General features: G+C 42.0%; 21 protein-coding genes across 27 annotated transcripts; 10 read left to right on the top strand and 11 right to left on the bottom strand.

Annotated features, from left to right (window-relative positions):
• The first annotated feature begins 1,007 nt into the window (after window positions 1-1,007).
• Window positions 1,008-9,910, top strand: nlk1 (nemo-like kinase, type 1). Its single transcript, XM_069676133.1, has 12 exons — window positions 1,008-1,662; window positions 1,950-2,362; window positions 2,885-3,014; window positions 3,098-3,153; window positions 3,491-3,597; window positions 5,218-5,303; window positions 5,566-5,775; window positions 5,930-6,031; window positions 7,299-7,385; window positions 7,546-7,744; window positions 7,836-7,929; window positions 8,507-9,910. Exons 2-12 carry the CDS (start codon window positions 2,055-2,057, stop codon window positions 8,553-8,555), a joined length of 1,428 nt encoding a protein of 475 aa, XP_069532234.1. The 5' UTR covers window positions 1,008-1,662; window positions 1,950-2,054; the 3' UTR covers window positions 8,556-9,910.
• Window positions 9,911-15,020: 5,110 nt separating this feature from the next.
• LOC138603953 (ceramide synthase-like) lies at window positions 15,021-20,240 on the top strand. The gene is made up of 6 exons (XM_069675734.1): window positions 15,021-15,139; window positions 15,748-15,831; window positions 17,787-18,018; window positions 18,189-18,284; window positions 19,308-19,417; window positions 20,000-20,240. Exons 1-6 carry the CDS (start codon window positions 15,021-15,023, stop codon window positions 20,238-20,240), a joined length of 882 nt encoding a protein of 293 aa, XP_069531835.1.
• A 1,315-nt stretch (window positions 20,241-21,555) lies between these two features.
• On the bottom strand, window positions 21,556-24,063 carry LOC138604143 (heat shock 70 kDa protein 1-like). The gene is made up of 2 exons (XM_069676001.1): window positions 23,973-24,063; window positions 21,556-23,594 (listed from the first exon to the last, which is right to left on the bottom strand). The coding sequence occupies exon 2, from the start codon at window positions 23,569-23,571 to the stop codon at window positions 21,652-21,654; it is 1,920 nt and encodes a 639-aa protein (XP_069532102.1). The 5' UTR covers window positions 23,572-23,594; window positions 23,973-24,063; the 3' UTR covers window positions 21,556-21,651.
• Window positions 24,064-25,715: 1,652 nt separating this feature from the next.
• LOC138604391 (serine protease 27-like) lies at window positions 25,716-34,329 on the top strand. Its single transcript, XM_069676316.1, has 6 exons — window positions 25,716-25,816; window positions 27,905-27,925; window positions 29,732-29,894; window positions 31,023-31,291; window positions 31,915-32,054; window positions 32,611-34,329. Exons 1-6 carry the CDS (start codon window positions 25,762-25,764, stop codon window positions 32,923-32,925), a joined length of 963 nt encoding a protein of 320 aa, XP_069532417.1. The 5' UTR covers window positions 25,716-25,761; the 3' UTR covers window positions 32,926-34,329.
• A 383-nt stretch (window positions 34,330-34,712) lies between these two features.
• Window positions 34,713-41,488, top strand: jmjd8 (jumonji domain containing 8). Its single transcript, XM_069676098.1, has 9 exons — window positions 34,713-34,925; window positions 35,236-35,331; window positions 36,382-36,430; window positions 36,843-36,939; window positions 37,081-37,149; window positions 37,378-37,497; window positions 39,017-39,084; window positions 39,201-39,335; window positions 39,737-41,488. The coding sequence occupies exons 1-9, from the start codon at window positions 34,825-34,827 to the stop codon at window positions 39,815-39,817; spliced, it is 816 nt and encodes a 271-aa protein (XP_069532199.1). The 5' UTR covers window positions 34,713-34,824; the 3' UTR covers window positions 39,818-41,488.
• A 361-nt stretch (window positions 41,489-41,849) lies between these two features.
• On the bottom strand, window positions 41,850-47,481 carry LOC138604475 (E3 ubiquitin-protein ligase CHIP-like). Its single transcript, XM_069676422.1, has 8 exons — window positions 47,419-47,481; window positions 46,206-46,415; window positions 45,907-46,105; window positions 45,649-45,818; window positions 45,468-45,551; window positions 45,280-45,336; window positions 45,039-45,155; window positions 41,850-44,824 (listed from the first exon to the last, which is right to left on the bottom strand). The coding sequence occupies exons 2-8, from the start codon at window positions 46,323-46,325 to the stop codon at window positions 44,699-44,701; spliced, it is 873 nt and encodes a 290-aa protein (XP_069532523.1). The 5' UTR covers window positions 46,326-46,415; window positions 47,419-47,481; the 3' UTR covers window positions 41,850-44,698.
• Window positions 47,482-47,545: 64 nt separating this feature from the next.
• Window positions 47,546-49,009, top strand: gfer (growth factor, augmenter of liver regeneration (ERV1 homolog, S. cerevisiae)). Its single transcript, XM_069676232.1, has 3 exons — window positions 47,546-47,949; window positions 48,184-48,398; window positions 48,532-49,009. Exons 1-3 carry the CDS (start codon window positions 47,737-47,739, stop codon window positions 48,692-48,694), a joined length of 591 nt encoding a protein of 196 aa, XP_069532333.1. The 5' UTR covers window positions 47,546-47,736; the 3' UTR covers window positions 48,695-49,009.
• Window positions 49,010-52,096: 3,087 nt separating this feature from the next.
• Window positions 52,097-63,211, top strand: syngr3a (synaptogyrin 3a). Its single transcript, XM_069675853.1, has 4 exons — window positions 52,097-52,316; window positions 55,186-55,420; window positions 55,837-55,982; window positions 57,963-63,211. The coding sequence occupies exons 1-4, from the start codon at window positions 52,212-52,214 to the stop codon at window positions 58,170-58,172; spliced, it is 696 nt and encodes a 231-aa protein (XP_069531954.1). The 5' UTR covers window positions 52,097-52,211; the 3' UTR covers window positions 58,173-63,211.
• A 1,922-nt stretch (window positions 63,212-65,133) lies between these two features.
• znf598 (zinc finger protein 598) lies at window positions 65,134-73,672 on the bottom strand. Its single transcript, XM_069676396.1, has 12 exons — window positions 73,452-73,672; window positions 72,317-72,429; window positions 71,530-71,659; window positions 70,986-71,197; window positions 70,663-70,880; window positions 70,448-70,544; window positions 70,032-70,219; window positions 69,792-69,864; window positions 68,823-69,700; window positions 67,648-67,813; window positions 67,416-67,563; window positions 65,134-67,291 (listed from the first exon to the last, which is right to left on the bottom strand). Exons 1-12 carry the CDS (start codon window positions 73,623-73,625, stop codon window positions 66,917-66,919), a joined length of 2,772 nt encoding a protein of 923 aa, XP_069532497.1. The 5' UTR covers window positions 73,626-73,672; the 3' UTR covers window positions 65,134-66,916.
• An 814-nt stretch (window positions 73,673-74,486) lies between these two features.
• Window positions 74,487-78,577, bottom strand: slc25a17 (solute carrier family 25 member 17). 2 transcript variants are annotated; one of them, XM_069676116.1, is made up of 9 exons: window positions 78,411-78,577; window positions 77,956-78,016; window positions 77,789-77,855; window positions 77,412-77,563; window positions 77,150-77,266; window positions 76,900-77,048; window positions 75,882-75,977; window positions 75,623-75,708; window positions 74,487-75,452 (listed from the first exon to the last, which is right to left on the bottom strand). In XM_069676116.1, the coding sequence occupies exons 1-9, from the start codon at window positions 78,465-78,467 to the stop codon at window positions 75,299-75,301; spliced, it is 939 nt and encodes a 312-aa protein (XP_069532217.1). In that variant the 5' UTR covers window positions 78,468-78,577; the 3' UTR covers window positions 74,487-75,298. The 2 variants fall into 2 exon arrangements, with proteins under 2 accessions (XP_069532217.1, XP_069532218.1); XM_069676117.1 differs by having other exon boundaries at window positions 77,956-78,011; window positions 78,411-78,486.
• A 575-nt stretch (window positions 78,578-79,152) lies between these two features.
• On the bottom strand, window positions 79,153-82,091 carry rpusd1 (RNA pseudouridine synthase domain containing 1). The gene is made up of 6 exons (XM_069676236.1): window positions 82,011-82,091; window positions 81,136-81,359; window positions 80,688-80,811; window positions 80,475-80,577; window positions 80,208-80,309; window positions 79,153-80,101 (listed from the first exon to the last, which is right to left on the bottom strand). Exons 2-6 carry the CDS (start codon window positions 81,324-81,326, stop codon window positions 79,689-79,691), a joined length of 933 nt encoding a protein of 310 aa, XP_069532337.1. The 5' UTR covers window positions 81,327-81,359; window positions 82,011-82,091; the 3' UTR covers window positions 79,153-79,688.
• A 5,371-nt stretch (window positions 82,092-87,462) lies between these two features.
• Window positions 87,463-116,541, bottom strand: arhgdig (Rho GDP dissociation inhibitor (GDI) gamma). Its single transcript, XM_069676360.1, has 6 exons — window positions 115,985-116,541; window positions 102,141-102,314; window positions 101,658-101,741; window positions 94,822-94,898; window positions 89,738-89,801; window positions 87,463-89,554 (listed from the first exon to the last, which is right to left on the bottom strand). The coding sequence occupies exons 1-6, from the start codon at window positions 116,055-116,057 to the stop codon at window positions 89,358-89,360; spliced, it is 669 nt and encodes a 222-aa protein (XP_069532461.1). The 5' UTR covers window positions 116,058-116,541; the 3' UTR covers window positions 87,463-89,357.
• Window positions 116,542-120,993: 4,452 nt separating this feature from the next.
• Window positions 120,994-142,611, bottom strand: clcn7 (chloride channel 7). 2 transcript variants are annotated; one of them, XM_069675923.1, is made up of 25 exons: window positions 142,397-142,611; window positions 141,023-141,100; window positions 139,636-139,701; window positions 136,962-137,027; window positions 136,700-136,832; window positions 136,331-136,440; window positions 133,268-133,348; window positions 133,126-133,188; window positions 132,928-133,011; window positions 132,676-132,769; window positions 131,697-131,761; window positions 131,449-131,565; window positions 129,848-129,902; window positions 129,677-129,737; window positions 127,986-128,127; window positions 126,446-126,539; window positions 126,157-126,329; window positions 125,243-125,294; window positions 125,013-125,140; window positions 124,140-124,225; window positions 123,883-124,015; window positions 123,597-123,656; window positions 123,327-123,503; window positions 123,100-123,180; window positions 120,994-122,433 (listed from the first exon to the last, which is right to left on the bottom strand). In XM_069675923.1, the coding sequence occupies exons 1-25, from the start codon at window positions 142,508-142,510 to the stop codon at window positions 122,347-122,349; spliced, it is 2,400 nt and encodes a 799-aa protein (XP_069532024.1). In that variant the 5' UTR covers window positions 142,511-142,611; the 3' UTR covers window positions 120,994-122,346. The 2 variants fall into 2 exon arrangements, with proteins under 2 accessions (XP_069532024.1, XP_069532025.1); XM_069675924.1 differs by lacking the exon at window positions 141,023-141,100.
• Window positions 142,612-142,795: 184 nt separating this feature from the next.
• On the bottom strand, window positions 142,796-147,669 carry ptx4 (pentraxin 4, long). Its single transcript, XM_069676345.1, has 6 exons — window positions 147,544-147,669; window positions 145,268-145,446; window positions 144,237-144,934; window positions 144,056-144,167; window positions 143,841-143,959; window positions 142,796-143,752 (listed from the first exon to the last, which is right to left on the bottom strand). Exons 1-6 carry the CDS (start codon window positions 147,667-147,669, stop codon window positions 143,055-143,057), a joined length of 1,932 nt encoding a protein of 643 aa, XP_069532446.1. The 3' UTR covers window positions 142,796-143,054.
• A 2,218-nt stretch (window positions 147,670-149,887) lies between these two features.
• Window positions 149,888-157,756, top strand: slc2a6 (solute carrier family 2 member 6). Its single transcript, XM_069676048.1, has 8 exons — window positions 149,888-150,102; window positions 151,076-151,347; window positions 152,510-152,606; window positions 152,728-152,827; window positions 152,989-153,182; window positions 153,384-153,559; window positions 153,786-154,063; window positions 155,172-157,756. The coding sequence occupies exons 1-8, from the start codon at window positions 150,055-150,057 to the stop codon at window positions 155,498-155,500; spliced, it is 1,494 nt and encodes a 497-aa protein (XP_069532149.1). The 5' UTR covers window positions 149,888-150,054; the 3' UTR covers window positions 155,501-157,756.
• Window positions 157,757-164,437: 6,681 nt separating this feature from the next.
• Window positions 164,438-172,183, top strand: litafd (LITAF domain containing). The gene is made up of 5 exons (XM_069676087.1): window positions 164,438-164,503; window positions 169,394-169,443; window positions 169,555-169,653; window positions 169,753-169,954; window positions 171,087-172,183. Exons 2-5 carry the CDS (start codon window positions 169,398-169,400, stop codon window positions 171,202-171,204), a joined length of 465 nt encoding a protein of 154 aa, XP_069532188.1. The 5' UTR covers window positions 164,438-164,503; window positions 169,394-169,397; the 3' UTR covers window positions 171,205-172,183.
• Window positions 172,184-175,113: 2,930 nt separating this feature from the next.
• On the bottom strand, window positions 175,114-203,350 carry usp7 (ubiquitin specific peptidase 7 (herpes virus-associated)). 3 transcript variants are annotated; one of them, XM_069675832.1, is made up of 31 exons: window positions 202,913-203,350; window positions 198,205-198,309; window positions 197,898-198,096; window positions 196,404-196,542; window positions 196,203-196,291; window positions 195,952-196,060; window positions 195,562-195,692; window positions 195,211-195,265; window positions 195,034-195,114; window positions 193,972-194,062; window positions 193,754-193,836; window positions 192,626-192,735; window positions 191,840-192,017; window positions 190,061-190,205; window positions 189,809-189,939; window positions 187,585-187,719; window positions 187,376-187,477; window positions 187,083-187,188; window positions 186,722-186,814; window positions 186,553-186,620; window positions 186,184-186,284; window positions 184,177-184,330; window positions 183,995-184,062; window positions 183,456-183,564; window positions 181,829-181,906; window positions 181,577-181,677; window positions 180,960-181,059; window positions 179,242-179,361; window positions 179,053-179,124; window positions 178,817-178,907; window positions 175,114-177,036 (listed from the first exon to the last, which is right to left on the bottom strand). In XM_069675832.1, the coding sequence occupies exons 1-31, from the start codon at window positions 203,001-203,003 to the stop codon at window positions 176,930-176,932; spliced, it is 3,342 nt and encodes a 1,113-aa protein (XP_069531933.1). In that variant the 5' UTR covers window positions 203,004-203,350; the 3' UTR covers window positions 175,114-176,929. The 3 variants fall into 3 exon arrangements, with proteins under 3 accessions (XP_069531933.1, XP_069531931.1, XP_069531932.1); XM_069675830.1 differs by having other exon boundaries at window positions 183,456-183,558; window positions 202,913-203,085; XM_069675831.1 differs by lacking the exon at window positions 202,913-203,350 and adding an exon at window positions 201,817-201,893.
• A 2,333-nt stretch (window positions 203,351-205,683) lies between these two features.
• Window positions 205,684-213,598, top strand: hapstr1a (HUWE1 associated protein modifying stress responses a). Its single transcript, XM_069676129.1, has 5 exons — window positions 205,684-206,068; window positions 207,163-207,243; window positions 207,824-207,891; window positions 208,050-208,260; window positions 209,333-213,598. Exons 1-5 carry the CDS (start codon window positions 205,873-205,875, stop codon window positions 209,647-209,649), a joined length of 873 nt encoding a protein of 290 aa, XP_069532230.1. The 5' UTR covers window positions 205,684-205,872; the 3' UTR covers window positions 209,650-213,598.
• A 1,146-nt stretch (window positions 213,599-214,744) lies between these two features.
• dctn5 (dynactin 5) lies at window positions 214,745-217,982 on the bottom strand. Its single transcript, XM_069676027.1, has 6 exons — window positions 217,822-217,982; window positions 217,580-217,648; window positions 217,344-217,462; window positions 216,527-216,638; window positions 215,886-215,988; window positions 214,745-215,794 (listed from the first exon to the last, which is right to left on the bottom strand). The coding sequence occupies exons 1-6, from the start codon at window positions 217,867-217,869 to the stop codon at window positions 215,697-215,699; spliced, it is 549 nt and encodes a 182-aa protein (XP_069532128.1). The 5' UTR covers window positions 217,870-217,982; the 3' UTR covers window positions 214,745-215,696.
• Window positions 217,983-218,412: 430 nt separating this feature from the next.
• On the top strand, window positions 218,413-220,813 carry ndufab1b (NADH:ubiquinone oxidoreductase subunit AB1b). Its single transcript, XM_069676171.1, has 5 exons — window positions 218,413-218,624; window positions 219,834-219,953; window positions 220,044-220,131; window positions 220,319-220,434; window positions 220,530-220,813. The coding sequence occupies exons 1-4, from the start codon at window positions 218,454-218,456 to the stop codon at window positions 220,408-220,410; spliced, it is 471 nt and encodes a 156-aa protein (XP_069532272.1). The 5' UTR covers window positions 218,413-218,453; the 3' UTR covers window positions 220,411-220,434; window positions 220,530-220,813.
• Window positions 220,814-227,309: 6,496 nt separating this feature from the next.
• LOC138604017 (trinucleotide repeat-containing gene 6A protein-like) lies at window positions 227,310-262,015 on the bottom strand. 3 transcript variants are annotated; one of them, XM_069675820.1, is made up of 26 exons: window positions 261,843-262,015; window positions 259,707-259,758; window positions 253,073-253,171; window positions 244,059-244,373; window positions 243,384-243,431; window positions 239,617-241,674; window positions 239,305-239,503; window positions 238,750-239,189; window positions 238,403-238,534; window positions 238,128-238,289; window positions 236,160-236,348; window positions 235,817-235,983; window positions 235,591-235,668; window positions 235,332-235,499; window positions 234,063-234,182; window positions 232,811-232,948; window positions 232,562-232,645; window positions 232,272-232,446; window positions 232,043-232,183; window positions 231,745-231,915; window positions 231,509-231,649; window positions 230,769-230,876; window positions 230,450-230,680; window positions 230,202-230,272; window positions 228,859-228,998; window positions 227,310-228,762 (listed from the first exon to the last, which is right to left on the bottom strand). In XM_069675820.1, exons 5-26 carry the CDS (start codon window positions 243,427-243,429, stop codon window positions 228,414-228,416), a joined length of 5,508 nt encoding a protein of 1,835 aa, XP_069531921.1. In that variant the 5' UTR covers window positions 243,430-243,431; window positions 244,059-244,373; window positions 253,073-253,171; window positions 259,707-259,758; window positions 261,843-262,015; the 3' UTR covers window positions 227,310-228,413. The 3 variants fall into 3 exon arrangements, with proteins under 3 accessions (XP_069531921.1, XP_069531922.1, XP_069531923.1); XM_069675821.1 differs by lacking the exon at window positions 253,073-253,171; XM_069675822.1 differs by lacking the exons at window positions 243,384-243,431; window positions 253,073-253,171; window positions 259,707-259,758; window positions 261,843-262,015 and having other exon boundaries at window positions 244,059-244,167.
• Window positions 262,016-281,468: the final 19,453 nt, after the last annotated feature.

The following is a 281,468-nucleotide window of genomic DNA, read 5'->3' as shown; positions in this document are numbered from 1 at the left end:
CATGGCGGAGGGTTATAATGTTTCCGCTGCACGTGACTTAGTACAGCGGAGTTTCAGTTGAAAAAAGCAGCCTGTGATAATTCTGCATTAAGGGGAGTGGATCTAGAGCGGGCAGTGAAATTTGGGCACAACCAATGACTGCATATATAGATGGACGGCGCGTCTCCATCTGCTCTCATTGTACGAAATTGATGCCAAAATAGCCACCCTGATAGGCGCTGACATCTTGCAATGGTGACGTCATTTGGAACCAGAGTTGCGCAGTAGAGATCAGCGGGTGGAGCCACCGTTAGCCGCTTCTGCTAACCAAAACACACAATTAAACTACTGAAATAACAGCAAAGATCCTACACGTCGGCGTATTTAACAGCAGAACAGCTTCTTGTGTTGGTCTGAAGTGAACGTTCACAGATTTGGAAACTTCAATGACTGTAGTGATTGTTTTAGTTATGTTTCCTCTCCCCGATCCTCCTCTACTCTGTTTATCCGGAACAGATCAGTTGCAGGAGCCTTATTTGTCAACAGAGCTGTCAATCATCATTTTTACAGCATCAAATAACTAATTGATAATAAACTTGGAAAAATGAACACTTGGATGTATATTAGCATGATAAGAACTAACTATAATGACAGAAACCATGTTTAAGAAAAATGTATTTGGTGTTTATTTTGAGTTTATAGTTTGACTCATGTCCCATCTGTTAACATGGAGGAGGCGGGCTTTATGACCTATACGCAGCCAGTCAGCAGGGGGCGATAGAGATGTATTGGCTGGAGCTGTCATGTCGTTCATCTCTTTATACAGTCTATGGAAACAACTATAAAAAGAACGGCTCTCATCTACGACTCGGTTCCCGTCGTTCGCACCAAAGAGCCGTTCAAAAGAATCGGATCGTTCGCGTACGTCACAACACTACAGCAGAGTGAGGAGCATCGACCCTCCCCCACCCGGCTTCACCAGCTCCTCCTACTTGACGAGCTAGTCAGCTAGCTGTAGCTGTCGCTGTTAAAGCGACCAGAAATTCAGCTGGTTTAAACCAACACTGCTGGATGAGACACATTCATCCAGAAAACACAAGAAGCTGCCTTTATGGGACGCTTGCTCTCTTGGCATTACAACGCAATGGACAGCTAGCGAGCGGTCCAGAGCTAGCTACAGCTAGCCGGCCGGCTACATCACACAGCTAGCTAACAATCCGGCTCGCTCCAGGAGCCGACGGACATCTAACTCGGCTTTTCGCCCTCCCGATTCTCGTTTTCGTGCCACTGCCTTTAATTGGACAAGCTTTGTTTTTACGCATGTCAAATTTAATCATAAAAGGAACAGGTTCCTTTTTTGAAATATGTAGGTCATTGTAACCGACCGATGATACTTATGTGGGTCAGAGACATCATCGGGTTAACCTGTTAGCTTGAACAGCTGGTTAGCACGTTAGCTCGCTGGTTGACCGACGGAGGAGGATTTTTGTATTTGTCATATCAAGCAGAAAGGCCATAACGTTAATGCACCTGCTTGTAAGAGTCACAGTTACTCTTCAGTTTGCGTTGCCAAGGTTAACATCGAGTTGAACTTGTATTTTTTCATATTTTGGAGTCGTCGCTGTCCGTCGTTAGCCAGCTGGACTCTGCTGGCTAAGTTAACCGAGCAGTCCCACTAACCAGGTGAGCTCAGCTTGCTACAAACAAAGGTAACTTATCTTGCTGGGTTGAGTGTATGAGCCAGTGAAGTGATTTTAAGCTGTTACGCCACATTCATTAGCCTTGTAGCTTTGCTTTAGCCAACACTGTTGAGACCTTTAATGTGGTAATACGTTTAATTAAACCAGCTTCCGCCGGGCTGCAGTGTCAACACGGCAGCTCTGCCTTTCTTCATTGTGGAATCGATTTGGCTTGTTTACATCCGTTATCAGCTACATATTATGCTCAGTGTTGCCTGTTTGCACACACAGGAAGCTGGTGGATCATGCTGAGTGAGAAGCAGTGTTTCCTCCGCGACTAGCCGGATAGCAGCTCTCGTGCAAAAGTGGACTGTTTCGGGGGTTGGTGATAGGAGGATGGCCTTTCACGGCACAGGCCGGCAGACCGTTTGTGGAGACTTGTTTCCGGGCTCTGAGCTGGGCCACAAGTATTTCTGTGTCAACTCTTCCTGCGGAGCCCCCTCCACGGGCCTCAGCGCCACTCCGTGCCTGACCGGACCCACTGCACCAGCAGGGACCCCTCGTCACCCCACAGCTCTCGGAGGCAGCACCGGCGGCGGAGCAGCGGTGCCTCAGCCTTACAGCAACCCGGCCAGCGAGGTCCCCAGCCCCCCAGAGATGGAGCCGGACCGCCCCATCGGTTATGGCGCATTTGGCGTTGTCTGGTACATTATTCTGTACAATACCAGTGTTATGCATGCTTTCACGACTAATGGTGCACACCCTGCTTAACTGGTGACCATGGCTCTCTGGTGTTTTTAAGCATTTCTGAGTAGTTATCTCCTTTGTTTCAGGCCTTTACATTCTATAGGGACTTAGATCAAGTTATCCATCACACTGAACCTCATGTCTTCTTTTTTAATCATATTTTGCATTACTGCTATAGCCCCTATCACAGATATTTCCTTGCGAGAACATGTTCTATTTAAATAATGGAAATCAGTGCATATTGGAGAACATGCAGTGCCTGTACAGATTTAGAAATTGTGTCATCACATAGTTTGTCCATCAGAGCGTGCTCCGATGACAGAGTGTACAATACTCTTGGTACCGTATGCGGCACATGTCAACAGAAAATACTTGAAATAAACATTCGATGATTATATGTATTGTACTTATGGTGTTAATTGGCTTGAGCTCTCACAGGAAAGTGTTTTGAGTCTCAACCTCCTCTGATTCTCTTGCAGGTCTGTCACAGATCCACGCGACGGTCGCAAGGTGGCCTTGAAGAAGATGCCCAATGTCTTCCAGAACCTGGTCTCCTGTAAGAGGGTCTTCAGAGAGCTGAGGATGCTGTGCTTCTTCAAACATGACAATGTAATCATGATGCTAAGGAGGGATCAGAGATGTTTCACACATTCTGGAGGAAAGGAGCTTAACGTGTTTTTCTGTTTGTGCAGGTTTTGTCAGCTCTGGACATTTTGCAGCCTCCACAGATCGACTGCTTTGAGGAAATGTATCCTTTCTGAAACAACTGATCGGAAGTCCAATTCAGGCCTCATTATTTTATATAATAATAATCACATCCTCACACCTTCTGGCCCAGTTTCTCTTCTTTTAATTGTCCCTGTCATGTCCTCCTTTTTAATAATTTAGCCGCCGCTCCTCTCTGGTCTAAATCCAGCTCCTCACTGTAGGTGTGAATAATTAAAATGTCTGCCTCACATCTTTCTTTTTGGTTTTATTGACACTTGTTCAGCCAGACCTGTGCTCAGATGTGCAGCGTGTTCGTGTAGGCGGCCAGTCGGTGCGTGAGTTTTGTTTTTTTCCTTGACAGCCACCCCCTCTGACAGCTACGTGATAACAGAACTGATGCAGAGCGACCTCCACAAAGTGATCGTGTCTCCTCAGCCGCTCACCACCGACCACATCAAGGTCTTCCTCTATCAGATCCTCCGAGGTGAGCGGACAGTTTCCCTACAGCAGCAGAGGGTCATTAGCTTAGCGGTAGCCTGATTAACAAGAAGCTGCACTGATGCAACAGGGATTCACGATGAGGGGTGGAACAATATTGTTGGAATATATTGATTCTTATCATGAGTCGATTTAATTTAGACTTTATTGTATAACACCATCTCATGCAAATACTGTCTTTACATCACATAAAGACATAACATAATAGAGATGATATATAATCCCTCTGGTAAAAAAAATACACATCCCTATTTCTTAACATTGAAGTCTTTCTCCCGTCACTACAAAACATTCTCTAAAGCCGCTTTCCCATGGGGCATAAAAACACGCTTTTTTGCTTGATGGGAAAGGTTACAATCAGCATTCAGACCCGGGTCAAATGACTCTGCAGCAGACCCGGGTAATAATTGCCTCGGCCCATTGATGGCAACACAAAACCAGTGTCGACACATTAATCTCCGCCCCCTTTCCGGTGCGATGCTCCGTCGGTAACTTCTGCGACTCCTTGTCATCTCGGCTATAAATCCCGCCCGTCTACGTCCAAGAAGCGCTCGAACTTCATTCCGAATTTGTCGGCGCTGAGTTTGATAAACAGACTCCTTGAGTAATGGATACAACAAAGACCTAACCACCGTAACATCTTCACTGTTTACTAACCCCGTCTCTGGTGCGTTTGTGACGTCTGACGTTGACGCAGCAGAAAAGAGACCGACAGGAGGATACTCCACCGGCAACGGGAACAGAGACAATCGGCATCTATAAGCAGGTTTTCCCGGGTCTGAAAAACCTGCGTCAACGCGCTAAATTTAGGTGGGAAAGGGGTATGAGATGTTGACGTTTTGTTTTGCAGGTCCAAATTATTTTATTCTGTGTTCTTATTAATCAATTAACAAATCAAAAAATGAAAAGATTAAAACAACAAAAAGCTGCAGCCTCATCTCAAAGACCCGGAGAACCTGGAACCAGTTGCCAACATATTTATATTGACATATTTCACTCAGTTTCATATCAATTAATTAGTTTTATTTGTTTTGACTTTAGTTTTGAGTGGGGCTGCATTATTATTTTCATAACGGATTAATCTGCAGATAATTTTTCTTTTCGATACAATTTTTTCTGACATATTTTTGCCGACAACATATAAACAAAACAAAATCAAAACCCATAAGCCAACTTTAAAACACACACACACACCTGCACTCACACACACTTACACCAAGGGAGGATTGCAAAAGGGTGTTGCAAAAAGGGGCCCTACGGTTGAACCCATTTATGTAGACAGATAATTTTCATTTTTAATTATTTCGTCCAAAATATGTAATAATTGATTTTTGCTGCTCTTGTGTGGCAATTCTCCGTGACCCTCTCGGCTACCACAGCATTTAAAATAGTCTGTCTGAAAGAGAGGGGGCTGAAACTCATAACCAAAAGTCCAGATCAGGTCCACAAGTTAATCGTCTTTATTTAGTCGGTTTCCCAGTTGTTTTGAGCATTTTCAGAGCTAAAAAAGTGGGTTTTTGTTTCCCCTTTTCACGATTTAAAAGCTGCAGCTAACTGCAGAATGACGGAAACCAAAGAAAACTGATGATGTTTTTTTGTTGCTCAGGTTTGAAGTACCTGCACTCTGCTGGGATCCTGCACAGGGACATCAAACCTGGAAACCTGCTGGTCAACAGTAACTGCTTACTGAAGGTAAACATGACATTTTCTAAGTCATGGGGTCCTCTGGTATTTTTTCTCGATATCAGAAAAAAACAAAAAAGTTTTCCCCTCAAATCTTGACTGATCAGAATTATTTACCCCCATTAGTGTGGCTACAAAGTAGGGTGGTTTAATGGGTCTGTGCCACTGAACTACTTGTGGTTACCTACAGCAGAAATAGTGCAACAACTAGTCCCTCAGTTTGAACAGAAACAAACCAGCGCTTGCTTAACTCGAACCTCTCTCTGGTCAGATTTGTGACTTCGGCTTGGCGCGGGTGGAGGAGCCCGACCCGTCGCGTCACATGACTCAGGAGGTGGTGACGCAGTACTACAGAGCTCCAGAGGTGCTGATGGGCTGCCGACACTACGGCTCGGCCATCGACGTCTGGTCAGTGGGCTGCATCTTCGCGGAGCTGCTGGGGCGGCGAATCCTCTTCCAGGCTCAGAGCCCGATCCAACAGGTGAGTTTATCTGAACCTTCTGGAGCTGCACCTCCAATAAATATCATTTATTACTCAGCATAATAACTACTTAAAACTAATTTTGATGCTCATACTTTTGTACTTGAGTTCTTTCTTTAACACACTTTCTGTCCTGCCCCCCGGTCTGCTCCAGCTGGATCTGATCACGGACCTGCTGGGAACGCCGCCTCTCTCCGCCCTGGCGTCGGCCTGCGAAGGAGCTAGAGCCCACATCCTGAGGGGTCCGCACAAACCGGTACGTGACTGTGTGGCCTGCTCCACCTACACCGCCCACACCACCACCACCACCACCACCAACAACAACAACAAAAACTTATTTCTGAAATAACTTTGAACAAAATGTTCCACATAAGACAAGAATGTAGTTTCTAATCTTCTTATTGGGTCTGAAACAGCCTGTTTATTTATTTTAATGTGGAGCAGCTAAAGATATAAATTCAATGAATCTGAAGGTTAAAAAACCAGATTATTTTCATCATGTTTTTGTCAAGTATTAAAGAGACACTGCCTTCTCACCAGAAGACCTTACACGGTTAATGAGAGGTGAAAGTACCTGAAACCTGCATTCTTTCTAATGGCCAGCAGGGGGCGATTTCATCGTTTCTATATGTATAGAAGTCTTACAAGTTTAGGATCTCAGTCACTAGTTTTCTTTAATACAGCATCATGATCTTTTGTAAACTGTGCTCCCACTGATGATAAAGCAGGGTGTGCTTTAGGGTGTGGCAACCTTGGGACTAACAAGTCTCCATCTTGGCTACCTCAGGGGCAGCTGTGGCTCAGTGGTAGAGTCATCCTCTTTCAATCAGAAGGTTGGGGTTTGACCCCTGGCTGCTGCAGTCACATGTCGAAGTGCCCAAATTGCTCCCGAAGGCGTAGCCGATAGATCCTGATTGGAGATTGGCGCTTAGCCTTTGCCATCAGTGTGTGAGTGTGTGTGTGAAAGGGTGAATGTGACATGTTGTGTAAAAGAGCTTGGAGTGGTCGGAAGACTAGAAAAGCGCCATGTAAGTGCCATTTACCATTTATCTGCTAAACCTTTCTAATATTGTTACTTCTTGCTTTGGACAAAAACAAGATGGCGACCTTCAGAAAGATCAGCAAACAAGATTTGTTTACTTCTTTTCAGGCTTCAACTTTAAGATGCTTTTTTGTTTTTTGCCCACCAGGGGGCAGTAACAATATCTGCAGCTTGTTTGGCTCCATTAGAAAGCATCAAGCAAACATCTGCAGGGTCTGTGATGGTCCTCATGATTTGATTACTATAATCCAGCTGATATCAGCGCAGGCATGTTCCTGTGTTTAAAATCTATGCACCCGACGGCTCGGAGATCCTTGACTCGTTTTATGGCCGCAGTTTTGCTGTGACAGACAGGCTGACTGAATGATGAAGAAACTATTTAATGTTGATCCGTCATATCCGGCTGATGCTACATCTGCTTTATCACCATATCAACTGTAAATAAAACCAGACTGATGAAGTGTTTGTTTGTCCTCCTCAGCCGTCGCTGTCGGTGCTCTACATGCTGTCTGATGGAGCCACACACGAGGCGGTGCACCTGCTCTGTCGGATGCTGGTCTTTGATCCGGTGAGTTCACGTGATGCAGACTAACAGAGCTCTGACTTCTGACCGTGTTTGTGTTTTTTTCTGTTCATATCTCGTGGTCTGAAAGTCACCAGCTGACAAAACAAAAGTTTCTGGATCAGGACAGCGACTCCATTGAACCCCTCTCTGCGTTCCCCTGCAGGCTAAGCGTATATCCGGCAGCGACGCCCTCTCCCACCCGTACCTGGACGAAGGCCGCCTGCGCTACCACACCTGCATGTGTCAGTGCTGCTACTCCGTTCCCAGCGGGCGAGTTTACACCCGGGACTTCGAGCCAGTCGCCGAGCGGCCGTTCAGCCACAGCTACGAGAACAGTCTGCTGTCGGTGTGGCAGGGGAAAGGTACCAGACTCCTCCCTTTTGATCTGCTCTGTGTGTTACTGTGTGATTTTTAAATGCTGATGGCTGACGTCCTGTTCTGTCCCAACATCAGAGTTAATCCACCGCTTCATTACGGAGCACCAGCAGGGAAAACGAGTGCCGCTGTGCATCAACCCTCAGAGTGCTGCCTTCAAGACCTTCATCAGGTGAGGGGAGGGGAAGGGCTCGTAATTAAAGGACTAGTTCGCTACGGAGCTAATGCTATTATAGTACAAACAAAATGCAGTTTCGCTCAGTGCTTTTGGAGGACGCCATCCACTTCTCCAGTGGGCCCTGGAAAACCTCCACCAGTCTATGCAAAACGCGCCATCTGTGTGTGTCTCGTTTGAAATGTAGAACGCAGACCTGAAGATTTTTTAGACGATCCACCGGTATGTTCTCGCCATGTTTCGGATTCTGTGCCGCTCTGAGCCGTTGCCTGCAGCGAAATTAGTATTTCACTCCAGCGCCTCTCGCTGGGCCGTTCCTTTCAGAGGGAGGGGCGCAATGCACGCTGGGTGTTGTAGGAATGTAGAATGGGCAAAACCACAAGCTGTTTGTACAACTTTCTCCACAGCTATGGCGCCAATTTCAAATATTACTGCTTCTAACGATTACAGAGAACACAGGCTTTGACTGACAGCGACAGATTGCTCCTTTTAAGCATTTCAGTATAAGTCCATAACTTTAGTAAGTCTGCACTACGCATGTAACATGTAAAGAACTCGTATTCTGTTTCCTCAGGTCGACCGCATGGCACTCCTCCAAGGTCTCCAGGAAAGAGGAGAGATGAACGGTCCTCCTTGTCCTCTCGGGGAGCGACAGCAGTTTGATTTCATGGGCCGTGACGTCTGAAAACACTGAAGAGTTTGGGTCTTTTTTTTTTTCTCCTTCTTTTTTTTTTGTCACGTGGAGGGGAAAGTACACGGCCAACCACGAGAGGGAAAAACAAGCGACCCATCGGAGCTCCTCCTGAAAATCAACTGTATTTCCCCCCCAACGAATCTTCAAAGAATATGAAAAAACTACGGCTCAACTTCTTAGACGACTCAGACGGCGCTCGAGGCGTTTTCGGTGCTGAATTAAAAGAAAAAAATGCTGCTGAAGTGCTTGAGGAGGAAAAAGAAAGAGGAAAAGAAGTGAACTTGGTACTAAACTGGATTATTCATCAATGTTAGAAGAGAAAAAATGGTTTTAATTGTTTGGTAGAGTTGTTGCTTAGTTGAGTTTTGAAGTCATTCCAGCCCTGTGCAATATGGTTTAATTAGAAAAAAAGAACACACGGAGCGTGCTCGCTTGCCAACGGGACTTTTTTTGGACGCTTGCTATACGACCACGTTACCGGATCAGTGTGAGACTCACTCTCTCTCTCTCTCTCTCACATGAACCCGCCAAACAACACCACAACATTAACCGCCAAAAACCTCCACGGTTTTCTCTCTTTTTTTATTTGAACGCATCACTCACTGTGTTTTTGCGACAATAATGCAATCTAACCGATGTAGCAGGTTTTAACCACAGTCACAGCTCCCCACTGTTTCTTTACTTACAGTTAGCTTTTGTTGTTTTTGATCGCAGCTTGCAGGGGGCTGTTTGATCCTGGATCAGTGTTGTTTGAGAGCCTTAAAGGGGAAGTCCTCTGCTTTACAACCGGGGCGATGTTTTGACATATTTTGTGGTTTAAATTACTAAAGTTGCTCTAGTTGATCGGCCATGAAACAGACTGTAGTGTAAGTCTTCGGGCTTGTTTTTTAATTCTTCATTCAGTCTGTAAGATGTGTAAAAATTTGCGCCTTGTTTAAAAATAGTGGAATTCCCCTTTAAGAATGATCGTTTAAGCCGGATACAGGATGTCATTCCCGACAGTTTTTTCGTCATAAGGCTGCATGATGGCGAACTTTATTTTGAAAACCCTCACAGGAAGAAGAAAGATGCCAAAACAACAAATATTTGGGGTTTTATTTCTCACGTGTTGCGATGGAAAGAAGAAGTGTCGACCATTCGTGGAGTTTTTTCCTGCTGACCTCCTCGGCTTCTGTTTTTTTTTTTTTATCCCACCAGCGGAGAGCGAAAGAGGAAACTGCTTTTATTTAGTTTTATTCTTAATTTATTGAGTGTTTGTTGACGAGTGTGTGTCTCCACCCTTTTTGGTTTTGTTTTTTAGTTTGAAGCGACCCCTCTCTGCGGTCTCCGTTACCTCAAACCCTGGAAAGACTTACTAGAAAAGAGAAGAAAAAGAAGTAACGTGTGCATATCTGTAAAGTGAAACCCTCCCGTCGCAACTTTAACGTCATTCCTCCAGAGTCTCGTTTTTACCTCGCTCCTCGTCTCTCGCCCCGCCGCTCAGAATCAGTGTGAGGTTTTGAGAGGAGAAGGATGTTGTCGGTGAAATGCTGCTGTTTTTTGTTCTTCTTTTCTTTAATTTGTAGTTTTTTAAAGATCCTGTTTGTAGTTTTAGGCTCAGGTGTCCCCGTCTGTAGACGATAAACGGTACAAAGCCACTTAAGGGTGCGCCCGTGTTGATCCTGGGTTTGGATGATGATGGATTTATAAGCGGACGGATAATATTGTGGATCAAACGCGCAGTGAGACCAGAGGCAGCAAAATGAAGTGCAAAGGGATCATACTGATGGAAAACATGGAGCTGGATCGTCTCATCAAAACACCCCGGAAGTCTGATGATCCTTCATCCTCGGCTGCTGCTAATGAATATACCCAGTAGAAGTTAGCAAACTAGTCACATTTACCCAGAGGCCAAGGTGACACAATCCAGTGTCCTAAAAAGCAGTCCACCGATCAGGGATGTGATTTTCCTGGCTTGCTCCGCTATCCTGGAGTTTCCGACTTGAAGAACTGACCAGTGTGAATCATACTAATCCATAAAAGAAGCCTATTATCGTAAATCGAGATTCCCTTACGTCCTAAAGGGGTCACTTATTTCAGTGATCGTGCTTCCTCACAGTGTGTCACGCAGAGTCTGGATTCTGCTTAAACTGAAACACGTGAAACCATCAGTATGATCCCGTGGCGTGCGCTGGATCTGAGATGTTCGCTGCCCGTTTCCGCCGTGGGAATATTTTTCTTCAGGATCTAATTAACTTTTTCCGTTCAACTTGTGCGACGTCTGGCCACCTCAACACTTTCCGTCTGTGATCGCGCTGTTTTCATTTTGTTTTCAGGAACCTTTAGCTCCCGCTCTGGTTCCTGTGGCTCCTCACTTCCTGGGTCGTGCGTATGAAAGGTTTTTTTTTTCTCCTCGTACATGCCCTGAACCTCCTGCAGACGGGGCCCTGAGCCTCCGTTGCCCTGATTTTTTTTTTTGTGTGTGTTTTTTGAACCCCTGAAACCTCAGCTCCTCTTCTACAGGAACACACAGCGAGCCTCCCGTCGGGGGCTGCCAGATTACCTGACTTGTATATCTGCATGTGTATAGTTATTATCCCATGGAGAGCATTTTGGTTTGAATGCTGTGCAATGGTTCAGTTTGTCGACGATGACGAAAACGTACATTTTTGTGGTAATTTTTATTTAATTCATCTTTAGGAAGTGATTTTATTAGAAGTTTTGTTTTTGTTTGTTGTGATCTAATTAGATTTTTATGAAGCCGAGAGTCGGGAGGACGTTTGAGTTGTTGTTCCCTAAAAATACAAGAACAGTGCGTGAGCCTCTGCAGGACGAAATGTTTGTTTAAAGCAGCACGGTGTCAACATGTGACTGAAACATTGCTACCTTAAATGAAAGTATTACTGTGGACTTTTTGGTAATTAGTCCTCAAATTACAACATTTTCTCTAACTGCTGAATTAGTTCCATTCAATTAAACTTTCCTTTAATCTCCGTTCACACGAACACTTTGACTCATTTGGCCTGAAAACCACCGATATGTGTCCAATATTGTCTGCCCAACACAGTTTTGCGTGTTTAACTGTATAGAAGGTCAAAAAAGGACTGAAACAAAAGTTATTACTTTCTTTTTTTAATTACATCAAAGGTTTTTAAAAGATGCAGGTTTCAGCTTAATGTTTAAAGTAATCATTTAAATAAATGTTAAGTCACTATCGCGGAATGAGGTGACACAAAGGTGATTGAGCCTGTGGCCCGCTGATGAAAGCCTTTGCAGTTGCAGTATTACAGACTGGGTGTCTGGTGCGACGACGCCCAGTTAGTGATGCTTTTCACATCAGCCAGCAGTGGTTGGTCTGCCAGAGAGGGTAGGCGGAGCTAAGCGGCTGCTTTTCCGCTCTCTGCAAGTGTTGCAAGTAAACAGTAATCTACTATGGCTGAACAAACAAAGAAAAGATGGATGACTACAGATACAACTTCAACAAGAAGTGAAAATCCAAAGAAAAAGAAACAAACTCGACGCTCAGATGAAGCAAACAGTCTGAAAAGGAAAGCGACCGTCAGCCAGAATAATTAAGAGTTACAACCATAACAAAGGGAGGCAGCCGTAGACGTCTGGTTAAATTTGGAAGTGTCCTCTTGCAATTAGTGTATCACCACTAAGTGGCACTCAAGAGAACGAAATTGAAATCTTCGAGATTGATTAAAGCTCTTGGAAATGTCCTCCTCGTTGCTATAGAAACTGACACATCTTCATACCAAACAAGAATCGGTCGATTATCAACGTGACAGTTGGACAGAATCAACAACAAACCTCCCTCGTCTTTCTCTAACCTGAGCCAAACCCTTTGGCTTTGTATGCAGCCTTAAAAATTTTGATAAAGCTGCAGTTACTTCAGCTGTAATTAAGTTTTTTACAAACAGAAATATAAGCTTGATTCCTTTAAGGGTGACATCTTTGTTGTGGCGACCAACAGGAACCATTTAATATGAGGAGAAAAGGCAAACCTCGCATGACTAAAGTATATTTAACTTCAAATGATACATTTCCCAAACAATTCTTCTTCCAACTCTGCGTGAAATAAATAAGAAGCAGTTCAAATGTCGAAATGAGTAATTAGAGGTTCAAATTCACACATTTAGGGAACAGTGACTCCAAACGTTTCCCCCTCTTCGGTCTTCTTATTTGCTTTCTTTTTTCTGTTGTTGTGTTAGTAGAGATCCTTCCAGGTGAGGAACAGTTTTTAAACACGGTGACCTGTTCAGAGTTTAGCTGACGAGTCTGTTTCAGCTCGTCTGTTCGGTGTTTTTTTTTAACGCCGAAGTGGATCTGAAGCAGAGCGGGTTGGACAGACGGTCATCTGTAGAGATTAGACTCGTTTTTCTTCTATGAAAAGAAACTTGATGTTTTTATTATTCTAAATATGAAACTGATGTTTTGTCTTCGTTTTAGCATAAAGTTTTTGTTTGTTTTTTGACTTGTGTTCCCAACAAATACTTGAATTTCTTAAAAAAAAAAAGTTTAGAGTTAAAGTAGTGAATGATGAAATAAAATAAATGGACACTGGATAATATTCCTCTGCCATGTTCAGGAGTCATTTCTTTTCTTCCCATCTTCACACCGACGACCTCAAATCAAGAAGAGTTTATAAAACGATGACTGCATTCAACGTGTAGATGAATCCGTTGGAAAGGCTCCGGATGTGAAGACGTATAGCCAACACAGTTACAACTTAAATTCATGCCCTGTGAGTTTCTTCAATGGTTAGCAGACTATATATTGATAGTTTTAATGATCAGCATGTACAGGCTCTAAATGTTTCAGCAGCTTCAGATCTCATTAAGACGCAGCTCATATCAGGGTGTCTGCAGCTTCATGACCAACATTTAAAAAGTGACCGGACTCGATCAGGCTGCTCAAACTGATCCAAATCAGTAGAGATAAGAAATATAAAGTGATGAACAACTCCATAAAACAGTTGTTCTTCGTGGAGTTGCATCATAAAATGACATAGATATGATTTGGCAGCAGAACAAATTGACAGAAAAAAGAAAACAACTTGTGGTATGTTTCTTTATGTGTCAGTATTTCTTTACTATGTAAGGTCTTAATTTTAAAATTTCCTCGGCTACAGTTGACATATCCGTATGTATATGGAATTCAGTGATAGACATCTCTCATCTGGATTGAGTTCAAGTCAATGGACGACATTCAAAAGTTGTAATTTAGTTACAGATACCTGCTATGAACAGCATTCTACTAGTATGAAAGAAATTATTTGTATCAAGAATTAGTATTGCTCCTAGTTAAAATTAGATTATGAATATGCCAACTAATAATACTTAAAAAATCGAATCAGACATCTCTTATCTAGTTAGAATAGAAGTCAATGGTAAAAGTTTAAAAGCTGTAATCAAGTTACAGATATCTGAACATTTCTTCTAGAAGAATGTCACTAATCAAAATGACATTATGGATATATCAACTTAAAACACTTTAAGATTAGATTGTATGTAGATTTCTCTCCTGTAGTTTGAATAGAAGTAAATGGTCAAAGTTCGCACTTGCACAAACATTGCTACCAGTCAAAATTACATTATGGATATGTCAACTTGGAATTATAACACTTCCAAATTGAATAATATACAGAATATCTCTTATCTGGTTTGAATAGAAGTTAATGGTAAAATTCAGAAGTTGTATTTAGGAACCGAAATTGAACATTTCGTCTAGTAACAGAAAACTGATCAAAGTTACAGTATGGATATTTGTCAACTTGGAGTAAAACACTTCCAAATGTAATCATACATATATCTTATCTACTTTGAATAGAAGTCAGTGGTAGAAGTTAAAAAGTTTATATTAAGTTACAGGCAGTGGGTATGAACGTTCATAATAGTAAGATAAAAATCGTTAGCAAGATTTAGCATTGCTACCAGTCAAAATTACAATGAAATTATAACACTTCAAAATCAAATCATAGATATCTCTTATCTACTTTGAATAAAGGTCAATGGTAGAAATGTTAAAAGTTGTAATTAAGTTGGATTTACCCCGTGAACATTTCTACTAGTTAGAAATAAAGTATTGATTCAAATCTTAAAATTTTAAAAGCATATGAATATTTAACTAACTTTACATTTTCAATGCAGGACTTTTACTTGTAACAGAATATATTTACTGCATGCTGCTTGTACTTTTACTACAGTAAAGGATCTGAGTACTTCCTCGACCTCCTCTGACAGGTGGCAGCAGGAGGCTCCTCCCAGCTGATCCTCCTCTCTGAGCTCCTGGAAACCTGTCCTCATTTAACACTCGCAGCACATCCAGAGAGTGTGTGAGAGCCACTCACACAGACATTAACACACACACATTAATACACACATCGACACGCACACACACACACACAGGAGCCATGTTGGCCCTCATGGCTGCCGGCTCCGTCTTCTTCCCTGGACTCTTCCTGCTCTCCAAAAAGGGTCTGAAACACATGATGGGATGGAGCGAGGGGGACGCTGCCATCGTGTCCACACGGTAAGAAGACACACACACACGCACACACACTGTAACACTTAATCATAAGTCTTATATGTACAGTTTCAAAAGGTACCTTGTGGGGACCCTCTTTTTGCCCCCATCTGGGCTGTGAGCCTGCATCATATATACTCTTATTTCACTTTAAATCACAGTCCTGATCTGGTCTCTAAGTTTATTCTTTCAAAAATTGTATTAATTGCAAGTGACACTAAAACCAAAGTTCTGTTATCTAAAATGTTGTTGAACTTTACAGTTGTTTTTCCTGCAGTCCTGCTACATCTGTTGCAGTGATTTTGGAATCCTAAAAGTACGGTGGCCCTGACAGCTCAATGCACTATAAACACTCAGCAGAAGTGAGTTTAGTACATTAAACAGAAATATTTTTTTCACTTTAAACCATCGGCTGTTTGTGTGTGTAGCCTCCAGGTCTGAAGAGAGGCCAACTCAAAAGTGCCTTAAACCTGCTCTCTTTCTAACAGCCAGCAGGGGGCGACTCCTACGGTCTTATTCTATAGATGTCTATGATAAAAAGAGCAACTTCCCATTTGCAATACAATCATCTCATATTTGATTGTTTAACAGATGATTTCTTCTCCGTCTCTCAGTCTAGTGTCGTCCATCCAAGCCATCATGGCCTCCTCAGCTGGATGCGTCATCACCTCATCCTGCAGGGACATCATTGAGGACAGGTGAGGACGTCCTTCTTTCCACTATCATACCTAGTTTACATGTATCAAAGGGGTTGCAGACATACTGACCTCTATATTTATCTGACGTCTTGAAATGCTAACATCAGCTAAAAAGCTGACCAGCTAAGTAGCCGCTGTTAGCGTGCTAATTTGCTAAACTAAGCTGTTGAGCATGGGCACCATAAAAAATGCTTATCACGTTACCATGCAGCATTGAGCAAAACAAGGCTCTAATGAAAGTGTTGTTTCTCACCCAAAGTACCCTGACCTTTCAGCAGGAACTACTTTTCGAGGAGCTAAAAAGTTGCTTCAGCCTGTCGTTAAAGAACTGCTAAAAGTATGTTAAATAAATTTGTATTTCAAGAAGCAATGTTTGATTTAACACGTAGTTTTGCACGTGATTATTTGTGCGACACTTTGATAGCAGTAACTATGAAGAACAAGCCTGTCAAATACCTACAAAACATCGGCATGTTAGCATTATCGTTGTGAGTATGTTAGCATGCTAAAGTTAGCATCTAGCTCAATTCACCATTGTGCGGGCAAAGACTCCCAGAATGACTTTGATAGCTGTTTTTTTGTGATTATATTTAAGTCCTGGTTAAGAACCTGATTATTTTTCATATAATACAACAAAATGATAAAGACTAAAACAGTGACATCACTATTTACTATGATACACTGATGCTTCATGAATGAGTGTGAACCAAACCTCGGTCTGTAATCTAATTAACAATCTGAGCCTAATTCATCTCCTGAGCCGAGCGGCATCGGAGCTATTTCAGTCTCTAAGACGGTCACAGAGATCACTAATCCTCCACGCTAAGGACCATGGGAAATAAAACTACGAGGAGGAAGAGTGTGAGCTAGAGGACAGATAATGGGAGGGTTGTTTCAGTGAATCCCAGGTTTCCTCTGGCGGCTCCTTCATTTCCCAGTCAAAGTGGAGAGGAGGTTTGTCTGCATTTGTTTATCAAATCACACCATAGACGCACAGCGAACATGCAGAAAAGAGCTCTGGGAGCAGCTGCTGCACACAGACTCAACTTTAATAATTTAACCATTTTGTTTGTGTACGAGTAATGTAGGATTGCTTCAGGGGGCAGCTAGGAAACAGGCTGTTATGGCTGCAACGTAATCTTTGGGGGTTTAATGCGCCTGATCAAGTGCATCCACTAAAAGTGCTTCAAAAGGATCCTAACAGAGATATAACTTTTTTTTTAAAGAATAAGATCCTTTTTTTAAAACCAGGAACAGCTGTACCTTGCGCTCTTTATAGCCACCAGACTCCATTGACAAAAACAGTGATTTAACCTCACATAACACCGGATTTACTGGTGTATCGCAGCCTCAATCAGTTAGTTTACTTGTGTTATTGTGTGTTACACAGATATATTGTTGGACTGGGACTAACCATTTTAAACATCAAAGTCACACAATAATAGAAACTAACTTAAAAAATGTAAGCAGCAGTAGACCAGCATTTCCAGTGTCTGCATGGTAAAATTACAGTTTTTGTGAATGGAGTTTGGTGGCTAGTAAGAGAGTGATGTAACAGCTGTTTCTTGCTTTAAAAAAATGATCTTACTTTGATATTAATATGAAACAAAGATGTCTATCTCTGTTTGCATCCTTTCTGTAATTTTGGCAGACATTAAGAATAACAACATCTTAATATCAATGGAAAAAAATTGCACTTTCAGAGGACGTGCTTTGATCAGTTGTGTTATGTTAAAGCCAATACAGCCTGTATCCCGGCTGCTGGCTGAATCAATCCACTAGATCAATAGATCCCATTTAATGTGAAAATATGGCCCGAAATACTTACTTTGAGAAATAAAATACTTTGAGACTCTCCTCATGTCAACTAAAACTCCCAGGTCTTTACTAAACTCTGATTACTTCCTCCACCACTCTTTCTCTCCCGCTTCTACCTCACCCTGTTTCCTCCTCAGACATTGGCTGACCAACTCCTACATCCTGTTTGCGACGCCTTACTTTGCCTACGACATCTACGCCATGTTCCTGTGTCACTGGCACAAGCTGCAGGTCAAAGGTCACGAGGAGGAGGAGGAAGGGGGTGGGGTCCAGTCGGTGGGAGCTGCTGTAATGGGTTACCTGCGCAGAGAGATGCTCATGGTGCTGCATCATGTCTTCATGGTGGCCTTCTGCTTCCCCGCCTCTCTGGTAACGAGCACAACATTGACAACCATGATGATGATTTCCTAATGGTTTAAGTGACCTTTACTTTCGGCCATCATCAGGATACATTTCATAGTTTTAGCTTCACTGACCTCTGACAAATGCTTTGATGTTCTCCTTTTGTGTCCGCCTTTTTGTGTTTATGTGTGTTTCAGATGTGGCGACAGGGTAAAGGCGATTACTTCCAGGGCCTTTTGTTTCTGGCTGAGCTCAGCACACCGTTCGTCAGTCTGGGGAAAGTCCTGATCCAGGTAATCCAACCCTGAAACTGTGAATACACAGTTTGTAACATGTATATATGTTGTTGTTACACATGCAGACTAACTGTAGAAAAGGTGGAGGTTGTGTGAGTTTGATTTTTGGGTCTGGACATCCTTCTGAAACCCGAAACTTAATCTGATTTGTGAAACAGAACTCTGAATCCGATTTCTGTGTCTGCACTTTAAGCTGCCGTTTTCTATGGAGGACAGAAGCTGCCAAAATGAAAAATTAATTTAAAAAAAACAACGCAGTACATATATTAATACACAATTATATGTTCAAAAAATAATATTAAGATAAATATAGGAATGAAGTAAATCTTTAAAAAAGTCAAATTTGGTTGATGATTTGCTTTTTTATTTTATTTGACTGTATGTTAACATTCCTGTTTATTTACTTTCCTACTTTTAAAAAATATATATTTTGGAATTACTTTTGATATATTTTATTTTATTATTATTTATCAAATGTATTATTTGTATCATTTTTAATATAAATAATAAATAAATATATACATTTGAGGAAAATAATGGCCAAACACAATCATAATAGCAACTAAAGATTTTATTTAGAAAACCAACTTTTCTAAATACAGCTGATTAAAATCTTCTCTTGGTGGTGCTGTTCGAAATCTCCGCAATTAAAAAGACCAATATAAACGTTAAAAAAAAATGTAATTGAAGTTTTTATTTCTTTTTCATATTAGAGGAAAATGAAATTTCAGTTGATCTGTTTCAAATGCATCTCGTCATCTTTTATCAAACAAGTTATCAAAACATTTTGATAAATTGTACAATAATAAAAAAAACAACAACAATAAAAGCAAAGCCTGTAATGCATTTTATTGTTATGCAAATTTCTTTATTTGGAGAAAAGAGAGCAATAAAGTCATCATCTTAATTAGTTATATTTTGCTATCTTGAGAAAATAAAAGGGAAGAAATAAAACAATTGCAAACATGGCCTCTGTGCTGTCCTCATCGCTCAATAGGCTTTCTTCTTCTTCTCTCTCAGTACAGGAAGCAGCACACTCTGCTGCACAAAGTGAACGGAGGCCTCATGCTGCTCTCCTTCTTCGGCTGTAGAGTCTTACTCTTCCCGTACCTGTACTACGCCTACAGCAGGTAACTGAACTGACCAACACAATGTTCACATACTAATACTTAATTTTAACTAACTATAACTATACTATAGGTACTCTAAGAGGTCCTACTGTACTTTTTACTGCACTTATATTACTTAAGATTGTTAGTGTTAATATAAAAGTATGTCTAAACACAAACAGCAGGCTTAAGGAACCCTTTAGTTCCCTGAATAGTAGTTCCCTGGAGTAAAGGTTCTGGGTGCTTTCGGTGGAAATACCTTCACCAGACACTACGGCGTTTCTAGCTAAATGCTAACGTCAGCATGCTAACAAGCTCACACTAACAACACTAACATGCTGGTGTTTTGCAGGTGTGTTCTGCATTTTAATGATCTCAGTTTAGCATGTTAGCATGCAAACTTTTAAAGCTGAGGCTTGTGGGGATGGTGATTTGGCTCTTTATTTACCATCATTATAATTATATATAATTATTTGGTTGTTTTGATGAGCATTAGTCTCTTAGATGGTTCTGTCAAAGCACTTTGAATATGTTTGAAAGAAGCTGTGTTAATATATTTAATGAATGGGTTGATTGAACAGCAGCCTCTGCTCTGTGTTTCAGGCATGCATCCATCCCGGTGTACTCGGTGCCCTTGGTGGCCCCGTGGCAGTGTAACCTGGGGGCCGCTCTGCTCTGGCCCCTCCAGCTCTACTGGTTCGCACTGATCTGCAGAAGAGCTCTCCGCCTCCTTATCAGCAGACATTCGAAGTCCCCGCCGACATGTCTGAAAGCTGACGGCTGCTTGAAACAGAATAACGGCTGCACAGCTCATCAGGAGGGCGGGGAGATGGACAGGCGCTGAAGCCGGAGAAGAGGAAAGTGAAGACAAAAAAGACCAGAAGTCTGATGGTCGAGCTTCAACATGAGGTGACACTGCAAAGGTTCTGTTTACTGCAGACAAACCTGCAAACAGTTTGATGTAAAAATCAAAAGCAGCGAGCATCAGAGAAGAACAACAGAGTTTAATGAAGAGGGAAAGTCGAAGGAACTGAAATGACGAACAGTCAAAGACAATCATGAACAACTTTTACGAGAAGAAGAAACAAATGAAATGAAAGGAGTTGATTGAACATTAATGTGTTTGTTTTTGTTGTATTTAACTGATTAAACCTTAAACTAATTTAATTGCACGTTATTGTTGTTGTTTTTTTCTCAGCAAAGGAAATTAATCTTAAAATATCACATCATGTTGTGGATTCAATGTAATGTCTCTGAAGAGCAGCGCAAAAGGTTGTAATTTTGTTTTTTATAGTTGTTTAGTCTCAGTTTGATGAATTATTGATGAATCGACTTTAATCCAGAAGGACAGAAATGTTTTTCTAGTTTGAAGTCTGATAACGATGAAGCGTATCATCTTATAACTTAATTTATACAGACAGTAGAAATAAATAAATATTTCTGAACAGGTTTCTTTTAATTATTTTGTTTCTAACTGTGACCAAAGAAATGTGTCAAAACTTTTAACAGTGTAAAAATAAACTTGTCGACGCTGCTCTCTGGTGGACAAACTGTGTAATAACAGCATTTCCCTTCTTTCTTTTTGTTCTTCCAAAAATTCTTTAATTTTTTTTTTCTCAAAGTTCATTAAATTGTGTTTATGCCCCCAAAGAGAAATAGTTTAAAGTTTCAATATGATATATTTTCGGAGAAGCGTACTATTTTCAATCTGCAGGCCCGTATAAAAGCATATTAGTTCTGTGTTTTTGAAATGTTTGATCAGAACCATGATCATTTCTCACTGTCATAAATGTTAAACTTCAATTAATACATTAAATGTATTTATTTTATTATTATTTATTTAATAATAAAATGTATTATATTTTGTTTTCTAACCCTTTGTAGTTCGAATGATTTTTTGTTTTGTTTTTAACTGACACAATAAAAACGAATAAAATCAAACAACCATAAAATATTTTTAGATTTTCATTTTTATTGAAAGATGCAACAAGGCAGAGATGAATAATATATAAACATTTCAGGATTTTTACACCTTATACGACACAAAATATATAAATTTAAGACTTCAGAACATTTTTAAAAAATATTTATAACTCAGAGATGAAAAAATGACAAGGAAGACAGTAAACATTGAGGAATTTTGCAACTTATTCACCACATATTAAAAAGGAGCCGAGTTGTAAACATAAGGCTGGAAGTTACAGTTGTATTTCAAACAGTCCCAGAGATCACAGAGTCCATAAATCAGGGCCAGTTTAGTCCACCTCCTCAATGGTGGGCTCCTGGGAGCCGGCTCGTGCCTGCTCTCCACAGCTACCTGCAGGCTTTCCTCCCTGATACAACTTGCTGATGATGGGGTTACACACTTTCTCCAGCTCTTTCTGCCGGTGCTGGTACTCCTCTTTATCAGCCAGCTGGTTGTTCTCCAGCCAGGTGATGGTCTCATCACACTTCTCAATCAGCTTCTTCTGGTCCTCCTCACTAATCTTGCCCTTCAGGTTCTCATCCTGCACACTGCTCTTCATGTTGAAGGCGTAGGACTCTAGTGAGTTCTTTGCAGTGATTTTGTCCCTCTGAAGGTCATCCTCAGCTTTGTATTTGTCAGCGTCCTGCACCATCCTCTCGATCTCTTCTTTGCTGAGTCGGCCCTTATCGTTGGTGATGGTGATCTTGTTCTCTTTGCCGGTGCTTTTGTCCACTGCAGACACGTTCAAAATGCCGTTGGCGTCCACGTCGAAGGTCACCTCAATCTGTGGGACCCCACGTGGAGCAGGTGGGATTCCTGACAGCTCAAACCTGCCCAGCAGGTTGTTGTCCTTGGTCATGGCTCTTTCCCCCTCATAGACCTGGATGAGGACCCCAGGCTGGTTGTCAGAGTAGGTGCTGAACACCTGGGTCTGTTTAGTGGGGATGGTGGTGTTGCGTTTAATCAGGGACGTCATGACTCCTCCAGCTGTCTCGATACCCAGGGACAGAGGAGCCACGTCCAGCAGCAGCAGGTCCTGAACGTTCCCCGAGGTATCGCCTGTGAGAATGGCGGCCTGGACAGCAGCACCATAGGCCACCGCCTCGTCTGGGTTGATGCTCTTGTTCAGCTCCCTGCCGTTGAATAAATCCTGCAGCAGTTTCTGGATTTTGGGGATTCGGGTGGAGCCTCCCACCAGGACGATTTCGTGGATCTGAGCCTTGTCCATTTTGGCATCCCTCAGGGCTTTCTCCACTGGCTCTAAGGTTCCCCTGAACAGGTCGGAGCACAGCTCCTCAAAGCGAGCCCTGGTGATGGAGGTGTAGAAGTCAGTGCCCTCAAACAGAGAATCGATCTCGATGCTGGCCTGGGAGCTGGAGGACAGGGTTCTCTTGGCCCTCTCACAAGCTGTGCGCAGCCTCCTCAAGGCTCTCTTGTTCTGGCTGATGTCTTTCTTGTGTTTCCTCTTGAACTCCTCCACAAAGTGGTTGACCATGCGGTTGTCAAAGTCCTCTCCTCCCAGGTGAGTGTCTCCAGCCGTTGATTTGACCTCAAAGATACCATCTTCGATGGTCAGGATGGACACGTCGAAGGTGCCTCCTCCCAGGTCAAAGATCAGGACGTTACGTTCTCCTGACTTGCCTTTGTCCAGACCGTATGCAATGGCGGCTGCTGTCGGCTCGTTGATGATCCTCAGGACATTCAGTCCTGCGATGACGCCTGCGTCTTTAGTCGCCTGCCGCTGGGAGTCGTTGAAGTATGCCGGGACTGTGATGACTGCTTTGGACACCTTTTGGCCGAGGTAGGCCTCAGCAATCTCCTTCATCTTCACCAGCACCATGGAGGAAATCTCCTCAGGGTAGAAGGCTTTGTCCTCCCCTTTGTATTCCACCTGAATTTTGGGCTTCCCTCCATCTCCAACCACCGTGAAGGGCCAGTGCTTCATGTCAGCCTGCACCACTGGTTCATCCAACTTTCTTCCAATCAGTCTCTTGGCATCAAACACGGTGTTGCTGGGGTTCAGAGCCACCTGGTTCTTTGCTGCGTCCCCAATGAGCCTCTCGGTGTCAGTGAACGCCACATAGCTGGGGGTGGTCCTGTTGCCCTGGTCGTTGGCGATGATTTCTACTTTTCCATGCTGGAAAACCCCCACACAGGAATAGGTGGTGCCCAGGTCAATGCCGATTGCTACACCTTTAGCTGCAGACATCTTGATTGTTTTGGTTTTTTGTCCTAAAGAAACAGATGCAAAAACAAAGAAAATAAATTACAATAATACATTTTATATTGTAAAATCTTGCACATCCCAAAACAATAAATTTAGTACTTCATTCATTTTTTTTATCTACAGTAGTCATGGATTTTTCATCTGAAAAATGGCTGTCTCACTGAAAATGGTTTAAAAAAATGTAAAACAAACAAACGTTGTTTTGTTATATTGTTATTGGAAACTCCACAATTCGTTAATGTTTTTTTGTAAAAACAAAACAACAACAAAACAAAATTACCATAATTCACGCAAAATATTTATAGCTTCTCAGTTCAAAGTAACAGATAATTCAAAAAATATATCAGATTAAACTCTGGAAAAAAGTGAAGCGGCGTACATACCTTCTCTAAAAGATGACAATGTAGAGAAAACTAAAGAGGAGTTTCCTGTTCTGCTGTGTCGTTCCTCTCGTCAGTGTCCTTGAAGTCTTGATACTATCGACTGCAACCGCCACCGTTATTTTATACATTTCCAACTAACGTCTGGTTATTTCTCGAGCTTTCCCAAGTCTGTGGTCCAATCACAGAGCTCGGCGCGGGTGCGTAGCGTGATGACGTAACCCGGAAGCGTGTCCCTAGAAGTTTCTACCACTTTCTACAAGCTTCTGGTCCGTTCTTTTCGCAACGAGAAACTGCCAGAACAATTCTACTCTTAAAAGCAATATTTTTATATAGAAAATAAATTACAATCCTGAGTGTAGATACAGCGAGACTGAATGAACAAATGTAGATAAACAGAAAGTAATAAACAACGTTTAAAAAAGGTTAATACAAATTTAACTGCACCCGTCACTGAAAGTAAATCAACGTTTCAAAACTAATTTTGTTGGTATTCCACTTAAATAAACCATTCCTGTTTGATTTAGGTTATATGAATGCGTAATATGTGTTCATAAGACTGTCATCTGAAGAACAAAAAATAAGAGTTATTCAGGAAAAGTATTAGTAAAAGCTTGTTGTTGTAGCACATATTCACTAGAGTAACCTTTTATACAATAGTGATTTAAACACATTTGAATTATATTTTTAGATAGAGAAAAGGTACTTAAATTGTAAACACAACAGTAAAGAAATGTCAGTTATGATAAATTGAGAAATACAAGGAATATGTGAATTATAGAGGAGTTAAACTTTTCTATCCTATAAGTTAAGCTGTTATTTATGTATTTATTGGCTGTGTTTTTTACAATTTACTCTTATAAATAGGCTAATACATACACCTATATACAATCTTCCATATATTTTGTATGTTTTTTTTAGATATATTGACATATTGCAAAGCTAATATATATAGGCCTACGGATGATCAGGGCTAAATTAAGCATATGATTGGTTAAATGTTCATTAAATCCAGACTTAGACTCTAAATTTAGCATGAGGACTAGAAACAGCTAGCCTAAATCTTAGTTTTCTGAATTAGATTAAACATTTAATCCCTAACCGCATTTGTAAAGAGTAGTTCAACCCTGGAATTTATACTCTGAGTTAATTAAAAGTCTTAAGTACTTCTATCCTCACTGCCAGGAACAAACAGAAACAGTATTGACGACTGACACAGACGTGCTCTGCAGATATTACGAGTCACAGAATGTTAGCTCATCGGCAGGTGTTTCAGGCTTTAGACAGTTACCTGTACAATATCTCAACTCAACTTTATTTATATTGCTCCTTTCTTACAAACATGCAGCCCAAAGTGCTTGACACAAGAACAAACAGACAGAAAACAAGAACAAAAATGGACCAAAATAGATTCAAAAAAGGACAGTGAAAACAATAAAATGTTAGATATTAATAAATGAAAATAATTTAAAATTATATAAGATTAATAACACCAAGGGATAGAGCAAAAGAAAGAAAAAAACTTGGACTACACTATAAAATTACTCCAAATTAAAAGCCTTATTTGTGGTTTATATTCCAACCATCTTCAAAGCAGGTACTGGCATTTATAATTGGTGTTTTGTAGAGAAGGGCCTGTGTTTGGTATGGGAGGTGTTGCCCTAAACAGACCATGTCAGCAGCACAATGCACCTAACAGCAGGGCAGGTTCAGTGCAGATAGTCACGCCTCCCTGTTGAAGTGCTGTTCAGCTCACTCAGTTATCACAAGAACAAGTTAGAAGAATAGAACCATGGAGGTCAAACTCTTAATTTGTGGTGTCTTGCTGGCGGCCTCAATGCTTACAGGTTAGTGCTGTTACATACTGTCTTAGAAGAGTTTAATTATTAATGATATGTTTTCTGTAAAAGAAAAATCTGAATAGAGATAAATTGTAAGAAGATAAGCTACAATATCAAATGTATACGCTTGATTTTCAGTCATATATGTATCAGAATGTTCTGTACTCACTGGTTACTAAAGAGCAGATGCACAAAGTGTTTTATTTTATTTTTTTAATCAGACAAAAAACCTCCACCTGTTCTTTTAGTTGATGTACGTCAAAAACTGAGACTGTCACTCACAGTATCAGCAGACATGCCTTAAGGATCCGTCACACGACATGAAAATCCAGAACAGCCAGTTTGACTGTCATTGTGTTTACACTAAAATCCCCGCTGAGTTACTGAGCTCAACCTAAAGGTGACTTCAGTCTGTTAGCTTAACAACTTGTTGCTTATAGAATAATCAGTAATCTTAAATCAATACTATGATATATGGTAGCAAAATAAGGGGGAGTTTTCTATTCAAATAAAGCACCTTCTCCACCCCAGTTATTGAGGAGCATGCTTTTCAACACAAATATCAGAAACAATGACTGTGTAATGATTTGGAAACATTTGTACGGATTGTCCATTGATACAGTAATGACTAATGTTGAAGGGAATAGTTCAACCGTTAGGGAAACAGGTTGATTCACATTCTTGTGGAGATGTGTCAGATTTCAAGATTGATACCATGTTCATTCCTGTACGATAGATTGTTTTTTACTTTAAATTTTCATTCTAATGTTCACTTTTAATGTCATTAGTATTCTTAATTTCTTTTACCCATGTGTCATACGGGGAGGGAGTGGGAGTTTAAGAATAGAGGGGCGAAAACTTCCTACCTGTATTTTTGTATGATGTACCGGTACGATTATATCTGAACGCTAGATATAAATATACAGTCGGCTAGTTAGTTTAGCTTAGCCAATGAATGGAAACGGGAAAGAGAGGTTCGGGCCAAAGATACACATCTAACATATTTGGGCCTGGGACATATTCTTTCAGCCTGAAGCCATGAAACAGGCTGGAATTGCCACATAGTCTTTCACTGCCAATGGGCCCAATCAAACCAGAAAAAGCTGTTGCATCGCTTTCTTCAAAGGTACCAGAGTCACACAATAAGAGAACCAAAGGTTTAGTAAAGGTTAAGGTTGTGAATACGCCTTTAATCTCTGCTGTACAGTAAACGTAAAGCTAACCTAGCTTGGCATGAAGACTGAAAACAGCTAGCCTTGCTTTCTCAAAAGTTCTCCATCTTCAAGTCTAATGTTGATTGTTTAACTTGAACAAGTACAAACCTAAAAGCAAAAGTTCACCATTTTCAAGTTAAAAACAAGCCAGGTACAATGGGTCAGAGCGAGATTGATTCTGTTACCTTTGGACAGAGCCAGGCTAGCTTTTAGCTAACCCCAGCTAGCCTACAGCACCGGTTCTGTCATATTCATTACTTTAGGTAATTAATAGTTTGTACTGACAAAAATATATACTTAAACTACAAAAAGTAAATGTACCATGTAGAAATATTTCATTATAATAATGTTTACAGAATTATTCTTAGCTTCAGTTTGTAAAAGTATCAAAATAAAAGTAGTGCAGTAGTCTTCACTTGAAGTTAAAGTATCACATTAAAGATACAGCGGTATTCTCAGCCTCATTTAGGTAAGGTATTACAGTAAAAGTACATAAATATTATCTATGTTATGTCATTAAGATATTATAATAAAAGTATACAAGCAGGAGTGACATGTGATATTTAAGAATTAAGATACATTAATTATTCTCCGTAATTATCTTTAATCTTCTTTGTGTTGTTAATTGTCATCTCGAAACAGAGGGATTAACAGTAGCAAGCATCATCAGATTTACTTTGACTTCATTTCGTACATGCTAACCTCACCCACGAACACCTGGAACCCATAAGTAACCAGTCAGTTTAGTTTTTTCAAACAACTTCTCGGAACTTTCTGAGTAACACTGTTTAAAAAGATCTCACAATCACTGTACAACACAAATGCAGATTTACAGTTTCCTGTTAGTGACTAAATGTTTTCTTCTTTGTCTCTCCCACAGGAAGCAACGCTCAGTTAGACGGTGAGTTCTGTTCTCATACACTTGTTAATTCATTTTGTTCATCTAAAGAGGGTTTAAAACTGGTCTTTAAACTGTCCACATTCATCAAGTTGAGGTTTGAATAGTCTAAATATCTTACAGCGGCTTTAAGCTACACGTATGAAGCTCCGGGGAGGGACTGAAATGGTTGTTTCTCAATAAAAGTTTTGTTACTTTTTCCCCCTAAAAGAAGAATTCAAACTTAGTTTCAGAAAAGTGTAAATTACCCACAATCATTAATGAACCACAGCAGCCTGATCCCACCGTCTTATTGCATATTGTCAAACCTAATTTAGGCTTTTCACGTCTCATTTCATATCAGGCCACTGAAAAGTAGTAGTAGTTGTTATGAATGTTGAGTTATTATTTAAACCCGACCCATGATTTTCTTAAACTAACCCAAGAAGTTTTGGTCTCTAAAAAAAAGTTTCACATTAACCACATGTAAGAAGAGACCCTGAAAAGAATAATGCAGTTACCTAAGTGTACCTTAAAACAGCTGCTCAAGGGAACCTTAATACAAATGCTACAGGGTATCTTATAAAACAGAGTCTGGAGGGTGCCTTTGAACATACATTCAAGTACACCTTAAAAGAACTGCTAAGGGGAACCTTGAAAGAGACATTTAAGGGTGCCTTAAAACAAACGCTAAAGGGTTCGTTCTTTTGGACAAATTCTTAATGGTAACTTAAACAGAGGTACGGGGATGCCTTTAAACATATATTAAAGGGTACTAAGGCAGAGGTTTCAAGGTACTTTTAAAGGATCATTTTAAACCTGGGCACTATTTTTACAAATTTTGGGGTCAAAATGACTCATAGGAACAAAAACCTCTGGAATCGGTTCAGTAGTTGTCCTCCGCCGGCAGCCGGTTCACCCTGCTCTGCCAGTTGCCCCTCTCTCTTTCTCTCTCCTCATTCTGTCTTCAATCTCAATGAGCCATTCTTTCGTATACTCTGGCTCAAATAAATAGGGACGGCCATCGTATTCAAATGCCTCATCTTCATCGTTGAAATGAGGTAAATGTTTAGCCACGGCTTTTGAAATATATTCTTGCTGGCAGTCCTCTATGGAAACAAATCCTCTCTCCAACTAAAACTCACGCGTGATTTCAAAACAAGACTTCTCCTTGAGCGAGACTTGTGTTTCAGGTTACACTAAAACGATCTTACTCTTTAAAAAAGAAGACGATCTTTGTAGCGATCATTTCCGTAATGTTGTCGGACACCTGGAGTAACAATCTGAGCCTGTCAGTGGCAAAAACAAGCACTTTTAGTGGACATACTTTGATCGGGTGCAATTGCCCCAGGGGATTATGTTGAAGCCTTTGCGGCCGTATTGCGGAGACCATCTACTGGACCGATTCCAAAAGTTTTTGACCCCCAAATTTGTAAAAATAGGGCCCAGGTTTAAAAAATACTGAGTTATCCTTTAAATATAAGGCAACTGTTACCTCAAAACAGATGCTAATGAGTACGTTAATACATATGCTAAAGGCTACCTTGATAAAGATGCTAAACAGAACACTAAACAGGTGCTAACGGGTACTTTGATACAAAAGTTTAGTTTAGAACAAACACTGGATACCTTGAAAAAGACCCTAAAGAGTACCTTAAAACAGATGCTAATGTGTATGTTGAAACATATTCTGAGGGTACATTGACAAAGATGCTAAAGTGTACCTTGATACCTTGATATCTTGAAAGAGACGCTAACGGGTACCTTAAATCAGATACTAGAGGGTACATAGAGTTAGTTGTTTACATTCGGACTGCTTCCCCCCTCCAGTTTGTGGAACTGCTCCGCTCAACACCAAGATCGTGGGAGGTGAGGATGCTCCTGCAGGCGCGTGGCCCTGGCAGGTCAGTCTGCACCGGAACGGCGGTCATTTCTGCGGGGGCTCCCTGGTCAACAAGCGGTGGGTCTTGAGTGCAGCTCACTGTTTCCCCAGGTGAGCTCTGACGCCGTCGCACGACTCTGCACCTCACCTGTCTAAACACAATGGACTGTAATTAACAAAAGAAAACATGATGAGGTGTGGCACAAAACCAACAGCCGCATATCATTGTTTATCTTATTATGCAATCAATTACAATGAATACATGTGAAGATATTGAAGTTGCTGCTACTACACACACAAATCAGAACACAATAAACGGTTTGTGTGACTTAAAGCAAATAAAATTCACAAAAGTAACCACAAGGATCAGATTAAATACTAAACTGTTAACAATGAGGCAGTTAATTATGTGTTTAAATAAAGATTTTTTTATGAGTTTAAAGAAACAAACAAAAAGTGTTCCCCCCCAAAAAACTGCATGTGATATTGGTTCCCCATCTTTGGCCCAGTCTAAGTTTTAAATGTAGAAGAAACTGTTTGAATAGAAACATTTTTACATTTTCTTTCGGCAATTGGAGCTGGGTCACTTTGGCAGCAGGCTAAGCAAGTCAGTTCAAACGTTTCCCTCCTCAGCAGAGTTTTCCAGCTCCTCCTTGCCTGGAAAAAAAACTTCCAAATGAAGGCGTTTAGAAGCTAATTTCACTTCTAAACTACATTAACCTCCTCATCTCTAAGGCTGAGCCCAGACTACCTGCAGAGGAAGCTGACTTCAGCTTTTATCTGCAATCTCACTTTGTTAGCCACTGCCCAAAGCTCATGACCACAGGTGAGGGTTGGGAAGAGAATGCAGATGGACAGGTAAATCAAAAGCCCTGCCTAAAGGCTCAGCGTCCTCTACGCCACGGCAGTTCTTCAGAAAGAGAGACAAAGGAAAACAATAAAAAAATGGCGGGGTGTTAGGATAATAAATTAGCCAGATCCTAGAGAAGAACAGGTGTGTTTGGAGGTCCTCCCAGTAAAGAAAAAGAACTGTAAACAGTTAGATTTTGTGTATTAAGAGTGACAGAAATTATCAAACTCAAAATGCAACTTTTTAAAATTAATCTTTAAATTTCCCAAAAATGTAAGACACTTTTAAAACAAAAAGGTTTCAGGAAAATGCACGACAATAAGTCACTTAAAGCCACAGCAGAGTGTCTGAAGCATCGTGTAATAAAGCATGTCATCTTTTTTTCTCAGAGCAAGCACATTCGGTCTCGTGGTCTACCTCGGACGTCAAAACCAACAGTTCCTGAACTTAAACGAAGTGTCCCGGGCCGTGTCACAAATCATCACCCATGAAAACTACGAAGACACCCCAAACAACAACGACGTAGCCCTACTGGAGCTCTCCTCCGACGTTTCGTTCACCAATTACATCAGACCCGTGTGTCTGGCAGCGACTGGCAGCGTGGTCAACGCTGGAAGCAACGTATGGGTCACCGGATGGGGAAACATCGGAAGTGACAGTAGGGATTTCTTAATTTATTAACAACAGTTAATCATTTTATGGACACATACAGTTTTCAATGTTTAACTGTTTTTTGCACTGAAATCCACCACAAGACACCATAAAACCAGATCTACTGCAGACAAAACTGGCATGTTAATGGCATCATTAACGGCCTGCAAAAGTTGAAAATGCTTTTTCACATTTTAAGACATATACTGTATATAATGTTACAATGTTGGATGTCCACACTAAACGTGGGTGAAGTTTAAAATCTGTAGATAAAAGTTATGTTGGAATAATCCCCTGTTAAGTCTGCAGGCTGCTGTGAACGCCAGGTTTCACACAGTTTTTTGCTGTGACATCACAAAGTGCAGCCTCAGAGAGCCGGCCAATCAGAAGAAAGCAGGCTTGCAGGGGCGGGGTCTCTTAAAGGGACACAGCTGACTGAGTCGTTTCAGGCAGAGGCTGTATGAGGGCCTGCACAGAGCACCAGTGTGAGAAAAATGTGGAGTTTTTTTTACTGTGAATTATGCTAAGCTACTCCACAGGTATCGCAGAGTCAAATTCTTTAACAGCTCCTTGTAGTTTGTATCCAAAAAACTCAACTCACTTAACATAAATATTGATTTTTTTCTGCAGTTCCTCTTGGTTTTCCTCAGAACCTTCAGGAGGTGAGTGTTCCCATCGTGTCGAACACTCAGTGTAGCCGGTCCTACTCTCAACTCACCAGCAATATGATCTGTGCTGGTCTGGAGGAGGGAGGAAAGGACTCCTGCCAGGTGAGTCTGTCTACAAACCACTCCGCTATCAACCAACACCACCCTCCCAGTACTTATGCCACTCTGTCCAACAAGAAAAGTCCTGCATTGAAAATGTTACTTAAGAATGCAATCAGGAAGATATACTTCAAGGTACAATGTGGACTCACAAAATCACAAACCAAACAAAAGTCACTCATTGAGTCTAATTCCCTGATAATGTTGACCTTAGTTTTTCCTAAAGCTACAGCTAACATTAAGCTAACATTAGCACTGTAACGTTTGGATTTTCATTTGGATCGTCTGGAGAGACAACTGAGAAAGATGTGGAAGGTGTCATTTTTTAATTTACGCGACAATTTGTGCAAAAAAATTGAAAAACAATTGAAAAAGCCAAAGTGTCAAAGTAGGAAAATGTCACTTTTATTGTTTCATTATCTTATATTTATCATTAGGTATTTATTACTCACGCAACACTGTAAATCAAGGATTTTACTGATGAAGTTATAGGTGCAGTACTTGAGTTAACTTCCTCCCTCTGTTTTCTGGTGATATAACGACGTGTGACCTCTTGCAGGGGGATTCAGGCGGCCCCTTGGTGAGAAAAAGTGGCTCCATATGGATCCTGGCTGGAGTAGTGAGTTTTGGAATAGGCTGTGCTCAGCCAAGTATCCCCGGAGTCTACGCCCGAGTGTCGGAGTACCAGTCCTGGATCAACGGCTCCATCACCAGTGACCAGCCGGGCTTCGTCACCCTCAATTCGGATGGTACAACCTCTGAGGGCGGTTCATCCTCTGGTTCATCCTCTGGAGCGGCTCACCTGGTTTCCTTCTCGGTTCCTCTGCTGCTCTCAATCCTACCTGTTCTCTTCTCTCTCATGGTTCTTTCATAGATGACATGGAGATAGAGAGTCTATCTGTCTTATGGTCTCATATTTAACCTGTGAGAGCCATTTGTTTTAAAACAAGCAAAAAGGGGAAAATTTCCCTTGTTTCTACTTAAGTTTCTTTTCTTGAAGGAGTTTTTACATAAAATTGTCAATAAGAGGGAAAGACAAAAAATTCACTTTATTTAAAAGGTTAGAGCTGCAAATAAGGGATGTTGTAATGACTGATTAATTGTATTTAAATTACAAAAAAAAAGAGAATGGTGGATGACTAAATAAAAGCTATTTTTTTATTAGACACTTTAGGCATGCAGCATCTTTTTTATTCTTTGCACAACTTGCTTGAATGTTTTGCACAAACCTGGATATTCAAAAGCAAGTAGAGTCATATGAAATATTCTTAATTCCTTTGGTTGCTTATTAACCAGAAGATCTGGGCTGCAAAAATGCTGACAGAAAACATCTGTAATCCCCACAGCCCAGGACTTATATTGAGATTGCTTATTTTACTTAAAGTCCAAAAACAGAATCATTTTATTGTCACTGCAAAGAAAAGAAATCAGCACATTGAGAAGCTGCAGACAGAGAATAGCTGTCTGGGACCGCATGCTGCCTTTTGTTAAAAATAATCCTGGAATAAGTTGAAGTTGGTTTTAACCAGGGGAAATTATCTTCACTGTTTGCATATTTTTCTACTTTAGTGGCCTTAAAAATACTCTTAAAAATGAAAAAACAACATCAAATCCATTCATATAATAAATTAAAGTAAACTATAACAATTCATCTTTTCTCCCTTTATCTTAACAGTTTCCTTTGAAAGGCAATTCTTCATAACATAAAAATGTGTCTTCAGAAAAGTTTTGGAATATGTATGCCTAAGCCATGAGCAAATGTAATAACTAAAAGAAAATTTAAAAGAGACATTTAAGGATATTTTTATTTTATTTTTTATGATGAGTCTTTTTAAATGTTTTAACTTTTGCTGTTTTGGCTGAAACATTCTGATCATTTTTGTTTTGTTTGCATTTTCTTTGTTTATGATCTTAGATATAAAACGCAGCAGGATATATTGAATTGATTTTATCTGTTCTGTTACCTCTTAGTAATTATTGACTGTAACTATCAATGCAATTGATTTATTTGCACTGAGCAACTGTGATTTACATTTTAGACATGGTTAATATGAAGCACAAAGTATATTTAAGATTTTCATCATCAAATTGTTAGAAACACCTTTCAGTGTTTGGCATTTTAATATGATACCATTTGTTGAATGGCAGAGTAACTGGATTACATTGTGTAGGCGTCCCTATTTGTTTGGTATTTTAATTGTAAGTGTCCTTTACACAACACAAATACAAGCTGTATATCTCTCTTCATTTGATTGTATTAAAAACGTTTTACTTGTAAGTTGTTGTAATGAGTAATGCTGATTTAAGGATTTAATTAATAATAGTATAGTTACAGGACATTATTCAGCATTTGGTACTTTAAGTACATTGTCTACTTGTTCCTGCATCCCATTGCTTCAGAAACATTTTCAATGCAGGAGTTTTACTTGTAGCAGAGTAGCTACTTTAAGAGTGTAGTATGAGTACTAATATGGTATAGTACTTATTAAGTGATCAGATCCTTTATTCAAAGTACTAATGATAAGCATAATAGTTCGTGCAACATCGGTAAAGTATGAACACGCTTTAGGCAGAGTAAGGAGAGGATAATCATAGTTCCCGATAAACGTGAACGCCGCACACGGTCAGGCGTGATTGTTGCTCTCTGATTGGACGTTTTACAGGAAGAAGGAAGGTAGCTCACGCGCGGGGATAATGCAACATATCCACCTCACATTGACTGTTTTTTCACCTAACTGTACCTACATTTAAGTTGTTGTAAGAGTAGTTTTGAATGGAATATAAAAAGGTTGTATTCAACACATGTACACAGTTTGTTCTGTTATGTTTCATCGCGGTGAAGGCAGAGCAGCTGTCAGACGACGAGGGCGGCTGGTGAGTGTGAACACTGAAAACTGAAAATTAAAATTTGATGATCAGAGTTCACAGTGATATAATGAGAAGTGATGAATGAATGGATTAAAGGGAATGGGAATTACTCTACGTTTAAACTTGACTGATATGCTAACGATGGCTGCCCAAGGGATTTAAGAACAGATTAAACGAATTAACTACAACTTCTTACACGTCTTAACTTGACTCTAAAATAGTGAAAAAGTTAAGTGATGTTTTGTATTAAATTCACATCACCGGTTTTCAGATCTCACTGTTTTGTTCTCATCTTCATGTCTTTCTTTGTGTTCAGGTCATTTACTTCAGATTTCAGGTTACAGGATGAAGGTCCCTGTAACATCGACGTGTTGGACAGCTCTTTACTCTCACATCGGCAGTTCATTGAAAGGTATCTTTAGATCACTGGCAATCACCTAGCAACACGTTAGCAACCACTAATACAAAGTCAGGTAAAGCAGCTGAATGAATGAACCTTGTACAAATTTAAGATCAACAGAATGTGAAAAAGGCCCCTTTGACGTCATCTATTAGTTTGTAGACCACCGTTTTGACACCTCAAGATTGGGATTCTGGCCGTCGCCATCTTTGTTTTTGAAGCTTGAAGTTTGAAGTGACTGTACGTGGAAGAGATGGGAGAGCAAAGTTGTTAGCAACTGCTTACTTGGTTAGCAAGGTACATCTGTAATTCACGGTTAATTGGGATGCTAATTTTGGCTAGCAAAAAAAAAACTTGAATAAAATATTTTTACTGAAAAAATGACCATTAGACTCATCAGAGTGTCTTTTAGTACAACCGAACAATTCTTCAAGTTGACATGGTAGCGACTTGTCAGTCAGAGGTAGCCACTCCCTAAAGAAAACCCTGCTAAATTGTGTATTTTACTCTAAATGGGACTATAATGTACAGAATTAACAAAATACTTTGATGGGAAGACTTTAAACTAACTATTGAGACCATAAAGTTGTGTGGAAAATGATTACTGAGGTAACACATTTTTAATTCCCCCCTTCTGGCAGTTAGAAGGAGTACAGGATTAAGGAACTTTAGCATTAGCTTCATTTTTTAAACCAAGAGGCTACGTCCACTTCCTAAATGTATTTAAAGCTCCTGTGAGGAGTTTTTCGCTGGTTATCAAACAGACTGACTGCTGGCGGGGGGTAGGTGTCAGACGAAGAGAATAACTGCATTTGCTTACATTTCCAGGGCAAAAATTTAAAGTGAGTGATACATAAGACTGTTAAAGAAAGCAGGATGAGATTGTTAAAAACCAGCACTTAAGCATGTTCAGGACAAAATATGCAAAGAGATAAGAGTCGGCTTTGTCCACAGGGGGCGCCAAAATCAACACAAACCCAAAGTTAATCACAGCAGCTTTAAGGAGAACTGAGTTTACGTGTATTCTGACTCAAACCTGCTGATCAAATGTTATTTCCCCAGATATGCGTACAGCAGGCCGGTGATCCTGAGAGGCCTGACTGATAACACGGTACGTATTTAAACATAAAGAATGTTCTTCTGGCTGCAAACAGAACGAGAAGTAGATGCAAATGTTTTTTATGTGTGATAACTGCATGTGAAAAATCCACCCTCTGATTCAGATGACTTGAATCCCCTCCAAATCTTTATCTGAAGTATTTTTCTATGTGGTATTTTTAAATTTAACTTCTATCAAAGATTTGAGTACACCTTGCATCACCGTTTAAATAAACATAATAGGAGCATGACAGGTGGAGTGGATTAACTGCATTAAGGAAGTAAGAAAAAATAAAACAAGCATAAAATTGGCGCAGGGTTTCGCAGGGTGGATTATTCCAGCACATACTCACTAAAAAAAAGCACATACAACAAAAACTATTCCAACACTGAGTAAAACTTTCAATTTATTCACTTTGTTTTAGAAATTCAGGTTTTTGTGCTCCAAGTCGAGCTTACTACAAGAATATGGCGAGCGGAGAGTGCGGCTCAGCACAGCTAACACTTACTCTTATAAGAAAGGTACGCATGTCTAACAGCCATCCTGCTCTGCTGCTGTCGTAGTCTGCCAGTGACCTCTTTAACCTGCAGGCATTCTTACTATTGTTTATTGATGGTTTGACCGCTGAGCAGCTGCTAAGTCACCGTCTCTTTATGTTTCAGTGGACGTCCCGTTCCAGGAGTACGTGGACTTTTTTCTAAGGCCTCAGTCTGTGGACACACTCGGCAGCGGTGAGCCTGCACTAAACATTTGTTTATAATGCATTTAAGCTTGCCACCCACTTTAATTGTCTCCTATCTAACCTGAACAAGTTGTTGATTGTAAAGGAAGAATATCGATCAGGCTGTGACGCACACACAAAATACTTGGAAGAAGTTACAAGCACGTCTTTTTGTGGGAATCGTTTGTATGTTTGAATCTGCAGGTGAGCTTCGGACTGATGTGTTCTTCTTCTTCAGACACGCTGTATTTTTTTGGCGACAACAACTTCACCGAGTGGCAGAATTTGTTTGAGCACTACGAGGCTCCGCCGTACGTCCTGCCTCGCACCAGCGGAGCGTACAGCTTCGGGATCGCAGGTCAGTGTTCAGATTTCAGGCTGAAGTCTGCAGCTACGATATCATGGCAGCTGTGTGAGGACTCATTTAAGACGCATCGGTTCTTCTGGCTAAAAGCTAACAGCAGCATATTAATGTGCTCACAATGGAAAATGCTGCAGAGTTTACCTGTTGGCTCGCAGAACACAAGTTGTTGGTCTATCGCTGCCTTAATCTGTTGGTATGATTTTGAGCCTTTTGTGTTTTCAATAGTACTTTGATCAGGCGCATTAAACCCCAAAGATTACATTGCAGTCATTACAGCCTGTTTCATGGCTCGTACAGAATATGTCAAATATTGGCCCCAGGTTTATAAAGATTTGAATTACCCTCTAAGTCCTGAAGAATTTTATTTTATGACCAGTTTCTCTCATTTGGCCTCAAAAAAATTCATTCAATTTTATCCTGTTTGAGCTGTGTGAAATCCAAACATCCAAACACATGTATATCTAAAAGCTGACATATAAGAGCCTCAAAAGTTAGAGTGATAATGTCAAAGTTTTCCATTTAAAAACCAGCTCCACTCATGTTTTAAAACATATGAAATGCTCTGCTTGAAATAAAAAAATGTGTATGATATGTTATTTTCTGCAAAATACGTTTATTACCTTCTAAAAAATCCTCCCAAGACTTCTCCTCCTTCTCCCTCATATACCCCACTTCAAAAAACCTGAACTATCCCTTTAAAATAATCGCTAAATAAGCAACAATAAATAAATAGAAAAACCTAAGATAGATATGAAAATGACAAGAAAGCCTTTTTCAAGTGATAATCTTGACTATTTTCATGGAAATAAATGTCTGTTAAGCCTCTATCTATCGCTGAATGAGGTAACACAATGGTGACTGAGCCTATGGCCCACTGATGAACTCCTTTGCATCTGCAGTATTACAGACTGGGTGTCTGGTGCGACATACGCGAAAAAATCTCAAGCAGCGCCCAGTTAGTGACGCGTTTTCCATCAGCCAGCAGTGGTTGGTCTGCCAGAGAGGGTAGGCGGAGCTAAGCGGCTGCTTTTCTTGTGTTGCGAGTAAACAGTAATCTACTATGGCTGACCAAACAAAGAAAAGATGGATGACTACAGATACAACTTCAACAAGAAGTGAAAATCCAAAGAAAAAGAAACAAACTCGACGCTCAGATGAAGCAAACAGTCTGAAAAGGAAAGCGACCGTCAGCGAGGAAAATCAAGAGTTACAACCGGAGCCAACCGTGGACGTCACACATGCATATCTGGGAAGTGTGTTCCCGCAATTATTGTTTATCACCATAGGTGCCTCTAAAGAGAACGAAACTGAGATCGTCAAGATTAAAACTTTAAGAATTATAGTTTTGTAACATTTTAGATTTAAAAATTTAATGCAAACTGCAGGGTTTCTAAATGTTTTCATGTCAGCTGGCTTTCTTTGACTTAGATCCCATGTCAAATATGTAAATGATGATTACTAGAGAGGCTGCAGCTGTAGCTCTGACCCTCAGATCCGCTCTCTCTGTCTGCAGGTCCTGGTACAGGAGTCCCCTTTCACTGGCACGGCCCTGGTTACTCTGAGGTCATCTATGGAAGAAAGGTGAGCAAATAAAAACATGTACGTTTGTTTCATCTCTTCGATTTGGCGCAGACAGATAAAAGTCGCAGTTTGAGCGTCTTGTAGTTTGAGTGATTGATTCAGTTGTGATCACATAGCGCTGGTTCCTCTACCCGCCGGATCAGGAGCCTCATTTCCACCCGAATCGTACCACCCTGTCCTGGCTGACGGAGACCTATCCCAACCTTCCCGAGGAGGAGGCTCCGCTGGAGTGCACCATCAGACCTGGAGAGGTGAGCACACCATGAGCCAGTAAAATGAACTTTCCTTCATAGCTAAGACAATAATAACCTTTTTCCAGTGATTCAGGGCTGCGTGGAGTTAATGTGACAACAACAAGGAGCACATGTTTAAGGGCGTTTATAGCTGACTTCATCTTTTATCTACATTTAAATTTAGGGGAATTATTAGGTCAGCAAGACATTTGAAAACTTGAGTATTTTTTAAATTTGAAGGTGTTTAAATGATTTACTTACGATGTTTTTCTCTAACCCTGATTTTAGGTAAAATATTAGTTTGAAGAAATATTTCTAAATTTAACCCAAAACATAAAATCACAGCATAAAAACTCAGAAGGTTTTACAGAAGAGCTTTCACAAAGTGTTTTCTAACAGATGCGATGTTTCTCCCTCAGGTGCTGTATTTCCCCGACCATTGGTGGCACGCCACTCTCAACCTCGACACCAGCGTTTTCATCTCCACCTTCCTCGGCTGAGCTTTGCCTTCAACACTCCTTTATTTAAAAAAAAATGTAATCCACATCTTAAATCACAGTTTGTCCTCCAGTGCAGGTTAACAGGAGGAAATCGCAGACTGTGTATAAGAAGTGGACGTAACCTCCGGATCTGAAAGTGAAGTAAATGCAGATGTTCTTTCTAAAGGCCAGCAGGGGGCGACTCCAGTGGTTGCACAAAGAAGTCTGACTATAGAAGTTTATGTGAAAATGAGCCTCGCCTAATTTATTACCTCTAGGGATGCACGACATTGGATTTTTTGCCGATATTTTCCAACCCTTTTTGCCGATTTCAATACCGATATATTAGACACGCTTTTTTCCACCTAGTTGCAGAGAACTTCCCCCTGTAGTGTAACTGCCATCATACCTACTCTTATTGTATTGAATCTTTAAGCAGAATTAAAGCGTTGTTTTATCAGCGGAAAATATCGGCAGAAAAATGACATATCGATGCCGATTGCCGATATGTCATTTTCAAGCCATAATCTGCAGGAGGAGTCAGCTAATTTTTTTTACGTCAGAATTATTTGTTTAAAGCCTGGTTTGTGTTTTTTTACTGGCCCAAATTAGCATCCTCATAAATATCACGTTCAGACAGTTTTATGTTCGTTAAAAAATGAGGCTAATTCCAGACAAAAGTGCATCAAAGCAATTAAAAATGATTCCTGAAATTGAGACAAAGAAATATAATCTTTGGTTTTACTGGTGATGAAAGAGAAGATTTCTAATTGAATAAAAACAGCAATGCCAAATTGGAAACTTGAGGCTTTGAAAAGTTGCTTTGTCGGCTTCTTATAAACAACAGAAGATCGTCTTTGATGTTTCATGAGGGCGACTGAACAGAGTGATGAACTGTGATACCTGGAAAGGTACATTCCATGTGAAGCTTTTTTTCTGTCTTTAATTCAGCCATTTTTGCTAATAATACAAATAATTACCTGTATTTAATGACCAAAGTTGTGACTAGCGACCAAACCCTCTTTTTATCTACACCGCTTATCCTGTTCAGGGTTGTAGGAGGGTCTGGAACTGATCTCATTGGGCGAGAGGCGGGGCACACGCCGGACTGCTCGCCAGTCAATCACAGGGCTGACACAGAGAGTCAGACAACCTTTCACGCTCACATTCACAGCTACGGGCAATTTTAGAGTCATCAATTAACCTAATGAGAAAACTCGACATAGAAATGCCTCGGCTAAATCGGGATTCGAATCAGGACCCTTCCTGCTGTGAGGTGACACTGATCGGAGACGACCTGTCTGTATTTCGGTGCACACTGCGTTTCACATCAGCGTGATTGTTGCCGTGGATACGGGGAGAGTGGGCTGTGCTTAATGTGGCCCTGGACACATGTGCGTTCACACTACCAGACGTATGTGGATAAATGCGTCCCAGACCACCTCCGTATGTGGCCTGAGTGATCGGATCTGAATGCGTCTTCAATCCGTCCTGGGTGCGTTCACACCTGTAGTTAAGGCTGTCCACTTGTGATCCGATCACGAAAACAACATGTTGATACCAAGTCCTGCACACAGAAAATTAAAACATTTTAAATATTATTTCTGTCGCTTCTATGTCAGAATGGGAAATTTTCACACCAAACGATTTTTGTCTGTTTGTTGAACTTTCTAACAGAAATAAAGAAAAAAAATCGGCTTGAAAAATGTTTGCACATGATTTCTGTGGTTCTTAAAACAGCTGAAGATTTGACTGTCGCAGCATCACGTGTCCGGTTTACAACCCTGACTGTTATCATTATTAATCTGATGCTGAGCTAAATGCTAACATCAAGATGTTTAGCAGCTGTAATGTCTTTGTTGAGCGTGTTAGCATGGGAACTTGCTAATTAGCAGTTTACACTGAATACAGATAGGGCTGTAGTTACAATTCATCCTGACAGGAACATCTGATCGACATATTATCACAGTACATCCAACATTTCAGTTATCGTTGTGTTTATACACGTGTCTGTTGTTACTGTGAGAGATGAGAGGAAAGATACTGAGGCGTACAAAACATGGAACATTTATTTGATCACAATTTCAAACATTTGTTGTATCTTTTAAGGTGCAGCAGGTTTATCAACAAAGTTTTCCTGTTTGAAAGATAATTAAAGATAAACGAAGAAATAAAGTAGATCTGTTCCTTTAAGTTGTGTTCACGGTCTTCTAGAAACACGCAGGAAATCAGACGTTTACGCGATTGAATCGAAGCTGGATTGTCACATTAAAACAAAGACACATTATTATAGAAAAGTACAGCAAGAACAATGAGAAACAGCTGTTGCTTATTAATACAGTTACACAAAGTGTTGAAAAACCAACAATTACGGGGAAAAAATAACAAGTAAACTCCATCAAAAACATCACAAGCACAAATTTAGTTTCTGCACAAAGAAGCTGCACTCTTAAAAAAGAGAAAATTAAATGAAAACAATTTTAAAGTAACGTCAAAAACTTTCACTTCCCGATACCGTGCCTCGCTTAGCTTCAGCGCTATAATTTACTACCTTTTAGTTTGCCAGCAAACGCAACACTTCCCCACATTTAAAGTTGAAACGATGAGCAGCCACAGCTGTGCAGTTTTGATACATAAACTGAAAGTCGTCAGCAGATTGTTCACTCCGAGCCGCATGGTTACCACATGAACTGATAATCAGTACTTTGTTATTTTTAAATTATACAAATCAGCAACAAGAAACCAACAATGAAACTACTTGAAACATTCAGTCAAATTCAATCCTCTGATTTGTACAGACGGTTTTTAAACGTCTCATCTGATTAAAACAGAATGTACTCTCACTGGTCCCAGCAAAAAGAGTCACATGGAACAAGCAGACAGAAACAGAGAGGGGCTGCTGAACAGTCAGAGCTCAGCTGAAGCTAAACTGGATCTGCAGGTCGAACACGAGCGACTTCCTGTTCGACAATGAAACTGAAATCTCACTGTCAGTGAGAGGCTTCAGTTTCTCTGTAAATGCAAATCTGAAACTGAATTGATCAGGAAGCAAGAAACAATATCTGTCTCTGTTTGTATGGCAATAACACAAGAGTAGGTCTGCTGTGTATATTAATAAAACAACTCCTTATACTCGCATGAAAGGAGAAGAGGGGAACTAGTATTCAATCATGTGTTGTTAAAGTGCTACATTTGGATGAAGGTTGGATCTTTAGATTTTTGATCAAACTTACACATTATAACTTAAAGTGCTTTTTTTGTCAAGTTATCGAGTAACAGCAACAATTAAATATTCTTAAAGTGCGGAAAAACTTGGTCTCAAGACTTAAAGGAGAAGTTCGGTATTTTTAAACTTTTTTTTTTTTTACAAATTTGGGGGTGGAAATGACTCATCGGAACAAAAACTTTTGGGATCGGTCCAGTAGCTGTAGCCACAATGGCTGCAACATAATCCCCTGGGGCAACTGCGCCCGATCAAAGTACGTTCACTAAAAGAGCTCGTTTTTGCCGCTGACAGGCTCACATTGTTACTCCAGGTGTCCGACAACATTACGGAAATTATCCCTACAAAGATCGTCCTTTTTTTTAAAGAGTAAGATCTTTTTTGTGCAACTAGAAACATAAGTCTCGCTCTGAAATCCCGCGGGCGGTGAGGTGTTACCTGAACAGGACGGTGGAAACGTGAGTTAGAGTTGGAGAGTTCCGGATCCAAAAGTTTTTGCTCCTGTGAGTCACTTTGACATCCAAATTTGTAAAAGTACGGCCCAGGTTTAGAAACACTGAACTTCTCCTTTAACAAAAACATATGAATCTTTCTGTGGTGATGTTAGTGACATAATGAGAATGACATCTTGCATTATGTAAGAAAACGCCTGACAGTGGAGTTGTTTTTTCTGGCACTATAATTTCCTTGGGGATGAATAAAGTTCCATCTTATCTTATCTTAGTCGATAAATAACTGGCAATAAACTAAATTCAACTGACAGAAATACATTTGTGCTGCTAACAGACTTGAGGAATCGGAGGACTTTTTCCACCACTAGTGAAACGTTCACGTCGCAGATGGCACACAGCGACCTCTAGTGACAGACAGAACTGCACGTTTCAAAATTCATCTTTGAACCTCTTTGTTGTTGGTTTTTTTGCTCTTTCTTGATTGTATAACTTTTTGGTTTAGACATTCATTTTACTGAAACTTTTACTTAGAAAGTAGCAATTTGCTCAAACCCGGTGCAATCCATCTTTCCTGTTTTATTTAAGGTTAATGTTCTTTGTGCAGTGTCCCTGCTCAAATAAAGAAACATCATTTCTTTTTGTTTCATGTATTCCTCCCTCACTGTGAATTACTTTGTAACAGAACAGGAAAGTATTTCAGTTGAAGCGAGTCGCTGCAGGTTTGAAATGATGACAGAACAACAGCCCCTCTAAGTGACCGACTGAAGCACGTGAGCCTGAACGCACCGGCCCAGTCCCGATCTCCAGCCTGCAGCACTAAACCCTGACAGGTTGAACTGCTGTCAGGCATGCAGTGTGTGAGGGTGAACTCTGAAAATGTGCACTAAATAACAGTGAATACACACCACTGTCACATACTGATAAACCATCCATACTTTCTTTGCTTGGATCAAGTTGGGGGGGCAGGACAACCACTTTTTACACGTCAGCAATTTGGCTGTGAACTTTGGGTCCCGCAGGAAAGTCTGCAGATACGTGGACTCACAGAAGGGGCGCAATTTGGCCTTGAAAAGTCCACATCAGAGCCCTCGTGCACTTCATGATTTGACAATGGGAGAACCCTAAACCCTCACACACTCCGCAACACGTGCCTCAGAGTCCTAAATCTGTGGAGATCGGGATCAGGCAACTGAGCGAAAAATCACTTCCCTTCCTTCCTGTCACCGCTCAGTAGTCCTCCACCCATCCATTCTCCAAAATAAAAGCATCAATAACTTCCTTCATGGCCAGGTTTGGAATGAGCTGATCTTGGGTCAGAGGAGAGCGCGTCACCGGGTCAAAATGGCCGACTCGCTGAAAGACAAAAGAAGACGCGTGGATTTTTTTCCTAAAACTTTGACTACTCTTTTCCTCATACACAGAATTTAAATCATCTATATTAACTAAAACTAAATAATAAATGTTGATTTTATACGTTTTGAATATCTATTTTTGTCCAAACACCTCGTCGAGAGCTGCCAGAAGCTGGCTGCACTTTTTCTTTGTATATACGTTGGGGAGTTTTTACCTGTAGATGCTCCTCAATGTCTTTTCTGTCGTAGGTGACCCCGCTGGGAGTGATGCAGGGCTCTCTCATCAACTCAAAGCTGATCTTTCCACACAGGAAGTCTGGGATCTCACGCTTCTGAAAGAACATACTACACTGAAAATCATGTTCAGATAAAACGTGAACAGTAGTTTTTTTCGCATTTCACAAACATGAAGAGGTGGATTATTTTTGGTCACGTTTTAGGGTCATCAACACTGACCTTCCTCTTCTCGTCTACTTGACAAAACAGCTCCTCCATGTCTGAAAGATATTTGTCCTGTAGGGGAAAAAATACAGATTGTAGGTTACAGAAAAACAAATAAGCATTTTCTTCTGCTTGGAGAGAAGACAAAAGAGGAGAGGAAGTAGATCAAATGTCAAGCTAACTTCCTAAATTAAAACACCTACGTGTTTCGTGTGGATCTCCTTCACATTGTGCTGAATTCTGCCGTCTTCTGATTTGTCTTCTTGTTTCTGTCTGCAGCCCTCCAGCTCCCTGTCGAACACACAAACTTTACTTCAGGAAAAAAAACAAACATCCATCTCAGAGCGACATGTTGTCTTTCTCACCACCATATTTAAAGAAGACCTGCCTCTTTTTCTCAGCCAGGATGAGTTTGGTGAGGTAGGCGTGCAGCTCGCTCTCCTGGTTGATCCTCCGCTCCTCCAGACTGTTCCAGCGTTTCTTTTTCGCTATCCGCAGAGCGCTGGGAATGTCGTCGCCGAAGTTCAGCCGCTGCTCCTTCGCCAAATTATAAGCTGGGAAAAAAAACATAAAGATGAAGATAAGATAAATTTGTCTACACTTGAGGAGATAACTTCAAAACTTGAGGAAAATCTCTCATACCTCTCTGTAGGTTACCGATGGCTTCTTCGTAATTCTCCATCTCCAGGTGACACTGGCCCATGAAGAAGTGAGCTTTGACTGACTGGCTGTCCAGCTCCAGAGCGTGTCTGCAGTCGGCCAGGGCTTTGTCATACTGCTGCAGCTTCACGTAGCACAGCGCTCTGTTGGTGTAGTATGCTGGGAAGGAGGGGCTGTGGGTCTGACAGAAGGGAGAAAATCAAAACATGGGCTATAAGGATGCGCCCAAACTATACAAATAATATGCACAACACTTAGGAAGAAGTAGATGGATATCTTACTATGGCTTTGCTGTAGCAGGCGGCGGCCTCCAGGTACTTGCGGCTCAGGAAGAGGCGGTTGCCCTGTTCCTTCAGCTCCTGAGCCGACACCGAGGCGCTCTTCTCCGGGCTCTCAGACATTTTGTGCACCAGGCCCGCTGCACCAGCGGCAGCTGCCTCTTCACTTTGCTTCCCTATCCTGATGCTCAGATCCAACAGGCCGGACAGAGACTGAGGCAGACAGATCCAAAACAGATTCAATTGATGTTATTAAAGAGCTCGACAGGAGCAGTTAGCGCAGAGATATTGTGAAAACAGACCACTTGTTTAGGGTTAATGGAAGGAAATAGATAACATAATGAGAATAACCAATAATCATATAATCAGAAAATACCATTAAAGCTCCTGTGAGGAGTTTTTCACTGGTTATGAAAGAGACTGAAATTAGCTCTGATGACTCTATATGACCTACAAAAGCAAACCAGACCATCAGCGACAAGATGGATTATTTTTATATGGTTATTTTTAATGTCTGAAACTGCTGGCGGGAGGTAGGTGATTAACTGCACGCTGCTTTTGTTTACATTTTCCATGTCAAAAACTTAAAGTGAGTGATACATCTGACTGTTAAAGAAAGCAGGATAAGATTTTTTTTCTTAAAAAACACCAATTAAGCATGTACAGGACAGAATCAGCAAAGAGATAAGAGGTACGTCTTTGTCCACAGGGAGCGCCAAAATCAACACAAACAGAAAGTTCCTCACAGCAGCTTTAAATTGATATAAATTACGATTTATGTAGCTGTTGTTTTGATTTATAAAGTCAATACATTTTCCCAATCTGTTTAAGTCAATTTTTTTTTACAATAGGAACATTCCCCATGTTTCTGTAAAATGGGTTACCCTCAATAATTATTCCGAATGTAATCATACAATTTATCGAGAGACAGTTGAGGGGGGAGTTTTGGGAGTTAAAAGTAGCATAATAAGGCATATGAAATTGGGCGAACAGCGCTGCTGTCATGTCTACCGATGTGCAACCGTTACTATCCTGCCGCCCTGCCCACACAGGGCCGAACATGAGCCAGACTGACTGGAATCACAATATGTGACTAAACAGTCAAAAAAAACAGCATGGAAAACAGCGAATCAACGCATAAAGCTTCAAACTACTTTCCGCATAACACATATGAACTGACAACATTTGAAAATGTCGTAAAATGATAGAAACTTACACTCCGTCAGATGCTTCTCTCCATAGCATACACAAATAACTGACGTCACTAGACCGGAAAGCGTTCCGTGCTTATTAAACGTCCGGCGACAACAAGGACTTGGACATATTTTGTTCCATGTGTCTTATCGCTTACATCAACCGGGAAGTGTGCAGCGTAACCATGACTCAGTCCGCGAGGAAGAGATGAATATGGAAATATTACAAAGGCGATAATGTGTCCATTCGGGGGGAACTGCTGCGTTTTAACAGTTGAACATTCGTGAGGTGTGTTGATAAAATACTGCAGGTCAGACAGAGTTATTAGCTAATAGCGAACATGGCTGCGCCCACAGGACCGAGAGGATCATCAGCCTCCAACCCGCCCGGGTTTGAAGGTTTCCCGTTTGCGGTGGCCGGGAGACCACCTGAGGACAGTGCGGGTAAAGAGCAGGAACACACCGGGGATGTGAAAAAGAAGCCGTGCAGGGTTTGCACGGACTTTAAATCGTGGATGAAGGTCCAGAAGAAACAGACGACAGCTGCTGTACAGGTGACATGAGGTCAAGGTTGGCAGGTGTTTGTTTTGTGAAAGTTTCGCTTGAGTAGAACATTGCTTATGAACTATTACACAGCAGTTAGTTCCAAGTAATTTGACTGGAAAAGAGGCATTCAATGAGTGCTGTTAAAGAGTATAACCGCACTGGGACTTTTAACTAGATGTACCATTCGGCTTTAGTGTTCTGCTCTCCATATGTTAAACACTCGTTTCTGTCTGATTCTCAAGGAGACCAAAGGTGCAGACACAGAACCACAACAGGAGCCTCAGTGTCCACTGGACAGGGAAGAGTTAGGCCGTAGCACCTGGTCCTTCCTGCACACTATGGCAGCATATTATCCCGACAGGCCGTCTGCCTCACAGCAGCAAGAGATGGGGCAGTTCATCAACCTATTCTCCAAGTTCTTCCCCTGTGATGAATGTGCAGAAGACCTCAGGAGCAGGTCAGACCACGATTCTCTCATTACAATCAACTTTCAGGCTTTTTTCTTCCTATTTTTGGTTTCAGCACGAGCAGCTGTCGTACTCTAAGACAAATAACAAGCAATTTTTAAAAGCACTATTTCCTCTCCTCAGATTAAAATCCAATCAGCCTGACACAAGGAGTCGCCACTCACTCTCTCAGTGGTTCTGCCGAATACACAACGACATCAACGCCCGGCTCGGGAAGCCCGAGTTCGATTGCTCCCGAGTGGACGAGAGGTGGAAGGACGGATGGAAAGACGGTTCCTGTGACTAAGCTTTAGAGGCTGAGAGATGTGAGGACAGAGCGAAGACCTGGGAGGAAAAATCAAATCTTCCTGTCAATGAACTCCAAATGTTTTGGGGCAACATTGTGTGAAAAGAGCTACTGTGTGTGTTACATTTTAGATGTTTCCTTCTTGTGATTTTGGATCAAACTGATCTGGTAATATGGTAACAACTCATATTTTACATCTAATATATTCTCTATTTTTTCACCAATTTGGCTTGTGGGTCATGTTTCAGCTGCCATTGTGATTGTTCTGTTAAAGCAGTCAAATAATCCATTAAAATGGTGTTTCCTGGTCTGTCATATGTGTGTTTTCTATTTCAGAATAATGTAGTTTAAATACAACAATCCCAAATATGTGAAAATCATGAATACTATGGTTGTCCTAATGTCAGTGATCAATAAGAGCCATCACTGAAATATGAAGACATTTATCAATTTCACAAAGAGATTATTACAGACGACTCTAACATTGTAATAACACCCTGTGCCACTCCGGTATATATGTGGAGTATTCTTATTTATTCGTTATATAGTTATAAGATAAACAAGCTTTAAATAGATATTAAAAGTGGATTAATGTGTAATTTAAACACCTTTACACACATTTAAGCACCATGTGACGTCTTTTCTCCTCTACTCGGGGGCACGTAAGGCCGAGTCACCTGATCCGTCTGTGTTATTAATAAACTCTCTGATCATTCAGTTGTTATTTAAGACGCCATCAAAGGACACAAACACATTCCATCAAGTCTAGAGCTCCACTGCTTCCTTTTGATTCACTGTTGTCATGATAGTACACAGAGTCAGAATCAGCAGTTACCAACCACCATAGTTTGAATTTATTTTCCAATGCTATGTGTAAATGTATCGTATTGAAGTATTGACTTCTGTAGGCTGATTTCTGCTGGTGTCTGCCTGATGCTGAATATTAGTGGTTCTCAAACTTTTGTTAATGAACTCTCTTTGAAATATTTTTTCAGCTAAGTACTCCCCGACCAGCGCGGATTATGTTTTCGGGGAAGAAAGGCCTTTTTAAATGAAACACTTCATGAGGCTTCGTGCAACTGTTGGATTATTTATAGATGCAAAGAAAAGAATCGAAACAAAGTGCAACAAACTCCTCCATGATTGTGTTTGTCATGACAGTTTACAGCTGTTAACTATTGCATTGATAATAGGAATATTACATTTCACATGTGGTTTGTTGAACTTATATTTACATTTTTATTTTATTTTATTTCCTATGAGTCATTAGGGGACTGCATGGTGGTGCAGTGGTTAGTGCTGTAGCCTCGCAGCTAGACGGTTCCTGGTTCCTTTCTGTGTGGAGTTTGCATGTTCTCTCTTCCTCCCACAGTCCAAAGACATGCTCGTCAGGTTCATTGGTGACTCTAAATTGCAATAAAGGTTGTCTGTCTCTCATGCCCCCCCACACCTAACACTAACCCTGAACAGGATAAGCGCTATACATAAAGGATGGATGAAATTATGGTATGTTCCCCCTGCAGTACTGCAAAGTAGCCACTAGGGGTAGTAGTACCCCAACAGCTTTTTACCATCCCAGCAGACTACTTTATTACTAAACTTTTACCTTTACCTACCCGGCAGCAGATAGTGTGGATGATCAGAGGTTTGCTGTGTGTGAACTGTTTTTCACTAACAGATTTAACCTTTACAGTAATAACGTTTCAGTAGAATTCAGGATGTAGGGATTGAACAGTAAATTAAAGTTCCTGTAATTTGAAACAACAAACACGTTTCAGTAGAGGTTAGGATTCAGTTTGGTGGTCATTGTTGAGGCATTTGTAAAAATCCCATGATAAGCGACTTGTGACTTTACTGTGTTGTGGTATTTGGCACAGAGACGCATCATGAGACTTTCCTTCAGGCCATGTTTTAATAACTGAGCGATGTTTGCGACTGAGGAACAATGCAAGTGGGATATGTTTAGACTTTCAGACGGAGTCAAAGTCTTACTGAGCTTATAACACATCAGTGGCTGTATGTACCATCAAAGACCTGAAGGTTCACTTTGTTATTCACCGTTACTGTTTTTGACCCCATGTATTTAAAGGCCCTATACACACATGCTACAACCACACAGGTGTTATTATTATTATTCACATAAAGCCCATCTTGTGTGCCAGCATAAATAAAGCTTTTTATTAATTATGATACACTTATTTTTATCCACCCATCCATTATCTATAGCGCCCATCCTGTTCAGGGTCACATGGGGCTGGAGTCTATCCCAGTTGTCATTGGGCGAGAGGCGGGGTTACACCCTGTCAATCACAGGGCTGACACGCAGAGACGGACGAGCTTTTACGCTCACACTCACAATTTTAGAGTCACCAATGAACCTGACGAGCGTGTCTTTGGACTGTGGGAGGAAGCCGGAGTACCCGGAGGCCCCGTCGTCCAAACCGGGATTCGAACCAGGAACCTTCTAGCTGTGAGGCATCAACGCTAATCACTGCACCACCCTGCCGCCCATTCTTGCAGTTATTTTTAGATAGTTATTGTTGGATATTTTATTTTTTAATTTTTGTCGAAATCTAATTTGTGTTATTGCAGTAATAAAGTGTGTTGGTCCTGATAAGAATGTGACTTCATATAACAGGTGAGTTAAACTGAAATTCAACCCCGGAACATGTTTCTGTATCATGCTGTAAACATGTTTATTTCTGCTGCAAAGTTAGACGTCTTCACCTGGGCCTCTGTGGAGACTGACTCACTTACGGAGCCAGCCTCCAGTGGCCACTCGAGGAACTGCAGTTTTTGTCACTTTGGAATCTGCTTCATTATCAGACAGGGAAGTTGTAGCTCGCCCCTCCACCTTAAAGCACCTTAAACTTTTCCTCCCTACATTTGAACACAAATATCTGCTCTTTCTACTCGTTACATTTTTAAAAGAGACTTTAGCTTTGATGCATTTGAGGGGACAGTTTCTATTTAGCGTGTTTGCAACTTGAATTTATGGTGTGATTTCAGAGTTTGTATACCTGTTTTTAACTCTCCTGCTTTCTTTTTCTTTTTGTGTCTCTGGTGAGTCTCCAAATTTAATGAAGGAAGAATACTGAATCACTGTAGACAAACACCATCATTAAATTATGGATCAATCAGCAGCAGCAGCAGGAGAGGCAGCCTTGTTTATGGTGCTACCAAGAGGCCTTGCTATGATTAGGATGCTAATTAGCATTTCAATATTAGTATAGGTTATAATATTCCATATTGGTACACAAACATTCATCAAACATTATTTCTTAATGGTTTAACCCACCTCATCCTGTAGCGCGTGCAAGTCGCTCGTGCACACTCCCCCACTCTCGCGGCGTCCTCCTCACCGTGCCCGCGCGCCTCTGGGTGCGCGCAGGAACCCGTCCCTACAGCGGAGAGCAGCAGCGCATCCATCCTGCCGTGGAGCCGGGAGCGTGGAGCCGCGAGGAGCCGCGAGGAGCGCACACACACACACACACACGGAGCGAGAGAGCCGCAGAAGATGGACGGAGGAGTGGGATCGTTCGGAGCGGGCCGGGCCGGGGCCACTATCGACCCGATTGCCTTTGTCAAACAGCCGCAGACCATCCTCAGAGTGCTGTCCTGGGTGAGAGCGGGTTTTTCCCGTACTGCTGTTTTTCTGTGTGTATATGTGTGTGTGTATGGGGGGTCCTCTCTGTTGTCGTTGCTGCGCGAGACCCGTGACTGGTTCTCACTGCAAATATAGACCCCAGAAATCCAGCGATGATTGATAAACAGGGTGCGTGAATGGATCTTCATACGGGGGTGTATTTATGTAGAAATGTAGCGTACAGGGTGTAACCAGGGCCTGGTGGCTGTCTGACACCCTGACCATGAAACTGATCCAACAACAGAGGTGTTCTATGGGGCACAAACAGACCTATCTTTATTATTATGTTGGTGTTTAATAGCTTTACAGAACAGCTACAGATGTGCAATGGACCGGACCTGGATTGTGTAGGAGATCAGATCAGATCTAAAGCTTGTTCGTTCCTCAGCCTCCTCTTTCCTGTTATTCATGTCAGCTGTTATTATTCCATCCCTAACATTTAACTGGATTATTTTCCACGCACACCTTCTCCGTTTATATCACACATTCCATTTTCAGCCAATGATTTTGCTGATTTACCCTAAACGGTCGTCGTCCGTCATCCCACCTGTGATTGGTCCGCGCTCATCATTACGCACGCAGGCCGGGGCCACGGAGGCGCGTCGTGCCCTGACGTTTGATGTAACGCATCACCTTTGGGTGACACGCAGAAGGTCTCCTCTGCTAGTGCAGGGATATCTGAAACACAGCGAGGAGAGAGAGATATGAAGAGCGTGAAACGTGAGCTCAGAGCGTGTGAATGAGTGGTGCTTACTGTACAAATATCTGGTTTGGGCTTCAGTACTGAAAGTGAAGAGGTCAGACATTATTCCGGAAGTTGTTCGCCTGTTAGAAAGGTAGAAACAACTCCAGTTCAAGCTGCCTAAATCAATTAGTTTAAAAGAATTTGGGCTACTTTTCTGTGAACGTTAACCCGCCATATTGTTGTTTGCAACAGTTAAAATCTACTACATCATGCTAATTTACGTCTTGACATTCAGCAAGAAGCTGCTAACAGCGGTGGAAGAAGTGCAGCGATAATTTAACACTGTAAAAATACTTAATTACAACATGAAACATAACAGTGATGCAGTAATGCCTCATTTTACCAAGTGTTTCCCCACTTTGTGCTCAGATGTATAAAGTAGCACAAAATAGAAACACTCAAGAAGAGTTTAATAACCTAAAAACTGTAATCAAATAAATGTATTTTGTATGGGAGCCCTAAGCGGACATGCATCCATACATTTTATTTACTCAATTTTCCTGTGATAACAAGTAATTTAGAGATAACAACGCTGCACCGCTGTAACGTCAGACGATCATAACTCGTATCCTCAGAGTTGCCAAAAGCACAAAACGGAAAACGGAGTTAAAGGGCCAGTTCGCCGATTTCCAACCTCAGTCCTATCATGCTATTATGGGGAGCTAATGCCATTCATTTATAGAAAAAAAATGCTATATCCGCTTCTCTAATGGGCCCTGGAAAACCTCCACCAGACTACGTAAAATGCGTCATCTGGCGGAGGGCAGGGAGCTCGCTAAACTACACTTCCTCAATCTAGGACGCCCGCCTCCGATGTTTCGTTCAAAATCGTCAGGTTTGAAATGTAGACTACAGACCTGAAGATTTTTTAGACGATCCACCGGTATATTCTCGTCGTATTTCAGATTCTGTGCCGCTCTGAGCCGTTGCCTGCAGAGAAAACAGGAGTATTTCACTCCAGCGTCTCTCGCTGGGCCGTTCCTTTCAGAGGGAGGGGTGCAATGCATGCTGGGTGTTGTAGGAATGTAGAACGAGCCGTTTGTACAACTTTCTCCACAGCTATGGCTCCAATTTCAAATATTACTGCTTCTATTGATTACAGAGAACACCAGCTTTGACTGACGGCGGCTTTTTCCAGGGGCGAACTGCTCCTTTAATCAAATGTATGGCTGCATGTCCGCTAAGGGCTTCCGTGCGTTTGGACCACTAGCTACAAAAATAAGTAGCAGAAAATGCTCCATAAATATGTTTCAAGACGAAGCAGATATGCTGCTTTTTGAGTTACTCTCACGGTCTTGCGTTAGCTCATCTAAAGCTAAAGCTGCCTCTCTCGCCAACTTGACACACCAGGTTCTACAAAGAAGTAAAGACGTTACTAATTACACCAAGTAAATTTAAGTATAAAGCTAATAGAAAAGGAACAGGACAGTGAGTAGACTCGATTATGAGGAAAATATCTGTTTTCTGCGGAGATGCAGAAGCAGCTTTCTCCAGCTGATTCACTAAAAGCACCTGAGTGTGTATCTGCTCAGATTATACGCACACATGTGATTAGTTTCAATGCAGACCAGACATTATCCCTACGTGTCCCTCCACCGTCATATGACCCCCATGTGTAGGTCCCTGTGTGTGTGTGTGTGTGTGTGTGTGTGTGTGTGCGCATCACATGGCCCTATTCTGCCATTGAGTGTTAGTCAGCTGACCATGTTCAATGAGCCAGTTCAGCACAGAGGCTGGAAGAAATGCAGAGAAATCAGCACGCGACAGACCCGAAGAAGGGTGTTATTCATAAAAAATGCAAAAACAGGAAACAGGAAGGAGAATACCAGGAGCTAAAGTAGCCGTCCTCTTGTGTTGTACGCACACATCGCCTCAGGACCGTGTGATTCTCGAAGGGAAGTGAAGCATCCACCTCCTCCGTCAGTCACGGAGAAAGAGAGGAAATTAGGTTAATGCTTCTGGTCTGAGCATGCTCAAAGAGGCGCTGTCGTGTGGTCCTGACACAGTCCTGTTTCCAGCCAGCCTGGGATCTTTTTTTGTGAAGACGATAACTGATTGATTGTTGTATCTGTCCTCTCCCGCTTGTGTCCCCGTCCAAAGATATTCTCCCTGGTGGTCTTCGCCTCCATCGTGAACGAGGGTTACGTGAACTTCGGCAGCGAGCGTCTGCACTGTGTCTTCAACTGGAATGCAGACGCCTGCAACTACGGCATGTTCGTGGGCCTGGTGGGCCTGCTGGGCTGCTCCTTCTTCTTCCTGCTCGACTACAAGTTCTCCTCCATCAGCTCCGTCAAAGACAGGAAGAAGGCCATAATGCTGGAGATCGGCTTCTCGGGTGAGGAGGCGAATGCGATCAGCAGACATTTTCCCAAGAGGCAGGAGGTGCTCTGGTTTGACCTCTGAACCTAGCATAGTTAGCATGTGACAGTCAAGATGTGATTGCTCTTTATGAAGCAGAAGTCAAAAGGCCGGGTTTCCCCAAACTGTAGCCCAACTAGGCTCGCTTCTTTGTTCAGAGAGCTGCTGTCTGAAGCCACAAGAAATCAAGAGAAATGAAACCTGTTATCTTACAATAAAGGAATAAGAGAAATGAGAGTATTTTTATCTCTAAAGGGAACAAAGAAAAACTTCAGTACGACAGGATGTGAGAAATAAACACCTGTAGGTCCCGCTGTTTCAACTTGGGATTTACCTCTTTCTCTCTCTGTTCTTAAGAAAGTATCTCATTGTTGTCGTGCTGTTCTGTGGCAGGTTTCTGGACCTTCCTGTACTTCGTAAGCTTCTGCTTCCTCGCCAATCAGTGGTCTCGGACCTCGCCTGAGGATCTGCCGCTCAACCAGGGGGCAGACGCGGCCCGGGCTGCCATCACCTTCTCTTTCTTCTCTATAATCACCTGGGTAAGAACGCGCGACATGCAAAGAGAGCGACACAAATGCGACCTGGTCGACTAAATTCTAGCTGAGAGGCAGTGCGAAACATTAACCTCAACCTTTCTTGCACCTTACCAGGCAAATATTTAGCTGATTACTATCAAGCTGTTCCTTCAGCATGGCAGAAAATACGCACAGCAATTGAATGAACACCAAATATTATCTAAACCACAGGCAGATTACGAGACAATGGGCTCCTGCGCGCTGATGCATGGAAAGCCCCGACCTACATCACAGCAGAAAACCCCCACTCTTAATATTTTAACAGATCTTTCCTGCAGATATTGAACTGTAGCGAACATATACTAAATACTAAAGGTAACAATGCACAATGTTATCAAAAAGCATCATAGGAAAAAGCCTTGAAATAAGCCAAAGTGGGTTAGCATGATCAGGACAGCCCCACTTTTGAGTGAATACTCAGAGAAGTTAACACTTCAAACCGCTCTGGATTAGAGGCCTCCTGACCAGCGTGACCTCTGTGTCTGCGTCTGGTTGGCCTGTCTGATAATCCATCCATGACCTCAGTATAGAGAATAATCCATTTCTGAATACATTGAGGTGACAAACTGGTCATGCTTCATAATTTATAACATTAATTCAGTTATCAGCGTGGTTTGTTAGTCCTGAGATGACGTCACTGTTGAAACATTTGCCCCTGCGTTTGGACTCAGTTGAGATTTATTTAAAAGGTTATTTAAAAGAAATATTCTAACAAAATTTTGTAGGGATGAGAGTTGTACGAGAAGATTGACACCACTCTTACGTCCGTCTATGACTCATGTAGGCATAGCTAGCTCCCGCTTAGCTTAGCATAGCACAAACACTGGAAACAAGGGAGCACAGCTTTATCCACATAACCTGCTAACTTAAAGAAGCTCCTATATTAACATGTAATTTATAGTTTGTTAAATTTGTACAAAACAAAAGTGGCAAAGTTATTACTATGACTATTTCACCGGCAATTTTAGTTTGGGGACTAAGTTGCTGTCATAATGTTGAACTGTTCCAGGTTATAAATTGTATAAACATACGTCAGCCAAATTATCATTTCAAAGCAACTTTTCTGCAACTGAAAGGGCGATTGGTAGTATACATTTCTGCGGGATATCTGGCCTTATTTCAAGGTTAAACATCATATTTAATAACCCTTTAGCTACCATCCGACAACCGCTAATGCTAGCATTCAACAACTTCCTAGCTATAAGCACTGTTAGCTAGGAAGTGACTGGCTGAAAGTGTCTTACGATACATTAAGAAAGACGTACATTTGTAGCTAACATCAATATTAGCTAGGACGTGGTTGAATGCTAACATTAGCCGTTGTCTGACGGTAGCTAATGAGTCATCAAATTTGTTGTTTTAACAGAAATATAGCCCATCTCACTTTAGATTTTAACTAACTATTGTATTTTGCCGATTAATCTTGAAGTGGTAAAATGATAACTATTTGAAGATTATAACAGTCAGAGGATAATGGCCGCCATTTATATTAAGCTCAGAACAGCACTAGTACTAGCCAATCACAGCACAGTACGGCGGGATTTGGCAGAGCTTTTGAGAGTAAAAAATAGGGTTGGGAGAAATCTTTGTCAGTGTTGCCACTTGTGTTACCTTCAGGCATATCCAGGCTAGCTGTTTCACTCTGTGTCCAGTCATTATGCTAAGCTAAGCTAACCAAGTTATGCTAACATTTAAGCAACAGACATGAGATTAATATCTATTTTCTTATATCAAGTGCATGTCCAAAATGTCAAGTCAATTCATTCAGTTAACATTATATAAAACAAACGTATTTAAAATCCTTCTTTCAAAAAGAAGGCTTCCTGAGCTGAACTGAGCTTTCATGACTGTGTTTGGCTTTCTTTGGCTCGTTCAGCGCTCAGAGTCGTTCTGTTCTGTTCTGATCTTCTCCATCGTCTGCCCCCCCCTCTCCTTCTGTTGCAGGCTGGTCTAACAGTGCGTGCAGTCCAGAAGTATCTCCTCGGCACAGACATGACTCTGTTCACCACGGAGCACATGGACGGCGGCGCACCCACCCAGCCGTACCCCTCCAACTCACCAGGGGCGGGCACCACTGAGACCACAGAGACCTACCAGAGCCCGCCATTCACCGAGAACAACGCAGCACCCACGTACCAGGTTCCCATTTACTAGAAGAGAAAGACCTGATGGTGCAAGAGGAAGGTCGGGAGAGGGAGAAGAGGAAAGTGATGTTACACCTGCAGTTGTTTGTGTGTTATTCTGGGCTGCGTTTTCAATAGTGGTTAAAAATCGGCCTCTCCTTCTTTATTTCCTCTTCCTGTTTCCGTAACATTCCAGCTTTTTCTGCACTTTTCTACACCTCTTTCCCTTTCCTACTTTAGCACATCCGGTGTCGTCAGATCAGAGCAGATGAGAGAAAAAGGAACAAGGGGAGGAAATGTAGAAGAGGAGGCCACTGTGTTCAAAAACAAAGAGATGAACAAGTGTGTGACTCCACCACAAAGCAGTATTAGACTAAAATAGCGCAGAAGGCATTCACATACAGCACCTTCATCTTATTCTTTTCCGTCACTCAAGTGGTAAATCCCCTTTCATGCCAAACAGTACGGGGAATGTGTTTTTTTTATTTAGCTACAGGTCTGATCGTTCCTCCCCCTTCCCCCGCTGCAGTTAAAAGTGATCCTGTGTGTTGAATCTGCATGTTTCCAAACTTAGACATCAACTAAGTGCCATACTGTAATGTGCGTCTCAGACAGTGACTTAATTTAGATTTCAACATGCTGTAAAAAAACAACGACAAAATGTTTTGTGACCAAGTGCAATATCTCACACTCTTACGTAGGTCTGTAGCTAGGTGTAATATGTACTGTAGGTAGGCTTAGGATTTGTCCAATTATAAGCACTGTCTCAAATGACATACTAGTCTCTGAATTGTACTAACAAATCTCAGGCTTACTTTAAAATAAAAACAGTTGATCCGACCTTGATTGAGCTTTCCTGATGTAGTTTGCTAGATTTGGAGAGTCACTGAGGGAGTGTTTCATCCACAAAAGCTTGTTGCCAATTTAACAAAATAAGATTTAGACGCTTTCATATCATCTCTCTTTAAGTATTTATAGTCTTCCTGTATGTAGTGGAATCATTCTTTTAAACATGTTTTAAAGAAGTAGGGTGTCACGATGCAAAATGTTCTGTACATTGCTACAATAGCTGGATCTGTGTAACTCATTTATATACAAGGGTCAGTTTTTCCAGGTTTCTGATTGGGGAAATTACTTGTGTTTCTGTGTTTCTGGATTAACATACTGGCTTACCAGGCACAGGAGCTGCCTGACCCCGGGGGCCAGGAACTCTGTTTAATGTGACTTTGGACTTTATTTGTTGGAAAGTCAATCAGATGACTTCCAAAAACGCAAAAACAACTTCAAAGACACATAAAGTGAAAACAAGGAGACACAAACCGACTATAAAGACATGCAACCAACTGCTAAAGGACACAAAACAACAACAAAGACACATAACTTCAAAGAGACAAAACGACAACAACAACAAAAACATCTTCAAAGAGACTCAAATGACAACAAAGAGACACAAAACAATAGAAACAAAACAACTTCAGAGAAACAGAAAACAACAACAAAGACACAAAAACATCTTCAAAATGACAACGAAGAGACAAAATGACGTTAAAGAGACAGAAGATCAACATGTACAAGACAACTTCAAAGACACAAAACAGCAACAGAGACAAAACGACTTCAGAGAAACAGAAAACGACAACCAAGAGCCGAAATGACTTTAGAGAGACACAAAAGGTCAAGAACAAAGAGACAAAAGACACCTTCAAAGACACAAACCGACAACAATTAGACAAAAACATCTTCAAAGAGCCAACACGACTTTAGAAAGACACAAAAGGTCAACAAACAGACACAGGACACCTTCAAAGACACAAAACAACAAATAGACAAAAATACTTCAGAAAACATGAAAGAACAACAGACAAAAACATCTTTTAAGAAACAAAACGACAACAAAGAGCTAAAACGACTTTAGAGAGACACAAAAGATCAACAACAAAGAGACAAAAACAACTTTAGAGAGACACAAAATGGCCTCAAAGGCATGCAAAACAACTATGAAGACTCAGAACTATGAGACAAAAACAACTTCAGAGACACAAAAAATGACAACATAGAGACACAAAACAACTACCAAGAGACTGGATATGACAACAAAGACACGAAAGGAGACTACAGACAAACGACGGCTACAAAGACACACAAAACAACCACAAAGCGATTAAAAAAGACTACAGAGAGACACAAAACGTTCACTTAAATGACAACCAACACCCAAAAGCACCACAGAGAGATGTGTCCATGATTGTTGTTTTGTGTTCTTTCATACTGGTGTCTTACTTCTACCTAGGAGGGGCAGGCGGCCTTATTGTGTATCCGTGCCAAGAAGGCCAGGTCGTGTCGTACTCCCTCCATGTAACCAGGGAATGTATGTGGTGTGTTATCTGAGACAGTCCTATGTGGAGTGTGGTGTGTGTTAAAACTGGGCGAGTGGGGGGGATTCAGGTCTGTTTATGTTTACTTTTTAGAAGCTGCCAAACTGCCCTGCGTTCTTATTGCTGTCTTTTTATTACCACAGATGAGGTTAAAGTCCGTTTAATGTATCACAAAGCCGGAGGGGACAAAGCTGGAGGGTTGAGTGCAGTCTCAGGCAAAAGAAGAATCTGTTGGTGGGATTTTTAAGGATTGCTAGCTGGCTAATTCATTGATCCTGCAATCCTACAATTGAGGGAGGGGGGGGTTGGAATTTGTTGCCATGGTGACAGGGACAAGGTTGGGTGACTGAGGGCCCTCGATGTAGATAGTAATCATGCCAACCATGTCGGTGTGTAGCAGTGTCTGTGTTGTGGTTCACGTACACTCACCATCAAAGAAGCTGTACTTTTAGTGTGTGTGCGTGTGTGTGTGTGTGAGAGAGAGCGAGATTGTGCTTGTGTGCGTGAAACTGTGTGAATGTGTGCAGGTAGTTGAGTTTTTGTGGTGCATAAAAGTTATTTTCTTGAACAAGTGTTAGTCAAAGTTTAGTGCCGAGGAGGAAATCATACGTCTGTTACAAAATTCACCTATTTACCCAAAATAAAAATAGTTTATCTGCTTAAAAGTATAAAGTATAAAAATGTAAAAGCAAGATTTTGTTGATGAACGGCGCAAAAATCAGTAGAGTGATATAATTGACCTGTAGAATGACTTGCCTGCTATCCTAACCGATCATGTGTGCACAGCGCCCTCTGCAGAACAGAGAAGGCGCTGCAGCAACAAGACAACTCTCAGTTATGAAATAATAATGCATGAAATTGTTGTCTGGAACTCATTATATATTGAATACTGTGTAATTCTTAACTCCAAGATAATTTGCAACGTGAGATTCTCCAGCCACCGGTGCAGCTGCCAGGATTGTCTCTTTGTTTCTGCAGTGATGTCATTTCAGCCTCACGACCTTGTTGCTCATACGTAGACATGTAGAAGTGTGTGCATCTCAACATCTAATTGTGACCCCAGAATCCACTGTACTTCCTAAAATCAAAGCTAAAACACCAACTCACACAGAAAAAAAAACAGTGATGAGGTTAATGACTCACAAAGTAAATGCAGACGAGTGTTTGCACAAAGAAACGATTTAATTAATGTCAAAGTAGTCTTGTAAAACAGAGCCAAGACCACTCAGTTAAAGTGAACTTTTCTTTTTTAACTTTATTCACCAGACTGTCTGTCAGCGAGTGCATAGTTTAATGGAAATATATTTAAAAAAATAGGGATAAAATTGTATTTTTCTTTCAGGATTTTTGGTCGAGGAACCGCCGGGTGATCGAGTTTTACTGGGTGGGGTTTCAGGTATTTGGGGTTTAAGTGTATCTGGTGCATTTAAAGGACTATACTTTGTAGTTTTTCATGTTGTAGCCCTTCAACTTCAAGTTGTGTGAACATTGCCTCCTAAAAGAGATTGATTTTTAATTGTAAAAAAACGTGTCTTTGTGAAAGTATCAGCTCGCAGAGACTCTCAGAAGCTGTCTTTAAGGCTGAGTCTGTCTTTACACGGTGCTCAAAAATGTATTACCAAATTTAATCCTGTTGTTTATGCCGCTTATTGTTATTTAATGCATTTACATCCAGTAGTTAGGTCTTTTATTTTAGTAGAGGTCATTGTAAGTGGCAGAGTCGCCATTCATGCACTGAATTTTAAGTTTGATTCCAATAACTAAACATGTAATAATCACGTTAAATGAAAATTATCTAAGGACGGAAATCCATTTACAAACTGTGGCATGCTTTTGAAAATGTCAGTTATAATGTAAAGTATGAGCGAGTCTGCTAAAATATGAAAAAAACGCCAGTATAGTTCCTTAAATCGTGTATTACAGGTCTGCTGGTGACCTGTTCACTGTGGTTGGGGGTATTGATGGAGGTATGAGTTACTATGGGGGTACTTTTAGGTAGTTTGGGGTACTGTCAGGTCAGGTTGTATTATCGTTCTCAGTGCTTCAGTCTCTTCTTCAGTACGTGTGGTAGATAAAAATAATAATACAAGCATTCTCTATGTTTTGTGCTCTGGCCCATGTACACTACCGTGGTATTGGTTGATTGTAAAATTCAGTATGTTATTGAAGTAAATGGAACCTGTGTGTGATGCCGTCTAGGGTCTGGTTTGTCCTGTACTACTGAAAATATTTAAAAAAAATAACATTAATAAGGATTATTTATTAACTAGAATGCTCTGTTTGTTGGAAATACTTTAATTACCCACTCTTAAAGCGGCCGTTGGCACCAAAGTTTCCTGCGATCATGCTGTCGCTTTGTTTGACCGAGGTAATGATGATACAGTATGTGGTGACCCTGGTGCCATCAGTTGTGTGGATTCAAGTATAATACATTGCATGGATGTTACAGTATCTCCCCCCATAATATTGATGATAAAAATTGAGCCCCCATCGACCGACAAACAAGTCAACATTGATTTTGTAGCGTGCTCCCCCTTTAACATGTTACTTCTGAGTTGTTTCTTCCTGTTCTGAAGGTGTTTGACCTCTTCAGTGTAAAAACGCTGTACAGAGATGTGTGTCACTGTCTATTACCTGAATGTCTCTGGACTGAAGTCTGACTGTCACTCCAATAAAAAAGAAAACATGTTTTGGACTGCCTGTTTATGTCCCTGATACTGAAGCTCTGAAGCTTGTTTTAGTCCTGTGAGGAATGCCGTTTTTTTCCTCTGGACTTTTGTCAAAGAAGTTCAAAGTTGTTGTTCAAAGACGGTGATTATTCGAAAACATGCCGACCTATCTTTGATGGGCCCATACTGTCCTGAGAACATGGGCTGACGTTTATAGTGCAGGGAGTTAAATTAAAATAAATAAATAAATAGCACTAGTTAACTAGTTAAACACTGAAAATAAATACATAAACAGCATTATTTAACTAGTGCTAAATAAATAAATAATGATTAGTACTAGTTAACTAGTTGAACCCAGAAGATACATAAACAGCACTAGTTAACTACTGCTCAATAAATAAACAGCACTACTTAACTAATGCTAAATAATCAGCACTAGTTAACTAGTGCTAAATAACTAAACAGCGCTAGTTAACTAGTGCTAAATAAATAATGATTAGTACTAGTTAACTAGTTTAACCCAGAAAATACATAAACAGCACGAGTTAACTACTGCTCAATAAGTAAACAGCACTACTTAACTAATGCTAAATAATCAGCACTAGTTAACTAGTGATAAATAAATAAATAATGATTAGTACTAGTTAACTAGTTTAACCCAGAAAATACATAAACAGCACTAGTTAACTAGTGCTAAATAAATAATGATTAGTACTAGTTAACTAGTTGAACCCAGAAGATACATAAACAGCACTAGTTAACTACTGCTCAATAAATAAACAGCACTACTTAACTAATGCTAAATAATCAGCACTAGTTAACTAGTGCTAAATAAATAAACAGCGCTAGTTAACTAGTGCTAAATAAATAATGATTAGTACTAGTTAACTAGTTTAACCCAGAAAATACATAAACAGCACTAGTTAACTACTGCTCAATAAATAAACAGCACTACTTAACTAATGCTAAATAATCAGCACTAGTTAACTAGTGCTAAATAAATAAACAGCGCTAGTTAACTAGTGCTAAATAAATAATGATTAGTACTAGTTAACTAGTTTAACCCAGAAAATACATAAACAGCACTAGTTAACTACTGCTCAATAAATAAACAGCACTACTTAACTAATGCTAAATAATCAGCACTAGTTAACTAGTGCTAAATAAATAATCAGCACTAGTTAACTAGTGCTAAATAAATAAACAGCGCTAGTTAACTAGTGCTAAATAAATAATGATTAGTACTAGTTAACTAGTTTAACCCAGAAAATACATAAACAGCACTAGTTAACTACTGCTCAATAAGTAAACAGCACTACTTAACTAATGCTAAATAATCAGCACTAGTTAACTAGTGATAAATAAATAAATAATGATTAGTACTAGTTAACTAGTTTAACCCAGAAAATACATAAACAGCACTAGTTAACTACTGCTCAATAAGTAAACAGCACTACTTAACTAATGCTAAATAATCAGCACTAGTTAACAAGTGATAAATAAATAAATAAATAAATAAATAATGATTAGTACTAGTTAACTAGTTTAACCCAGAAAATACATAAACAGCACTAGTTAACTAGTGATAAATAAACAGCGCTAGTTAACTAGTGCTAAATAAATAATGATTAGCACTAGTTAACTAGTTGAACCCTGAAAATACATAAACAGCACTAGTTAACTAGTGCTAAATAGATAAACAGCACTAGTTAACTAGTGATAGACAAATTAACGGCACTAGTTAACTAGTGATAAATAAATAATCATTAGCACTAGTTAACTAGTTGAACCCTGAAAATACATAAACAGCACTAGTTAACTAGTGCTAAATAAATAAACAGCACTAGTTAACTAGTGCTACATAAATAAATAGTGCTAAATAATGAAAACAAACAGCACTAGTTAACTACGTAGTTGTACTCAGAATAAACACACAAACAGGGATTAATTGTTGTGAGAAAGAAATAGTCATTTTAATCCGCAATTGAAGCCTTCTGGAGTGTTTTGAGTTTAGAGGAAAACAACATCTAAGTCGTGGATTTCAAAGGCAGACATAACGTAGCAGACAAGATAAAAGCTCTGTCTGGCCCATACAAATGCCATAGATATCAAATACTACACTAATGCTACATGAGTAACATGTATGACTTCCTGACCCACAGCTGTAACAAGCAGAGGATTGACAGGAAGTAACACAGTTTGTTTCTATTTAGCCAGAATGTGTATTATCGATGATTAAAAACACTTGTTTATGTTTAACCACATCTTTACAATCACCACACATTCCACGACCCAACGTGTCTCCCTATCTATCTATCTCTCTCACACACACACACACACACACACACACACACACACACACACACACACACACACACACACACACACACACACACACACACACACACACACACACACACACACACACACACACACACACACACACACACACATTTATATAAGACATGCCTTGAACAAAGAGAGAAACAACCAGTGCTGACAGAAACAGCTTTATTGAAACCAGACAGAAAGAAAGAGTAAGCTGCTGCTCATGTGTGGACACACACACACAGACACACACACAGACGCTTTCAAACACACAGAAGACAGACGCACACACAGGTGGGCTTCAATGCGAGCTAAGTGTCCTGAGAGAGAAGATGAAAAGATCGTGTGTCCCCTAACAAACAGAGCGAACATGCCCAGTGTGTCAAAGCTGGACTTCAAACGGAGAACGAGCCGAGACGGGAAAAGATGGAATGATAATGTTTGAGCTTTATGACAGAACAGGTTATTTCTTCATGGAACCTTTAACAAAACGTGAACGCTCATAAAAAGAGGTTATCGTCTCATTTTATGGCTGATCTTTAAAATGTATATTATTCAAACATGAGTGTGGAAAACAAACAGCATTGAGTTTCCAGTTGAAACCTTGTGTCACACCACCGCACTTATTAACCACTTCATCAATCAGCCGATACACCAAATCTAACGGTGAGAGACGTGAACGGAATAAAAGAAATGTGCACAATCACTGTCTAAACTGTGAACCTAGTTTTGTTCCTGAAACAGCTTTTACTTCTTCCTCACCCTCCCACATACCGCCTCTAACAGCCCCTTCTTCTGCACAAAGCAACGAACAATTCAAAGCAATTAAAACTGCTACACTTAAAGAAATGTGGATGTGGAGCTAAATCGTTGAACTGAGCATGTTTCTGTTTATTTCGTTGATTAACCAAACAGCCCCGCCGGGGAATCATACATAAATTATCAACTCTGATGTTAACAAAATACATTTCATCTTCTTCTGTTAAAACGAAAACACAAAGCAAGGTAGAAAATGTATCAATACTAATTGATGCGTTAGAGAGCAATGAAATCAGTTAAACATAAGATAGTCTCTCCTCGTTCATTAAATAAATGAAAGTGCCAGTTCCAGCTGGAGACAGCCTCAGAAGATGCGCGAGTGGAAATGAGGTTAAGATGGGACGACCCTGTGTGTCTAAACTGTGAAACCATGAACAGAACAATTCATCGTTGTCCCCACTGAAAGAAAAAACACCATGAACCATGTTAGATTCCAATTTGCAATGAGATATTAGATCCAAACTCAGTTGGTCACACGGGAGAACAGGCTGCTGTTTCCCCACACTGGCAGCTGCAGGGCTTTGACGGGGCATCAGAACATTCGCCCCTCATTGGCAAACTGAGCAGGTGAAAAAAAACAAAGGCTAGCTGATGATGCGGCTAATTGACTGCAAGGAAGGGAACTCCTCGCTGTCCCTGATGTGCAGGGTCTTATGGGAGTTGAAGTCTTTAGGGGCCAGTACCTGTCTGCAAGTGGGGCACACCTGGCAGTCCAGCTCAGCTGCTGCGTTGTCCGCTGTGGTCGGCTTCTGCCAGGCGTTCTTCTTGTTCTTGTTTTTCTTCCCTCCCCCGGCGCCCGACTGCTTCTCCAGCGCCTTACAGTCTCCGTGGGCAGTCAGAAGCTCCTGCTGCTTGCCCGTGTCCGGCAAGAGAACCAGCAGCTCGTTGAAGATGCAGTTAAAGTCTTCTCCGAGCAGGTCCTTACAGTCGCGGTGGTACTGGGCAGCTGATATCACACCCTGCGTACGAAGAGAGAGAGAATAAGGAGATACAACTCAAACATGAATGTGGTAGAGAACTAAAATATGTGGTAAGAAACACAATAGCTAAGAGTGATCATTTGAAAGCTTATGTGGTGAGAACCTGTCTGAACTGTGCAGAGTAGTTCTTGAACTCGTTGAACTTGGACTCGTCGTTGTGGAGGTACTTCCTGATGGACTGGATCAGCTCCAGGTTCCTCTGATGGAAGTCATCTGGCACCAGGTAACCATTGCTCGACATCTTGGGGGGTCTGGGAGATTAAAAGACCCACTTAGTACCTGACAAGGCCAACCTCAACTTAAAGGATATTTTAAAAAAAAGCAAGTTGTCTCACAGGTTGACGGCAGAAGGAGCAGGCTCCACCACGTTGCTGTTGAGGGGGATCCCGGTGAAGCCCGGGGGAGGTTTAGGGGCTGAGACTGCCAGGCCGGGCGGAGGTGGGGGCATAGATGAGGAGGAGGCAGGAGCCGAGGCTTTCACCGGGAAGGAGGTCTTGAAGCCTGAATGATTAAATAAAACGTGAGCTACTAGGCAGCATTAATATGAAGTTAGTTTAAAGAGGGGGTATGCTGTTTCACATTTGAAGACATATAACGTTACAATGTTGGATGTCAAGACTAAACGTGGGTGAAGTTTCAAATCTGTAGGTAAAAGTATGTTGGAGTAATCCCCAGGCTTCTCAGCTCAGTCTGCAGGCTGCTGTGAACGCCAGGTTTCACACTGTTTTTTTCTACAACCTCGGCAGGCTTCAGAGAGCTGGCCGATGAGAAGAAAGCGGGCTTGTAGGGGCGGGGCTTCTTAAAGGGACAGAGTCGTTTAAGGCAGAGGGCCTGCACAGAGCACCAGTGTGAGAAAAATGAGTTTTTTTTACTGTAAATTATGCTAAGCTACTAAGTATCCCAGAGTGAAATATGAAGCTTGAAATTAGCATAATACCCGCCCTTTAAATAAAAGGGTGTCCCAACTTTGATTTTATAATTAAAAATGATCAATTATTCAAATTCAAAGCAGAATTGCCGAGTGACATAAAAAATTCTGCAACAGACATCCCTCATGCCTTTATCAGAAAACGCGACATTTATGACGCCTTATTTTGAAAATCCAAACAAAAATGATGGTTACATCCTGTGCTTTATTGCTGCCAGTGTTGGTTCTGTCTGCTTACTGTCACTGATATGTTTAACTTCATGATCATCGTTTTAAACTTTAATCGATTTTAGATTGACTTCAGACTCGAAGTTCGCACCTGGCAGGTACCACAGATAAAAAGTAGCCTTCTGAGGAATAAGCTAAATATTAATAAAGACTCCTATCAAATTTATAATACTGTCACACTCAGAATGAAAGTGTGCATGACAGGAGAAAACTATGGTTCATGTGTAACTGCAATTAGCCTCAAATTAAGCTGATAAATTCAGCAAAGACATCTTTAAAGGAATAGTTCTGATATTTAGGAGCATAATTATAATGCACAAAATACATAAGAGAATAACAGGTAGGGGGCTGTACCTGGTGGTGGGTTCTTGGTTATGAGTGCAGGGAACTCTTCCTCCGGCTCAAGAGGAGCATCTGTGCTGGGGTTTGGTTTTACTGCAGCGACCTCCTTGATAATTGGTTGTGATTTTTCAGGGTGGCCGTTAGCCAGTCCACTTGTCACAGCAGCGGTCACACCACCAGAGAGCGGTTTGTTCCAGGTTTTCTCAGGGACGTTCTCCTTTTGTGCCGCCGTTTCCACTGAGATTGCGCTTTGTGTTGTCCCTGACGCTGAGGACACGGACGCGGAGGGAGCAGCTGTGTTCTTCTGCTGCTTTTTCTTCTTGCTGGCTTTAGAGGCAGGCGGATCGACGCTGGGGGTCGGGCTTGGAGTGTTGGAGGTCGCCGTCGGGGGTTTGCTGTTTCCTCCTTTAACTGTGAGCAGAGAGGAGATGTCCAACATGGTGGGCACAGAGCGGAACTCCTGCTGCGTCAATCCTCCGGCGTCATCGTCAGAAGAGGGAGGAGAACGAGTAGACGTCGCTTTCCCGTTATCCCCTACTTTTTTTTTCCTGCGTGAAGACGAAGATGTCGAGGAGGAAAGGAGCTGAGGGCCAGAGGAGGCGGAAGGGAGCGGAGGGGGAGGTCTGGAGGAAGGAGGCGGTTGAGTGGTGGGTTTAGCTACAGCAGTATGGCCAGACCAAGCAGAGTTTCTGCCAGCTGCAGTTTTCAGGGGCCGGATTTTGGAGACAAGCGCGGGGAAATCCTCCTCGTGGAAAGAGGAAGTCTTCTTCGGCTGAGCGGAGTATGCCGGGGTCATGGGAGATGACACAGCAACAGCTGAGAGGCTCGGGAAGTCGTCTTCCTTTAAAGCCGTTGGGGCTTGTGTTACCACCGCAGGAGCTGGCTTTACACTGGAAAGAGACACGCACAACAGAGAGTGAACATCTCAGAACAGCAGAGCTTACAATGAGGGGTACGGTTTGTATGTGTGTAAGAAGTTACATTGATGTGGCAGCTGTTGCTCCCAAAGCGGGGAAGTCATCTTCTTCTGGATTTTTGCTCTTCATTGTTCGTACTGTGAAAAAGACCAACAGAAAACAGTGAGCGAGCCAGTTCCTGCTCCTGCTCTAACGTACAGGCATCCCATGATGAAGTGAGACGAGCTCAGGGACCGCTGTTTAACTAAGCCAGATAGAAAAACAAACATACACTGTCGATATTTCTTTAATGTTCCTGTTTTACCTGGAGGTTTAATTGTTGGTTTGATTTGTCCGATCCGGTGTCTGGGCTCCTCTGGTTCTGTTCTCTCCGTCCTCTCCTCTCTGCAGTGTTTGGGAGCACTCCTCTCCTGTACTGCTCCTCTCTCCTCTTGTCTACGCATGGCCATGGAGGCTCTCCTAGCAGCTGCCAGCTCCCTGTCTTCTTCCTCTCTGCACGAACAAGAGCACATTCACATGCATGATTAAAAATTCAAGATTGCCATAATAGCTGTAACATCCTCCGTTTTCTCTTTGGTCGGCCATCCTTTTATTGCAAACTACACCTGACGTCCGGCTTGATAAGTAAGGTGCACATGTACACCTGCACATACCTTTTCCTTAGCATCACAGGGCTTATATATTGACGTACAGGAATAGCCACCACATTGCTTAACTCACCGGGAGTATCTCCAGCTCTTCTGTCCCCCCTGCGGCCTTCCTCCTCTTCCTCCTCGACTTTGTCGCACCTCCTCATAGTCCTCACCTGACACCATACCTGAGAACACACGTTTTGTTACATTCACTGCCTTTAAACTAAAGTTATATACCAACAAGAATCCTCTAAATACAAAGAAGAGGTCAAACCACCAAACAATAACAACATTATCACCCACCGTCATTTCTCCTCTGTTGTCTCGGTGCGTAGTTAAACTGCAGGTCGATGTGCCGGTTCTGTCGCGCCTCCGCGCGGTTCTTGCTGTGTGCTGCGGCCTTGTGGGCCTTGTAGTCGATCTCAGAGCGGAAGGCGTGGGTGAACTGTTCTGTGGCACAGCGGCCTTCCTCACACAGATAGTGACTGTCTCTGAAGTGGTCGCTCAGGTATGGATAATCACTGTCAGGAGAATAGTTTAAATTAAAAATTAAACAGTTTTTTTGTACAGGACCCAAAAACTATACTTTATGTGGTTTCTGTGCGCGTTTCAACAGTTATACACACCTGTAATATTCCTGGGAACCGTCAGCATCACAGAAATGACAGAAGTAGTGGTCCCTGCGCAAGTGTTTTAGCAGCTCATCATTATCAAGGTAGCGGTCGTCACAGAATTTGCACAGCGGGTGTCCTCGGTGGCTCGTGTCGTCCGGGTCTCCATGTGCTCTGTGACGTGCCAGTTCCTTACGGTTGTACCACTTACGCTCATGGGAGAAGATCTGGGGGAGAGATAGTTAGGATCATCGCAAGGAAAATTATAAACATATTTACAGATAACTAACTAAATGTTGTGCTGCTTACTGGAAGCTTGACAATGTTATGGTTTCTCCTTCAATCAAGATAAGCAACATTTACTTATTTTCCTTTTTTTTAAATTTACATTTTTAATTATTTAAATTGTAATATTTTGTTGCAAATTTTTATTTTTTGTTGTTTTAATTCTTGCCATTTCAAGAAAATTGGGATGCACATTTGTATAAAAAGGTGGTATATAAATAAAGATGGTTATTCCACTCCAACAGACCATCAGGGTGCTAGTTTATTAGTATACCTTGAGATGCTTTGTGCAGAGCTTGCAACAGAAGAGCTCGTGCGTCTTCCTCATGTGTTGCTCCAGCTCCTCAAACTTTGAGAAAACCTTCGGCTCTGAGCAGCGGACGCACTCTGGCAACAGCAGATGCCTGAAAACACACACAGCATGAGATAACCCAATCAGACTTGAGTCACACAATCAGAGACTAAAGTCAAGATAGCAAATAAGCTCCTATTAACACAGAGAAAATACTTAGGACAATTAATTTAATTATATATATCTATTATCGTAATGATTTTCCTCAGTTTAGTCGACTAAAAAGATCAGATAAAAGCTGTTTTGTAGACATATAATGCAGGATTTAAAAGGTGCAGGAGATAAATCCCTGCACCTTTAAGAGGCTGCTATATACTTGCACATAAAACATAAACACTCACTTATGTATCACACTGCTGCATGCTGAGATGACAAGAGGTGCATCTCCGGCCATTCATGCATGTGTTTAGCTATAGTTACTATGGTTACTATGAGTAATGATCTGTCATATCATCTGTTTGCACTCTCAGGGCAATAAATCAGGAGGTTTTTCTTTCTTTATATTTACCAGAAATCTAGCCATTTTTACAGTGTTTTTTAATCAATCTTTTACTTAGATTATGGCTGCTTTTTTGAGGACCTAGCGCAAAATTAACGGACACTGGTCGACTTCCCATTGATTTCAGTTGTCAGCAATTAGCCAGTTAGAATTAATAACTGCCACTGGACAACAATGTCATGAAGAATGGATCATGGAGCAGAACAGTACCTGTACTTGGCATAGATCCTCTCATCACTGAAAAAGATATCGTGCTTCTTCTCACAGTGGAACTGCTGGTAGGGCAGACACGAGAAGGCCTCCAGTTTTTTAACGAACACCACCTGAAAACAACAGTAAAGTCAGGACACAAGAACTGCTGAACTTTATAATATAATAAGGCTGTAGGGCAAGGTTGTAAAAAATTATGTTTATTATTCTGATGACACTGAGGCTGTTTTTTTTTTTACTGTAATTGTAAGTAAAGAATTTGATAAAAGTGCTGCTCATTTAACACTGCTGTCACAAGAGTACTACGTCATGTCATGGCTATCCTGTGGAATTATGGGAAAATACCCACCTTGTAAACCCAAGCCACAACAGAAAAGCTTTGCAAAATTGAACAGCTTAATATTTTCCAATAGAAACACCCAGCTGTTATAATTATTAACAACGAACCTTTCAAATATTACAACACTTATATCATGGTTGACAGCTAAAGTTACTGCTGAATGTCGTGGCAGGTAGTGAGGCCCTAACTGGTGTGACACTGACCAGCTGAGTTGACAAGTTGGCCGAAGTCTGTCTAGTTAGCAACTTGTATCGTTTCTTTACCTATGAGTAAATAACCGAATGGCGTTACTGGCACCCGACACGCAAATTAATTAAAAAGAGGGTTTGAATTTGAACACAAGTAAAAACAACTAGCTGGCTACCAACCACCGCTGAGCCATTTAACCTGCTCACGTTGGTTAGTTAAAAAGGTGTCAGCTGACTGAAGTCAGATCACTGAATCACAAATTCACGTCACAGTAAATGTTGATAGTTTATAAAACCAACGACCTACGAACAAAACCTCTTAGCTAACTGTACCTGAGTTAAAATAGAGCTAACTAGCAATCCTACATTGATGGACATGCTAATGTTAGCTTCTTTTGCTAAGCTAATGACAGCGAGCAAGTAGTCTGAGTCGTTGGTAGACCCTGTTCGCAGCACTGTCTTATTTAAAAGAAAGTTATTTTATGTATTAAAAAGCCAACATAGGTTTTATTGCACACATTTACTACAATGAGGCTGCCAGAACGATGCGGCCTAGCTAGCAACACCCGGCGCCATCCCCGGGCCACAGTAGCGAAGTAATGCCCACCTTGTCGAGCTCCTCCCGGCAGACCGCACAGTACTTCTGGTCGCACAGCACCCTCATTTTGGTGGAGCAGCGGTAACAAACCGGGTGGTCGCATTTTCCTAAGGCGAAGATCTCAACTTCCTGGCAGCACAGGACGCATAACTTCTCTGTTTCTTTAACGGTTGTTGAATCCATAGTGGTAAAAAGGCACAAATCAACTTTAGTACTATTAGTTATTAGGGAGAGTCAGAGCCGCTGAGATGCTTACGTAATTATGAGAGTCTGAGCTACTGTCGCGTTAGGTAACTGCTGAACCTCTGATCTGTATAGCATAGGGATGGACTATCTGCCCTCGGCTGCGGTGCTGCTTAGACCTATCGCGTACATGTCGATCTGCGCAGGCCATCACGTCTGATCCACGTGTGTACCAAGGTGTGTGCCGGACACCGGTCCTGGAGTGTGATGCTGATAAAATATACTGTACTTCGAGAAATATGTTCACAAAGCATTATAAAGTAAATACACCCTTGCATATTTATGGATTTTTATGATGTGTGTTACGAAAATTCATTGGATAATTATCGTTTTAACTCAACTACTTAGATTTAAAATGTATATATAGATTTAAAGCCATTCCCATAAATATTAGACAATTTTACACTAAATTGTGAAATTAAATAAGGAAAACATAGTTTCTGCAGTTTGCTTACTGGTTTGCACTATTGTCTCTCGTAGCTTGTACATATTTTTTTAATATCTAATGTTTAATGCAGGCTTGTAGTTTTTAGTTTAATATTTAATGTTTAATGCTTTTACGTTGAGGCCGAAGTTAAACAGGAGTCAAATTCCTTGTATGTGTACATACCTGGCCAATAAAGATGATTCTGATTGTCCTTCTTATCGTTGGTCAAAGTTTGACATCTATTGTATCTCCATGAATGTTCCCACCTGAAAACTGTCAACTGCATGTCCCACTCCCTTTGCTTCCAGGTAATCCAATAATTATTTGTATTTTTACAAAAGGAAAAAGTAGCAGATGACTTAAAAGTCTGTAACATTTTATTGGTAGATTTGTGACAGAAAGGACAGATTTCCAGGAAGTTAAAGTCTCCATCATGTGGTCTGTAGGCAGTGATAGCTACAGTGGCCCAATCCCAATCTCCACACTCACGGACTTTGAGGCGCGTTCCCGATTAAGTGTGCGAGTGCTTAGTGCTGTCCGACGGTCAGATCACAGAGTGCGTGAGGGCTCTGATGCGGACTTTTCAACGCCAAATCACGGACTTTCCATGAGTCCGCATATTTGCAGACTTTCCTGTGGGACTTACCCAAAGTTCATAGCGAGCTTGGTGACGTATACAAACGTGATTGTTCAGCCCCCCACGAAATGTAAACATATGTTTGTACATTGAAGTAGTATTCAATAAAGTTTGAACAAATGTAAACAATGCGAGCGTGGACGCCAATGGGAACCGCAAATATGTTTATCTGTAAGTGACAACAATTAAATATTTGCAAATGATTAACATTAAGGCCTTTCTGACTTTTGATAGTTTGTTAAATAAAACTTATCTTATCATAAAATATGTAAACACTGTAAGACACACAAATACATGCTGGAGGTCGGCTTTTTTAATCAGATTTAATGGCCCATCTGGTTTCCAGGCAACGTGTGATGCCATGAAAGTGTGTCTCATTCCTCCTTTTTATGCAGTTCTCAAACCCTCACAGATTCACGAACTGCACGCCTGACACCATTAAAGTCTGTGAGTGTTCAGTGCTTAGACTTTTGGGTGGAGTTTGGGATTGGGCCACTCTGTCAGTGTTTTACTGTGGTCAAGCGTCCATGTTTGTAGTCATCTTTCCAGCTAGCGTCTCTTGTAGTGGTTGTTGCTCATTCCCATGACTCTGAAAGTGACGCTGGCGATTTTCTCATAGAGAAGGAACATGAGGGCAGCAGTCAGCACCGTCTGCAGCAGCTTGGCTTCCAGGCCTTTAAACAGACCCAACATACCAGACTTCCTATGAGGGAAACCAGGGATTAAAAGCATAATGAATGAGCTGCATGATTGTGGGTAGTTATACATATATTGGTTAAAAGGACAGTAGGCCTCATGCAAGAAAAACTTGTATGAACAGGTTTATCCTTAAATTTCATGAGTGGGTGTGTCAGCATGTGTGCATGTACCCACCTCACTCTGTTGAGCAACAGACACTTGATAGTCCTTAGACTTGACAGTAGTTTGGACTTCTCTGTTGACTCGTTGAACTGACCAAACTAGAATAAAAAGGATAAAAAACTAAACACAAAGATTTGCCTTAAAAGCTCCAATTTAAAGAAATCTATGAGCAAATATGGCATATTTTTTAATTTTTAATATATGGCAACTTTTAAGAAAGTGAAGAGTAAACAAACAACATTCGCAGACATACTGTGGACATAAAACCTACCCTAAGAATGGACTGTATGGTCTGTAGTGGGTATGTGACCGTGGTGGCAACAGCTTTGGCAATGGCGCCGATGATGAAGACCTCAACAGACGACAGCTTGAGGGCAAAAGGAAAGAAACTTCACATATTTTTTCACATTTTTGTTTAATCTCATGATGTCATCAAAATAGAGAACCAGTGATAACCTTTAATTTTGAGGATTATGCTTGTCTGGTGGGTTTACAGGGTCAAATAAAAGGACTCACAGGTCATAAACAAAAACTATTAATTGTCTTTTAATCTGTTGATTTCTATTCAAACCGTGTTTACTTTCTATTTAACATTCCCTTTGCATGTACAAAAATAAAGCCCCTAATAAGCAGCATTTTAGCTTGTTACTATTTATAGCAACAGTACAGGTATAGATGTAGTAAACCCAAAATGTTAAGTCACCATATGAGGACGGAGGGACACACGAGTTTAATTAATACATTTTCCACAATTGCTTAATAAAAATAAAAATGCACTTAGTATGAAGTCACATGCATTTTGGGATTTTAAGGCAGACACTCTTTTTAGTGCTCAACTCCCCCAAAATCATGTGAGCAGAATTACAAAGTCTCTGCATATCAAGCGTCTACTCATCCAGATGATGGGATGACATTGAACTCCCCTCCTTCCCTTTTTCATTGGCTTATTACAAGCACATATGTTTGTTCATTTATTTTATAACTCGGATGGAAGAAAGTTTAAAAATGTAAATGTAATCAGGATAGGACTTTTGTGTGCTTTTGATCATTCTTAATCCACTTCTCTCACTCATAGATTTTTCTATTTAGAAATATTGGCATTAGCCGAGAAACTAGCTGGACCATGCACTAAAATAAATATCGGCATTGATGCCTGAAATTATCTTGAACATTGGCAACAATGTCAAACTGAAAAAAAATATAAAAACACTATATTGTAATTTTCTGAAACCGTTCCTCCAGATGTATACTCCTTACTCCTCCCTCATCCCACTCTGAATCATGCTCACCTCCCTGGGAACTCCTCTCCTCAGCTGCCTCTTCAGGCTTTCATAAATCATGAACTGTATGCCGGGGTTCAACACCAGCAGCAGGGACGGGAAGGTCCCGTTCCACAGAGCTCCCACGCCCTCATCACGGACGATCTGCACAAATGCATCTGCAAAAACAAAAGAGTATAGAGTATAAATGTAAGCTACAGTGTGTGGTGAGTAAACACAGACTCAGAATTACTTCTGACTTCAGACAATGACAATTTACCCAGAATGCCAGAGTAGTTGGTGGGGCGAATGTCTTCATTGCGAAATTTGGAACCCTGAAGCTTCAGCCTGGTGTTGACCACCCACAGAGGAGTAGTAACCAGTACGTTTATAACACCTGGAAACAAGACAACAAACGCTAACTGTGGCTAACTGTGGCTAACAGTGTCCACATCTGCAAATCTTGTTTGACACATGGAAAAGTTGTGTTGGAAACAAAAATTGACAGAAAAACAAGGCTCTTATGATTTGCACTTTCTTACCTGCAGCGATTCCTATAAGTAAGTCAGTGCTGGGTGCTGACGGTTTCCCCCTTAGCCAGCCAGCTTTGAGGCTGTGGAAGCAGTAGAAGTACACAAAGTTGGAGCAGCACAGGCTGCAGATGACCGGGAACCAACCTCTGTACGGGGCTAATCTGAAAGAGGACAACATGGGGCACATCTTAGAGCCCTTTTTCTGCTCTGCTGTATTGGACAGATCTTTTCTTTACATCTTGTTAGTTCAGCTGGAAATGTGTGAAGTGCTTGTGATGTGTAAAAAACCAGGTCTATTTTACACATGACATATCAAACACATAGATTTAAGAAATTTGCTGGCAACCAACTACATAGAATCTGGTTTAACACTATTTATCACTCACAGTCCTTCCTCTTTGATAATTTCTGTCAGAATGGCGGGTGTTGACTTGGCCTTCCTATTTTCATCCACTGAACACAAACAAAACACAACACATGTAATTTATAACATTGCTGTACATTGTAATACTATTGGTTTTAAATAAAGGGCTGCATCAATGCTGTTTCTTACCTTGAAGCCTCAGTCTGGCAGTATCAAGAGGGAAGAACACTGTCATGGCAGTCACACTTCCCTAAAACAGGCTACAATCAGTATTCATTGAAATTCACGGAAGTAATCTAAGACCAAACACGATTGGAAATCTGATAATTATAAGTCAAACCAGGGATGTATACCACGAAACACATGAAGCGATCAAAGCTACTGTATTTTCTGAAGGGCCATATCAAACTTCTTAATTCGGCAAGGACAGTATGTTAAATCTAATACCAGTTATTGCCGAATTTAATGTCTGGTCAAACATTTTAAGATTTATAAATCTTACGTCTGAAACTACAGGGCACGTTACATTTTAAATTAAGTTTCGTGTGTAGAATTCACAGCTTCTGAACACTGAACTATAGCAATAGAAAATGCCATTACCCACTCAATTACTGGGATTAAAAGTGAAAGTAAGGCTAACTCACCATTGCTCCTGACACAGCGTGAACCAAACTCTCGTACGAGAAAACCGCGGAGCTCATTTTGAACGAGGTTATAAACTAACTTAACCTGAACACCCGGTGAAACTGATATTCCTAAAGCAAAACAGTCTTCCTTCGCCCACACGGCTCAACCTGCTGTTATGATGTCCCGCTTCCTTATGGATGACTGACGCTCCTCAACAGAGCACGGAGGCATTATGGGTAATGTAGTTCTCGTCGACCTGTTCGACGGGGTTAGTTTTGTCAGTTTTAGATGTGGTTTCTTTATCTTATTTTACTTTTAATGTGGTCTTACAAGAAGTACAATGTATGACCACAAAATCTGGCCTAAAAAATACCCATACATTCTTTGATTTTGTTTTAGGCAGTGCAGAGGCCATGAGAAAAGTCCACTCGAAATTATTATGTCCCTATTTCTTTACTTTTTTCTTAACGAATATATGTTTTCAGTATGTTAAAGACAGGATTCTTAAATTGGATTGCATTTGGATTTATCATCACCTTTAGAGGTACATACACGTACGCATAATACAGGTATGCTTCCCTAAAAAATGTGCAGCAATAACTGTATAAAAAAAATTCATTTGTATTTATATATTGACAATGATTTGCAGCAAAGTCAGCTATCAACCTCAACCAGGGCTGCACAATAAGACACGTTTTCATCTTCATCACAACATGAACATGCTTAATAAACACACACAAAAAACTGCCTGGAATGCAATTAATAAAAAAATCTGTTTATTTACATGCTATCTGTCAGCTACCTTCAGATTAGTTGCTGTCAGTTTGGTGGCATCTTTGGCTAGCATGATGACTAAGGAAGGAGAGAAGATCCAGGACAATGTAGTTTATGAAGACAGGGTGGTGAAGAGGAGCACTTCTGCTGTTTGGAACTCCAACAGCAGAAAGACACAAGAGCTATAATTAATAGCAAAAAGCACTTTAATATTTATAGCCTGAAGTAGTTTCCAGACCAGTATCTATTTTTCTGGTCTGTCATGGTGGCCTCTCTCTGTCATGGCCTACTCTCACTTCCTTGATTCTCAGTTTTTCAGGATATGTGTCTCCTGGCAAAGTAACAGCGGTGCCAAAACTTTTATGATGAAAACACTTTATTATGATTGACATTACTGTACTTTAAAGGACGTTCAGTATGTCCCAGCATCCTTCCATGATTCCGCAAATTCATTCGTGCTTTACATGACCGTCATAAGTTAAAAGTTAAATAATAATTTAATATAAAAATCCATTAAAAAATCACTCTCCAGCCCATTCACTCAGCCATTCCTGGCAATGCCTCCTCTGCTCCTCACTCTCCTCCTTATTGCTCCGTTGCCTGCCTCCTTTCCTCCTCTCCACTTCTCTTCTTGCCCTCTCTCTCTCCTCCTCTTTGTTCTTTCTGTCTTCCTCCGCCCTCTGCTCCAGTAGCGCCTCCACGGTGGCCGCCAGTGTCCGTAACGTGCGCTGAGGGAGCCACTTTGGATCCGCGGTGGGGGTGAAAGGGTCTTCAGCAGAGACGAGCAGGGGCTGAGGTTCAAGGGGAATGTGGAGGAGGTGAGCGTGTAGCATCATGCGGTAGGGGGTGACATCTGCTCCCGAGCTGTAGGTGAAATCCCCAACGATAGGGTGGCCTATTGCGCTGCAGTGGACCCGTAACTGGTGAGTTCGGCCTGGGGGGTAAATCAAGAAATCAAGACATAGAAAACCTGTCCAGAACAAAGAAAATTGATCACCAGATTTTTTATCTTATATGACAAGAAGCAAATGAGTTTTTACCAGTGAGTGGCTGCAGTAGCACCTTGGTTACAGAGTCTCCATCATACAGCCCATACTCCAACACCGTCAGCTCAGTTTGGCAAGGCTTGGGGTTCTCACAACCTGAAGTTAGATAAATAATGTGTTGTCAGTTATAAACTGAGATATTAAATGTAAAACATAAGACAGGAAAGCAGCGTTTTTCTGTTAAATAGATCAAGACGCATCATCAAGTATCCAACAAGTACATATGTGCATATGTAACATTTTCAGTCTGATCTTGTGTACCTTCTGTTCCCTCAGTACACATCATGTGTGTTTTCCCCTCTGAAGAATTCTTGCCTATGGAGAAGCCCAAAGTTTGTGTCTCTTCGTGCACCAAGCCACGTACCTGAGAAGACAAGACAATCTGGAATGAATGACTTGTCCTTAAAGACACAAAACAGAACAAATATTAATCTTGCAGTGTCACATGTGTGTCACTGTGTTTGTGTTCAATACCAGGGCGAGGTAGGCTTTGGTGACTGTGCGGTCCTTGAAGCAGCGGTACGCCCAGCCGGCAGCAGCCTTATTGAGGGCGACACAAAGAGCCCCACTTGTGGAGAAATCCAACTGATGACAGAACCTGTCGTTTGAGGAGAGAGAAAGATGATGATCACTATCACTGTTAGGGGTGGCTGTGGCTTAGAATTAAGAGCAGGTCGTCCACTAATCAGAAGATTGACTTTTCAACCCCTAGATCCGGCTGTCCACATTTTAAAGTGTCCTTGGGTAAGACCATGAACCTTAAATTGCTCACTAAGGAATTAGATGGCAGGCAGGTTTGCACTTTGCATAGCCGCCTCTAATGTGTGTGGTGTAAAGCCTTTTAAGTGCAGTCCATTTACTGTTGCCACTTAAAAGCATGGCGTAAGTGTGCTGGTGTATCTGTTCTCAGTGTGATTCTGACCTGAATCCATAGTAGGTGCTGGGGTCTGCCAACTCAGGGAAGTGGTGCCGAAGTTGCGCCTGCACGGTGAGTTTCTCGTACCACATCTTGCTGTCAATGCGGATGTCCCAGTGTTTGTCCACTACTATGTAGTCATCGCTGTGGTACAGCACACGCAGGCCCTCCAGGCTGGCCGGCTCTGTGGTCATCATGTGCAGCTTTTAACTGACACAGCTCATACAGCCCTGCAGAGACAAGGTGGTCGTCTTTGTATTTCACTTCTTTCATTATGACTGAATCAGGCAGGGGTGCAGACAGTATTGCTTTGCTTGAGAAAAAGTATAAATACTATAGTGAAAATTAACTCTGTTATAATAGTATTCTTACAAATGTAAATTTTAGTGGAGTAAAGCCAACAATACTTCCCTTCTAAAAAGAAGATTATTAGCATAAAAAGAGATAAAAATGCTAATACTACAATAAAGAAGAGTACAGTCATTTGCCTTGTGTGTCCAGGTCGTGTTAACTCTTGCAACAACGCATGGAATGAACTGACATAGTCATAAAGTAAATGTCTTAACCACAGCGTCTCAACATTAACATGTTCAACACCAAGAGAGGAACGGATAGTTGCCCTTTCTGTGCCTCAAGTAGTTTTCTTGTCCCAGTCAATACGTTACTTATGCAGAAATTAAGGTAAGGCACATGTCCCCTCTGGTTACATCGTTCAAACAGTGGGGAAGATAACTTTTTGGTTAGCTAGCTGCAGTTTATCGTCCCCCGTTAGCATCGTTTGTTAACACCATGATATAACTAGCTAGTCGTCTTTTAACATCATAACGCTGCAACTCTCTGTATAACTATCACGATTAACAAGATTATAAAAATATAGTTACCAAAAGAAAGCTTTCATCTACAGATACAGATGTAAACACAACCACAAGTGGTGCCAAGAACTACGCAGCTGCTAATTCTTCTTCTATGTTTTCTATGGCGGAAAATAACCAATGTGAAAGATGTATAGCGCCACCCGCTGTACTTAAGTATGTAACATCATGGCTCTGTGTATTAGCTGTGCAAACAGAAGTAGGATTATTGAGTAATATATGAACAATTACAGGTACATAACATAACCGTATACCTTCCTATAATTTCATCAAGCTTCCTTTTTTATTTCTTCTTCATTACTTTCATATACATGTACTTTATATTCATACTTTTCATATACATGCAGTGCATTCCCTGCTATGACAAGCTACATGGTTTGCTGTTACTGTGTTTATCTTCATTAATATCACATTCATTAAATCAGATTATTGTGTTTTCCACTCCTCGCCTGCATGGTTGGCTAAAATCTATATTTAATGACCACATCATGGATTATGTCAAGACTATTGAACCTGAAATGTAGAGTCCATCATCTTGACCCAGGGGATTATGTGTATTGCATTTACTTCATCTCTTTCTGCTCCCTCAGTAGTTACTGTTCATGGTCATTCAGCCATTATATGTGATGTCCATAATCCCTCACCTCAACCTCACCTCGACATTTCTATTTAGCTGATGACACGCTCCATCCCTTATTATCAGCACGCACCGGCAACAGTGGCGGGAGGGGGGTTAGCAGGGTCTTAAGCTGCACCTGAAAGAGGCTGTAATATTTAAAAAAACATCAATCTGGCTTACATTAATATGTATAAAAAATTATATATAGTAATATATTTAATTTATGTATTGATGTTCTAATTACGCAAATGATGGTGACCCTTGACCTTTGCTGCTCATTGCGCTATTTGATTGGTTAGTTCGTGTCCTTAAAAGCGTGAATGAATGTGTGGTACAACAGTTTCCAGTCAAGGAGTTACTACAAGTGTCGCATAGAGAGTGAAATACATCAGGTTCATGCTAATCAGCTAATTACGGAAACAATGGAGAGTGGATAATGTTGATGGCGACTATCTCAGACTGCTAATTCAAGCAGTGAGAACGCTAACATGGTAGAGACCTTGTAATGCAAACATGGAGGATTGTATGGAGGAGGACAGTGACGAAGAGGACTGTCTTAATAAACTACATTATTACTGTAAGTTTTGCTGTTACCTTAAAGTAAGCTACTTTTGTCCTGTGCTGTGCGCCTCAGGGTAACAACAGTTGGCAGGCGGCTGCTAGCTAGCAGGAGTTGTGTGTTGCTGACCAATGCTAACATGGTGGGGACATGGTATCGCAAACATAGAGGATTACAAGGAGGTAAGTGAAGAAGAGGACTGTCTAAACATGCTACGTTTTAACTTTAAGTTTTGCTGTTAGCTAAAAGTAAGCTACTTTTGTCCAGTGCTGTGTGCCTCAGGCTAACGTTAGCAACAGCTGGCAGGCAGCTAGTAGCTAGCAGGTAAGGAGGTTTGTGTTGCTGCTGACATAGATGAATCTGCTTGAGCTTGACGTTTTTAACACTAGCAGTGCTACTGTTGTTTTTTTTCACATATTAACTATTTTCGAAATACACAGATACTTTTTGTGATGATGATGTCACTGAAATTAAAACTTATTTATCCCTTTTGGCTGTTTGGACACAGTCTTCTCTCAGAAACCGGAAACTTCTCAGCTCCTCCGGCATAACCATCTTCTGTTGTGTGTCCATATCGTCAGCATGGTCCAAACGCTATTCATTTCTCCACATTAATTCCATCATGCCATGACCTCCTCGCAGTTCGTGCTTACAATGTGCTGATTGTTTTGAACATACGGTGCTGAAGCTCGCTGGTTGAATTAAGTGCACGCTCTCCCAGGAAGTAATCCCTCCACACAGCCAGGTATGATTCTGTTGTCAGCTAAGAAGATCAGGAATCATTATATAATTGGATTTTCATAACTCAATCTGCTTCCTACCATGTGTGTGTGTGTGTGTGTGTGAGACAGGTGTCACTACAGAATGGGATTAAAACAGGCCGTATGTCCCTATTGTTGGGTTTCTGGTTATGTTACGTAACATTTTGGAGCCAATCTTCTCACAGAGCTGAGTGGTAGATTGGCGTGTTTACCTGAGAGATGCACGTGGCTCGACACAGAAATCACAAACAGACAGACGAGAGAGAAGAGAGAGACAAAGACATTCATGACGATCCCTTTCAATAGCATAGATCTTTTATTTTCCCTTGATCTAAACCAGGATTTTCTTTTGCTCTCTTAACAAAAAGGACCCACCTGGATGTTGTATTTCTCTTTAGCTGACTCCATGTTGTGCAAGGCGACCTTCACCATCTTGGATTTATCCTTTTGTGCTCTTTGGATCTTCTGAGGAGTTTAAAAACTTGGTGAAGGACTGAATGCAGTGTTTATCTCTCGTGTTTTGAGGGGGAAAGTGTGAGTGTGATCTTACAAACTCATTCCTTGCATGTATTTATATATCTACACACCATGACGGATAAGTCCTTCCTGCAGGCTCGCTGTGACGAGCCTATCATGACATCCGACTGGGGCATCCCTCTGCTGGCGGCTCTGCTGCTGCTGGCGCTGGTCTATGCCTTCCTCTACCTGCCGGCCACTGCCCAGCGAGCCCTGCTGGAGCAGGCGCTCAGCAGGAACAACACGACCATAGCACTGACATCAGCCGACAAGGAGGGCTGGTTCACGGAGGAATAGGACGGATGAAGACATATAGATGGAGAGCTGAAACACTGGACGAGGAGACATGAGACAGCAGAGCGGTCACAGTCTGCCCTTGATTAGATGGTGTGGATTACCCTGCTCTTTAGTATGCTTTTCACCTGATTGAATTGTCCTGCAAATCTAACTGATTCACAAGGACCTTGGGATGACCTGCACTCCTGAAACCATCATCATACGTGGTAGCATTTTCTGAGTTCTCAGATGATAGTTGCTACTGAACCTCAAGTAATTGAATGACATTAAAGGACAATCTATGGGGGTTTAAAATTGATCACAAAGCATTAGTTTCTTATTATTTTCATATGAAAAGGTGTGTTTAACTGTTGTAAATCAGTGTTGGTTTAGAGAGATTAACATGAACTCATTGCCCCTTTCAAGGGGTACCTATCCCGACTGTGAAGATGAAAACACTCAAGGACAGACATTAACACACTCAGCAAAAAATTGATTGTAGAAAATATGGTAACATGGATATCACTGTCATGCCTGAATGTAGGCACGTAGACTTTAGCCAGTAACCGGTTAGCCTCGCTAAGCTTGGCATAAAGCTAGCAGACAAGGGGACAAGTTAGCTTGGTCGGTAGCAAGTAAAACATTTCTGGTTGTTTTCCCAAGATCTCGACTTATTTATCTCGAGATAACACCGCTAACATCAGATGATCGTAACTTGTATCCTCAGAGTTGCAAAAGCACAAAACGAACATAGAAACAGGCTTAATGGTGCATTTCATTTGTACTCGGAGTTCGGACATTTCAACTGGATCTTCCCCTGAGGTCTCATTTCCGACTCGGAAAGTCGGAGGAACCTCACCAACCACAACCTCATAATCAAAGATGGCTGCTCCGTGCATCAACAGTAAATGAAAGCTGTAGTATTAACTGTTTATAATCACTTCTGTCTTGCATCTCATTAAATCAGTCTTACACCCAGTACTGTCCAATTTATTTGGACATGTTGTGGACCTCATACTTGTTCTGTAGTTGTCTGTACTCTGAGAGAGCAAGCACAACAACTGTTTTACTGGAGGGGTCCATATCTTGGTTTTCCGACTTCCTTCCTTCTTCTTCTACTGGAACGCGGTCAACTCGGGTGTAACGTCATTCCCAGTTCTGAAATCTGACTTCCGAGGTAATTGGAACGCACCATTACTTACCTCATTAGTGTGGATCGCCGGAAAGTGATCAAGATTCAAGACATGTTTTGTTACTCCGGTTATACAAGTAACACTATGTCGAATTCTTATGCTGGGAGGCTCCAAGTACAAGGTTTAATTATAACTAACAAGTGGAGCGCAGTAATCCAATACACCAGCTCAGCCATAAGATTTGCTTTATGTTGCCTGTAATGTCCAGGCTTTTTTCTAAGCTGTCATAGAGGTGTTAATTCAATATTTCAGCGTCAAGCTCATACTTGGTGGTGGGGCTGTACTGAGCTGCATTATATTCAGAGGTGTTCCTAACACTCAGGCCCCCTCATGTATGTAAATAGGGAGGACAAACAATTAGAGACACATCTCAATATAATTGAGTTCAGTCTAACACCACCTTTAACTACGGCGTCAGTAATAAACATCATTAAATTTACACACTTCCGACTCGCAACAAAACATAAGTGAACAAAAACTAAACTTCATAAAAAGCAGAATCCATGTCAGTGCTGTCAGATTGAACTGCATCAGATTGCACAGGTGTACCTAATGAAGTGGCCGGTGAGTGTAAGTCGAGGTCTCGAGAAAACAACTGACATTAACTCGCTATCACTTTGTTATCTCGAGATAATGAGATAACTTAATCCGTAATAATGGGAAAACCAGCGTTGTTATCCCGAGATAACGAGATAAATAAGTCGAGATCTCGAGTAAACAACTGAAATGAACTCCTTATCGCAAGAAAACAACGCATTATTATCTTGAATAGATCCAGATCTCAAGAAAACAACCGTTAATAAGTAAATAAAATGTATGGATGCATGTCCACTTAGAGAACATTTCCGTGTGTAACATTTTACTCATACTCGTACTCACTAGGGATGCACAATATTAGATTTTTTGCCGATATCCGATATGCCGATATTTTACAACTAATTTAGCCGATTACCGAAACCGATACCAATATTTTTTCCCCACACACCTAATTGCAGAGATCATCAACTCTCTCTGTATTGGAATTAGCGTACAGTATAATGGTGATACTCTTATCACATTTGTTACAACGGTCGGGGTGACGGGTCTTGAGATGGTTAATCAAGTTTGTAGTGTTGAAAGACTTTGCCTTGGCTCCTCCTCGCATCACCGAAGCTGAGCAGTCATTGCAAACAGCAGTTTTCTATCTATTTCGGACTCTTTGAAAAACTTCCACACCACGGACATTTTGGCTTCTAACTCTCTCATGCTGCAGGTAGACACACATGACGTCATCACGCTGCGCCGCGCAGGTCTTCTTTGCGCCGGGGACATTGCGCTGAGGTCGGGCATTTAATCAAGTATGCAGCAGCCCATTATTTTATCGGTTAATTATATCGGCTGATATCAGCGTGTTGGTCAATGTTAAGCCAATATCGGCCGCTACCGATAACGTGCCGATAATATCGTGCATCCCTAGTACTCACATTTTTGTTCATATTCTAAAGTATCTATACATACACATCATTAAGCATGTATTTTCAAAGAGATATCCTTCTGGTTGTTTGAATTGCCTTTATTAAAAGATACAGGATAGTAGATTGGACAGCAATATTTGAGGATGCAGCTCTTGGTGGTTACAGGCCGGGGCATTAGATACAGACATGTTCCCAGCTACCTGTTCCTTTAAAAACATCCCTGTATTTACTGTATCTGAAGTATATGGCAACCATTGACATCTGAATATTGCGTTAGTATCTTTTTTCTTTTGAATCACATTGAATTTTACAATAAAGTCGTAAAAAAATGAAGAGAGAATCTTGCTTAAACCATGCAACACCCAACAAGCCTACATTTACAGTTAGTCTTAGATCACAACGATTTCAAATGGGTTCAATATGCTCAGCAACAATGACGATATCATATCCAAAGACTTTACACAATAATGATAGTTCTTATTTTTTAAGGGTAGTTAAGTCATCCCTTGGTATACTTCTAAGACAGTACTCCATCTTTCTGCTGCTATCTTAAAATGTTTCGTTAATGTTCAGAGTATTCACATCTTGTGTCCTTGGAGGAGAGCTTTAGAAAGGGCTTATTTTGTAAAGTTTTACTGAGTATCAAATCCTAAAGGACGTACATGCATCTCTTTCTACAATATGCACAGTTCAGGAACAGTCTGTCGTTGGTCTGCTCGTTCAGAAAGCTCCACAAAGACTTGAGAAAACTGAAATATAAAAATGTCTAAATTTGCTTGTCAAAAGGTCTTAATGGGAGAAGAGCTGATTCAGCTGACCATTTTATTAATGGTTGGGAGCATAAGAGGGTCATTTTATCATAATCATACCTGACTTCCTTCAGAGTCCGTGATGTGTTCTCTTTTTCTTCTGCCATAAAATATTTGTGTAACTTGTTGAAGGAAGAATAAAAAAATGTAATACAAAAGTAATATTATGAAAGAATATGAAACATGATAGAAAAAATGTCTTCATTAAAATAACACTGTTGAACCCGCCCCCTCAATCAATAAAGAACAATCAATCGAAACCTTTGAGACAGCATAAAAACTACAAATTTATGAAGAAACTACACGAGCTTCCCGACACGTATAGTTACAATTCAGACTCCATGAAAATGGGGAAATGATGTAACAGAAAGATGAAAAAGCAAATATGAATGAATTAAGTTAGGAACTAAACTTCCCACAATGCCTTTCAGGTTGCAAACAGGGAGATTAATGTTGCCATGAATAAAGAGAGTTAGCTAGTAGGCTGCAATGTGAGCTCCGTTTTGGTGCAAAATTTGGCAAATTGGCGCCGTTAAAAGTTAGCCGAATTAGCTGTTAGCATTTAATGTTTGCAGTTTACTCAATATCACACAGACAAATGTCACTGGATTACTTTAATACTGAAGAAACTGTAAAAATGTGATGATTCTAAGGCAGGTTCTGATGTTATAAGGAGTTCCAAATGCTTTAACGTATTTCATCTCTTCTCTTGTAATTATCCGATGCATGTATTGAATTTCCCTTTGTGCCTCAAACTGGCTTCCTTTTTACCGCCTGTTTTTCCTTTTTACGCCCCACTGCTGCTTGATGAAGGCAGAATACATGACAGAGATGAGAGGAAACGATGGACAACTGAAAGCAAACAGAAAGGGAGTCTTATGATCCCCAAAGCCTCATTGTGTGATATAGATGTAGAAAACAGAAGGCAGAGAGAGGGGGGGACTGTTTTCTATTCAGTCCTCATCGCTCGTTGGTTTAAGGAGACCTGGATTAAACAGACAAGGAAGAAAAAGGTAGAGAAGTATGAGGAGGAAGGGGAGGAGACGGAGAAGAGGAGCCTCGGCCTCTCAGAGAAGAAGGTGGAAGAGGGAGAGGACAAGAGGGAGGAGAAGGATAGGGGTGAACGAAAGGGAATGGTAACATCATGTCTCAGAATCTGTCAGCCTTCATTAATCCCAGTCCTTCTTGATGTCCAAGTTCCAATCCCATTCCAAGTAGATTATCTTGTCGTCGTCGATGAAGCGGGACTTGACCTGATACTGGCCTCGGGACATCATGCCTGTGGGTGCCTCGTCAGCCGGGCCCACGTACTCGTGCTCCTCCACCTTTGGGCCGTAGCTTCCCACCATGTGCGACACCCTGTCCACTGCAGGAGGATGCAAAATGGACACTTAGTGAACAGGCCACATTTTGTACTCTACATCCACTATTTCTACGATTTAGAAGTTCTTTGGGAGTACGATATGCTAAAAGAGCTGTAAAGTGAAACACCAGATGGATCATATTGTCCTTCTGTACATTTGGCATTTGTTGGCCGAAGTGAACTTACCTTTTATTCCTTTTCTGCTGGTCACATGATGATACCTCAAGCCAGAAACGATCTCTCTGTTCACCTGCAGACACACAATTTTATCCAATCTTTGTCATTTACAATCAAAACTGCCACACTTCTCCTTAACCTCACAAAGTAGTAACCAAACAACGAAACAACGCTCACAGTTTGTTCAGGTTTAGCTAGGTTCAGGCCTCCCACACGGATATCAGAATAACCTACAAATGCCTCATCCGAGTGAAATATTGTTGTTGGACATAATTTAATGCATCTCAATGTCATTTTAGCAATATTACTCAAGAGAGTGATGTTGTACTGAATATCAGTATCTAAGATAATCACAGCCGTGCTGATATTCAGTATAACATCACGACCTCCAGTGTGATATTGCTTTTATACAACAGTTAAACAGCGGCAAATAGTAGTAAAAAGTAACAATTAACAACAGATAATTTTTTGCTCCATCAACTCAACTAGTGCCACAACTTAACTGAAACTGGACTTCTGTTGCTAGGCAACACAGACATTCTCCTGCACTCTTGCTACTTTGTTTGGGTCTGAAAGTTACCACAAGCAGCTTCTTTGTATGACGTACATTTATCTGTTTTAATTCATCATCGACCAGTGAAATAAGAGTCTGCTGTGTGATTCAGAGGTACCAGCTTGATCAATGCAGACATACAGTCTGTTGTTATGTTAAACAGTATTCAGAACACCTGGCTGAGGCGGAGTGATACACAGAGTGAAAAGTCCCACTGATGTTGTTCTCTATATCAGCACTCATGGAATGCCTCTTATCCAGATTACATGGTCAGAACTAACTGTTATATATTATATTTTTTCCACTATTTAACTGTAAATATATTCTAGTGAAATGTTATGATGGTCAACTAATGATCATTCAGGTAAAATTATTTGAAAATATACAGGTAAGTCGAGCTAGAAACGTGCAAAAATGTCATTTCTCTGCACATTTTAGCAACATATTTGAAGGCGTACTTTAATGATTTAGTTAAGAATGAAGAACAATCAAAAAGGCCGAGACCTTCAGGTTTAAAGTTCCCAGTATTGGATAAAGCAATAGAATCAGAATCAGGTGTATTGCCAAGCAGGTTTACACATAGAGGGAAGTTGTCTTGGTGTTTGGATTCATTGAACACAGAGCTAGAATTTACAAAACTACAAAGCAGTTTAGCTCAGTGATTAAATTATTCCATATACAGTTCCATATACAGAGGCTACAGTCCTCGACGTGGCTCGACTCCCACCCTTGACCCTTTGCCGTTTGTCGTCCCCACTCTCTCTTCCCCTGTTTCCAACACTGTCCTCTCTCTGTCTCAATGAAGGCATAAAGTTAAAAAATATATATATATATAACAACAACAACAACAACAATACTATCAAGAATCTTAAATAAAAAATAAAATAAATTAAAATGTAAAAAAAACAATATTATTTGAAAAATATGTAATAAAAAAATAAAAGTTGTGGATACTGCATTTCCCATAATGCAACTTAACAGCTTCTTTAATTAGACCCTTCCTAAGCTATTTAGTGGCAACTTCTGTCAAACCAACATCTTCAGTCTGTAAGATCATTTTCTGCACAAATCAATCAAATCAAGCATGCACCGATGACATCACTATGACATCATCAAGGCTTTTTTTTTTTTAAACAAAACCTTGGAGCGCTCTCGTCCGGAAGATATTTTGTATGCATTTTCACAGGTTCTCAGGTGTAAAGCAGTGGAGTGACCTTTTAATAAATAAAATGAAGTGAATAAATGGATGCTATTGATTTTGTTGTTGTGCTTTGGGAAATATTGCATTTAAAGCTTGCAGTGAGGCTGTTTGTCCAGAAGGTGTCCCCACAGCAGAGCGGCGTCAGTTTTGTCACTCCAAACACATCTCTCTTACATCTAAATTATTATTCATGCCAAATGTAATTGTCACTGTCCATTTCTTTCCCTCAATTTCATCAGGAAAATATACAGATCCTGGACTCTTATCCAATACAGAAGTATTTCCTAAAATCTGAATCGATCTTAGACTACAAGAGGAGGAAATAGTTGATCTGTTCAGACAGTGCCTGAGTGTATCTTACAGATATGATGAAAACCAATAAGAATTATAATGAATCTGCAACTCACCTTAAAAAAAACCCTCATCATTACAAAACAGCCAGTGGTTATGTATTTTGCATTCATGGGTCGATTGTTCTCCCCATTGTTCGATAAACATCCTCTCTGGCCTCTGGGCACGCTCCTTCTCTCTCTAGATATCCGCTCTGCATTTCCTTTCAGAAACATTGAATCCTACCAAGTCTGCATTTATTTATAGCGGACACGCGGCTCGGGAAATAGCTGCTGTGTGTTTACATGAGTGATGAGTGAGCAGAGAACAGAGAAGCGGAGAAAGAGACAGATAAACAATGCGTGACGCTCGGAGAAAAAGAAAAAGGTCAGAAATCGATGGAGAGAAAGAAAGATGACAGGGAGGCTAGGCTGAGTGGCAGTTAATGGGAAATTAGTCATTGATGGATGTTTTAGCTTTGAATCACAGCTTGAACTTATTTCTCCTTGTTTCTATCACACCAGAAAATATGTGTTTTGTATTAGAGTTGAACTGGGAGGGAATGAGGACGGTCGTCTTTGATACATTAAAGACTGGAGATGACAACTTGTTTACCATGTTCAGTTCTTTTCTGCAAAGATCTCGCAATCAGGGCAGCAAACAGAAGTTTAGGTCATACCAACCATAGTATAAAAGATGGACGACACATAAGCTCCCTAAAAGTGAAGCCAAAACATCTCTGCCTGCAGTGATAAAGCCCCCCTCCTCCATGTTACCAGATGGAAGATGAGTTGAACTATGAAATTAAAATACACGTCAAATATTCTCAGACATGGTTTCTGTCATTAAAGTCACTGTTCAAATTACACAGTGGATATCAGGGGAGCCCTATATTTGTCACATGTCCTTACAGTACGATGCAATATGTTTTGAAACATTTTGATACATTATGAAATGATTTGATACATTATGAAACGTTTTGATACATTATGAAACGTTTTGATACGTTTTGATACATTATGAAATGATTTGATACATTATGAAACGTTTTGATACATTATGAAATGATTTGATACATTATGAAACGTTTTGATACATTATGAAATGATTTGATACATTATGAAACGTTTTGATACATTATGAAACGATTTGATACGTTTTGATACATTATGAAATGATTTGATACATTATGAAACGTTTTGATACATTATGAAATGATTTGATACATTATGAAACGTTTTGATACATTATGAAATGATTTGATACATTATGAAACGTTTTGATACATTATGAAACGATTTGATACGTTTTGATACATTATGAAATGATTTGATACATTATGAAACGTTTTGATACATTATGAAATGTTTTGATACGTTTTGATACATTATGAAATGATTTGACACATTATGAAACGTTTTGATACTTTATGAAACGATTCGATACATTTTGATACATTATGAAACGATTTGATACATTATGAAACGTTTTGATACATTATGAAACGACTCGATACATTTTGATACATTATGAAACAATTCGATACGTTTTGATACATTATGAAACGTTTTGATACATTATGAAACGATTCGATACATTTTGATAGATTATGAAACGTTTTGATACATTATGAAACGATTTGATACATTATGAAACGATTTGATACGTTTTGATACATTACGAAACGATTCGATACGTTTTGATACATTATGAAACGATTCGATACGTTTTGATACATTATGAAATGATTTGATACATTATGAAACGTTTTGATACATTATGAAACGATTTGATACATTATGAAACGTTTTGATACATTATGAAACAATTTGATACGTTTTGATACATTATGAAACGTTTTGATACATTATGAAACGATTCGATACGTTTTGATACATTATGAAACGTTTTGATACGTTATGCAACGATTTGATACGTTTTGATACGTTATGAAACGATTCGATACGTTTTGATACATTATGAAACGTTTTGATACGTTATGAAACGATTTGATACGTTTTGATACGTTTTGATACGTTATGAAACGATTCGATAAGTTTTGATACATTATGAAACGTTTTGATACATTATGAAACGATTCGATACGTTTTGATACATTATGAAACGTTTTGATACATTATGAAACGATTCGATACATTATGAAACGATTTGATACGTTTTGATACATTATGAAACGATTTGATACGTTTTGATACATTATGAAACGTTTTGATACATTATGAAACGATTTGATACGTTTTGATACATTATGAAACGATTCGATACAATATGAAACGATTCGATACGTTTTGATACATTATGAAACGTTTTGATACATTACGAAACGATACGTTTTGATACGTTATGATACGTTTTGATATGTTACAATACGATACATTTTGATATGTTACGTTACGAAACGATATGTTTTGATACGTTACGATACAATATGATACAATACAATACGATTCGATATGATACGATACACAATACGATACACGATACAATACACGATACAATACATGATATAATACATTTTATGATACATGAATGGAATATACTTTCATGCCCCCATGGGGAAAATTGCTTTTGGCTGCAAACTACTGTCTCTGCACTCCGCTGTGGTATTGATAAACATAACTTTCTGAGTTAGTTAGTTATAATGTTCTCATTTTAGAAATCAGAGTTATTAATTAATTAATTAGTCAGACTTGAGAAAAGAACTGATGTTACAAGATAAGTTGCTTCTCCAGCATTAATCCTTACTGGCACTGGAACGGCACTGAAAAGCCTCATTAAATATGATAATGCTTCTGTTGTTGTGGTTTTATAGAACATGGCTTACTCAGCACGGCCTCTCTCCCTCCATCTCTTTAATACTTACAGTAAATACCTGATCATCTGTTTGTTCATTCAATCCATACACAAACAGAAATCCACCCCGGTTGTAATGTACAGTAAATCTCTCCTTCACTAATATACCTCTGGGGATGCATCCGTCCATCTTACCTTGAAGTCTATCTTTAGTCTGAATGTTGCTCCTTCCTGTAAGACAAAGGTCTTCTCCCTCAGAGCTCGCAGGTCTCCTGCACAAACGACACACAACAAGACATCACTCATGGTCAGTGTGACACACATGACATCATCTGCTAGCAGCATTTCAAAATGACTCACTGTATGATCACACTGTGGCTGTCACACATGAATCATATGCTATGAATCATATCACATACTAAGACCTGAAGCCATCAGCAGAAGATTTAACAAAATAAGTAAATAAATGAATAAAGCAGACTATAAAATTTCATGTCAGAGAGAGAAATATATATGATTAATGACGTGAATGTATTATTAACTGGCTACTGCTTCAGCAGCTAGCTCCTTGCAAACTTGGACTCAGGTAATGGGGACTCTTCTTTGGTGATTGGACCGGGACTTGAACACTGGGGACTCGAGACTCGACTGCTACACTGCTACACTGCTTCACTGCGCCCATGCAGACAACAGCAAAAGAGATGCATTCATTACAGCACTAACACAAGCATTTGTGTGCGCAGAATGTAAACTATGTTTGTATCATGGCGCTAGTATCGATCCATCAAACCCCATCTTTTTGTGAAATTCAACCCAAGCGTCAACCTCTGCTGTTCAAAACTGAAGCCAATGCGGAAGTGCAAAAAACTGCAGTTCTTCGAGTGTCCACTTGAGGCTCCGGAAACCAAGATCTAACATTACAGCAGATGGGAAAATGCCCATTTTTACATCAGGAAAAAACATGTTTAAAGCCTGGTACAAAAAAACGGTTTTGTTATAAATAGCTAATTTTATTGTACAGGGGGTGAATTTTTATATAACTCACCTGCTTTAATTATTTTAAGCCAAAAATTATAGGGGCGGGTTCACTTGAGTGACAGGTGGATACTGCTGGCTGTCTGCTAGAAGTCAACACAGACACTGAGCTGAACTTCACCGTGTTTGAAAATATGTTTGAGAAATAATCTGTCCAAGAAGTCTGTGCTCCAACTTTTTCAGTGAGTGAAATTCTTGTAATATTGTATCGATACATTAGCTCTAAGTAGCAGGTATACTATGCTGGCCATACCCAGCTTTTTAGCCCGTTCAGTGTTCATCTTACATTTATTTATTAGTCGGCCGGTGCATAAATAGGAGTCAGGATTATTGTCGGCTTTTCCCGGGAGAGAGATTTCCGCCGGCCGTAGTGATGAGAAGACCGCTGCTTTTAAGTTTCCCGGTTTGTGTTGTTCACTAAGTCCACTACTTCTTCATTAGTCTGATAAATAAACGACTGCAGTCAGTAACCACCACAAAGAGAATCTCCTCAGTGGGAAACACGAGGTTCAACTAGGTCATCCGTCAGGTAATAAATCAGCCGTGTGTGTACGCCGTTTAGCTATGATAACTAGGTGTTTGCCGACCCCTCGCTTCCCTCCCGCACCGCCATCTCTTCCAAATATGGTCACTTCTGGCTCTTCTGGTGTGATGTCACAATGGCTTCATTCATTATTTATACAGTCTTTGAGTTTAAGACATCAGCAGCTGGGAAAACTACTCAAGCATGTTTGATTAATACTTTCAGGTGTGATGCGTTCTGCATTCACACCTCAGCACAACCCTGACACACAGGTTATGTGGTGTTCTTTGTACAGCGAGGTTGTCTTTGTGGTGCTGTGGGGTTTCATGCTGAAGGAGGGGAAAACATCCTGAGCCGTTGTAAAAGGCACATCACAATCAGAAATGTATCCACTGCCTAATCAGCTTATATCTCAATTTAAACCCGACCATCAGTCCTGAGTGCTTCCTAATGGAACGGAGAGGAGGAAGGAGGAGAGGAGATGGAGGAGATATAGAGGAGGCGGGTGAGTGAAAACAGACAGCAGTGTTGTGCTGAAGGAGATAGAAGGACGGCAGACAAGGCAGTGAAGGAAGCGACCTACAGGTAACACAAACTGAGCTTATACAGTGTTACATCTCTCCCTCAGAAGCGCACAGGTTTGCTTCCCACTGCTATCACACATATATAAATATATATATATATATATATATAAAAATATACATGCATCCATGGTGATATAAGTAAATGGGGCATGTTGCTCTTGCCAATAAAAAGCGTTTGACGACTGTCTGTGGTGTGGGAGTGTTGCACCACAACATGAAACACTTTAAACATCCCATTAGATCAAATCAAAACTGCAAATCATCAAGCTAATAAATCCGCTTTGTCTCTTTCTCAGCGTCTTTTCATTCAGTCTCTCTCCAAGAACATTGGTATGTGCCTCTCCTCTCCCCTCTCCTCCCCTGGATTCATCTCCTTTTCTTCCTCTCGTCTCAGGGGGCCGAGAGGAAGGAGAAAAAAGGAAAGATGCCGGCCTCCCCCGGGAGCGTCTGACTGAGAAAATAGGTCAGTGTAGAGTGCTGTCTACCTGATCTCCTCACACTAACACACACACACACACACACACAACCACGCGTTATGTCCTCATGCAAGTGAGCACGCTAGGATGCACAATCCACCCACTGAACACACAGCTTTAGCTCACAGTAGGAAAATATTGTACTGATGCCAGGAGGCTGAATAATGTAAGAAATTAATTAACAGAAAATGATGGTGTAACCGCACTTAGAGGAAGACATTTCTAAAAGGCAAAGTGGAGTATTAGAGACAGAAACACACATTATGCATGAAGTAGTTGATCATATAATGGCTCCCACAATCCAAAGACATGCGCGAAAGGTTTATTGGCCACTCTTAATTAACCAGTAGGAGCGTGAAAGGTTGTCTGTCTCTGTGTGTCAGCCCTGTGATTGACAGGCGATCAGTCCAGGGTGTACCCCGCCTCTCTCCCGATGACAACTGGGATAGGCTCCAGACCCTGAACAGGATAAGCGGTATGGATAATGGATGGATTAGATCTGTTCATAGTATTGAAGAAAGTCAGAGGATCCTGAAAGTTATAACAGTTCATCCCAACTGGACCATGGATGTGTGCACAGAACCCATGGAGTTGTTGTTAAGCCTTAAAAGTTAACAGGACATAAAAGCCATGATCACGTCTCAGTCTGTTGAAGCCCGCAGTAAAGCTGATATCGAGGTCATGCAGAAGGTCAGAGCGGACTACAAGAGCGACATTCCTGCTATACATCAACAGACCTTTATTAGTGTTGGCTGTAAACAGCCCCATAGAGCTATGGGAGATATCCATGATTATGTTGAGATGCCAAATGAGATCTTCCTCTTCCTCCTCTGCTCTTTCAATGTGGAGGGTTTCAAGCATCGACTGTATAAAAAGATGGTCGATGTGACAGCTCCCCAAAAGTGAGGGACTCCCTAAAAACGCGGTGGTTCACCCTGATGGGTGTAGCTTTGCAGGACGTAACAGTGCACGCGTTGGCGAGCTTATGTTTCCTTTGAAACAAGCCTCACGTGCGGAGTGCTTGGTAACATTTGCCCGATGGGACCATAAAGAATGAAGTTACCTGATTCTATTGATAACATGGGTTAAATGCTACAACCCCAACTTCAGCAGTTTGTCAACAAATTTAAAGTGGATCGCACCTTATGCATGCACATGGAAGCTGCCCTGTAAGCTCATTTGGATACTACACTGACATCAGAGTACAGACCCCCATCTGACTGTGTTTTTGTTGTTGGACATAATTTAGTCTATTTAAATATCATTATATTTTAGAAATATTTAGTTGTTCATATTTTCCAGTATGACGTTATGATGGTCAATTTGAGAATTTGTCAACAGTCAGGGAAGTCTAGTCACAGTTGAGCTAGAATCAAAGTGTATCTTCGTAAATCAGTGATCACAAAAAATAAAAAATGATCTCTGTTTGAAGTTAAAATCAGGCGCGAGGTCTCCTGTAGGTTTAATCTTGGACTCAAAGCAAAAATTAGGATAATAAACTTTGGAGGTTATGGTTTTGCTAACTTATCTGAAAACTGACGAGATGAATATGAGGCTGTGAGCCAACGAGAACACGCATCAGACACACTCTGTATGACGCAGGACGTAAGGCTCCGCCCTCAGGGTGCTTTTAGGGAGTCCCCTCCCTACTCTCTATTGCCCCCCTGCTGACTGGCTGCAGTATAGGTCATAAAGCCAACCTCCTCCATGTTAACAGATGGGACATGAGTCAAACTATAAAATCAAAATACAAGCCAAAATTGTTCTTCTTAAACATGTTTTCTGTCATTATAGTTAGTTCTTATCATGCTGATTTACGTCCAAGTGTTCATTTTTTGTTTATTTTTAATTAGTTATTTGATGCTGTAAAAATGATGATTGACAGCTCTGTTGACAAATCCGGCTCCTGCAGCCGATCTGTTCCGGATTAGCAGAGTGGAGGAGGAACGTCGAGAGGAGACGTAACCAAAACAATCACTACAGTCATTGAAGTTTACATATCCGTGAACGTCTGCTTCAGACCAACACAAGAAGCTGTTCAGTACGTCGTTTTATCGGTAAGTTAAACGTGTGTTTTGGTTAGCAGAACTCTGGCTCCAAATGTGCAAGATAGCAGCCCCCGCTTCCATGGATACTACTCAGTGGTTTCAGCGCCTGCTGCTCTAACAGTAGTGGTTACAGAGGTAATTCAGGCTGGCATCCAGTTCTTTCAAAAGATTCATATAGATTTCACAAACTAAATACCCTTAAAGTGGTCACATACAGAATAACAGACATAATATCTGTTACAATCAATGTGGGGTGAAGATTGGTGGCTGACATACATTAGACTGTGTGTGTGTGACTGATAAAATGTGCAGCAGCATGCATGCATAACCCTGAACCATGGGAACATGAAAGTTTAACAAAGCCAGTGCCTTCATTTAGGGCACCCGAGCGCAGAAATGTCATCCTCAGAAATATGGCTTTGTGCAGAGCGATCATGCAGGAAGCCACACAGTACAGTATGGGACAAACCATCTTTCAAAGTGCAGTAGCACTGAAATATGCTTGTGAAGTTGCTTAAGTGAGACATGGAAATAAAAAGAAGGTTACAGCAATGTGCTTTAAATACATGTTTTTTAAAGTTAAAGGTCTCTGAAGGGACGGGAGCAATCATTCCTACCACAGTGCCGTGTATCTGACCCTGTGTTCTGCCACCCCTTCCCCTCTGTCTCTCTAACACACACAACACAAAGTAGTAACTGCCCACCGTCAGTTAGAGCCCTGCAGTGCAGTGCTAACAGCCTATAGCGTATAATGAGGTCTCTAATGCATTCAGCCTCAGATGGAAAGTCCATTTCACGTCCAGCCTGGTGCCGGCTCGTCTGTCGGACTGCAACATGATACGGCGACGTGATGGATTATTACAATGCTGCTTACTCATTAGATTAATGGTTAAAGAAGCCTTCTCTCAAACACGCCAAGGATTTTCTCTTCAGCGCTGCAGAACCAACGCACACATTCATCGAAATTAAACAGAATCTTCAATTAAACCGCTTCAAGAGGAAATATAAAGGGATTCGATTTTTAAGGTACAACTCGAAAACTTCACGTGTATAATGTGTGGAGCACCCCTTTACTCCACGCCTTTACTATCTTTCAAGCAGAAGTTCGAAGAGCTCAAGTCCAACCAGAGATTACTCAATTGATTTTCCATCACCTCCCTCCTCCTTCATCCTCCACGATCGAGAGCAGATCTGACGGCATTAGATCCGTCTGGAGTGAAAGAACGGCCTACTCTCCCCATTTCGTGCAATTCAGCAGATCATCCATTACACACTTTATCTCTATCTCTGTGTGTTTGAGGAAACAGCATAGAGCAAAGTCAGCATCGCCTAGCAACCAGGTGACCTTTGCTATTAGCAGTCTGTGATTGTGTCTTGTGAATGTGTGCGTGTTTGTGTGTGTGTTAGTGGTGCGAGCCAGGCAGGGAAATCCTCAGACAAGGAAAAATCTGTGAATTCAAGAAGGAACACGCACACACGCATACTTGTCTATATTACAAACAGTGGACTATCGGGGGACGCATTGACCAAGTGGGGACATCATTCATTTATGAACCTTATTCTGTTTATGTTGAAAAATCATTAATTAAAATGAACTTTTTAGTTTTTGTTTTTTTCACAATTTCATGTTAAATTTACTGCAAATGTGTGTGTTACTTCTGTTAAAGTTGCCAAGAGGGGAAATATTTACCTATCAAAGAGGGGACCGTAACACACTACAAGGACACCTTGACCCAAGGATTGTCTTTGCTTCTTTAAAAACTATGTAACACACACACACACACACACACACACACACACACACACACACACACACACAGTCACAGTCACAGCAACTGTTTAACCCATTTATCAAAACCACCCTGGCACACAAGTCAATGATAGGTGAATGGGATTAACCATGCACAACACACACACAGAAAAAAATGATTCTTTCATCAACTTTGTCCCCTGAAGCGAGTGACATAATCTCTTTGCAGCCATCTGATTAACCATGCACAGCACACACACACACACACACACACACACACACACACACACACACACACAAACACACACATAAAACTCACAGCCACCTCATTCCCCTTCTTGTCGCCTCTCTGCCTGATCCCAGGGGCAGATGTCAATACTGCCAACTAAGCAAACATTTAGCTGTCTCTCCTCTCTCCAGCGTGGACACACCCACTGCAGTCTTTCTGCACATAAAATGCAGCACAGTGTGGACACAGTAGATGCCTTGCTCCGGGGTCTGTCAGTGATTTTATGTCAGCATATTGGAAACAAAGGTATGTCAGCACCACATCTATAATATTTATGTTTAGGTGGAAACTGATGTCAGATAGAGAAGAATACACATGTAGCGTACCTGTCAGATCCATGGTGATTGGTCCAGGAGCCTTCTCACACAGCAGAGTTAGTCTGGTCACCTGGACGTTAGGCACAGAAAGGTCTGGAAAGAACACACACTTGTTAATTCTACATTTCTTTATTCACTCATCCACATGAAGTACTTTTTTTAGAAGGAATAGTGCAACACTTTGGAAACATCCCTTATTTGCTCTCTTGCAGGCTCATTTTTGTTCTCCTCTCATTACAGCCTCACCCACTGTATTGAATGTTTCTAAGATGCAGATGAGGTGGTGGTGAGTAACATCAGTGGGGGAGTCGGAGCTATTCTACTGATATCGGTCAGGCTGGAGAAGAGATGCTGAGGCAAGCAGCTCTCTCAGAGTGTACGCATTATATTAAGTGAATGGTATTATTAAAGCAGTAGTAACAAACTGGGCACCATTGTGATTCACCAGATCTTCTATACTGCCTTAGGTACAAAATCAACACACACACGCACCTGTTGTAATTGGTACTGGCCCCAGCAGGGTCTGCTTGTACTTGACCAGACTCTGGTCGTCTTTGTCCAGTTCCTGGATTTCCTCCAAAGACTTCTGGGCCGGTGGATTGTAGTTCAGGTTTCTGTCATCCTCTTCCTCCCCAATAGGCAGATCCTTTTTGTCAGCAATTACACCTTGCACACAGAAAGGTGACAACATTGAAGGGATACTTTTACATGTCACAGTATGTGTGAAGGTGGCTCTCTAGACCAGTTCTCAGACAATCCCCACAGTCTCACCAAGCATAGTCCACGTATTTATTTAAATTGACCTTGAACTTGATCAGCGCTGTTAATCAATTCATAATCTATATTTTTTTACAATAAGTGTTTCAGGGTATTTCATTTGCTATTTTGAGGTCAGTTTCATCGTGTCTACATCTGTAAAATTACAATGTTTTAATCATTAGCATGCTAAGCTAATTCGCCATTTCAACTCCCAGGCTTTCATGTTAGCTCACTAAATCAACTTAAGTTAGCTAATTATAGATTATCAATAACTTTAAGCCATCTATTTCCACCGTTATCTTTTTCAACTGTTTAGGCACTATTTCGTCAGCCAACTCTTCCAACCGTCTTTCCTTGACTTTCACTTTTAGCATTTTCAACTGTACCTCCATTATTTACCTCCTAGCATGCTAAGTGTCGCAACAGTTTACCGCTAGCTAACTGTTTCAATGTTGCGCAGCATCACCTTTAGCTAAATCTTTCATCATTTCACACCATTAGCATTGGCTAACTGATGTTATGTTTTATAGCATTTAACTTTTCAAACATTTATCCATTACTTTTGGCTAACAGCTAACTAGCATAACCATTGAGCATGACTGAAAAGGTAACATTGCTTTTATACTCTTTTTATAATATTTCAGCTAACTGTTTCAACCACTTATCAATGAAATTAGCTCAGTTACCTCTACCTTGAATATCAGAAACGTCTCACTGTGTAATACAATTTATTTCAATGGCACCCCAAACTACATCCTCCAAAATCATACAATTGCATGAACTACTCTAAAACATTTTTAACAAAATCTGATCATTTTAATCTTCATGAATTTAACTTTTTTTTAGACTCCTTTTAAACTAATGCATCTGTTTTAGCTAAATTAACCAAATAAACTTCCTATTTTTAAAATTAGTTGAACAATCTTTCCATGTCCCCTCAATAGAAGAATCCCTTGAGTATTTTGCTTAAATAGAAATACAAAAAGTTTTAGAAATGGATGGGCATGTTGGGATGATAAACTGAGATGAAGCTGTTAAAGGTCTTATTTGTTAAAGGAATATATCATTGTATCTATTTATTTAACTTCTGTTTAACAGCTTCTGTTTGATATACTCTATAGTACCATAATTTGGGAGTTACTAAATTGATAAACGGTTGGGGCGAAGTGGGCCTTTCTGTTTGTTTGTGTTCCCTCCAGGTACTCCGGCTTCTTCTCACAGTCCAAAGACATGCTTGTTAGATTCAGTGGTGACTCTAGATTGCCCGTAGGTGTGAGTGTGAGCATGAAAGGTTGTCTCTAAGTGTCAGCCCTGTGATTGACTGACAATCAGTCCAGGGTGTACCCCGCCTCTGGCCCAATGACAGCTGGGATAGGATTCAGCATCCCTGCGACCCTGAACAGGATAAGCAGTATAGATAGTGGATGGATGGAAGCTTAGAGAAATATTTACAGAAGATGAGTGCCATTACCTAAAACACTATAAAACAAAATAATAAAAGCTGAAAATACTAAGAAAAGACAAATACTGCCTGAAAAACTCAACCAGCACAGGCAAGATTGGCTTTACTGTCTTGGATAAGAGGCATAATACTCTGTGTAGAACAGCTCCGGTCATCTGGGGTTTGATTCCATCTGGGATTCTGATTCAATATTGAGTTTTACAGACATTCGATTATGTGTTCTGCAAGCTGGAATTTCATTTTAGCATCTCCACCTCGTTGCAATATTTACAATAACTGGCAGATTTGACGAGACAAAAGACAGCAGTCTCCAAACCACTGCAGTTTTATGTAAAGGTGTCAACCAAACCAGGATATCTGCAAAACCTTCAGCATGATTATGGATTTCTACCTTCGGAAATGTGAGAAATTCAAATAAAATGTCCTTTTTTACACTCATATCGGCGGTCATAGAATAAACTTAAAAGTAGCATACTTTTCAAGGTTGAGGAACGAGGCCGAGGTATGTTCTCTCAACAACTTACAAGGACAACACCCACACACACACACACACACACACACACACACGCAGAGATCGTTTTGTACAATAAATGTTACATGGTTTCCAGCACAAATTCCCACTGCATACCTCTACACTGCAATTATCCGTAGGACAGAACGCACAGACACAAACTGTGTTGGACGTCTATTTACTGTGCAGTAATAGCTCTGTGTAATGGCCTCTGGTTCTGTTTTTACTGTTCATAATGAGACGGCTCAGTGTACATCAGCTCCGAGCCGTGTGTGGGGGTAATTGGATGTCACAGAGAGTACACAATGGCACACACACTTTGGTTACACACACACACACACACACCAAACGAGTGTACAGCGACAGATTTAACAAACATCAGTGGATACCAAATGTTGTAAACAGGGACATAATGACTTAGTGCAGGTGTCGACACACACACACACACACACAGATGTGCAGGTATACCCGCACACTCTTCTGTGTTTGTAGCAGCACCCCACCCAAACCCGGCTTAGTTCGCTCATCACCATGGCAACTCTTTCAACTTCCCTGCATCACCTTTGCTGTGGATCTGCTTTTTCATGACTGAATAATACTCAATGGAGCAGCGAGAGAGATCTATAGTATATCACTTCAAGTATACCCTGCCCTTACATACAGTACTTTTCCATACAGCACACAGGATGTCTTTCTTTGATGGTTAAGGTTGTAGTTTTAATTAAATCAGTATGAAGTTTTCGACATCTTTAGAGGCTAATCTACCACCACTCATTGTATTGTAAATTGATAGCATGCAGCGCTTCAGCTAACAGTCGCCCACCAAGGGCTGCAGACTGGCTGCACCTGGATGGAAGAGCATAAAAGCCAAGCCCCTGAAATCCTTTTTGATTGGCTTTGAATTAAGAGAATGGTTTTGAAATCATTTGATTTTTGGTTTTCCAATTAAGACTATTCTTAAAAATAGTTTGTTACACTCACAGTGAGAGCTGCGTCCATAACGATTAACTCTAGCCTTCTTAAAATGAGCTAAGCTAGCTGCTTTTACTCACATTAAATGGAAACATTTTCACTAATGGTGAAGTAAGACGCAGTGAACCGTACCGCAGGAATCAGCGCCGTATCCCGTGCTGTGTTCTGTTTAATGTTTACTTCATGTACTGTCTTCCCTCTGTAAACATACCAACGTTAAATCTACCGGACTTCTTTCAGCAGATTGATATGATTACAGTTAGTCCTCCGGATTGTGTGATTAGAGTTGAATCCCTAGCAACGGTCTGTTCTTCATAGCAACGGTCTGTTATCGAGATATAGCAAACCTCGGAACGCCATAATTAACCAATCAGAATCAAGTATTTAACACAGCTGGTGCTCTATCTTTTGTAATTTATGGAAGGAGCTGAGCTTGAAAACTCAGATTAGAAAGTATGTGTAAGAAACACACAACAATCAAAAATACATGAGATGTGACTTTAAAAGAGATTCTATCACAACTCAAGCAAAGTAAATAATAAATAATGTAAAAACAACTCGTGCAGATTTCTCTCTTCTTTCCACACACATTAAACTGTATAGTGTTTCATATATGGATGCTACAAGGCTTCATAAATGATTCATCTCTCTGTATTTACATATCAAACTCACACAGCGCACACACTGCATGGCAAGTGTGTTTCTGAGCTGCTATTAAAGCCAGTTTCCTCTTTGATCTCTACTCTGCTGACCTGTCACTGAAAACGCATCAATCAACACTTATTTTAAAAGGCAGGGTTTGCTCCACGGAGAATCATCCTCTTGTACAGTTGAATGTTTAATGTGTATTTCTTTTACAGATGTAATATGTGAGTAAAAAAAGGCCTCCTGTGCTTTGACATCAGTTACACTGTGTCTGTAAATAAATCAGTTCTGAAGCTGCTAATTTGCTAAGCTTGTTTTTTTGCTCACTGCTTCTATGATATGTATAAGAAGTATTTTGAAACTCACCACTAAGTGAGTGATTCCTCAGAGTCCGACTAACGCTTGGTCCACTCTGCACGCCTGAGCTTTACATGCTTGCTTACATTACTTGCTACTTATTACAGCAAGCAGTTGAACAGGTTGGAGCAGCCACACTGCCCACGCTGCTAGTTAACGTGTTTCTGAGCTGCTGACCTGTCACTAAAACCACATTAATTAACATGTATTTTAAAAGGTAGTATTTTCCCCCACAGAGATTCAACTGAATGTTTTAATATGTATTTCTTTTAAGGAGTTTTTAAATTCTGCCTTACTGCTCTATACAAAAATATTCAATCTGGCAAAGCTTGAGATAAATATGGCAAAAGGAGCGAGATTAGGGAAGACTTATGGCAGGAAGTGATCTCAAATAGATGCAGGAAGTAAGTTTATCCATCAGATATTATTTTACACCAACTGTTTAAAACAGGCCTAACCAAGGACAGTAAATGTTGGAGATGTAATACAGAAGTGGGCACATTTCTCCATGCTCTATGGGACTGCCAAATGGTGCTACCTTTCTGAAAGGTGGTACTGAATAGTCTTGAAGGCTGCCTTAAACAGCCTCTTTTAGAATCCCCCAATTGTGTTTGCTAGGTGACAAATCTCTTGTGCCACCGGACATTACAAAAGCAGAGTCTGGACTAATAATGACGGGCTGTATTGTAAAACTGTAAAGAAAAACTGTAGAAATATGGACAGCCTTTAAATGCCTATATGTAAAGGATATTGATTTCTGTTTAAAAACACTCACAGTTAGAGCTGCGTCCATAGCATCGGTTACCTCTAGCATTCTTAAAATGAAAATGAATGATGTTAAAATGAGCTAAGCTAGCTGCTTTTACTCACATTAAATGGAAACATTTCCTCTGTTGGTGAAGTAAGACACGGTGAACTGGACCGCAGGAATCAGAGTCTGTTGACATTTTCTTTTCTATTCACCATCTTTAAACACCACCGTATCCCGTACTGTGTTCCGTTTAATGTTAACTTCATGTACACCGTCAGTTTTGTAGATCTCTCTGTCTTAGCCTTCAGTTTTAGCATCGTTCAACCTCCATTGCTCTCTCTCCGCTGTTTTCATGTTTTTTATTCGTCGTCAAATGTATCAGACTTCTTTCAGCGGATTGATATGATTACAGTTTGTCCTTTGGATTGTGTGATTAGAGCTGCATCCTTAGCAACGGTCTGTGCTTCATAGCAACAGTCAGTTATCGAGAAATAACAGACCTCGGAATGCCGTGATTAACCAATCAGAAACACAGCCGTGTAATAATTTGAAGTATGACTTATTACGGTGATTTTTATTATTTTTTTATTTCTATAATTTGTATTCTATTTTACTTATGTTTTAGGGGGGTTGTCCCTCTTTTTTTCTTTTTTATGGATTGCGAATCCTTTAATAATAACCTCTGTATCATTTTAATGTTTTTGTATGCAGTCAATATGATACAATAAAAATAATTTAAATGACTAAAAATGATTTAATTAAAAGCTGTAGTTTGTGGTAGTTTCTGATGTAAAGATAAAGATGTCTCCTGTATTTAAACATCAGTTAAACTGTGTCAGAAACATGAATTGGTTATTCTTATTATGTAATTGTGATGACAACAATGATTCATTAATATTTGTAGCTATGGAAGATTTTCAGTGTGTTTCATTGCTGGCCAAAAAATGTGAGCGCAGCTGAATTAAGCCTAAACATGCAGAGACAAAACCGTCCATATTGTGAGAATCTGGTGTTAGAAATCAGCTAACAGGAGCTGTAAGCCAGCAGAGTGTGTGCATGTGTGTGTGTATGTGTGTGTGTGTGTGTGGTCTTCCAACTGTTTCAGCCTCCGTCTGTGATGTGATATTAACTAGTAGATTTTCTTTGATGCCCATCAAACCGCCTCATTACCCCAGTTGCTTCTGAAATCATCTCCTGCATCATTACACACACGTCGGCTGTAAAATATGCGCTACAAGTGTAAATTGGCTCCCTGTGATGTTGCTGGAAAGCTTGAAAAATGTGAATGGGAGGGGAATGATTCATGTATTGACTTTTTTCTTTTACACATAGAAAACTGAGCGGGATGCTCCTGGAAAAAACTAAACAGCCCCAAGACTCTTATCACCATTCAAACTGACTTTAACAGTGAGTGTTTGTAATTGATGTGGCGTTAGAGGCCCCTCTCTGAGCAGTGTTTGTACCACAAATGAATCAAATACACAGGAGCAGTTTGAAATGTAAGTATGGGGATCACAAAATAAATCTAAAGGAGATGTTATGTGTTTTGTTACATTAACGCAAAAGTCAATTACAATGAAAGTAGATGCATATTCATTCCCGAGTAAAAAAGCACGAGTGAGGGATGTCAGCTCTGTTATCAGTCCCTCAGCATCGTAGCACTCATACTGAGCTAGATCCTGTTCAGGGTCGTGGGGGGCTGGAGCCTATCCCAGCCGTCATTGGGCGACAGGCGGGGTACATCATGGATAGGTCGCCAGTCAGTCAGTTCGGACGTAGTGGGCCTTTCGGTGTGGAATTTGCATGTTCTCCCCGTGCATGCAGGTTCTCTCTGGGTGCTCCGGCTTCCTCCCACAGTCCAACGACATGCGCGTTAGGTTCATTGGTGTCTCTAAAATTGCCTGAAAGTGCAAAAGGTTGTCTGTCCGTGTGTGTCAGCCCTATGATTGACTGGCGAGTCCAGGATGTACCCCGCCTCTCGCTCAATGACAGCTGGGATGGGCTCCAGGCCCCAGGCGATCCTGAGCAGGATAGGCGGTGTAAATAATGAATGGATGGAAAAACAACAGATTTGTACATATCAACTATGTAAGGTAGATGATTTGGAGCCAGTACATACAACCACAACAATCAGGCTCAGTGTTCACCAGCTAAACCAACACGCTTAGTGAAAATCAACACAGCAATCTGTTTGGCGTGGCTTCAGGGGAAGAAGGATTGGAAGAGGAAAACTTACATGGGAACCTCAAAAACAAACACCAAACATTTGTTCTCCTGTTGGTTCCCTGTTGACGTGAGACTCTCCCTAATATCTGGATCCAAAATGTGACTAAATCGATTGTATTTGGATAGATTTTTGCATATTTGGTATGGTCACATCACAATCAGTAGTTTGGCAGAGAATTATGCAAAGAAAAACAATGTCTTTTGTAGCTATTTGTTACTTTAAATGTGTTCTTTCAGTGTTGTGGACTCAGTTGATATCGCTTGTCTTGTTGTATTTAGGTGATAGATAAATATTTCAAAACCTATGCAGAGTGAGAGGCCAATCCAGCTTGTTTGATACTTTGACACTCAGCGTAAATACTTTTAAAATATGCAAAGATTGTCCAGTTTAGGGATTGGCAAGCCTGGTCTTCATTTCTGATTCTTTTTTCTTCCTTGCTGACAGTGAGACGAGAAGATTGATACCAAACTCAATGTCTGTACGGTAATTACGAGGCCCATAAGCCAGTAGCTGGTTAGCTTAGCTTAGCACAAAGTCTGAAAACAGGGAGAAACAGCTAGCCGGGCTCTGTACAAAGGTGACAAAACACTTCATGGCCTTCTCTTGGAAAACTGTACATTTTTAGGGGCAATGAGTAGAAGCATGAATGCTGTTCAAGGCTTTATGCTAAGCTAAGCTAAATGGCTACTATTCGCACTCTGAACTAAAGCCCTTTTCACACATGCACTCCTGACAATTACCAGAAAACTACAAGACAGTCTGCCCCTGACAATTTCCAGCGAGAGACAGGGGGATCATCTCCGAGGAAGTCCCTGCAAATGGTAAACAATTTCGGCGTAGGCCCTCACAGCCAGACGCTCCAGAATGTCGTCTTGTACATGACCCTTCTTCCTCAAACTTGGATGTTTTTACTCATTCTGTTATGTGGCGTTCTTCTGGTTTCGCACCGGTTGCATGATAAACGTCATAGCCCCGCCCACTCGCTCGTAATGAATGTTTTTGACTATTACCTTCAAAGTCGGCTCACCCTGACCTCTTCCTGACATTGTACCAGGAGACCAGCCAGAAAAAGTCTGCATAAAGTCAGGGTGAGACATTCGGCTGTTTACATTCAGACATGCAGCCCACCTGGACAATGTCAGGACATTTCCAGATGTGCAGTGCATGTGTGAAAGGGGCAGGAAATAGATACAGGGGTGTCAATTTTCTGATTACATTTTCTACCACAAAGGAAATAAGCATCATTAAACATCACAATGTCCGACTGTTGCTTTAATGTTAAGTTTCATAAACTGGTTTATATCTCAAAGACCGAAAAGGACATTTCATTTTATCTGGACTTTAAGTAATCACATTTTTCCTTTGGCTCCTTTATTTTCATAATCGCTTCCTGTCTGCCTCCTCTTCCCTTAACCCAGATAACTGCTCACTGTGTCAGGAACACACTTCTCTGTCACTATGTGTGTGTGTGTGTGTGTGTGTGTGTGTGTGTGTGCCCTAAGCGTTGATTTGCTGTTTTTTTATAGTCCTTTGAGGCCTGCTGTCACCGCTCTGTTCTAATACTATAACGAGGCCTCTGGGACGCTGTGACACACGTGTACAAAAAGACACACACACACACACACGCACACACACACACGGAGGAAGATAAAAGGGAATCTTTCAGGGCTCTGCAAAACCAATAACAGCTTTTAGAGTGAAGGCAAAGGCAGTAAAGGAAGAATGATCAACATAACAGCATTACAGCGACCCACAGGAGCAGGTTTGTCTCAGTCTGCAGGCCGCTGTCAGTTTGTGGCCTTCCCCCCCCGCCCCTGCAACAGCACCAGCATCGATCCGTCACCTGCAAGATTTCTGTGTAAGGCGGCAGACAAACACCGGTCACACTTCATCACACTAACCAGCAAATCGGTGGAATCACATTTCCTGTGTTGCCTTTTCGATGACAAACAGATGATACCAGCTGCAGAGCGCTGATATCATGTCTCATGACGCTGCAGTTTCTGTAGCATACTGTATTACTGTTACTGACTTTCTAAATATGCTTTGCTTGTAATGTTGCAGCCGCCTGACATTGTATAATACAGCTGTTTAAGCTTAGATACGAACATGTTTGCAGGGTTAAAACTACGTACACTGACTTCCTTTTCATGCCAAAAACTATTAAAATTAAGGGCTGAATCTAAGGATTATTCTCATTGTCAGTTTATCGGTTTAGGTTTAGGTAACCCTAACCCTTCCCAAAGCCCAAGACTGCAATCTGAATGTCTTGTCCACAATGAAGGAGATTCAGTTTACAGTGAAAGAGCAGGAAGGAAACCAGGAAATATACACAGATGCTGGAAACTCAAACTGACTCAACCATCCATCCATTATCTATACCGCTTATCCTGCTCAGGGTCGCGGGGGGGTCTGGAGCCAATCCCAGCTGTCATTGGACGAGAGGCGGGGTACACCCTGGACTGATCGCCAGTCAATCACAGGGCTGACACACAGAGACAGACAACCTTTCACGCTCACACCTACGGGCAATTTTACCACCGATGAACCTAACGAGCATGTCTTTGGACTGTGGGAGGAAGTACCCGAAAGGGAACCAACGCATGCACGGAGAGAACATGCAAACTCCACACAAAAAAGGCCCACTACGTCCGAACCAGGAACATTCTAGCTGTTGTGTTTGTATGTTTTATACAGACAAAAAAAAGATAAATAACGTTGCATTTACTGAACAAAAGGCCCTCATACCTAAATAACAGAATAGGTCTGTTAGTCAGAGGCTCGAAGACGCGAGCTTTTTGCTTCTACGTTAGCTGACCTGTACTCCCATTACAATTACCACCACAGACAGCTGCCCGTCTATAACTGTAAATTGCGTGGTAATATGCTTCTTGCACAGATTACCAACTGTACACAGCTGTATTTCTGTGAGGATTGTCTGAACCTCCTATTGGCTGTAGCTTGTCTTTCGACTGTGGGAGTACCTGAAGGAAACACAGGCAAACTCCACACAGAAAGGCCCCCCTACGTCCGAACCAGGAACCTTCTAGCTGTTAGGTGACAGTGCTAACCACAGCCCTCAAACCAATCCATCATCTAATTAGCTGGAAAATAATGTTGCAGCTGACAACTAATTGAAGAACTGGTTAGGCCTTTCCATTCAGCACACTCCAGGATACATTTCAAGTCAAATAAAGATGAGGAAATGAAGTGAATACACATAACCACTTTATGTCTGCAGCCTTCAAACTAGGATCTACGTAGGATGAGTCATTCGTAGCCTGCGGAGACGCTAAGGGCCGAGCTGAAATGAGATGGTCTGGTCTATGGAGGATTTCCTGTTTGCGTGAGCAGCTGCTCCCGTCCTTACCCTTGATCACCAAACGCCACTCCTGTCGCCTAGCAACAGGTAGCTAGCTGGCTAAAGAGCTATCATAACTACCGTCACGTAACTTAGCAAAATGTGCCCTTTCGTTGTTTTTAACATTTGTATCGCTGGCCAATCGAGTGAGTTCAAACCAAAAACTATGACCTTTAAAAGTTTATTCCTCTGCCATTTAAGAGTCCACCATCTGGTTTCAATTGGCGTGCAATGAATCTTGGGATGTGTTGGGCCGCGAAGCATGCGCCTGATGGAGCATTCGTGGCCCGGGAAAAGGAGGACACATTTGTCGGCCACATCTGAAGGAGCCTTTGAAATGGGACAGCCTTCGAGGTGACAATCGTCCTTCAAACACGTCTTTCGAAGGATACAACATCTGGTTTGGGACACAGTTAGCGTCTGGCGTCAAAAAAGGCCAATCCCACAAATTTTCACCTGACTTGTACTTAATTTTTTAACTGGTACAAAAATAAATATCCTTGATCTGGAAAAGCTGTTCAATAAAAGCAGCATCAGTGCTTCTAAGGATATGAAAGTAAACTCCAGAAACACGCCTCATTTTTTCTAGAACGACAAGTTGGATGAGAGATTACACTGAGATTTGTACAGTCACCCCTTTAATAAGCCTCTTCTCACTCATCACATTAATGTTCCTCACTTACACACTCACACACACTCACACACTCACACACACACTCACACACAGCCTGGTTGAGACAGCAGGTTGTCTAATTGACTGATTTGATTGCTCTCGTATGTGTCTGCTCACCCAGACAATCTCATTTATCTCGACGGGGACGGAAAAGAAAGGAGGAGGGATGAAGTTCGATGCACATACTGTACGCTTTCTTAAACACATCCGACAACCTGACAGCGCTCGCACGCGCACGTGTGCGTGTGTGTGTGTGTGTGTGTAGACTTGGACAGTGAAAGTAAAGAGAGGGAAAAGGAGAGGATTAGAGACTGAAGGTTGGAGGTTGTGTCATTTAATCCGAAAGTGGGAGAATAAGAAGGGAGAAAGGGAAGACAAAGGGAGGAGTAAGAAGGGAAAGATGGGGGTAAAATGTGGGGAAGTAAAGAGAGAGAGAAAGGGGGAGGCAGGGAGAGAAAAGGATTTCAATTAGCCTGTTTGAATGTTGCGGCCTGCGCTGGTGTTTGCTGGTTGACAGCTGATGTAGAGCGCTTTGCCACATGGGCCTCACGCGCTCTCTCTGTGCCCCACACACACACACACACACACACACACACACACACACACACACACACACACGCCCTTTCCTGGAAACAGTTGCTGACACAAGACGTCGATCTCCACCGCCAACATTCCCCTTTGTTTACCCTTTTCCTCTCCATCTTTCCTCCTCCTTTCCTTTTCTTCCACCATCACCCTCTCTGTTTATCAGCCTCCTTCCTTCTCGCTTCGTCGTTTTGCTCCTCACTCCTGCCATTTATCTTCCACTCAGTCACCTCCCACGCTCCTATCAAAATCCTCCTCCTCCTCGTTTTTCAAAATTCAATCTCAGCCAAGTGTTTTTGACAAGACTCCATGTGTCACATCCATAAATACCTGCACATCCATCTATTAATCCATGCATCCATTTTCTCCCGCTTCTTTAGGGCCGGGTCGTGGTGGTTGACCCAGACGTCCCTCTCCCCAGAAACATCTTCCTTCTCCTCCTGGGGGATCTCTGGGCGTTCCCAGACCAGGTGGGATATATAATCCCTCCAGCGAGCTCTGGATCTACCCCAGTGTCTCCTCCCAGTTGGACGTGCCCGGAAAACCTCAAAAGGGAGGCGCCCAGGAGGCATCCTAAACAGATGCCCGAACCACCTCAACTGCCTCCTTACAATGCGAAGGAGTAGCGGGACAACGTGCTAAATTTAGGAAGGACGGGTATGAGGCTGAGCCCAGCCACCCTGCGTATAGGACACTCATTTCGGCCGCTTGCATCCACGACCTCATTCCCAAAGCTCATGACCACAGGTGAGGGTTGGGTCAAATCCCTCTGTAGCTTTTTGACAGCTATCTTTGGACCTCATCCAAAAGGAGAACCAAACAGCATCCTGATGGTTTTCGTCTTCATCTGAAGGAATTTGTTTCTTTTTCTTTGGGTTGCACTTCTCTTTGACGTCTCAGCATCTGCATTCATTGATTTGTTTGTTTCAGCACAGTAACAGTTTCTTTTCACCTCAGCTGGGAGAACAGAGAAAGCAGACCACCTCTTCGCCCACTCTCTCTGCTGGGAAATCCTCCAGATGCTAACTTTAAGCTATGAAGGAGGGCTGATGTTCAGGGAGGCGGGGCTGAAACATTCAGTGGTACATCGTCTGCATATATAGAGAGAAAGTTCTTGGATCATGAGTGGAGCAGAGCGATCAGTTTGAAATTCAAAGAGTAAATAGAATCGATTAATCATGGCTGCCTTAGATCACTTCCAAGAGCTTCTTCTGAAGAGGATCTCGCATTTTCTTGTTTCCTTTTTTGTAATGGTGTGTTTTCTCTCTCTCTCTCTCTCTGTTTCACTCTCTTTTCAAATTACTTTGCTCACTCTCTCCTTTTCACCCTCTTTCTCTCAAAACACACTCTCTTAAAAACACACCTGTGCGAGGGGAAACCCCAGGACTGTTCCACCATCTGTAACTGCACTGCTGCAGTGTGGTGAGCGCACACACACACACACACACACACACACACACACACACACGCCTTGCAAGGAAAGTAGTACTGCGAACAGAAAAGCCAGAAAGATGTTGGAAGTAAAAGCAGACAATGGTACCATCCTGCACACGCTATGTCATCACATGCACACACCCAAACACACACACACACACACAAGCGCTCCCTTCTCTGCCAACGTTGGACGCACAACCTTTTGCATGCATGTGTGTGTGTGAGCAGAAACATTATTACAAAAGCCGGCATGCACAGCAAACACACAAACGCGCACAGGGTGTGTGTGATCAATAGCTATTGATCCGCCACCTTTGGCTTGTCTTGGCAGCGCTCCATGTTGGACATAAAAATGTCCACACCCGCCAGGATAGAGACATATTGCGCGCATGCACACACACACACACACACACACACACACACACACACACACACACACGGACAGAACAGACACACGCCCCTGATTTTATCTGTATTTCATTATTATTATCATCATAAGTAAATAGATCATTCACCCACAGTATTGAAAATCAGTTTAACTAATTCATAAGAGCATGCACCACACACACACACACACACACGCTCGTCCGCCCTCTCACCTCCGTAGCACATAGTCAGCCACAGCAGCTCCAGCACCTGACCCCCGAACTCACACACGTCCAATCCCAGCATGGTGCCTCTCTGCGGGGCTGCGCTCAGTGCGACGGCTGGCAGCAGAAGAACCAGAGAGCCAGAGAGGGAACCTCCACAGGTAGCAACAAAGTATCAGAGCGGGGATGGATTAAAGAGGAGAGCATCCACGAAAAGAAAAAGTGCTGGATTGAGAATAAAGAAAAGGGAGAGTCAGACGAGCATCACCTCCCTGTGTGAATAAAAAAAAATGTAGTTGGAGGGGTTGAAGGGGAGAAAAAGGGCTGGTGAGAGAGAGAGAGAGAGAGAGAGAGAGAGAGAGGAGCAGGGAGGGTATCCTTGGGTGTGGGTGTGGATGTGATGGGGATGTGTGTGAGCGAGAGAGAGAGAGAGAGGATGAGAGAAGAAGGGAGGGAGGATGAGGGAGAAGCAGCAGACACAATTAGCAGCCTCTTCTTCTTCTTTTTCTTCTCTTTCTACAGCAAAGAAGCTAAAATGCTAACTGTCAGCTGGGGAGGCTAAGAGCTAACGGTGGCAGGCAGACGCTAGTGTAGCCGGCAGAGCTGTCTGCAGCCGCATGTGTGTCAGTGTGTGTGTGTGTGTGTGTGTACTCAGACGCTGGCTATCGATTCACAGACGAGTAGCGGACCCCTCCCCTCCTCTCCTCTCCTCCTCGTGTCATCATCCCAGAGACTGCAATGAGCTCATCCTTTACTCCCCCCTCCTCCTCCCTCTCTCTCGCTCTCTCTCTCTCTCCTCCCTCCCTCATTCACTCCTCCTCGCCTTCTCCTCCTCCTCCTCTCTTTTTTCCACACCTCATTCCTTCTCACGCTACCCCTCCTCTGCTCTTTCATGCTTTTATTTTCCTCTCCATTTTTCATCACTTTTTATGAATTCTCGCCGGTGTCCACTCTCTCCCTCCACCTATTCATCACTGTGTCACGCCATCTCTCGCTCTCTCCCTGTCTCTGTTTATCTTCCTCCCTCCCTTCTCCTCTTCTTCTTCTTTATCTCCCTCAGTCTTTTACTGACCACACCCTGTCGGAAGTAAGCTTCAATCACGACTCTTACTTTCGTCTTTTTTCCACTCAATCCACTCCTCCATCATTTTTTTTGCATCCCCCTCCTCTTCACTGACAGAATACAGAGGGGGCTGCTTCTCCCTCCTGACAATCAGACACTCAGTCACAAACACACACACACACACACACACACATTTGGTTGTGAAGCTGTCATGTATGTTACGTTAGACAACCTCTCTCTTCTCTCTGTCTCTCACTCTCTCAAACCTCAGTGTGATGTATTTACACACATTTATATACAAGTCATTTCAAAATTACTAAAACATTTTTTTAAAATCAGGATTTAGTTCAACATGTTATCACAGAATCTGGCTAAAAGACAAATCAAAATATTACCTGTAATATATAATACATACATTTAAAATGTAGATTCTGTAGGTAAGCGACCGGAAACAGAGAGAGCAAAAACAGGCGGAATAAGGAGGTAATCTGCCATAATGACATCCCGGCTCCCATCGGTGTCATCTGACAAAAATGTAGCTTCTTATTAATCTCTATAAACAGCAAACAATCTGGTCTAGATAAAAAATTTCAACTTCACGAAAGACGTTGAGCGTTTAGATTTCCCGACTTCCTCGAATGCATCTGGAGGACAGACCTGACAAAGCTTACATTTTTATTTTTTACTATTCGGCATCATGATGTTAAAATTTCGGCAAACTTAATTGGAAGTAAATCATAAGAAAAACGGTTTATTTTTCGGGTTCATACCGCTGTAGTTAGCCAGAGTGCAGCCTCTCTTTAACTTACTATGAGACTCACCAGAAGCAGATGAACTGGCGTTCCTCCAGAGAGCCAAGAAATGACGCAGTTTATTTTGCTGACATATCCGGGTGCGAATTTGGCTTCACTTTTGTCACTTCTTTAGTTGCTAACTGGACTGTAAACAATGCAGCGCACGGAAAACGAAGTCTTTATAGCTAACCGCTAGCTAAACCGGAATGCCTGATATGTTAGCCGTTGCTCGTTTCATCGTCGTTAGACTACATAGCCTGTAAGGTGACCCAGTATTTTTTGTCACATTAAAATTGTATTATTGTATGTATAAATTCAAACTGACCAAGTGTGGTTTTTTTTTTTTGGTTTTGATAAACGAGGGATGTCCACTCTCGTGACTGGAATTAAATGAGTTTAGTTAGGGAGGAAGTGAGAGCGAGTGGAGATTAGGAAACATGAAACAGAGGAGAGACAGAGCTGATTCTGTCTTAATCGAAACTGAATTTGGTGATACTTTGGTCTTAGATTTCCTGCCTCTAAAAAACAAAGAGCTCAGACAGGAAGAGGAGGAATTGTTTATAAGTTAGAGAGAGCTGGAGCAATATGCTAGTCTGTCATGGTTGATTCATTACCGCAGCATGTTACATTTCATGAGGAAAAACCTCCATTAATTAGCATGTACAATCAATCGAAGTGTATAAAGAGTATTACATTTGGATTATAATATGAGCTATGTAACTGATTGATAGCTTCAGTGTAACATACCTTATTTTCCTGTCATGGAATAAATTGTAACATCCACAGCGTCCTTCTTGACCTCGATGACGTCATTTCAAGCATCTTTTTATTAAGGGAACATGAAAACATACAATTTATAGACTTTAATTTGCACACTTCCACTTTCTTATTTTTTTTATTAACTTGGACATGCATGCAATAATAGTCTTGAGCTAATTTTGTCAGTGAACTACAAAAATCACAGCCTGAGACGACCAGCCCGACCTGTTCAGCTGAAAACACTCAAGATATTAATGTACACGCAACACAATAAAAGGTTGACTTACACATTGTACTCACACCTCATTGTACGAATCCATCATTTTAAAAAGGTTGAGGTCTATTTTCGCCGCCTTGCCCCACATATCACCCCTGTCAGTGTCAGCAGTGACTCTTTATCCCTGTCTGTCCTGAAGCAGGAGCTGCAATAAACCCATTATATCCAAACTGCTGTATGGAAATATAAATCAGCAGCAGCAGTGGTCCCTGGTGGACTGAGTGGCGTCTATAAAATGTGTGCTTGAACAAGGCAGTCATGGATGGTGTCATAAAAAGTGTCTGAGTGTGAGAGGCCACCCAGGGTTCAACCATGCAGAGACACGTGCTTCTATTCAAACGGGAGAAACCTGATGAAACGCTCAGCTGCACACGGCCGAGGTCCTGCTGAGCTGAGGTTTGGCTCTTTATATCATGGAGTCAGAAGGGGCTGCAAGGTGGTGTAGGGGTTAGCGCTGTCACCTCACAACTAGAAGGTTCCTGGTTCGAATCCCTGTTTGGAAGAAGTGGGCCTCTCTGTGTAGAGTTTGGATGTTCTTCCCGTGCATGCGTGGGTTCCCTCCAGGTACTCTGGCTTCTTCCCACAGTTGGGATCCACGATATTGGATTTTTTGCCGATATCCACTATGCCGATATTTTACAACTCATTTAGCCGATTACCGATACCGATTTTTTTTCCCCGCACACCTAATTGCAGAGATCATCAACTCTCTTCTGTATTGGAATTAGCGTACAGTATTATGGTGATACTCTTATCACATCAATCTTATCACAACGGTCGGGGTGACGGGTCTTGAGATGGTTAATCAAGTTTGTAGTGTTGAAAGACTTTGCCTTGGCTCCTCCTCGCATCACCGAAGCTGAGCAGTCATTGCAAATAGCAGTTTTCTATCTATTTCAGACACTTTGAAAAACTTCGGACACTTTGAAAAACTTCGGACAAAAACGGACATTTTGGCTTCTAACTCTCTCATGCTGCAGGTAGACACACGTGACGTCATCACGCTGCGCCGCGCAGGTCTTCTTCGCGCCGGGGACATTGCGCCCAGGTCGGGCATTTAATCAAGTATGCAGCAGCCCATTATTTTATCGGTTAATTATATCGGCGGATATCGGCGTGTTGGCCGATATCTGATAGTTCATTTTTAAGCCAATATCGGCCGATACCGATAACGTGCCGATAATATCGTGCATCCCTATCCCAAAGTCACAGGTTCGTTGGTGACTCTTAATCACCCGTATGTGTGATCTGAGTCATATATATGTATCAAATATTACGGTAAATATCGGAGAGTTTGGAATAAAAAAATGCTGGCTTGATGTATTCTTTTGTGACAAAACGCGATTTAGAAATGAAAACATCTGAGACATTTTTTGAACGCTTACTTTTAAATTGTATCTGTGATTTTATGTTTTTGTATTTTTATATTTTTATTTGTATCACCTTTGTCTTTGTCTTTTGTGTGTTTGGTCTTCATATAGACATTTACTTAAATATTTTCTTCATGTGTTTTGTATTTTTGTATTAATATGTTAAAACAAAATAAATTAAACTACCTGTTGGGGGGCCGACTCTCTTGCAGCACTCTATAACATATCCCCAAGATGTGATCACAAGATAATAAACGTTGTGTTTACACTCGATTCAAACTGATTTATTAGATAGATGCATCTTATATTAATATAGATTTCATTGGCAGTGACGTGATGTTGAATGTATGGATCGTTGTTTTTATCTGGCCTTTTTCTGACATCTAGTGGACACTGAGAGAAGTGTAGTTCTACAGCTGACGCTTTACTATTTTCTTTCTATGTACCTGCCAAATTACCTTGTGCTGTCTGCTGAAAAAAACAAAAGACATTGGAGAAAAAAATAAAGAAAAATTTTCATCGCAACTTTTTTAAAAAGCACCTGCGAAATCAGGTATTATTGGCTGCAACAATCACAGAACATGTCCGCACAATACCAGAGGGACTGCTCGCTGTCGGTGTTTCTTTGGGTCAATGGTGCAAAAGTGCTCTGATCCATTCTTGGTAATACTTCACCTTTTAACTACCTTAAAAATTCATACGGCGGACAGTTAAAATGAAAGTTTACAAAGGTTTGCACACAGACAAACACATCATATAACAATAGATACAATTCAATTTTATTAATTCACAAAAGGTTCATCCAGTGGTTATAAAATAGAGCATCGCTTATATTTTAACATCTAGAACTGTACAACGAAACAACGAGCGCGAAACAAGGAGACAAAATGAAAGAGTGAAAACAACGAAGTGCACAAAGACAAAAAACTATCAGGAAAAAAAAAAGATTCAAACATTTGCCAAATTAAATAATTCTACATCACATATCTGTGTTTGTTGTTGTTCAACAGAAACAAACTGATGGTTTGTGGTAAACAACGGCATACATTCATTCAGAGCTTCATGACGGACACGTGTGTGTTTCTCCACAAAAAAGGGTCAAAGTGCAAACATTTGTAGGTGTGAAAAATTATGCTCACTTAGGAGTATAAATTTAAATATGTTCATTAAAGAAGACAGAAAGACACCTCCTCCATGATTCGGCCAAATTAAACTCTCCTTTAAGCGATACTCATCAAAGCGTAGTGATTTGTGAGATCTGTGAAACCCAAACTTCGCCTGCCCGTGCATGAGCTCAAACCGCACACTTTAAATTAAAACAAGCATTCAACATCCACAATAAATAACAGCTTTCATTCAGTGCAAAACTACAGCTACTGGAAACACTAACATCGCCAAAACAGGACTTAAATAGCAGAACATGACGCTCACTCAGAATCCGGTTTTCATAGCAAACCAGTTAAAATGTCTCTGTTAGTTCAACAGCAAAAAATGAGAAGCATCCAGGGAATTATTAAAAACTGGAATCAATATATGCAACTGATTAATAACCACAAAATTACCTCAGAGGGGAAGTAACACTTAACTGCTTACATGATGTTGAGGAGGCAGAGAGGCAGAGAGACAGATTTACCAGCTAACGCAAAAAGCATTCCTCTAACATGACGTTCCTTTCTACCAGCTAGTGCTTTTATTTTGAAAAGATCCTTCACGTAAAATGTCCTCTCCTCGACGTCGGTCCACGATATATTTGCACAAATCCAATAGAAAAATGTCCAAAGATCTTTACAGCCGTCAAACAAACTGTGAAGCAACAAATGATCCTTTCAAAGTAAAAGTCTTCACACATGATTACCAGAGCGAGTCTGTGCTTTAGGGGCAGTTCTTTCTACACCAGGGGCAGACGTTTGACACGGACAAGTGTCGTTTAAAATATGTCTTTCTGTTGATGAAGGCCTGTAAAAGGGGTTTGATCATTTTGAAAGAATAAAAGAGACCTTTAGGACCTTGATGGTGTCCTTTAAGGCTGCATAGCTGGTGGGAAACAGCTTATGGAGGCATAAGGTGATCAGAGTTCATGAGTGTGTGTGTGTGTGTGTGTGTGTGTACTATGTCTGGGCCAGCTGAAGTTCCTCCAGGCCGTGTTTGCCCACGTGATATCGTGCCAAGTCTTTCCTGGTCACCAGTCCGACCACCTGCAGAGGGTCACAAAACAAAAATGTGACAGAAAATCGTCATCAGGCGCTCAGAGGGACATTTTTTAAAGGGGGGTATTATGCTAATTTCAAGCATCATATTTCATGCTGTGATACCTGTGGAGTAGCTTAGCATGATTTCCAGTTTAAAAAAACTAATTTTTCTCACACTGGTGCTCTGTGACGGCCCTCATACAGCCTCTGCATGAAACGACTCAGTCAGCTCTGTCCCTTTAAGAAACCCCGCCCCTACAAGCTTGCTTTCTTCTAATTGGCCAGCTCTCTGAACTCACTGTTTGAGGCACGCCTCCTACCCTGAGGCTGTGTTATAGCGTTGTCAGCAAAGAGTGAACTTCACCTTTTCGATGTGAAATGAACATCTGCTCGCTTCACTTTGTGACATCACAAAGTGAAGCATCTGGAGAGGTCTGTCTGAAAGCAAGTGTTCCCAGCAGCCTGCAGACTGAGACTTTTTTACCAGGGGATTACGCCAACATACTTTTACCGACAGATATGAAACTTCACCCACGTTTAGTCTGGACATCCAACATTGTTTTTGTCTTAAAATGTGAAACAACATAATACCCTCTCTTTAAAAAGACACACAGAAGCAGAAACACACACACACACACACACACACACACACACACACACACACACACTTACCCTGTTTGCATCATCCACCACCACCAGGTGTCTGAGTCCCAGCGCTCTGAACAGCTTAAACACTCGAGGCAGAGAAGTTTCCTGCCAACAAAACACCTCATTTAAATAAATTACTTCATTTATTTATTTAGATTTTATTTACAAACTTCTACAGAAACATCTCCAAAGACTGAGAAATAAAAGCCTAGAAGAGACAGGAACACACGGCACTATTTGATAAAACCCACCTGTGGAACGGTGTAAGGCGTTGCGTTCATGAACTCTGTGAGGTCCATCATACACTCCCTCTCGTCCTGGGAGACGTGGATGCTCTGGATCGGGGGGAAGCGGGGATAAGCGTCTCTGAAGTCCTTCAGCTGGAGCTTCCTCTGGGTCAGCCGGGTCCGGGCCAACTCCACAAATACCTGTCAGGACGCAGCAGGAGCAAACGATGACCGATGTTATTTGAATGATTTTAATAATGACGCTCCGATCTTCGTTCATGCTGCTGATGTTACCTTGTGCTTGAGGAGAACGATGAGCTGCGAGCGGAGGATGAGGCCGCAGAGCTTTGGCGGCTGAAAGAGAAGAGAGAAGAACAATAGATGGTGTGATTATTGGAAAAAGATGTTGGCGCTGTTTTAGCTCAGCTGGTTGAGCAGGCACCACATATTCAGAGGCTACAGTCCTCAAACTCCCGCCCTCAGCCCTTTGCTGCATGTCATCCCCCACTCCCTTCTCTCAGTGTTTCCTGTCTCTCGCTGTCCTATCAATTAAGGCAAAAAACAAGCCATCATACGGTACCTCCTCACTAGCAGTATCCTGCACGACGACCGGGAAGCCGTTGTGATTGGTCGATGTGTTGCTCAGGATGTCCACGATGGTTCCCACCTTCTCAATCCTGTTCAGACAGGTGACCGGAGAACTCATCACCTCTCTGAAGGGAGAGAGACAACGAGGGTGAGGAAAAACTCCTAACACAGGACAAATTAAAACACTGATATCTAGAAGTTTATACTGGTAGTCTTATGAATATAATGGACAAAGAGAGAGGATGTTACCTGGCCATCAGCCAGTGGGAGGTGGCAGGAGCCTCCCAGTGCAGGAAGGGGACGCTCTGCAGCTTGATGTGGATGTCATACAGACCCTGCAGCAGGAAGAGACACGTTACAGACAGGATGTTAGAGAACCACTGATAACTGCACACAAGATATACTTATCTTCATGGTACACTGCTTGTAGAATCAAACTTAGACTCAAAGGGCCAGTTTGCCTTTCAGCCTCAGTCCTATCATGCTATTATGGGGAGCTAATGCCATTATGGTAGGAAGAAAATGCAACTTCGCTCTGTGCCTTTGGAGGGCGCTATCCGCTTCTCCAATGGGTCCTGGAAAACCTCTACCAGACTGTGCATGTCTCGTTCAAAATTGTCCGTTTGAAATGTAGACTGCAGACCTGAAGATTTTTTAGACGATCCACCGGTATATTCTCGTTGTGTTTCAGATTCTGTCCCGCTCTGAGCCGTTGCCTGCAGCGGAAACGGTAGTATTTCACTCCAGCGTCTCTCGCTGGGCCGTTCCTTTCAGAGGGAGGAGCGCAATGCATGCTGGGTGTTGTAGGAATGTAGAATGGGCGAAACCACGAGCTGTTTGTACAACTTTCTCCGCAGCTATGGCGCCAATTTAAAACATTATTGCTTCTATGGATTACAGAGAACACCAGCTTTGACTGACAGCGGCAGATTGCTCCTTTAAGGAAACTCTTGCTAGCCATGTCAGCACCACCTGTAACGTAAGTAGCTCTCTCTGTGGATTGTATTATAGTGTAAAAGTGTCCTTTAACGTCACATCAATTATGCATTCTAACTTGTTTGAGTTAAAACAACTCTAGCCCCAATATCCAGAACTAGCTGAGAATATTGTCTTGTCACTCACCTCTACAAAGTAGTCCCCTACAATCTTAGAGGTCATGAGGACGAGCATGATGGGAAGACCGTATGTGACGTTTCCCGTCGCCTCCACCATGATGACGGTCAAACTGAGAGTCATCCTCACGATGCCACCTGTGGAGAGCGGAGCATCGTAGCTTGTGCTGAGTATTTTACAGATTAGATATGAACGAGACGAGGTGGCTGTCCTGACTAACGAGGGAAGGATAAACTCACCTAGCTGAGCTGCAGCTCCAATCAGAGCGTATTTACCCGGGACAGCCCAGCCCTAACAAACACACACACAAAACAGGAAGTCAGAGCATCTGGAATATTAGTTCAGTTAAAGACAAATAAATAGGAAACATCATCATACTTTCATGTTTGTGTGTACGTGCTGCAAAATTGAGATACCTTGGATACAGCTTTGGCACTTACGTATTATCTTTTATTTCCAGACAGGAACACAGTGACAGTCCACATATTCAGCTACGTTTAGGATGGTGAGAGTGAGCCAACATTTGTGCAAGTGTGCATATTGGCTCTAGGGATAGACCGATTATCGGCCGGGCCGATTATCGGCGCCGATATTCTGCATTTTGACGCATATCGGCCTTTTTTTAAATTTTTTTTTTTTAATCTGACGGCCGATAAGAGTTCATTTCTTTGCAAATTTTATTTAGCTTTGTTTTATTTACTTTATAAAACTTCAGGAAGTTATTAATTTATTTATTTAAATTTTCAGTGAACTTTATAAGAGATGCTGCTGACCCTGGGAACTCCCTGTGCTTTTTGTTTGTTTGTTTAATAAACATATGCTTAAAGGCATTTAAACAAAGTTAAGTGTTGGAGTTTGTATTATTCAAAATTTTGGCGCCAATATTTTCACTTTTACTGCAAATGAATATCGGCTTCAAATATCGGTTATCGGCCTCCTTGACTACTAATAATCGATATCGGTATCGGCCCTGAAGAAACATATCGGTCTATCTCTAATTGGTTCAGCTGATTTCACCACATTTTGTTGCACAATGACATCAATGACTCGTTATCCCGCTCATCTGTAGAAGCTGGTGTAGCCGTCTGTATCTCAGGACAACCAGCAGAATTTTCACAGCAAGAAACACTAAGCATAACACACACACACTTACCGAGCCATTGGGGGTGGTGGAGGCCAGCAGGATCCCACACAGTCGTCCCCAGGCTGCTCCGATCAGCAGAGACGGGATGAAGACTCCGGCGGACACGGCCAGGCCGTACGTCCAACACGCCAGGAAGAAGTAAGTCAGCGTGAACAAACCCAGAGTCAGAGGGTTGTAGGTTCCTTATCAAAGAGAGGAAGAGGGGCTGATTTCAGTTTCCACTTGTGTTCTTCATCATCCCGTTTCCCTTCATACTAAACAAATGGCTGCTGCACGTGTTTGTACATTACAGCTTTACCTGGCTGGTTGTGGAAGAGACTTACAACACTTTTCTCAGGTGTGTTGAAGAAGGCTGTTGCCATGGAGTTATACTCCCCGTCTGCACAGAACAACTAAGAGAGAGAGAGAAAGAGAGAGACAATGAGTGAGACAGCTGTATAAAGGAGAAAGAGCCTTTTTATCCGTCTGTGAACCTGCTGACACGACTCTGTAATGAACCTTGGATCTTTCACACGTCACGTCGCTTTCTCTCAGCAAGTATCTCCACTCTATAATAAAAAGGTGAACACTGCTGATGATTATTTTGTTGTGCACGGCAAACTACGTTACTTTTTGGCTAAATTCTGCTAGTAAAGCAGGCAGATTCAAAAAGATCCTGAGTCTATAGCCTCTTTTACATTGCCAGTTATCTATTTCGTCTCGTCTTTGATGTAAATCACAGCGAGGTGGAAGGGGGGGCGAAGTTGTTCCACCTCTGAGCCGGCATTAGAGGTAGCAACAGAGGCGTACAGAGGCAGCGTGACGGCGGAGCTTTGTTGCGGAAACGCAGTGTAAAAATGATGCTGTAAAAAGGATGATTGACAGCTCTGTTGACAAATCCGGCTCCTGCAGCAGATCTGTTCCGGATTAGCAGAGCGGAGGAGGAACGGCGAGAGGAAACTAAAACAATCACTACAGTCATTGAAGTTTCCATATCTGTGAACGTCTGCTTCAGACCAACACAAAGAAGCTGTTCTGCTGTCAAACACGCCGTCGTGCGGGATCCTTGCTGTTTTTTTCAGTAGGTTAAGTGTGTGTTTTGGTTAGCGGAAGTGGCTATGGCGGCTTCACCCGCCAATCACAATCGCAAGATGGCAGCTCCTGTCACGGGGGTATTTTGGCTTCAATGTGTACAATGAGAGCAGATGGAGTTGCGTCGTCCATCTATATATACAGTCACTGGTTTTGATGATGATGGTTTTTTGCGATTATTTTTTGCGATTATTTTTTTCCTTTATTATACAGGACGGCTGAAGAGAGACAGGAAATGTTGGGAGTAGAGAGTGGGGGATGACATGCACCAAATGATCGGCAGACCGGGAGTCGAACCTGCGATCAGTGCGTCGAGGACTGTAGCCTCTGTGCGTGTGACGCCCGCTCTAAACCAGTGCCCTGATAGGATCCTGTGTTTTCAAGTTGATCCTGAGGGGAACATGAATGTCTGAATCTAATTTTATGGCAATCTCAACCACAGTTGTGGAGGGATTTCACTTAAAACCACAGATGTGAGCTTCATGGCAGCACGAGCTGGTAGGAGTCGACCTCTGGGGATGATGAATGTTGGAAAGGTGAACTCTATAGGCTTTACTGTGAAGAGGGCAGGTATGCTCTGAATCAGCTCTTGTGTGTGTCTGTTTTGCAGACAACAAGCACATCAAAGAGTTAATTTTATAATGATGCATAGCTGCCCTAGTTTAGCTTATTACCCGTCATTATCTGAACCAGGGGAAGTCAGCAAGAGAGTGGTTTCCAGACTGACTGAGGCGATGTGTGTCAGAGGTGTGTGTGTGTGTGTGTACCTGCAGCGGGTACTCCTCGGTGTGGTCCGGTCCGAGAGGCTGACAGTCATTAGAGAAGTAGATCATGGCGAAGGACACTGTCGCTGTCACTGCAGCAACCAACATGGCCTCCATCACCTGCAGGCAGGGCCGATGAACATACCTACGACACACACGCACAAATAGGAAGTGTAAAAGTTCGACACATAATGACTCTAATAAACCACATGCTTCCAAAATGGTGATGTTTTGTTGGCCGTGTGGACTTGGAGTCCCGGTGCAATGATCTGTACCAGCCTGGTTTGTGCCTTCAGGCGATGTCGCTATAAATGTGTCCAACAATTATCATAATAAAATGTGACCCAAATAGAGACACTCAGATGTCGGATGAGTATCTTTAGAAGCAGGACTTCTGTGAGAGGTGCTAAACGAGGTGAGTATGGCGGGCGTGTCCAGTTTAGCCAAGACTTCCTTTTCCGTGCGCTGCATTGTTTAAAGTCATATTAGCAACTAGAGAAGTGACCGTGTGTTCAGATCAAAAGAGAAGTGAATTTGGCCCCTCCAGATATTTCATGGTTCGTTAAATCCCCCAGAGGAGCGCCTGTTCACCTGTTTCTGCTGAGTCTCAGTTTCACTGTAAACAGTAAGTTACACAGAGGCCGCACTCTGGCTTACTTCAGAGGTATGAACCCGAAAAATAAATTAATTAACGGCTCTTAGTTTTGCTGAAATAACAACATCATGATGCAGATTAGTAACAAGTTAAAATGAAGCTTTGTCAGGTCTGTCCTCAAGTGGAGACGAAAACTACTTTTAAAATGCTGAACGGAGGTCGGATCGATCGTTTCTGGTGAATTCGAGGAGGTCTGGAAATCTAACACTGAACGGTTTTGCGACACAGCGTCAAGGGAATTTGTCTCAAGTTTAATTTTTTTATCTAGAGCGGATTAGCCGTTAGCATGCAGGTGTCTGTTTATAGAGATTAATAAGAAGCTAAATCAATGTCAAATGAACGCCAATGGGATTAGCCGCCAGCTAACGACACGTTTGTATTACCAAAGCATGAACCAGTTCTGATTAGAGTCAAGTTTCTTTTCTGTTTTTGGCCTTTAATGACTTTACTGAGAGAGAGGACAGGGGGTAGTGTCGGGGGAAGAGACAGCGGGGATGACACGCGGCAGAGGGCCGAGGGTGGGAGTCAAACCCTGCATTGAGCAGCCTCTGTATGTGGGACGTGCGATGTTAGCGCTGAGCTAAACCAGCGCCCCGCCTTGTTTCTGTATATCTTTATAACGATGGCTGAACAAGCACCCAGATTCTGACCTTGGTAGGTACTCCAACTTAAGAATCATATATTGCCGTGCCTGCTGCTCGGAGTGATCTCAGACAGGGAAGCAGGAACAACAGGTGTATTATCAGAAGTCTCCTCCCTCATCAGTCCGCCTCCCTCTGAGCCTATTTTTAACAACTATAATCACAAGATGCTCACATTCTGAGAAATGTATTAGCTCTTCTGAAAATGTCCTCATCATGCACCACACCCTGTCTTTGGCAGACAGCAACAAAGCCTTCATGCTGCCTCGTGTTGTTGTTCTTTGCACACTGCACACGCAGAAACCATCCTTCATGTCACCTGACCCTTTGTTTACACCCCCTCTTCCCCCAACTTGATCGCTCGTTTTCTTTGCATTTGACTCGTTTCTAAAGCTCACCTGATCCTGAAGATGGTCAGCCAGTAGTTGAGGACGTTGAACAGAGCTCCCAGCAATCCACCTGCGCAGGAGAGCACATAGATCAATGCGGACACACCACATTATCCAAGGACTCAGTAACATTAGAGTCACATGCAGCCTGTGAGGAATCAACCATGAAAGAGTGTTTACCTATAGCTCCCATAGCGATGAACAAGGGGATCTCATAGAGGTTGTAGGCCACAGTCTGAAAAAGCACAAGACGTCGTCATTTTCAAACAACAGGTGGAGACAGACTTAAAGGGACAGTTTGGGTTTGTTAAAGTGGGGCTGTAAGAGTTAGTGAGCTACGTCGGCCCCCGTCAGGAGAAGCCGGTACACAGAAGCTAAGCTAAGGAGTACCACGTACTTTAAAAGAGTCCTACTTATAAACATTTCAGTTTAAGTGTACGCTCTATCTTTTATTTTTGTCACCGCTTCACCTTAACGTTAGACAGTCTTAATCCGCACACCGTCCCCGTATACCTACGCAGCCAACCGCTTTACAACAGCTGTTAGGGTCAGCAATATTATGGAAATGACATGATGGAGACTGGAGGATGCTTTAATGAACCAGAGAACACACAGGAAGTGCTTTTACAGACAAGACTGGGGAAAACAGAGACAGGACAGCACGACTGTTTTAGCGGCTAAAGTACGTGCTACTTGTTAACGCAAATAATGACGATAAATGTTCGACCTTTTTTCCACGACAAAGACAAGACGTTGACGAGCTAAAAAGAGATCTTTGATAATAAAAACTCAATGACACGTTAGGTTTTGTTTTCGTTAACGAGAGACGGGACTAAAGTGTTAGTGGTGAGCTGTGGGACATTCTGTGCTTCGAATCTGTCTGTCAAAATACAAGCAATTCGTTCCTGTAACTGGGTAACCCGGTTGGAGATAACAGGTATCATGAAGGTGGTTATGAACTCTCTCCATTAACTCAGGCTTTCTGCTTCAGGCTCTTCAGGCGTTTTACGCGTCATTTCACGCACAAAAAGGAGCGATCATCGGCTGTCTGCTTCAGTCAGACCGTTTTAATGAGGAGCGATGATGAAATGTCATCTTCAGGGGGCGCTGTTTTTTCTGAAGAGAGAAAATGTTCTGTGATAACTGTGATAATGTGAGAACTTTTTATTGACTAAAGTTTTCGTCCGTCGGTCGGATTTGCAGAGGCATGCAGAATTTGCCCTATTACAGCATTAGAGGTCATAGGTCAAATTCTGTTGTCCTCAGCTTCATGAAAACGCAACTGGTAGATAGATTATAATCTAAGCTTTACAATGATATATGACTTCATGATATTCTGTGTAACTTTCCATCATCTCTTCTCATGTAAACAGGCTGACTGAAGCAGACAGCCGATGATCGCAGCGTCAAATGACACGTTAAACGCCGCTCGTCCTCGTCATGGAAACGAAATGAACACCGCCCACTTAAAAAAACCTGAACTATCCCTTTAACAAACCGGAACCGGGGCCTTTATTTACCTCGGCCACAGAATGTAGCAGGCCTTATAGAAGAGACAGCCATGCTTTTCTTATTAGCTCTGTTTGATCAGCATCACTGCTCATGTTTTGGTACAAAGCCTTGTTTGAACCTCTCTGTAAAGTTGCTGCACTTTGCTGCCTCTTCTGATCATTTGTAATTAAATGGCTTCTTGTGGTGCTTTCATGTTAATGCAAAAAAAAAAACATGGCTTTGATCTGGCCGCTGGTTATTATCTGAGGAAATAAGAGTGAGTTTCGTACATCCGTCTCAAAGCGTCCGAAGTTGATGAGACCGGGGCTGGAGAGGTCTCCGGGGTTGTTCTTATAGATACTGAGGAAGAAGTTCAGGGTGAAGGTGGAGATCATGGAGGCAAAGAACTGAGGAGGACAAAAGCCAAAGCGTTATTTCCTCTTCCATCAACTTTACACTTCAATCTTTCTCTTCTATACTAGTATTGTGAATACGAACATTACAAGGTGTATAATGAGTGTATTATGGGGTGACTTACGATCCTCCAGGTCAGCATCTGGTTCCAGAAAGACGCCCCCTCCTCCAGAGAGAACAGAACGCCGCCTGAGAGCAAAGTCACAAAACCACGGTCAACAACAGCGGGCGGCATTTCCTCTGATGTCAGCCATAAAATTATAACCGCTGAGAGGTGAAGTGAAACACATTGATTATCTCGTTACAGTGGCACCCGACAGTGGGTGGGATACGTTAGGCAGCAATGGAAGGTTTTGTGTGATGGGTAAACTAAGCATGTGAGCTCTCGTGGAGTCCGTGCCTCGACAGGTCAGGGCTGCTTTGACCTACACAATATTCAGCAGGTTGTCGTAATGTTATGGCTGACTGATGTGCATCCCATGGCGTCCTCCTAACAGCGAATTGATTCATCAGCCGCAGCAGGCCGGGCTGATGAACCGGGTTCACACAAGTTGAATTTCAAGCTGTCTTTTCACATGAGAGTTTCGCGTGACAGACGGAGACACGGTTTGTGAAGCTTTTCCACGCTACACGTGAACAACCGGGATAACGACCGTGTGGTTGTACTCGTCCACGGACCAGTCAAGGTGATCTGTACATCTATCATGGGCTAACTTTGGGCAGGGGGACAGGGACATTTAAAAGTCTTATATTGGAACCAACACTTTATATTTGACACCGTAAATTGAATTTAAAAAGGTTTTATTACCTCTTTCAAACTTTTAAAGTCCTGAAGATACACTGCACATTAATCTCAGCTTCACATTTTCACCACAGTCATCATCAATCATCACAATGAAACTGCCACATAATGTGACGGTATACTGCTATTCCTATTATAACAGGCATTATGGGCATTACGCCGAGCGCTTTAGAGGGAGTTTCCTCACAGGTTCTCTTTGTCTTCGGTTTGGGGCGTGAAGCCGTACTCTTGGACTGTTGCTCAACACAACTTAGACAGCTTAGTAACATTATTATTCTGTGCTGTGAGGCGGAGTGTTTACCGACTGGGGCGCCGAAAGCAGCCGAAACTCCAGCAGCAGCTCCAGCAGACACAAAGTCACGCTTCTCTGTGTCTCTCCGGAAGTATTCAAAGATCTGCAAACACAAACACACACTTGTTACAGTCACAAATCCTTCTCACATTTAAAGGAAAAATATGAATGTAGCACAATAAGATGCTGTCTCACGCCGAGGAGCCCGAAACACACACACACAAAAACACACAGGGACAGAAAGTGACTTCACACACTGACCTTGAAGTCTTTCTTTAAGGACGTGCTCCTGCCCTGCGAGACTCCTGCAGCAATGACAGCACCAGAGTGAATCATGGGACCTTCCTAAAGGGATTGTGGGTACATAAGCGCACAGGTGTGACAGGGCGATCTTAATCAGTTATTAAGCCTCACATTTCCAACTAAACTTCAGGCTGTGGTGAGTAAATGTATGTTTACCTTTCCAACTGCAAGACCACCGACCACTGAGCAGATGACACCGGCCACTTTCACCACCAGCGTCTGTGGAGGACAGACAGTCAGTATGTTAACGATGAGAGATACGTCGACATGTGTGCATGTGTGTCTCAGCTGTCCGTACCTTGAGCCGTACCACCCGGGGAATCTTGATTCCGTTCAGGTAACATTTAATCTGAGGAATTCCACTTCCTGCTGCGATGGGCTGGATGAAGAGGGCGAGAAACACAGGAGAGTTTACTGAAGGACGGTGGATCGCATGGAGACCGACTGTGTTTATAATCACAGGAGGAACATCTGAGGATACGAGAATTAGATCATCCTTTATTCATCCCCAGATTCACATGTTGCAGCACTTTAAATTGCAAGAAGCAAATAAAAATAAGAATAGATCAAATAAACAGAATTAAATACGAGGTATAAACAACTGGTGTACAAGTAGGACTGAGATAAGTGACAAGTTAAAGTGACAGTTGTAGGATACAGTGACATGGTACGCAGCATGATATGAGGAATAAGGTATGGTATAATGTAAGCTGCAATATAAAGGTGGAAGAAAACATATATATATAATATATTATATAATATAAACATACACATATATGTATATATATACATAAGGGAAAGTGTGGAGATATATATGTATATATAGATGTATATATATATCAAATCAAACAAAGCAAAAGTGTAAGCAAAACGAGAGAGTGTTTCTCTAGGACTCAGTAAAAGTGACAGTAATAAGATGTCCATAGCAGCAACATGTGATTAAAGTGCATCTGCCTTTTTTTTTCGGCTGAAAAGAGTTCATTTCTTTGCAAATTTTATTTAACTTTGTTTTATTTACTTAATAAAACTTCAGGAAGTTATTTATTTATTTATTTACATTTTCAGTTAACTTTATAAGAGATGCTGCTGACCCTGGGAACTCCCTGCGCTTTTTGTTTGTTTGTTTAATAAACATATGCTTAAAGGCATTTAAACAAAGTTAAGTGTTGGAGTTTGTATTATTCAACATTTTGATGCCAATATTTTTACTTTTACTGCAAATGAATATCGGCTCCAAATATCGGTTAGCGGCCTCCTTGACTGCTAATAATCGGTATCGGCCCTGAAAAAAACATATCGGTCTATCTCTAGTTAAAATGATTATAAGAATAAATAACTGAAACTAGAACTATGACTCTGACTGATACTAAGGTGCAGTAGCGTGCATATTCCAGATCAGCAGCTCGGCATCCTATCAGCTTGTGGGAGGAAGCTGTTGATCAGTCTATATAAATATATAACATATAACATTATATAGAGAGTACATATCAAACAGCATGGTATTGTACCATACACTCATTCACGCATTCATCACCTCACGACTGGACTGCTGCAACAGCATCCTCTACGGCACCTCCAACAAATCCAAAACTCTTCTCACCCACACCCGCACCAGAGATCATATCACCCCAGTCCTTCTGAACCTCCACTGGCTCCCAAACCAACAAAAAATCCAGTTTAAAATCCTCCTCATCACCTACAAGGCCCTCCACAACCTAGCCCCCCCCCCCACCTCACTGACCTCCTTCACCAATACACTCCCACCTGTAACCTCCGATCAGCCAACAGGGACCTCCTCACTCCTCTCACCCGATCCAAGCACCTGACCTGGGGGGACAGAGCCTTCTCTATTGCTGCCCCCTCCCTCTGGAACTCTCTCCCCCATCACCTCAGACACTCTCCCTCACTCCCCTCTTTCAAAACTGGACTCAAAACCCACCTTTTCAAATCTGCTTTTAATCTGTGACCGTCTGTGTTTTTTCTCTTTTTTATATATACACATTTTAACTTGATTTTTCTGCACCTTGATTGTTTTATACTGTATATTGCTTTTACATGTAAAGTGTCTTTGAGTACCTTTTAAAGCACTATATAAATAAAATGTATTATAATTATTATCATATGGTACATTACAGTACGTATATGTATATAATGTAGTATGATATCATCACTTGCTCTCAAACGGTCATATCATTTACCGGTAGGCCTAGTTCTGACACATTTAACCCCAGTTTTATTCCTCCTTTTTCTGATGATGCAGGGTTCATGATGAAGTGTCTCAAGCCCCTTTTACACTGCCAGTTCAAGGCAGGATTATGACACCTGTTATGTTCTGTCTTCTGTGTAAAACGCACGGAGGCGCAATGATGGAGCGAAGTCGTTCATTAAGCCTACATCTATCCAAGTTACACCTGAAAGGACATAGCAATGTATTGAAAAAAAAAGATGATAAAATTCAAGTGTCTACTTTTCTATCGTCTTTCAGTTGGTTAGAAAGCGCCTAAAGACGGTGATCTTACATCGCTCGCAGGACTCGATTGTGAATGTGACAGCTCTGGGAGCCCCGACCGGAGTTGAGGCGGCAAACTTGTGCTGAGAGTGGGGCTAAATTAAATTTAAATTTTCCAGGACAACATGAAATTATTTCCAGGATATTTGGTCATTTTAATCAATTTCCAGGTGTTTCCAGGACTGGAAAACTAGTCTCTAAATTCCCTGATTTTCCAGGTTTTCCAGGACGCGTGGGAACCCTGTATAATATGAACATATGTGTATCTAATACTAGAATGCATTAGACTATAATAACAGTTACAGTAATAATAATAATAATAATAAGTTAGTGCATGTGTTGGGGGGCTGTTCAGCATGACGACAGTCTGTAGCTTCCCCTGCTGTTGTACAGTCTGATGGCAGCGCTCGGTTCTCCACCTGAGTGGGATGATGCTCTGTCGTTGTTGTACATACTCATAATGAAAGTACAACTGTCCCTTACTGATTCCCACATGAAGTGTTGTGGTCAGCTGACACAGCAGACCGTGTGGGAATACAGTCAGTGCGGTTGCAGGAGGAAACTTTTTGTTGCATGAAAAACCTCTGAAAACCAAACTGCGGCTGACCACACAGGCAGGACAAGGGAAGCTCGATCTTCTTTACAAGTTTTTAATATTACAACATATTGGAGCCAACTGGTCTCGATACGCTGTTGCCCAATCAGTTCTCACTCCTGGGTCACTTTGATTGAAACTCTTTCACCACATACTTCTCTTACACTTGAGGAACAAACAGCAACAAAGAGGAAGACAACTTAAACGTGGAACTGTTGTGGTATGTTCAAAAAGAGCTATTCCTCCTTCAGCCTCACCTCAAAAAATGCGACTATGATGGAGCCCACCATGGCGATGGCAGAGTTGAGGACGACCCAGAGGATGAGAGAGATGGACAGGCCGCCCGCCTCTGTGAAATTATCTATGTCTGTGAGGGGTCAGAGGTCAAGGAAAGACATCATAGCACAAACATGGCTGCACTGTGTATGTACAAACACATTTAAGATGCAGAGCGGAGACGTTGACACCATTTGGGTTCGAGTTACACGAATGAATAACCTTCATTAACAGACGCCTGTAGCTAAAACAAACAATACCTAAGATTATAACACATTATTCTGTCCCTCTGTTCTGCCTTCATGTAGTAAACCTCAGCTATCTGTTGCTAGCAAAAAGTTTCAGGATACTCTTCTTGACCACTTTGTACTTCTGCCCCGCCAGTTCCTCCACCGCGATGTCGATGAAGCAAGCGATGAGGCCGGTGAGAAAGCCGATTAGGCCGCAGACAACCCAGCGACTGATCTCCAGGCAGCGGAAACCCTAAAAAACACAAGAGGAGAGAGGGAAGAGAGAGGAGGACGAGAGACACAAGAGCAGCAGGGGAGATGAATGTATAAATCCGTCCACACTGAGAGATCCAAAACGGAGTAAAGTGAAGTACACATTTACCATGTGACTCATCCTCCTCTCCTCCTCCAGGAACAGCTGGTTCTCGATGTTATCATAGTCCAGACTCTGGAATAAGATTAAGTTGATATTATAAATCAGTCAAATGAAGATAAAGGTGATGGCGTTTCATTCTTTTTATGATAAACACGTCCTGGAACGGGGCTGCACGGTGGTGCAGTGGTTAGCGCTGTTGCCTCACAGCTAGAAGGTCACTGGTTCAAACCCCAGCTTGGGCTAGGTGGGCCTTTCTGTGCGGAGCTTGCATGTTCTCCTCGGGTCTCCAGCTTCCTCCCACAGTCCAAAGACATGCTCGTAAGGTTAATTGGTGACTCTAAATTGCCCATAGGTGTGGGTGTGAGTGCAAAAGGTTGTCTGTCTCTTTGTGTCAGCCCTGTGATTGACTGGCGACAAGTCCAGGGTGACAGCTGGGATAGGCTCCAGCCCCCCCGCGACCCTGAACAGGATAAGTGGTATGGATAATGGATGGACGTCGTGGAACGTGACAAAACCAACCTTTCTGGATCAATGTCAGCAACTTCATAGAAAATCAAACATTTCTTAATGTAAAGCCTCTTAATACAAAGCTGACTGTATTTAATGTTGCAAGTTTTCAGCCTGTTTAAGCAGATTACTAATTTGTTGACCAAGAAATGCTGTTTGGACTTTACGGCCTGAAGTACATTTTAATTGTTTTTATTTATTCCTTTCTTTAAAAGTATCAAATCCTACACGTACACATGGGGGCTAGGGTTGTCAAAATGTTCGATACTTTTTTGACACCACGCGTTTAAAGCGATACAATATCCGTTATTTTTATGTTCGATAGCATCGAAAGGTACCGAAGCTTTAAAAAAAACAACAACAGATCTACCGTCAGATTTTCAACCCACAGCTGCTGCAAGAAAAAGAGAGAGAGAGCAGCTGTGGTCGAGCGACACAGACGGGATGCAGAGAGAGCGGACATAAATAAAGCAATGAAATAGATAAATAAGATGTTATCTTCTGATTGTTTCACAGCGGTTACGCTCTAAACAATAAACTAACCTGCATACACCTCCGCACAAACCTGCAGGAAGGTGCAGGAGTTTGTTTTTTATTGGCCGAAGTCGACTGTGTGCGTCTGTCTGCTCCGCCCTGCGTCACACCTGGAGCTCTCATGCAGCGACACAGAGGACTGTTCTCGTCCACAGAGCGGAAACTTGACACGTGTGGTAAAGTCCCTTTCACGCCTCATACAGATGCAAAAATTAATTAAATTGATAATCTCGTAGGTTTCGTTGTTTCTTTTTCTTTGTATTTTCACTTATTGTTGAAGTTGTATCTGTAGTCATCCATCTTTCTTTGTTTGTTCAGCCATAGTAGATTACTGTTTACTCACAACACTGGCAGAGAGCGGAGAAGCAGCCGCTTAGCTCCGCCTACTCTCTCTGGCAGACCAACCACTGCTGGATGATGGAAAACGCGTCGCTAACTGGCCACCACTTGTGATTTTTTCAGCGAAAATTGCCACAGACACCCAGTCTGTAATAATACAATATACTGCAAATGCAAAGGCTTTCATCAGTGGGCCAAAGGCTCAATCACCATTGTGTTACCTCATTCCGCGGTAGTGACGTAACAGACATTTATTTAAACGAAAATCTTCGAGATTGTATCTTTAACATCTGTTACAGACAGACAGAGAGCAGAGCAGAGAGACAGCCATGTCACTTTGGCACTATGTTTTCATTTAGTCCCGACCTGCGGACTGTTGGCTGAGCTCCAGGCCTCTGCCCAGAGATGGCCGTTCAGAAACGTCCCAAACAGCAGAATAATAAGAACAATAGAAACACAGACACCAGCTCACACTTCTACTGGGTTATGAGTGATGATTAAGAGGAAATATTTTAATATGAAAGTCCTGCTCATTAAGCTTTTTATTACTATTAACAGGAAGTCAAATGAGTGTGAGCGAGTGTGTTTAGTGACCTCATTTTTTCCCCTAGGACTTCTATAGTTGTTGCCATGGCAACGAAACAGGTTTTTTACGAATACCATATCGAAGTTTGAAATTCTGGTATCGTGACGGGCCAGTTCAGATTCGCAATGATCCGCAACAAGACTGGATGCAACTGCCAAAAGACTCCGTTGACATCTGATCGTAAACTTCCAAAACTGGGCCGTTCACATCAAAGCAACGGGACCAACACAGACAGAGCTGGCCGTCTCCATAGCAACAACGCACTGACATACCCCACTACTTCTGCGTTAATACTATATAACGTTAGTATTACGCCTAGGTTGCATAAATGATCTAAGCTGGATTTCTGTTATCGTTATAAAAAGAAGTCGATGACAGTGCCGTGCTCACAATGAGAGTTTGGAAAGAGAGGATCTTTATGCTGTTTCCTGATTGGCTGACGTGAAATAGCTACATCATTCAGTTCTAAAACTACATTTGGATATTTGACAAGTGAAATCTTCTGCAACTCCACGCAACGGCTTCAGACGCTCTGCAACTAACCAGTTTACACTGATGCAATTTTCTCTGCAACATTCTAAAACTGTTTTGTTGCGTTGTGAATCATTGACCTGAACTGGGCTTAGGGACTTTTATTGTGCACAATGTCGGGAAATTAAACCCACAGATTTCAGTTTCCCCCAGTTATTAAGTTTCAGTTTGATGCTTTTATACCTCAAATTTCAGTGACAGCAGCTTCTCGTTATGAGGGATCTCTTTGGGCCGTCCTCGAAGAGACTCCTGCAGGGGAGAAAACACAGACATAACAAAGGTCACCACACCAACACTGATTAATGACCTGTGTTCTGACTGACCATGTGAGGAACTTAACGACATTTGAGGAATCAGAGTTTATGGATGCAACAGCGGAAAGTCACAAGCATTTCAGAGACATGAGAGAAAGACATTTATAAATCAGGAAGAGTTTGACAGTTTATTTAATATAGATAATTGAGCATGAACATGACGTGGATGGAGTGACTCTAAAAACGCACCAGTGTTTCCCCCAGAGCACGTAGGATACAATATTTACAGCCAAGAAAGTCTTATAGGTATGTTTTTCAAAGGAAACACTGGTGCATAAAAGTGCATTCAGACATGCAAACCAGCCAGTACATGCAATTAAATCATACTCCAGTTTACATTCACATGCAATGCTAACTGGGCCTCTGCCACACAGCCGTGACCACGGTCACACAATCAGCAGCAAATCAAGCGACTAACATGCAACAGCTTACAGACCAAAACACAAATAAACTAGTTTAAGACAAAACAAGTCACATGTTCGGCATCACATTTCCATCAGCCAGTAAGAACACAAGGAGTCTGATGGTTTCTGACACAGAAGGTAACAAATGTGATGTCGTACTGACTTTGGCTGAGAGGTTTCAAGTCTTTGCTGTGGTCTCAGATGCTGGCTTTAATGTATTGATTGTGATTGTTGGGGCATTTACAGGAGTTTGATATGCTCTGGTTGATCCGGCCCTGACTACAGCAGCTACACTTTTTTATCTATGTATCCCATCAGTACCCAGTGTGTTCGCTCCATCAGTTTCTGACAACAAAGTACTGAACTGTTGAGCACATTATCAATCCATCATTTGCAATGCATCACAGTGGAAACTAGACATTTTCCGCTTTTGACGCACGCTGGGTGAGTCAGCCGTCTCTGTGCCAATGCGGCCTTTCCGCTGCTCATTTCTGCATCCAACTTCCCACATTATCAGAGGGGAAGAGGTTAAATTGAATTAAATAACGCCTAAGCCAGCCCTCGCTCTATCTCTCATAAACAAGCCTCCATGTGTACACAAATGAGCCTGAATCACATTAAGTCCGCTGTAAATGCCCCCTACATGTTGCTTAATACCGAGGTGGCCGTTACTAATCACTTCTCGTTGATTTAGTTGTAGAAAGGTGAGTTTTAATCATTTTTATGAATCAACACTACTTCAGGAGTCTAACAGAAATGTCGCTAAAGGTCTTGATGGAGCGATGATCCACAGGAACGACAGACACAGAGAGAAAAGAGGGCGATTGGTGACGTTTCGAGCTCGGACTTTACCTCTTCTGATGTCATCTCCTCCTCCAAATCCACCGTGCTGAGTCTGCCTATTTGAAATATATTTCCTCCTCCAGACAGCTACAGACACCACAGACAGCAACAGAAATATATATATATGTATATATTGCTATGTATAGAAATTTCCAGGAAAAGAGTAACAGGGTCCAGGAGGTTTATGCAGCCTAACTAACACGGCATGTGGGATAAAGTTTGAAACAGACTCCTCTGACCAATGAGACAACTTATCCTCTTTAAAGCTGTTTAATTACTGAAAGTTATTGTACATTTGACTATTCATCACTACAAATTCCCAGGACGACCTGCACAAGTTCATTATCAAAACAAGTGCAAAGGGTTAACTTCTACTTTTGGTCCTGATGGTGCAGGAAAAAGGAAGCTGGATTTTCCATTGAGTGTCTATATTAGCTAGACTCCTGACTACTCTCAACTAGTCTAAAGACAGAAACTAGCCTTGCTCATGACATTATTAGAGCTTAATACTGATTTTTAATATCATAATTCCCTTTAAAATCCTAAAAGCACCTTGTACCGGATTTAAATAGCAACTAATATAGCAGGCACAAAGTGTGTGTAGCCCTCTGTGACCTAATTTGAAAACTTGAGTACAATTGACATTTTACTCATATTTGTGAGCTGTCAAATTAACACTTTACATTCTAATCATTAGCCTCTTAATGTAAAGCCAGTATACTTTTAAGTTTTTAGGATGTTAAATGTGTCCTTAAAGCTCCTCGCTTAAATTTTTTACCACGGAAAATGTAAACAAAGGCAGCTGCAGTTAATTGCTTAGTCTGACACCTGCCCCCGCCAGCGACTTCAGACATTAAAATAACTATAGAGAAATAATCAGTCTTGTCGCTGATGGTCTGGTTTGCTTATGTAGATCATAGAGTAATCAGAATTAATTCCAGTCTGTTTCATAACCACTGAAAAACTCCTTACAGGAGCTTTAAATGAGTGCTTTTAAACATTTTAATAACAGCTAGCTAGCGAGTGGGACTAGCTTCTCATAAGTCTCTGATTATTGGTCTAGACAACGGAATATGCCGAAGAGCATCATGCATGTAAGTGCATTAACACTAATGCAATAACTTTCGTGCAGTTACATTCCGTCCAAAACAAAGCTTGTTGCTCCTTCTGATAAGTAACCCAGCTGCAAACATACCATGACACATGAAATCACCGAAACAAACTTTGTAGATGGTGATGCATTCAAGTTCATTCCAAACACCAATAACCCATGCAAAGTTCAAAGTAACCTAATAACGCTTAATTAAACATGGCACAGCATCTTCTTTAGGCTGTAGGGGTAACAGCACTTTGGCTAACTTAAGCTTAACATGCTAGCTGTACCTGTCTGGGGAGTCTCGGCTGCTCGGAGCCGTTAAGCAGCGGTGTCGCCTCCCCGACTGGCCCGGACTCGTCGGCCCGGCTGGACCACGACACTTTCTTCGTGATGTTGGCCATGGTGGCCGCCGGTTGCTCGCCCTGAATGTTGCTAATTTACTTTTTTAATCGCATTTGTTTGTAAGCTAAATACTGTTATTCTTCCTTAGCTTCCCATGATCGTCCTCATAACTCGTGACGTTTTGTAAGGGTCGCGTGCTGGGCCAAAAATATCTTTTAGGCGCGGTAGGTGCTGGGATTTGTAGTTTTATTGATTTTGGGCTGTGAATTGATAGCGTATGTTAGAAAATCAATAGGAAAAGTATTTTCTTACTGTTACACTTAGTTTTATTCAGAGAACTCAATACACAAAGGATGCAAACCATTTCCTGTTGCAAAAATCAAATCTAATGTTGGTGTTGCTGTCCAGACTTTCTAAAATCAATCTAGGTACAATCTAGATATGCCAAAAAAACAAGTTTGGGCTGCCATTAAGAATATAACAATGTCTATATACCCCAGGAATATGAAAAAATAGAATTAAAAAAGGAATTTAAAAAAGACAAACAACAATTAACATTCCCTGCAGTAAATATGTTTCAGAATAAAAGTCCTCTGTAACTTCTCACACACAGTGCTCTAAACATTCACATGCCACCTGCTGCACCTCCCCATGTAGCTCCTTTATGTCCTCCATGCCAAGTACCACCCCTCTGGGCACACCTCTACCTTCCGCTATACCCTCCACCTCTGAAGGACTCAACACCCGGTTCCACATCCTAAACCCTGCCACCTGCCCAGTGAACCCCTCTGCAGGGTCAAATCCTCCCCCAACAGTGTCCTGCTCCTGCCCCAGCACCACCGATCCTCCTCCAGGAACCTCCCAGTCCTTCCGGAAGTTAGAGCCTGAGGAGGTGAGGCGTCGGTCACTGTAATGCCAAAAACGACCTTGGATGGAGGACCAGAGGACACAGAGGTGGTGCCATTGAGCGTCCAGGAGCAACCGCGCAGGGAGGCGGCGATAGACAGGGTCTCCAATGACAAAGTCCAGGGAGTAAGAAGAAGAGACAGAAGGTAAGGAGGGATAGGAGGGGGAAGAAGAAGAGAAAGATTTGGATGAGACAGAGGAGTTGCGTCCATACAGGACTAACTGGTTGTCGTTATCGTCTGTGGCATAGGAGAGCAGCGTGCCGACATGCTGGGCCTCCACACGAAGCCATAAACACACAGAAAGTTCATGGAGGTTGGGGAGAGTCAGGGAGAAGGTCACGTAGTTCTCCACTGAGGCCGTGGGAAAGAACAGCATGGAGTCCACATTACAGACTGAGGGAGAGAGAAAATCTATTCAGTCTACTAGTCTTCAGATGTTTTGGTCAATGAAGAAATTGAACAGTGGTAGAACTTTACTTACTTGTTGCATCCTTTTTGGGAACTGGTCGTGCAGGGATCTTTTGCCTGACAGGAAGCTGGAGCAGGTTGTGGATCACTGAAGACTCTACTTTTGTGTTATTTTCCTGCTCCTCTTCTCCAACCCACCCACTCACCCTGGGCTGATAAGAGTCAGACCGAGGCTGAGGGAGAACTTCTGAAGCCTGCAGGTGTGGAGCGCCCAGACTAGTCCTGGTCTGTCTGTCACTGGTGGGTTTAGGGTGTGTTTGAGCCTGGGACAAGGGCTGCGACCAAGAATGATGCCTGTGGTGATATAACTGAGGCTGGGATCGTTGTTGATGTGGGGGCTGGATCTGGGCATGAAGATAAGGCCCATCTTGGCGAGACCGGAACTGCTCCTGCCGGATAGGGTAAGGCCTGGTCTTGGCCGGGACTTGGATCTGTGATTGGGGACTGTGGGGGTCAGGATGGGGCAGGTAATCTTTGGACTGTGCTTCGGGATTTGGATACTGGATTTGTGGATGAGACTCTGGCTGAGGTCTTGGCTTTTGGACCTTTGGGTGTTTAGGCTGGTTTGGTGTTCCCTGGTATTGATTGGGCTGTGTAGGATTTCTGCTCTCAACTGTGATCTTTGAATGATTATCAGTTTGGGAATAGCTGGTACCTTCATGTCCCGGTTGGGTTTGTCCATCCAAAATCCTTCCAGGCCTCCCTCTTCTATGTGTCTGGCTTCTCCTGCGTGGTGCATAGTATTTCTCAGATGTGGTGTAAGAGCTGAGGGGCTCTCCTGCCTTCCACAGCCCTCTGGCGTTCCCTCCATCATTAACCTGCAGGACCTCACCAAGCCGACCCTCTAGCTGGTTCACTCGTATTACCTGGTTTTTCAGGGATTCCTGCAACCCTTTCAGCCCAACGAGCAGCTCATCACGCTGGACCTGAAGGGCAGCCAGCCTTTCTTCTTGGTTCTGGAGTTCCAGGGTGAGGTTGGTAATGTCCTGAATGGGATCAAGCTTCTGTTTCTGGGCATGGCGGCGGCTTTCCCTCAGGTTCCTCTCCATCAAAGCCAGACGACCCTCTATCCGCTTACTCTTCTTCTCCAGCTTCCTAGCCCACTCTCTGAAAGGATAAAGACCATGACAATACTTTTGTTTCCTGTATTATTGTAGTTCAAAATGCATCTAGTGGTAAAATCAGGGCAGTGGCAACATTTGAACATTGTGCCTTCGCAACATTTTTGAGTATGAATCAACATTCTGTCTTTTTTTATGTGCAATGGTTGCCTAGGTCTAATTCCTCTCATTTTCTGAATGGGTTACACTGGTTGTACCTCAAACCTCATCTTCTGTCTGTTATTTTCATGATGCCTTTACTTGCCAAATACAGCCAGTAGGGATGTGTCTAAGATCAGCCCACCAAGCAGAGGTCACCGTACCCATGAATGTTTCTAACCTGAGACCTCCTATCTCCTGCCCCGTGTTCTGTTTCAGGTCTTTGAGGTCCTGTGACGTCTGCTGCCAGCGGTCACTCAAGGCCTGAACACGGCTCTCCAGCCCCCCTGAGGAGTTTCTGTTCTGGTTCAGGGCCAACATGTCCAAACGGGCCTGGGTCAATGCCTGGAACTGCTGGAACTAACACAGAAGAAAAGTGTTTTTTTCAGAAGCATTTCTGCAGCTGTTTGGTAACTGATTTGAAGAAAATTCTCCAAACCTCCAGATTCTTTAACAATTACAGGTGCAGTAGTTGAACCACCATTTCAGCAAAATGCAGTATGTTTACAAAATGACTGAGTACAGAAACAATAAAGGTGAGATAAAAAGGGATTAAGTTAAGCTTTTTGTTAAACTGTAAAAAACTGATATAGTTGCCTAAAACCTTAAGTATGCCTTTGAAGATAATTAGACTTAGACTTAGACTTAGACTCAACTTTACTGATCCCTTTGGGATGACTCCCTCTGGGAAATTCAGTCTCCAGCAGCTTATACAGTACAATACAATAGGAAAGAATCAGCACACAGAGGGTAAAAAATAAAGATCAAGATATATATATCTATCGATATATATATATATATATATAAAAAATACAAAATTAGATAACAAAATATATAAAATATACACTCTTAGAAAATGTACAAGTAAACAGTGGGTAGGTTATTGCACTGTGGTATTAGGTTATTGCACTGTGGTGAGAGATTATTGCACATTGACAGATTTTTATTGCACATATGACCCTTTGAGAAATAAATAAGGGTCATATGTGCAATAAAAATCTGTCAATGTGTAATTATCATTGTCAACAACCTTAAATAAAAACTTAAGCTGCTCTAGATGTGTTGAACTAATAAACTAATTTGGAAAATAAATCTTTAACTTAATATAATTAAAATGTCATATCAAAGCTAGGGTAGGCAACTTATTTTAGAAGCATTCTCTGCTGTATTTGTTGACATTCAACTATGCTAAAGCTAGCAACTAGTATAACAGATAGATACAGTTAGGGATAACAATGCTAACGTTGCTCTCTTGTAAATTGTACTACTACTAATGCTAATATATAGTTTACTATTGCTTGTTTCTCCAAAGTCATCTACCAATGCTTCAAGGTAGTTAAGACAAATCATGTGAGTTTTGTGGGATCAGAGGCTGCAGAGACAGCAGCTAAAGTCTGTTTTATGCTAACCCTACATTTGCGAAACTCGAGTGCCCTTCTTTTTCCCTTTCACCCAGGAAACTGCTGTTCATGTCCTTTACATAAGTCCACGTTTATGTATTATTATTTGTCCCAAACCAATATCTTTTCCTTTACATTACAAAGCTTTGGTTGCTTACCCAGAACTAAACTAGCGTTAGCAAAAAGGCTATCTCAACAGCTAGCCTTAAGTAGTCAACGCTGTTTATTTTTCTTCCCTCCATTTCTTAGTTCTTGATAATTTTATATGTTGTCTGGTGTAGTAAAACAGAGGTCAGAAAGTCATAATCTGGCATTAACTACATCATGGCTAGTTAAAGTCGAGCTGAAACGGCATTTCGATAGTATCTAGCTTCCGTATCGTGACGTATTTCCGAGTGAAACAGGACGTGCAGGCGGGACATATCATTAGAGGGATGTGATTTGATCGTTGAGAAGTGAAGAGAAAAAATTATCGGATTTTGATATAAGAATACGAAGAAATTGATTTTCTGTATTTTTTTTGGATTATATTGTCAAATAGATGCACAATATTACCGGTGATGATTAAAATGACATTTTTCATTTCACCTTGACTTTAATGTGTTTAGGCAGTTTTATGTTCATCATGCTAAAGCGCTTCCATGAGATAAAATAGACTTTGTATTCAAAGTCTCCCCCATAGTTTTCTGGCTGTTTTTTTAGTGAAATATGTGTGTGGTTTTAATGTACAAACTTTTACTTGCAGATTTAAGGGATTAATACGAAGATGAAGTGCAGCAGAGTTGCAAGATGTTCCACACATTTGTGCTGATAGAGAATAGGGTATGGTTTAATTTCTACTTCTCTTCCAATGTAATATAAACACAAATAATATAAGCTATAGAAATAAGAAGTCAACTGCAGAGAGACACATTTGCACACTTTAGTTATGATATTCCAGCTCATTAAGGTTGCAGTCGAGCTAACTGTTAATTGACAAAGGCACTAACAGATGCTGTTGTATCTGCTTGTTGAATAGTTTTGCATTATTCGAATAACAAGTCTAATTCAAGCCTACCTGTTCAGTAAGTCTTCGCAGTTTCTGGGACACAGGATCAACTCCCTGCACCTTACCAGGCTGAATATGTAGCAGACTCAAGAGGACCAGGATCAGCTGCCGGAGGCCGGTCTTGAAGCAGCCCATGATGCGATGGAGCTGGGATAGATGCAGCTAGGAACCTAAGTCCCTGTCTGGTGTGTGTGGAGGTGAAGGAAGAAATAGAGACGAGAAGGACATAGCTAAAAAGGGCAGGTCCTCCTCTACACACTGAACACAATTAACAGATACATGCACACAACACACACCAAAGCACTCCCACAACCTTGGACGGGAACACATTTTCCATTTTCCACAACATCATTGGGGAGCGGAGAGGAAATGCAGATGGATTTAACAGGTGGTCAGCTTCTGTCTGCCTCTCGCTCACTCTGCTGCACATATGAGCACAAAGAAAAGAGAAGGCTAAATAAAAACTAGCCAACTCATGCTAACGGTTTATTAAAGTGTGGCATAATGGAAGAACATCACTGCACCAGTTTCACTGATGGTAAAGTGCAAAGAAAGATGTCGCTCTGCACTCACTGCTCTGTTTTCTCTCCACTATAACCCCAATTAACATATGAATAAATGTACTATTCTTTTTGTGTGTAACACTCTATGTTAATGTTCACATATACACCCCTAAATAGGTGTTTATTAGCATGTAAAACAGTAGTATATTGGCACATTATAAAGCCCTTATTTTTCATCAATAACCTCCTACTTACTGCCTGTTCATCATAAGTAAGGAAGTTGTTGTTCCTGAAATACAACCCTAATATGCTTTGTTCAGTAGGTGAGTCTCCAAATTCACACATGTACTGCACTCCGGGGGGGCTGCATGTATAAACGCAAACAGCCAAATAATTTCATGCAGACTTTTTCTGCAAGAAAAGAAGAGGTGTGTTGGGGTGAGTCGATGAATAAACACAGCAGGTAATAGTCAGGAATATTCACTGAGAGCGAATGGGCAGAGTAACAAAGTTTATGTCATGCAACCGGTGCGAGACCAAGAAGAGCGGCACATAACAAGATGATTAAAAACATCTGAGGTTGAAGAAGAAGGATCATTTACGAGATGACAGTTGCAAAGATGTCTGCAAATTGGAGAGATGAAGAGATTCGGGTGCTTCTGGCTGTGAGGGCCAACGCCGAATTTGTTGGCCAGTTGGAGGAAATTGCCAGGAGTGCGTGTGTAAAAAGGTTCTCAAGATTTGTATGGGAGGCAGAAGCGTTAATCATCAGGCCCCTCTCCTGTTGAATCTTTCAGTTTGGGTCAGGGATGCAGACACCCACTCAAGTTTCAAGGCTTGAAACTGTAGCACAGGCGCGGACCAGCCGCTGGTTGTGCTGCTATAGGCTTAAACTGCAAGGGGACTTGATACACAGAGCTCCTGTCTCTCCCTCTCTATATGTACGCATGTTCCATGAATGCAACTTTACCTGGGAGTTTTGTGCTCTCTTGCCTCGCAGGCTCCCGGGGATGATTGTTGCGGACCACCTGCTATACCGTGGGCCTGCTTTATCCCAATTGCTACAACTCCTATAATAAGTTTTATTATACTTATTATGGCTATTATTGCTAATATGTTTGGCGACTATAAGTCTGTATTATCTGTTGTTATTGTTGTCTTTATGTCTCCCTGTCATCTTGCCAGTCTGTCTCTCCCCCTTTCCCTGTTTGATGATGGCTGTTCATAAATGAGTGTGGTTCTTCTTGACGTTTTCCCTCGCCACCGCTGCAAAGTGTTTGCTCATGGTGGATTAATGTTGGGTCTCTGTAAATTAAGAGAACAGTCTGGACCTGCTTTATGTGTAAAACCAATCATGAGATAACTTTTGTTTTGCACTATATAGATAGAAATTGATTGACTTCCATCAGTCTAAAAAGTGCGTATGCTTTGATTTGTGTTTGTGTTTTTTTGCACTTGTGTCTGAGTGATGCCAAACCTGCAGTAAATCTAATGATGCGTGGGCGGATGGAGAAGCAGCCCGTACTTTCCCCCCTTCCTCCTAAGTCAACTAGCAGGCGGATCTCGCTCTCTTCTTCTTCTGCTTTCTCTGTGACCGACCCAATCCCGGACTCACCTTGATCTCACCCTTCTGCTTTCTGCTCATGGGCAGGTTGCAACACTGCAAAAAAAGCCAGTATGTGTCAGCATTAAGTGTTTTGAAATTCATTGTAGATACATCTGAATTAGTTGAGTCATTAGTCTGTGACTCCACATGCATAAATATCATCAAAGGTTTTTGGTTTCAGTTTCGTTCTGACTACTTGACATGTAGGCACTAAGGTCAGGATTATCTCTCAGGCAAGCTGAATCATTTTTATCTTGAACCGGCGTGTTTGCACTTGTCCTCCCGGTTTGTAAAGAACAATTGTCAGAAGTCGTATGGAACAGGATGGACTTTGAAGGCGGCATTTTTTGACTTCACTCGTCTTTGTGAGGAGAACAAATATTTTGATTCAGAGAGCTGTCTGCTGCAGACATGGATGAAGAAACCCCACTGCTGAACCCAAGCCCACCTGAATCCAGGGTAGGAAACTCTTTCACTTGGTTTCACAATGATGCTTCTGACTCATCTTTAGTTTTATTTTGATTTGAGATCAGTTTAATACAAAAAAATGTAGCTGTTTTTGTGTCCTAAAACTCTCTGCTGAATCGCCCCAGGGAAAGTTTATGTAGCTGATGAATTTTTTCCACAAGGAAAGCATTTTTTTTCTGTGCACTTGACGCAGCAGCTTGCTCAGCCATGTTTTTTAATGTTTGAATTCATTGCAATGAATTAAGAAAGTTTTTGTTAGTTAAACCAGCACACGAGATCTAAGGAAGGAGATAAGAGGCAGACTATCAGGCAGTGCGATGAGCACAAACTGGCAACTAAACAATTAAGGAAAGAGTGAGGTATATATGGAGTGAGACTGATTAGTGAATTGGAAACAGGTGTGCAGGGGTCGGGGTGGTCAGGACTCTGACTGGCTTATTAGATTAGAACAGCGTTCAGGTGTGTGGATGGAAAAAGGAGGGAAGGTCTGAGGGTGGAGAGGTGGAGAATAGCAGAGGCGCTTGGGAAGTGGGAAAGCTATCTGATTAGATAAGAGGCATTCCTTGAGTGCAGATATAGAGAACAACATCACTGGGACTTTTCACTCTGTGTATCACTCTGCCACAGCCAGGGGTTCTGAATACTGTTAATTAACATCACAGCAGACTGTATGTCAAGATTGAAGATCGTAGGGTTCCTCTCTGTGTGGGTTTCCTCCAGATACCCTGGCTTGCAGATGTGAAAGTGAGTGTGAAAGGTTGCATGTCTATGTGTCAGCACTTTGATTGACTGGTGACATGTCCAGGGTGTACCAATGACAGCTGGGATAAGCTCCAGCCCCCGCACAACCGCTGAACATAGTAAGCGGTACAGATAGATATATAGATGGATGTTTTTTTCCCCCTTTTCAGTATCCGTGTAGCTGACCTCTGAGTTTTATCTTGTCCACATCCATCCACCACAGATCAGTAACTCCAAACTGTTCCTCGCCGTGTTTGCCGCCGTCTTGGGAAACTTCAACTTCGGTTACTCCCTGGTCTACTCGTCCCCGGTCCTGCCGAAGCTCCAGAGCCCCGATGCGGACCCTCGGCTCAGGATGGACACTGAGCAGGCCGCCTGGTTCGGTTCAATCTTCACGCTGGGCGCAGCCGCCGGGGGGCTGGGAGCCATGCTGCTCAACGACATGATTGGACGGAAGCTGAGCATCATGGTGTCAGCTGTGCCGTCGACTATCGGGTGGGTCAACATTTTACTTTAAAACTTACTCAAGTATTTCTTTGTCGTGCCGTTAATACTTCTACTCCATTTACATGACTCATTTAAGGCTCTCAAACCAATTTAAATCAATCAGACATCTCGTTAATGAGCTCTTTTTGTCATTAAATTCTATGTTGTAACAACAATGGTAGCAGGATAGGTGGGATACCTCGCCCAACGTTAGAATTTGGAACCAGCTTCAACAGCATGCTTATACTTTAAGGCATCTGTATTCACAAATCAAGACTGACAGCATTCTCTCTGCATAATACTTTCACTTTTGATACTTAAATTGTTTGGATATTACTCAAAGAGTTTTCCCCTGTGTGCTGCATGCGTAGATATACAGGGCTGTTGTGCGGAGTAAGGGCCTGTGTCCACTTACGGCGTTTTATGCAACTACACACTCAATTTCAGACCGCTTTTCACCGGCGCTTACTGTTGCTAGGTTACGAAAGTTGTCTGGCGGCACTTCCGCTTCCCGCTTAAATTGCTTTGTTTGCTTACTATTTGCTTTTATTCAAGGAACTGTAAAAACAATGGAAAGGAATCGTATGCTGGCGTTAGCAGCAGCTCTACACCTGGAACCCTCAAAAAAACCAAACAATTACTTCTCCTCCGCCATTGTTGTTGACAAAGTTGATATCTGAAGTCCCGCCACTTCTTGATTTTGACTGGTTAGTGAGGGAGAAGTGACTGATGAAAAAAGTGAGGACGCTGAGCACTGAATAAGCTGAACTGTATTGGTTTTGCATAGAAAATAGGCGCTACGAGCTCAAAAAAACACTGATAGTGGACACAAGCCCTTAAAAAAAGTGCTGAGGGAAAAGGCTGTCTGACGCCAAGGTAAAGCAATGACAAATAAATAAAATACAGCGTAAACTTAAACTGAAATATTTCTTTATATGTAGGACTTTTTAAAAGGCGTGGTACTCATGACCCCGTCTGCAGCGGTGCTAAGCTTAGCTTCCGTGTAGGAACTACAGCTGGCTTCTCTACAGTGTGTAGTATCTCATACAACCCCACTTCCCCACTTCAAAAACCTGAACTATCCCTTTAATATAAAAAAAAATAAACAGGATATTTGCTGGTAAGAAAACTGTGAATGAGTCTGAAAGTACCTGTGTGTCTGTGTGTTTAGATACATGCTGATGGGAGGGGCCGTGAACGTGTGGATGCTCCAAGTGGGCCGTTTCCTCACGGGCGTTGCTGGAGGGATGACCGCAGCATCCATTCCTGTAAGTTACCATGGTTACAAATACTTTCATTAACCTATTTAAGCAAGTTGTTTAGTCCAAATTAGCCATTTTCCATAAAAGAGTGTGATGTGATAATCATGTGTTTGTGTCTTTTATGCAGGTTTACATCTCAGAGATCTCCCACAAAGCAGTGAGAGGAGCTCTGGGCTCCTGCCCTCAGATAACAGCTGTGTTTGGGGCCCTGGCGCTCTACGCTCTGAGTAGGGACATACTTATACTAACAGATCCCTGAAAACATGCAAAAATCGATAAAAGCCTTAATATACCAGAATGCAATAAGCTAAAAGAAAAGTGAAAAGCGCAAGTCTCACTTTTTCCCTGACCTTACTACCTCCTTATATCTTTAACATGTGATGCGCAGGTCTGGTGGTACCGTGGCGGTGGCTGGCAGTAGCAGGGGAACTGCCGGCTTTGTTGATGGTTGTGCTGCTGGTGTTCATGCCCCGCTCCCCCAGGAGGCTCCTCTCTCTGGGCAGAGAGCAGCAGGCTGAGAAGGCCCTCCGCTGGCTGAGGGGGAAACACTACGACACACACATCGAGCTCAGTGACATAAAGGTAAAACAACACACACTTCCAGCTCAGTGCCAAACAGGTAAAAGGGAACAGCTACAATAAAAGGATTTAATGGACGTATATAAGTGTACAAGTGTTTCCAATAAGAAGTTAAAGAGGGCACAATTGATTGATTTACATATCTATATTAGAAAAAGATAGATACAGAGGATAACACGTGTGTTTGTGTGTCTCCCCATGCAGCGCAGCATCAACACACAGGGCAGAGTCACATTGGCTGATCTGGCCAAACCTGTCTACTACAAACCGATCTTGATCTCAGTGGTGATGCGTTTCCTGCAGCAGATGACGGGCATCACACCCATCTTGGTCTACCTGGAGTCCATCTTTGCCAAAAGCGCCGTGTCCCTGGAGCCCAAGTAGGACATCTGTTCTTCATATCTGTATTTATTATCATGTATTCAGATATGTATTCCTCTTTTTGCCTCTTGATTTTGGTCTCTTGTAGATTTTGCTGTTTAAAGAAGTATGTTTTGTCCACCTGTCGAGCTGCTAATCATCAATTATCATGAGTTAATGATTTCAATGAGAAATATTTGATGACAAATCTTGATCACAAACCGGCCCCTGTTTTGTGTCTGTCAGGTACGATGCTGCCCTCGTGGGTGCAGTCCGTCTCTTCTCTGTTGCTGTGGCAGCCAGTTTGATGGACAAGGCGGGCCGTAAAGCCCTGCTGTACACGTCCAGCATGCTGATGTTCCTGTCCACCCTGACTCTGACCATGATCTCTCACACCACAGCTTGCCCTCCAGGCCCCGCCCCTCCTAACGGCACTCTTAGTGCTGACTACATCTCCCATAATGCTGTTGGAAACACTGCAGCAGGCCTCCTGCCTCTCATCAGCACCATGGTGTTCATATTCGGTGAGTCACTCATTCTGCCTAAACTAATTGCACCTTTTTTTTTTTGCTCACGGTAGCAGCGAGGCTCTATCGCTAGGAGCGATCCCAGCTGGCATAGGGCGAGGTGGGGGGTGACTGATGGCCAGCCAATCACAGGGCTGACACATAGAAACTCACAATCACATCTACAGGCAATTAGAGTCACCAATTAACCTTTGCTGGGGATTTGGGGACAATGGCATGGCTGGTTAGCTAGCTAGCCTTGTTGTTATATATACTATCAGATTACATTCACTTTATGTTAACTGTAGCTAAAGAAATTCCCTTTAAATCTTGCAAGCATACCATTAGCTTTCTGGCTCTTAGCTGAGTAGAAGCGCTCCATGAGCTGTGCCGCAGATTAGAAATATTTCCCGTATGCTACGTCCTAGCTAGTAGCTACGAGCATGTCTTTGGACCGTGGGAGGAAGCTGGAGTACCTGGAGGGAACCCGTTAAAGCGCAGGGAGAACATACACACTCCACACAGTAAGGCCCCCGACAGTGCACCACCGTGCCACCCCCATAGTAAATATACCTGCTGAAAACAAGCAGCTGTGTCATTGTTAGCATTGCTAACACTTTTAGCTCATAGTATAGCTCTGCTAGTGCGGCGATAGAGTCTTGATTTTGGTTGATTGCCGTTCACACTGTCCAGGTACAAAGAAACAATCACTTTCAAACACATTGTGAACCTTTGACTCAGTTGTTGTGTGACGATTTGAACCAGTCAGGCCTGTGTTTTTATATTTAACGAACATTTGCTGTTTGCTGTCAATTATCTTTTGTTTGTTCCCAACAAGTTAGGACCTGTTATGCCTTCGGGTCATTGTGTTAAACTGAACTCTCAAAGCGTTATTAACTGTCAGTTACTTGTCATTCTTCTCACAATCACACACTCATAAACAATGTGTTCAGGGCTGTTGTTGTAAATTGTTTCAACCACTGTCTCACGCCTTGCTAAATAAGAAACCTCCCACATCACAGGACAGTGTGACCATGCCCTAACGAAGCGACATCCATGACTTTTGTGTCCTTTATTGTGCTGTGACATCATCTTCTTAGTCATCACATTGTTGGTTGTCTCCTAGGATACGCCTTGGGATGGGGCCCGATCACATGGTTGCTGATGTCAGAGGTGTTGCCGCTGGTTGCCCGGGGCGTGGCCTCAGGTCTGTGTGTGGCTGTCAGCTGGTTGACGGCCTTCATGCTCACCCACGTATTCACACACCTGGTGGACAAGTACGGCCTGTACGTGCCCTACCTGTGTTTCACGGTGGTGTGTGTGCTGTGTCTGCTGTTCAACGCCGTGTGCATACCAGAGACTCGCGGCCGATCGCTGGAGGAAATTGAGAACTATTTCAGGACGGGCCGTACGTTCACCATCAGCAGGAGTCGATCCGCTACACGGACAAGCTGAAAAAAGCAGCTCCTCCCACAATGTAGATCTAAAACAGGGTGATTTTTTAATCAGATATCAATTAAAGGGTCTAACGGTTTAAGGTGCATGTTGTGCAGCGTTAACTACAGACAGTTACACATCTAAGTATATACATCTATGTATCTACATCTATATGTAACATTTTATCATTACATAAGTCACTAAAGTTCATGGTTGTCTGTCAAACAGTTTAGAGAGTTTAAAATTTAAAAAACTGACAAGACTCAGAGATTATTAGTAAAGGGGTTTGATTGTGTCATGCACTAAACACTGCATTCAATGCTTTTATCAAGCTGTTTATTTATGTTTAAGGGGCTTAATTTGAACTGAAAATGATTCAGAATGAGAATGATTCATTTGTTCTGTGCAGAAGTAAAAACAAGGAATTAGTTTATTAGCAACAAGAGTTTCCCCTGCATGACTCTGTCTGACTGGCTGGTGATATCTAATGGGTGCAAGTTTGAGTTTTAGGAAGTGCGGCTGAGTTATATTTAAAGAAAGTTGGGTTACTATTTTGTTACATAATTTGTTATGCAAGCTGGAAAACATTATAACTATAAATAAAGGAATGAACATAATCCTAATTTCTTTTAGTCTTACTGTATTTAATAAATAATTTGACATGAAAAATTTGACAACAAAACATCAGCTAAAAAAATCTAAATGTACTTGAAATATATGAGGAAAATAAATAATATTAAAAGTGTTTTGAACAAAAGATAAGCCGCTCTTTGTGAAGATAACTGACTGACCGCCTCGTCTCGGTCTAGAAAACAGGACAGGAAGTGATGCTGCTCAGCAGGCCAGGTCGCATGCCGCAGAGAGCACACAGTGTCATAGGTTTGAGTCTGACTCACAGCCAGTGAGGCACTGCTGCCCCATCCTCCCAGTTTAATTCTAAAGTTATAGATGCTTTCCTCATTAAAAAATGTGTTAATTTTTATATAAAAGTGATAACAGATCTAACAAACCAAAATCTATATAAACAACTAATAAGCTTTATTTTCTAGTAGCGAATGAAAGTAGGTAATGCTAGATAGATAGGTACAAATACTGGTGATTGATATAAGTATCCACCTTCAAAATGTGTACACCTCTCTGACACGGCCTTTTGTGATAACATCAGGTGCTGCTGTTCAGAGAGGGGATTGACCCAATAGTACAGAGATAATTATAAGCTTACACTGGTATGCAAATCTGTGTTGTCTGTACCATGCTCAATTAACATGCCAAGTTTAGCAAAGAAGGGATGGCACAACTCCGGTTTCGATATGTAGGTGCCTGTGTGTGTGTGTGTGTGTGTGTGTGTGTTTCCTCGTTAGCCACACCTTACTAAAGCGGTGATTTTATTGGTAACAGACAAGAGGAAATAAAGCTTCAATACAACATTAGCGCAGGGCTAGTAAGCTAGTAAAGCCTGTGTAAAACAGTCAAATGATTAGTCGCACTAATGACTTGCCATTAGCATGGTTTGAGTTTGGCCGTGTTGCTAGTAGCCTCTATAGCTGTTCAAGGGACAGTGTTGATCTGCCTCTTCGTTAGTTTGTGCCCAGACAAATGTTTAAGGAAATCTACCCTTCATATTATCTTTAGGTAATCATTACTTATCATTTTTTTGTAAGTATTGATTTATCGTTTCATAGAATTCGGTTTTCTTACAGAAGTTTGCTGCTAACCAAGCTATTCACAACATTAGCTGTCTGGAGCTACCAACATGCTAACAACTTCAAGCTAGTCACTTCTGGGTAAATAACTGGTTTTGTAAATAGACAAATTTGTTTCATTCTGTTGTCATTTTCAGCTGTAACATTTTGACATTGCACTTTAACAGGGTGGTTTAATTTATCTAACTGTTTCTGTTATGCTTAATTTATTTGCCGTGTCACCTTGCTAATGCCTATGCTAACCAAACATAACAGCGACATCTCAATGACCATAAACACAATCTTCAACCCTAAATCGAGTAACATTAGCCTAGTTAACTTCTCTCCCGCATTGAGTGGTCTGAAGCCCCAATGAGGAGACTGTTTAAATTAAAACATAAAACAAACATAAATGATATTATCATGTTTATGACGTTTTGATTATTTGCCTCTCTTTAAAAAAGTCAGTCAACTATTTCTTTGTGCCCTCTTCTTCACCAATGTTGTAATGCTTTATTATTTTTTCAACTGGTACTTAATATGGATGAAAAATTTACCTATGTGTATGTTTATAAGATTAGACCGAGACCAATAAAAGAACACATTTATAAAATTGACTCAATAACTTCTGTGCGTTGTTGAACTTGTCCTTAACATCAGGAAACTTTTAATCAGCTCGTTAGACAGGACACATACCTCGAATCATTGCAGTAATAGCTAAAGGTGATTACTCATTAACACACACACAAGATAAGGTTGGTGTGGCAGATAAGCGTCTCTCAAGGTGACTGCACCTGTATGTGTGCATGTACAGTAAAACACACATATTTAAAGCACAAGTAAAACTAAAACTAAAACTAAAAATGATTGTTGATTTATTTATTTAACAATAAAAATGAAAAGATGGTTCCAGCAACATCAGGACAAACAGTCACTGGAAGATCATAATTTGTAAGATTGAATGTGTTAGTATCATAAATGTCTTGTTAAACACCAACTATTTAACAATGAAATACAGTCCTCATAGTGCAAAATGTGTTTAAAGAAGAAAGATAAAAGCTGGTAAGACAAACTGATAGTAAAGGTTCAGAGATACATCCAGAGGCAAAGACATCAGGTGGATCGAAACACTGAAAGTTGCAGTTGCTCAGTATTTATATACCTGCTGAGTCAGAGGCTATTTTTATGTTTCTGATTGTACCTCCCACCTACCTTCCTTCACCTCCCTTTCTACATTACTTCCTCACTACCTGTCTATACTGCCTTTAGTGGTTGACTTTTTATTTTTTGCTGTCTTGGATGTAATAAATCATCATAATGTACTATGACACAAGGTGAAACTTCACATAGAGTTATGGCCGGTTAACTGTATGGGACTTAAATATATTGTCTCCCTTTACCTAACAGTGTAGTCATTAATAATCATTTGTTTATAAGTGTTTTAAATACTTCCTATGACTTCATGACAAATAACTCAAGTTGTTTTGTGCGGCGTTTGACATGCAACATTTTTATTCATTTATTTATTTATTTTTTAAATAATATTTTATTTTTATTTTTCATATTATCAATGACAAAAACAAAAACACACACCGTCCCTATGCTAAGACAAGACTGGAAAACAAAACTCCACACACAAATGTTACAAAACAAAACCCAAATAACACTCGCATACACAAAAAACAAAATTAAATCAATATAATTCACATATACCCGACACTCCACACCCACAAGCTCAACCTCAGTTTTCATCTGTTCCACTTAAATAAACTATGACAGCCGAAGGGTTAAAAAACAAATGACCAATTTTACAACTCAAATACTATTCCTCTCTTGTGAGTACACCTTCCAAAAATCCCAAACTGAAATGAAATCTTTCATCCAAAGAAAGGAAAAATAAATAAATAAATGAATTCATCCAGTTCATGTATCGTCTATTAAATTCCCCTTTGTGACGACAATCCGTCTTAGAAACCAGAAGAAGTAAAGGAAAGGAAACACATAACCCAGCCTAAAAAAACTAAAAAGCATAACCAGGCTGCTGTAGACTAAGAGCATATATTATTTTTCCCCAGACCTTTTCAAATTTGTTATTCTTTTCAGTGGCTATTGTCTCTTCTCAGTTCAGATAATAATCCATTTCTTTACTCCAGTGTTTAAATAGAGGAGAAGATGTAGATTTCCAGTGTTTTAAAATAAGTTTCTTAAATATAATTGATGAGAAAAGAATAAACCAGCTTTGTGGATACCGTTCATCGTCCTGGGAGGTTATGTGAAAAATGCAAATGGATGGATTGAAATTAATTTTAACCCCCAGTGCCTCTGATAACTTATGCTCTCTTTCATACCAAACGTTATTAATTATATTACATTCCCAAAATGAATGAATCTGTTAATCACATGCAACATTTTTTTAAATTAATTATGTATATGGCTTGTGGAAAATTGTTCCTGCTGTATCTATGTTTTGCAAGATGACTTACAGATTATAACTTATGAGTAGTCAATTTTGAGCACAATGTTTTTCCTATTGGGTAATATTGCCAAAATCAGTTTTTCTCTGGCATTTAAAAGGATATAAGAATAGACAATTTCTCCCCTCTGTAATCATTCACATTAACAAGTCACTATGCAACTAGCTTTAGCGCTTTAAGAGAGACCAATAACTAATTTTGAATTGTGTTGATAACCCATCAGACTCATTGTTGGTCTTTTTACCTACAGCTGTGGTTTCAAATGGATAACCCTAATTATGCCTTTATTGGATTAGACAGTGGATGTAGAGAGTGGGGATGCCCTGCAGCAAAGAGCCCAGGGTCGAAGTTGAACCCGGAGCAGCTGCGTGCCTCTGAAAATGGGGCCTCAGAATAATTGGACATGGGAAATTAATTCTTAGCATTTACATCAGTATCTGCATTAAAAATGTGTCAGCGCTACTGAAGGGATAAGGGAAGAACCGCTGCCCTGTGACTGGATAAAAATGTTCCAGTTTATACAAAAACATCCGAGCACACACCACAGCCCTTTAAGGAATGTAAAACTCTGGAGGGATCGGTCTGATCTCGGGAATGTCGTCAATCAGGACCTTCAGAACACACACTCACACAGACAGACGACACACACACACAGACATGCACACACCTCCACCTAACCCAGTTGACATCACAGAGGCAACACCCCACACTCTCGCACACACCTTTGATACTGAGGATCCTCAAGCATGGCTGTTTTGGGGTGAAAGACAATTAGAAAAGATCTTTTTCATATTTAAAGTTCATAAATTACAGTTTCGAAATGTACTCGTGCAGCACTAATCTGTAATGATTAAATGTCCAAAAATGTCAGTCGGGCTGATCCCATCTGCTTTCAGCAATTGACTCAAGGGTGATTCAAATCCCTACGCGTGAGTTATTTTACAGCATTCCTCAACAAACCTGTAAGGTGTGCTTAGGCAAGACACTCAACCCCCCAGCAGCACTCTGTGATCCAGTGACCAACTGTACAAAAATGTGGTTGAACTGGCCTGCGCCCAGCTGACTGACAGAAAATGCAAAACTTCCCAGTCATCTTTTGAGCGGAAATGTAGTTTGCAGCACCAAGAGATACCGTGGCTAATATTGAATCTCTGCTGGTTGACTGACGACTGGTCTGAACCAAAGAAATAATTTGAATTGTTGTGTCCAACTTGTTTTGTACATATAACACAAACATAAAATATATATGCTAATCAGTAGGCATTACTGATGCTGGTTGGAGGGTTTCACACTTTTAGACAGAGTCGAGTTAGCTGTTTCCACCTTATCTACACTTTATGCCAAGTCCAAGCTTCCCTGTCAAAAAGCCTTAATGAAAATCTCTGAGTGGACCGAAGCTACTCTCAAAAACACTATCCATCCATTATCTATACCGTGTATCCTGTTCAGGGTTGTGGGGGGCCAAAGCCTATCCCAGCTGTCACTGGGGACGAGGGGCAGGGTACACCCTGGACTGATCACCAGTCAATCACAGGGCTGACACATATAGACAGACAGACAACCACACCTACAGAAAAATTTTAGAGTCACCAATCAACCTAACAAGCATATCTTTGGACTGCCCGAGGAAGCTGGAGTACCTGAGACGGGGAGAGCATACCAACTCCACACAGAATGGCCCCCGCCGGCCAAACCAGGTTTTAAACTTTCTAGCCGTGAGGCGACACTTAAAATGCTTTTAAAAAGCCTGCCATCGGCCAATCTTAGGTAAACGGTCCCAGGGCGCAAGACCTTCTGTCGCTGACCTCCAGCACCTGCACCACCTCTCTACACTTGCCAGGATCTTTCTTCCCCCTTCTTCACAAGCACATTCGAGGATGCCTGCGCCCAGCTTACCTCCACAACTCTCCCCAAAAAAGTTCCTTGATTCTAAACTGCGGTTTTTCACCCATAAACTTTACCCTGTCTACAGCTCATCCTCCTGATCATCTATTTTTCTCCATCCTTCTCCACTTTCCGCTACTCTACAAACTACAGATCAATGGAAATTGCACAAATCTAGCTCTCCTTATCATGTCTTCCATTCACCAAACACCTGCTGACAAGTTCCTTGACATACCTTGACAATTGACCTTGACATTGCCTTTATGAAACTTGCCAAGACAACAATTTCAAAGCTCTCCTATTCCCCACTGACTTCAACTTCTGACATTTTGATGTCCACCGACGAGATGCATATTACTTACTGCTAGGCTCACTTTTGATGGCAAAGCCGCCTAGAATTCCTCTACACCCCGTAAATAGCCCTCTACCAGATCCTGTCTAAAAACCATAAGAATCCAACTCTCATCCAGAGGAAGGGAATCAGCCTTTCAGTCCTCAATTTCCTCCATGCACCATGCCGCACCTTCTGCCAGCTGCTCTCCCTATCTAGATAACCTCCGCTTCGCCCTACACATTTTCCCCAAGGCTACATTTTGTACTTGCAATCAATCCGTACACTTATCTGGTTCCTTCTGCAGATTTTGGGGATACTACAATTGGAGTTGGTTTGCAGAAACCGACATGACAGCATTACTACCATATCCAGCACTGAGGTTCAACCTGTGAATCCTGATTACTGACTCCCACAACTCCCTCACTGAAAGCCTTTTACAGCCAACCCTCCTGTATTATTTGTCACTTTGAAACAGTCAACAGAAATATATGATGCTGTTGATGTTGTGGTCCTTCCAGAAGCAGGACCACAGCTTAACCATGCCTCTTCCCGCATTCCTATTAATACCCAACAAACCCCTGTCTGGTCATTGGCACTCACATTTGACACCACCCTCTCCCAGCCTGTTTTTATTCTCTTTCTTCCTATCCAAATTCTTCTCTGTAGGGTCCTGAGTTGTTTGGTCTTGCCCAGGTAGTGCAGCGAATTTCCAACCAAAGCTTCAACACAAACGAGACAATCTTTGTCAATAATCCATCCATCCATTATCTAAACCGCTGATCCTGTTCAGGGTCACGGATTGGCTGGAGCAATGGGCAGTTTAGAGTCACCAATGAACCTAACGAGTTTGCTTTGGACTGTGGGAGGAAGCTGGAATACCCGGAAGGATGCACAGGGAGAACATGCAAACTCCACACTGAAAAGTTCCCTACACCTGAACTGGGATTTGAACCTTCTAGGTTCCTGGTGCTAACCACTGCACCACCATGCAGCACTTTTTCAATAATAAATTGTTTAAATAGTTTTGTTTCTTATAAGTGAAGTACGTTTTCCAGCTCGGAGATCCCTGATCATACTGCTTCACTTTTTATTGTAATACCGCGATGACTGTTACATAATTCTTCACCAAATCATGCAGAACAGTTAAAAACCTTTGCAGACAAATTTGACTTAAAAATGCATTTGCTCTAATTTGTCTCGTGCTGTAAATTATACACTATGTACTTCCAACTTTGGGCCCAGCCACAGCTGTGGCTCAGTGGTAGAGTTGGTCGTCTCTCAATTGCAAGCTTGGTGGTTCGATCCCTGACTGCTACAGTCACATGTCGAAGTGTCCTCGGCAAGACACTGAACCCCAAATTGCTCCCCAGTGGCATAGCCATGAATAGATCTGATCGGAGATTGGCACTTATTTATTTAGCATTTTAGTCTATTTTAGTGATTCAGTTATATTCGTTTAGTGTTTTTATTCTCTTATTTCAGTGTTTAATTACTTCACTCTAGTTTTAATTTTCTTAAATCATTATTTATTTATTTATTTGTAGTGTTTTATAATCTTATTCTAGTTTATTTTTATGGATAACCTTTTAATGTTTTATTATCTTATTTATGTTCACCATATGTTAAACATTTTTATCATACCTCCGGTGTTTGCTCATTATGAATTCACGATAGCGTTTCCTCAGTTCCTGTTTTTACTGAGCTCTTTGTTTACATGTTTTTATTTAGGCTTGTGCATAAAAATGATTGATTGATTGATTGATTGAGTGATTGGTCAGTGTGTGAATGGATGAATGTGATATGTAGCGTAAAAGCAGCTTTGAGTGGTCGCAAGACTAGAAAAGCGCTAAATAAATACAGTCCATTTACCATCATCCGTTAGCTCTCAGGATGGTTTAGCCTGTAATTTTCATGCATACAGATGAGCGTGGTTATGTTCAGATTCAGTTCACATTAATAGCATTTTATTTTCTCTTTACTTCTGTTCCATTATGTGATCATGTCATTGCTCATTCATATATAACTACCTATCAATCAATCATTTAAAGGCAGTACTGTATCCCAGAATGCCTCACCCAACAAGTTGGCTGCACATTATGTATCTCAGTGGGGAGCTTTGTTGTTTCAGCTCTTGCTCGCTTGTAAATCACATTGATTTTTTGTTGAATTTTAAATATGTTTTGTTTTTTAAGTATGTGTGTAAACTTCTGTCACTCAAACTCTCTCATTGGCTTTCTGGTCAAATTTCTGCTCATCCAATCTGCGTTGGATTTAACTGTCTCTCGTTAGAATACGAAGCAGCAGGTTGGGAAACTGGTTATTCGTACATGATGGTGAAAAACACACACACACACACACACACACACACACACACACAGACACACACACTCCCTCAATAATCTCCCAGAAACAAAGAACCAGTTAAAAAAGAAGACCAGAACAGGCTTTGAAGCTGCACCCAAACCCCCTGAGTGACTCATTCCAGCTGCGTATTCATGTCTTTGCCGATGACGGCAGGCTGTGGGCGGGGCCAGGGAGGAACTTGTACAGGTACAGGTGAGACAAGTGGAACTCTCAGTTATCTGGACTCTACATCAGCAGGAGCTTACACACACATCACTGCATACTGACTGCACGACCGGCCAAGGTAAGATATTCATGTACAGAGCTTGTAGGGCTGCATCTCAAACTGAGGGCATGTTCTCAAACTGAGGATTTCAAAGGAGTTACCGGTTATAATTTTTGGATTTAACTATAAATTAACTATATCATGTAAAAAAAACAGGCTTAATGGCTGGAAAACATACTCAGAAAGGTTCTATGCTTAATGTTATTCAACGCAACTGATAATCAATTAAGATAAATTAAATCCTCAGGCAGAAAAAGTTAAAAAGTTGAGATAAAAGAACAAAAATGCTTTTCACGAGTGCCATATACGTCATGAGCAGATTATCTCATCTCCATCTCATTAATGGAAGTAATCTTTACTTTACTTAAAAAGTACTTCTTGTTACTTTTGTTGTACTTTGTCTCCTCTTCCGTTTGGGTATATGAAGTTTTGAACAATAATGTGCACGGCCAAGGGTGTAGCCCAGCAGGGTACATGCAGCTGGTATTTCTGGATTTCATGTGAACGTGTCACTCAGCTCAACTAGGATCTGTAGGGGCGTTAAGCTCCATACATGTATGTATGTAGATGCTGATTTCCTCAGAAGCTTTTAATAAGGTTTAGATTTTACTCTTGTAAACTTGATCTTATAATATGGCTGTCTGTGATTCTGTAGCTGTTACTGAAATGTAAGTTTCTATAGTATTCTTTAGCTTTTTTGATACAGGTTTATTGCAGTTTGGGCGTTGATGAAACCCTCTTAAAGTGACAGCGACATAAGAATGTCTTTTTTGTGCTGATGTAAACAATTAAAACAATTGTAACAGTTATGGAAAAATTACTTAAAACTTTGACTTAAAACATACTTTTTTTTTACTTTCAAGTTTTAATATGTTGTTGTCGGGCAGATTTGAGATCGGTTAAGTAAAGAGGTCAGACTCAGTGAGCAATAAGTCCTTCATCTGGTCATTTTCTCCCTCTTTCATCAGCTGATCATTAAAGTGCATCATGGGGAGTTCCTCTCGCTCACACAGAGAAAGAAAGAGTCAGGTTTGACCAGCACGGATGCCACATACAGTGAGGCCACACCTATGACTCAGATGTGTCTCAGGGTGTTACCTTTAAAAAAAATCAGCATTAGAAAGAGCGAGTTTCACTGAACTCGACAGTTTGTCGATGATTGGCCTTGTGGATTAACAGCTGGTGTGACAATATGAAGACACCTTGTAATCACTTAAAAGTCTAACAGGCTGGTGTCACTTCATTTATTAAGATGGATGAGGAGTTGAAAACTGGCTCATCATGGGCCAGATTTTCTCGATCTGTCACACCCAATACTTCCTTCCTTAATTCACTCCCTGCTTTCGGGAGCGCTGTCTGAGCTGAGGTCATGTGCTTCAGTCCTCTCTCACAGAGTCTGTATTGTTTGATCAGCAGCCTCTAACTTTCTCCCTTTGCGATTTGAAAGCATTTCTGCAATGAGGCAGACGAATGTTTCGGAAGCCACACCCAGCCGCTGCCTCCATCAGCGGCCTTACGTCTCGTCTGATGACTGAAACATCAGCCTTATCATGGTGATAATGATAATGATATTGTACATTATTTCTTTACAGAAATGATTCATATTTATTTAACTGAAGTTATAATTTTTATAATGTTTTTGTTCTTGAACGCACCATTACTGCTCTACTTTGCAGTGCATCCCCAACTGGTATTTTTCCTTAAGTAAACTTTCCAATTCATGAAAGGCGAACAGGCCTCACAACTTTAAAGACCGAACTGTTTCCTTGAACGTACTTGAACTCAACATAACAAAAATTTAATTTTTCAGCTGCTACAACAACAGACAGAGCAGCTACCCTTTACTGTAGTTCTTTAATAAAATGCTTCTAGGAGGTTAAAGTGATGGAAAGGCACAGTTTGGAAATACATTAATATTTACAATCATGCTTTTATGGGATGTTCTGGACAGTTTTTTCAGGGAAATTTACTTTGAGCATACTTTCAATGAAACTTTTCACTTACATAACGTCAGTGTTTTATTGTCTCATATGTGCAAAGCAGTCTGACACTGAGAGAAGCATGCAGCACGGTGGCATTCCTGCACAAACACATGGGCGTATACAGGTTCTTTGTGTGTGTGAGTGTGTGTGTGTGTGTGTGTGTGTGTGTGTGAGACAGAGAGAGAGAGAGAGAGAGAGAGAGAGAGAGAGAGACACACACACACACACACACACACACACACAATGACAAAGCTGTCCATCATCTTCTTCGGGTCCAAATTTGAATGACAAGTGGTTAATTGCTACATCTGCCACATCTCAGTTTATGTAACGAACAGAAAATCTGGGAACTGAGTTTGTGTGTGATCTGACTTAGCCTACGTTCAGGGACCCATTGCAGAAAAAAAGACCACATAATTCGGACGGTGGGTCTAATTTCAGACCGAAACTATGTCTTTATGACTGTAGACCAAGGTCCCTAACATGTAACCTAGGACCCCTAAAGTCACTTATGTCTGCATGTGTGTGTCTGTGATCTGAGGCTACGTTCAGGGACCCATTGTAGATTAAAGACTGTGTAATTGTGACCGTGGACCTAATTTCAGATAAAAACTGTCTTTATTAATGTAGACCAAAGTCCCCATATACCCTATGGTCCCCTAAAGTGACTTAAGTCTGTATGTGTTTGTGTGTGTGTGTGTGTGTGAGTGTGTGATCTGACTTTACCTACATTCAGGGACCCATTGCGAAATAAAGGCATAATTGGGACGTTAGGTCAAATTTAGGACAAAACTATTTCTCTTTCAATGTAGACCAAGGTCCCCAACATGTGAACTATGGTCCCCTAAAGTGACTTAAGTCTGTATGTGTGTGTCTGCGATCTGCCTTTACTTACATTCAGGGACCCATTGTAGATTAAAGACCACGCAATAAGAAAAGATAAGATACAGCAGCTTCCAAAACAGGCAAATGAAATAAAGTACTCAAGTAATAAAAAAGACTAAATGTTGGTGGCAAAAAAAAGATTTAAAAACATCAGTAATAACAGTAACATAATAAAGATAAACAAAAATTATCGAAAGATAAACTAAAATTTGCTGTAGTATTGCACAGTGTAGCAGAAATGATTGCACAGTAATTGCTACCATGGGACAAAAACTATGTCTCTATCAGGACAGAGCAGTGTTTTGGTCAGGGGTTATGTTAAGGGTTTGGGAAAGTCTCCAGAAAATGAGTACAAGCCAATGTAGACTAAGGTCCCCAACATGTAATCTATGGTCCCCTAAAGTGACTTATGTCTGTATGTGTTTTTGTGACAGCGTGAGAGAGAAAGAGAGATGCATAGTCATTTGAGAGTGTTTGTTTATATGAAAAAAGTTTCACACAAGGAGGAAGCGGAGACAAAAAATGATGAGGTAGCGTTATGTGCATCTTCTCGGCAGGTTTTTCCTGTATGGGATCGACATACGAAACTGGTCACATGACTTTTGTTTCTAAAGGTCATTAAAAGCAAAAATCAGCAAGTGTGCGAAAGATCAGCTGTTTTGTTGTGACAAACTAAACTGTCAGCAGAAATTGAAGCTATTGATATGTGAATATGTGAGCAGTGTACATGATGACAATAAACATTGCGTTTTTATGTACATACTCAAATTTGCACAATACGTCAGTTAAGAGTAAACTGTTTCCCTCCAGGAAGTGCCAGAAACTAAAAACTGTACTTTAGAAATGTCTCAAGCTCTAATTACAAAAATGATTATTATAAGATTCAAATAAGTTTTCTCTTTTAATGGGCATATGAATTTGTTCTGCACTATTTTTCAAGACCTATGTAGTCGACTTATTATCATAACTAGACAGTTGTTGGTTATTTGTAGGTCAAATTTTTCCTACAAGATGAGAATGCTAATTAAGATCCGATGAGGCCATGTCACAGATTCTTCTCATCGTAGAGTAATAACTAATTACTCTGCATCTTCTGGACTGACTGTGTCGTGATAGACTTAATCAACCTTCAGTCAAACAAGATTTTTATCCCCTCCCCTCCCCCGACTGCAATTTGTGGGCCATCTATCGTATCTTCACGGCTCACGTTCCTCATTTCCTCAAAATGGATATTTTGAAATAACATCAGTGTAGTTTCGGTCGTAGAAAAGTAGAATATATAGATTATTGTGTTGTGCTAGTGTGCAGGGAACAACTTCAGACTCTGATAGATCTGTACTTTTAAATATCTGTTGAACAAGCTTGTTGAAGACGTCTGTAATGTATTTGCAAGTACGATTAAGTCAAGGTGTGGTGGCCTACAGAGAGATAACATCAATAACTGTTTATTTTGTCAATGTATTATTCTTGCAGCAATAATCCCTTAAGATTTTTACAAATCAAACCCAGTTCTCTGTTTCACTCCATGTATTTGTTTGATACAGCATGCTGTTGTAGAAAAAGGTGACGCATGAAAATCTAGTTTTACAAGTAATGAACATATACGATAATGAGTCCAAATAAATCCGTGCAGCCTCTCAGATGGTTTGCTAGAGTTCAAGTGTGAACAGACAAAGACTCATTTAGCAACCACGCCTGAAACATGTCAATCATCACACTTTAGACTGAGTCCCGCCCGGGCGTTTCCCCTCAGTGCTACTGACAAGGAACATCTACACAATGCAGTAAATATACTCTGTACCAACAACTGATTCATCACTTTGGGCCTTAATATCAGCCAGTGAGACACATTTTCAGCAGAGCCTGATTCTTTAAGCTGCATCAGTCTGGCTTCGGCTCCATCTAGTGGCAAGGAGTGGCATTGCATAAGCTTCAATCTGAGGAGAGGGAATGGGAAACTGTAAGGTTTTAGTGTATTGTTTCTCTACTGCTGATAAAGAGAGAAACCCTTTGTAACATCCTTTTCTGTCTCTCTTTGTAGCACAATGAGTGCAGATGGAAAAACTAACCCCCCTCCCTACATCCTCCCAGGTAAACCCACACACATCACGCCCACTCGCATCATCATTGTTGTGTGACTGGCTCACCGACTCCATCTTGTTTTTTTTGTCCTTTCTTTGTTTTGTTCCTTTTTCTGTCCAGTGGGAGGTCAGGGCGACGGGTCTGGAGTGCAGGTTTACCATGTCCACTCCCCCTTCACTCACGCCGAAGACACCGCTGCTGCTTCTAACGCAAACCAAGGTAGACGCAAACCTGATGTTACACTTGCTGGTAACACATGAACTAACAATTCTTTGAACATCTCTTTAATGATTCCTTCCCTCTTTCTTCCTCCCTCAGTGTACACCAGCGGAGGAGGCAACCTTGGTTCAGGTCTAGAATCAGGGGATGGCAAAAGGAGGTTTGTGAGCTACGACTCGGCGCTGGGGGATTCTCCAGGGATGACGACCTGCACCTCCTGCCAGCAGCAGGTCATGACCAACGTCACCTACAAAGCTGGGACATACGCCTGGCTGATGTGCTTACTCTTCATCTGCTGCGGGTGAGTGTGTTGTTCAGGGCAGTTGTCATTTGACTCGGAGGCCATGTCCACACGTACACGGGTATTTTTCAAAGCAGAGCTTTTTCTCTGCGTTTTGGGCTTTCGTCCACACACAAAAGCTGTTTTAGGTCACTGAAAACTGATCTGTTGTAAAACTCTGACCGGGGTGAAGACTTTTAAAAACTCTGTTTCCACGGAGACGCGTAGACGGGGTAAACAGCGTTTTTGGCTCGTGGCGTCAGGCTGTGCGCTCCATGTTATCTCCATGGTGGCGCGTCACAAATGAGGTGACATTCCTTGCAAAAAAGACGGACATGACAAAAACAGTGATGCTTAACAGGACTTTTTACATGTTTACACATATATGTACAAAGGCGTCGGGATAGATTATTTCAGACTTCTGACTGGCCACGACTCATCTTCTTCTTTGCAGCACCTGGTGATATCGCCACCTGTTGGTGTGGCATTCTCATGACAGCGTTTCTGTTGTGTTTTTGTGTTTTTGTTTGGACGTGGATTTTTTATAACCGTGTTTGTGTGGACGGGATTTTTTTGGAAAACAAAGGAGGCAAAAACTCAATAATACCCGTGTAATTGTAGACACGGCCTTACATTCTACTATTAAAGTCGAGGTGAAAAGAAAAATGTCATTTTAATCCTTTTAGATCACATCTCCGGTAATATTGTGCATCTATTTGACAATATAGGCCCAAAAAAATACAGAAAATCAATTTCTTCGTATTCTTATATCAAACTCCGATCATTTTTTCTTCCGGTAACATTAAATTTCATGCGTGCTTACGTAAGTTAGCACCAAACAATTTCAACCAATCAATCTGCAACATTTAGCCGCAGAGCACCAAGAACGCTCGGTCAGTTAGCTAGCTACTGCGCTGTGGAGAACGTCTGTCTACGCCCACTTCTCAACGATCAAATCAAATCCCTCTAATGATATGTCCCGCCTGCACGTCCTGTTTCACTCGGAAATACGTCACGATACGGAAGCTAGATACTCTCGAAATGCCGTTTCAGCTCGACTTTAAAGGTCGCTCAGAGAGGCATGATACCACACATTTAGGATCTGTTTACACATTGCTACATGATACTTACTCTTTGTGTTTGTGTGTTGTAGGTTAGTCCTGTGCTGCTGCCTGATTCCTTTCTTCATGAAAAGGTTCAAGGATGTGTACCATACATGCCCCCGCTGCAACAGAGTCCTGCACGTCGAGAAGAGAAAATGCTGTAAATGAAGAACATGAGGGGCAGAAACGGATCCGCAGAAATATGAAATAACATCCTGTTACATTTGTCTGTGTTCGGGATGTTTATGTTTATTTCTTTGGATGTGCACCGGCATTAGCCGAGGCAAAATCTAACATCATATTATTAGCAAACAGACTGGGCGTGATTGTGATGTCAGAGTTAATCCCTTTTTGCACTTTCTGGAAGCTGTTTTATTTTTGTCCCAGCAGAAAAAAGACTTTCTCTATTATCCTTCTCAGAAACTTCTGCATACATGATGTTATAAATATGAAGGCTTGTACATAAACTTCATCAAATACTTTAGTTTTTATGGGAGTGAGGATTTAAAAAATAAACAGACCAGGTACCCATTTATAGTAATTTAAAATATCTATACATTAAACCAGAGCAGGTTTTTGTTAATCAGAAATTAAACCTACAGAATAAATTGAAGCCAGTGTGGCTTCTTTGTGTCATATTTATACGTTTACAGCCATGAAACTATTCTTTTAATTCTTACATAAAGGGATGAAGGGCGATCTGAGTGAGCAGGAAGTTCAATGTAAAGCTTATATAGTGCACAATAACAGCTGGCTGTAAATATAATATTTTTAAGATCATTTGCATCTTTACCTCCAAACAAAGATATGCTGTGTTTATTATTACAATGCAAAGAACAATGCAATTAAAGCATGATGTGTTCAGTGGCAGATTGACACTGTGAGTGTTTGTTGAGCCACTGATCAAGACACTGAATCTTTTAACTCATTTATTCTCTAAACATCTACTGAGAAATGTGTTTGTCTTTTTTGTTCTAGCTTGTACAAAAAAAGATTTCAAGAGAGCCGAAAAAATGTTGTGAGGGATGTTTCTCCTCCGCACGTTTTCCACAGGATGAAACCGAGTATGCATGGACTTCTGTTATGTGCTGTTATTATCTATTTTATATCATTATTTCTCTAATAAAAGTACACTATATAGATTATATATGGCACACTGTTGTGATACTTTGCTTTTTTCTCTTTTACCTTGCCCTCCTTTTGACAGGTCAAAGGTCAGGGCCACAAAACTGACCTGTGGGTAGAGTGGGTAACTTTTGGTCATATAGCACAGGCTTCTTCAGCTGTGTCTCAATTTAGGCTGCATCCTTCGAAGGACGCGTGCTGCGTAGGATGAGTCGAGATTTGTAGCAAGAGTTGACCACTAAGGCTGATATGAGACAGTCTGGTCTACTGAGGATTTCCTGTTTGCCTGACTGCCAGTTCCCGCCCTTACCCTTGTGTCACCAAATGCCACTGCTTTAGCAACAGGTAGCTAGCTGACTAACTAGCTAGCTATGGATACAGCAGTGGCAGCGCGCACAACTCCAAAAATAAGTTACAAAGTATCGTTTCGGGTGCACGGCAAAAAATGAAATTCAGAAAAAACAGAAAGCTCACATTGTGACCCACATTAAAGTCAGTTCTACTTGATCCTTTGAGTGCCTGGGCTTTCTGTTTTTTCTAACTAGCTAGCTAACATAACTAACATCACATAACTTAGCCTATTAATTAAAGGATAGTTTAAAGTTTCACGGCCCCCCTTTTTTTAAGTTTGTATTGCTATTCGACTGAGTTGAAACCAAAAGCTTTGACATTAAAAAGTGTATACCTCGGCCGCTTAAGTGTCTGCCACCTTGTTTGGAGTGACGCGCAATGAATCTCAGAATACATTGCACCTGGCTGCATCTGAAGGAGCCTTCAAAATGGGGAGCCTTTGGCACATTTCTGGGACACAACTGGCCTAAAAATACGTCCTTCAAAAGGATGCAGCCCCTGAATTCGGCACATTTCAATTTTAAATTGTCAAGAAGACAGAAAATTCTTAATGAACATGAAAGCTGGGAAAAAGTAGCTCCAAGACAGCTACTAAAAACCGCGTGAGCAGCTGTTTCCGAGGTCAAGAACTAACTTTGGTCTCCGCTGTTTGTTTGAGAGCAAAGCAACCAACACTGCAGAAGGTGTAAAGGTAATGCTGCATTAAGTGATGTATTAGCCATGCTAGCATCAGGTGAAAACGTACTTTCTGTCAATAATGTGGTTTTTCACGACCATGTGTGGACGATAACCCCAGATCTCTCACACATGTGGATATCACTGTTAGTGCCCTACATTAAACCAAAAGACAACATTGACATTTAGCCCAAACCATGATCTTTATCTTAACCTAAACAAGTCATGTGACAGTTTCACAGTTAAGGATCAAATACTTAGTGAAGTTTACAAAAGAGCTTGTTAGGGTTAAAATAACGTGCGTTTTAACCCATTCATCTTGAGCTTCTTCTTGGACAACAGGGATTATGTCACTCTGTAGAAGCCTACATAATCAGAAACACTGAACAATTCTTGTGAGGGTTTTACAAATCTAGGGTTAGGCCTACTACCTACCATTTCCTAGTTAAAAACCAAATACCTGCAAAATGTCCCAAAATTCCCAGCAGCCTCAGCTTTACTTGCATTAAATGCCAGGAAGCAAATGTTAGCATGCTAACATGCTAAGCTGACACAGAGAACATGACAAACATTTCTGCTAACTTCAGCATGTTAGCATTTAGGTCAAAACCTCTCTTTGCTACAGCAGCATGGCTGTAGAGTGTCAGTGTTGTTTAAAGTTTAAAGCAAATCAAATATTCTCACCTGAAGGCAGCACGAGGACTCCTCAGCTATGTTTCTTTGACCTCCGGCCAGCATGGGGAAACAGTCTGAAATTATCTTCCATCCAAAAGCACACTGTATCTCTGAAGTTTGTCCTACTTTAGGAAGAGTGAGTAGGTTTCAGACGCCTACGAAGATTCTCAAAGGCAACTTTAGGTAGAGGGGATTGCATTGTTATCTCTCCAATGAAAGTAAGAACATGTCATCAGCTCACGTTAAGTCCCAAAACTAGTTCTACATTTTGGGATACCTATTTGTATTCTAGCCAAGAGCTCGAGGGTAACACCGGTGCAACTTCCATGTCTGTCAACTAAATACTAAGCTAACTTCAGCCGACAGCCAGCTAGCTTAGTTTAGGATAGTGTACACAAATTAGAAAGGATAAATTAGCTTGCTGTTTTTCTTGGCTCTGACTTGTTGCGAGACTATAGAAAGTTACTGCTCCAAGGTGAGAAAGTCAGGCATGTAGCACAGTTAACAAAGGAACATTTTAAAGCTACACTGTACTTTTGTATAGATTACACAAACGAGACATAGCGTATTAAATGGTGAGTTTAAGGTGTGTCAGTAGGAAGATTTTGTTTGAGGGTAACACTGGTATAACTTTCATGTCTGTCCACTAAATACTGAGCTAACTTTATCCAACAGTCAGCTAGTTTAGCGTAGGGTCGTCTCTACACAGATTGGAAACAGGGAATTAGCTTGCCGTTTTTCTTGGCTGTGTGAGTTGCGAGTCGATAGAAAGTTACCGCTCCCAGCCGAGAAATAGTCAGGCATGTAGCACAAGTAAAGGGAATTTTAATATAGACGTTTTACTTTTGCGTTTAAAGGGTGCTGGTAGGAAGATTTTGTTAGCTTCAGTGAAAATTTGAGGGTAACCCTGGTACAACTCTTATGTCTGTCCACTAAATACTAAGCTAACTTTAGCCAAAAGCCAGCTAGCTTAGCTTAGGATAGTGTACACATATTAGAAACAGAATCAGCTTGCCATTTTTCTTGGCTCTGACTTTAAGGGGTGCCAATAGGAAGATTTTGATGGCTTTAGAAAGAGCAAGGCTAGCCGTTTGCCCCTTCTTCCAGTCTTCATTCTAAGCTAATCTTGGTTGCTAGCTACAGATTGGCATCAGCCTTCTCCTTCTACTGTCCAAGCTATAATTGCATTTCCCTGTCTAATTTTAAGCGTTTCTGGTTGAGAACTAGTACGGACAAGCAGCTGTGTTTTTGGTTTTATAGAAAATTTTATTCAACATACATTTTCCAGCAAAAAGGCAATATACAGGAATAGTTGTCGTACACTGCTGCTACACTGAGGATTTTAAACTGGAAAAGATCAAATTAAGGTGTGATTCTGCAGGTCATCTTTGTACTGCACTTTTTAACAAGACAAAACCAATGCAGTTAGTTTTGAAAGAAAGAAATCCAAATGTAACAGAAAAAAATCGTCAATGGTACATCAGGAACGCAAAGAAAAAGAGAGAAAACCCTACACACAAGAAATATGAACACCTGGCTCCTTCTGTACCCAACAACAAAGGCGTGTGTTTCTCTTAAATTTTACACGTTCATATTTTTAAATATACAATTCTTAAATGTTGTCTTTACAGAGCCAGCTATGCGCTATTAGGGGAGCATTCCATCTGTGCTTTAAAAAATAAACAAACAAAAATAATAAATTCATAGGGCTTTAAGTGTTTCTTACAATGCTGGTTTTGTCTCTACATGATCCTCAAACCTGCGGGCTCGAAGTGTCTGCAGCTCCCTACCAAGCACAGCGCAGTTACTGCTCCAAACCACCAGGAGGCGACAGTTTCAATCAAGAGAAGATTCCAAAGCTCATTTATGTGATTATGGTCAGAGGAGGAATGACTGAGAAAGACATTAAAACCCCCGGAAAAACAAAAAAAATGGAAGAGAAAGTCAAGGGGGGGTCATGTCCATGCATGTGTGTGTGTTCTTTGAAGTCACAGAGCAACTCAAAACCACAATCAAACTGTACATTTGCCAGTCCTGAGAACCTCCGACAATAAGTGCCAACGTGCAAGATGAAATACAGACAAATTTCCTCCTTTATCCCCCCATTTATTTTTAAACAGATGCTGTGTGTTTTTATTGTATTATACAAGATCTGCAGAAAGAGACAAAAAAAAAACATTTTCCTCCAACCAAACTAAGAAAGAAAGATTTGTGTGTAAACTTGGAAATACTTGTTTTGTTGCACTAAAAGGATGGGAGCAGAAAATATAAAGAAACCACGTCAGTGCAACCCAAAGAGCGTCAATGATGGGCGCAAGTTTGCAGCTGTTTTTTTGCAAAAAATGATCAGCCCTCCGCCCCTTTTTTTCTGTCAGTTAGTCCTCGCAAACATCCTTCCAATAAATTCTCCACACAGCAGCATGGTGCCTCTTCAAAAAAACTCAATTAAAAACAACCCCCAAAAAATCTGAAGGGAAAAAAAGCTAGTGGGTGGGGTGGGAAACGGAAAAAAACTAGGTCTAGAAGTTCATATATATATATATATATATTTATGTATATATATATACACACTTATATTTATACTGTGTCCCACTTCTTCTTTCCTCTCCGCTTATTTTATATTAAAATCCAATTTCATTTCTCCCACTTCCAGACAGGCAACAAAAAAACAGGCTATCAACAGGTTCAGAAGCCAGAAGAAAAAAAATAAAACGAACAGCCTCAAATGTGGAGGGACACAATTACAAAAAAATAAAATAATCAAAATCAACAGTCAGGAGGTGGTTGGTGCAGTTTATTTTGTGGTTGAGGGATAATCCATCAGCTGCAGCAAAATCCATATCGCTGAAGACATAGTGCCGGTGTAGAGCTGTAGAGGTGTCCAGGCGGGGTGTTAAAAGTGATGAACAAACACACACACAAGCACGCACGCAGTCTCTCACACACAAACTCACACGGTTGGTTACAGTCTGTGGTTATGGTGTGTTAAAGAAGGTAGGGAGGAAGGCGGAGCAGGAGCAGGAGCAGGAGGAGGATGAGGAGGACAAAGAGGAAGGGCGGGCAGCTTTTAGTTGTGGATCTTGATTGCTTTCTCAAGGTAGGTGTAGCGTCCTCTCTTTGGAGCTTTGTTGAAATGATCCAGCCCTAGCCAGGGGCGCGGGTGAGACATGTTACCTGGAGGGACAAGCAGCAGTTTTCTGGTAAGTGTGTTTGCTGAGACCAACCTACTCGCTGTTGGCTATTATACAAGTAATTTCCAGAAAAGAAACATTTACGAACCACAATATAAAACAGAAAACGCACAACCTTAAAAACCCTCTCGGTAAACATTGGAAACTGCTGCTCATCACCTGCTCCCAATAAACGTGGCATCCCGCAAGGCTCAATATTAGGGCCTCTTTGATTTTCATTATGCTTGCCTCCCTTTGGCTCATTTTTGGAAATAAAACCTGTAGTATCACTCCTATGCTGATGACACATTATTATATTGACTGGTTTGATGGGGCAGCGCTCGCTGAATAACCTTTTTAACAGTTTAAATGATGCTGGATGGCAAGAAATTTCTAATAACTAAAAAAAACAAGACCTTAGACCTATTATTAAATTTAAATAAACAAGCCATTTCCATGTGAAGAGCAGCTTTTATCAGCCGAGAACCGTAGCCTTATTGAAGCTGTATTTATTTCATAAGTACCTAGATTATATTACTGCCACTCTCTCTATGTGGGGCTAACCCATTTAACTCTTTCTATAGTCCAAATGTTTTAAAATGAAACTGCTAGACTTTTAACTGGAACTAAGACATTACAACACATCACTTCTGTTCTTGCAGATGGGCACTGGTTACCAGTAAAATACAGAATTCATTCTAAAGTCTTAGTATTTGTTTTAAAGCCTTAAATGGATTGGCTCCACAACACACTGCTAATTCCATACTTTGCCCCCAGGTCATTTATGTCTTCCTCTCTCTCGCTTCTTAACCACATCTAGAAAGCAAAGTTGATCTGGCTTTTTTAGTTGCTGATCCAAGACTCCTGTTTCACATTAAAGAAACACTTTTTCATTTAAATAAATTTCTTTTAAGTCACTATCTGTCACTGAATGAGTTAACACAATGGTGATTGAGCCTATGGCCAACCGATGAAAGCCTTTGCATTTGCAGTATATAATATTATTATGGACTGGGTGTCTGCGGTGACATTCGCAGAAAAAAATCACTAGCGGCGCCCAGTTAGTGACGCGTTTTCCATCACCCAGTAGTGGTTGGTCTGCCAGAGAGGGTAGGCGGAGCTAAGTGGCTGCACTTCCAGTTTCTGTGAGCATTGCGAGGAAATTGTAATCTACTATGGCTGAAAAAACAAAGAAAAGATGGATGACTACAGATACAACTTCAAAAATAAGTGAAAATCCAAAGAAAAAGAAACAAATTCGACGCTCAGATGAAGCAAACAGTCTGAAAAGGAAAGCGAGGACAATCAAGAGTCCGAACCATGACAAAGGGAGCCAGCCGTATAGGCCTGGTTAAATTGGGAAGTGTGCTCATAACAATAAGTGCCTTCGTCAACTGTAAAGCACTTTGGGTCAACTCCTGCTTTTTTAAATGTGATGTTAAATAAAGTCACTTGACTGAAGTTTAATCTTCAAGAGGGAAGGGCAAAAAGGCCATTTTCAGCAACACTTCCAAGCTTCCCCCACTAGTGTTGATCATGATAGAAAAAAGGTTAAAGAATAAATCACGTTAATAATCTCCAGGAGGGTGCTCTTGCATGAATTTGGGGAGAGTATAAGAATGGACTGTTGGACATTTTACCGTCATTATGATAGCAACACATTAACATGCTTCTGTCTTACTAAGAGACGTTGCTGTTGTGATGTTACCAATAGTGCAGTAACAGTAACAGCAGTGGTCGTGTTAGCAGCATTCTCAGTAGCAGCTAAAGCAGAGAGTAAATACCTGGCTGTGGTTCAAAGTCCTTCAGGTTGACCTCATACTCGTCTTCAGTGATGTACTGATGCCGCCCCATCATCACGATCGCAAACTTGAACTGAGAACAAACAAACACAGATATGTTACTTAACACAGATGTTACAGTCACAGTGAAGTTTGAGAAAACTATTTTAGCTTATGTAGATATTCATCAGAAAACATTATGAATGGACTTAGTAAAGCCAGTTTTCATGGTGTTTTACCTTCTCAAATTCTTTCTCCTGAATGTCCAACATGGTCTGGATCCTCCTCATCACCTCCCTAAATGACTCGCCCTGAAGGGTGTGTGGGTGGGGGGTAAAAGTTGGAAACAAGCAGACAAACACACAGTATAAGTAACTGACTGATGTGATCTAGAATGCAAACTCTTTCAGGCGAGGTCAAACACACACCTGTCTGATCTTGAGCAAGAAGGGGATCCCGAAGGTGCCGAACACTTCCTTGTGGAAGTGAGCCACGGGGATAAGCATTTCACTGTCCTTGTCCAAGTCCACCTGGTCCAAAGGAATCTCCTAATAGGATAAGTGCCAGAGAGCAGATTTAGTCGGGTCAGATACTTCAGAGCAGGTGATGAAAGGTTTGTGAAAAGTCAATCTCGGATCCCATCGGCTATAGTCTGGTGATGATATAGCCTCTGGGGACAAAGGTGAACATGTCGGGCCTGTCTGGTTTAGCCAGTCAGGACTTCCTTTTCCGCGTGCTGCATTGTTTACAGAAAAAGAAGCCATTTCTCTTCTTTCGTCTTAAATTTACCGAAATTTCAAAATCATGATGCAGATTAGTAAAAAGTCAAAATGAAGCTTTGTCAGGTCCGTCCTCAAGAGGAGAAGAAAACTACCTTTAAAATGCTCGTTGGTTGAACGGAGGTCGGATCCATCGTTTCTGATGAATTTGAGGAAGTAGGGAAATCTAAATGCTGAATGCTTTTCATGACACAGCGTCAAGGGAATTTATCTCAAGCTGAATTTTAGATCTAGAGCAGTAGAGTTAGCTGTTAGCATGCAGATGTCTGTTTATAGAGATTAGATCCATCTGCTTTTGCTCTCCACACGGACTGTTTTTCCTGCATACGCAGCAGCAGGCTGCTGATACGGGATTGGTCAAAATTACTTGGACTACAAACTTACTACAAACGGAAACCAGACCACTTGCCCTCCCTAAACTCCACGTTCCTGCCTACAGATTTGTATGTAGAATCTGTAAATAGAGATTAGTGAAAAGGTAACCGGTGTAGTGTCAGCTCAAAGTTTACCTGCTTCTTTAAAGCTCTAAATTTGGCTTCAAATAGAAGAAAAGCTAAATGTCTAATTAGGCATCAACAAAAAACTGATCTTAAATAAACGATCAGAACTATTAGAAAATCTGGATAATCAGCTAATTTTACAGTTTAGAACATTTCTAAAAACTGAGGAAGCGTCATGTTTTGATCTCTCTTTCTCCTCACACAACAAAGGTGCAAAGGACCATCAGTGTAGTGTAGCTGCTTATGTCTGAGCCATCTGAGACAGACTCTGCAGAGGAAGCAGAAGCCCCAGAGTCTGAAAATTATGAATTTCAATCGGACCATGAACGTTACAAGTTACAAACTGCATTGCTATATAGATCATAGTTAGCAGTTAGCATAGACATGCAGAGCTAGCTGAGATGCTTTTATTTGTTCACAGATCTATGAATGCAGTTCTAATTGTTGGCTCTGTAGCGTTAGCTAGAGCTATGTCATTATTGAACTAAACTCCTTTGTCGCTGAACATAAGGTGATAAATTAAAAATAATGGTGTTGTTGTGGATCTGGGTTTCCAGGGGCTTTAAACAGCTAAACAAATTCTGTTATTAACGGTGGTTTAAGTTTTGCCTGAGCTGCGGTGCTGCCCTAGACATATGTGTTGGTTCTCAAGTGCTACAGACTTTTAAACCAGAAGATTTAACTATTTTGAAGAATTGAAACCCTGAAAGTAACGGCTGCCAAAAGTGGCTGCTTGTGTAGACAAACTTCGGGGCTGCATCAAAAAGTATAACGGTGTCAGGCTGTCGGCTGTTACGTGGAGTAGCGACTCAAGAAGAGGAGACTTACTTAAAAACCACACGGGGATCGCCCCACATACACACTTACCTCTATTCTGAAGGTGCGGCTGGCAGCCGGAGATAAACATTCTAGCAGTTCGTCCTCCTGGTGAACCCCGATGATTTTATAGCTTACTATCTCTAACAGCCTGCAGGGAGACAGACAGACAGACAGAGAGAGAGAGGCGGAGAGGGAGAGAGGGGGGTGGATTAATACTGAACAGAGGCTCTTCTCATTTTCAGAGCATAAAATCACATTAAATAACAGATAACATAAATAAGTCGACTAAAATAATAATTGGAGGTTAATCCAGAGTTAATCTACATTTATAGAAATCTGTGCAACACTTCAATTCGGGGTTCTGAGGTCAACAAGAGACTGTAAGATGATTGCAATGTTATTGTGCAGCCATAGAAACTGGTGATGACCACTGCAAGCTTAACCTCCTCATAGGGCACTGTTCTACTTTGGTGACCTTGGCACTAATGTTTAAGTCACACACACACACACACACACACACACACACACACACACACACACACACACACACACACACACACACACACACACACACACACACACACACACACACACACACACACACACACACACACACACACACACACACACACACACACACACACACACTCCTGCAGGGTGGTTACCTGAGCTTCTCAGAGCCTTTTTCAGAGAGCTCCACTGCCTTTTTACATTCTTCCAAAAGGTCACGAACACAGCCGTGCTTGTCAGGGTAGAGGGTGATCTCCTGCAGAAACACACATGTGGTTTATGAAGGTTGTGCTTGCTGACATCACAGTGACATATTGCATGTTCCTCAGGGGGACGTGATCGAGGCTGACACGCATAATGTGGCTGATAAGCGTGTGTGTGTGTGTGTGTGTGTGTGTGTGTGTTACCTCCTCTCTGAACTGGCTGTTGAGCCAAATGGATTTAAAACTCCTCCTGTTCTCAAAGTCTGTAATCTTCATCTTCAACTGTGGAGAGACAGAAGCAAACAATCAGAGCAGTTCTGTTACGCCGAGAGCTGCATTCAGGAAGCTGTTAACACCATGTGGAGACTGATCAATGTCAAATGTGTTGTCAATATTCAGATGCCACAAATGTGTGGCGCTGCAGCCGTGTGCGAACAATACAGGATCCCACTTCACACTCTCCTGGACAGCTACAAACATGCTCCTTAAAGCGCCAGAGAGGCCGAAGGTGCCAGCTGTTGTATTGAGAAAACAATACTGAGGGGGAGTGGACTTAAGCTGACGGCTGTAAGCAGGCTCATTGTGACAGATAACAAACATTGTTTTATTAAAGGAAATAGAGGAAGAATTATTAAAGGCTAACAGGGTTGCAACAAACTTTACTTTAATTAGTGATTCATGTGCTAATAATTATATTCTCTGTAGGGAGGAGTGATGGGCTTTTCAAGCAAACATACTATTCGATATTCACTGGGAACCATTCAACCATTATTCGAAGACAGCCCCCCCGCACCCATTTTTCTCCGGTTCCGAATCTCACAGCGACACACCCGCTTTTCCGGCACCTGTCACTTATGTTTTCTTCTTCTTTTGTTATTAAACTGCAGTTAGCAAACATCTTTCAGATGCGCTACAGCCACCGTCTGGTGGTAGTACTGCATTAAAACCAGGCGACGCTAAAACAACGGGAAAACAATATTTTTAAGATGAGATAATAGTTGCATCACCTTTTCGATTTTTTATAAATTAAAGTGTAACTGCAGCCACAGGTCTGACCATAACTCCACCCACTGCACAGTTCTGAAAAATGCTCAAAGTGGGAAAGGGGCTGAGAGCGGGGTGGGTGTGCAGCTCAGTGCCACAGAGGGCTCTTTAGAGGTGGAGGACTTCTCCCCTCCAGAGTCCCCTGAAGAGCGCTTTAGTGTGGTGGAGGACCGCGGTGGTCCCGAACCCTGTCGGTTCGAGCTGTTTGCTCCAGCCCCACTAATGCCTGAAGCCGGAGCGCTCAGAGTCGAGGCAACGCAAGTGTGCATGCGCCGACCGTGCGTGCATTGGCAGGCGTTAATGTTTCTTAAAAAAAAAAAAATTCATGATATAAGTTTGTCCCAAACGGTCGTGTCTACGTCATCATCGGCTGGCATTACAGCTCAAAAAACATGTTTAAGTGTGCAGCAGCTGTGATGGGCCCGGTGCAAATATTTGTTTGGGCCCTCTCCGTAGCCTTAAACAGAAGCCTTACTGTGTGCACTGTACACGCACAGCCACACACAACCACACCAAAGTAATTTAGCGCAGACACTTGACGTCACACTGATGAAACTGATGGCGCAACTCTTATCCAACTGACACCAATGATCAGAGTAGTTGCCAAATAGATTTCTGCTAAACTTGTTGATCAGTCGACTAACCTCTGCAGCTCTATGTTAAAGGCAAGGTTAGAATGCCGAGTATGAAGACAGAAAAGAACCTTAAAGCCTCCTTACAGCCCCCACTGCCGCACACTCAGGCCAAACTAAACTATTTACTAATCCCAGCGTTGTCAGACTCCTACCTGCTGGTAGTACAGTTTCTTGGGCTGCCGCGGTTTGAAGAATTGCAGCAGGTCCCGCAGCGTTCCCTCATAGTTGTGTCTGAGAGGATTCCCTGGACCGTCCCTGTACCTGGCCACCACACCACCAGGCAGGGGGGGAGGATGACGCAGGGGAGGAAGAGAAGGATGCAAGGAGAAGAGAGACAGAGGGGTGGGGGGAGAAAGAAGAGAAGGAGGAGAGAAAAGAGATAGAGGAGGAGCAGGGGGAAGAGAAAATTCAGAGCGAAGAAGAGAACGAATAGAGGGAGGGAGGACGGGGGGGGAGGAGGAGTAGGGGAGGGAGGCAGAGTGGGAGGAGTTAGAGGAAAACAACAAAGAAAGGTGGGGGGGGACAGGTTACGCAACATTTCTACTGACAACTGTAAGAATTCAAGTCAAAGGCAATGAAGACAGACTGAGAAACATGCCAGGTAATGCACTTATTGGTCAACATCAAGGATTGTGTGAAATTATCAATGAAACAAAATTGTGTGTGTGTGTGGATGAGACAAGCTTCCTACCCCTGTGACTTGAAGAACTGCAGCAGCATGGGATCCGTGTTCAACCTCTGCGCTACTGTCTTCGCCACCTGACAAGCACAATCATTTGAAGTGAGGTTAGTTTCATCTCTGGTGTGGACATAAAGAACCTTTTAAAAAGACATGTTAAAGATCCAAATCGGTGCATAAGTACTGGGCCGCACCTGAAAATAGTTCATGCGGTTGGAGAGCGTGACCACGAAGCCCGGGTCGTTGTGGATGGTCTTGTCGCAGAAAATGACGTCCACGCGGTGGTAGAGGTCCCGGAAGTAGTCCTTGGCCGTGGGCAGCTCGCTGCTGTCGTTCTCTGGGTCGTCCCTGCGTGATTTGAGGAAGGCAGGATTAATTGAGATGCAGAATAACGAGCGCTGACAGGAGGAGACAGCAAAGATGATGAGGCGTGTCAGCCGGGAGGGGAGGCAGCAGGAGGCATGATGGGTGAGAAGTGATGGAGAGGGGATGAAGCAGCAGAGTGGTAAGAGGTGCAGAGGGGAGCATTGACGTAACATTTAACATTTACAATCAAGATCCTCCTGAGTCCAGAGATCAGTAATTCTGTAACTCGGGAGTTTCATTAGAACATTCATATAAATTCAAGCAATTTTAAGGGATCCAACTCAAAAATGCACTTTTACAACAGTTAGCAGTAACATAATTGAAATAGAGTAAATCCATGAACCCTGACATAGAGTTATAACTTTATTTATGACGCAGTTTGAAGCTTAATCCAAAAGGCAACTGGACTTGAGTTCTTGAAGACGTTTCTCCTCTCATCTGAAAGGCTTCCTCAGTTCTGAACTGACGAACTGGTGGAGCGAGAAATATAAGCCTCTGTAGGTCATGAGTATGCGTAATCAAAGGAGAGTCGTTAACCTGGGGGGTGAAAACGTCTTCCAGAACTTGAACCAGGTCGAGTTGCCTTTTGGATTAAGCTTCGAATTACCCTGACCCGGTGGACTGAGAACCTTCACAGACGTTTATGACGAAGCTTCTGCGGGTCTGAGCACTGTTAATGTTTCAAAATAAGCCAGTGGTTGTTGTCTAGATGGCAGCAAACGGGTTCACCTCAAAGATGAAACACATTTCCTCAAATAACACTAAATAAAACAGTGAATTAAAACATGTAGATATACACAAAGAAGCAAGAGTGAAGGGACATGTATATGTGTCGCCACTTCCAGTCAAGTTGAAGGGACTAGTGGTGTCGGTGAAGCTACATGAATGATATATATTTTAACTAAGACACGCTGCTTCTACAACTTGGCTGTACTGTTGAACTGAATATCACTGGACTGTGATTAACATTCGGCCTGCAGCCTCATACCTACGACTGAATCACAGCCGTGCTTATATTCAGTACAACAGCACTTCCTCCTGTGTGATATTGCTTAATAGAGAAAAGATGTCAGTAAATAAACAAACAAAACAATGACCGGATAGTTTCCCTTTTGCTTAATTTCACTTGTATAAGGGCCTGTGTCCACTGACTGCGTTTTTGTGCACTGGCAGCTCCTATTTTCTTTACAAAATCGATGCAGCGCTCAGCGTCCTCAGTGCGAAAACACCCGTCAGATCTTTGGTGTCTGAAAACAGTCAAACTTTTGAAACGCCACTGCTCTCGTCAATGTCGCTTCTCCCTCACCAACCAATCAAAATCAAGAAGAGGCGGGACTTTTGATATCAACTTTGTCAACAACAATAGCAGAGGAGAAGCTAATCCTTTTTTTTCTGAAGGTATATTTTGACAAGATTAATTTCCATTGTTTTTTCTATGTAAAATGTTCTTGAATAAAAGCAAATATTAAAGATACAGAGCGATTTAAAACAAACTTAACAATCACTACCAAGGCACGCAGAAGTGCTGCCAGACAACTTTCGTAACCTAGCAACCTTAAGAGCTGGTGAGAAACGCTCTGAAATTGAGGTCGAGGGCGCTGCCAGTGCGAAAACCACCATTAGTGGACACTGGCTACAAAACTTCAGCTTAAAGGGGAACTGTGGAGTATTCTGTAAACAAACAATAATAAATACAGCGTCACCCAGCAATCTATATTTTAGTTGCATGTTATATTGTATTTTATACACTAAAACTGTTCTCAGTCAAAATTTAAATACATTGTTTTAAATACGCAATGAGCTAATTTATATCAAACACACACACTGAGTCTTACTTCTGGAAGACAATGATGTCCCCGTCCATGAGCTCATCCAGGGCCTTGTCCAGAGAGACATCATAGTCCTGTATCCGCTCTGTTAGATTGGGCTTTACTTCCTGCAACACACAAGGCACCATGGGAAATGTAGTCAATGGGAAGCTGTGTGACGAGTGCACAAGAGTATTTGGTTTTAAGATTGTGTACAAATTCCAGACTACAGAAGTGTGAGGAAAAATAGAGACGCTGCATATGACAGTGTGCGAGTTTGTTTTCCAGAGAGAAGAGCGCGAGGATGCGAGTGTGAAGGAGCGAGTGAAGAGAGAGAACAAGTGAGAAAAAGAGAGAGGAATGTGCCTGTAAGTGAGCGTTGTATAAATAGATCACCTCATAGAGGATAAGGCTAGTTTCCTGCTGAAACCCTGCTCTCTCACACATGACTGGCAGCAGGTCTCCTGTTAACCACAAAGAGAGAAACAGACACATCATTTAATGTTTACGTCAAGCATGATTGTGTTTACAGCTTAAAACAGACTTCAATGTTGCCACCACGTACTTATTTTGCAGGATATAGGTGTGTAGATATGTCCACAATAATTTAAGCTTCTGGTTTTGGGGTCATACATCTTCAAGAACAACATGACATCGTCTGCAAAGAAAGAGACAACACAGTTACAGCCCAGTGATTATAACCTGTAAAGCAGCATTTCTCAAGCTGCATTGTGTCTGAGCCAACAAGACAAACAGAGGCCGTAAAATGAAATGGAGGAAAGATGTAGGTCGAACTGCACCGTCACAAAACCTCCGCCTACAGAACGAGTCACTGAACTCTCTAAATTTAAAAAGCCCTGAACAAAAATAAACTGCCACAATTCGTGAAGCTGCTGAGGGGGAGAGGGAGGACGTGTTGGACTTACGGTCTTTGTCAAACTTGGGTAACGTGGCCCCGCTGGCGGCCATCTCCGGATCCACAGTCTCCAGGAATATTGTCCAGGGGTTCTCGTTGTCGCTCAAGTCGATCATCTGAAGCAGCAAAAAAGTCAATTTTATACACAATAGATTTAAGTAATAATCAAAGATTTTCATTTAAATAAATATTTATCGCGTTAAACATGACAGTCGGCGCCCAGTTAGCGACGCGTTTTCCATCACCCTGAAACACCTCGACAGGTTACACCCACAATCCGGTCCTACAGACACAAACACTCACCGACTTGTTGCAGTCGGCCTCGTAGTCGAGCATGGCGGGCCGCTTGGTTCCGTTGCTCCGGGCCTGCATGGGCCACAGCCTCATCTGGTCCTGTGGGAAACCCTGCAAAAGGACGAGTTCCATTTAATTTGCAGCAGCTACAAAGACTTTGAGCCGAGTTATTCTGGAGGCCTTGGTGGTAACAGTGAAAACACACACGAGCCTCTCACCATGGTCTGGGAGAGGTTCTGGACGAACTCTTGCAGCGTGGAGCTCTTCAGGACCTTGAAGACTGTGTACTTCACCTTCTCCTCGTCGTACATGTCGTTGCCCTGATGACCACAGAACTGGTCCTCTGTCACCATCTGACCACAGGAAGAAAACAACCTCGGTGACCGACAGTAAATCAAGAACCATGACAGAGAGAACCAAAAGGGGAAAAGAAAATACAAAAGCAGGACATTTGTCCAAACTGCTGGCTGCATTTTGTCGTGTAACCAGGCCACTGTAGTGACTCATCAAAGGCCCACAATAGCCTGTTCAGGTTTGGTCTTAGAAAAAATGCACTGTGTAGTTTGTGTTTTGGGAAGGACACAGTGTGCCACTGAGTGACACAGTGAGACACAATGCTCAGATTAGTTTAACCTAATAATAAAAAGACTCTTTTCTGTAGTAGCAGACAAAATGCATGCTCGTGTTACCAGATCATCCTCCTGATTCAGATGTATTTGTTCCTCTTGTTCCTGCTGTTGCACCGTTGCACAGGAAACAACTTTATTCAACAAACTGCTTCGACGTTTCGACACGCTGACGGCTGCAGCTCTGCTAAAGAGCCTACATCATCAACCTGCTGCTGACAGAGTGTTCAGTAGTGGCCGGCTGCTTGGGAAACCCTCTGTGTATGTGCCAGCATAAAAGTATGTCACAACACAAGTCTACATAAGGACTTAATGCTTTGTCCTTATTTGTATTGGTAAAATTACATTCATTAAGTGTTAATAGACTCTGTAGCTTTTAATCTGCTGGTCAGATAAGAGGTCGTTTTTCATCTATGAACCACAGATGTGGCAACTTGTTTGTAAGCATGTTCATGGTAGAAGACGATCAAAGCTAATAAAATTACAAATAAAGCCGTCTAATGTAAAGTTTACGTTTATTTAAGATAAATTATCTCAGGTACACAATCCCTGTGACTGTTGGAGGTTGTACAGGCATCGGCCTGCATCACTTCTGCCAATAGAAAACATCCCATAAATTAGGGCTGCACGATATATATTGTTTAACAATCGCAGTAACCGTGTGCGCATGTGCAGAAGTCACATGGCAGGACTCGCAATAGTGAAGCAAATTAAGTGTAAAGCTGTTACTTTACTGTTGCTCGGTGCAAAACGAAAACTCGCCAGTTTCTTGTTTTCCATCGCTGATCAGGAAATCATAATAATAAGAGAGATAAGCGGCTCTTCAACGGGAGCACAGAGTGAACTGACCACTGTGCAGCACAGTCTGTGTCGCCTGCCTGTAAAGTGTAAACAACACACGACACTGCTGCCGTCACAGATCATGCTAAGGCAGACGCGAGGTGGCTTATAAGCGAGCAAATTCCCGTTACCAACAGGACCTCGTCCCGGTGCTGGTTAATGCTGTGGCTACATAATCGGACCACTCACGGAGCGGTCATACATGTTTACTTAGCATATTTATAAAGAAACGTGTCGCTCCCCCTGAACTCTCTCTACCTTTCATGCGGCTGTCAGAGTCGCTACGTTAAAGTGTTTTAAAAGGGTTTTGTTTTATTAGAGGAAAATAAACTTAAAAGTCCCAAATAATAACAAGTATGATTGTTGTTTATATGGATATGGAAACACGCTGCGTTTATCTGATATAATTTCCTGTAATTTTCTTTTATCCCAGTTATCGCAGAACAAAATGTTATCGCAATGTCAGTCTCTTCCAATATTGTGCAGCTCTACTATAAGCGCTGATTTATTTGCCAGAGCAATATAATTGGTCTACATCTGCTATTCATCATGTACTGATTGTTAATGTGGAACTTTCCAGTAAAATATCTGGTAAGACTACAAGTGAAGAATTAGGGATGGGAAAATCCTTTGTAACACATGATATATTAACTCTGTCTCACTTGTAATGAGCAGAATTTCCGTCACATCATAGCGTGTAAGAGTAAACTCTGCATGCCTCCAGCCTGCAGGTTTGCTTTGTTGATACTCAGTGAATCTTATGAATCACTGCACAGCAAAGAAAATGTCTCTTTCCTCCACTCTTTAATAAAGGCAAAATGGCAGACATCCTTGTGAACACTTTAGTCTGATGAGCAGCACTGAGCGTCCTGCACCAGCATGTTTCTAAGAATACATATGTCCATCATCCTTCAGTCTGCAAGACTCGCAGCACCTAAAGGCACTTAAATAAATAGCAGCTGTGGTTGTTTCCTACCTGGACCTGCATGTAGAGGTGAGCCTCTTGGCGCTCCTTCCTCTTCTGTGCCTCCACCCTTTTCTCCTCCTGCAGACGCTCCACCAGCTGCTGCGGGATGTCCACGTCAGTCATAGGCTGGAGCACCTCGCCTGGGTCACATGGAGCAGGATTAAAACTTTGACACAGCACAGAATGTTGATGTGGGGCAGGTAAGGGCGATAGTGTGTTTGTGTCGAGCTTGTGTTTAATAAAAGCCAGGATGTTACTCACTGAGCTTTGACTCTCGGATGTAGACCAACATGTATGCGTTGGTGCAGTGGCGCACTGAGAGGTCGTCATCATGTCCGCCATAGTTGTGCTCTATGGCCTCCTCCTTGGTGCACCGTGACACCACGTCGTCATCGAACTTGCACCACTGCAGGGAGGGATAGAAGGACAGAAAAGTGGGGAGATGGGGAGGGAGAGGACCAGAGAGCATTAAGACAACCATTTCTGCACCATCATCTGGACATGCTCTAAATGAACCCCATGCAAATACATAACGCTGAAACAAACATTAAAGTCACAGATCTTCTCATGTTAAAACATCCATAAACGTTCCTTTAAATCAGATTAGAACAGGGGTGCTCAGCCTGTTTACATGTTTATTAATAAGTAAATAACCAGCTGCACTAATCGGTGTGAGACTCATGACTTTAGTAGGCGAGTGATTTTAAGAGACTATTACTTTAGATTAGAGCCACGCTGATATATCAGTCAGATATTATCGAGCAGATATAAGTCCATGAAAGTTTATCGGATCAAAGTTTATTGTGATGTATTTTACAAAACTTGGAGGGGGATTTAAAAATGGTGTCCGTGAGAGTACCGGATAGGGCTTTTCTACAGGAAAGGTGCGCCTGATATCACATTAGTGCAGCTCTTCAACAGTGCTGCATAGCGTCAGTTCTCTGTGTGCCGAGTCTGTTTGTCACCTGCAGGTAAACAATCACGCGATGCTGCAGACATTCTGTTAAAGCGAGGTGGCTTTTTTAGTGAAGGAAGTAGGAGACGGTGAGAAAGTTACTGTCTCCGGGCAGATCACGCGGTTTAATTATACAGTTGATGACATATCGTATATGTAACGCAACTGCTTGTTATTATATTTTACAGAAACGTGTCGCTCCAGCTGAACTCTCTCTACGCATTCGTGCGGCTGTCAGAGTCACTGAACCGAGTGGGGTAAAATCTGAGTTTTGCTTTGTTAGAGGACACAAGTATGATTGTTAATTGTTTAAATGTATATGAAAGCACACTGCACTTATCTGGTATAATTTCCTGTATTTTTTTAAAATCGCAATAAATTCTGCAGAACAAAAAGTTATCGTGCAGCCCTCGTACCTTTACAGGGACATAATGGCTCTAAATCCGGACAGGAAAGATCTAGTTTCATTCCAGTAAATTCCAATAAATTCACAGTATCTGAAATCAGTTTTGGTATCGGTCTCAAAAATCCCACATCTGTTGGGCTTTACTGCAGGTCTAACATTCAGTGTGAACAAACAGACAATAAAAGGACTTAGCTTAAATAAAGTCACATGCTTTGTCAGCAGCAAAAGCTGTCCGTTACAGTCTGTTCCTCACAGGCACTACTTACTGTACGCCACTAAGTCGCTAAGTCAACACGCTGTATATGCTGTTCTTTAGATATGAGAGAGAGACCCTCCTGCCAGTTAGTTTATGTGACCGTGAGTTGTCACTCGGAGTCTGAGTGGGAAGCTCAGGAAATGATTCACCTGCTTTTCAACACCTGTGTTTATTTTTACTTGTCGCTTAAGAACTGGCAGCTGCTATTTGTTTTTGTTTTCAGCTTATTGTCGTGTCTCTGCATCGACAGGACAAGCAAATACGTACAGTGTACAGTAGCTGTAGTAAGACATGAGGGAATTGCCGAGCACCCTTGGTTAAGTTTAATTCTAACAGTGTTTCAGTTAAAGCTAAGAGTACAGAAACCCCCGAACATGCCCACAGAATTTTTGGGTGAAAAGCTGCATAAAAAAATGTCCTCACTATTGGTTCCTTGACGCTCACTTTGCCGTCTCCTTTTGGGTTAAGGTAGACGACGTAGTGACCGCCATGGTTGTCCCCGCTGTGCACCAGCACTGCGTGCAGGATGTAGTTGGCCGGATCCTTGGAGTCTGGCTTCTGGAGGAACTCATCCAGGGGTAGCTGATCTGGAAACTCAAACCTGTTGAGGACAGAGGAGGGGGGGGAAGGAGCAGGGGATGGACGGAGGAGAAGGAGACGATGGAAAAGAAGGATGACAGAGGAGGGAAGATAAAAATGAGACAGTGGGAGAGAAAGTGTTTCATGTGTGTGCACAGACACAAGCTCTCAGGGGGGCAGGTGCAGGTTGCAGCGTCACAAGCATGACTCAGAGCTTGTTGAAACGCTACAGAGGACAATTAGCTATTCTGGATGGCTGCACATGTGTGTGTATGTGTGTGCGTGCTCTGAAAGTGTCCCATTATCCAGGTGGATTGTTAAACCACCATTAGTTCCAGGAAAGCTTTACACAGAGCAATACAGCCAACAGGAAACGCTCTGGATGAATCACTGTCTCTGTTTTAGTGCAGGAAGTGAGTGCAAGCTGTTCACTGTCCCGCTTCTGCAAATAGACTGCTCCTTTAACGTGCGTTTATATAGACCAGACCATCACTAAAATTATGTCCGTGCCCCGACGCATTGTGTGAGCGGGACTAAATCAAGCAGGACGGTGTGTGTGTGTGTTTGTAATTAAATACATGTTTGTGAACAGAAGGTGTGAGCGTCGCAGCGTGGATGCGTTTGTTGTACCTGTCGTTGATCTTGATGTTTTGGTCGGTCTGTGGGTCGTACATGAACCGCATCAGCTGCAGGTGAAGGATCGGAGGGAAGGTGAGGAACTTCACTCCCTTTTCTGCCTCCTGTAAACACAAACAAACATTGTCCTTATATGGTCATCAGGGTCCTTGTTTATCAATTATTGACAGATGAGACAAATGTGTTTAAGTCAGCCTGGAATAAATCAAACTTAAAAATGATGACGAAAAATGTTCGTCAACGGCCTTTTTTCCACGATGAGGACGAGACGTTGACGAGCTAAAAATAGATCTTTGATAATAAAAACTCTGACGACAGGAATGTTGCGTTTTCGTTAACGAGATGAGATTAAAATGTTGGTGGGCGGCATCTGACATTTAAAATCCATACTTCCACTGTGCGTCTAATCTGTCCGTCGAAGTACAAGCAACGCATTCCTGTAACTGATTAAACTGGATAAGGGTCGTGCAGATCCCCCTGGATCCGACCAAGCTATACAGGTGATGTCATGCAAAACGAACAGGTATCACAAAGCTGGGTATAAACTTTCTCTGTTAACTCAGGCTGTCTGCTTCAGGCTGTGTGCGGGTTATTTGACGCTTCTTCTGCACTAAAAGAAGCAATCACTGGCTGTCTGCTTCAGTCAGACTGTTTACATGAGACGTGATGATGAAAATATTAAATGCTTTGACGGTAAAAACGAACACTGCTGCTGCAAATGAGGCAAGAGAGGAATGTGCAGCATGTGCTGCTGTAACTGCACGCCGTCGCTCTGTGGCTTTACATGTGTAACGTTCCAGAAGTTTCCATAAACACAGATAACCTCAGCTGAGGATCTATATCACCAGTGCAGAACATAGTGTGTAACAATGTAAGGGTGGCGCTTTAAAGCAGGTTGAACCTGCATCAGGCTGACTGAAGTAGATTAAAGAGAGAAAATGTTTTGACTAAAATGTGATTGACTAAAGCTGGGCTAAAATGTGCTGAGTTGTTGTCGACTAAAACTATAAAGGGTTAAAATGACTAAAACTAATAAGCATTAAGACTAAAACCAACATCAACACTGCCTAAAGGGAAGATAAATAAAACATAAGCACAATAAAATAGATCTCGACGGCTCACCTGCAGGCCGTGCTCTCCTGCGTCGTATTTGTTGTCTCCATCCAACTGCTCAGTCGCGACATAATCTTTGAACGACTCGAAGACTGGAAACGAGCAGAGAGACAACATTGTTATTGGGAACTGAAATAAAATGGCAGTAAACAACAACATGTTTTCAATGTGTGCCAGAGCCAGCGTTAACCATTGTTTGGAAAAACAGTGTCGATGTTGCTACTCACTGTTCTTCTTTCCTTTTATGCTCAGCTGGATGTCATAGTAGTCCTCTATCCGCTCTGACCGGTAGTCCACATGCTTACACTGGATGTATGACTGGAAAGCAACACATTCACAGGTTAGACTGTATGATACAACTGGCATGTTCAAAATACTATTTCTAAGAGCCTGAGCCTTCTTCTATTCTTACACAGAACTTGTTCCAGGCTACATCCTGTTATTGGGCTGACTTCACATTATCACAAATCTACACTCAACAGTAGGGAGGAGAATCATTTAGATCCTGACAAAGCTTTATGATATGAACACCTATTGATACTATTATTATTTATTTATTATTATTACTATTATTGAAGCTACTTTCAATCATTTGGAGCAGGGGGCGCTGGTTTATCTCAAGGGTTTAAATTTGCTGCCCATATAGAGGCTACAGTCCTCCATGCTGCGGCCCCCATTTTCTCTGACTGACTGGAAATCAGCTGTTTTCATTTCACAGCTGACAGACGGAAAAAGGCACTGAATACAGGTATGAGAGTGCTGTAAAAAAAAAAAAAAAAAAGAATTAGCGTGGTGACTAAGTTGAAAAAAGAAGGCTGCACTGGGGAGGTAGTTACCGCAGCAGCTAAAGTAACGCTGCACTGCCTCAGATGTACAGAAGGTCGTGTTTCATTAGGATGCATGAGGATACTAACCCTGCATTAAGCTGTATTTTCATTAAATAAATAAAGGGAGCTGAAACGTTGCTCTGTAAGCACTGAACCGCAGAATATAAATGCGCTGTTATGCTGCAACTATCACTGCCGGATGCCTGCAGCTTCAGCATCCTTACATTTCAATATATCAGCGTTACATCACAATAAAAGCAGCTCTGTTTGTACAAGAGCTTATCAATGCTTCAATACAGACCAACCTGCATCAACTAAGTACCGTTCCTCAATACACAGCTCTGTTCAATAGTTAGTTCTCTTTTTGAATTGTAACTCAAGGATAGTTTATTCTGTAGCTCGATAACAGCTTCAAAAAATGTCAGACGAGCCAGACGAAGAAGAGGAGGAGAGAAAACGTACCACCATCTTTCCTCTGAAGAGCTTGGGGATTGTTCCCTCAACACAAGTGCCTTTCATTTTGTTCTCCACATTGTCCAGGAGCTGGAACACACACACACACAAATACACACAGTAAGTCAGTGACCATTCAGCGTGCACAGACATCCACAGTCTCTAAGAGGGTATGAGAGAACTCACCACTCTGCACAGCTCCTGTACATCATGCTGCATGAAGCTGTCTAGTGTTTCCCATCTTCAAAAGAGACGGAAAAAAACAGTCAGATACAAAACTCACAGCAACCCTAAAAATATATATTCCCTAGCTTTTCAAGTTATAAATCAAAGCAGCAAACCGTGTAATTAGTGTGACATATATTTCCCACTCTTAATACAAACTACAGGTAACGTCCTACAAAGCAGCGCCGAGATCTCTCTGATGTTACAAAATACAGAGCGAGACAGAACAAGACTCCACACTAGTTGTACTTCTCAATATGGCCTCCTTCTGTCTAACCCTGAACAAAGGACATAAAAAAAACGCCACTCTACCCGAACGACTTGGTGAGTTTCTTGGTGCCGACAGGTTTGTCGCTGTGCTGCAGCTCGTAGAAGACCCTCTGCAGGGCCAGGGGGACGCTCTTGGATGAGTCGTCTCCCTCTGTGGGCATCATGTACACCGCCTGGGAAGCGAGGAGGTTAGAAGGTTTAGAAAGTAACGAGTAATCTTCATTGTGTTGTGAAGATATCAGCTTTATTTAAGTCTTATTTTAATAACAAACAAACTGCAGATTTGTACAGTGCTAATAAGCTAAGTTAAGCCTGTTTCTACATTTGTTTTGTGTTTGCTTTTACAAAAGAAAAATGACTCGTTATCACAGGAAAATGGTGTTAATAGAATGTTTGGATGCATGTCCGCTCAGGGCGAGGATAAGACTTTACCCGTCGCAGCTGGTTGGTGAAGAAGAGCGTCTGTAGCAGGCTGTTCATGTAGCAGGTAGCTCCCTGGTTCTTCAGTCCAACATAGCCAGTGTGTTTCTTAGAGTCCCAGCTGGTTACAGAGAGAGAGAGAGAGAGAGAGAGAGAGAGAGAGAGAGAGCTGATGTTAGGGTTATACAACTAGAAAGAGGATAAGGAGAGAATATGGGACGATTGTAGAAAACCAAACCCAGAGAAAATATAGAAGTACGTACGCCACTCCATGTGGAGCGTCTGCCTGAACATAGACTTCAAAGGTGACTTTGTCATCGTCAATGAAGCCCCTCTCTGGATCAGTCACATCCTGAAACACAAACCAAAACATTAAGTTCACGTCTACTCCTAAAACACGGTCCATGTGTAGAATATTTCACTATTCATATTAAATTGATTTCTCTGTCAGTTTCTGCACTTACGCTCCAGGACATGAAGTTTGAGAAGCCCCAGTCGTTCTCTTTGTGGAAGAACAGGTGACTGATCCTGCGGCTGAAGGACTTCTCGTCGTCTTTGTAGTTGATGATCTTGAGCATGGCCTGTGCGTGGCATGACCATGACCTGGAGGAACAGGATCCACAAATCTGTTACGGTGTATACACTTTTATACAGATCTGGATTTAGTTGCAAATGTAACATTCGATGTGTTGATGTATGATGGTAAAAATAAAGACCATATTGGTGATGTGTGACCTTGATCCACTGCATCTTATAGTGTAGCGCAAAAGAGCAGTGAGACAAGAAAGCAAGTCAACACAGTAACCAATAATTTCACTTCCTGTCATGTTTCTTGGAGGCAACTCTGAAGGAAACGCATGACTAAAAAGCCACTGAGGTTCCAAGAAATCCCAAATAAGCTAACTAAAAGTACCAGTCATGGGTCAGATGAAAAACAATTCTTCCCACAAAGGATTTTTCAAATTTAAGTCATTAGGAAATGACAAGACTGTCACAGCTGGGAACATGAGTTAAGGACACTTGTGAGGGAAGATACAAAAACGCTCAAGGCCGGAGATATACTTTTTAACCTCGCATTTGAGTACACAACCGGCTGCGTCATGAACGTAATCGTTCACATACCTATCTATGTACTGTGCGTGTTGCTGGAGGATACCTCTACACTGCCCCTACTGTTCATGTGCACTTCATCTTGCGTACACGTAGCGTTCATTTTAAGGACGTGCACAGCCGACGCTCCAAACAGACGCAGGGAACACGGGGCAGCCATCATGGCCACGTGTAGTTAAAAGCAAGTATATCTCCAGCGTTTTAAGGAGCTGTGGGGTCCTGTGGCTCAGACAACAGTCACACTAGTGCTTTATGACACTGTGGGATAACTGGGCTAGTCAGAGGGAATTAGGAAGACGATAACAATTTGAAAGAAGCTCTGACGAAACCAAAAGTGAGCTTTACATTCGACATAATCCAGAAACCGCACTGCAACACACCCTGCCAGCTATGAATCATGCTGGTGGTGGTTGCCACATGCGCTGGGGATGCTAACTCACACTGGCAGCTTCTGCAGCTAAAAAATTATGGAGGAATGCTAATGAAAATATTTGGTCGTTGGTGTCTGTGCTTAATGCAGATCAATCTGAAGGGATTGATTCAAACTGCCATGAAAGAGTGTTTCAGTGTCAAAAAAGTACAATTCCATCAACTGTGACTCAATGTTATAAAACACAGAAAAGTGGGCCTGTGTGGGAGGGAGGCAATTTATATACACACCATTATTTCAATATTCTACTGCATGTCCTCAACTAATAGTTTCACTTCAACCTGTCTGTTGGAAATTACATATATCTTCAGTAATGCCTCTAAAAGAATGACGTCAGTGTGCTAGGACCATCAAAGATAATAGCTGTGTGTCTGTCTGTGTGTTTCCCCCAAATCCCTCCTCCCAACAGGAAACCTACGTGGAGTCGGACTCTGCGTTACACTGCAGGAAGAAGCCCACGCTCTTCTGGTGTGGCCGGTCTGGGTAGAAGCGCGGCATCACCATTATCTTCCACGGGAGGTTCCGGACGAAGCAGGACGGGCTGAGCACCGACTCGCTCAGGCGGCTGAAGCGCTCCACCACGAAGCGGAACGTGGCCTCTGACCGCCAACTGGTGTCTGTGGAGAGTTGGAAGGAGACTTAACGACGCTTCCTTTTACAGCACAAACCCCCCGAAACATGCTGAGGTGTTTTTGTTTGTTTGTGTACGTGCACATTCTTCTCACCGTCCTCCATGTCCTCCTCTGTGTTGTTGTGTCCGTCTGCCATGGCCACGTTACCATTGATCACTGGGTTGGCCGGGATTCTTGGAGGGTCGTCTGTGTCCCCAGCTGGAGGAAGAGAGAGAGAATGTGATGAGACATATTGATAGCAGGGGAGAGACCTCTTAAGGGGAGCTGTCTAAGTCAAGTATCAAGAGCTCAAACGGGCCATAAACCAGGCACTGGTTTCGTTTGTGTGTTTCAGTAATGATCCAACATCCAAAGTTCGGCCTACAACCGACAATCTGTTGCAGCTGAAGCACTTTATTTCCAGAAAATGCGAATATATAAAACAGTTCAACTTCAACTTTTAGATTTTTCCAATCCTTTTGCTCAAGTAGATTTAGGGCTGGAATTTTCTAACCATGGTGAAACACTAACGCCCCCTTGTGGTTTAGCGCCGCCCGAAAATGTCGCTTGAAAAAATGGAGAAAACACGTTTGTTATCATAGTTTTTATCCTAAATTTATGACCATCTATAAATCCAACACGAGCAGCAAAGCTGTCACTCTCTGTGGTGTAAAGTTCTTCACCCTTCATCCTGATCATCTGACAGAGACTCTGAGGTGCTTGCGTGCATGGCTCCACGCGCACTTCTTGATGCTAATCGTTCACCTTCCTCCTCCCGCCGCCACGCATACCGGCCTATTTACCGCCTTTCTCGGACATAGGCTCACTTTTATTTTCTCTTTCACGCTCTTAGGTTCAGCGGAGAAATGTCTCACTGCTGCATCTCCTGGTTGGCTTCTGTAAACTTGAAACCTGACAGCATTCAGGTCCGACTGTTTTCTCCGTGCTGCCACAGCAACTAGTAAATGTGACGTGTGATGTTGAGTGAAGGGAAAAAAAACAGTGCTTCACTGCGAGACTTTTTTAAGTTTTCACATTTAATTTCAGTTTTAGTTAATTTATTGAACCTGGGAATTTAAGTAGGAGCGCTATGGGTCTATGATATTTTCAAAAAATGAATAAAAATAAGCGGTTGGTCCACCCGCGGTTGTCGTCCCTTAACCGCGGTATTGCAGTCATGCAGTTAGCGTCACAGCCAGTAGATTACTCCCTTAGTTGTGGGATTGATTGATAATACAAGGGGGGATAAATAAATTAATGTGTCTCCGTTAAAGAGCAGGACAGACCTATAATATGATATTTATGATTATGGTTAAAAAAACAAGATTTTACTCATTTTATATTGGAATAAAAGTGATGCTCTGACTACTGTCTCCCTCTGCATCTCCTGCATCCGCACACACAGTTATCCTTCCTTTGCCCTTTCCTACTTTTTCAGTGGGAAAACCCTGCTGAGACAGCATGACAAGTCTTCTTTCCCAGTCTGCTTGTCAGAGTGAGGGCAACAGCAGGAGAATGTGTGTATGTGCAACACAGACCATGCAACATTACAGTAGGCTGGGTAATTATGGACACAATGCAGGATTAAGCTGCAAGTCATTGCTCAAACAAAAACACACACACGCACACAACAACAATCATCCCCGCTCGATGCACAGTCTCATCTACTGAAACTAACAGATCCAGAGGAGCTTTGAAGAGACTTCAAGGACTGAGTGCAATCTGCCTGGATCCTGTGATGAAGACAATGATGCTGCAGAAGCCAGACTTGGGAAAACAATGTGTCTCCAAATGTGCCAGTCTGTCTCTAACACTGCACTTCACGTGTGTTTCTTTTCTTCCCCTGAGCTGACAGAAGCAGCAGTGCGTTAGTTCCCTTCAGGTAACGTTACCGACTGACTCCTTCAGGACACTGACCTCCTTTCCCCAAGTGGATTACACCCTGCTAATGGGGTCTGTCAGTCAACTCCATGACAACTTCTTGTCCCGCCCACTGTGTCCATCTATCCTGAACGCTCGGCAGAAGTCCACACTGATGGATAAGTCGGCACAAGCGGGAACTAGATGGAGGATTTAATATTGAGAAAACAACCAAAATGGCCTAGTAGGACTTTCTGTCACTTAAGCTACACACATGTGTAGTAGAGGAAAATCAGTGGTATCTTAACAAGCTGATTAGTTATTTGTAAATACTTAGATCCAAAAAGCATCACAGTGATTGATCTGCAAACCTGCTATGGTGGCATTATCATGGCAACTGTTAGAAAAAACAGAAACCTATCCTTACAATCAAGTGAGATGTGTAATCCTAATGTGTAAATTCCTAAGATTGAATAAAAGTTTTCAAGCCTAAAGAAACGTTTCTCCTCTGAGGCGACCGTATGCTGGGCGGAAACACAACTCCAGATGTATTAACCTACAGAAACAAGCTTATGACAACACAGCTGATCCTGTTACAATGATTTGGCACCAAGAAGCTGAAAGAATGCTATTGAAAAAACTACTAACCAACACCTTAATCTAGGCTCTTAATCTTGTCCTATCAGACAAATTGGATTTAATAACAAAAAGGTATAGTTTGAGATATAACATGTTGGTTTACTATTAGTTTCCATGATTTCCTCTTTTTTCGGCACCACTAAAGACATAAATATTAGGATGATTGTGTGGTAGCAACAGCCTGGCATCCATTAACATTTCTGTAGCAAAAACAGACAAAAAGAGCAGGTGATGGATTAACACCACTGCACTGTATGGAGCCTGATTCCATAAAGGAAAAGTGCTAAGTGTTGCTATCTGAAGCCAGAAAAAAAGGGGGGAGTTTATTATGTCAACTTGTTTTCACAGTCCTTGTAAGGCTGCAGTGAACTGGGAGAGACATGGGTGAACCAGCTAGTAAGGGTTGATGATGTCTGAAGAGTTCACCCTCATCTAGTGAGTTAATTATTAAAATAAACGATTGAAAAATATAAAAGGCTACCTTAGGCAGTTAAGGACTGCTTATGACAAATAAGATAAGACAGACAATAAAATGGTGCTGCCGAATAACAAGCAACGTGTATGCGAGCAGATAATAAAATCACCAGGACTAAATGACGCAGTGATGCTGAGGGCTACCACGAGCCGCTACTCCGTCCAAAGTTGACATTAGTATAAACTTTGTTGTAGGGCGGGTGATTCTGACAGTGTGATGCCAGCTCAATGGTAACAGAGGTGGCTCTGTCTCCAAATCTGCCTAACAAAAACACAGATCATTAAAAATGGCGAGCTCCATGCCGTTTGGTCTTCCATACAATGAAGCAGCAAATCCCCGCGCTGCCTCTGTGCGGGCCTGGCTTACCGCAGCGGCGACTACCGTTACTTGCCAGCAGCGCGCGCACGTTTCATATGACACAACTGTTAAACGTCAGCATATACACAAACAAACAAGTGACCCAAAGCGAAAATTACATTCTGCTTGCCATCTGGTCTAAAGGAATGGCTGAACTCGTTAAACACAGTCAATTTAGCAAATCACGATTGACGCATCTGCGTTAGCGTTAGCTACCAAGCTATCTAGCAAACACTGGCCACAGATTCATCTGCAGGCCGTTATTGGCTAACATTAGCTGGACTCACTAGTACATGCTAATAAGCTAAAATTAATACTACAGGAAAAAACATCAGCCAGAATAGGTATATTATACCGGTAGAGAGCGATTGAAACAAGTAAAAAAAATAGATTACGTGAGGTAGATATTCAAGGCCTAACATTCGAGCAAAAGCCAAATCGACCGATGCAAAATACAAGCCACCATTTTGGAACGCCACACACCCCCTCCGTGAGTGTTAGCAGAGGAGCTAACTAGCATGCTAGCAAGTAAACGAACGTTTAAAAGTGCGAATGGAGGTTAATTCACTAGCTCAAAATTAGCTATCCTGCTATGTACAATACGTTTTACCAGCTAAATGAACACAGACACTGATAAAAGGGGTGCTTGTCAGTATACACGCAAGGCGTTTTTAGCGCTTAAATGATAAAGGGATATTTAATGACTTAACATTCTAGAGGCCAAACTAAACCGTAGTTAACCTATATCGTCAGTTTGCAGGCCTGCATTTGATGCACAAGCCATCAGACACGATGCTAGCACACAGTGTTTTAGAGAGGCTGGTTTAACTTAACAGGGCTTCCTAGACTTATTACATTTTAACGTTATAAAGAAGAATTGCACAGCTACAGTCACACTATTCACTGAAAGGCTAACTTTGACAAGGAACGCAGGTGCCGATACCTGTCAAAATGGACCCAAAGCCTCAGTATCAATATTAATTTATCTGGCGAGGTTCCATGTTTACAAACATGTAGGTTATAAACACACATTGGGCATTTGATTCTATGGATGCATGTTGATTCTTAACGGAGATGATTTCGAAAATGCATCTGATTAGTTGTTACGGCATACTGAAAAACTGAACAGCTTGTTAAGAAATCTATGGCCAGACCGAATGAATGGTTTGTGTGGCTAATCTCCAACCTTGTGGACGAACAGCTGTTTTTGGTTATCTAAATGCAATGAAATATTGCAGGCACACGGAGGAAAACACAAGCTCCATTCGCTTATAACGCAAAATGAGGTCAGCTCCACATAAGTCTGCTGCAACGGACGCACAATCAGCAAAAATGCAGCCGGCTATCCTAGCTAGCGTCGGGCCTTCATGTTTACTGTAAAGTTGAGCTCAGCCTGCACAAAAAAACTTTTAGCATTTCTTGTGCAGTTGTTAAATTACGAGGAAAGGTGTCGCAAAGTGCCAGTTCACCCTTCTTGAGACTATTTCCTACCTTCCATCTCCATGTCCTCTGGTTCGCTGAGCTGCTGCTCGCCGGCTTTCTGTTGCTGCTGCTGCTGCGTGTGGTGATGGTGGTGGTTCATGTTCGCAGCTGTTGTTGTTGTGGTTGTGATGCGGGGCTCCTTGCTCTCTGTGTTACCCTCGACCTTGTCCAGGGTCGCCTCGGTTGGGAGCCGGGTTCTGGACTGCTGGTGAGGTGTGGTAGGATGCGGAGGTGGGGTGGACAGGTCGAGCCTTGGCGGCCGGGCCTGCTCTGCTGCGACCTCGGCCTTGTCCGCTGTCAGCGCCGGGGAGTGAGGAGGGGAGGTCGGCGGGGGAGCGGGTAGAGAAACGCGGACGTATTTGCTCGCTATTCGCCCAATCTCGGCGCCGGTGGTGGGTGCGAGTCGCTGTCTGACTGCGGGGGGTGGGATGGATGGACCTGGGCTCCGAGGAGGGAGGCCCACTGAAATTAGCTAAATCAATCCGGCTCTACCCCGGGAGATGTGGGGTAACTGTGAGTGATAAAACAACGCACAGCACGAGCTGTACCTTAAGGAACAAAAACCCTGTTTATAGCTCACGTTAGCGCGAGGCTACCTGACACTAGGCAGCCAACTGGTGATACAACAACAATGAAAACAAAGGCTCATTTGATATTGACACACATTCAACAACTTTGCCTACGATATCCCCAGTCCGTGTGCTCCTCCGATTGTCCCTCGTCTGGGGGAGAGCGGAGGGAGAAGCTATCCATTCAAAGCTGTTAACAACACGGAACAGCACCAACGTTTATGTTGATCTGGAGACGAGAGCTGCCACGGCCCGACATAAACCAATTCACCCTAACACGATAAACGACAAAAAAGCGGCACCTCGTTGCATTTCTAGCAAACCTCTTGTGTCTTATGAAGAATGTGCCCGGTCATACAACGTTAGCCTGAGCTGTGTGGCTCATAACCCGCTCCTCCCGCACGGCTCGAGCTGTGTTCAGTCTGAGGTAAATCTCAAAATGGCGGCCGCGCTCTTCTCTGAAATGTCACATCCGCATGGAGATCCAAACACTGGCCCATCCCCGGCCAGGTTCACATCCATGTTAAATGATAGGGATCAGGCGTGTGCAGCCGATACAGGGGAAATTAAAATGAGTTCTTAAACAGTTATTGAAGAATGACCATTGTAGAAATGACAATGCAGGGCGAGCATACTAGTGCATGCATGTTGGGCATAGGCCCCAAACATCATTTGTTCTTTAATAAGGAAAAAAACACATTGTCTGGATGTGGAAATAAAGTTAATATGTTCACCCCATGAATAATATATTAATCAATTATCCATTAACAGTTAGGCAGGGGTCTACTTTCAAAGTGTGTTCGATTTTATTGTTGTATCATGCAATTCAAGTTAAAAAATAAATGATTTTTTTTTTTTAATCAATGCAGCATTTCGACATTATGAGGTCACCCTCCACTATAGCCTACTATGGTACCCCCTTGTCAACGATTTATTGCAGTGATTTAAATTTTTGGTCTACATACTTATATTTATGTATCTATGATGCTCTTGAACTCGGTCTGTTTTTACACAAAAGTTTCTCGGGGCCACCAATGTTTTTGAGTATGTATGTGTGGTGATACCTTTTGAAGTGTAATTAAGGTAGAGTAATTTACTAAAAAGGCACATAAAACTGGAGGTAACTAATACAAAATCAGGGTGTTCAAAATTATCTTTTGACTTGAAAAATATATTTATTTATTTATTTTTCTTAAAAAAGGAAATCTAGGTACACAACTATTTATATGCAGTGTCACTATAATGTGGATAAATGCACAATTTGGAGTCTTTCTGTTTTATTCAAAAGTACAATGATGCATAAAAATGATCATATTTAATATTTATTAAATAATAAAATAGTTAACACAGATCAACATAAATAATTCAGATTAGGGCAATAAACTGTCAAGCCAAATTATTAACTACATAAAGCAATTCTACTAATTGTTCACTTTAATCACTAATGAACGTACCAACTCTTAAAACATTGAATATTGACAACATCTACGTCCAATCATAAATTAGCTATCAGGGAATTAAACACTAAAGCATTCTATCTGCAATGGTGAATGCAGGCCCTCCGTGAAACAGGCGAGCTTTAGCTTATGGGTAAATGGCACCATCCAGTGGGGGGGGAAACATACCAGCAAAAAACAAACAAACAAACAAACAAAAACCCACAGCACTACCCTCCGATTTAGATACCGTGGCAGATGAGCTCTTTTTAATGACTGCCTCATTCTGATTTATCACCTTTATTGTTTCGTACTGTATATTAGCCGTCTATAGCATTGCTTAAAATAAATAAAAACTCTATTGTCATGTTATAATTATTTTTATGTGTAACATATTTACATAAGTCACATATGGAATTGAATAGTGTTCATAAGTGTCACCTAATATGAGCGGCTATTTTTATTTTTTCAAACATTAAAATATTATATTATATTATATTATATTATATTATATTATATTAGTATTTTCTCACAAAGCACTTTTCATGACAAAACTTGCTCTCTCATTCGAGCTTCAGTAATGTGGAATTTTCAATGTGGTTCTTTTGTGTCAATACTGTGATGGACGTGTCGGCGAGCCAATGAAATTACGAAAGCAGTCCTTAAGCCCACCCTGCAGTGCTCATTTCGCCAATAGCCGTTGACATCTAGTGCAATGGGCGGAATAAAGCGCACAACAGGGTAGTCTGCGATGTATATATCCCGACGTCGGCTACTAGGAAAAAACAGTTAGCTAAGCTTATCTTCACAGATGGTGGAAACAGCGAGCCACGTTATGTTGTAGTGCGAAATAATACAACGCTAATAGTATTCATGAGTTTTCTTACATAATTCGCCAAACAGTGTCCAGATATAAATCTTTTAACATATTAAAAGCGCATTTTCATCGAGTTTGGTGCATTAAATGGAGGAGAAGAAGGAAGACGGGGACTCGGAGATACAGGAACACGGACCCGAGCACTGGTTCTCAAAATGGGAGCGGCAGTGTTTGGCCGAAGCGGAGCAGAGGGAGCCGAGCGAAGAGGAGGCCGACAACGACCAGGATAAACTGTGGCATCTTTTCCAGAACTCCGCCACTGCTGTGGCACAGTTATACAAAGGTTCAAACCAGCGCGTTCTGTATGCGTGTTTGTCTGATGATACATGGCCAGTATTCATTTTTTCTTGTTGGTTAGCAACCGGGCTACTCACGAGCGTTACTGGGAACTAACGATAGCGTTTATATCAGCAGAATGCTAACTAGCTCGTGCGAACTCGCTGGCCAGTACAGGGTAACGTTTACAGCTGATTTTGCAATGCTAAATTTAGCTAGCTTCTGCTAGCCAGCGAAAAAAAATAGTTATGAACTTCAATCTTGTGTTATGACCTCTTTTCGATTGATAATCAACCATAGCTATATTAACTGACAAAATTAAATAAGCTCAAGTTTACATGAACTCCTTTGTCAATAGCTTGTTGACACCTAGTTAAAGAGCAGAGGATAGCTAACGTAACGTTAGCCAGGCTAGTTACAAAATGGCGATGGTAACAACAATCGTAGCTACGCGACATTCCCAGATGACAGTCTCTTGTATACTGTCAGTGTTACCATCTGTTATACCGGATGCGATTAGCCGTTGCAATGTGCTATCAACATTTAAACAGAAGTTAGCACATAGTTTGGACACCCGGTTTGCTGCTGAGTGAGCAGATTGTTTAGCAACGAGTAGCTTGCGTTATTATCACAAAATGGCGAGGATAGTATTGGTTCGCTGTGAAATATTGGTTTGTCTACAATCAGTTATGATTGTCAGCTTGTACGGGGATTTATTTAGTCTAAAAACAACACATAGCTCGACTTTTCACGTCTTTACATCTTTTGCTTGTGTGTTTTACATGGCTTTGCAACTTTACTGCTGAGAGGGCAGTTAAGTTGGTGTGTCGGTGCTTCCTTGCTAAACAAGCTGCTGCCAAGTTGGCCATCTAGCGCCGGCTGACAGTTATTTATACGCCAAACCCTGTCCATGCAATTGTAGATGCAAGACAAAATGGCGAATGAAAATGATCTTCACTTCAACCCTATGATTATTAAGCTGTTGTACCTCTCGGGTGTTTTGTTGTCCTTTGGTCACATGTATCACGGGTGATTTGTTTGTTTTACATAGCAACTGCATCATATACAGAAACCAAACATATTTCCTCTTTCCTCCCACAGATAGAGTATGTCATCAGCAGGGCCTGTCATTGTGGGTGCCATTTCAGAACTCGGCCACAGCAGTTACCAACCTCTACAAAGGTACCTCACCACATCCTTCTCCCTCTATCCTTGTGCCTTTGAGCCTGATGTATTGATCAGCCAGCTGTTGTTTTGTTGTTATGCTTTATTCCCTCTATATAGGCTGTAGCTGGCTGTCATAAACTTGTAAACCTAGACATGTTTTTATTGATTAGCTCATCCGCAAGTTGTAAACACAGACCTGGTCATTATCATTCTTATCAGCAATATATTGATCAGTTTGTCACAGGGCCTGTAGGTTTTTGTAAGCCAGTGAAAGACAGAAAAACAGGCTGCATTTTTAACTTGTTTATGACAATGCCAAGAATTCACCAGTGAAACACAGCTGTTTTGTTTAAGTAAGAATGAGACTGGGCTGTATGTGACTGCCTCCCCAAAACATGCCATAAGTGCTAGAAAGGGGTGGATAGTTGTTTCCCTCTGGAAGAAATTTGCTGTTGATTTCTAAAAGCTGCTAGTCATGTCACCCGTCGTAATTACATTTCCTAATGCTTTATGCTCTTTGACAATGCTTACAACAGTTGCTTGACTGTTGGCACACATGAGGATGAACAATGAATATTGTCTTCCACCTTTGCAGAGAGTGTGGATGCCCATCAGAGGAGCTTTGACCGGGGCATTCAGATAGGGCACCAACGCCGTAATAAGGTGGGCATTCTTCCTCTGTTATCTTTATGTGAGGCACCGCTCATCTTTGTATCTGGACACATCATGAGTTCACATCCCCTGTCAACGTAATGTATCAGCACGTGCTAATAAATTGAAGCCTTAGCTCGCTGATTAATCACTCTTGTTTTGGATTGCAGGACATGTTAGCCTGGGTGAAAAAGCGCCGGAGAACCATCCGCAGGGAGGATCTTATCAGCTTTCTGTGCGGCAAAGCACCACCACACAGGAGTAGCAGGGCCAACACCCGGCTGGCCATGGTGGCCCCGAGTCGGGCTAATTCACCAGCAGAGACTGGCTCATCTGTGGAAGCAGATCTCCAACCCTTCAGGGAGGCCATTGCGTTGCATGGTGAGGAAGCTTTGTATGAACCTTGCTCATAGTTCAGCGACCTCTGATGTCTGTTTCTTTGTGTACGCTGTTAAAACTTTTGGTTCTGGTAGGACCCACTGTCACGAGTTGAATAGATCTACAATTGTGGCAATGTACAATAGAGGGGTTGTGAAATAAGGTCTTTTAAATTAAGGAAAAAATGTCACATGGATCACTTGCAAATGTACAGATTTCCCCTTTGATGGGGACAGTGTTATGCAGTCTGAGCTACAGTATGTTGTAACGTGTGTTGTTGAGTGTTGTCGTAGTACTTGCATGTGGCTCAGAGATAAGAGTGTTGTGCACGGGTGTGTGAGCCCTGGCCAATAGTGAAAGAGGGCCTCAATTTAGCTCCTTGTGTTTGTGTGAGTGAGAGAAAACCTCTCACTACCAAGTCTCTTTTAATGATTGGATTATATTTCTAAAACACAGATGCATCTGTTTCTGTTTGTAAACTATTTAAGCTACAGAATGTTGATATTTGTGTCGTGCTGTCAGCGCTATTGGACACTCAAAATGATCTGAAGACCCCCGTGTGTTTAAAGGGGCTGTCGCTGAGGTTAGGGTGGATGATGTTAGGCATTTGGCGGTTTAAGTTACAGACACACAAGTTCAGTCTGCGTCAGGAGGTTTGTCTTCTTTTTCAGTTATCAGATACCTTTTGCATGTCACCCCCGAGGTTTGTGTGTGATGGGACTGGCATGGACAAAATCTCTTTGACTCTGTCACACAATACAATTAAAATTCTTACAGTTTGAGGTCAAATGTTTCCTTGATTAGTTTGCCACATTGTGGTTTACAGTCGCACCTGTCACAGACACTGATGCCAAAACAAATCTTACCACAGGAGTGCACGTTCTTCCTTTAACCGCCCTCTGAATCATTTAGTTTAGTTCTGGAGCTAAGTGATGACCCGTGTCGTTGTGAGGCGGCTGCTTCATTGCTGCTTGGTGGGAAAACATCCGAACAACGCAATTCTGGAAAAGCGTGAAAATCTGAAGTACCATGGTTTATTAACTCGCATAACCTTTGAACCTCTCTTCTTTTCCAGGTCTGAGTGGAGCAATGGCAAGTATCAGTGTCCGCTCCGGTGCACCAGGGTCTCCGACACACGTGAGTGGGAGCAGTAGTAACGGAGGTGGTGCAGGTGGAGTCGGCTCTTCCGGCTCGGGGCCGGTTTGCCGCAGCAGGCGTAACGGCCTCCAAGACGTCGACCTGAACACTTTCATCTCAGAGGAAATGGCCCTGCATCTGGACTCTACAGGCTCTGCCTCTGCTGGAGGGGGAGGAACCAGGAAACGAAACTCCACCCAGTGTAGTGATGTCATCACAGACTCCCCTACGCACAAACGCAACAGGATGATCTGATCTGCTGCCTGCCTATGTGTGTGAGGGGGTGGGGGGAAGCCTTGGAAGCCGAGGCTAGGAGAGGGGATGGACGGGTTTATGTGGGACACATGCGCAGATAGATGGACAGACGTTGGGATGCCTGACTGCGCCAAAGATCCCGGGCTGAAAATGAAAACGGGGACTGAAGGTCTCAGTTCGCTCTCCTCAGATGTTGAACAAATTCTGTTCCTTGTCTCCTTTCCCTTCATTATTTCTACAAATCACTGATCTGCAATCAGAACACTTAATGAGAGTGTGGGGGAGACTGGGGGGTGAGTACCGCATCGCTGCCCTGGAAAGGAGACAACGAAGGGAGTCACCAACTCGTACTTGGATGCATACAGTTCTCAAATGGGGGTGAACACGCACTGTGCTGCTCGACAAGTAAAAGCCACTTGATCCTTGACACATTTGTGCTCTTCCCTCCCTAACCTTAACCTCACCCATCCTCACCCACCACCTTAATAAGGAAGTGAGGGCCATGATCAAATCGTCTCACTCGGTGAATCAAGTTGCTCGCCAAATGTTGATTCTCACTCTGTCAGAGACTGGCCTCCGCGTCGGAACCAACCGCCTGTTCTTTCTGTTACTTCATCATTGCAGCTTTCAGTGGTGGAGCGACATCTGTGACATCATGCCGCCGCTTGTAGCCAGTTACTCTGGCTACTCTGGGTAAAGGAACGTAACAACGGGCCGTTGCTGTTGGGACATTCAGACCGTACTCTCTGCTTCAACAGTGGCTCATTCAGTTCATCCAGTCGCCCTTTTTCTCCTCAGTTCTTCAGCCGCCAGTGTTAAAACAACTCGATTTATTGGCTCAGTTTTTCATCAGCAATAGGCGAGTTATCTTTGCGTTCTTTCTCCATCTTTTTTGTTGTTGTTGAGGATAATGGAAAGGAATTTTTTTTTGTTTTTTTGTGTATACATCTTCTCAGACAGCCGTTTCCTGACTGCAACGCCCTCTCCCTCCTTGACCCCTTAGTCTTATTATGAAAGCAGCTGCTGTTTTATGTGATCTTGTGATTATTCTGATTAGTTGCAATAAGGATTTTTTGCACTTAGCTTTCACCTATAACTCATGCAAATGAAATCGGCTCTTCCATTGTATCCCAGTTGTAGCCCTAGAAAAGGCCCGCTCGTGGCCCGCCCACACATTAAGCATCAGGTGAACACCTCTTCAGAAGTATTTGAACACATTATGGAGTGTTTCTGTGTGTGGGCCCTACTTATTTTGTTTTTAGGGAGTCCTTTCCTGAAAATGTAACTTATCAGAAGATAATCGGTGCTGTAAAGAAAGCATGAATCACAGAAATGTTCTAACAAAGGTAGCGTTGTTTTTTTTAACAGACCCACCAAACAATGGCAGCCGGTGCAGGCAAGGCGCTTGTTAATTTGGCTCGATTGTCGGATTGGGCGTTCGGACACTTTCTGCTCTTCGTATAAGGGATTTGTGCATTAATAAGACGTGGATGGGTTTGATTTTCACGTGGTACAGGATGATGCAACTCGAGGCGTGTTTCTTTCTTGAAATGGTTGTTGCCTTCCATCCTTCTGTCCTTCTGTAAGGGAGAAGAGGAGGGGACACTGACATCACACCAGGCAGACCTTTTTAAGCAAGTAATTTAAACTGGTACTGGACTGATGTGTAGTCTCTTTAAAGTAAGATTATTGAAGTTAAATCTAAGCTCGTTCGTTGCGATGTGCTTTCATTTATAGGGCTGCCCCGACCAAAGGAATCCCTGGTCAACTAGTTGTCGTTAGTTTAATTAAATAGGCGTCACACGTTTTATTATTTCAAGTATCTAAATATAAACTTTTTGGGCTGAAAATAATGTTAAAAGTAACATTTTTAACACTATAACAGCTTCAGTCCTTTTGGGACGCATCCTGGATTCCTTTGGCTGACTCAGCTAGCTTTAGCCTAGCTGGTAGCTGCTAACTACCTAAGTAGTGAGACAGGGTAACGTTGCATAAAACAGATGCTTTTGTTCAATCAATGCAGGAAACACAAACCAAAGTAATTTCTAACAGAAGCGATACTTGAACCTTCACCGCGTCCTCCTCACTTCCTATGAGAGCAGCCAGACTTTCTCACATGCATACGTTACCCACAAGGCCTTTTCCTTAAGAGGGGAATGCTAGGCTGGTGACACTACAGAAAAGGTCGCATGGACTCTGTCCACTAACATTTGGTCGACCATCAGGGGGGCAGCTCTATTCATGTAGCATAGGAAGCTACCAGTGAGGCCCTGGCGTCGCAGTGATACAGGAAGTTGTGCGAGATGTCCATGTTTCCTCCTCTCTCTTCCTTATTTTTGTTGACTTCTTGTTCACTTCCCCCCTTCACCTTTCTGACCTGGAAAGAAGGGTTTTTCTTTTCGTTGTATAAAGCATGCCAGTTCTTATTCTCTGTTACATTTTTGGTCACAGATTTCACTTTTTGCGTTTATAGGTTGGCTTTTTATATTCATACACGATAACTGGCTCGTCAGAGTAACAAAAAGAACCCGGCTGAGATTCTGTCAAAATGAATGAAGAGTTCTGCGTTTAGTTCGTTAGAAGTTTTTCTTTCACACAAGTGAAACCACTGAATTAGTTAATGTAGGGAAGAAATGTGATTTGATTTGCCTAATGAGTCTCTGATTACTGTGAGGGAGTGCCAACATGTAATTCTTAGAGAAGTCATGACGGTGTTGGTTTGAAAATCTATCTTTTGCTAAAACAAACAATGTTTTTCCGGGTAGTGCAACATACTAATGGGAACCTCATCCTAAAATAGGGTGCATGGGAGTTTTACACTATTGGGTCCTTGCAGAGGATGTTATATGGTGTCTCGGCCCAGCAGGGGATTAGAGCATGGATGTTCTATAAGGATCTGGATATCTCAGTCGTATAAGAGCTGCAGATACGCCAACTAGTTCCTAGTTTCCGGGTTTACACCCAGGCTCTGCGGCCCATGGAATATGTGCAGTAGTTTTTCTCTTGCCGGCTCTGGCTGCGAGTTCCCACTCAGCCCATAGAGACAGAAGTGCAACAAGTCATACTTTGTAAGCCACGTCCACCAAAGAAGAAATCTTGGCGCCACAAAGTGCTGAAATATTGACAAAATGCCTCTAACTAACTAAAAACAAAGGATTATTTTAGCACCCTATGTCTACCAGAGAGGACACTGAGTATAGTCTCAGTGCACCGTCTCTTTACCTGCTTTTTCCTGGAGAAGTTAAATACCTAATTCACAACTGTTTAATAGAATCACCAGGAAAACAACGATCCAAACCAGGCCTTGCACAGCTTAGCCTCTGACACTCATTTTCGTGGACGACTCAGTGTCACACTCCCAGTTCCCCCCTCCTTCCTGCTGACACCTCATGCTTATCGCCTGTGTTTATTTCTGTCTTCCTGCAGGTTTAGTTATTCTCTTTAGATGTTTATAAAAACATAGTTCTGGCTACTTTGTTTGTGCATCCCAGCAAACGACACCTTTTACAGCATTTCTCTGCTGTCACCTAGCAGATGAAAGTCAATGAAGCCATGACTTGTTTCTCTTCTGGTGTTGGCGGGACTTATTGCACTCTTTCTCTGTAGGCTTTGGGATGACTCTGTGATTCTAGGCGTGAGGAAAGGATCAAAAATTCCCATTAGACTCATATTTAACCTTTTTTGCAGGGCGAAGTGTTCCCTATTATTTTCCAGAGCTCCACTTAAGAGTCGGCTACGAGTGCCGATTTTCTAACCCCGATATTTCCCCTTCAGAGTTTGAACCGCGTTCATCAGCCTGGTTACACTAGAGGGGGCACTTTGTCTCCCTCTCTTCCCCTGAGCCCGTCACCGGCCTTCATCCACATCGTTTCAAAAGGCTGACTCATGCCTCGTGTCTCTGGAGCCAACACTATTATCAGCTGTTTCTTGATACTTATTTGTTTAAAAAGTAATAAATGGCTAATCTATATACTTAACATTTAATTGTTGGTAAGATATATGTGGTTCACATTGTAAAAGAAATAAAACCATGAGTTGCAATTGGATGGACTATGTTTCATTAAAAAACAGAAAAAGGAGTGTTTGGTTTTATTTGGTTGCTTTTCTATAAACTGCTCACGATGCTCAGCAATGACACAAAAGTAAGCTAGCTTCGTTTTTGTGTTCATACCTCACTGTGTTTGCAGATATACACCTTGTACAACAGGAGCAGTAAGCATGTAAGGAATAAATCATACAGAGCTCCTTTCTACACTGAATGTACCAATTTAACATAAGAGACATCAATTCCTGCTTTTCACCACAAGGTGGAACCAGAGGACAACACTGGAAAAATAACTGGCTAAGTGTCTGATGAGGAAATGTTCGACAAGACTGTAAAGTTTGTTGCCAAAGCTCTAATTGTTTTCAGTCTGATGAACAGCTTCCTCTGTTCAGTCCTCCCATGCTGCATTCACTTGCTCCTCGGATAGTCCCGTTTCTTCAGTTAGAAAGTGGCCTGGTCTTTAGTTAGTTCGTGCGCTTTAAGTCAAGGTTTGGAAACAACGTGGATGCTACAAAGAAGATGCACTGTATGTTACGTTCTGAGCATTTTTACAACATGTTGACAGATCTTTGCAGTATTTGGGATTTTGTCTCAGACTTTTTGCTGCACCATTTGGATCCTTAAACCACTGAGATATACCTTCTTTCTTATCAGGGTAAATGCTAATAGGAAAAACTACTTAAACATATTAAATGTGTTTTTTTTAATTTTGTTTTTTTTAATCGTGTGACTGTTTTTTTCTTCAAATTAGCTTTTAAAATAATTTCGGGGCGCTGGCTTAGCTCAGTTGGTGGAGCAGGCACTCCATGTACAGAGGCTACAGTCCTCGACGCACCGATCACAGGCTCGACTCCCGGTCTGCCGATCATTTAGTGCACGTTAACCCCCACTCTCCCCATGTCCTGTCTCTCTATCGATCCTATCGATAAAGGTAAAAAAAAAAAAAATCTTTAAAATAATCTCAAGTACCCACTGCAGTTCTCTAAACAACTCATTTGAAAAGTTAAAGAGCACAAGACAATTACAAAAAAGTCGTGAGGCAAATTGTATTCATGTTTATGTATTTATTTATCTGCTGCAATACTTCAGATTTTGGCTCCGTCTGTAATTTACTCCCAAACTATGAAAGGGGCTGTGCTGCACACATTTAAACTCTCAAATTAGGATTGCAGCTGATACTTAAAAACATATGGAAATAAAATTAAACACAGTATTAAATAAACTTTTGCATAAACAGCTGAATCCAAAGCAAAAATAAGAATTAAGATGACAGAGAGTAAAACAACAGGATAGTTGCGTTTTCTGCTCTGTTGGCAACATAAACTGCAGACATGCAAAATCATCAACTGTTGTTCTCCATTTTGTTTTGGTCCATGGGTTTATTTATTTGGATCCCTGTTAGCTGCTACCAAAGTAGCAACAACTCTTCCAGGGACCACACATCCTACAGTATATTACAATTTGTGTTTCCACTCTTCAAACACCTCCTTCCTTTCCCATCTCCTCCATCTCCTCCATCTCCTCATCTTCACCTACAGCTGCTGTCAGAGAGCAAAGGTTGTGATTTTCAGCTTCCACACAGAGATCCAGAGTTTCTCCTCAGCACACTGACCAGGAAAAACAGACTATATAAACACACAAGAAGAGGAAGGAAGAGCCTGTGGATGGAGGAATTATAGCTGTGCCCCTTGAAGGCATCACAGACTGGCTGGGATGGTACTCATAAACGTGCTGTGTAGATAAAGAGCATTATGATTTGTGGATTTAAACACACTTAAACTGCAAACACACAACAAAGCTTTTCTCATACTTAAAAACAGGAATCTTATTCGGGCTCTTAATGGGACTTAATGTTTTTCCTTGGCCAGAGAAACTCCTGGCCTCTGAGTGCGGAAGGTGAGCTCTCAAAGTCCATTTCAGTCTGATGAGAGACCCCGTCCACGCCCCCGGGGGGGCTGGCTGGAGAGGGTGTGGATCCTGCTGAGGGGATTGGGAGCAGCGCTCAGATCTGGCTGAGGGGCAGAAACTTCTGGTAGTAGCTCTTGGTGACGTCGATCATCAGGTCCTGTGTGCACTCAGGGAGCTCCCCTGAAAACAGACCTTGAGAGAGAGAGAGAGAGAGAGAGGCAAATTCAGCTAAAGGCGTAACAGATAAGTAAAAAGTAACAGGGTAAGATGTGTTGAGACTGACCTGGGCATCCAGAGAAGACGGTAAAAGGCGGCACCACTGTCTCAGGAGGGAGCACGGTGTTGTCTAAGATCTTGCAGCAGTCCTTCAGCACACAGCGACGACCCTGCACACACACACACACACACAACAAAACAAAGGTAAAACCAACGTACAGTTTGATTATCATCACAGTGAAGTACAATCAGACAACTATAAGAAGAATTGTTTATACACATTTATCCTGGGATTGCACAGCAAAGCTGCTAGATTTATATCTCCGTTATTTATAACAAAGCCATTTCTGATCAGTTATAATCATGTACATCTGCTAGCTCCCAGCACGGTTTTCTACTACTGTAAATATGCCCACAGTGACCAGTCATCAGATATTTAAACCATTTTATTCGCTTCACTGATAGCAGCATGAAATCTATGCTAAAAATCTAAACCGGAAAGTGTTCCAGTCGGTGCTGGAAGCAGCCTGCAGGCGCTCAGTTTATCTGAACATGACTGCCATGTGACTGTTTCACCAGAGGCAGGAGGAGACACAGCCTCTGTTTGTGTCCTCTGTAACTCTCTCTGCATGCTTTCCCTTTTCTGTCTTTTGGCTTTGTCCTGTGTGTGTGTGTGTGTTAGTGTGTGTGTGCTTTCGTCCCACTCACTATCACGCAGTTTTTGCCAATGTGGACGTAGGAACCGATCTGCGCTGCATTGACCACACAGTCTTCCTCAATGAAGACGTGGTCTCCGATGTGCAGCGGGAAGAACGCCACCCTGGAGGAAAAAGAGAGAGGGTGGAAGGAGATGAAGTTCTGTTGTTTGTTAAACCATATGGGAATAGACCACCCACATCCAGCTGGAGGATATTATAGCTAGAACATTTGTTCTTTCTGCAACAGATGACATCATGCTTGTTGATGACATCATTACGTTGCATTACAGGTGGTTTAATAAATGGTGACAACACACAGGCAGCTGCTCTCTGGCTGCAGGAGATTGTTGTTTGCATAATCCTGATCTGAAATAAAAAGCTAGACTTACATAGTATTTAGTTAGAACAGATTTTAAGGATATTAATTATTTATTAATATTGTTATTATTGAAACCACAATAAGCAAAATATCAGTTTCAGAACCTGTTTTTCTATTGCAAACGAATCCATCTCAAGGCCTTTGCAGTTTGCTTATAAAAATGAACTAAACACAAATACATTGTTCATATAACAAATGAAGTGTTAACAAATATTTGTTTCCATTCAGAATAGTTTTGAATAAATAAAATGTATGTTTACTTGCAAAAGTTAATGAAAAAAGGTCCAAACAATTCGTCATGGCTATAGCATCTACCTATAGTTTAACATGTATGAAAGCCCCAAGTCAAGTTATCATCACATTATATACTAAAATAATATGAATACCATTATAATAATTTAGGTATGTATGCTCTAGTCTGGATATATGCCAAAAAAGCATCTTTTACCCTTTGCTGAACTTTTTGAAAGGTGGTCTAATGACGCTCCGGCTCTTCACCACACAGTGTCTGCCCACCCTGACATTAGCCAGGTCGCCTCTGATGATGCAGTCATTCATAACAATAGTCTGGAGGAGATAATAAACACACAGAGACAAGCACAATGTAAGCCATGTCACAGAACACAGTACACTGTATACCACCATTTAACAACATACTGCCCTCTCATTTGTTTTGCTCCTTACTTTGCCATTGAGAACGATGTTTTGACTCCCACACAGCACTGACTGTCTGCTCACTTTGTTGCCAGAAGCCTGAAATAAAAGGGAAAATACGGTTAATGACGTTTTATAGTGTGTTCCTGACTTTATTGTCTATCTAAGGTAAACAATAATTTCATTCAACAGTCCAACGCCCAGTGCAGCTTATGCTAGCCAAATAGCAATCAGCTAGCAAGCTAACAACGGCTTGAAAGCCAACGCATTACCGTCTCAATGTACTCCGCTTTGTTGTACAGTATTTCAGACAACTCCATGGTTGGGAATTAAGTACAAAATTTAAGACAGTGGGGATTAATTAAGCACTAATAAGCAACGCATCTGCTTAGCACACGGCTACGCTCTCAGCTTCTCTTCTTCTCTTGTGATGCCGACGAGCCTGACAGGATTTTCAGACATTAGTAGTTGGGCGCCAAATCATCGATGGTCGTTAAGCTAATAAAACAGTCCATTGAAGTTTGTTAGATTTGGCTGGTACAACACAAGACTCAATTTATAAATGCATATTGGCTGTTTACTTATGTTGCTCGTTCAGGTCAATTGGCTTTGCAAATATTAAATAACTAATCCGCAATGTGATTTGGTGATCGATTAATGTAGCCTGAGTTAAATTCTAACTCTTTAGAAATGTATTTATTTTGCCTATTTTTAAAGTTAGCGCTTGTCGTTATGTATTGTTGGTGTCTTTGTTTCATTTATGACACAGCATAAAGAAAAAATGAAATAAAAAGTGCAAAATAAAGACACGGCTTGTGTTGCGCATGCGTACTGCGGAGCCCTTGCCTGACCCCGTTTCTTCTTCGCCTTGCACGCTGGGAGCTCCCAGGCACTTATCCCCGTCATGGCGTCCCGTGTCCTGCTGCAGTGTGTCCGCTCGCTCGCCCGGCCCTCGCTGAGGCTTTCCTCTGGTACCCTGGCAGTGAGAACCGCTGCGGCCCCGGCAGCAGCCATCCACCGACCTCTCTCCTTCGCCGCAGACAGCCGGAGGACGCGATGGCTCGGGCAGAGCCCGGTGAGTCTCCGGTAACATTGAGAAGTCGTGGCCTAGCGTTCGCTGCTGTGACCTACCGACGTCTTTCAAAACTGTCAGGCTCAACTAGCCTGCTGGAAGTTCACAATGGAGTGCTAATAGTTCATTTAACCCCGAGATAAAAATCTGTCGATGTGAAATCCTGCCCAAAACCCGCGAAACCTTGTGACGTTATATTTTTCATTACACAACTGCCATGTTTTGCTTGTTAGCTAGCTAGCTCGTTAGCAAAGTGAGTGAGTTCGTTGGCACGCATTAATGTTATTGCTCATCTTTTACCTGCAGTCTGGAGCCATATGGATGTCTAAACGTAACCCAAGCGCCTTCTGATGTATTGCAGCTAATCTAAGTAACCAATAGCTAATGAAGGAGCTATATAAGTATGTTGCTAAAGTAATGCTGCAGCCCAGAATCACTTTTATATTTATAACTGTTGCTTGTTTGATCCTGTGAGAAGCATATATGGATGATATCAAGCTACAGATGATTCTAATATTATTTACTTATTATAAGAAGGCAAGAAACGTTTAGATATTATAATTCCTTAAATAGAATCGTAACAGTAAAATGTATAAAATAGAATTGAATGTGGACACGATTGTGACTAACAACAGAGTAAAAACTCCCTCAGATAGTTTGTTTAGGTAAAGAAAAATCAATGAAAGAACTTCCTAATCTGGAAGGTGATCACTAGACTGTCATTAAGAAGGGCAGAAATATATTAGGAAGCCTAACCAGAGAAGCATGTTAAAGACTACAAGTAGAACTTTTAAGGTGGTTTTGCACTGAAGCTTTTAAAGTAAACAAAGCTGCATATCTATTTTCTGTACATTTCATATTAATCCCATGTGATGATAATTTGTGTATTTTTATTTATTTATTTTACCTTTATTTAATCAGGTTGGTCCTATTGAGATCAGAAATCTATTCAGTAAACGCGCTAATACGATCAGCTTGAACATTTATACACAGCATGCTAAAATCAGTCTGATTGTTGAGCCGTCATGTGTGCTTCAAGTCATGCCACCTTAGGCTCTCCTGAATAAACCCACTATGCTAAGCAAGCATGTGTTGTTGACCTTCAGCTTGTTAACAGTTTTAGCTAAAAACTTTTGCATCCCCATGACCTCCATCAACCTCCTCATCCCTGGCTTCCCCTGACCTCTTCCTCTTCTTTTATTCCCTCCTCAGATCTCCTCAGTAGGCGTGCCGTGCAGAAAGTATGGAGGTCTGCCCCCCCTCACCTTAGAGACCATCAAAGAGCGTGTCATGTACGTCCTCAAGCTCTACGACAAGATCAACCCGGAGAAGGTGAGCGCGATCGCCGACTAGCTTGGATGCTATCAGACCTGAACTGTGCTCGCTGACGGCTAATTGCGTGTGTGACTTTGTGCTCCTCAGCTGCAGTCGTGCTCCCACTTCATGAAAGACCTCGGTCTGGACAGCTTGGACCAGGTGGAGATCATCATGGCCATGGAGGATGAGTTTGGTAAGAGGCATGAAAATTCTTGGATATATTACAGACCCTTTAATCTTCAGTAGTTATGCAGAAGCAGATCGTACTGTATGTGCATGTCAGCTTCCAGCTTCAGTCTCTGTTGTGTTCATTTGCATGTTTTAACAGAGCACAAGGTGTTGTTTACATGACCTTTGAACTCTGTGTTCTTCTCCTGCAGGCTTCGAGATCCCCGACGCAGAAGCAGAGAAGTTGATGAGTCCCGAGGAGATTGTACAGTATATCGCAGACAAGAAGGACGTTTATGAATAATCTGTTTTTCAGCACATTGCAGAGGTACGTCTCTGTCGGCCATGTTTTTTCGTGCATCTCTCACGCACTTACACATTCAGGTTTTAGCTCTTGATCTAATTGGTCCCTTTCTTCCACAGAGGTTGACCCCAGCCTGACCCAATGGAAGTAGCTGTTGAGCGCCAAACCATTTCCTACTTCCTCCCCGTCAGCTCTTCTGCCCATAACAGCACTGTTGTTGGCTGCCGGTCTTGTGTTTGACTGTATTTAAATGAACATGTGCTTTTGGGAGCTCGGAGACAAACAAAATATTAAAAACAAGGTTATATCACAGTTTTTTTTTTCTTCTTCTTCTTCCAGCTCCACCCTGTGGTTCCGATGTATAATTTCTCATGAATAGATCAATAAAGACACATGCTGTGAAGTTCTGATGTCTGTTCCCATACTGTAGCGTGTCAGCTAACCATGCAGATTCAGCATTCCCACTAATAAGAAACCCCTACATCCGAACGAGGAACCTTCTAGCTGTGAGGTGACAAAGCAACAATTTTTCATTATATTAAATACTTAGAATTATATAAAGGCAAAACAATCTTGTAGAGCGTTCACCTCGTCCATCAAATGTGAGTCCTTCACACCTGGAGAAGGAACAGGTAGATGTCAAATCCAAAACCTGTACAAACATAATATAAACCAGTGGTTCTCAGCTGGTCTCGCCACCGAAATATTCCAACCATTCAAATGTATTAAGTGACAAATGGTGCAGTTTGGACCTGATACCGAACAAAACATCACAATGTCATCATTACAAAACACAACAGTTTAATGGCCCAAAATGACCAGCAGGTGGCAGTGCACACAGGAAAATATTTCCTCTACTAATCATTGAATTAAGAATGTAACTGTAGCTGGGATAATCAATAGGTGCAACTTCTGCACACACATGCACTCATAGAAAACCCATGTCCTTCAAAATAAAAGCGCTGCATAGACTTTTTGCCACAACTTTGTTCTTTCCAAGCACACACTGATGTTAGATCGTGCCTACACACAGCTCAGAGAAGCATGTAGAAATGTTTTGAGGGACATTTATTTGTCTGATTTCTTTTTTCTGTTAGTAGTTAGTTGAAGATATTAACACTGATTTAATCTTTTCTCATATTTACAAATACTCCTTTAAAAAGCTGATCAGTACTGATAAAAGTCTAATAAAGAACTTACATTTTAGGGGGAGGCTGGTCATCCTGGCACGGTGGACTCATGGTGGAAAAATGTGCTTTACACACCAGCAGCATAGAAAGAGTTCGGTTAACCAGGTTGTCATTTTCTATTTTTATTAAGAATTGACGATATTACAATTTTGCTTTTGTCCAAAGCAACATAATTTTAAATGAATATGCTTTCTTGGATGGAAGAAGTGTCCAAACCGCAACCGGAGTGCCTCAAGGGTCAGTGCTCGGCCCCCGACTCTTACACCACCTCACTTGCAAACATTCCCTCCCGAACTGACCTCTTCATTCTTCAGCATTTGTATAACGACGTGGACTGTGTTCTTTTTTGCATCTGCTTTGATAAAGAAGTGCAGCCAGCTTGACACCACTAGACGGAAGGATTTAACACTGACCACCTTTTTTCTGTTCAGCTTCTGTTCATGGCGCCAACAGATTATGTGTCAGCTATTTTCCAGTTTGTGTCAGATCCTCTGATCAGATCAAACTGAGAAAAGGGCAAAATACCAAACTTTCTTGATTGAGTCCAAGCCCAGCAATTTTTTAAGGTGTTTCACCCACTCTAAGTCTGAACACTGTAATAAACACTAACATAAAAAGCCTTGAAGGGCTGAAAAACTGTATACACTATACAAAACAATTGTGTAAAAAGTAAGACTGATATGAGACACTTGACTTAATCTGAGAAAGTCCAAAAGGTTTGGAATATTTATAAGTTTGAACAGAGTTTAAGATAATTTTTTGGCCTTTATTGGAAAGAGGACCACGGAACGTGTTGAAAATAGGGGAGGAGAGAACGGGGACGTTGAGAGGTAAGGAGCCGAGGATGGGAGCCGAGTCTAGGGACGCAGCCTTGAGGACTGCGCCTCTGTACACAACACTGACTAAACCGCTGAGCTACACCGGCGCTCCTTGAATGGAGTTTTTATGTGAATGTATGAATGAGTGCAAAAAGGTCATGACTGGGTTTGAAGGCTTTTCTCATTGACACATTCATTTACTTCAATCAAAGTTGAATAGCCTGGAGGGTTTAATGGGATTTGTAAAGTTGAATAACAGCCAGAATGTTCTTGAAGTTTGAAAGGAGTTTCTAGCTCAAAGTATGAATGAGTTGTGGGGTTTTGAAAGAGGTTGAAAAAATGTCAACATATTTTAACAAGGACCATTTAAATTAAAAAGTATGAGAGGTATGATTGTGGAAGGTCTTTGCTAACTATTCCTAATAAAGGTGAATATTTGATTTATTAGATAAAGTTTCTAAGCTGAAAAATGTGAAAGAAGTTACACACCAAAAATCACAGCTGTATAATAACAGTTTCGATAGAAGAACATACATCATTAATGCTTGCAACATTCACACCAATAATAATAAATATACAGAAATTGAAGGATTTAAGTGTCATTAAAATAAAGAGTCGTAGAGGCTCCACTGAGTCATTGTTAGTCTTTTATTGAGGGTTGTACCCAAGTTTTACAGCTTTGTATGACGGCTGCAGGAGCCATAGGTTACAAACAGTAATCAGTATACGAGTACAGCCAACAGAAGACCTACTACCTACTACTCTACACCTTAGTACAGATTCTCTTAAGAGCACTAAAATCCAGAAAAATAAAGAGAAAAAAAATACAGAACAAACCAAGCAACAAAGGAAGGAGAATAAAAAGATTAAATGAAACCAAACAAATAGACAGCATCAGAGGAGCCATTCATTATTAGAGCACACTGGAGTTGGTTTTCTATACCTTGTAATATCAGGCGACTTTGTTTTTGTCAATGTTTATACCCATACAAATAAAGATTGTCCTTCAAAAAGTGCAGTTTCCCCCAAAAGTTTCAGCTAAAATCCTTTGATGACCCGAGGAAGACGTTTGAAAATAAAAAGGTACTTCCTGTTTCGTTTGTAAGAGAGGAAGACGCTCCCCTCGTTGATTATAGACACTGTACGTTTATATTCTCATATATATAGATATATATATATATTATATATAGTTTCAACAGTCTCCCAAAGCAATGTGCATAATAGGTTTACAGGTGATCCAACTACACACTGTGGATTGATAGAATCTCTATAAAAAACATTGTAGTTGTGTAAAATTTGCAGTTTCACAGGCTCCGCCCCCCTCGGCGTATCGAGGAGACGAGCCGTGACGATAAAGAAATGGACTTTTGCAAATCTTAACCTGTCCTCCTCTCCTGCTACAACTGGCCCGACGGCTGCTAGGTAATAAAGGTTTTTTCTGTTTATTATTATTATTAGTAGAAGTACTAGCAGTACGATTCAACGATGGCACGACATGTTTGAGGAATATTATTGGGATCCCGACTTTGTTAAAAAACGTCTGGGACTTTTTTTTTTTTTATTAAGAGAAAGCAAAAAGAAAAAACCCAAGTTGGACATGGAAGCCTGGGTTCAACACTCCACTGCATAGTCTCTCTGAGCGAAACCCACCCCGCCCCTCTGTACTGAACCCTCCCGCCCAACCCCGATAATACACCCGCCCGCCCCGCCCCACCCCGCCCACGTCTTTGTGCTGGTTAGACTAAAGCTTTTCAGGGTTTGTTTGTGTTCATACTAAATGTAAAATGACAAAAAGACAGCAGATTCTCACAGTTTTTGTGTTTTTTGTGTGTATTTTTGTGTGTCAAAAAAATAGCTTTAGCGCTTTTTGATCGACGTAAGGAGCTGTTGGGTGTGTGGTGTTATGATATAGCATAGCATTTGCTCACAGGATAGTTAAGTCAAGAGAAAAACTGAAGTCACATTATTATTCTTAACATTAAAAAGTAGTATCACCAGCCAGCTTCCCTCCTCTCCTACCCTCCTTCCTTCCTATCTCCTCCCCTCGTCTGGCCCTGTCGGGACGCTGCTTGGCAGCCCCGGGGATTGTACATTGCTCGTGGTGGTTTTCACTTAAAAGGTTTTCCTCACATCATCCGTTTCGCAAATGACATTTGTTTTTTTCTTCAAGCATTTAAACATTGTCCAGCTTTTTAAATAGACGTACACACACATACACGACAACCAGAAACAAATCAATCCCTTTCCTTCCCTCTCACCCTCCCTCCTCGATTTGGCATGATAATGTGTTTGAAACACACACACACACACACACGCACACGCTAACGCTAACAGTAGATCGGACAAACAGACAGAGATTAAAAACAGTAACATCAACAATGAGAGGCGTTTACAGACGCTGCTTGTCCCTTCTCTAACAGCAGAGCGACGCCGTCTCCTCCGCTGATCTGAGCTCAGTTTTTCCTCCCGCTAATGGTTAAGGTAAAGATAGTGAGGAGGGGAAAAACTGCTCCCAGATCGGCGCTACGAGAAAAGCGTCGTTAAAATCAGAATGAACGAAGTGTAAGATAATTTCAGCAAGAATTGAAAAGGGAATATCGACTGTTTTTAGTGTTCACTTGGCCTCCTGTCAGTTTTGTGTGTCCTCTCCTGTAGGAGTTTGGAGAGGCAGCTGATCCTGGATGAGCCAGAATTAAAGAGGCAAGTGTAACCCTGTGTCCCTGAAAAGCCAATCACAAGTCACATCCCCCTCGCCTGAGTCACTACGGGGCCAACAGGAAGCCTCGTTTCAGTCAAGCTAAAGATACGAGCATCTCGGCGGCAGCAGACGACAGTCGCTGAATACTTATCAAACGCAAAAAAACAGACCGGTGGTTGCTTTGATTTCTACGTGCGCTGGCTGCATGTTCGAGGCCGTCTTAACTCCTTAAACCGTTTTCAGCTACACTCTGGCGGTGTGACGACCAGCCGGCCGGGTGAGCAGCGAGGGGTAAACTTTGAGGAGGATGCCCTCTTCTCGCTGCCTCACCGGAGCCCACAACAACGCAAACACACACTCTTTACCCTGTCACAGAAGCACCGTCTCCCTCAAACAGACCTGAAAATGCAAACAGAACCACCAGCGTCCGTCGCCGCCCGCTCGCTCGTTCTTCCTCTAATCCACCCAAGTGCAAAATCCAACAAGGCTCCTCAGTTCAATTTGTCAAATTAAGTTAACTCAAAAACAAACAAACACGGTTCAGATGTTCCACTTGATAACATTCGTTTAACAAGACAAAAAACAAATACAAATAAGAAATATATTTATATATATAGTTTAAGCATCGAGATCTGGAATTAAGTAAACTAATCCTTTAAATTATTTGGTAGAGAGCAGTTCAATACTGGCACACACCAATGTCAAGTCTGGCTAATACTCAAGGGTCTGCCTCACTACGTATGCTTTGAAGGTGTTAAATATTCACTTAAAAACACAACTAAAGACGACGTTTCGAGTACTTCCGAAATTAAAACCTCCATCGGTAGTGGGAAAACGCACGCACACACACGAACGAACACACGCACACACATACAACAGGCAGAGTAATAACACAATGAAGAAAAGAAATTAAGGTCCATGGCTTCGCTAATGCTGACTTCTCGTTCACGCGCGCTCTGAAGCTTTTTGATTTCCCCCCGAAAGATTTGTGCATCATAGTAACGAAACAATCACTGGTAGAAAGGTGGATACAGAGTTCACGCGTGTATGTTGTTGACTGGGTCATCACTGCTGGGTTTACATTCACGCTGTTCTCACACACGACTCCCCTTCCCTCCCTCCCTCCCTAACACCTTCCCCTTCAGCGGTACAGAGCATCCTCACACACACTCGATTTATCAGGTCAGGAACTTCAGATGAGTACACCCCCCCTCCCTCCCTCCCTCCCTCCCTCCCCTCCCAAAGGAAAAAAAAGCAGTACAACAATACAATCATATTCTATTTGTAAACAGGTAGAAGCCACTTGACTTGTTGTTGCATCTTCGGACACAATTAGGATCAAGGCAATGAAATGTGGACGACTTTTGCACTGTTAAAATAGTTTCTTCAACAAAAACAAGATTTTTTTTTCGTCTTTCCTTTTTTTTTCTTCTTTTTTTTCAAAACACCATTTGTGGCAATGAGAGTGATTAAAACGACAACAAAACAAAAAAAAAGCAAGTTCGCATTTTGTTGTACTTAATGAAACATTTAAAACACTTTGAGACACTGGAACATAAACACAAACGCCTCTCGGTAGGCCGTGTGAGAGGCTACAGTATGCATAGATACAGAGTCGCCTTTCTCTTGGTTTAGAAGTCTGACAAAGAGACACAACTGACAATCACACGCACGCCATAAACACCCCCCACTGTTGATTTTAACACCAGTGGAGTGGAGGACTGCAGGAGGAGAGGAGGAGAGAGGGAGCCCATCCTCCACCCCCCCCCCTCCCCGCCCCGAACATTAGGGCCCCCCCCCTCCCTCAAAAGACAGCATATTGAAAGCAGTGTGTTGAGCTTCTCCAGCTTAAAGCAGTTATTTGGCAGAGAAAATAAACTTACAGACCTATACATAGTTTCAGTGCTAGAAGTTGGATTTTCCTTTCCTACAAGGAGTAGTAGTTTTTTTTTTAATTCACCTACAAGGGGGGGAAAACTGGCTTGATTTCCTGAGAACCATTGCTGGTTATTTAGCAGACAAAGAGGAATATTTCAAATAACCAACGCCATGGCCAAAAACACTGATCCGAATTCCCAGAGTTACAAAGCATCGTCTTCATCCTCAATAAGAGTTTAAGTTTTTTGTGGTTTTTTTTCTTTTATACATTTTTTAAAGCTTTTTTCATGTTTTTTAATTTTTTTTTTTTAAGTATTTTCTTTTTATTCCATCTTCTCTTTAAAATGAAGAATGAACACACGTTCCGCCTCCTAAGTCTTGTAAACAAGAGGTTGCAGTGTGGCACCTCCAAAACATTGAAAGCCTATTCTGAAAGTGCTGTTCCCCCCTGCCCACTAGGGGGCTAGTGGGAGGGCTTGCTAGATAGGCCCCGCCCCCTAGATTGGGGCGGGCGGGGCTTGCTAGTCCCAGCTGCGGCTACAGTCCTTTGCACTGCAGAGCTCAACGATCTTTAGTTTTAAAACAAAATTGGTGCAATACTTTTAATGTCACTTTAACTATCACCAGATAATCCTCCTAAGTCAGCTTTTATTCTTCTTTAACTATCTGTTGATCTTGAACTCCACGACAACGCAGTAAGGTAGGCGTGCCAAGGCAGAGAGGAGCGCACACATACTCTTTCACACACGCAATCACACACACACACACACACACAAAGTACTTCCACACACACACACACACACACACGCACGTGCGCGTGCACACACATACACACATACGGTAAGGACCGCAATGAGTAAACAGCTACACTGGAAAAACTGGCTGCTCCCTCTATATTGCAGATTATATATACTGAGAAAAAACCACATTCAGTGCAAAGTTAAAAAAGCTCATACTCCAACATTGTCAGCCAACAAATGCAAAAACAAAAAAAAAATTAAAAGAAAACAAAAAGAAAACGTTAAAAATGAAAAGAATTGGAATTCAAATAAACATGACGAATGAAACAAAAAATATATATATATATATAATGAGCTCGATTGAAGCTTTTTTTCGGTCTGAAAGAGCACTACCTGGAAGCAAATACCCATCTGTTCACATTATAGAATTGGCCTGCATGATTCAAGTATTCCAACTGATATGTTTTTGGGCTAAAACAAAGTGGACATATGTGCAGAGAGAGAAACGTAACTTGTTTTCCACAGGGGAGACCCCGCTTTGTTGAATATCTTGTAAGTGAGAAAGAGTCCGACTAGTGCCATTGCGTTTATAACTACTTTTTTTTTTTCATTTTCTTCTGCTGATTATTGAGAATTTCTCTACTGACCCTTCCCGGAACCTGTTTGATTGGCAGGCGGCTCACATGGAGTCCCCGCCCCCTGTCAGGTGATCCACGGGGAGGAAGGAGCTGATTGGAGAGGGGCTGCTGATCAGGCCCGCCTCAGTGCCACTCGGGCTCCCCCACAGGCTACTGGAATAGTTTGGCCCGCCCCAGAGGGAGGAGCTGTGGAGGTCGCTGCTGTTCCACTGGTTGGGTTCAGGAGCGCGGCTGGGGAAGGGGTGAGACTGATCCATTCTGCTCTGAGAGGAGCCGATGGTCTGCCAGCTGGAGGAGGGAGTGGCCAATGACTGCCCTTGTGCAAAGAAACGGTTGATTTCCTCCTCGCTGGCAAACTCGGCCAGAATGGTAGTGTTCCCCAAAACACACCTGCAGAGAGACGACAGGTGAGTGCGCCATAATGAGCCAGGGTCAAATTAAGAGTGACTGCTGTAACACAGAGTGTGAGTTTGTTTATGTCCTTACATGTGCAGGCTCTTCTGGGCCTTGGCGGCCTCATCCTTGGAGCTGTAGCAGACCACAGCGTTGCCGTGCGGCAGGTTGAGGTGGAATGTGATCAGAGGGCCGTGCTGCATGCACAAAGTCCTCAGGGTAGAGCCGTCAATCTGTCAGACAAATAAACCAAAAGAGACACACACACAGACGATAGACAGAGACAGCTGTTAGACAAGTGCTGACAAATATCAAGTGCTGAAACCACAGAACACTTTGTCTATGTAGAAAAATAAATGGATCATCATGACTTTCTTCAATGTTACATAAAATATGTTTTTTTAACTTTAATATCCCTGACGTACATTAAACTTTCCTGGTTGAATATTAGTACTTAACAGTTACAGAACTCTGTGAACCAGCCTGTGTAACAAAATGGAAGTTTTATGAGTCCCATGATGCATTAGGGCAGCAAACATCCAATCAGAGAGCTACTAACACTCTAGCTGTGTCTCAATTCAGGGGCCGCGGCCTTCCAAGGAGGCGGTCTACGGAGGATGGGCCATTCAGAGCCTCTGTAGACCAGCTTTAGCGGTCTGTCCTGTTTGAGTCACCAGCTGTTCCAGCCCTTATACTTGCGTCACCAAACGCCTCTCTTGTCGCCTAGCAACAAGTAGCTAGCGAGCTACCTAACCGGCATAACTTACATCACGTAACTTAACCTATTATTTTAAAGATAATTTGTTTAAAAGGGCCCTTTCTGTTTTTTTAACATTTATATTGCTAGCTAATCGATTGAGTCTAAAATTTAAAAGTGTATTCCTCGGCCGTTAAAGAGTCCACTGTTATTTGAATTGGTGCGCAATGAATCTCGGGATACGTTGGGCGGCGTAGGATGCATCCAATGGATCCTTCATGGCCCGGAAAAAGGAGGACGCATTTGAAGGAGCCTTCGAAATGGGACAGCCTTCGACGCGCTGCTGTGACGCAATCCTTTGAAGGATGCAGCCCCTGGATTGGGACACAGCTTGTGTTTGGCTCTCAACTGCAACCTGAAGCACTTTGAATTCAGTGGCAGCCGTGGCTCATGGGTTCTATTTTTAGTCATCTTCTTTCAGGTGTGGGCGGATCGTTCCAAAATATGCATACCACCGCTACAAGGTACATTATTTGATGATTGATTCTCACATCAATACAAATGACAGGTAAAAGGAATCATTTCTCTGCATTTGTATTTTATCGGAGCGCACAGCTGCTCTAAAGTGATGAAATCACTGGCCACACATGATTTCTCAGCGATAGCGTTTAAATAAACAACACTTTGTTTAATCTGTGCAACTCTAAACAAAAAGTTATATTTGTGAACGTGCGAGTACCTGAGGTGTGAGATTTTTCAGAACGAGCCATTGGGTTCTCCCTGAGCTGCTGCTGTCACCCCAACTGGAACCTGTCAATACACACAAAGAATAATCACATCAGCCAAGAAACCAACAAGTACAAGCAAGTGGAAGAGTCTTCTGCTATCAACCTTTTTCCTGTTCATTTATAGCTCAAGAACAACGATAAAAACCTGAACAAATCCCACTTTTCCTAACATGGCCTGAGCCTCTCCCTCTGCTCTCACCGGGTGTGTATCTGGACTCAGAGGAGCCCCAACCCCCCAGCCTCAGGGCAGAGCCGTCCCAGCCGGAGGAGGCAGAGCTGGGCTTCTGGCTGGTGAGGCCGGGTGGGGGTCTGGATGGGGCCGCCACAGACAGGGGCTTTGGAGGCAGGGGGACCTTCCACAGCTCGTGGGCCAAGGAGGAGTTGGACACAGAACCGGCGCCGGGAGACCATTTTGACTCATTGGGTCTGGCTGCAAGGAGAAGAGGAGACTTTAGAGTCACACGTTTATCGAGGATCAAAAGTCTAAAAGCAAAGACGGAGTAAAGATTGACACGTACCTGAAGTGCTTTGTGCTGTACTGGTGAGGGAACCGCTGTGGCTGGAGGCACGAATGGATGACCAGGCACTGTTAGAAGGCATCGTGGTGTTCAGTGATGAGGATGGCCCTGAGAATCAAAGAGTGCATGTCAGAGGGCGTCAATAGCATTATATCAAGTCTGAAACTAGCGTTATTTCTCCTCATCTAAACTGGAAACCTCATGAATATTCTATTAGCTCAAGTTTAATAGATTTTAAGCAACAAAAAAAATGTATAACTTCATGTGTTAGGACCGAAAATCTACTGAGAACTTAAGTAAGAATTTGAGGCTCAAAGGCAGAAAGACCGTAGATTTAAATGGACCTGAAATTTAAGCAGGAGGTGGCTGCTTTTTTAGCACACTATATCTTATTTTTATAAGTCAACAATACTTAAAATGTGTACTGTTATCCATGGAGTCAACCCCTGAGGAAAAGATCAGCCCAGTTCCTCATACAGAGAGATACTTCTTTCTAATATACCATCTTTGGCTGAGCAGAAACTGGCTAAAAAAATTGACAAAATTTGCCGACAACTGCTTTTATTTCAATCAACTTACGAAACAGTTGGTGGTTTATTAAAGAAACATTGATTCCCTAAAAGTTTTAAATATTCTTAACTGCTAATAAAAACAAAAAAAGGAGATAAAAGCTCAACGACCTTGGAGCAATCACTACCTAACCTTTTGTCTTTACATCCAGCCCTGCTTCTGTGACCTACCGTTGTTCCTGTCCCTGAGGTGATCTGTGTCGCGGACGGTGTTGATGGAGAGGTTGTTGATGACACTGCCGGGGGTCACATAAGGGTCAGTCTCAGGGTCAATGTTGGGATAACCTTTCCAAGGCTCCCCGGGCCGGAACTCTGCAGACGCAACGACACGCACAAGCGATTAGCAATTTTCTACACAAACATGTCGCTTTGTTTGTTTTGATTCACGTGAAAAGCAGAGTGTGTACCTGGGGGCCAGGTGACAGTGTTTCCATGGGGAGGGGGGGAGTTGGCACGGGGCGGCCAGCCATCGCCCACAGAGCCCATTGATTGGCCGGGAGGACTCAGGGGAGAGGGGCCAGGAGACAGGTAGTCATAGAAGGGAGAGTCCTCCAGACGCAGCCCAGACGACATAGCACCTGTTGGACAGACAAACGAGCATGTTTACATGAAGGAGCCATCAGAGCATCACACATTTATAATACTTTAAAACAGTTAATACATCTCAAGCCAGTTCATGACCTCAAGCTCAGGCTCTGTACTCACCAGGTTTGCTGTTCTGCTCCAGAGGGTCAGTAGCCCAAAGTTTCTTCAGTTTGGACTGGGGTGGCTCTTTGTAGCTCCCACCTCCGCCGCCACTACCACCAACACCCATGTCCAGGGATACATTCAGGTTAGAGTTCAAGCCTGAAGGGAGGAGAAGAGAACAAGAAACTCAGTATCTCTGAATTTAAATATACAATATAATTAAACAAATATTGTTTAAACTACATACTTAAAGGGAAGTTGCTGAAGGATCCGAGAGCAGCAGCATCCTTCTGCATCTCAGGGGTATTGTGGGATAAGTAGTTTTCCAGGTATGGTTTGAGCGGCGGGGCCTGTTTCAGCAGGGAGGGGTCCAGGTGCCGTGGCGGCTGCATCATTGATGGAGACGAACCAATAGGACGAGTCTATAGACGGGACGTAGGAGGTTAGAGAAAACCAATCAAGGAGGGAAAAAGTGCTGCTTCATGAAACGATAACACTGGTTGTAATGACGCAGGATACACACAAACACACACACACCTGTTCAGTCGGTCGTCCCACTGGCATGGCTCTCTGGCTCTGGGCTTTCTGATGCTGCTGCTGCTGCTGCTGGAGGAGAAGACGCTGCAGACAAAGAAGAAGAAACATCTCGATGAAATGATTATTGGTTATTGACCGTTTACTGTCTATTCACTCCTGATATATATTGGAACATAAAATACACCACGCGGACACAACAATGACAACATCTCCATGCCTGTGTTTATGTGCGTGTGTCCATCACCGTACCTGTAACTGGTTGATCTGGTTCAGCTGTGTAAGCTGGTTAATCTGGTTAAGTTGGTTGAGAACAGCCACCTGCTGAGGGCCGAACAGGGGGTTCAGGCCTCCGTTACCTCCCGGGTACTTCAACAGGGATGCAGGGACCTGACGACAAACACAGTTCTGGTTTAAATGATCTGAATTAAATGCTGAAATGCTGAAATGCAAAATTTGATTTATAACCACCTTATATCTTTAGATCCCTACACACAACACTACAGACCGAGCACTGTCGGAAAACGCCTCGAAGCAGTTGAGTTGCATAATTAAGTGTGTGTGGGTGTATGTGAGTGAGAGTAGGGCTGCACCATATATCGTTTAACAATCGCAATTATGATGTGTGCATGTGCAATATTCACATCGCAGGACGTGCGATAGTGAAGCAAATTAAGTTAAAGCTGCTGCTTTTTTGTTGCTCGGTGCAAAAAGAAAACTTGACAGTTTCTCGTTTCCCATCACTAATCTATAGAAAAAGTCCGTCTGACACATTAGTGCAGCTCTTCACCAGAGCACAGAGTGAACTGACCTCTGAGCTGCAGATTCTGTGTGTCACCTGCTTATAAACCGTAAACACGCACGCAATGCTGCTGCCGTCACAGATCGGAATGAACGAGGGAAGAGGCTCCGTTACGCGACGTGGCTCAGAAGTAAGAGTATTCCCTTTGTCAGCGTCACCTCGTCCCGGTGCTGGTTAATGCTGTGGCCACATAAACGGACCGCTCACAGAGCGGATGTTTCGCAGAGTGTTTACTTTTTAGCAGCTTCACCTGCAGCGCAGATACGGCGCGAGTTTGTGTGTGTCAACAGGAAGTGGGAGACATTTTCGTTTCAACAAGTTGCTGTCACCGGGCTGCTGATTAAACACACATTTGAACCTCATTAAAAATAGTTGATGACATACTGTATAAGTAACGCAACTGCAGCCAATTTGTATTTATTTTATAAAGAAACGTGTTGCTCCACCTGAACTCTCTACTTTTTCATGCAGGTGTCAGAGTCTGAACCAAGAGTGGTAAAAGAAGGAGTTTTTTTTATTTGATAAAATAGACCTAAAAGTTAAACAGATAAACAGTATGATTGTTAATTCTTTAAATGGACATGAAAACACACAGCGTTTATCTGGCATAAATTCCTGTATCTTCTAAAAATCGCAGAACAAAACATTTGCAATGTCAGTTTTTTCCAGTATTGTGCAGCCCTAAGTGTGTGTGAGTTTTACCTGAGAGGGCAGGATGGGGGGAGGCACTTGGTTACGAAGGTTGGGCTGGGGGGGGACCTGGGACTGGGGGCCGCCTCGGCCCTGTGCTACGCTGCTGCCACCCATCATAGGGTTTACATTCTGGGAGGGGAGGACACAAACCAGCACACATGAATGGTTTGACACAGTGCAAACAATGTTCAGTTTAGTCACTCAAAATGTAACAATATATCACGATGGGAAGGAGAGAGAACATTGAAATAGATCAGACATCCTCTTTTAGGCTTCTACGTAAACATTTAAACTAAATGTTGAAATTATTATTTTTCACATTATTTTCATTGATAACCTGCTAGAATGTGATTCCAGTAATATGTAATATTTTCTAGTCTCTTAGGGTCTGACGCTTAAGACCTAAAGATGACCTCCTCGTCATCCTCCGGCACTCACCTGCCGAGCAACCCCAGGACCAGAGAGGGAAGGAGACGGCCCAGAGTCGAGACAGGTGATAGGCTGAGCAGAATTGGAAGGGGAAAAGCTCATGCTTAGATTGGACGAGAGCTCATCAGAAGCTTGGCTATCGTAAGCAGAGGGGGACATAGACAGCTGCAGAAGCAAAGGCCAGGTGCACAGCAGATGGATGGCAAGCACAGAGGGGCAAGTAGCACCATCGGCAGCCAGAGAGGTGCAGAGAGAAGAAGGAGAAAAGAAGGAAAAGAGTTAATTTTGCAGAAGTAGAGAGGAGGAAGGAGGAGAGGACCGTGTAGGAGAGTGTAAGAGGGTCAAAGTGGGAGGAGTAGAAAAGATGTGATCAACAGGAAAGAAGGAGTTGCATAAAAAACAAAAGATAAAAGATAAAAATGAGCAGAAGGAAGAGCAACAAAGCCAAACAAACCTGTGGCAGCTTTGCACAGAACTATGTAAAGGAATTAACCATTACAAAACTACCAATTGTTCATAAAATTAAGCATGTAATCAGCATATTTTAATTGCTTTGGTTGCTTATAATTCATGCAAACAGTAGGTAGGTAAATGAAACATCCCTTTTAATGAGCTGCACATCAAACACAGTGTGTTAGAACAACCACTGTGGGGCGCTACAGGGCTGCGAGTGCACTATAATGTCATTTAAAGGCAGATTAACCACTGCACACCTACCTCTTCATCTCCACAGTGGCAGGTAACGACCAAACCCAATAAGTGCAGCCCACCTGCTGTGTCTCACCTCGTCAAAACACTTTCTATACCCTGACCCAGAATATACCGGAAAGCTTTGATGTTTCTGCATACCTTGTCATAGTAAGGGCTGCGATCCATGGCAGACTCCTTGTGGAGCTGGTGTCGAGACCCGGGGTTCTTCCCCATCACTCCGTTGTAGTCTCCGATGCTGCCCATGTCCATACGCTTGTCCTGGACCATCCCTGCTCCTGTCTTCATGGAGTCATCGGGAGAGTCTCTCTGCAAGAGGAGTGAGAAGAAAAGGGATTAAAGAGGCTGATACGGATTAATACTGCAACTTGAAACAAACGGAGAGCAAAATTGTGCTTACAGAGAAGTTCATGCTGTTGAACTGGTTGATGAAAGGTTTCATCCAGGGTTCATCCTGTTTGTTGACTGGTTTGTTCATCTGTAGACAAAAACACACATAAGTTATGAGTCGAGTTTCCCCTTTCTTTTATTCCTTAAGAACGCCAACAGACGATGTGTTTTACATAAAAGTTCGATGTTGGGTAAACGCACAAAAGAACAAATGTGAAAAGCTAAGGTGAACAAACCTTGTTGGAGCTTCTGTTCTTGTAATTCCAGGTGTTTTGGTCTTGGGACCGGTTGTCCTGTTGGCTGTTACTCCACATGCCGATCTCCACCTCCTCCTCCTGGTCCCAGCTATTGCTCATGGACCCCTCCTCACCGCACCACGTCTCCATGGGCTTTGGACCTGGAGCTAGAAAAGAAGTTGACGGAGACAGGTGAGAAAACTGAATATAACAGTTGTGTTGCTCTTTTTGTGTGCTTTCATGCAGTTTTCTCTCCCGCCACTTTACACAAAAGCGAGAGGGCAATGGCTGCTTATGCTTTATTCATTTTTAGACACAGGTTTATTGTCCAGAGTGAACCTACCAGATTTATGCTGGCCGCCCCATGTAGACCCAGAGTCTCTGTTGCCCCTGCTGGGTTCCTCCCAGGTCGAACTGGTGTCCATGGGCTTCCCCCAGGCGGACGTCCCGTTGTCCACCTTCACAGGTGGAGCACTGGTCGACTCGCCCCACGTTGAGGACTCCTTCTGCTTCTGGTACGGCTCACCCCAACCTGGAGAGAAAGAGAGATGTAGCCGTTAGAACGAGGGTTTACTTCCTGTGGTGTGTTGAGCCTTTTGATGTCCTCTCACAATGAGCAATGATCTTTAAGATTTGTCTGCATTTATAAAAGGGAATATTAAGTCTGCTCTAGAGCTGTTTTAGCCTTCAGAGGGCATCTTTACTTTGTTTTCATTGATCTTGCAACAACTTTGGACGACTTCACAATACTGTAGGTGCTATTACGTGACAGAGTAGCCGTGGCAGGCTTGTTTGGACACTCAGAGTTGCAGGCATCATGTGGAAAAGGTGATCTAAAAACTCATTTCAACATTTGCATCAATGCTACAAGTTTATATTGTTTTCTCAAGAAGAGACCCCTGCTCAAGTCCCTGGGGAACCCCTTTTTAACTAGCTTATGTAAGTGTTGTTTACTTTGACTCCTGTGGGGGTGTAGATGTGCGCACTCGTCCCCCATACGCTTTTAAATGTCAGAATATGTTGAGGCGAGTGCAAGCACGAGTTCAAAAGGCTCCTGTTACAGCTGACCACCCAGACCTGCTACTTTCTCCCTGCACAGGAGGCGCCTGGGGGATGCCAGGGATGTTTCCCTGTAAAAATAGGACGGATCATGGGGTCGCCTCAAGCTCCAGTGTCCCTCATGTGACTGGGCACAAAAGTAAACGCCCACAACAACATTAGGAAACAAACACAGCTAAACAGATGTGCAGAGGTAGACGTACACGCACGTAAACACACCAATCAAACTGTAACCCTAGCCTGCAGCTGCTGCTGTTTCAGTGTCTGTCTAGATGTATCAGTTGAGCTGTTTACTGTGTGTGTGTGTGTGTTAGCAAGTTGTATATTTTGGTTGCACATATGCACGTCTAACAGCAGACAGAAACGTGTTATTACACAAATCCAACATCTAGTGTTTTGACACATTTCTTTCACACTTCATCACTTTGCCCCACCCTTACTTGCCATCCACTTTGCTGCTCCAGTTAGACACCAACCCTGAATAACCCTATTAGCCCCTCCCCGCCCTCGTCTCCCCTCCTCAGCCCACTTCTGCAGAATAGCTGCCTTCCCCTTTTTATGTTTCCCATCTTACACTGGAACCATTCCTATTACTTAGTCACCAGACCTCCTCTTCTACCACTCATGCTCTCTCTCTCTCTTTCTACTTCTCTCAAACCCAACAAAAGCCAGCGTTTCTACAGCAAGCAGAGCTGGCGGGGTGAGAGAGAGAAAGGGAGCAGGGGGGGGAAAAAAGGCGAATGAGAAGAGAGAAAAATCGATGCTCTTAGCATTCCAAAGGGATGACTCAACCGGCTTTACAAAAAGCCCTCAACATAGACAACACCGTGGGGAGATGTGAGGGAGAGAGTGGCCGTGCGCGTTTGTTTCTCTCCATGCTTCTGTGCAGATTGCAAAGGCTGTTGAATACAACTGTAAATATGAGCGCGTCCACACCTTTTGTTTGTGTTGTCTGATTCTTTTTAAACCTATTTTAGCTCGCCAAAAGCAGAGTGTGGGCGGGACTAGCACCTCTTTATCCATTATTAGAGCTTACAGACTGCACCAGAAGGCTTGCACTAACATGTTCGCATTATTTTAGATTCTGACTCACATCCTAGCATTTTTAAATTGACCTCAATAGTAATTCAAAAACACAAATACTTTAATTTGAAAGGTGGTGGAGCTTAGAATCATTGCATGTCACCAGAACTGCAAAAAAAGAGCACATTAATCTAGCTTCTCTCAAACATGCACACATATTCAAACTAACCAGAAGTGCAGCTTTTGTCCTGGGCGTGAGCGTGCATGGGCTGAGGAGGATGCTTGGAGCTGTGTGCTGCGTGGGACTGGTGCTGAGGGGGTGGGCCCACAGGCTCCTGAGCTGACTGGCCAGTCCTGTTCCACATGTTGACAGATCCACCGCTGTTTTTAACTAGATAGAAAGTGTAATTACATGGTGAGACACGAGAAGCCTGGGATTCCTTAATTCGGGAATCCCACATCTACTGTATGTTTGAAGAAATGCATCATGGGCTGAGTGTTTACCAGGATCTCCCCAAGCTGCCGTCCCATCATCGATCTCCATCCTCCGACGAACCGACTCAGGAGAAGGCTCTTCCCACCCAGATGACACTTCCTCCTTCTGACCTACTGTGGGCATGGGACCTCCCAGCCAGCCTGATGGGAGGAAATATAAGAATAAAACTGAGTCATCATGTATGTGTCCTCCTACTTGTCTCGTCTGCTGTACATTGCAACAACTCTTAATAACAGCTAGAATGCAGTTTGGTGCCCTTGGTCTTCCTTACAAAGCCAAACAAAAAGATTGTTACTCAGAGGGACTCTAATGAAGAAAAGGAAACATTTGATGGGTGGATAATCATGCTAACTACCTGTGGGCTTGTTCGGTCCTTGGTTGCCTCTGGACGTGTTGGATTCAGGACCTTTTCCCCACTCGTTGGAGGGCTTGGGATTCGGCTCGCCCCAGCCCTGGCTGTTACCGTGTGGGTTGGGTTTGTGGACTGTGTCGCCCCAGTTGGACCCTGGGTTTGGAGTGCTCTGGTCAGGAGTATTAGTCCCTCCGCTCCCGACCCAGGTGTTGCTGCTGCTGGTGTTGGTTCGGCTTGGGTCGCTCCAACATCCAGAGCCAGAGCGGTCGCTGTCGCTGTCCCTGTCCCAGCCCATTGAGCCTGCACTTTTTTGGGGCTCCCCCCAGTGGTTGTTGGCTCCTGGTCTGGCACCATCTCCACCATTACCCCAGGTTTCACTTCCATTTCCACCGCTGGAACCCCAGCCCTGCTGTGGCTTGGGGGCATTAGTCCATGTGTTGGACCTACACAAAAACAAACAGTGATCAGTAAACCAGTAAGATTGAAAATGCAATGTTAATATTTGCAAAGCAATACTTCTGCTTTGGTGTTCTGCTATGATGCTCAAACATAAGTTACCTGTCGTCTTTGTTGATGTTATTGCTCCAGGTGTTACTGGTGTTGTTGTTGCCCTTGTAGCTGGATCCATTGTCCCAGCCACTCTGCCCAGATCCTCCGCCTGACGGGGCTTTGTGAGAGTCCCACCCAGAGGTTGGCCTCTCTCCCCAGCCAGAGCCTCCTGTACCTGGGCCTGAGCTGCCTGGCCCACCCCCCCAACCTGAGAGTACAAGAGAGGAAGATTGTTACATTTTGTGTTCTGCAAAGGAAGTTTTTGTTCTATGTGTGTATATCCTTAAAATGCATCCACACACAAGTTTCAAACACATTTACCTCCAGAGGTCTGGGAAGGCGCTGCTGGTGTTGCTGTGCCCCAGCCAGAGCCTCCGCTGTTTGGCTTTCGCTCTTCCCCTCTGGGACCCTGGTGCTGATTGTGAGGAGAGTTGACATCCCAGGCGGTGTTCTGCCGTACGGGTGTTTGTCCCCATCCAGTGTTGGACAGAACCCTCGGGTCCACATCACCCCGATTCACGGCTGTCGGTGGTGGTGGTGGTGCAACATGGGTAACTTTTCTACGGTTTCCCCCTTTCGCCTGGCTGCCGTCTCTGTCGGAGCTGGATCGGCCTCCGGAGCTCTCTCCGCTTCCTTCACTTCCCCCGGAGCGACCCCAGCCTCCTGTGACACTCCCCAAGCCGTGGCCTCCACCACCTCCTCCCCCTCCGCCTCCCATGCCCATGGCGTCATCCTCCAGGCTCTTCCAGCCATTGTTGGCAGAGCTTCCTTTATGACTTCCAGCATCTGAATGGTTGTTAGCAGGAGCTGCTGATCCCCATTCTCCGTTTGACATCTTGTTGGTAGATGTGGAAGAGGACGATGAGGACGAGGAAGAAGACGAGGCGCTGCTCCCCCAGGGACGCGGTATCCCTGCTGGAGGGCCCATCGTGGCTTGGTTCCCGTTTCCTGGTGTTTGGCCTGCAGAGCCTGGGGTTTGATATAAGCCACCCCAGGACAAGTTATTCTGGGGCTGGTTTGGGTTATTGGCGGGCCCCTGGTCCCAGCGAGGGGCCCCAGTGTTATTGTGAATATTATTACTCTTGTTAGCAGCAGTAGAGGAGATTTGGGGGTTCCCGGCCTGCATTAAGGCAGGGTTTTGGGGGTTCACAGTGTCTGCATTTGGGTGGCCCTTGTCTCCAGGGTAGGTAGTTGCGCCCCAAGGCGTACCGAAGGCCCCAGGACCCCCCAGCTCACCTTGGGAGTGCTGGGGGGCTGATGAGGGGATTCCATTTGCCAGCGGACCCCCATTCCCTCCTCCAATAGAGCCCCAGGAACAATCCCCGCTGAGCTGGGTTGAGGCGGTAGAGTTTGGTGGACTAGAGGTCATTGTGGCATTAGTAGTAGTAGTAGTAGTATTCATCATGATAGTGTTATTTGGTCCATTGGATTCAGTGTTAAGGTTGGTAGGCTGTAGGCCACCATTTTCACTGTTGCTGCTTCCTAATACCTTGCTGCTTGCTGTACCATTATTCACCTCAGTGTCTTCCATCATACTGCTGTTGTTTTGAGCTGCCATGCCACCCCAGCCCACCATGGGGCCCTGTTGGGGAGCTATACCCAGTTTGGAACTCATCCCCTGAGCCTGTGGAGGCCGTTGGCCCTGGGACGCTGGGCTTGGGGTTTGATTCTGCGGCCAGGCACCGTGGTTGGCATTTGGGTTTAAAGTGTTTGGGTTTAACCCTCCATTGATGCAGGGGGTGCTTCCGCCTGTGGGGATCATGTTGCTGCCTGAATGGGTGCCCCATACACCACTGTTATTGATGGGCTTGTTGTTGTGGTTACCCATATTATTGCTGCCAATACTGCTGGACCCAGCCATGGAGTAGTGGGAGGGCCCGGAAAGGTGATTACTTCCATTATTTGCACCGCCGATGGTTCCCAGTCCTCCACCGATTACCTGACGACTGTTTCCGTTGCTGTCTCCGTTCACTGAAACGCCGACCATCATGGCAGAAGTCACCATAGAGGAGGAAGGGGAAGAAGCCGTAGAAGACACAGCGGGAGAAGCATTTGCTGACATCATCATCACTGTTGTCACAGCTGCGAGGTTTTTCTCCGAGCCGATGGAGGAGCTAGAGTCCGCGTCCATACATTCTGATGCCAGCTCAGGGTCTGATCCTGACCCACAGCCAGAGGAGGAAGAAGACGAGGAGCAGGAGAATGAAGAGGAGGAGGGAGGCCAGACGGAGGAGTTAGTTGAAGAAGGGTTGTTGGGTTTGTCAGTGCTTCCATCCACTAGGACTTTGCCCCAGTTGCTGTTGCTGTCGCTGCTGCAGGGAGAGCCAGAGGACCAGGGGGAAGGCTCATACTGAGAGTCCAAACCGGGATGCTCCAGACCTGAAGAGAGAAAAGGGTGGACATAGAAGATGTTGTTAGAATATTTTCAAGCATTAAGCCAAGGTTATGTTTCATCTTGGTCAAGAAATGATAGAGCACAAAGATGTAAAATATTTTATAAAAACAACACACGCAGTTTTAAATTCCCCTCATTATACGGCTCCTTTCATATTTTTCTACTCCCTTCAACCTTCAGCTGCCCAACTGTTCTGGATGTGATCAGTGCCAGGCCTGAGCCTGGACACAGCTGCCACCATTTTGTAACCACAGCAGGACCCAGAATCATGCCAAAGCTATAAACTAGAATTCAGGAAGGCGGAGGACGACCATTAGCAGGAGGAGAGTGATGGACGGCAAAGGGGAGATGGCAATTGAGTGTGAAAAGAGGAGAGGAGGATTGGGGGGGGAATGAGAGAAGGAGGTGGTGGCAACTGAAAGAAATCAACTTTAATGTATTTGGAGAGGGAGTCTGAAGATCATCAACAGTCAGACCTGTCGCTAAAATTAGACTCCACTTGTGACCTGACTTTGCTTTAATGATCAATATGCGCACGTTCAATCACTCACAATGGCAAGTACCCATAATTTCCCTCCATCCATCTTTGCAAGAAATGGCCTTACTTATTAATATCAGCAGCCAGCAGTCACTCAAGCAACACTCATGCAGCTGTGGCTCAGAGGTGGAGTTTGCCGTCTCTTAATCTGAAGGTTGGGGGTTCGATCCCTGACTGCTACCGTCTACATGTTCAAGTGTCCTTGGGCAAGAAACTGAACCCCAAATTGCTCCCGAAGGAATGGCCGTCAGGTATGAATGTGTGTAAAGGGTGAATGTGACATGTAGTGCACAAGCTCTTTGAGTGGTCTGAGGACTAGAAAAGCGGTATACAAGTACAGTCCATTCTACCATTTCGAAGCACCTATTTATCAAGCTAATGTTACATCCTTAAGGCACTACCGATACAAGCTCAAAAAAGGTTTCAATGTGTAGTAATGAAGTAGTCAGGGAAGTAGGCTTTTATTGCGAAATAAGGTGTGGAAAACAAGAAAGTGAAAGTGTTTCCAAGTTGACGTTTGAAAAGAGAGTGTCTCAAAACACAGCAAGAACTCTTTCCATCTTGTCCGTCTCGTGAATGGAGAACCCTCCAACTTCAGTAAATTCCTTCTGGTTTGTGAGCAAACATCCCAAAGATGGAGCTACACGGTTTAATTACTACTTTTACCCCATCTATGAAGACACAAAGGGCTGCAATCAACCAGAGGTGGCTCACTCTCGCTTACTATTTGAATACAAGCTTTCACTGTCAGTCTTTGGACCGTGACAGCATCTTTTTTTAGCCGTTTCCTGAAAACAAAACTGCCTGTAGTCCAAAAATGAGTCTCTTTGCCACTTGGTTGCCCATGTCTGGGCCCTGGTCCACTGAAGCGTATCTCACTTCAGAGATTATCTTTCAAATAAACTGTTTGCCAGCTCTCTGTGGCGCTGATCATGTTTGCTTGCCAAGCATCCTGTCACACCCACTATCTCACCGACTCACTCACTCATCTCTCTCCCCATTTCTCAGATGTGCACTGCATAAAAAAAAAGACACCATCTATCAAAGTTGAAGTGAGACTGAGTCTATCAAGTCTGTTGATCACAAAGCAGAGAGCCAAAGTGAGACATCGAATGAAGAATGAGATGCAGCAGGAAGAAGGAAATGTGTAGTCACCTGTTTGATTAGGGGAGTGGCTGACGGAATCCCGAATGGGAGCCATGCCTGGAAACAGAGAGAGGACAGACTGTCAAACAGACTTGGAGGGAAAGAGAGAAAGAGCCAGCAAACAAACACAGGGGGGGGTTAGAAATAGTTAGCACAGATAGGACATTCATTTAAAATCGAGCAAACAGAGAAGAAAACGAGCGTTAGCGTCAGAGGCGTTCAAAGTAAGAGAGGTTAGCAGGTAGAAAAGTATTAGTGGACAGAGCCTGCTAGCTGCTAGCTGCGTTAGCATTAACAATAGAAGGTTGAATCCAATATTTGAATTCAACTCATCAAATAAGAAATAATGTGCTTCATTTGTCTGAGATTACGTTTTTTTTGTACTGTTTTTGTTACCCGAAAGCACAGCATGTTCCGGATATCGATGAATGTGATGTAAATGTGGTAAAAAAACAACTAATTCATACAGATAGAAACAACAGATCGGAACCTGTGAGCAAGAACAAACCCACATTTTAACATTTAAATGTTATTGTCAAATTGTGTTCTTGCATATCCAAGCATGTGATGCCTGGCAGACAGTGTGCGTGTGTAGGCTTGAGTTCCTGAATGCTCTGTTTGTGTTTGAGGATACTGACAAATCTAACTGAATCCACTGCGGCTCTTTTCTCTCTTTGTGTTTACCTGTGAGTGCAACGCCTGGCTGCGGCTCTTGACCCGTCAGAAGGGCGTCCCCGGGTTCGGTGGAGAACAGGTGACCTCTGGTTCCCAGGTCGACACGGGGGAGGTCAAATGTCTAAGATCGGAGGGCACAAGCCTCAAGGGTCTGAGGTGAAGAGGCAGGGCTTGTCAGAGCGGGCAGCAGGCTGATGAGGCCCCCTTGGCATTGCTGAGGACTGTATGTGTGAGACTGTGTGTGTATATGTGTGTGTTTGGGGAGGGGGAAGGGGGGGTGTGGTTTAGATTTAGGAGTCTGCCTTCACGTGGTGTGCTCTGGCACTGCGGAAAAAGACAGAAAGAGGAGAGAAAGATGGTGAGTCGAACATAGTGTGCAAATCTTCAAGACAGTTATTATAATATTGCTGCAGCAGAGTCAGATACCAGGCGATGAGCGTAAAGAAAGTTGACCTACAGCTAGGGGTGCAACGATTAGTCGATGAGATAAATCACCGAACAATTTAATTGTTGTTGCTGAGGGGTGAGCCATCCTGCATCCCTACTATCTCTGCTGAGATAGGGGCAGTTGACTGACAAGATGATGGCAGAGGATCTAATGGTAATAATCAAAGTCATCCTGCTTTGACGTGGATCAGACAAAGAATACCGCCTGGACGGCACAGGAAAGTCACAAAGGGTGCGACAGAATGGCAAAATGTTGATCTTGTTGTCCAGATCGTCCTCGTTTCTGTATGAGGGAGCTCCCCAACATTAGGTTGTACCTTCTGTCGCTGAGGATGCACTCAACTGTTACTGCTGCAGGTTTTCTCTTCTCTTTGCTGTCCACTGTCTGCCTGAATCTGTGTGAATGTAGCCTAATCACAGTGGCAGTAATGGTGGGAAAAGTTGTAAAATGCCAGGTGTGAGCTGTAACAGGATAGTTTCCTTGGGATTTAGTCCCTCATTTCAAAAGCTTGATGTCATCCTCACTAACTACTCAGTTAACTACGCCAGCCCCACCCTCCACAAACAAGCAATGCTTATCAGTGTTGCTATAGTCTCAACCTGGAACCTCCTTAGCTAACTAAGCATTTGATGCATCTTTTTGACCCTGTGCATGAATCCTTGTCATTTCACTCTGGTCTTGAACTTCTGTTGAATGTGACTAATCATTCACATCTCTATTTGCTAACGGTAAAAGGAGTGTGTGAGTCAGCTTGGTTAGTTGGAAAAGCAGCCTGAATAAAGAGACAAACAAAGACTGAACACCTTCCTTCTTCTTGAGAGAGGATGAGTGTGTGTGGGTTAGACTAGATTAGGGTTATACAACCGGCTTAAAGCTGGCAGCACTGCCCTAGGACACCATGGCAGGCACAGCCTCTTATCCTGCAGAAGAGGACAAGTAGTAAGTGAGGGAGGTAAGAAAACAATGGGATCAACAGAGAGGAGGAGGACGCAGACACACTCTTCAGTAAGAGTGGACCAGTGTGTTTGACAGTGAGAAGAAAAGTGTGTGTGCGTGTCTCCTGACCTTTCCATCCTGCAGGTTACCAAGTGTGTTGCTCTCTCTGCCTGCTGCAGCAGTACACAGGTCTATTTATAAACCTTCAGTTCAAATAGCAACCACTCTGCTCACTAGCCAATATGATAACAGAACAAACAAACCTGTGTGCACAGGGAGCCAGTGTGCAGATGCAGTGAAGCCTGCAGGTGCTACAAGCTTGTAGCATGTTTTACAAATTTGAGTTCTGCAGTGGCACGTTGACTGCAATACAAAAAAACCTTATAATCCTACAACAGCAATTTGGTACAGCAAATCAGGTAGAAAGTTCTGTCAGACACAGACCAGAAACCAACGCTATAAAACCTTGCATACTATCCAGAAGCACTTAACTGAGGCCAAACTCCACCTTTGTTAACTCGCAGCTCACTAGCTAAACCTGGGCATCCTGCCAACATCTAAACAGCAAAGGCTGCCAGAAGCTGCTCACTGCCCTCTGGAACCAATCAAAAAAAAACACAAGACAGGACAGTGAAGTCATCATTTCAAAATATCCTCTCAAGAAACCACAAGTATTCTAAAAGAGACAAGACAAAGAGCAGGACGATGAAGCTTCGAATGTGGGGATACCCGCCCCCTCCTGCAGCCGCAGCACTAACAGGGCGAGCCCCTTCCAGAAAGCCGGGTTGTTTACACTGCTGGATCTTGACTCAACCTTCTTGCATGGAAACACCTCCGTCAAGCCCAAAGCATCTGATTCCAAGCGGCTACGCAGGGAGAGACGTTTATCCTTATAAGGCAGCACAAATGTTTGCAATCTAACATGAAATAATTGTTCATACATTAAATCTCCAGCCTTGTGTTTGTCTGCATAATATTGTGTCTATATCTACAAGAGCTTCTTTTTTTTATAATAAACGGATTGTTAAAGCAGTGAATTGCAAGCCTGGTGGCCCACCAGTCACAAGCTCTGGGGATTTAAAATATACAGCTCCGGAAAAAACATTGAGAGCACTGCAAAAAACAGTTTTTCTCTGGTTCTACCATTTATAGGTTTGTGTAAAATGAACTTTTGTTTTATTGTAAACAACATCTCTCCCTACTTCTAAATCAAATACACTCATTTAGGTCTTTTATTTGCAGAAAATGACAACTGGTGAAGAGCTCGAATAAAAGAAACCAACTTAGGAAGAGTTCTGAAATCAGTATTTGGTGAAATAACCTGGTTTTTAATTACAGCTTTCATGCGTCTCGGCATGCTCTCCACCTTTCACATTGCTGATCTGGATTGTGCCCATTACGAGTCAAATGAGTCCAGCCTCGAATCGCAAAGCTGCATGAATCTGTGACGAATCAGGTCATGTTTTTTTGTAAATTCATTCAATTTTTTTTCTGCCTTTATCTGACAGGAAAGCTGAAGAGAGGCAGGAAACATGGGGAGGAGGGAGCGGGGGAAGACATGAACCAAATGACCGGCAGTCGAACCAGCAATCAGTGCGCCGAGGACTGTAGTCCGCTCTACCAACTGAGCTAAACCAGCGCCCTGTATTTTATTTATTCATGTGCCCATGTGCACAATTATGAGTCAAATGTGTCCAGCCTTGAATTCCAAAAATGTTTTTATTGAAGTTACAGTTGATGGATAAAAACCAAAAAAACATTAACAGTTTTCAGACAAGATTTTCGCACAAAAAATTTAAAAGTATCTTATTATGTATTGTTTTGTTTTTTTTTACAAAATGTGCCCATGTGCCTCTTACGGAGTCCAGCCTTGAATTGCAAAGCTGCATGTATCTGTGACGAATCAGGTCATGCTTTTTGTTGATTGTAAAAATGTTTATATCATATATTAGATTTTAATTTAATGTCTTTGGTTGTTGTTGAAAAAGCAGAATTCCAAGAGCTAACGTTGTCAGATTCTTTGTAAGACTTTGATAGAGTTTGAGATTTCTTTAGATGTGTATATAATAAATGGCTTATTCACCTGACCTCATTTTATTTTAATAGATTTTGTATTTTAACGTGCTATTTTTGCCGAATGTCATGTTTCATTTAATGCTCTTAATGTTCATGTATGTATGAATGGGGCTTTATAAATGTGCTTGCCTTTCAACAGAAGAAACTAATTCCTGCACGATGTTGTTTAAAGACGTGTTTCAGGCAAACATTTTGTTGAAGTAAGTTTCACAACAATCAGGTATTTAAATTCAGATGTTCAGTTTCTCTTTTTCTTTAGCATTCCCACTTCTTTGTGAACCACAATGTGAAACTTTAACGCTCAGCCTGAGTCCATATAAGTACGTTCAGTGTCGCTGTTCCGTACACAGAGTACAGTTTGTTCATCTCCCCCCCCCCTGCTTCCATCTGAGAACGCTTTCATGAGGGCCCCTGGAGCTGGCAGCAGCCCGACTGCTGCTATCATGTTACACACAGACCGAGACGGGCGGGGGGAGGGGAGGGGGGTGTAAGAGGGAATATAGGGACAAGACACAAACATAGCGAGTGCTGCGCGGCTGAGTGGGAGAGAGAAAGAGACATGTGAAGAGAATAGGAAAAAAATTAATGATACCGAGGTAAGAAGGAGGGAGAGAGGAGTGGAATGTGGAAAAGAGGCCGAAGAAAAGAGGCTGTCATTGAGGTTGATTTGAGAGGAATGCAGCTGCAGCTTCGAACATGTATAAAAAGCATGGAGGTCAGCTTCCTGAAGTCAGCAGCACATGAACCCGGTACAATGTGTACTCGGTTACCTCTGAGTGTGAAAGAGGCACAGCAGGCGCACGCAGGAACCCAGAGGATCAATAGAATTAAGCAATACAGTGTTTATTTAATGGCACTGTTTCCTACATTACCGGTTACATTAATACATTTTGCTATTAAAGTTGTTTTATAGGTTTACTGTTATTAGTTTTATTGTTCATTCTGTTTAGTTATATATTATGCAGTAAACACAGGTACATATAAATGGACATCTGACACTAACTGAGAGTCCTGATTACTTTAAAACATCCTTTTAACTGTCAACACTACCGTCATTTGAACTGCCACCATTACTTTCTGTCTACTTTTGTAGATAACTACTGTAATATTGTTTTTCTTTTCGGCACCGTCTCTTTGTATTTTCACTTATATTTGAGTTGCTCTTTGTATTTCTCTAATTTCGTACTGTATTTTTGGAGCTATCTGCCATTATGATTGGGATTAATAAAGTATTCTTATCTTATTTTATTTGGCTCACAGGAAGCTTAATTTACTCTACATTGTGTTTTGGATGCTGTGTTTTATATTGAGAGAGTAATACCATCAATGACACGGACAAATCATACTTTTATACCTCAAACAAAGCTCTTTACAAGCTTAGTAATAGTTTCCTTGACTGTCTCAAACACTTATATTTGCAGCCACTGTCAACTGAGCTTTAAGCTAAAAGGCACATTTCACATGTCCTGCTGTTTCTGTGCAACTGAGAAATGTATTTGAAGCCTTGTAGCTCAAAGCGGCGTTATTCTTTAACATCATTAGCCAGTTAAACACACCAGGCCCTCAGCGACAAACGTCAACATTGAAAATGAAGATGGCTGCAGAGTAATATGTATAAAAATCACTGGTGCAACATGATACGAATATAGTGGATATTCAAAACGTATATGATGGTGTACATTTGTTTTATTGTTGATATATTGTATTAAAGTGGAAGAGAAAAATCTAATCATAACTACAAAAAAATTCAAAAAGTAGACAGAGAAGTCTAAATACTTGGGACATATTTCCTCCCACCTCTGCAGCACTGTTTATCAAGTCTGCTCCAGTGCAGACACAAACAGTGTCAAACATTCCTCACACAGACACCCATTTAATTTACAATGCTCACTCTTTATACTGTCTAAACTTCACATCTACAAAGCGTTATTATTAAATTGGGATTATTAAACAGATTTTCTTGCAGCAGCTCTGCAAAAAAGTATTTTCTGGGGCTGTTGTCATGGTGAAATTCCAAAACACTCCCAATTCCTCTGGGCTTGTCGGAGCAAGATGACATCAGCGCCTCCGTCAAATATGCAAAAACCCTCCTGGTTGGACGGAAAGGCTGAGGGGAGGCCTGGGGGTGCACCTGCGCTGCAGAAACTTTCTCATGCTCTACATGTTGATCTCACCTGAAACACGGGAAATGTCTAAAAAAAGTCACACTTTCCTGGAACGGTTCCTATCCAAACAGCCTGCAATACATGATATTGCATGTGCAGAGTAAATGTGTGCAGGAGCTGATAAGTGAACTTGTCACACTGTCCGTCGCCTTCACATCAACTTTGGGAGGGGTTCGGACAACACGCACACACACCAAACTAAAGGCAATGTGCGCTAAAAACACATGCGACAGGTTTTGTTTGTGACTCATTCAGCTTGTTTGTCCATTATGCAGTCAGCCATTGGACTTCACAGTAACTCCACACACATACCCAGGGTGGTAGTGGTTGCCATCAGGTACACCAAGGAACTTTCATCCTCTCTACAAAATAAGAGTTGGCCTGTTCACCTTCTGGGAGTTGAGCATTATTTGTTGTTTTGGGTGAGAGATGAACCCCGGGCGGCTGCAGCGAGGACTCAGCCTCTGTACATGGGCGCCCCACCCGGTTTCGATTATCATCAGTAGGGCTTGTTTGGTTTCTACATACACCTATAGACGCAAGCTGGTGACGCAAGCATCAGTGATGTTACCTGGGCTCATAGGGTGTTTTGGGTCGCATGCGTCACACACCCTCTCCCAGGTGACCCAGCCGGGGTTGATCAGACCACAGCTTGTGTCCAAGGGTTTAAAAAATACTGATAACCTTGATACCTGTTTCCAATACATGGTTTAAATTTTACCCCAAAATATCTCTTTGATTAAGGTATCACAATATATTCATTTATATTGAATTGTAACGCCAATAACCTAATACCATGGCAATATACCGCTCTAACTTCAACTAACAATTACATTCAATACAGATTAATCTGCTCATTATTTTCATACAACACTTAATCATATAAGCAAAAAAAGACAAAAAATTGGGACAAATACTCATCATTAGGAGTGGGACAAAATATATATCATCGTCCGGATATCGTGCAAAACAATTATCGATATTCTAATATACAAACACATGGCGCTTTAAACAGATTCCCCAGTGTCACTACTTCATAACTCCTCACGGCGGTGCTTACGACATGAGGGTAACATGACCGGAAATGAATTGGCTGAAGAAGTTAATCAGATATCGTGACGCATCATGATATGATTGTCTTGTAATATATCAATTATCGCAGAATCGCTGTATCGTGAGTTACCCTGCGATTCCCGCCCCTATTCATCACAATTTTCTTTCTTTCGTCCAACCAACAATCCAAAAGCAGAAGGCAATTTATGATCACTGATTTGCACAAGCATGACCTACCTACGTGCTGCCCAGGACTGTGTATAAATCGCAATATTTTATGAAAACACTGAGTAGAAGCTCTGTATATTTGTTCTCTGTGTTGCAACTAAAGACTTCCTGTTATTGGCATGATTAATCCATTATTTGTTTTAGCCTGTACAAAGTCAGAACATCACAAGTTCACTGAACGCAAGTAGATGTAGATCAGAAAGTTGTAATATATTCCAATCATATTCAGTTTACTAGCAAAGACAAGCTGGGAAACTCCAATTATTAAAACATTTTTTAATAAAAAATATAAACAATCCGTCACAGATTTATGTCAGTGCAGCTCTGCTTGTGTGAGACAAAAAACAATGTCTTTCTACTGGACTAAAGAGCACAGATGATGTAGCTGGTGCATGCTAAAGAGGGACTGAGCACTCAGGGTAAATCAGCCTATAGACTGAAGCTATAGTAAGACACTGTTAAGTATAGACACTGAGTCTTTCAGAGGTACAATGATCACACTCTTGTTTTGTATAAGCATTATCTGGAGGGGAAAGAGCTTCCATGACGTGCCACTTCACAGTCTGGTACTACAAAGACTGCTCTGTTTGCACTGGGACACATCAGCGACTCTTAACAACAATACAGCAAGAGGTGGAGACGAGCGACGCAGCAGGATGGAGTACTAAGAGTGAGAATAAAAGCGAGAGACTGAGAGGAGCGACTGAAACATAATGACAGGCTCAAGGTCACAGTTAGACGCTATCAGACTTCCTGCCTACATCAGCCATGACCGAGGTTTCGGGTGCAACAGTAGTAGGCTCGTACAAACAGGAGTCAATGGAAACTGTAACAGCAATTCAAATGGAAAACACGACTGCGTCACATGGCAAAGTACACCAGCGCTGTCACAGGAGCAAAGCACACTGCACCACAGGGACAGACAGGAGAGATACAACGCAGGCCACGCAGGGGAAAGGCATTTGAAATATAAATAGTTATAATATTTTAAAAGGTGAAAAAGACAAGTAGTTTAAAAAGAGAGAATAGGAGCGGATATTTTGAGACAAGGAGTCGGAGGATTTTCTCAAGTCTCCTGGGAGTAGAGATTTGCTGTTTTATACTGGGCCTATTGCTGTGGTGTAATGCCAGAAACTCGCAATAAAACTGTAGCACTGAAGGCTTACAGCTGCCAAGACTAAAATTCTGCTGATGTACAACATCGATCTTCTTCTTGCATAAGATTAGGGTTAAAATCGGTCATTTCAGTGTGTCTTTGGGAGTTGGGTGGATACGTCGTTGCGCTTCTGACTTGACGCCGGACGGCGACGTTATTCCTCTTGGCCTCCATCATGCTGCACTTTGTGCTGTTTTTTCAGCTGGTTGAACAAGTTAGCTGTGTTGCTTTGCAGCGCAGACACAGGTTTCTTGCACTCTTTGCATATTATTCTTTCTTGCTTAACATCACTCGCCCGAAACCCAAAATACCACCAAACAGGCGATGACGAGCCGTTTCGGGGGACCAGCTCTTCGTCTTCTGTTTGAGATAATTGACTTTTGTTTCTCCAGAGCGTCTTTGTTGTTACTCTTCCACTCTAAACTGCCGCTGAGAGGTCGGCGCTCATGATATGACATGCTAGCTCCCCCAAAAAGTGAAGCCCAAACCTCTCGATCGCCCCCCTGGGGGAGTGGCTGTTAGTTTAGGGAGCGCTAGATTTGCAGGCAGAGCATTTAAACGTCAATATCTCCGTCAGTCACGTTTATTTAATCGTGGGAAGCCAAAATCGTTTCAGGATTAATTGCGCAGCCCTAACAAGACTGTTCCCCTGATTGTCTATATACAACTCCACTCAAAGCAACAGTGTGTCTACTTGTTTAAATACAAGTTAGCATGCACAGCTAACGTTAAAAAAGTGTTAAAGATGGACCACAGATCTTTCTGTTATCTTAGTTTTGAAGCAGGGAGTCTCCGTTGGGTGAATAGAAGTTGGTGTCCTAAAAACAGCAGATGCTAATAAATCACTTTGGGGCCTCACAGAACTCAATCAAAGCAGTTACACCTGGCTCTGGTCAATAGCATCATCACTTAAAGGAAATTAAAGGATGAAAGTTCACGAGGAATCAACGTCTTCTCTTACCTTCTGACCAGACCTGTATCGTCTTTGCCTCCTTCCTCGTCAAACTCTCCGTCTCTCTCTCTCTTCCATCCACTGTTCTTCCCTCTATGGGTTTGTTCCCTGTGAACGACAGGACGCTATACCGTTACTTTCATTGTATAAAAGCTATTGCATTTTGTGTTTCAACTCGCATAACAAACAGGGAGGCAGTTTTTTGGTTCTTGCCGGCTGAACTTTACTGACTGACGACTGTTAGGAGCTAGTAGTGATACAAGTGTAACACAGAACTGACGCACAGTACTGAAAAATTATCACACTAGAACCTACAACAGCAAACGATATTGTTCATGCTGTACATGGACAGGATAATGCAACTGATCACAAATCTCATGAGAACGAAAATGCATCTTGTTGTGCAGCTGTGGTCCATTGTTCTGTTTTTAGTCATGCTGGGATTCTTAAGAAGGATAGAAACAGCTGTTTTATGTTTATACTTACTAATACCGATTGTATTACTAAGAGTTTTGCACAAGTTTATTTTGCCTGGTGACAACATGAAACAAATCTGGACTTGTGCACTGAAACATTCATTTGATAAGGACATTCAGACGGAGCGCGTTCCTATTAGTGTCTAATAGTTTGTAATCAGACTGTGGCTTCTCCCTCACAGAGTGTTGCATTTAGCTGCACTGGTCGCGGTGGGTGTGTGCCATTTAGCCTGCAGGAGAAAGCTGCAGGCTGCAGACTAATCCCATAATGGGATTACAGCACAGCACTTACCTTAGCTATAAACAGACAGTGAGATGCTGAGGCAACTCAGACAGACGATAGACTTCAGATATAAATGTTTAAATCATTAGGACACATTTAGACTGATAATTGTGCAGTGACTCTTAGTAATACATACAATGTTGTTACAAGATGCTGATATGCAAATATTCATTATTTACATGTTTTTTTTTTTCAATTTAGGCACTTGAACTCCAGCTTCTTTCATGAAATATTTTCGGTTTAATTTCTCCTCATTATTCACCAAGACTTTTTGCGTATTAGTTCTTGTTAAAATCAAACAACATATTAGTTGTCAAGCCGAGATCACAGTTATTACATGAACAGTTATTGCATGCTTAAAAGTTGAATTTTGAAAGTACAGCTATGTATCCGCTAGGACCTGTCACCTTAAACCGAATAACTCTTGCAGTGACTGGCTGCAACCAGACTCATTATTATTCAGATTTGGGATTAAAAAGGATCATTTACAGGCATCAATTTACTGGAGCAGTTTTTTTTATACGACTTGGTAAGGGGAGAAAGGAAATATTGATACATTTGCGTATCCCAAATTTGTGTATAATATAGGCAAATATACCACGACTTCCCTCTATGTATGATACACGTGAATTAGGGCTGGGCGATATGGCCAAAATTCTATGTCACGATATAGAGTTTTTCATATACCGATAATGCCGATATATATCACAATCATCGAGCATCATGTTTTCTGGTAATTTAACAAATAATTCGTCAATTTGAAACAGGGGTCTCCAATCCTGCTCCTGGAAAGGGTTGCTCCTGCATGACAACAGAGAGAAACACATATGACAGACATTTTCATATCATTTTAATGATATATACTGTCATATTGGCCGGCCCTAACATGAATCACATTTTCAAGTCAGAAGTCTTGATTGATCTTGAAAAATCACATCCCTTCTATAGCTTTCCTTAACTGCTCCGGTCAACATGTTAAAATGCCAGTTGAAATCAGCTCTTTCCCTTAATCTATTATAATCACGAAAAACTGCCCACACATTGCAGTCTACCACCTTCAGCCATCCCCCCTCCCTCCCTCCCTCCCTCCGTTCCCACATCTCCTTCCTCCACTCCTTACCAACCATCAAGCACTTCAGCAGATGGCTCTATATTCAACAACAACAGCAGCGGAGCATGGTGGGGGCCCTCCTGGAGAGCACACATAAACACCATGGTCGGCATCTGTTTATGAATGGGCCAACAATTGCCCAACCCCCCGACAGCTACAGCTGACGGGGGGAGGGGGGGGCAGTCAGAACAAGGAGAGGAAAAGTTTCAATTTCAAATACATTTTGAAGCTTTTACACTTATTGATGTTGATTAGGATATTCATGATGATGACTATATTGACCTTATTGATGCGGCTGATCACTATTATATATAAAAAAAACGCCCTGTGCGCTGCCTAATGGCACCAGTGTCTGATTGCACTTGAAGCCGTTTGTTGGCCCTTACTGACTTTGTTCCCTCCTGTCTTGATCATTGCTTGTGTTGTATTAACTCTCAGATGTACGTCGCTTTGGACAAAAGCATCTGCTAAATGAAATTGTAGCCGTGAAACTTTTACAGAGGCAGGTACTCGGAAAAAACCACAAGAAACGAAAGTTAATCCAAGACCCCACCCTGCATTTAAACAGCATACAATTAATGTATATCAGCTCACGGCTGTGATTCAGTCATTGTTATTAAAGCAGCAAATTGTAGAAAGTATTAATAAATAATAGGGTTTTTTTCTAGATTCACAACTTAACTCAAATTGGACTTTTGTTGCTAAGCAACCCAAACACTCTCCTGCACTCTGTGTCTTAAGGTCACCACAGGTCATCTGTTTTTATCATGTACATTAATCTGCTGGTTTTAATTCATCATCAACCAGTGAAATGAGAATCTGCTGTGTGATTCAGAGGTACCAGCTTGATAAATGTAGACATATATGGTCTGCTGTAATGTTAATTAACAGTATTCAGAACACCTGGCTGAGGCGGAGTGATACAGAGCGAAAAGTTATAGTGATGTTGTTCTCTATATCAGCACTCATGGAATGCCTCTTATCCAATCAGATTACTTGGCCGGAACTGACTGTTGTATCATGCAGAATTGAAAATGACAACTTTACAGGACTGTAGAATCCTGTCTCTATTATATTATTATAAAAGCACATTGAAGACTTAAAGCCTCAATACTCACTTTTCAGGATTCAGAGCTTTTCACAGTCAGTGCACAACCCTGGTGAGCACTCACCTTAACCTCACCTTTAAAGCGCATGTCGTTGAGGTGTGCGTCTGTGTGTTGGGACAAGGGTCAAGGTTCAAGAGCACAGACTTGCATGTCAAAAATCTTACATATCACACATGTGCTTCCCCTTCTCAGCAGTGGCAGCTCATTCACATAACTGCCAATACTTAGAGTCACATTTACTATTCCATCCAATGCGTACAGTGCATTTGTTCGCCCTCACTCTGTATTAACTTTAGTTCAAAGCTACTTCAACCCTACCCATTTGAGATTTATTGTAGCACAGATTTTGCGGACACCCACTTGCCTTTCATTCTTCTGCCTGCAGTCAAATAAAGCTGAACAACTTTAAAAATAAGCAAACTATATTTGGTTTTCTGAGGAGGTACAGATCAAACATCTGAAGCTTTAGACTATTGCATCCTCAGACCCTGTAGGAGTGTTTTGTCTTTCAGAAATGAGTCATATAGTGAAGCCGGCAAGTGCTTTCAAATTTATAGGAGACGGAGTATTGATTGTGTGTGAAGCCTTATGGAAGCCTTCACACAAACACCAGACAAACACCCAAACACACACTAGGAAACATGAGCATCAAAAAACACTCACAAGAGTCCGCCTGTGCCTGAAGAACAAAAGCCAGAGGGGAGTCGCGTGGCTAATTTGCATGTACAACATCACATCATTTGCATCAATTTGAATTAGCATGTTCTCACAGAGGCTGAACACTGGAGGCTCCATTCAGGGACGCCGTCACTCAATTAGCGGATGACAGCGAGCGCCTCCTCATCACAAACAGCCCTACAGCGAAGGCCCTTGTGAGGCCTTGCAAGATGTGACATTTCCTGCCCGGCTGCGTTGAACCTGTCGTTCTGACGTCGCAGTAGGAATCAGGGCGGTTCATTTCAGGTCATGCTAACTTAAGAAAGGCAACATCATTTTTCTGCCTGAAAAAATAAGTTGCATTTTGCTGCTGGCAGAGGAGGATGTGAATCACAGTATTTCCTGCAGCAGGGCTTCTTACAGGCATCAGATTCAGGTTTTTTTTTTACATAACTGAACATAAGAAGAAAAGCATGCTTTGGTTTTTTTAAGATTTTTTTTGGCTTTTGCTTTTATTATTTATGGCAGCTGACGATAGACAGGAAATGTGGGGAGTAGAGAGTGGGGGATGACATGCAGCAAATGATCTGCAGACTGGGAGTCAAACCTGCAGATCAGTGCGTCGAGGACTGTAGCCTCTGTACATGGGGCGCCTGCTCTACCAACTGAGCTAAACCAGCACCACAAACTATAAAAGTATGTTTTATTATGCACGTGATATTTACTGTGCTGTAAATGATGTGAAATTAATGAAAGATGGGGCGCTTAGCGGCTAAATCGTGCGTCCCATACACAGAGGCTACAGTCCTCGATGTGGGTGCCCTGGGACTCCCAGCCTCAGCCCTTTGCCCCGTCGTCTCATCCCCACTCTCTCCTCCCCCGTTTCTGACACTATCCACTGTTCTCTCTCTCTCTCTAAATAACGGCATTAAAAGGCCATAATAAAATAAATCACATTCTTATACAAGATATACAAGAATTGGGCACTTTACTATGAAGAAAAATACGAGCGGTTATATTTAACTGTGTATAAAAAAGGGGAAAGTGTCTTGCGATTTTTCAAGCAGGTGAAAATGAGGCATTAAGACATGTGACTGCATTGAGACTAAAAAAAAGCTAAAAAACTAATTACAAGATATATATATTTGAATATATTAAAGCTTAAAATATAGACGTTGTGCATTACTGAGCGTTTGTCACGTTCTGTAAAAAATGTCACAATTTCAGCTACACCAATTTGCTTAATATTGCAAAGCCAAACACATGCCGGCCCCTGGATAGAGCTTAAGAAAACCTTATCAATAAACATTGCCCTCAGATGCATCCTCCCTGAGCCTGCACAGATGACTGCATCAAACACGTTATTTCTGCTCCTTCCTCGTTTCAGTCTCATGACCACCTGCAGGTGTGGCTTTACTGCTCACAGGGGCAATGGTCACTACATAATCCTTGAACAAAGCAGCTATGAATTTATAGCTCTGCTGTACTACATTCCAAATATAGTTTACAGAGCTTCGGCTTCAACACCTCTTAAAGCTCTTGGGAAAACTCTAGATATTTTTAGACTAGAAAGGAAAATATGTTTAGAGAACAATAAATTAGGGAATGGAGCCAGACAACCAAAAACGAAAGCACAGCTAGAGAGCAGACAAAGTAAACACAAGCAAGGGGAAATTACACATTATTCTGACATTGCGTTATGGTTAGGAGCCCACAAGAAACAAACTGGATCTGTGAGTATCTGTGAGCAAACTGCACGGTGAGTCTGTGTCCAGAAACTGACTCACAGTTGTGCTTTGTTTATGCATAACTAAAGGGCTTCAGAGTACGAGCGCTGAGCACTATTTTAGTTTTTGCCCCGAAGGATGTAATCCCCACTGCTGCCACGAATGATATACATGTATCACATTTATGCTACCATGGTTTGCCTTTCACAGAAACTTCCACACGACAGGAGAGGACTTCTTCTACGAACATAAAAGTGAAACCACTTTCCAAACGCTGTAAATTGAAACAGAGATAACCTCAAGCAGCACCGAGCTGTTGACAGCGAGTTATTTTTGTAACCAAAATAGAGGTCCTGTCTAAACAGGACAGCATTGCTTTTTGAATTTTTTTCACATACAAGAATAACATCGTGTTAAACTGGGATTTAAACATATATAGGTTTTGTTAGCTATTTTTAGATTAGATGAAAAATTATCCCAGTGAGTTTAATCATCTAAATGCTATTGTGGGAAACATGCAAAGATAGAACATGTTACTATGCATCTGAGAGCATTTATATTGTTTACCTTATCATTACTCCCACATACACACCACTGGAAAATATGTATCATCATCAACTGGCTTGAGCAACCAATCCAAACAAACTCAAACAATAACACACATACCAAGGCTATAGGTCAAACTATGACTCACAGCACATACACTAAAAGATTAGCCACAAAAATGGGTCCAAACCAGCATGACAGGTGGACCACATCTCTGGTTTAAGCAACATCCCTAAACACTGAAAACAACACACACTTATGGAAATGTGTGGATGGACTGACTCTCAATGATTACACACAATATAAACAAGAAATCTGGAAATCTAACATAATATGAAGTCAGATTTAGGATCTAAATTCAGAGTAAACGCAGTCTTTAGAGTGGCCTGGCCACTAGTTTGGTCCCAACTCTATTGTGTGCCTGCTTGTAGACCAACTGTATGGACACAATGAGCTGCACAAACACCTCTCCACACACAAAACATCGGGACTCTGGCTTCTCATTTAGCGATTTTAAAACAGCAAAGCTTACTCAGCACAATGCGGCCTAGACCAACCCAGACCCTCCAATTCAATTCAAACGGAACTGCATGTGCTTGCATAAGCAGCAGCTGCCCATCCCCTGTCCCCCTGACCCACACACCCCTCTAGTAGCCCCATCATACAGAGGTACACACAGGTTGTGCCAACATCCAAACAAAAAGTGCATGTACACCTTTTAATGGAACACTCACCTGTATAGATGCTTTAACTTCTTTGGTGGCAACAGCTTCCAATTCCGAATCTCTAAAGAGAAAAGTAAGAAAAGAAGTTTCAAGTAATAATGTCGAACATTTTCATTTAAATAAATCTCTGTTAGGTCACTATCTTTTTTCCCCCCACGAATTTCCCCCCCTGGGGATCAATAAAGGATTATCTTATCCATCACCAAATGAGGTAACACAATGGTGATTGAGCCTATGACCCGCTGATGAAAGCCTTTGCATTTTATTTTATTTGCAGTATTACGGACTGGTTGTCTGATGCAACTTTTGCGGAAAAAAATCACAGGCGGTGCCCAATTAATGATGCGTTTTCCATCACCCAGCAGTGGTTGATCTGCCAGATAGGGTAGGCGGAGCTAAGCGGCTGTTTTTTCCAGTCTCTGTTTGTTTAGCCATAGTAGATTACTGTTTACTCGCAACTCTTGCAGAGAAAAGATCGATGACTACAGATACAACTTCAAAAATGAGTGAAAATCCTAAGAAAAAGAAACAAATTCGATGCTCAGATGAAGCAAACAGTCTGAAAAGGAAATCAAAGAGTTACAACCGGAGCCAACCGTGGACGTCACACATGCAACACTGTCTGGATATCGGAAGTGTGCTCCCGCAATTACCGTTTATCGTCATAGGTGCCGCCAAAGAGAACGAAACTGAGATCTTCGAGATCATAACTTTAATCTCCCAAACATCACCACTATTGTGATTAGAATTGGTTATATAGCTCCACCGACATTTCTCAAATTAATTATTAATGTTGCTCAGGGCAAAAGGCATGCACCTCACCCACAGATCCACCCACGGACAAGCACACACAAACAAACAGTGACAGTACGCAGTAATTGCAGTATGAAAAGTATGCTTATTAGTCCGTGTTGAAATGCAGGTTGAACTGCATAACAGGGCAATGCGCGGAAAGCTGAGGCCCTACAAGGTGATTAGAGAATGTGTGCGTGTGTGCGTGTGTGTGTGTGTGTGTGTGTGTGAATGACAGATAAAGACAGAGTGAGAGTGTGTGTGTGTGTGTGCGTGTGTGCAGGTCAGAGTTACAGCTCGGGTCCTGATCGGCCATTATCTCAGCTGTTGCCTGACTTACAGCTTAACCAACATGGCTTCTCTCGAGCCTGGTGTTTCCCCAGCGAGAGCCAAGACAAACAATGGCCTTAACTTTTGCATTTGTTACAGTCGATATAAAATTAGGATTTGGTTAAGCTGTGTTTGCAGCGTGGTCGGGTTAGTGCAAAAAAAGTTAGGTGAATATGACTGCAAAGGCAGAACAGCGGAGGTTAAGCTCACGAGCTGATCTGTCTCTCTGCCGACAGAGGGGGTTAAAAACTCCCGCATACTAAATACACTTCTGCAGGTTTACAATTTCACCATCAAATATACATTTGTAGAACGCTTCAGTAATAAATTAAATGTTGAAAGGACATATGAACAACGGTCTCCTCTCTGCGACTCAACAAACAGCCGAGCAGTCAGCCGGAGTCACCGTCGAGCAACCTGCGTCGTCAAATTAGCATCGCTGCTAATGCTAGCTGAAAGCTAACGTTACGAAGTCATTTTACCCGGTCTCCTTTAATACATAGTAACTGTTATATTTATAATAAAATATTGTTAAATTGTATCCGCAAACCATATTGTGTTATAAATAAACAAACTCCATAAAATAGTAATATTTAACTAACACAGAATACTCGCATTTGACAGATACGTACGCTCAACGGCTAAGGTTAACCAATGCTCGTAACAGTTAGCATTAGCACAAGGTTATCCTGGCGACAAATACAAAAGCTCTGCCTGTCACATACGCCTTCAAATTTTCAGCATATGCAGGAAAACGCAATCCTCTTGTTTTCCAGTCCATGCGTTTGACATTTGCGTAAACAAACTGCAATGCAATCGAGCCGCTTTGCCCACTGCTAGCTGAAATGGAGACTAGCCTGGAGCTAGCTTAGCCCGTCCGTAGCTAACTAAACAACAGCAGCTGCTCAACTTATCTACACCAGTCCCCGGTCTCACCAGCTCCGGGCTCTCTGCGCACATTAGCTCGACAAAAAAAACTGGTCAAAAACACGGTTAAAAATAAGACAAAAAAACAAAACGTACCTCATTGAAGTATAAAGTGCAACAGAGTGGAAAGGAAAGCCGGCTGTAAGGCTAAAAGAATTTCAACGCGTCTGCAGCATCTAAGAGGGGAGGCATCCGTCCTGCATGGTCGCCATTTTCTTAACTCGCTGCTGGCTAACCTTTCGCTTAAGCTCTGCTTTCCCCTCCTCTCTCTCTGCATTCACTTTAGCTCTGGTTGTGTGTTTGTGTGTTTCTAGAGGGGGGAGACGCAGGGCAGGAAACACATTCACCACTTCCTCTGAGTGAGAAAACCAAACACAGCAGAGGTAGCTAAACTTTATCGAGAGATGAGTAAAGGCAAGTTGAGCCAAGCATGACATCCGTCTTCATATAAAGCAGAGCAAGTCATTTAAATCAATAAACCTAAGACTAATTTCACCATGGTACCATCAGACCAATACATAGAAATGAAATGTTAATTAACTTAGACTGCTTTTTGTTACTCTGCACCTGACAAGTTGCACTTTTACCTTTTGTACATTTTAGAAACTTGATTTAAAACCTCCCAACCTCTATAAGTGAACCTTATTTAATTATTTTTCCCATTTTAATCACTGCATTTAATTCACTATTTTACATTTTCGGCTTTATCTAATAAACAATTTACTTAACCAATTAATTGTCTTAACTTTGTCAGAATATATCCCCTGTCCAGTGATGTTAATGGCCTTTTTACCAATGTGTCGTCTCGTTCTTCAAATACTTTGTTTTTTTAATTGTTTATGTAATTATCTCTAAGTCTTAACTATTGTAAATGAGGGTTGCATCTCAATGATCTCTCGAGTATAAATAAAGGTTGATTGACTATAGGTTTTCATAGTAATTAAAGGTTTAAAGTTCTGTATATTTTAACGTACAATACAATATTTAACATTTTGTATACAAATCTTTATTTTTAATTCATTAAGGCCACTATTAAATTACATTGCCATCTTAGTATAGTCCATATTAGACATATTACTCTGAATGGTCTTGGGATGTCAAACCTTTATCAATATATTTATATTAATTAAAAATTGAACATAAAAAGCCTAATCAATAACAGTTAAAGTACTGTTTCTCTACTGCTTTCACAATCGTGTCACTCGTGCATGGCTTTATAATGTAAGGAAACAACTCCAAAAAGAGACAAGCAGAGACATGACTAAACAGCAGAGAAACAAACACAGGGAGGAATCTGCCAACTGCAACATTTCACCAACAAGACAAAGGCTGTAGAAGAGACCGGCAACACATGTGTATGCAAAGCAATGACCATTGAACCGCCAATGGCAAAAACAACCCCCATCCTTGTGCACAAATTACCTCCCTTATCAGTGTGTATTTGACTTCCAGGGAGGGGGAAAGAGGTGTAGAGTTCATCTACTGCCTCCCAATGATTTTATTTGACCAGGTATTAAAGAGCAGGGAGATTAGATTTTACGGCATGTAAACAAGTGAGTAAACTGTCAACACAGGGGGACTGTTACCTAATACTTTCTAATTCTGATGGTGTGTTCCCTGACATCTAGGAAGTCAGATATAAATGGCCTGAAAATGGGAAAATATAAGTTGCTTTCCCTCTTTTTCTATTAGTTTCATACGTCTTATTACATTCTACCTTCTTGCACTTTTAAAGTTCTTATTTCCCAGGTGGCAAGTCAGAAATCACAAAGTGAGACACGCTGAGGTTCTTGGTTTCCCCTTTCTTGAAAAGTGAAACCTTGAAAGAAAGCTGTCGGTCTAAAATTGTTTGAAAAAGAGTTAAAAGAGTCAATAAAGAAGTCACACCCCTGAAACATGTTTATATGTCACGTGTCAATGTCATATGTAGTATTACCTAACTTTGGCAGAGTTGACATTGGATGGACAGACCAGTTAGCATGCATTAAATACTGCCATGGTAAGGAAAATTAGCCAATGTAGAGTCCAAAAGCCAGGTCCAAGAATGCAAACTATAAACTAGAGTCTACAGCAAAGTGGTGCTTTGAACTAAATGCTAACATCAGCATGCTAAGACGTTCACATAAACAAAAGACAAATTGGTAACGCCGTAAGAAAACAGAAGCCTTTTTTGTATTTTAATGTATCAAGAAAATTCAGGAAATTAATTGAAATGAACAAGTAAAATAAAAGCTGTCTTTAACTGCAAATCCCACAATTCAGTTGTATTGTTAGACAGCAAGAAAAGCAGGGACACTAAAGGACACTCTGACATGAGAGCTGAGAATCGGGGGCACTCTGACACGTCCATGCAAACAAACCTCAGTCAGTGTTTGATGGAAGAAAGTAACCGACTTATATCACTAGCTGTAGGATTATTTAGTACAAAGGGAAACTACATTTTAATATAAAACTTTTGCAAAATTTGCAACATTAAAAACAACTTTATTTTCCGTTTTAAGACAGTTGTTCTGTTATTGCAAGTGTTGCTGCAGTTTTTACCTTCACGGCTTGCTGTCTTTCTTCATGCAATATGTCAATAAGTTATGTCAGTGCCCCATCGAGCAGTTTTGAGAATTCAAACACTATCTTCTGCTTTTATTAAAAATTTGGTCCAGGAACAAATAAAATATTGGTGTTTAAAGGAAAGAAAAACGACTTTGTGCCTTCTTAAACAGAGAAAGAGAGAGAGAGGGAGTGTGTGTACGTGTGAATAGGTTTACTAGAAGCAAAGCAGGGGCACTGAGTCTGTCAAAGAGTTTTGTAACAGTGTGTAACAAGGTTGTCACCTTGACTGGCACAGCAGTGCATACAGAAGAGGCCACGGTTTAATCATTCACACACACATGCACAAGCTCAAATGCGGGAAATACATCCCGGTTACTTGGGCAAACAGATGCAAGCAGGCACTCATGGTAATTGTAGTTCAATTTCCACCCTTAATTTGCTTGTTTTGTGGGTTTGGTTCGACAACAACTACAACTTGAAGAAACACACACGTCATAGTTGCAGCTGCAGGAGTGAGGGACTGTGTTAGTAAGGGAAGTCCATTGTAATGGCAGGATTGCACTTAAATGTGAATGTAGTGCAGCAGTAGGGAAAGTTAGAGAGAGGAGAGAGAGATTATGTGGAAGGGGTGAGAGTGCGACAGACAGACAGATGGACACACTGACTTACAGACAGAGGAAGGTTAGAAAAGAGATTTGCATGTCAAGCAGTAATAGGCTTGTCCTGAGTACACTGCTAAGCCGCAGTGTTCGTATTGCTGCAGCTCGGTGCAGGTGCATGCTGGGCATTATTTCTCCTGATGGCTGCAGCCCAAACGAGCTGCCACTGCACCCATCACAGAAACGTTTCTCCTGCTGTCTGTGTTCTGTGTTTCTAAACTGTGTGTGTCAGTGACTGATGCCGCTCAGCTTCTTCCCCCTTTTCTTCTCTCCTCCTTTTAGTGTGATCCAAAACCGTTAATCACTTTTCCGAACGTCCTCCACAATCCAGCCCTCACTTATCTCCCCATCCCCTTCATTTTTCACCTTCTGCATCTCCATGCTCATTATCGTCTCCCTGCCTCCTCCCTCCTCCCTCACTTTCTATCAGCACAAACACATCCTCAGACACACACACCCTCACACTAGTATAGAACCCATATTATCTAAAGGCAGGTCCATCAACGTTTGTTTGGACCAGTGAGTGCTCGTTAAATAAAAATGTACAATAACTAGATTAATACTGGGGCTACCAACTATAAGTCGCTGATTCGAATCATCTGTTGAGAAGACCCCAAGTTGGCTTGCAGTTCGTCAGTCATATTCCTGCACTTTGTTTCTTAGTTACACTCTTGTACACAGAAAAATGCAGGGTGTGGCAGGAAATGGCAGTCTTTACAAACGTGTCTGACAATGACTCTGCAGCTTCTAAGGGTTTTACCGTTAGCCGAAATATCCGCTGAGGTCTCCTCTCCAAAAAAACCCTGTAAAAACATTGATTAAAGCAATTTCAAGTGAAGAATCAGTATAAATCCAATGCTCTCACTCAGGGCATTAGGAGGGTCTACGACTGGAGCTGCTGCTAGCTTGTTTGTAGCTGCAGCTAGCTTGTTTGTCGGTACAGCGCTAATTTTTAAGTCAGGATTCTTGAGGATTTTACCCGTACCTGAGTTTCCGCAGATGTCTCCACCTCTCAAAAAAAACCACTAAATATAGCAGTTTTAAGACAAAAATAGTGTCTCTTTGATGCTCTTTGGAAGGGCTAGCTAGAGTCAAGCTATCACTTCGTGCACAGCACTCCTGAATATTTTCTTACATTTTCTGGGTGGGCAGCATGTATGAACACAAACAGACACATTTCTGACACCGACTTTATCCCAACTTTTTTCTGCCAGCCTCCTAGTAAAATGTCAGGAAGAAATCAGGGTCAGTCGATGTGTGAACGCAAGCACACAAGTTAGCCAAATATCCACCAAGGGCTCCTCCTCTAAAAAAATTAAAATGAAATAAAAACTGTACAAACTTCAATTAAAGCATTTCTCAAAAAAAGAATCTGTGTATTGCTACCGCTCTTCATCAGACTCAGGGCATTAGGAGAGTCTACGACTGGAGCTGCGGCTAGCTTGTTTGGAGCAATAGCGCTTATTTTTAAGTCAGGATTCTTAAGGATTTTAGCTGTAGTGAAATTTCCACAGATGTCTCCATCTCTCAAAACACAAACAGAAAAGGTCATTAAAAATTGTGAACACTGAATATAGCAGTTTTAAGACAAAAATATGTGTCTCTTTGATGCTCTTTGGAAGGGCTAGCTAGCCTGAAAGTCAAGCTATCACTTACTTAGCTCATTAGCTGACTAAAATCCTTCATCTGGTTAAATGATATAAAAAGACTTTGAGTGGGCTTTCGTATTGAACAGCACAGGCGGTCTTTTACTTGTCTCTTTTACCAGCTTTGAAATAGATTTGTTGAGGCTTAACTTACACCTGGTCCTCAACCAATTATCAACATTCATCCTCCTCAGCCTTCATGCAGTGCATTATCACACAAGCTGAATAACAACCTAATCCATCAAATGTTTTTCTTGTGATTTTTTTTATACAGATGACTCTAATTTGCAAGCAGGCACACATAAATGCAGGTTTTCTGCATTACAGACAGGTAATATAACTCTATTTTCAGGCGATCTCTCCTTTTAGGTCCCTATAATCCATCACCGGGGCTTGAATATGCAGATAGTCTTGATAAGTGTGCTGGGTGACAGTATAACACATTCAAATGTTCCCCTTTATTTAAATTCACTCTCATTTATATTCATATCACTCATCTAATACTGGCCTTGCTCCTCTATTCACTCAGGAACTCATGCAGATCGTTGGTCACGGGGTCCACTGATTGGCTGGTTTTATTGTCATTCATCCTTGGTGTACATATTTTACTAAGCACAGAAAGGCGACACTAAGCTGTGAAACCCTCACACTGATACACGCAGTGCCACATTTAATCACACGCACAGAGCCAAATGCTAAGAATTAGCACCCCAAACGTGCTAACATCACTCAGTGAAAGTGGCAAAGAGCCCATGCAGCTTTGTGCTGTTCATTCAGTGGAGTTCATGCATCTGTGGGAGTAGATGAACAAGGAGGATGGAAAAAATGACGTAAAAGAAGAATGTCCCTTTTACTCAGTCGAATACATTCAAAGTAAAATCACCCAAACTGAATATTTAAGCACATTTTTGTAAAAAAAACATGCTATCTTATGGTTACAACTTGACTTCTTCTTCTAAGCTATACAGTCAGCTGCGAGTTAGCGTAGCCTACAGTAAAGAATGGAAACAGAAACAGCTAATGCTAAAAGCTAGCTGGGAAAATCACCCAAAGAGATTGAGACCAAAGTTCTGCTTCGTTGTGAGCATTTTAGAACGCTAATGTTAGCATTTAGCTCCAAGCACTACTGTGCTTAAGTATAGCATCAGAGAGGTGCTAGCATGGCTGTATTTCAAATAGGTAGGTTAATGAAGCTTTTGTTGGTACCGAACCTATAGAGAAGCTACTGGGATGGACATTTGGATTTTGCGTCTTTGCTGAGATTAGATTGCCAAGTAATAAATACCTTCCTCCCTAAAAAAGATTTGGGCTGCTAATGGACCGCTAACTTAGCAGAATTCATAGTGTTAACTTGGTGAAACACAATGTGTCCACTGCTGTAGTTTTGTATGCATTCTTTTTTTCCTAAGTTTGGATCGCTGTAGGCTTCAAGTTTAACCTCTAGTTTATCAATCAGCTTAAGGGAAAGGTCATCAAGCCAAGCTAATGCTTTATTGTAAGATTATTAAAATGTAACAAAAAGGTAGAGGGACATCCTGAAAAAAAAAACATTGATTATTGGAGCCTTAATGCTTTGGTCCAGTTTAGTTTCTCTGCAGGGCTGTGATGCAATGTGTGGCATGCAGGCTGACCTGAGAGTCCATTGTCATGGACAGAGCCACTGCAGGCCTTTTGTTAGTGCGGGACAGGCAAGCAGAGCTCTTGTGTGGAGAAAGCATGTGTGTAACTGCAGTTCAAAGTGTGAATGACAAAGAGGAGAATGGTGTGATGGAGGGAGATGAGAGGGGAAAGAGAGGGAAGCTAGCGGGAATGACTGAGAGCTCAACCTGACAGTGAAGGACTTACTTGCATTTAATGATACGCACAAATTTAAGTCTAAAATTATCCCTGTATAGGAGTCTAATCATCCTCTAACTATCCTTTATTCTAACACTATTCTGCTGTCTATTTATGTTGCAAAAAGGGTTCATTAAAAGTTAATTCACAATTAAGCCATTTAGTTTTCTTTTATTACATTCATCTCTTGCATTGAGGATAATTTGACTTATGTCCTCTGGGTTCTTTTTACCTTCATCACACACACACACACACACACACACACACACACACACACACACACACACACACACACACTCTCACTGTCCCAACCCCCATGCCAGTCAGAGCAGCCCGAAACAAAGTATGTGTGTGAATATGTGGTGTGTGTGTGTGTCCAGAATGTTCTCGTGCTTAGGGGGAAGGGGTGTGTGTAGATTGTCCTGGCATGCTGCCAGTCCCCTGGTCTCTCATTACCACTGTGTGTGTGTGTGTGTGTGTGTGTGTGTGTGTGTGTGTGTCAGTGTCTGTAAGTGTGTGTGTGCGAGTGTGTGTATGAGTGTGTGTTTGAGTGCGCAACGGGGGCCTGCCAGCGTGACGGGCGTCACCAAGGCAACCACAGTGCAGGTTCCAGATGCAATGCATCATATTTCTACAGGAAGACACACACACACACACACACGCATGCACATAAATGGGCAGTAGACCTTTGGTTAGCCATGCAGATAAATTTTATTGTGAAGGACCAATTCTCATTTAAATATGAATTCTTCCTTATATTCTCATCTGCCCTCAGATGGATGATTGACTGCCTGGATCCAGCAATCGTCCTAGATAGACACACACACACACACACACACACACACACACACACACACACAGAGTTAAGAAACCACTGTCATATTTGTCTGTTAAACATGAAGCTGAAACTAGCAGGTGGTTAGTTTGACAGGTTGAGTGATAATACACTCATAGGAAAAGACGATTCATTGATGATGACTGACTTAAAGTCTTTGAAAAGCTGTTAATACCAGACAGTGATCTGCTAAGTGGTCTTAATCTGATGTCTTAGTCTGAGATCGACTGCTTTTTTCTTCACACATGTACCGAGGAAATCACAATAGTTTTCTTATTCAACTAGCGACATCAACCTATAACTGCCATGATTATTTCTCCCCAATATTTAGGGCGTGATATTAGCTTAATTTAGCATACATAGTAATTAGTACTTACATGGTAATTAGTAAGCTATGTCAGTAGGTTGTTTTGTTCAGACAGAACCAGGCTAGCCGTTCCCACGTTTCCAAGTTTATTGCTAAACTCAAGTTACTTTTCCAGGTTTAATGCTAAACTCACATGCTACATTATTCCAGATTTAATGCTAAACTCACATGCTACATTATTCCAGATTTAATGCTAAACTCACATGCTACATTATTCCAGGTTTAATGCTAATTCCCATGCTACATGATTCTAGTTTTAATGCTAAGCTCACTTTTTCCATTATTCCAGGTTTAATGCTAAACTTACGTTACATGTTTCCAGGTTTAATGCTAAACTCACATGCTACAATATTCCAGGTTAAATGCTAAGCTCACATGCTACATTATTCCAGGTTTAATGCTAAACTCACATGCTACTTATTCCAGGTTTAATGCTAAGCTCACATGCTACATTATTCCAGGTTTAATGCTAAACTCAAGTTACATATTTCCAGGTTTAATGCTAAGCTCACATGCTACATTATTCCAGGTTTAATGCTAAGCTCACATGCTACATTATTCCAGGTGTAATTCTAAGATAAGATGCTACATTATTCCAGGTTTAATGCTAAACTCAAGTTACATGTTTCCAGGGTTAATGCTAAGCTCACATGCTACATTATTTCAGACTAAATGCTAAGCTCACATGCTACATTATTCCAGGTGTAATGCTAAGATAAGATGCTACATTATTCCAGGTTAAATGCTAATTCATATGCTAAATTATTACAGGTTTAATGCTAAGCTAACATGCTGACTACAAAATAAAAACAATTAACAGTGTATATGACACAGATATTAAACTATTTCTTTAAATTTATCTTTCTGTCTGGGTTTTGTAAAATATATACTGAGTTTATCCATCGGAATCCTTCTGTCTATACAGGTGTGTGTGTAGAGTGTGTAGAGTTTCTTTTTGCATGACTTATTTATAACAGCATAGAGTTACAGTTGACCCAAACAATTCCACAGCAGGTTTCCTCAGAGGAAACAAAAAACACATTTTCTGAAACACACAAACAAAAAACAAAAAACATTTGAATGTAATTTTGTTTTATGAAAATCAATATTGATGTAGTTCACGTTATTAAATTTGATAATACTCCCTGATGAAGAGTATTCTGATCATCACAGAGGTATGAAGAAAATTTTAATTTAATAATACATTTTTAGTGTATTGAAGTTTTAAGGCCATATTCTTTTGTTAAGTGAAGATAATTAAAACTAAATAAAGCAGTTACTGGTTAAATATCCATTTCTTTCGCACTCTTTGGTGAGGCCAAGCTGTCCCTAACATTAGCTTAGCTTGTTTTGCTGTTAACATCTTTAACTGAGGGAAATCTGATAAATAACCTCAAGTGATGTCACATAAGTCAGCATCTGTTGACGCTGACAACTACGACATGTTAGAAAAGAAATAAAAAACCTCAGGATGTGGAGAAAGAAGCGAGAGGCACAAACCGCTGTAGTTTGTGCCTCATCTCTTAAAGCTAGCAGCTTTGGGCTACATTAGCAGTTACTAGCATAACAGTATCTCCGACCTTACTGCATTGTGGGTTAAGCAGGCAACAGGTTTTGACAAGGAAGAACAATGTGTTGAATATAAATTTATTTTAACTCTATTTTGAGCCTGAAAATGTCATAGGCGCATGATGTCAATCCAGAGCAGCACTCAACAGAAAAACAAGCTAACAGTTAACAACCTAAAGCTATTAATATTATTATTGTTTTAAAAGTCTTGCTGTACACTGAAATATTTTCAGAGCATGTGGACAAAAACTCAAAGACAAAAGCCTCTGTTCCCAATCTTATGCAGTTGTAAGCAAAATATTATCAAAAGCAAAATTGATCATGTTAGCAAATAGTCAAAGCTTAGCTTAGCTTAGCTTTCAATGTAATGTGATACTAAATTTGGCTACACCTTGGGCTGGATAATTAAAAAAAAAAAAAATTCTGAAACTGACATAATTCTGAAAACACTTAGCCTATTTCAAACATTTTGTTTACTTAAAAACAGTAAAAGCCAAAACCTGTGGATTAAACTTCAGTTCAAATCCTCTTATGTATGTTCAGCAATATGGAGACTTAGAAATGGGTTGTGTATGGGTTTCTACTGCTCCCTTGGCTCGAGTGCAGAGCAACAGAAAAAAAATAATGTGTGGGAGGTGTTGTGACACTGCAGCTTCAGGTCTATTAGGGATCTGTGTTTATTTATAAAGCTAGCTCTGTTTTTCTCATTACTGCCACAGTAAATATGTCTCTGGATCTGGGCTAAGAGCTGGGAGAGGGAGAATATACTAACATTACATGAAAAAAGTGCTGGTGTGTTGGCAGAACATATATGTATATGTTATATCTGTGTAATCAAAACAGACACCGCTTTTAGTTTGACTTTCCTGAATCAATGGTTTACTCTGACAATTAATGAAAATGTATGTGTATATGTTTGTGTGGCCTCTCCATGTCTTTGGATTATGGCCCCGTGCCAAACAGCAATTGTTTCTCACTCTACCAGAAACAAAAAAAGAGCAATGACATTCAGAACAAGAGCAAGAGAGAGCGAGAGAGGAGGATCTAAGAAGTGAAAGAGAAAGAGAGAATAACAAGGGGAGTCTACAGATTTGACACACAGAGGACAAAGTAAGAAATGACGGTAGATTAGACATGGAAAGTGTACAAGAGAGAAATAAAAGCGGTGTCTCAATTCAGGGGCTGCATCCTTCAAAGGACGCAGGCCAAGAAGGATGAGTCATTTGTAGCCTGCGTGCACCGCTTAAGCCCAACTGAAAAGAGACGGTCTGGTCTACGGAGGATTTTCTGTTTGCGTCACCAGCTGTTCCCGCACTTACTCTTGCGTCACCAAACGTCACCTAGCAACAGGAAACTAGCTGGCTAACTAGCTATCATAACTAGCGTATCTTAATCTATTATTTTGAAGATAATTTGTTTCAAGACCCCTTTCGTTTTTACCATTTGTATCGCTAGCTACTGGATTGAGTTGAAACCAAAAACTTTTACATCAAAATATATTCCTTGGCTTCCTTCGCTTAAGAGTCGGCCATCTTGCTTGAATTTGCATGTTGGGCCACTTGTCGACCACATCTGAAGGAGCCTTCAAAATAGGAGAGCCTTTGACGTGCCACTGTGACGCAATCAGCCTTTAAATCCGTCCTTCGAACGATGCAGCCCCTGAATTGGGACACAGCTAAAGACAACCACCATATTCACAGGGCGGCCATTTTCCTCTGACATCACACTGAGTAAAGTCCTTGCAGATATATCAGCATCAAAAAGACAACAGTAAGCAAAAATCTGAAGCTATATTTTGTTATAAAAATATTTGATAGCTATCGTTAAACAGCTAATGTTAGCTTTCAGTTACTAGCTAGCATTACCCTTTGATAATGTTTCATGATACAATATGAAATATGTAAACTCCTTGCAAGTGCAAATATTAACTAGCTATTGTTAATGACAGCTAGCCAAATATTTCATTAACTAGCTTAGGGTAACGTTAGCTAGCGGTAAAGTAAGCTAGGATTTGGCTAACTACTAAATTTAGCTGTCGGTACCTTAGTGGTTATGAAATAAAACATTACTCAATGTTGCAGATACATATTTTTCAGTCTTCTCAGTTGCTGATTAAAAATTAAGCAGTGAAATTATAAATATTTTTCAGATTCCACAGCGATACAACATCATTATAACTACCTACTCTAAGCGTGACGTCAAAGGAAAATGGCCGCCATGTTTCTGCTGCTACAGGATGGCTATTTTGCACATCCTCTTGATACTCTAATCCCAACATTTCTGTCTCTCATGCCAGAACGTTCAGCAGCTGCTTATGTCATATGTCACATGTCTAAAATTAGACAGCCGTCCAGTCAGTGTTTCCCTCTCAGTCGATGAGATGGGAATGAGGAATTTGATATTAGCGTCAGTAGAACATGCTGTCTCACTGCGCTTTAAAGAGACGCCAATTCACATAGTAAATGGGGAGTTTTAATGCAGATTAAGAGGCTTTTTAACCAGCAGCAATACATTTTTAATTTAGTAGATTTATCATCATAATATCAGACACAGCATCTTAACCTAACTGGTGATATTTGTCTTTACATTTAGATTATATCCTAATGCTACTTCCTCTGTCTTCATTCTGTTAAAACAGTGACACATTTCTGCACTTGATTTATTTACGTGCTTTTACAGCTTTGTTTATTTAATCCAAAATTAGTTGTCGCTTTGGTAATTTAATTAAAGTCGGGATGAAATTAGCTATAGTCTTTAGATTTTACAACACTACAACACATCTTTATGATTCAGTGTTACTACAGCAGGACACAGAGTTCCTTTCCTTTCCCTCCCCATCTCCATATCAATGGCTGCAGGACAATCAACTAGCTGGTTCACACACACAGCCTGGCAGACAGACAGACACACACACACACACACACACACACACACACACACACACACACACACCTCTTACTCTCATGTTCTTTTTCTTTCTTCCCAGTCTCTTTCTTTTGTGATTCTTACTTGCATATGGTGATAGCCCCAAACACACACACACTCATGTTTTAGCCATTTGGTTGACACTTTGATCCACAGCAGTTCACCATCAAACAGCAAACAACACTAAGGCCTCAAATAGGACGACAAGTGGTGGATATTATTGTTAATTATCTCTAAAACCAAAACATTTCAAAGAAAAGAAGGTATGCTAAAGTATTAAAATAATGAATTAAACATTGTGCTTGCTAATGGCTAATGGTCATCTATGTACATATTGAAAACAATGCAGGATATCGTGCATTTAAAACTACTCATGGTGGCATAAAATATCTTGAAAACGTACATACTTTGACTGTATGATGTTAAATCATTTTTTAATAACATAAAAAAACATGAGGCAGCAAATACAACAGATTTAGCTGTGCGATAGAGACCGTACTCTACAGAAAAGAGGACCTCAATCAAAGTACAAAGTAGCTCAATTAGTAGCATACACATAATGTGTGTGTAGAAATGTGTGTGTGTGTCAGAATGCCGATTCAGCTTTATTCTGACCACAAGACAGAACGCCAATCTGCATAATTCCAATAATCAACCCTCTTAAGCCCCTCCCCTCTGCATGCTAATAAGCTGTCACCAAGGGAAACGCTAATTAAAGAGGAAGCGGCACACTCACATAATCAGGAGTACAGAGGAATGTACACATCACACACACACGTGGTGGTTTAACTGAGTGATCTGCCAGTACAAGCAAACAATTACACACACACACACACACCTACACACTGGAAACCAACCTGATGCTCTTTACGTTGTGTGTATAAGTGCGTGTGTGGAAAACCAAAGTCACATACCAACTTGTATTCTGAGGCTGGTCACCGTCACACACACACACACACACACACACACACACACACACACACACACATTAATAAGATGTCTAGACAGCACAGGCGTCAGTCTGCCCTCTGCTGTGTGTTGAACATACAAATCAACAGAGTGACGAGAGAGAGGGGCGAGCGCTTCTATAAATATGTATGATGTGTGTCCTCCTTCAGGACAGACTGATTCATACCACTGCTCTGTTCATGCACGCACACACTTACACACACACACAACAACGCTTTAACCTGGAGGTATGTAAACAAACAGTCATACACACACACACACACCAGAGACCCATCTTCATGTTGATCTTCTGATTTCATCTTTCTCCAACTGAACGTCCAACTTTTTGTTTCGTCCATCTTTCCTTTTCTTTTCAAACACTACACTTAAATTAATACATTTTCTGTACATTCGTAAAAGGTCTCAGACGACACCTGTTTTCATATGTATTAGCCTTTTAAATATAGTCTTTTAAATATAGTCTATAAACAACGACTAGGAGTCCTGGAAACTTGAGTATCAACAATATTATGAAGCTATTATGACAGCTGTAAGCTACGCTTCTAACCCTGTGCGGATGCGATATGATTGTTATCATTGTTTCAGGGCTCGGCTCGGTACACTGAAGGAAACAGGCTGCAAACAAACTGAACTGTCCTGCCATCACGGAAAGGCAGTCTAATGCCTAAGTGGGAAAGTTTAAGAGGACCACAGCCATCCACTTCCAGCTGCTGCCTTCAGGACGAAGGTACAGAGTCCCCTGTGCGCGACGTTTGTCCCAGATGCAATAAAATATGTTAATCAGTAAGGACACTTTAAAGTCAGCCTGCTACATTATACTGCACATAGAACCTTACCCATCCTTTGCCATCATGTATTTGTTCTGTTTTAAGCGTGTTGAATGGTTTTAAATGTGCCACCTTGTGTTTTCAGTGACGACACGCGGCAAAGGGCCAAGGGTGGGAGTTGAACCTGGGGCTGCCGCATCGAGGACTGTAGTCTCTGTACACATGCGATTTAACTGCTGAGCTAAACCGGCGCAACAATTTCTGCCTTTTACATGCAAAAAGTCAGCAACAGAGTATTTTCTATTCCGTTTTAACATGCTGATTATTAACATGAAACTGCTCTGCTTTTTGTTTTTACCAGATTTAATTATCTTAACTTTACATCTAAAAAAAAAAAACAGCTTCAAAATTTGATTGGAAAACACAAATGTTGCTAGCTTTGGCTAACTCTTGTTAGCTGTGCACTCTTCTTCTTTGCCACTCCAAAACAGTAGCTGCTAGCAGCAGCCGTGATATTTATAACTGCTGAGTCGGCTCCTGTTTTTGAAAAGAAGAAACAAGTCGATTTTTGAGGGTGCTAATAAATTATGATACCTGATTGGGTCATTGACTTGTGTACTCGCTGACGCCTGATATCGTGTTTTAGGCAGTGTCAGAGGCACTTCTGACACAGGTATCGCTAGCAGAACAACCATAGCAAATTACCTTTTTTGTGAGGATCTAAGACTTAACCGTTCCAAAAGAGGCAACTTAATTTACAAAGCTGTCTTATATTCTCACCCATGAATACAGTCATTTAATTTCTGCAGCACCCACGCATGAAACAGCAGGGACGGGAAAATAGTAGCCGCATGCTAAAGTGTCAGCATGAAGAAATAAAGCTGACCTAATGAGTTTTGAGCCACTTTCTGAAGTACAAGTCTCTGCATGTTGGGTTTCATAATGCGCTGAAATAACAGTAAACTAATTGTTTTCTCATAGGTAACGGTGGCTTTATGGTCAGTAACGTGTTAACGGGATGAAACTTGTAAAACTCCCTGCATACTTCAGAGGAGAGGAGAAGTGGGATTTAAATCTGTTCTTGAACTCAATAGGGCAACATTAGCCCTTGGCAAAGACACACACACACACACACACGCGCACACGCACACACAGAGAAAGCCTAAGATGCTCATTGTTATTCTGCACACAGTTGTGGTCACGGACAGGGCCATACAGGAGGGCGCGCACACACACACACACACACACACACACACACACACCATGAGGCACATGTTGTCGTGACACATTACGAATGCTAAACACCATACAAGATTAAGAAACACAAAAGCAGCACTAATTTGCATACACACAATGGCACGCAGCACCACACACACACACACACACACATTCCATCACTGCCAGAGAAACATCTGCCACCAATAGACTCTTTCAAAGCGAGTTCTCCTCCTGGCTCTTCTGAAGCAGAGCGAGAGAGACGGGACGGAAAATACAAAGTAGAGAAACATTTCCAGCACAAACTGTACAATCAAAAATGTCACGTTTTTTTTTTTTACTGCATGTTGTCTGTTTAAACTTTTTTTGTGTTTTGGTTCAACCTGCCTTCATTACAATAATCCACTTAAAGCACACAGATGTCACTTTGGACCTGGCTTACATTTTTGCCTGTTTTGCCACAACTTCCCACTAGAGGGCGCAAAACCTGAGACTCAGTACTTGAACGTGACCTCGTCCTCACTGGTCCTGACAGTGAGGTCTTGAAACAGCCCCAAAAAAACAGAGTACGTCACGTGGTTGGAGCTTTAACTCGATAGCACACATACAGCACTCTTTCCTTCAGTATTTCCAGCAACTTTATCTGTTCTATCACATCTCATAAGGAAAGACTAGTTTTTACATTGTATTACAGTTGCACTATATATGATGTATTGTTACAGATTAAACTACCCAACATTAGTCTGTTTTATTCCACTTTGACCTACTATAAAAGTAATGCATGCATACTCCTTAAAGCATATAATAAGTAATATAAGAACAGTCACAGGGTTCGTTTTCATGGTTTTTGACCAGTATTTTCCGTTGTTATTGAAAATTCAAATGGGAAACCGAGGTAAGAAAATAATTAGTAATTTATATTAACATTTTGTCCATGAATCTACATTATTCCCCACTGATAGAGCAGAGGTAGGAGGCAGAAACGAACATGACCATATCACAGGATACCTGGAGGGAGGCGAGCACCGAAGCACGTCTAGTTACAAATTCAAACGTGCGGAGGGAATTTAAACGGAAAATAATAACTCGATTCTTCAGAACACCATTGGAGCAAACACTGCAAGTCACACCCACATACTCTGGCTTTGTCTGAAGCTACTGTTGAGAGAAGTATTTGATGCCCTTAAGAGGTTTTTCAACACGGTATCCCACAAGACCCCACAGTGTTAGGAGTTAAGGCCTGGATGGGAGGAAACCAGACCCTCCCACTTCCAATACGTATTGATTCAAAAAGGATGGGACCTTTATCAGATGGAACTAATCATCACATACTTATTAAGGCTCCAGACTTTGCTGAACGATGGAGCCCTGTCCTACATGTATTAATACAAATAGACTTGTTTTCCAGTGGTGCTCAGCCCTCCTACCGAACTGTCACTTCTAAATTGTCTCTCTGCACTCACTGCCATACTGTCTTAGATTAAATGTTGCACCTATGTTTTTACCTATGCTATTATACTTGTCGACAATTGTCATTGTACGTATATGAATGTACATGGATGCTCGTACTGGAGTGGGTAAGTATTTCTTTATCTTTGTTGTTTTCCTTTATTTGTTCAACACTTGAATATAACGTCTGAAGACAGCTGAAACAAGTACAAAAAAAGTAATTATAAGAAAATGTTTACATTGTTGGATGTAAACTAAATAAAAATTAAGTTTAAAAAAAGCACACATTGGTTATAATATTTAATACCACCGCTGGCACTCAGGAGGCCATTGTAGCACATTTGCATACTTCTTTATTACCAACTACAATTTGAAGCTCGATTTCTGTTTTCTCTTTTTCTTATTCATGTTTTTTTTTTCTGATAATCTTGTAGAATAAACGTTAAGAGTTTGCAGAGTTTATTTGCAAACTGAGCAGCCGGAGTAAGCGCTACTTTTACATCCTCCCAATAAGAATGACATCATGATGTGTTCCTTATCTCTTACACACATCACACTTTGTCTTATCATCCGAGAGCTGTTTTTATACTTCTCTCTGCCGCTTTAGTGACAGATGCTGCAACACTACTCTATAAAATCGAACTAAAGGCAGAAGAGCGAGCATGCAAATAGTGAAATTTGTGTAAAATGACCTTGAACGCACCCACATGCATGCATTCTTCACTGTGACGGACATTGCATGCTTTCCTTTTCCTGCAGCTCAATGTTTGCTGTATTTTCCCCTCTAAGGTACAACCCTTTGAATGTTTCGCTTTGTTTTCTTCGCTACATCAAACTATAAAGTAGGACTTAAGTTATCTCAGAGGGCAGACTGGCTGCGACTCCTTTCCTCCGTCATGCCAAAAACAAGTGTTTGCAGCTGCCGCCGGCCCCAAACAAGCCAATCTGCATACACCAACACACACACACACACACACACAAACAAGAGAGCACACAGCTTGGTCTTCATCAGGCAGCGCTGGCACAGCGCCCTGAGACGTCGGCACACATCACGGGCACAAAGGATAGAAGGAAACCCAGACACAAAACGAAAGACAAAACAAAACAAAAAAAGAGGCTAAAATAAGAAGAGCGACGGCGGGACGACAGAAATAAAGAAGGCTGGGAGATAAATCTGACAAAGCGTACCTCGTTTGTGATCCTCACCACGCGGGGAGAACAGGAGGGATGTTGCTCTTGATTGCTACAGGGTCCACCTGTCTGTCTGGGTGTCTATCTGCCTGGATCTTTGTCTGTGTGTCTGTGCATCTGTCTGCCATCTGTATCCGTCTGTCTGATGGCTCATATATTTTAATGTGCCTTTGTGTTTTGCAGGGTCAGTGTCCTGGTTTCTCCACATCTTTATACGCAGTTAACTTTATTGTTCTGTCTGTGTGTAAACCCGTCTGTCTGCCTGTCTGTCTGGATGTGTCTCTGTGCATATATCACTATTTTGTCTCTCACATTTTCTGCATCTCTTCTCATCCAAGGCCAGCGTGTCATTTACAAATAGTCTGCTGCAGTTTGTGTGTGTCTGCAGCGTTCACTCTCCACACACACACACACACACACACACACACACACACACACACACACACACACTACACCCGCGCAGAGGAAACACAGTCGCAGCAGGAAGCTGGGCCGACTTGTGAAGCAGGGAGCCCCGTGAAGTTTAGCGGCCATCTTGGAGACACACGCAGCAAAAGCACAACAAGCCAACGTTCAGTCGTAGTTTTGGGACATGAGCCAAGTCGAGCGTCCCACACCCACCGCATTTCCCCCTGTTCTGTCCCAGCATGCCTTGGCACGACCACGAGCGATCGCAGCCACAACGACAACACAGAGAAGAGACGGGAAAGAGAGGCTGGATCTCTGCCATGTCCTCCCTGTAGTGAGTTAATGAAGCGAGAAAAGCCTGGATGCACTTCAAGCATCAACTTTCACACACATGCGTGCACACAGGAGAACACAAGCCGGCACAGACGCTTGTCATATTGAACACGTCTTCTCATCTTCTGCGCTAAGAAATAACACGACAAAAAGCAAACAGCGGATCTGGCAACCTGTAGGAAATGTTTTAGAGGTAAAGCAGTGCAAAGATGGAGGAGAAAGAGGAAATGGAGACCGGAAACAAGCAGAAACAAAGACAAGGAAGAGCACAGAGATGATGATAAAAAAGCATGTTAGTTCAGGGATCATTCGGCGCGCACGTCAGCGGGGTGATAATTTCCACAACTTTGGACATCGTCTCCACAGGGGCAGGGCAGATTTTTACCATGGCATTTTAACACCCGCCTCCTTCTCAGTCCCTCCAGGATTTCACGGGCATTCTCTGCGATCGTTCCGGCCAGAAATGTCTGATTCTGCTGCAGCTTTTTGAAAAAGTTGCGATGAAAGTTGTGATGTTTTTAGCCTTGTTGCATTAATCATCCACTGTGAGCGACTGGGACAAACACTCCAATAAAGCCATCTATTGGCTGAGCGAGCTGTTTGTCTTCTGACGTCACTTCTGGTTGATTTTCATGACAAGATGCAAAATAAAACGTGTAAAAACTGAAAGACACCGTGACATTTTGCACATTCAATGCTATCCATAAGTGCAAAGGAGACTCTGCATGTTATTTAGGACATTTATGATGCTGTTCTACACGTTATTTTGGCTGCTGTGGCTGTATAAAACAACTGATAACAGACAGGAGGATTACTATCCATCTACCTAAAATCATTGCTGACACAAACATCAGTAACAAGCAAGCATTACAGGGAAAGATGCCCTTCGATGTTGCAGCATTGCAGACCTCAGAGGGTTAACATTTTGCACATCACAGAAGTGAGTTGAAGTGGAATTCGGATGATTGGTCAAATTTGCAGAAAAATTGCAAGGTAAAAAAAAAGT

Source organism: Semicossyphus pulcher, unplaced genomic scaffold (assembly GCF_022749685.1).
Source record: "Semicossyphus pulcher isolate SPU_LCO1_2020_fin unplaced genomic scaffold, fSemPul1.0.p SCAF_25, whole genome shotgun sequence".
Lineage (NCBI taxonomy): Eukaryota > Metazoa > Chordata > Actinopteri > Labriformes > Labridae > Semicossyphus > Semicossyphus pulcher.
The sequence above is the reverse complement of the archived record's forward strand: the minus strand, read 5'-3'. Positions and strand labels throughout refer to the sequence as shown.

Coding starts and splice junctions, on each gene's coding strand:
- nlk1 (XM_069676133.1), top strand. CDS start 2,055: ATGGCCTTTCACGGCACAGGCCGGCAGACCGTTTGTGGAGACTTGTTT. Junction 3,598..5,217: donor CCTCTATCAGATCCTCCGAG/GTGAGCGGACAG, acceptor TTTGTTGCTCAG/GTTTGAAGTACCTGCACTCT. Junction 7,386..7,545: donor GGATGCTGGTCTTTGATCCG/GTGAGTTCACGT, acceptor GTTCCCCTGCAG/GCTAAGCGTATATCCGGCAG.
- LOC138603953 (XM_069675734.1), top strand. CDS start 15,021: ATGTTGGCCCTCATGGCTGCCGGCTCCGTCTTCTTCCCTGGACTCTTC. Junction 15,832..17,786: donor AGGGACATCATTGAGGACAG/GTGAGGACGTCC, acceptor TTTCCTCCTCAG/ACATTGGCTGACCAACTCCT. Junction 18,019..18,188: donor TCTGCTTCCCCGCCTCTCTG/GTAACGAGCACA, acceptor TGTGTGTTTCAG/ATGTGGCGACAGGGTAAAGG.
- LOC138604143 (XM_069676001.1), bottom strand. CDS start 23,571: ATGTCTGCAGCTAAAGGTGTAGCAATCGGCATTGACCTGGGCACCACC.
- LOC138604391 (XM_069676316.1), top strand. CDS start 25,762: ATGGAGGTCAAACTCTTAATTTGTGGTGTCTTGCTGGCGGCCTCAATG. Junction 27,926..29,731: donor AAGCAACGCTCAGTTAGACG/GTGAGTTCTGTT, acceptor TCCCCCCTCCAG/TTTGTGGAACTGCTCCGCTC. Junction 31,292..31,914: donor GGGAAACATCGGAAGTGACA/GTAGGGATTTCT, acceptor TTTTTTCTGCAG/TTCCTCTTGGTTTTCCTCAG.
- jmjd8 (XM_069676098.1), top strand. CDS start 34,825: ATGGAATATAAAAAGGTTGTATTCAACACATGTACACAGTTTGTTCTG. Junction 35,332..36,381: donor CATCGGCAGTTCATTGAAAG/GTATCTTTAGAT, acceptor TTATTTCCCCAG/ATATGCGTACAGCAGGCCGG. Junction 39,085..39,200: donor AGGTCATCTATGGAAGAAAG/GTGAGCAAATAA, acceptor GTGATCACATAG/CGCTGGTTCCTCTACCCGCC.
- LOC138604475 (XM_069676422.1), bottom strand. CDS start 46,325: ATGTCTGAGAGCCCGGAGAAGAGCGCCTCGGTGTCGGCTCAGGAGCTG. Junction 46,106..46,205: donor CCTGCTACAGCAAAGCCATA/GTAAGATATCCA, acceptor CCCTTCTGTCAG/ACCCACAGCCCCTCCTTCCC. Junction 45,156..45,279: donor AAGTAGACGAGAAGAGGAAG/GTCAGTGTTGAT, acceptor ATGTTCTTTCAG/AAGCGTGAGATCCCAGACTT.
- gfer (XM_069676232.1), top strand. CDS start 47,737: ATGGCTGCGCCCACAGGACCGAGAGGATCATCAGCCTCCAACCCGCCC. Junction 47,950..48,183: donor AGACGACAGCTGCTGTACAG/GTGACATGAGGT, acceptor CTGATTCTCAAG/GAGACCAAAGGTGCAGACAC. Junction 48,399..48,531: donor GCAGAAGACCTCAGGAGCAG/GTCAGACCACGA, acceptor TCCTCTCCTCAG/ATTAAAATCCAATCAGCCTG.
- syngr3a (XM_069675853.1), top strand. CDS start 52,212: ATGGACGGAGGAGTGGGATCGTTCGGAGCGGGCCGGGCCGGGGCCACT. Junction 52,317..55,185: donor TCCTCAGAGTGCTGTCCTGG/GTGAGAGCGGGT, acceptor CCCCGTCCAAAG/ATATTCTCCCTGGTGGTCTT. Junction 55,421..55,836: donor GCTGGAGATCGGCTTCTCGG/GTGAGGAGGCGA, acceptor GTTCTGTGGCAG/GTTTCTGGACCTTCCTGTAC.
- znf598 (XM_069676396.1), bottom strand. CDS start 73,625: ATGGATTCAACAACCGTTAAAGAAACAGAGAAGTTATGCGTCCTGTGC. Junction 67,814..68,822: donor AACCAAGAACCCACCACCAG/GTACAGCCCCCT, acceptor TTAATCATTCAG/GCTTCAAGACCTCCTTCCCG. Junction 67,564..67,647: donor GCTCCTTCTGCCGTCAACCT/GTGAGACAACTT, acceptor TTAATCTCCCAG/ACCCCCCAAGATGTCGAGCA.
- slc25a17 (XM_069676116.1), bottom strand. CDS start 78,467: ATGAGCTCCGCGGTTTTCTCGTACGAGAGTTTGGTTCACGCTGTGTCA. Junction 78,017..78,410: donor ACGCTGTGTCAGGAGCAATG/GTGAGTTAGCCT, acceptor AGCCTGTTTTAG/GGAAGTGTGACTGCCATGAC. Junction 75,709..75,881: donor CCATACAGTCCATTCTTAGG/GTAGGTTTTATG, acceptor TTTTTATTCTAG/TTTGGTCAGTTCAACGAGTC.
- rpusd1 (XM_069676236.1), bottom strand. CDS start 81,326: ATGATGACCACAGAGCCGGCCAGCCTGGAGGGCCTGCGTGTGCTGTAC. Junction 80,310..80,474: donor GTGTACTGAGGGAACAGAAG/GTACACAAGATC, acceptor ATCTAACTTCAG/GTTGTGAGAACCCCAAGCCT. Junction 80,102..80,207: donor GCTACTGCAGCCACTCACTG/GTAAAAACTCAT, acceptor TTTACCCCCCAG/GCCGAACTCACCAGTTACGG.
- arhgdig (XM_069676360.1), bottom strand. CDS start 116,057: ATGCTGGGATTGGACGTGTGTGAGTTCGGGGGTCAGGTGCTGGAGCTG. Junction 102,315..115,984: donor GCTGACTATGTGCTACGGAG/GTGAGAGGGCGG, acceptor TCTGTGTGCAAG/GTGTAATTGCTGACAAAAAG. Junction 89,555..89,737: donor CAGCAGAAAAGGAATAAAAG/GTAAGTTCACTT, acceptor ATCCTCCTGCAG/TGGACAGGGTGTCGCACATG.
- clcn7 (XM_069675923.1), bottom strand. CDS start 142,510: ATGGCCAACATCACGAAGAAAGTGTCGTGGTCCAGCCGGGCCGACGAG. Junction 132,770..132,927: donor CCTTAAAGAAAGACTTCAAG/GTCAGTGTGTGA, acceptor TTGTGTTTGCAG/ATCTTTGAATACTTCCGGAG. Junction 124,226..125,012: donor TAGGGGACTACTTTGTAGAG/GTGAGTGACAAG, acceptor TTCCTGCTGCAG/GGTCTGTATGACATCCACAT.
- ptx4 (XM_069676345.1), bottom strand. CDS start 147,669: ATGGGCTGCTTCAAGACCGGCCTCCGGCAGCTGATCCTGGTCCTCTTG. Junction 144,935..145,267: donor CAGGAGATAGGAGGTCTCAG/GTTAGAAACATT, acceptor TTATCCTTTCAG/AGAGTGGGCTAGGAAGCTGG. Junction 143,753..143,840: donor TCCCAAAAAGGATGCAACAA/GTAAGTAAAGTT, acceptor TCTCTCCCTCAG/TCTGTAATGTGGACTCCATG.
- slc2a6 (XM_069676048.1), top strand. CDS start 150,055: ATGGATGAAGAAACCCCACTGCTGAACCCAAGCCCACCTGAATCCAGG. Junction 152,828..152,988: donor CCTGGCGCTCTACGCTCTGA/GTAGGGACATAC, acceptor TGTGATGCGCAG/GTCTGGTGGTACCGTGGCGG. Junction 153,183..153,383: donor TCGAGCTCAGTGACATAAAG/GTAAAACAACAC, acceptor CTCCCCATGCAG/CGCAGCATCAACACACAGGG.
- litafd (XM_069676087.1), top strand. CDS start 169,398: ATGAGTGCAGATGGAAAAACTAACCCCCCTCCCTACATCCTCCCAG. Junction 169,444..169,554: donor CCCTCCCTACATCCTCCCAG/GTAAACCCACAC, acceptor TTTTCTGTCCAG/TGGGAGGTCAGGGCGACGGG. Junction 169,654..169,752: donor TGCTTCTAACGCAAACCAAG/GTAGACGCAAAC, acceptor TTCCTCCCTCAG/TGTACACCAGCGGAGGAGGC.
- usp7 (XM_069675832.1), bottom strand. CDS start 203,003: ATGAACCACCACCATCACCACACGCAGCAGCAGCAGCAACAGAAAGCC. Junction 192,736..193,753: donor CAGGAGAGCACGGCCTGCAG/GTGAGCCGTCGA, acceptor TTGTGTTTACAG/GAGGCAGAAAAGGGAGTGAA. Junction 184,063..184,176: donor ACCGCATGAACTATTTTCAG/GTGCGGCCCAGT, acceptor TGTGCTTGTCAG/GTGGCGAAGACAGTAGCGCA.
- hapstr1a (XM_069676129.1), top strand. CDS start 205,873: ATGGAGGAGAAGAAGGAAGACGGGGACTCGGAGATACAGGAACACGGA. Junction 206,069..207,162: donor TGTGGCACAGTTATACAAAG/GTTCAAACCAGC, acceptor TTCCTCCCACAG/ATAGAGTATGTCATCAGCAG. Junction 207,892..208,049: donor GGCACCAACGCCGTAATAAG/GTGGGCATTCTT, acceptor TTTGGATTGCAG/GACATGTTAGCCTGGGTGAA.
- dctn5 (XM_069676027.1), bottom strand. CDS start 217,869: ATGGAGTTGTCTGAAATACTGTACAACAAAGCGGAGTACATTGAGACG. Junction 217,649..217,821: donor AAGCGGAGTACATTGAGACG/GTAATGCGTTGG, acceptor CTTTTATTTCAG/GCTTCTGGCAACAAAGTGAG. Junction 217,463..217,579: donor ACATCGTTCTCAATGGCAAA/GTAAGGAGCAAA, acceptor TATCTCCTCCAG/ACTATTGTTATGAATGACTG.
- ndufab1b (XM_069676171.1), top strand. CDS start 218,454: ATGGCGTCCCGTGTCCTGCTGCAGTGTGTCCGCTCGCTCGCCCGGCCC. Junction 219,954..220,043: donor ACAAGATCAACCCGGAGAAG/GTGAGCGCGATC, acceptor TGTGCTCCTCAG/CTGCAGTCGTGCTCCCACTT. Junction 220,132..220,318: donor GGCCATGGAGGATGAGTTTG/GTAAGAGGCATG, acceptor CTTCTCCTGCAG/GCTTCGAGATCCCCGACGCA.
- LOC138604017 (XM_069675820.1), bottom strand. CDS start 243,429: ATGGCTCCCATTCGGGATTCCGTCAGCCACTCCCCTAATCAAACAG. Junction 236,349..238,127: donor GGACAAAAGCTGCACTTCTG/GTTAGTTTGAAT, acceptor CTTTCTCTCCAG/GTTGGGGTGAGCCGTACCAG. Junction 228,763..228,858: donor GCCCAGAAGAGCCTGCACAT/GTAAGGACATAA, acceptor GTCTCTCTGCAG/GTGTGTTTTGGGGAACACTA.